This window comes from Spea bombifrons, chromosome 1 (genome assembly GCF_027358695.1).
Source record: "Spea bombifrons isolate aSpeBom1 chromosome 1, aSpeBom1.2.pri, whole genome shotgun sequence".
In the NCBI taxonomy this organism is placed as follows: Eukaryota; Metazoa; Chordata; class Amphibia; order Anura; family Pelobatidae; genus Spea; species Spea bombifrons.
Window position 1 is genome coordinate 156710176 of NC_071087.1, and position 281989 is coordinate 156992164.

General features: G+C 40.5%; 2 protein-coding genes across 7 annotated transcripts; both read left to right on the forward strand.

Annotated features, from left to right (window-relative positions):
• Positions 1-31178: 31178 nt before the first annotated feature.
• On the forward strand, positions 31179-211280 carry TCF4 (transcription factor 4). 6 transcript variants are annotated; one of them, XM_053448199.1, is made up of 20 exons: positions 31179-31458; positions 32939-33011; positions 77820-77881; positions 85032-85091; positions 88934-89030; positions 124543-124607; positions 137591-137720; positions 138074-138123; positions 186740-186845; positions 188879-189012; positions 190535-190667; positions 194263-194330; positions 194841-194919; positions 198636-198712; positions 199189-199392; positions 206644-206779; positions 207151-207313; positions 208124-208353; positions 208814-208953; positions 209323-211280. In XM_053448199.1, exons 1-19 carry the CDS (start codon positions 31387-31389, stop codon positions 208948-208950), a joined length of 2076 nt encoding a protein of 691 aa, XP_053304174.1. In that variant the 5' UTR covers positions 31179-31386; the 3' UTR covers positions 208951-208953; positions 209323-211280. The 6 variants fall into 6 exon arrangements, with proteins under 6 accessions (XP_053304174.1, XP_053304177.1, XP_053304175.1 ...); XM_053448202.1 differs by lacking the exon at positions 85032-85091 and having other exon boundaries at positions 31181-31458; XM_053448200.1 differs by lacking the exon at positions 85032-85091 and having other exon boundaries at positions 31182-31458; positions 190532-190667.
• Positions 211281-271949: 60669 nt separating this feature from the next.
• CCDC68 (coiled-coil domain containing 68) lies at positions 271950-280299 on the forward strand. The gene is made up of 11 exons (XM_053454603.1): positions 271950-271973; positions 272219-272350; positions 274249-274332; positions 274975-275112; positions 275659-275784; positions 276542-276670; positions 276832-276914; positions 277396-277501; positions 278022-278105; positions 278835-278911; positions 279760-280299. The coding sequence occupies exons 1-11, from the start codon at positions 271950-271952 to the stop codon at positions 279836-279838; spliced, it is 1062 nt and encodes a 353-aa protein (XP_053310578.1). The 3' UTR covers positions 279839-280299.
• The last annotated feature ends 1690 nt before the right edge of the window (positions 280300-281989 follow it).

A 281989-nucleotide genomic window follows, 5' to 3' on the forward strand; every position in this document is an offset into this window, starting at 1 on the left:
ACAGCAATACAAAAAATATCCAATTTACCATATAGAGCACGTCTTGTCTATAATACCAGTTAGTAGATGTGGACAAAACCAGCAAGAGATAAGAGCAAAGCAACTGAAATACCCTTCCCTTCCAACGTTGGTTCTTTGTGCAAGTCCAGAATAGCTCTCTTTCCGTGATCTATGTTAGCCTGATAGATCTCCAAGTTCAGTGATCTATAATTCTCCTGATTCTGTCATCCAAAGGCTACTGGAGGATCAAGGATTTTCTAGTGTCCACATAAAGAACAGAATGAAGAAATTGCTTTGAAAACCAAAAAATGCATTTTCGATACAGCTTAGTGGGGCCGAATGACTCGACTCTACTGCCGAGACATTCCGTATTTCTTTTCTTTTTCTATAAATAACAGAGACAAAAGATAAACAATAGTATTATAAATCATGGAAGAACAATGGATGCACTTGAGAAAAAAAAGTGTACAAAGGGTATAGGGGGAGAATTAGAGGAGAATATCTTTCCTTGAATCAGTTTTCCGTGGGAATTAACGCACCCGGATGAGGCTTTTAGGCAAAGGCAGCACCTTAGAAGCTTTTATTTGTACACGTCTGCAGAGAATCGGCGGGTTTCATCTAGTTACATGGTTTCTAATGTTTGAAGTGTGTACCTAGAATGTTTTCACCCGGTGTATTGTGAACACATGATTGCAAGACTTTTGGCAAATGTAACGGCAACATTGCTTTAAAGTTACCATGGTATAAGGAAGAATGCCACAGGGGTAAAAAAAAATCAACTCATGCCCCACAGCAGATGACGCTGTGAATTCACACTAGAAATGTATGTGAGAAGTTCTATGGATACGGCTAGCTAATCTGCTAATAAGCTTTGACTCTTTCTAGCTTGTTTCAAATACACTATATGGACAAAAGTATTGGGACACCTGACCAAACAAACACCTTTGGGATGAACTGGAACGGAGATTGTGAGCCGGGCGTCTCGTCTATCAGCGCCTGACCTCACAGACGCTCTACTAAATGAATGGGCAAAAATTCCCACAGAAACACCCCAAAATCTAGTGGAAAGCCTTTCCAGAAGAGTGGAAGCCGTTATAGCTACAAAGGGGGGGGAACAACTTCATATTAATGTCTATGTATTTAGAATGCAATGTCATAAAAGTCACTGTTGGTGTAATGGTCACGTGTCCCAATACGTTTGTCCATTTAGTGTATCATTAGTGGCTCTCCTTGAGACTAAAAAAGTAGTCCTGATAAAGGCCCGTAGCTTAATCTTTGAAGATAGGTTACAAGCATACTGAGAAGTCAATGGAGAGCCTAAAAAGTATGTCTGAGTTTGGCTTTTTTCTCGGAAAGAGGAATCTGGGGTACTATTATGCAAATTAATCATTATGATATTCTGATGACGGTGGTGATGCTAAATTTTTCTTTATAATGGCTCAACCTGAATGAGGACCAGCAATGGACATGAAAGTCATTTTGGCTATTCCATCTTAATGGAGCCCCGTTGTTTATGAGATATGAGGGCTACAGGGGTTTACAGCTTCGACTTGGAGCTCCAAGACAATGTAAGTAATATTTAGCATTGGTTACTGTGTCTACAGGAGCTCAACATGACTGCTTGCTTGTTCCAGCTGACCGATATTATGTCTTGGTGGTTTGAAAGTCAGTTAAGGGACCTTGATGGACACTCGGCTTGATTTAATGTTGGATGTAAACCTAACACAAGTAATAATTAATATTATCTTGTATTTATAAAGAACCAATAATCTACGCAGCGCTTCCTACAATACATATATTAAAGGCGGATGACCAAAATTAAAATTGGTAGATAAAGACAAATTGTAATTACCGGTATATATATATATATATATCCTTCCATATGTGGCAGTGAAAAAAAAGATAGATAACATAAATGTTGGTTTGTCTTTTTTTCAATATATCTGTTTCTGGCCTTTTTTTTTCTCATTGCCATCTGGGATCATAATTATTCACTCCCCTGTAATATATTTATCTCTGATATTGAATACAACTAATTGTGTGGATTTATTGGCATTTGCTTTTTAGACTATTGGCTACATATACATTATCTATACATTGGGTTTGGTCTGTTGTTGCTACTTTAGTTTTTAGCTCCATTTATTTTTCCAAAAAACTTATTTTTTCACATGTGTTCAGGGATTGCATTCTAAAACTTTTAAAACTTTGCACCAAAACTGTGCGAAGAAAAAGGTATATGACATGAATGTCCTGATCATTAAAAAGGTAATTGCATTTTATATTCATGCATTAAAACTGTTTTTTTTTCCAATTTGCCTTTTTCTTTGTCACCTCTTTATTTTTTGCATCTTTAATGTTCATCAAATAAAGAAAATACATTTCTTGTAAAAGATATTTAAGAACAGCCTGAAATTAGATTAGGAGGGTCAAACAGTTGTCTTATTAGTCATGTTTTTTCCAGACCACTTATAAATGTAATGTGTAAAGTGTTTCCCTGCAGTATGTAACTAAGTAACTGAACCTCTTCTGTGAGTTTATTGATCACACATACTACAGGGGAAGCGCTTAACGTGACCCGGTCAGCAACACGTGAAATGCGAAGGTGCATCTCAAAAAATGTCCGATATGGCAACTCTAGTCAACGCGCCTCTCATCACTTGAGGTTTATTAGACTACCAGCAGGGGGAGCTCATACCAACTTTAAGAGCCTGTCCTGACCTTGAAGTGTGAGTGTACACTCAGCTGCTGAGAATGACTTTCCAAAGAAGCTCAGCTACTTTCCGAAAGCCTAAGTTTTATAGCTTAGAATCTGTCTAATTTTGTTTGTTCAATTGTAAAATACACAAAATATCCAAAAGCTGCCCTATAGGCAATAAGAATACCTAGGAACCTTCTAGAGTAGGCTGCGTGGAGCTCTTCTGGGTGAACGGCCTTGTGAAGGGGGTAGGATTACTCCCGACACCCATTAGCGGGAGAGAACTGTGTAGGGACTGGAGAAAGTGGTTGGGGGAGACTAGGCCAAACCAGATGGCCAAATGTCCTTCCTCTGCCGGAGAAAGAAAGAATCAACCCAATGACCTGGGGAAGAACGGGCGTTTGCCCTGAGGCTCCGAGTCAAACCTGGAGGTTCCTAGTAATGGCTCTAAGTGGCAATGTTCCAGCGAGTGGGCATAATTGTCCCTTTTTGCCCTACTATGTCTAACCTATGGAAGGTTAGAAATATACTTTCACGTTCATGAAAATATACGGCCTACACACTCGAAAATCTTTAACCCCTTAAGGACAATGGGCGGTCCCTAAACCCATTGAAAACAATGTATTTTGAGCCCGTACATGTACGGGCTTTGTCATTAAGGGGTTAAAGAATTTTGCAGACTTCCCTAGTCTATCAAGAATAAGCGTAGCAACAAAGCAGAGCCTCCTGTATACAATAAATCTCTGAAAACTGTTTGATTATCCATTGAAAGACACATTCACGGATGTAAAACAAGAACAATTTACCGCACGTCTCTAAGTGTCATTCGCTGATATGCGATGATCTGTTGTATAATAAAAAAAAAAGTAAAACAAATCTTAACTTCAGCAAATTTAAAATGACTTCTTACAAACGTGTCTTTAAATGGGCCTACTTAACACAAATTGCTCATCTTCTGGTATTTATTTCAAATTGCTACTTTCTGATTACCTTCTTTAAATAAATTCCTGTGGCAGAAAATATTGATTGCCTTATTGGTCCAGGATAAAAGCAAACTGCTCCCAGAATGGCTGCCGATAGTTTATGTTGAACGGAATAGCTATTCATAGCTGCAGTTTAGAGTTTTTGAAACGTGATGAGTTTCTCCTTCTTGTTGACGTTCTCTCTCAGTATTCTTTTCTGCTTCTTCCTGGGTTCGGGGCCGTAGATCAGTAAAAAAAAAAGTTTAAATACCGATGACATGGCCTTATCAAAGTAAAGCAATGTTGGCTAAAGATTTAGCGGCTTGTCTAAGACGAAGGAGCGTGAGGGAAGAACCAAGCTGGGTCAAACTTCAAAACAGAGCGGGAAGCAGGACAAAAAAAAATAGAGACATTTTGTTTTTTGTGGAAATTACGTTTCTGGCACAGTTTTATCCCTTTTGACAGCAATTCCTGCAAAAGCAAAGCAGAAATAGTGTTCTGAACAGAACCTCTTGCGATAGTTCCCGCCATTTTTTCACCATTTTATAGAGAAAAAATGTAAATGTTAGAATGTGAATGTTAGAATGTGAATGTTAGAATGTGAATGTTAGAATGTTTGTATGTGAGATACATGGTCACCCAGAAGCTTGCGAGCAGAGCCATGGATGAGCATAGACATAGTAAATGGCAGAAATTTTTTACAGTTTCTAGACTAAACGCTATCATTTTTTTTTTTATATAAGATAATACCAAATAGTATAATTGTGCATTAGTTTTTATACAAACGTTATTTTTGCCTGTTTCGCACGAATCAACGAAAACAAGGACGATCTCTGAAGAAACGAAGGAAAACAAATTGCAAAAGGGATGAAAATGTGTTTGGATTCGTAAGATTCGCTGCCACGTGTATCCGCCATTACAAGCCGGTTTGGCGCCATTACAAGCCGGTTTGGCGCTCGTTGATGAGGTAAAGTGGGAGGGACTGTGCGTAGGAAGGTACATATCAATAACTGTGGTTGGTCTCATTGGTTGCTATGGCTGTGATTGATGGGTCCAATTTTAATTTCATATTTTCAGTGAATCACACTCAAATGTGGTAACTATATTTGAAATAAGCCAATATGACCAGTTTTACTAGAAAAAAAGAGAATATATTTTGCATATACCTGCTAAATCTGACAATTGAACTCTTTTTTACACATTAAGTTGTAAATATTCCCTCGCTACAAAGTATCTCCTATTTTTCTAACAATAACGATATGTATTTCCAAAAAGTAACTTGAATTAAAAATTGAGTATGTAACAATTAAATCACCTCCTTTATCCCCGCAAGTTGCCCATTTAAAATCATCCAATTCAGCGATTTACTAAAATTTCTAATAAAATGTGCTCAGCTTTTTACTATATTTTTAAGGTGACGTCTTACTAAAGGTTTTTAAATGGGGGTGATGGATAAGATGAATCGCCTCCCAGCAGATGTGGTAGGGGTTAATACAGTAAGATAATTTAAACATGCAATGAATAGACATATAAGGCCCAAAATCAACGAGAAGACCAAGGACTAATTCACTCTTAATGCCCTTAGGACGTATTATCACATGCTGTAGAAAACGGCGTAGATGACAATTAGCACATACTATTGTTTTTGTACCAGCGGGTCCGTACACAGGAGATCAGACTGTGATTAGACATTTTGGGGTCTCCCCGGTCGGGATTGTAGCAGTGCTCAGGAGTCTGGACACAATGAATAAAAGGGTCTGCTCAGGTACTGTGATCAGCAATGCTGGGCAAGGAACAATTCTTGCAGGTCACTCTGTGATCAGCTGCAGTTTCTCCCTACATACAGAATAAAAGAATGTTTTTTAAATAGTTGCAAAATATTGACATATAAAACTAAAATTAAAAATTAATAAATAAACAGACCCCAGTGACGTCTCCACGACATAATAAGGATTACAGTCAGGTTCCAGGAGAGATCCCTGAAGCCTATAAACACTCCAGAGGAACCTCCAGCCAAAAAAAAACAATGAAAAAGTAGAAAGGAAAATAAAATATTAATAATAATAATAATAATAATAATAGTGAAAAGTGCAAACTTGGTTCAAACAGTAAGTACCCAAACTCAAAAAACCTTTCCCTGCCCCAACCCAGAAAATAGTGTAATATTTCCCCTGTATTTTATTTTTTTTAAGCATGTATGTTGAGTTTTACTACTTGATGTATGTTGTTGAATATAAATCCATGTTTTTCCCACCTAAATGAATGGAGTAGAAATAACACTAAAAGAAAAGTCTTAATTAAAACAATAAAATCAGTCTTCTATTAGTTTATTTGTTATCAAATCACTGCTGAGTATACAGCTTACAGATACACAGGAGAACTCCTTCCCAATTCCAAACAAATTTACCATCATGCATTCACCAAAGTAACTTGGCAGCTAGTGTCCAAGTGCCCGAGGGCTAAGTATCACTCAAGCCCCTATCTTTGGTGAAGTAGGATTACTTTACCTCCTTGATGAAGCGGGTTTAGGTGCCAAGATTTGAGTAATTAGCTGAAGTTGATAACCTTTTTTGGGCAAAAGATGAAAATTTCAATATGCTTTTGAGACCACAGATGTCTCTTCTTCAGATAGAATTGAAAAGAGAAGAGACCTCTGGGGTCCCAAAACCTTATGTAACGTTTCTCTTGTGTAGCTTATATGAATCCATATGAAAGAAATTCCAAAGAACTTTCAAATGCATTCGTTACACGGGAGTGACCCTTTAACTAAAGACTTCTCTTGGGCTAATGCGGCTATATCCATTGGTTGGAACCATTTAATAGACGTATATAAATATATGCGGGGCCAATATAAAGAGCTCTTCAGTGACCTGTTCATTAACAGAAACATACAAAGAACAAGAGGTCGCCCTCTGAGACTGGAAGAGCGCAGGTTTCATAGACGACAAAGGAAGGGATTCTTTACAGTGAGGGCAGTAAAGGTACGGAATCCACTTCCAAGGGAGGTAGTGTTATCCAGTATATTAGATGCCTTCAAAAGGGGCCTGGATATTTTTTTAGAAAGGCACGGTATACAGGGATATAAATAGAATTAATATTTTAGAGCTTCTTGCTGCAAGGAGAAATCCGATTGCCCTTTGGAGTCAAGAAGGAATTTTCCCCCCTGACCACAAAATTCCAAGTAGCTTAATTAGGATTTTTGGCTCTCTTTTGAATCAAGAGTAGGAAGGTTAGGTAGAAGGGTTGAACTTGATGATCTTTTTTTCAACCTTATGTACTATGCATGTAACTATTGTGACCGTGTGAACCCCAGGGAGATGATTAGCATGGCATCTGGGTACAGCTGCTATGCAGAGTATACGTATGGGTCCCTGGGGTGGAGCAATTGGAGAGCAGGGTGGGCCAATGCTCCATTTCCCCATTTTGTGGAAACTCCATGCCGGGTTTTCCACGAGGCAAGAAGTCCACAGGATCTGGTCCGGGATTTCTATGAGGCCGGCATCAGGCACAGGTGCTGGACATTAAAAACCCCTGGAGCTTGATACTCAGGGAGACTGTTGGGGGAAGAGGAAGTTCCCTGTGCTCCCAGGGCAAGGAGAGGCCCTGAAGAAGACAATCCCTGAGCCAAGTGAGGCAATACCTGCCTGGACATTTTGTGTGCTGTCTGGATGAGGTTCTCCAGAGCCTGGCGTAGCTGGGTCTGGCTAGGAGGTTGAGTTAGTGGGTGATTAGGCTGGTCAGTCTGGACCAGCATAGTTAAGTTAGAGAGGGCTCCAATTGGGAGCTAGGTTTTATTTTTATGATTTGGTTTTTGGGGTTTCAGCAATTAAAAATAAAGCGCTGTTTTGTTCAAAGCTGCTGTTCCTGACTCTGATTGCCCTAGAGGACTGTGCTTAAGACCCCTAAAAGTGACATGTATGGCCCTCCTGCTATAGGGTTTGTCACAGTATGTATGTTGATGCGTAACGCATCATATTGTAACTATAATGTACGTTTCTAAAGCCGAACGTTTCAATGTTTCCTTTTACTCCCACATTCTGAGTATAAACCACTTCTTGCGGACGATAATTATTCCCGCTATCGCAGAAGTCACAGATTCCCGTGACGTACAGGCACCTCCGCTCCGACTCCGCTGGCACATTTCAGGAATGCCGCTGTGTCCTCGTGAGTAATTCTATATCAATGACTTTTCCAAACACATCTCGGTGCTGCTTTATATTAATGGACTGTCAGAGCTCTCATTGTTTTCCCAGGGTCTTGCAGCTGCATTCTTTCACAGGTGTTTGGCAAATTAAAATGATTCTGTTTGGGGTTTCAGTCTGATACAAAATGACTCCTTCAGCAGATTGTTAGGAAGTTATTCATGCAAGAAACATGTCTCGGTTTTTTTTTTAGCCTTTCTGGTGCTGGATCTGTTAAAGGGACACTCTCGCAATACTTATTTTTAAAACGTATGGTCTGTTTTTGTCCCCTTTTAGTTAGATGTACTGTAAGGTACATTTACTTTACTAAGTGATAGATAAGTGGAACAGCCTCCCATCAGAAGTGGTAGAGGGTAATACAGAGGGGGGATTTAAACATGCATGGGATAGACATATGGCTCCTGAATCTAAGACGAGATTAAGGATTGAGTCTTTACAGCAGGAAAAACGGGCGGACTAAACGGTCTGATTGGGTCTGATCTGCGGTCACATTCTATATTTCTACTACAAACAGCCAGGACAGGAGTTAAAGTGAGACAGTGTCAAATGGAAAAAATACTCTTTTGATCCATACATTAGCATTCAAACTGGGGCTTTAAAATCCAATGACAATAATAATGTATACAGGCTGAAATGTCCATGTTTTTTTTAGGGTTGTACCCATTATGGAGTGTTTGAACGTTTATAAATCACCCCATTAGGTAATGGTAATAAAACCAGTTTTGGAATCATTACACCAGGGTCACTTTTCATAAATAAACCCCAATGTCTATATACTCGGAGTGTTTTGGCAATTCTTAGCACATGGTCACAGGCACGGGGACAAATGGGGGACCTCCTAGTGGTTGACAAGAAGACAGGTCCAGGGCCGGACTGGTGATGACCGGTTGGCCCGGGCACTTCGAGACGAGTGGCTGCCCGGTGACATGAATACCCGGAGTGGCAGATCAGCTGAGCGTATGGCGCTGTGCAGCCGTCTAATACCCCCCCCCCAAGACACTCGAGGAGTTGTCATTATTCTTTCCCAAATAAGGAAATTGATATAATTAAATAATTTGTTAATGATTTAATTTAAATAATTAAATATAATTTACTGGTTCTGTTCATCAGAATCCCAAATAAAATAAGTCATCAGTATTTATCTCCTATTCTTTCCCAAAGTTTGAATCTGGGTGAGTTTTGGGGTCAGCGATGATATTAATTCTCATCAAAAAGGTGTTTAAACATTTTTTAAGCCTGAAAAACCTGAATACATTTGCGCTCAATCATTTATCGGAAGAGTACATGGTGCCCTTACCAGGGTTGCCTTTTAAATACTGAATATTTGTGTATCGTACGTGCCGCTGGCCAGCTTAATTCTGCCCAGAAATTTGTAAGATTCATAAACTGAAATAATTTAATTATACCAGTGTATTAATTCTACATACTGCCAGATGGCCCGGAGTACGTAAAATTCAGAAATGTCCTTATTTAAAAGGCCAATTTGGCATCCATTTTTGGCATCGCTTTTACGATAAGATTGTGTCTAAAGCAGAATTTATAGTAAAAATGTAATATCAGAATGTATAGTAAATATGTATTTTTTTGTATAAATTATTAATTCACCAGCGGGCTTGATGCTTGTTAAACAATTTGATAATTCTTGCCAATAATAAGGAGTCTAGTCTCACTATGCCAATGGCCTTATGGTACGGTTACATTTATTGGTTTCTTTAAAAAAATATATGTAATAATACAAATAATAACAAGAAATTTGCAATATTTGCAAAACTTGTTTTTCAATTCTTCTGTAAAAAGCTGTTGAAAATCAAATCAAAGAAGTTATGATTTTTATTTTTTAGTTATTTTTCTGCACATTTTCTCTTTTATTTCTTCAATTAATCGGGAATAAAATGCGTGCGTAGAAATAATTAAATTAATTTGCAATAATAACTATAATTTCTAACTAAAGATATTAACTATTTTTTTTTGTTACCAGGCAAGAAAATTGATATTTTACAGTCGTGTTTGCAATGTGTAAATTCTTATAAAATTGTACTCGAGGGGAAAGTCCCATAGAAAAAAAGATATTTAGCTTTGAGCCTTAAACCCAGTAATGTACGGTAGTTTTAGTAAAACAAAAGTGGTTTTATTTCATGAGGTTCTCAGCGTTTCCTTATATTCAATACATTTTAAAAAGATGGTGGGAGTTCTATAACTTCAGAAAACTGATTATTCCTTATATATTTTATGTCCCTTTATAATTAATGATAAAATGGAAAAGGTCACATGGGAATAGTTTTAATTGCAAAATAATATGCAAGAATAATTACTTTTGGTCCTGGTTTTTTGAGTAATTTAAAATATAAAGAAATTATATATATATATATATATATATATATATATATATATATATATATATATATATATATATATATATATATAAAACCAATAAGGGTTAACTTCTTTGCCCAGAAGAACATTTAAGTAGGTATTGTAAGGAAATTCTACTTTACTGAAAGGGTTGTAGACGCCTGGAACATACTTCCATCTTTGTCTTCAGCCCAGAAAAAGGAGCCCATCATAAAATTATGAAGCCACGCATTTTACGACACAAAAATAATTTTCATAATCTAAAACCAGAGGCTTAAATGCAACGTAAGGAAGGTTTTACTTTAATGAGACGGGTGGTAGATACGTGGAACAGCCTCCCAGCAAATATTGTAGAGGCTAATACAGCGAGGGAATCAACTCCCAAATTAACTGTTACCATGGACTCATATGAAAACTATTAACCCTTTGCATAACCCACAGTTAACGATATTAGATGTTGACCCCTTAAAGGGTTAACTAACAACTATGAAGGGAGAAAAAGTCTTCTGGATTTTTTTTTTCTCCAATTATTTGCCGGCAATTTGTAACGCGCTTGCCAAAAAATGACGCCATATGTAATCTGAGCATTATATCAGGATCAGGAAGCAGTTTACCAGATGTTGTTTTGATTTGGACTTAATTATCAGGTGTCTTTCGCAATCCCCTTGCACTTTTTGATTTTTTTTCCTCTGCGCAATCATTCATATTTGGCCCCGTCTATGAATATGAAGTTGATTGCCGTACAGACCAAAGCCAGTTGGGCTCTGTGAATGTAAAAACGTGAATGTTTGGTAATGTGTATAATGTGTCTCGTCCCACAGATGCTATGTGACTAACCCTAAAAACGCAGCACTAACCCCTGTCTTAGGTCATGTTTTTTTTTCCCAGGAACGTATGAATCAAACTGATGCAAATAATAATAATAATAATAATAATAATGTTTTCAGAGCAGAACATTGAAAAAATAATAACAATAATTAATTTTTCAGTACCTTTTGGCACTCAGCTATGGGTGAATTTAATCATAACCTAGATTACAATAATAGTAATTATTTTTATTATTTTTATGTTTTTTTTTTTTATTAAACCCTATCATATTCCGCAGTGCTGTCCAATTTAAATATGGGGTCAGTGCACGGTAATAATTATAAGCAGGATCTGTTCATTAATAACAAGGTGTATAAAAATCACTCGGGCCAGGGGTCCCAGCTATCGGAATGAAAGAGTGTTTCGTGTACGTCTGGTTTCTTTAAAGTTATAGACCTGCTTTATAGCTTTCTGCTTCAGGATGAGAACTCCATCCATACTCAATAAACATAATGTATACGGAAATACAATCCGCTATGCATTGAATAGCATCTAAAGTGTGTTCACCCACATACAAGCCTTTGAAGTTACTATAAAAGTCACCAGAATTATCCTTTTATCCATCCAAACCCCTATTTTTTAAATGCATTAATGACAAAAACCTAAGGAAGGAGACTAGGCCTGTGCATTCGGATTTGTAGGAATTTAAATTGGAAGTAACTTTGCCCAAAAACGAGGAGAGATTCCAACAAAACAAACAAAAAAGATGCATAGAGTTCCAAATTTTCATTTATTTTGTGTTTTTTTTTTTTACTTTCTGAGTGTGAGTTCGAGAGAGAGAGAGAGGATGCAGGGTCGGCCCTACAATGGAGCTGAGTGGGGCTTTTGCCCCAGGCGGCACTTTTGAAGGGGCGGCACTTTGCCGCCCCAAGCGCTTTTTTTATTTTAAGCAGAGGAGAGAGAGGGGCGCCGAGTGGTTTTCGCTTACCAAGTTGTCAGTACCCGCTCGGTGCCCCCTCTCTCTCTCTCCCCTGCGAGCCCTCTAGCTCGGTCTCGGTGCCGGCCTGTAATGCTGAGCGCCGGAAGTGACGTCAATTTCCGGCGCTCAGCATTACAAGCCGGCACCGTGGCAGAGCAGGGAGACTCGCCGCAGGACTGTTTAAAGGTAAGTACAAAGGGGAGGGGGGGTAGATAATAGCGTCGGCGAAGTTTAAAATGACGCCCCCCCCAGCGCCGCTATTTAATTACCCCTTAAATAGCAAAGGCACAATGGTCATTCGCATATGGGGGGCTTCTGGGTTCCCAGGAATGCCCATTAGTTATGAGGCTCTGGAAGTGACAGAGAGAGCTAAATAAATGAAGAACTTATTATTTTATTCCATACATTTTATTTTTGTTCCTAAATGTCTTAATTATATTAAATGTATGTGAATTTTATTTTCCTAATGCTTTAAAGAAATATATATTTAGTCTGTTATTTATTATTTATTTTTTTTCTCTCTTGGTGTCTATCATTACATGTTTTCTTTCTGAATGCTTGTGTGGGATTCCAATTCTTATTCCTTGATTAAGCCATTTATTTGGCCCCCTCACCCTTCCCCAGCACATTCTTCTCATATTCTTCCCTAATGAATGTATCGACACCTTCGATTACAGTGACCTCTCCCTTATCAGTCTGTTTACCTTACACTGGTACTAATGTGTGAACTATTCTGTTTAGGTCCTATTACAGAAGGAAGCAGTGGGTTTTGTGTGTTATTGTATGGTGTTAGAGGGAGTTTGCATGTCAGTATGTGTTAATCTGTGTTTGTACGCCACTTGTAGGGAGGCAGGTGCCAAACAAATCCTGCACCCAGGTACCTTTTGCCCTATGTGAACACCTATGTATTATACAGTATTTCAATGTATACTTCTCTGGGGATACAAAGGTTAAATGTCAGCATAATTAGCCTCACTTCACAACTGGAGCTGGTCTATATTGCATGGCATCAAAGGGGTTAAGTGGTTTCAAAAGGGGTTATGTTAATAGAGAGAAGAAGAAGAAGAATTAAAACTCTACGTTATGCCTTTTAATTTATAATCCTCCTGGTTCTAAGCATGAAATAGCATTTTGAAATACGGCTCCTGCTGTACCATAAATAACAATGGCTGAGGAGTGCTTCTAAAATATAACCTCGTCAATATTTTATTATATTATTATACATTTTATTACATTACCGTTTTATGAGGCTAAATAAAGCAATGGAAATGCACCTAAAGTTAACTAAACCTCCCACCCATATAAAAGGATTGTACATAAATAAAATGATCAAAGACGTTTATTATCTCCGACCTGAAGAATCATTGTGTTATTTATTACATAGGGTGGGTATGTAAGACGGGGGCTCCAGTGGCATACTTATTCCATCACCTTCAGGAGGAACATGCTGGATAGGAGTCATCTGGCGACATCATACGCTGGAGAACCTCAATGACGTAAAGCTGGAAGGGGAAGGGGTTTTAGAACACGAATCCCGTCTCATTCTCGGCCATTAAAGTATACATGGTGAATGGTTTGCAGGATTAAAATTATCAGAAAAAGACTCAGAGAACTCAATATTTATGGATTGGAGGAGAGTAGAGAAAGAGTAGATGTCACAGAAGCATTTGACTACATAAAGGGATTTAAAGAGACTTGTGCAAATGGGCCAAAAAAGTTTTGGACACTTTTTTTATGGCCAATTCTTTTTTGTTACTCGCCCTCATTCACTCACTCTCTCTCTCATCCTTTTCTCAATGCCTCCCTACCTTCTGCGCCAACTGTTTCCGTGTCCCTGCCTTCTTTTCCGCAGCTCTGCTTCTTGTCTCATCTTTTATTGTTCTTTTGTCTTCTGTATTCTTTCTTGGTTTGCTGCATTAACCAGGCTTCAGACCCAAATCTTACAGCAGGAAAAATGGGTAGACTAGATGGGCGGAATGGTTCCAATCTGCCATCTGATTCTATGTTTTTCAGACACTCCCCATCTTTGTGTTTGTTTCAAGTTTCGGAATCTAGAACTTTTACTTATGAATCTAGAACCTCAAACATAAACATGTGAATTCATTTTGTAAGCCACTTTTATCTATAACCTTGTGCCCAGATGGATTAAATGGATCACAGAACAGTTTACCGTACGGGGGGAAATTCTAATTCACCTTCCTCTTTCTCCAGACAGGTGGGCAGCGTTTGGGCATTCCCACTCCCTGTCTACTTTCACTCCCAATTCTACGCCTACTACCTCCTAATTTAAGGCTTTTTGGGGCTAGTCCTTCCTTTCAATAGTGAAGGAAAGTCAGAATTTGCTAGGAAAATCTCAAATTATTTAACAAATTGGTAAAAAGGAGTGCAGTCAATGAACATTCCTAACAACTGCTCTAATTTTACCATTTTATACCAAAAAAAAAAAAACCTAACCTTGCTAGAGTTAAAAGGTGTTGTTTTTTTTTTACTAAACATTTTTTTTAACCAGTTTCCACTGTGGTTCTACCACAAGAGCCTTCCACGGATTTTTACAATATTTCACTATATTATTCCAAATATAATAAATGATAGGAGTCACTCTCAGTAAAGGGTATTGAATAAACCATCATAATAAGGTAGATTATGGAGTATATGTTACCAGATTTTGACTCTCTGTTTTTTTTTTTATTCCATTTGTGACTCAAATGGTTAAAAGTTGTTTAAATGTCTTTCTTTCCCCAGACAAAAGTAGGCTGTGTTCCTGACATCGCTAAGACTGTTCGTTACATATGAAAGGGAGATAAACATGGAAATATATATATACAGTGATGACAGCCTGACAGGCAGCCTCAATGGATATATAGAAATCCCTTCTAAATATTTCAGCAAGTGTTTCACCCTATTTACTGATAGATGGAGAACACATCTGGTATGGATTTGGGCTTCAAATATGTATAATTTATGCAAGACAGGGTCTTCGAAAAAAAAAAAAAATGTCATGTAAATAAATGTAAAAACATTTTAAAAATAATAATAATTATATATATATATATAGTAATTAACTTCAGAGTATTCTAAACATGTTTCTTTTTATTGTTACTATTTCACATACTAAAGCTTTATAACTGGAGACAGACAATAGAAATTTCTCCAAATAAATTAAGTACTGAAAATCAAGCTGGGCTTCTGTTCAATATTGCATCTGCTGTGTACAAAACTTGTCTACAGACAATGATATTTTTATGATATTTTTTATATTTAAGATATTTTAGAACTCTTATGATATTGTCTCATCTTAAGCTATTTCATCTATTTAAGATATTTTATAAAGCAAACCCAGAGTACACCCATGGTAAATGTATATATATATATATATATATATATATATGTAATAAAATGACAAGAGACTGGGGCAAGCAGCAATCGAAGCGGGAAGTCATTCAAGACACAGGGACAATAAAAGGGAAGTCCCAGCGCTGTATACAGTAATGTCGGTCGGTGACAAAAACTTAGTTTCATTTTGTCCCAATAAACTCCACCATTGTTGTCAGTCATGTGATATTTTGAATGACTTTCCCTACTGAAACACCACACTGAACTGATGCTTTATGGCAATGTTAATGAAGTCCTTCTCCCATAGACTTTCATTAGTCAAAGTATCAACGTCTAGGTGATTTAGACTGAGCCATTCTATTGTTACAGCGCCATACTTTTGAAAACTAATATAGAGAGAGCCTCTCTGGTGCCGATTTACCACACTTAGTATCGGTCGGCCAACTTTGGGACATTACTCCCAAGTTGTCCGCTTGTTCCTTGATCTCCCATGCCGTGTATGGAGTGATACATGTTAACGAATACACGGGATTGTTCTGATTGTCTCTAAAAATGAAATCTTGCTAAACTCTAACGTGACCCTGCTTAAAATCACCACTGAACGTCAGGATCCCAGGGTATTCCGGGGAAAGTTGGAATAGTGGGCTAGACCTCTTATTTCCAACAGACTTACAAGGGAGCAGAACACAGTGACATGTAGACCACTTATTAATACAGCACACCTTTTATGCAGGACCTGTTAGTCTTATTAGCTCTATTCTACTAATTTGTCTTAGCCGGTGAAATTATTATTATTTGATATTACAAGAATTATGATCTAAAAATTGCTCTGTCTAAACGGAGACCTCAGCCTAGCACCCAGGATTACCTATAACTAAGGAGCGTTGAAAGAAACAGCATGAGACAGCATAAGCAAAATGAAAAGGTTTATTGATAGGTGACATTAATCAAAAAAACGAGCCTTTCAAAGAAGAGAACTAATACAGATTGCACCTGTAACGACCGCGTCATGAAAATAAATAGGATCTGAAGGGTCTTTCATATTTATTCCCGTTTCTCTATAGTGCTGTCAAAGGAGAGCTTCTTTCTGCAACGTCTTGAAAGGATAACTAATTATGACTCTCTGTTATCTCTCAGCCATTGCTTTGGAGCGAGATAACACACAGATTAGGCATTGTACACTTCATGCTACCTCCTTGTTTCTGTATAATTTAGGAAAACTATATTGTGCCCTGAAATGTTATTCGATGGAATCAAAACAGCAGTTTTATCACGGGTGAGACAGTCAACAGCAGAAAAAATATTAAATTACAAATAATAATAGGGGGCCCAAGGGTCTCAAATAGCCCTAATATTTAGTTTTGAAATTTGAAATTGCACACTTTCCTAATATTACCAATGCATTCTGGCCAATATGTAGTTGCCATTTGTCTCGATTTGTTGGAATAGTCCTGGAACAAATGGGGCAGCCAAATAGCAACTGCATAAGGGACTGTATTATAAGATCAATCAAGCACAGAGGTTGAAACATTACAATGTATATAAAAATGATATATATATATATATATATACATATACACATCACGTTTCTTAGCTAGAGCATCCCCAGCGATCTGGCAGAGGTACCAACAGTACGTCCCGACAACCAGCTACTTCAGTGATCGTCTTAAATTATATACGACAAAACACGCAAGACAAGCTGGCCTAGAAAGTACGGACTACAAAATATATCTAGATAATCCATAATTACTTTACCGACAAAGGGAATTAAGTACTGAGTTTGCATTTAAATTCCTCTGAAAAACAGATACCATAATCTAAAACTGGAGGGTCGGAGGTTTAGATGTAATGTAAGGAAGTTGTACTTTACAGAGAGTACGGTAGATAAGTTGAACAGCCTTCCATCAGAGGTGGTGAATGGTGATACAGTGGGGGAATTTTAACATGTATGGTATAGGCATAAAGTTATCTTGAATTCAAGGTGTAGCCCACCTATAGAGCACCCAACGAGCTGGTAAATCCTACAACCAAAGATCAGGAACCAACTAAACATCTATTAAACGGACTAAAGTGTTTATTAGCCTGCAGGAGATCCCCTGAAACATTTCCATGCATCCAAAATCATGGGCGTGAAAAGGAGGTCAATCAGTATCATAATTTATAAAATATAAAATAATGGTGGGAACAACAAACAAAAAAATAAATACATACATTAAATAATGAAAAATTAATAATTGTAATAAATAGTATAACATTCAAGATAAAAAAATCTATTAATTAAATACATACATTATAAATTACATGCTATTATAAATTTGGTCAAACATAATAATAAAATTAATCATAATATATACTAGAATAATTAAATTATGCGATGAATTAATCATTACTAATCAGGATAAAAGCAACATATAAGTAATGTGATTAAGTCTTGAAACATATCTAAGCAAAAACCATATAATATGAATATATGTATTGGGTAATTAATTAGTAATAACATTGGTATAAATTGATAATCATTGTATATAACCAAAAGCTAGCAACATAATTTAGTTAATATATTATTTAATTAATTTATGATAAGTAACTTTATTCATAAAAAAAGGCTTTTTAGTAAATATATACAATACCGTATTTGCTCAATTATAAGACGACCCTGATTATAAGACGACCCCCCAAATCTTAATATTAATTTAGGAAAAAAAGAAAAAGCCTGAATATAAGACGACCCTATAGGAAAAAAGTTTTACCAGTAAATGTTAATTCATTTAAACTATTTTTTTAATAAAAGCTATGATTGAGAAAAATATTTTGGTTTTATTTCCTTCTATTTTCCAACCTGCCCCCCAGTTATGCACATCTGCCCCAGAAATGCCTTATACCCCCTATATGCCACTGTGCCCCATGAAATGCCTTTTAACCCTCTAAATGCCACTGTGCCCCATGATATGCCTTTTAACCCTCTAAATGCCACTGTGCCCAATGATATGCCTTTTAACCCTATATGCCACTGTGCCCCATGATATGCCTTTTAACCCTATATGCCACTGTGCCCCATGATATGCCTTTTAACCCTATATGCCACTCTGGCACTTAGAGGGTTAAAAGGCATATTATGGGGAAGAGTGGCATATAGGGAGGTTTAAGGCATTTCAGGAGGCAGAGTGGCGTATAGAGGGTTAAAAAGGCATTTCTGGAGGCAGAGTGGCATTAAGGGGGTTAAAAGGCATTTCACAGAGCACCCTGCCTCCAGAAATACCTTATGCCCCCCATTTAACACTAACCCCCCCCCCGCCCCACTTACCGGTACTTCTGAGTCTCCTGTCATGTAGCTGGGGCAGCGTGTAGACTCACGCTGCAGCCGGAAGGAGGCGTGGCTAGCAGCGGGGGTTGTCTGGCTGTCAGAGATCAGAGTTCCCCGCGCCGGCGCCGAACTCTGATCTTTGACAGCCGGGGAAGGTTGCGTAGACATCTACACGCTGCCCCAGCTGCACACCGGGGACTCTGAAGTACCGGAAAGTGGGGCGGGGGGGGTTGAGACAGGAGGATCCAGATCTCCTGCAGCTGCATCGTCTCATAGTCAGACTTTGAGGTCTGATTATAAGACCACCCCGATTATAAGATGAGGGGTATTTTTCAGAGAATTTGCTCTGAAAAAACCTTGTCTTATAATCGAGAAAATACGGTATATGGACAAAAGTATTGGGACCATTACACCAACAGGGACTTTGATGACATCACAGCCTCAATTCCACAAGATTTTGGAGAGTTTCTGTGAGAATTTTTGCCTATTCACCCACTTCTTTAAGGGCGATTGCCCATTAACGCTCTTCCATGTTCCTTTAGCGCACCTTTCCTAGTCCCTCTCCTGCAATACTTATAGCAGTTTGGGGAATCTGCATGATCAGCTATTAAGGGGTTAATATTTAAAGTGTCTCTGGGTAAGACCGGCCAAGGAAAACACAGAGTATATGGGCCTAATGGTTCTTATATTACATCCCTATGTTAACGTTTCCGTCCAAAAAAAAAAAAATAGAACATCAAAGATTGCTGTGCGAGACGCGTCTTTTCTTAAAATGCAACTATGAAAAAGTCGTTGCCTTCAATGTTTTCTATTTATTTCTAACGAGGAGACTATGAAAATACTGTATATTTACTTGAGTCAAAACACCATCCTTGACTTTATAAAACCTCTATTCAAAGAGAGGCAAAAGTGCATTCATTCACATAAGGCACCAAGACCGCATGGCAGTTTCCTAAGGGATTTTCGAGGACATTTAGTGCAGGAATTGCCAGTCCTGTATTTATTGTTTCCACCGATGTCCTTTCCTCTGGCCCGGGCTATAGAAGTGCTGATGCGTCTATGCCATTTATAAAGGGACCAAGAACGTAACCTGGGAATTACGGACCAGTGCGCATGACACCTCGAGAGAGCGAAAGAATGAATAATATTTCTGTTATGTTTTTACATGTTGTGATTTCCTATCTATCTGTTTAGGGATATCCTTAAATACGTATTCTGCCAGACCACGTGGGCATCTATGATGTTTGTAGGAATGGGAAATAAGACTAGTGGATATAATTTGTACATTTGTAAAAAAAAAAAAAAAAAAAAAAGAGTAAAGATAAAGATTAAAGGGTAATTGGAAATGCCCCTCATACTACCAGCTCAAACTGTAGCTTTTTAGAGTTAAATGCTATTTTTTTTTATTATTACATTTAAGACATAGAATTTTACACAAGATAATAGTCATTCCATTTGAGTTGGTCCATCACCATATATCTTCTAAGCCATAATATTCGAGGTCCTGAATTTTATCCCGTGAACCATGCAGCATTTATGTGAACACCCTCCAGAATAGGTATATCGTTCCGAAGATACACGTAATGTATAGCGCTGATAAGTAATGTGACCATAATCGCTTCTCTTTGTACCACTAATCATTTGACATATTATTCATGAGCCGGCTGATAAATATCAAATTACACCGATGTAGATATAACTAAGGTTAGGATTTTTAGACAAATTTAATAAAAAAAAATGGAAGAACCTTGGAATAGCCTCAGTGGGTTCTGCCACGCTAATAGCGGACAATACCTCTAATACTTTATACTTTGTATGAATATTCAGTCCCGAAATCATTTCCTAGCATCCCACCGACGGGTTAAGCCTTCACCAGGCTGGAAATTCAATTAAGAAAAACTGAATTATGCCTGTTATTTTTTTTTTATTATTATTATTATTAGTGGTTTGGATCCCGCTATAAAAAATAAAAAAAATAATACTGTGAATAAGTTAATTATGTTTTCTTTGGAAAATAAAAAAAGTCATTAAAGTGAAAAAAATAGAGTTGACAGTGAAGACCTTATGCAAATATTAGAGCACCTTCTACAAATTTAGCGGAATCTCGCACAGTAATTTTACCATCTGATTAGCTGATGTATTTAATGAATTATTATAGTGAATTATCACCTGCTGCAATTCTATTTTGACTTTCTTGTCATTCAAACGTGATCCCTCTACAAATATAATAGCATCATCTACATACATTTGGATTTAAGTTAGCAAGCACATTAGACATGTCATTTATACAATTTCCTCTATTAAAAAAAAAAACACAAGTTTTTTTTTTTTTCATGGAGATATTTTCATTTTATAATAATTGGAACAGTCAGGCGTAATGAGACGTCTTCATGTGTCGGCTGGGTATTGTTTGTAGTCATAAGGAAATTAATTGAAAACTTTTCCGTGGGAAACGCATTTGCATCTTCATTTCTTGCCGTGGTCAAAAACGTGCCACGTGTGGCTTGAAGTGAGCGCTTATGTTGAGTAACGGGTTGGCTGCTCCATTATTATTAAAATAGCTGGAAATGCTCCAAGATTGACCCGGAGTCTCCTGGTCAGGAGCTGCTATCCGGGGTCTCGGGGTCACTTTCCTCACCTCCCAAAATGCGACTATTCCCAGAAGAGGGAAGTTCCCAGGTATGATCATTAGGTCGAAATTGTAGGTAGGTATTCCATATGAGGAAGTAGGCAAGTTAATTGAGTCACAAGGCTTATTTGTAACCATGAAAAGAGGCATGTTATGGGTCATCAGGAATATCAGTAGATATAGTTAGGCAGTAGTGGAGGACTGGCAAGTAGGGGGTGGCAGGGGAGGGGGGGTAACGACCTCATGGGCTGGTTTGATTTAAAGATTTTTGGGCCATTATCTGCATCCCTTTCATATGTGTTACCTGCAATTTCGCAAACAGCCACTAGAGGGTGTATAGCGTAACAGACTTTAAGCAGCATTTACATGACAATAGGATCCTTTCTGTGATCCTTGCATGTGTTTTCTATGAGCTCCTTTTCCATAAATGTGTTTTGGACAGGACCGGATAGTAAGCGTGTTGTCTGTGTTACTTGCCAATTTAGAAACTTATTGACTAAGCATCTCTAGTTGAAATGTAGTTTTGCCAATTAAGCTGAAACAGCAGTATCTAAATAACCAATCTGGCCATTACAAAATACTAAATACCCTAAATACAGAAGGCCAATGTAAGTCTACAGTGACATACGTAACTACAGATCCCCAATGTGGATTTAAGAATATATATCATCACACTTTTATTTTTCTCTGCTGATATTTTATATAAATATACACAATATACAAACACACACCTTGTCATCATCAACCTACTGCCACGTGTCGTGTCTTTAAAGTGCAAGAAAGGATCTGATGATTAAAGTAAAAAAGGCATTCTGATCACCATCACCTCCTGGTGGTACATGAGGCTTAACCAAATACTATTGTTCTGCACACTAAATGCACCTATTCATATAGGCTATACTTATTCATATAGGCTATACTTATTCATATAGGCTATACTTTATATGTATTCTACTAATTCACGGATCTCAGGATTAGTTTATTATTGCACTTTTGTTAACCCCTTAACGTCCATTGCCGGGTCAGGCACGTCATGCAAAACGGTCACTTAACGACCTATGACGTACCTGACACGTCATGAGACTTAAACAAGCTTAGAAAGTGATCAACGATGTCGAGGCATTCAGCAACACCGAGATCGGCATGATGGGCCATGTCTGGCCCCTCCCCGGGGCGTCAACAGCCGCCATACATTGTATGGCGGCGGACGCCCGTTTTAAAAGCGTTTAGGAGGCGATCAACGATCACCTCCTAAACGTCAATGGTGTCGCTGGAATGCCTCGTTCAGGAGGCATCCAGCGACACCAAACACTTACCTCTGGGTGGGCTGTGACCGCTCCGGAGAGCGGTCACAGCCGCAGCTGCACGTTGTCTTCGCCATCCGCAAGATGGCGGCGGCCCGGGAAAAAGAATTATAAAGTTTTAAAAGTTGGCTAGACGGTCTCCAGACCCTCTAGTGAACTCTGGCTCCACTTGCAGGTTGAATACAGGTACTGCATTCAACCATACAAGTCAATGGAGCCCAGCTTTCTAATCACTATGTGATTAGGAAAATATTAAAAAAAAAAAAAAAAAAAATTAAAAAAAAAAAAAAAGGAAAAAGAAAAAGCTTAAAAAAAACATGGTAACATTTAAAAATTATTATGCTTTAGAGGAACTATCCAGTTCCAGCAAAATGTAAAAAAAAAGTCCAAAAAGAGTAAAATAAATAAAATAAAAAAATAAAGTTTATTATTATGAGCAAGTGCTAAAATTAGCACTGACATGGAAAAATTTAAATAAAAGCATTTCAAATACCCAAGGGGTGTCTAATTTAAAAAAATGAATGGTTTGATGGGGTAAATTGGAGTGGCCGGGCTCAAAGATAGGGCATAGGCACAGACTGACCAAAATGGGGAAAAAAAAGCGCACTTCCAAAATGTGGCATTTTAACCCCAAACACCAGACAAACCCATACATGTGGGGTATGACTGAACTCGGGAGATGTCCCTGAATACATATTAGGGTGTTGTTTGATAGTGACGTATACCTGGAGCTATAAATTTATACCCAAAGTATAATTTGTGTGAAAAAAATACAAAACAAAATACTACCACAAAGTGTGGCAAAGGCTGGTGGTAGAATCTGATGCATGGAAAGGGTTAAATACTACCATTTTAAGTACCTTGGGGTGTCTAGTTTTCAAAAATATATGGTTTTATGAGGTAAATTGTAGTGGCCAGGCTCAAAGATAGGGCATAGGCACAGACTGACCAAAATAGGGGAAAAAAAGCGCACTTCCCAAATGTGGCCTTTTAACCCCAAACAGCAGTCAAACCCATGCATGGGTGGTATCACTGTACTCGAGAGATGTTGTTGAACACATATTAGGGTGTTGTTTGATAGTGACGTATACCTGGAGCTATAAATGTATACCCAAAGTACAATTTGTGTAAAAAAAAATACCAAAAAAATACTAACACAAAGTGTGGCAAAGGCTGGTGGTAGAATCTCATGCATGGAAAGGGTTAAAATACTAGCATTTGAAATACCTCGGGGTGTCTAGTTTTCAAAAATATATGGTTTGATGGGGTAAATTGAATTAGCCGGCTTCAAAGATGGTCCTATTAGGACATGGGGGCAGAATGACCAGATGTAAAAGTTCCAAGTTAAAAAATGTGCACTTCCTAAATGTGGCGTTTTACCTCCCAAACAACCCAACAAACCCATGCATGAGGGGTATGACTGTACTCGGGAGATGTTGCTGAACACATATTGGGGTGTTGTTTGAAAGTGATGTATACCAGGAGCTGTATATCCATACCTGAAGAGCAATTTTAGCGATAAAAAAACACAAAATAAATTACTACCACAAAGTTTGACAAAGGCTGATGGTAGAATTAGTGCATGGAAAGAGTTAAAATTGTAGCATTTGGAATACCTTGGGGTGTCTAGTTTTCAAAAATATATGACTTGATGGGGTAAAATGCATTGGCCGGGTTCAAAGATACCCGAAATGGTACATGGGGGGAAGAATTACCAGATTTGGAAAAAATGGTTTTGAAATAGCAAAATGCTACTTGTACTTAATGCTCCATAACGTGCAGAAAAAAGCAAAAAAACATAAAAACATTGGGTATTTCTAAACTCAGGACAAATAGTAGAATATATTTAGTAGGTTTTTTCATTAGCTTTTTTGGATGAGTAAAAGATTTTTGGGGTAAAAGTCAGAAAATGTGTTTTTTTTTACATTTTTCATCATATTTTATTACTTTTTTTATGGGAAATTAGATAATATGATTAAAACAATGGTATCTGAAGAAAGCCCTTCTTGTGCTGAAAAAAACAACATATAATTTGTGTGGGTTCACTAAATGAGTGAAGAGAAAATTACATCTAAACACGAACACCGCAAAAGTGTTAAAACAGCCTCGGTCCCAATGGTACAAAAGGTAAAATACAGCCTGGTCCTTAAGGGGTTAAGGATCTTGCAGCCCATGATAGGTTGTGTTGAGGAGAAGCTAGAGGACCATAGGGTCAGAATGATAATAAGACTGGAAAGTTGGGGGGGGGGGGTTGTAAAAAAAAAAAAAAAAAAAAGACGTTAAAAATATAATTTAGAAAAATATAAAGTATACATTATACCCCCTACCACAAAAAAATAAAACATTTCAAAGATATCTCAGCATTGTCCACCAATGCATAGGAAAGTGGGCCCCGGATACACAGCATCAAAGAAGGGGCCGCATGATCAGGCCTGGATCATGCTAGGGGGGCACGATCACCTTATGGCTAGTTTGCTATAGGTCAAGGTTATGGTGGGCGTGGGGTTAAAGGTCCTTAAACAGGGCTGTTTTTCTGTCCCTCTACCTTTTTCGTTAAAGCAGCAAGGAGAGGCAGAAAGAAGCGTTTCCCTCCCACCCTCCCTTTGTTTCTTTTGATGGTTTTTGGTGTGGCGGGGAACTGAGGTTCCCGTCAGGTTTTATGGTCGGTTTATTCATGGTACGAGGTGAAATTGTCGCGGTTTTCATCCAAGGTATGGAATCCGTGGTTATTGAGAGTTATGGTGGGCCTTTTTCCCACGGGCAGGGTCCCATGGGCAAGGGGGGGCCTTCGTATTACACCATGGGCTAGTACGGCTCGTGGTTGGTGTAGGCGGCAACATGTTAGTGTGAGTTACCGGTGATGAGGTATCGATGTTATGTCACTTAGTTGTCGCACGGTTGGTGGTTGTAACCTCCTTGGTTCTAAAAGGGTAAAATTTGGCGGTTTGTACATTAAGATTGGAGGTTACACAAGTTTCAAGAAATGTATGTTTGAATAAAGTTTTACGTGTCACAGTACTTACCATAAATAAAACTGTGGCCTTTCAAAATCCAATTGGTGTCTGTCGTTATTTTATTAATCTTATATTCTTAACATGACCCACAAATGTATCTAGTGCCTTGATCATGTTTTTTTAGCAAAAAGTAGTGTACAGTGAAGTATTCTGGCCTAGGGTGGCCGGTCCGAGGGGGAACAGCAGTCAAATCAGGGGCAGTTTGGCCACTAGGGGTGATGAGGCCCCCCGCTGCTCAATGGGCTGGTTACGGGGGGGGATCTTTAGGCCCATTTACACTATGGAGGCTGTGCCAACCCCCATAAGCTGCATTAGAAGGCATCGCACGCCTTTAAGACACAGAGTGCCACGATATGACATCATGTCTGAATGCCCGGTGGGCCTTTGGCCGACAGCACCCTATTCCCCAAAACACGCCGGATCGAGCGCTGCAGTGCGCGCCCCCTATGTGAGCGGAAAAACATAGCTTGCGGCTTCAGATACATACTTACGTCATCAGGTGGCGCGGGGTCCAGGCACAACTTATCAAAATGATACTGGTCGGGAAAAAGTGATGCTGACATCTCTAGCTGGAGACTCAACTGGATGAAACATCCCCGGATTTGCAGAAAAGTGATCTGCGGCAATGAAGGCAGGTTGGAGGCCCCAGAGCTGGACCGGGGGGGGGGGGGCGAGGATGCTCTGGCACTTTAAGGCCAAGAGCCGGCAACCGGCCCATCTTCCCCAGGACAATGGGGCAGCTACCCGGGGGAGTGTCCGACATCCAGGACTGTGCTGCAAAAACCAGGACTGTTGGGAGGGATGTCATAGACAGATACCCACCCTATGTCCGTGTAACAACATAGAAAATGACCCTAACACTTTCTGCCCGTAAGCCCCGTGGCTATTATCCCCATAAAGGGTCTAAGAGGCCAACGCAGACGTATACGCAAAGCAGCGTTCTATAAATGATTAGTAAATTCTAGGTTGATTATTCGGAGAGTATGCGCGATGGCTTTTAAATTACAGCACGCAGACTATACTTAAAGTAATCGACGCACGGGGCACTTATTTTGGGGATTTCTCCATATAAGCGGTAACTGCATCGAGATTTATAATTACAGCATTACAGTCAAACTTTGCCATCAAATTATACGCTGCTATGTTTGCTAGATATTGCGCTGATTATATATTACATGCTTTACAGGTAAAATAACAGTTCCGGGGGGGTGGATTGCCACTTGGAGCAGCCACAGAAAGGGTCCCCTTTTTAAGGTAGCAAATAAATGGTTAAATATTCCCAGCCCAGCCGGTGGTTAAACTTAATATTTCTATTCAATAGAGTCCCTTCTTAAAGGGGCAGCGCTGCTAACAGAGATGCTGTTCATTCATTCATCCGCTGACATGAAATTTATATCTATAGCGCCAGCAGATGCCGTAGCCCTGTTACAAGAGGGGACAGTTAAAGATCATTATACAGTACAGAAACAACAGGTGAGGAGGGTCCTGCTCAAAGGAGCTTACAATCGAGTAACACTAACGCACATTAGAGAAGAGGCCGCTGTTCTTGTGAGCTTACAATCTATTCACAACGTCTTCAGTCTGGAGCCCAGGATCTCTGCGCATGCATTGGTGTCCATAGGTTTGTACCCGCCTAAGACCAATCAATGCAGTTGGCTTGGCTAACATAGAAACAGTCTGCTGGGCAAATGGGGGGCATCTTATTTTATCAGTGTTTTATTATTGGAGGAGAGGAGGGGGGGTGATAGAAAGATTTAAATACATAAAGGGGAAGCTTATTTCAAAGGAGGAGAAATGTTACAACAAGAGGTCATAATCTAAAATTAGAGGGTCAGAGACATAGATGTAATGTGAGACTGAGAGAGTGTGAGATAAGTGGAACAGCCTCCCAGTAGAAGTGGTAGAGGGTAATACAGAGAGATAATTTAAACGTGCATGGGATGGGCATATGGCTCCTGAATCGAGATCTGCCGTCAAAGTTCTACGTTAGGAAACAACATGTTAAGAAAGTCGTGCCTGTGCCTTTACCAGCCGCAGCGCCGATCGCCTCACAGGGAACTCTGGGAAAGAAGTAAAGTGAAAAAAAAGGAAATTAGTAAAAAAGTGTGTAGAGATCAAAACAGCATGATGACAATTTTCGCATTGTACGGCCGAAATTGCATTTAACATATCTTACGTTCCGCATATTACACCGAAGTGCAGCATCCAAAGTGTTCCATTTAAACGCTCGTTATCTTCCTGTGTTTTATCCGCCGCCGCCGTACGCATCGAGCCGTTAACTCAGCGCTACAGGTTTGGCCCCCCCGTTACAGGCGGTTTCGCTGCTGAATTGTAATACGGACGATATTTTTCCTTTAGACGCAATATTTTATGTTTACGGAAAGACAGGTATTTTAAAGAAAAAAAAACAACCTACAGGTGACATATAATTTCCACCGCGTGTTCAGATCACGTGTAGCCTCCAAAATCTTAGAATACCGTGTAACCCAAGCCATAAATTAGGCAAATTTGGCAAAATGTAGTATAAAAAAAAAGGTATAACAACGTGATCAGAGAATTCCAGATGTTCGTTACCTTTGTACATATTTCAGAATGTTTAACCCGCACACTGCCAGGAAATTAGATATGTTTTTCAGCGATACTCGAACTATTAAAAGAAATGCCGAAATAACCTTTTTTCATTTTTTTTAAACTTTACTGAGAGGGTGGTAGATAGGTGGACCAGCATCCCAACAGATGTGGTAGACGATGAGGGAAATTAAACACGCGATCGACGTACGGCTCCTGAATCTAAGACGAGATCAACGACCGATTAAGGTCTGAGCAGGAAATACTGGGTCTGATCTGCCGTCTATGTATATTTTTAGGTTTAAGATCCCGATCGTGAAATTAATTTAAATTTAATATAATCTAAGAGAAAAAATAGTTCAGTTTAAAAAGTTGAAATCTTATCTAGACCTGGAAATATGTATAGAGGTAATTATTGGTACATTAGCTGATTAAAGGGAAACTATATATATTTACTATATACTTGATATATATATGTACTATATATATATTTACTATATACTTGATATATATATATTCACTATATATATATATATATATATATTTACTATATACTTGATATATATATATTCACTATATATATATATATTTACTATATACTTGATATATATATATATATATATATATATATATACTTACTATAGTTTAGATATACACTTACTATATACTTTTTATATATATATATATATAGTATGATATTTATTGTTTTCTTTAAATTGCATATTTGTATTATATACCGGTACGTAATAATGTAACCAAGACACCAGTCACAGTATGATAAAAACGTCTAACTGATAATCTGGCTTCTCATCTTTTTATAGTCCATAAAGTTTAAATATTGTTGTTATGGGGTGTGTGGTTCGATGCATGACTTTACCAATAACTGTATGTGACTGCGACCTGCGGATGGCAATTAAGGCATTTAGAAGCAGAATAATCCATTTTATTTACACAATTTCATTTATAAACCCATTTCCTGCTGTTTCTATACACATTATTGGGGTTTTAGGGCTGTAGAACCCTGCGATACCCTCATACCCAGCAAACATTCTGGACTCATAGAGAGAAAGCGGGATTTGGCTCCCAAAGAAGGACTGTCCATCCTAAACAGGGACTTTTGGCGGGTATGCCACAGCAGCTAGATTTAGAGATCTGGGGGTAAATAGAAAGCCAATCACAGCTCTCCTCTCATAGATACTGTCCTGGTAGTTTGTCAGAGCTGCACTGCTATTGGTGGATGTTACACAGGGCAGGGATTGGCTGCTCATTTAAAGGTGGGAAGTGTGTGCCGCTGACAGCGCTAGATTCAGGGGCAGAGAGGGGAAGAGATCCCAGGGGAGGGTAGAAGTCATACTTCATTCAATTGTGTCTATAACTCCACTTATGAATGGGTGCCGAGGACTACAACTCCCATCATATGTATCCAGCAGCCCGGAATTATACTGTATGGATCCTGACTGTAAGGCGAACCAATATAATACCAAGAGGGGAATAAACGTTCTAATACCTCCTGACATTGGGAACGGCCAAAGAGGGAGGTCCTTGTTTAGTAGGTGTGGCAAGAGGGCGGGGCCTTACCAGGACTTTTAGGTGACTTTGTATGTAACTGAGTGGGGCATTTACAAGACCAATATGGAATTTATTTACACCGTTTAGTTTATAAGCCCATTTCCTGCTGTTTCTATACACATTATTGTGACTTTTATGGCAGTAGAACCGTGCAATCCCCTCATACCTGGCAAACATTCTGAGCTCCTAGAAAAAAGGGGCATCAGGGTAGGAAAAAGAGGCAGAAAGAGGGTCATCAGGGGACTCTTCCTTCTAAACAATGACACTTCTTATGTATGCGTTATTGCTGCTCATATTCCCCCATCTATAACCAGTTCTGCCGGGTTGCATATCCCTGCCGTGGGTTCTCTTTACATTAAGTTAGGTTGTCCTCTAATTCCACGCCAACAAAAGGCATCAGCTCGACTCGCGCTCCATACATCACTATATATATACAGATGACTATCAGTCTCATCATCCAGAGCCCTGCTTTGACACCTTAACACAGTAACGAGCCTGAACTCGCTCACTTCGCAACCGCATGACAGTTAACTGCTGACTCGCCGGCGGGTAGACACTCAGATCAATACTTTGCCATGCAGCGTTCACCTCAGCGGCGCTGTCAGGGTTAACACCTCTCCCTCCACTAAAAAAAAACAACAAAACATCCTCCATGTGTTTGATTTAAATAGATCCGCAAACTATTTCTTCTCAGGACAAAAGCGGCAATTTGCCACGCTCCCTTAAAACTTCCCTATCAAATAGCAAACTACAAACGAGGGGGGCGGGGCTCTGCCTCTCCAACGACGAAGAGTCTCATTTGCATATTGTTTAATCAGGTTTCCCCTGCAACTTTTTGGTGATGGTTTGCACCTCCAGCCGGGGGACCAGGGATACAGAGCCGCTCGCAGCCTGCGCTCAACAGTATCCCCGGCAGAGCGGGAAGGAGGTAGGGAGGCAGAAGAGGGAGCTTACCTCCCACCCATCCACTCCCACCACAACCACCACAACAACTCCCACCCCCTGCCTCCGCACTACTCGCTGCTGCCCGCACACGGCACACGCTCAGCCAGCAGCGCGGGAGTCCCCGTCACCTGCTCCTCGGATTGATTATTCTTCTTCTTTTAGGGGAGGGTGGCACAAAAGTCACCTGCTTCTTAAAACTTGCGCTGGGCATCTCCTCGAGAAGCTTCCAGAGAGAACTTTTCGTTTTGTGTTTTTTTTATGTAAGTGTGGAGAGCTTGGAGTGAAGCGGAGACAGCGGTGGTGGAAAGAGGGGGGGGATTGTTTCCCCGTTTTTTGTTTTTTTTTGGCTGCCCCCCCCCACCCACTTATTGCTTGTGCCAATCACGCCGGCAGGAGGGCGCTGAGGAGGAGGAGCCGGCACCCACTTTCCTTGCGAAGCGGTAAGTAACCACGCCCACCCGAGCCCATGAGGGGAGGGGACTGAGTGCACTCACTGCCGAGTCCGCTCCAGCCCAAAACAGCGCTGCTCGGGTGTCGGACTCGGGTTACCCCCGAATAAGTGCTGTTTTGGCTGCGATCGGCTGGCTGGCTCTCCCCGGGCTTCTATTTATTTATTTATTTATTTTTTGTTTAACCCTTTGAGCCCCCCCTCCCCACTTTTCCTGATGCACAGGCCTAGTGACTGCTCCCCATGTTCCTAGGTTTCTGTATCCTTTTCCTAAAATGAATCACCAACAGCGAATGGCTGCCTTAGGGACGGACAAAGAGCTGAGTGATTTACTGGATTTCAGTGCGGTAAGACCCCACGGTGGCAATTACACAACAGCTATAAACCAAAACACCCCCCCCACCTGCCATACCCCCCCCCATATCTATCTATATATATAAAATAACAAATATCTAAAATCTGCTAAAAATAATAAATAATACAAACTCTACCAAGTACATGACTAGTTGCAGTTGGGACTCCATGGTAAATATGCTTACCATTTTTTTTTTTTTTTTACCATTTACAAAAAATGTCATTCTTATTACATTTTTTTTTCTATTTCCAAGCATCATTTTTTTTTTATTTTTTTGCTTTCATTTCCCAAAAACATTATTTATTATTATTCTATATATATTTAATTTTCGGAAACTCATATATTTTTATTGCTTTATTATAGCCATTAATAGCTCATTTTTTTTTGTTGTTTGTAATTTTTTATTATTTTACCTTGAAGCGGCAAGCTTTTTATGGTGTTTACAGGTTGTCTTCTTCTTCATCATCATCTATTTATTTATTTTTTTTCCTGGAATATTTCCCATCGCTTGCAGCTCTGTGTTATCTCCCGTACCTTGGCAGTGGTAGAGAAGAAAGTCTCTTGTCCTTCCGCGTAGGGGACCGGAGCCGATGGCTTCTAATTAACAAGTAAAATGCTTTTCCCCAGGTGATCCCTTGCCGTGTTTCATGCACTTTTTTTTTTTTTGGGTCTCTTTGTTTACTTCCGAATGCCTTTGGATTCCAGCTGTTCACTTGTTTAGGAAGTATATAAGTGGCGTTCTATGCTATGTGTATGTATCCCCCATGTAGATGATCTATACGGTGTATATATGTGTGCGTGTGTGTATATGATTGGGAGGGGGGGGATTAGTATCCTGGACCTCTGGGCGAAACAAATTTCCTCTGTTAGAGATGGCTTTCGGAAGTTTGGGCAGGAAGCGTAGCCCGGGGCAGATGGTAGCCCCTCTCCTCTTTGTACTTTTCATGTGTTAGTTTTTTTGGGGGTTTTTTTTCTATTTTTTGCAGCTCTGACTCAGGGAAGGTGCGTATCCAACAGACACGTCGAATAAGACAAACCAATTAGAATCTAAATAATAATAAAAAAAAAAATTGCTTGCAGAATTCTTGGGTAGATTTTTTTTTTTTAGCACTTACTGCTGGATTATATGACTGTTTAATGCAAGGTGGATTTTTTTGGATGATTTTTATTAATTAATTAGCTCCGGTCACTAATGGTATGGAAGTTGCAGCAGCCCTTATAGCAAAGGTTTGGCGTGGATTTTTTTTTAAATTTTACTTTACGTTTCAAGGTAATCACTTTCTTAATTTCTATTAGTTTTTTTTCCCACTAATATTTCTCCCTTACTGTACAGCTTCTAGGGGTTTTTTATTTTTTTTTAAAAAACAACATTTTAATATGTTGAATATATGTGAATAAAACTTTAAGATTTGTTTTTTTTTCAGAAATTACAAATCTTTAATTAATTTTTTTTTTAAATTTTTTATTTTTAGATGTTCTCCCCTCCTGTTAGCAGCGGGAAGAATGGACCGACTTCGCTTGCAAGTGGACATTTTACCGCCCAAAGTATGTAATATCGATTTGATTAAATTCTATTTTTGATATGAAAGCTGTTTGATTTTACTTAATTATCGTCAAATTCCTATAACTGCTGTTTTTTTGTTTTTATGTACAAGTTGTTTCTTTTCTCTTCATTCAGTCCATGCTTTGATATTTCCGAGCCGCTGTAATAAGTTTGCCATGTCGAGACGTAATTAATTTGTTTCAGGCGATGCCCGTTCCAAATAAATATTTCTGGCACCGATGCCATTTTCCTTTTAATGAGAACAACTTTTGTATCTTTGAAAACGTTCTATTTTTTTTTTTTATTTTTAATCGCATGTGCAAGATGTCAGTGATCATGACTCGAAGTGTCATCCCTGGCACCGGCAGATGAGTGTTCGATGCCAGGTACCTAGATCAGTGTTTCTACTTTGTCTTATCGTCCAATGCTGGGCAAAGGAATTGTGCGTCTAAAACGTCTTTTGCTTCCAAAAATCTGTGTTATGAACCCCTCCTCCTTTTCTATTTCTTTTTTTTTTTGTTTGTTTTTAAATTCTGAATTTCCACGAACGACATTCACAACTTGCTAGCAGCAGTCAGCTGGTTTTATCAGTCAGTTCGTTTTAGCACTTAACGTACGCTATATATTCAAAGGGTTAACATTAGCTGCTTGTTATACATGGACTATTGCTCTTATACTTATCGTATACATTTTGTTTGTTTCCTCAATCGATTTTTTTTTTTATTTATTTTTTTTATTAATTTTGGAATTTTGCCATTTATTTGGCCTAGTGGATAACTTCCTGTCTTATTACAAAAAGTACCAACAGTTATTGTCTCTTTTTTAAATTTATTTATTTTATTGAAGTGGAAAAATAAACAGATTTGAGTTCAATTGTGTCTTATTTAAATTGGCTTTTTTTAATCTTAATTGCAATGATTTTAGGTCGCTGATTCCGGTTCTAAAGTTAAGTATTGTTTTCCATAGAAGAGACACGATGCCTTCATTCACCTTATCGACTTTTGATGTTAATGAATGGGGATCGCTTGCCCATCTAATGCCAGCCTATGCCCCCCTGGTTAATTTTAGGTACCAGTTTGGTTTTTGGCTTATGCGGGTTCAGTGGTGATGTAGGAATCCACTACTTACACATGGCAGTCGTTTCAGCTTTTTATCCCCCATCTAGTTTAAGAATGGTATAAAAATTGATTATTTTTTTATAGGGTTTAACCCCTCGTGAACATTACAGGGCCTACAAGGTTCTTGAATGGATATACACTGCCTTTTTTGGTGTTTAGGATGTTTTCTTTTTTCCACGCAGTATTTGCTTTGGAGTCAAATTCTAATTAAATTCACACTTAACGCGTAATTACGTAAACATACATGTATATGTAATTGGGGGGGGGGGGAGAATCAGTTTTATCTTGAAATTATTGTTCATCAATGCAACGATTAAACGAAACTATCTCTCCGTGAAGCGTCCTCGCTGGGCAGGTGCATTGGAGGAGTCGAAATCCTGGATTCTATTACTTATTCATCCGTACGTGTGTGAGAATGTGAGCGGAGCAGATGTCGGCTTTATGTAGTGCCTCGAAGCCGCTACTCGTTTGGGTATATATATATATATATATTTTTAATTTTTTTTCCCCCGGTCTAGGAATAATTTGTGTTCTGAAATTCCCGGAAAAGGTTTGCGCGGAGCCCGTCCGTGCAGATTTCGCAGTGCGCAGTCATATTTCAAATTAACGCTCTCTGGCGAGTCTATTCTTCATTCGTCGCTGGCACTTGGCGATTTGGGAAGTGTGTAGAACACTACATTAAGACGTGTCTGGCAATGCCTTTCTCGCCATCTTTCTCGAGGAGGGAAGAAGGCAGCAGGAGAGAGGAATGTAACTTGAGATTTAGTCCTGACATTCCCATGGAGGGTTTTTTTCCCTTCACTTGAAAGGACTTTTTTTTTTTTCCAGCACTGTAAAGAAACAGCAGTTTCTGTTTGATGTTTGCAGGTGTTCAACAGAGACTACTAAAACAATTCATCCAACGCAAAGGATTATTTTACCCCAAACCACCTTCCTCCTCCTTGTGTTTCAAAACAACACATACAACACTTTTTTTTTTCATTTTTTTTTTTTATAAAAAAAATACAAAAAAATTAAATAAGAAAAAAATATATATTTTTAATTATTTTTTTGTATTTTTTTTTTAATAAAAGAAAAAAAAAGTGTGTATAGATTTGTGTAGAATTAAGATGGCTGACGTTGACTTGTGTTTCCAACTTATTTTATGAAATTACAATTGCTAGTTTTTTAATTTAATAGAAAAAAAAATAAAAATAAAAAATAGAATAAAACGGCAAAAATGATTCCCCAATCTTTCTTATGTTCTGACTCCCATGTACCTAATGTATGCATGCATATATGTGTGTGTGTAAGCTTGTATCCAGCTGGGCTTTCTAGAGGCATGTATCATAAAAGAAAATAATAGAAAAACATGTTTTATGGAATGATCCGTTAAGCTCGCTGCAGCCACATCTGTTTCCTGCTCATTGTCTGCGTGCTGCTTTCACGTTGAAGTTTCTCTTTGCAGCTCTTCGAGTTGGTGACAGGAAAGCCATACCAGCTATAGCGATACTCATTTTTAGTACATTACGTTACATTTACCTTTATAGCGCCAACAGATTCCATAGAGCTGTTAGGATAGGGGGCGGAGAAAATATATATAAAGGACAATTTAAGATTGACGATAGATTTATCGCACCTTAAGGTGGTACACGAGGCGAAGAGGGCTCTGCTCTTGTGAGCTTACAATCTATTAGTAAAGCATTAATGATAATACACAGAACTCTATATAATATATATAATGTGTGTATAATGTAACGGGAGTTGGTACCATTTGGAATTGTTTTGATTGATGTAAAATTGTACCGCTTGATCCTTTAGCAAAGTTTAAATCCAAATTAGAACACGGTGATCCATTTTTAAATTGTCCTTTTATTTCTAGTTCATCAGGAAAGTGTCCTAGCATTTAGTCTTCTTCCACCATTTCCCCCAAAATGAACTCAAACATACTATTATTTGAGAACAATAGCTTTTTTTAATTATTTTTTTGTACCCAATACTGCACCAATTTGTGATTTATATATTATTAATTGTGTCTGTGTGTGCTACTAGATGCTGTGGTTTTGGTATTGGCCACATTGGCTAGTTTTTATTTATATTTTATAGAAAACAAAATTTAGAATTTTCAAACAATTTGCGTTTTTAGGAGTTTTATTTTGTGCCGTTCGTGTCAATTTGCTCTATTGTGCTCTATGTTGTCTTTTTGTTCGTATCTAAGGATGCCGATTATTAGTGTGTGTGTTGAAGGCTGCTTTGTTACTTGGGGTGTAGGGTTGTGCATATACCCGTCTATAGTATTCTAGTGTTTTTTTATTTATTTGATAAATATAATCACAAAAGGCATATCAAGGAATTATCAACCCGAGAACTTGGCCTGATAAAATGTCTTTTGGTGGCTTTTAACCAGAGTGCCCCGTAACCTCTTCAACATCAAACGTCGAGGGTTCTGTAGAGGTTACTGCTGGAAGATGTTAAGGTTCAACCGAGGAACGATCTGCAATAACACAGAAACAAATGATTATCCTAAAAAAATACATACTTGCCGTTATTTATTTCTGGAAAAAGCACCCAAAAGAACTTGATGGTCCGGTTCAAACTTAAGACACCCGCCAACCCCATCTAGCACCCAGGAGGCCAAGTTGTAATTGAGCAGAACAGACCCGCTCTTGAGAGCGCGGAAGAGTTGTTGTCGTTGTTTTTGTATGCTTATTGTTTGGCGATTGCCATGGTTTCTGCGTTATCATTCTCCATGTGGTATCTGTGGAAGAATTACACACACCTTTTTGGCATTTAACGCAATGCCTTCCAGATGGGGCGAGCGAAAACCCATCGCACCTCTCCGACACTTAAAGTGTTATGCGGTCCTTAACAAGCAGATGTCATAAAAAAAATAAAAAAAAAGCACAATGGGGGGGAAAAAGTGCATCCCAGGCAGGGGAAGCATCTCATTTTCTTTTTTTATGAAAACACGGATATGCGCGAGAAATAACAAGCACAGCTGCAAAAATGGAAACGCATCCAAAAGAAAAACAGAATCTTGGATTTGGTCAGAAATGCAACTTTTGTGAATGAAATTTTACACTGTTTTTTTTTTTTTTTTGTTTTGTTTTATTTTTTTTATTATTATCAGGTGTTAAATGCTCTAGAAACCCTTCAGGGCCGCTTTCTGCTGCAGCTTCTCGATGTTCTAGGTTCATGTGGATATTTTGGCTAAATACACCGCCTGAAATGAGCAGATTTCTTTCCCCTCTGCGTAGGAATTGTGTGACTCTCAACAAAGAAGCCAATGAAAGGGTAGAAACGTGGATAAATTATACAAACTTCTCCAAACCTCCTCTCTAACGCTCCTACCAGAGACGGGCATACAGAAAAATATCTTGAAAGGGTTCTCTACGGTATCTTGGCTTGAAATTATAATTTGATAGCCTCACTGGGAACGTCTCAGATGACGTCACAGTCCGGCAATTTACTTTATTTGAACGCCGTCGCGTGTCATAGAATCGGAGAGCTGACCTGGAGAGACTTGCTTAACCCGATTGGTTCGTTGTATTCGAATATTAATTTGCTTTGAGGTTCTGATTTTCCTGGGAGGTTAAAACAAGGTCGTTCTGGTGCGCGGGGTGGGAAACGTTGATATGATGTCACCGCGTTTTCAAAGGACAAACCCCAATAAGCTTTTAGCTTCTGTAAGATCTGTGTCGTCCCTTCATGATTCATAAAACGAGAGGATAGAACGCTTTTACATCTAATTACATCTCACCTGGAATAGTGAGTGTTTAGGAGCCGGGGAACGTATTCCCAGATATACATTAAATATTTAATAAGTACATGCAGAATTGGTTACATTACAACGTTAAAGAATATCGGAGAGTACGAGCTAGCGGCCTGTTCTCGATGCTTCGTATTAAATTAAACCGTATTTAGTTGGTGGTCAGAGGGATCTACTGTGTGTGGCGTAGGACCTGCTGGTCATCGAGCTTTAGAATACACAGGTGTCAAAAGTCTGATGGTCCCCCGAGTTCCTTAAAGGCGACGTTCCACTTGCAAAAATTGCAATCTCTATTATAAACATTAGCAGATCTGTCTTAGGTTTTATTATTACACCAGAAAACTTGGATGGCGCTATGATTTGGGTTTTTTTTTTCTGCTGTCTGAGTCTAGGTACTACTTCATAGGGCAAACCCAGAGAGATCGTTTAATTGTACGTCTTCCTCTGAGATCTTCAAACCTTAAGGATATTTTGTATTAACGAAACTGCATGCTGGCAAAATCGATAATGTAATATTTGCCAGCATGCACCTGACCTCCTCCGACCTGCGTTAAAACGTACACGCCAACCAGGAGGTAACGGGGGGGGGTGACCGGCGTACCCTCCGCGCATCTCTAATAACCAGGTGAAATATACATGTTTTAAGCTGTGAAATGTATTTTTTTACTACGGTAAATTGGATATTTGTAAAGATTTATTTTTTGGTAATGGATCCAACGCCAGTGGAAAAAGATTAGCTGAAGCAGCAGTAGAAAAATGACTTTTTTTGTAATAGGCTTTGATATATAACAGGATTAACATATTTATGAATTTATCAGCTATTCTTGTAGCCCAACACAGGTGCAAAATAATGACATCGTTGTATATAGTAACTTCATGTTGACTGGAAAAAATGCATCCATTTTATATATATATATATTTATATTTATATATATATATATATATATATATATATATATATCTCCATCATCGTTTCAGGACTAATGCTGCTAAAACAAGCCATTCATTGTTGGTACGTTTCCCTGTTTACCGGAGCCCTTATATTATTATTGGTTCCATGTAAAATTTCACCAAAAATGAGAAATTGCTTAATTTAAAAGTAAAATATATATTTCATAACCCCCCCCCCACACACACATATGCAATAAATTAACACATCGTGCCGCTGTCTGATTTTCAGGAAAAGATAATAAAAAATTCTAAATGTTTAATCAAATGTTTTGCTGTGTAATTCCGTTGATCGGTCGTAACGTTCGCTTTGCGCCGGCTGCTTAAATAGTGTTTCCCTCGTGATTACATTGGAAATGCGCTTTAGAAATCGCGAATGTGAATGAATTAAGGAGATAGCAGTATGTTTTTGGGAAACCTGCGCATGGAGCCGGATAAGCATTAACGACTGATCCTGTAATAATACTGTTACCATACATGCGCTTTGTACAAAATGCAGCTTACTGGCTCGCCTATTCCCCCCCCAACCATTAAAAATAATGTCACTTTCATAAAAAAATGTTTTTACAATTCTATACGCTAAATAAACATATAGATTGTAAACTCTTTACCCCTTGTACACCGGTGCGGAATACGGTGGCGCTATATAAATCGATAAAGAATCATTGTGTTTGTAGATTAAGTACATATGATATATGTATCACCTGCATGATGTTGAGTTCTCTCTCCCTGTAGTCGCTGCTTGCTGTTGATTGGTTCAGGCAGCCTCCGGAGAGGACACTGATTGGTTAATGCTAGTTATATTAACACGCCACAGATCTCCTCACCTGCTGTTTCTGTTATATAATATTACTTATTATGTCCCGTCTACCCACTGTACAGCGCTACGGAATGTGATGGCGCTATATAAAATACATAATAATCTCGACTAAAAGTCAACTTCTCAACTAAATATCTAAAAGGCCATTACTCGGAAAAAAATGCTACATGCTGTAGTTGGTTTCAATAAATGGAGTTCCGGTAAAAGCAAAGATTAAAGCAAAAGTTATAGAGGATTGATAATTGATGCGTTACAATGGCCGTTCTGCAGTTAAATTCTATGACCCCCCCTACAGTATGTAAATGCTAAATAATGAAGGTCTTCAACCTACTGTATTAACTATGCCATGTTCAGGGCCAGCTCAGCCCTGCTCTCGAAGGCAAAACGTACGTAGCTGGCCCCGGAATAATAAACGGTTAATGCGGCAGCTTGAAATCCATTATCCGTTATCTTATCACAACTTTGTTTATACTAGAAATCTAAATTGACATTTATTGTAGAAACATTCTTGAACCACGGATTAAAGGGGCTCTCTAAACAAGCAAAGCGATTCAACGTACTGTAATATGCATTGCTTTAAAAACAAAAAATATATATGTATTATAATATATATATTATATATATATAATCTATATCTCTCTCTTTAGAGAGAAGCTGCTGCAGCACAGAGAAGGTTTGGTGACTTCCAGACTTTTGTATGATTTTTTTTTTTTTTTTTCTTTTTTATTTAGGTAATTTTGAGTAAGGCTCATGCAAAAATAATGATATTTAATTTATGCAATATCGTTTAGACATATTTTTGAGGTTGTGGGACCCTGCGATGCCCTCATACCCAGCAAACTGTCTGAGTGCATAGAAGAGGGGGGATCAGAGAGATTTAACGTCCAAAAAGACCGTAGTTTCCAAAGAGGGACCTTTTTTTTTTCTTTTCTTTCAATGATCTCCTATAGGAAGATTTGTTTTATCCTGAATTAAAAAATGTTTAAACTGGGGGGAAAAAAATCTAAATTTACAACAATTTAGTTTTTATCTATGAAGTGTATCACGGTTTGGGAAAACGTGGAAGCAGCAATCCCAGCTTCACGATCACTGGCCTTTCCGATCTTACTCTATCGCGGTGTACAAATCTCTCCCAAATAGAATTAGATTTTCCGTAATAGAATTTCACGTTATTTGACTCTCGAGTACTTTTTAAACTTTGTAACCCTGTGCTCAACGTCAGCTTGAGTGGCGTAGGAAAGCCCAGTCTCCACCGATGGCTTCTTGCTAGCCCACTGTAAAGTAACAATAAACTTTTTATTTTTTTATTATTTTTTTTCATTACACAGATCTTGATTCAGTCTGAAAGAATTCGGTGAACTCCAGCAAAGGCAGATTCCAAAATAAGGGCTTAGAATCCATGTTTGTGTTTTTTTAGGTTCACTAGACTGAAAGACGGCATTGATTCTAAAATACTATTTGATCTGGAAGAAGGAAAGATAAATACCATTCACATGGAAGGCACTCCTTTCATGCGCGGTAACCGTTAGGGGTCCAGGGGTCTAAGCACATTACCGCAAAACTTACACATCTTAGGAGAGGTCATGCGGTTGTTTATGCATGTTGGCAAACTAATCAAATCCGCCTCCAGCATGCACTTAGTGTTATTTATTTTGTTGTGTTTGACATCTACAGTAAACTTCTAGTTCCGCTCGCCGGTCCCTGCCTTTAACCAAGAGAAGCTGCTGATTAGTCGCTGACCAATGGTCTGCATTCTTCATCTTTCTCCAGAATGCATGCTGGGGCATATCAGGGAGGCAGAGTGGCATATAGGGGGTATAAGGCATATCAGGGGGGGCAGAGTGGTATATGGGGGGGAGTGGCATATAAGGGGGTATAGAGCATATCAGGGAGGCAGCATGGCATATAGGGGGTATAAGGCATATCAGGGAGGCAGAGTGGCATATCAGGGGGTATAGAGCATATCGGGGGGCAGAGTGGCATATAGGGGGTATAAGGCACATCAGGGGGCAGAGTAGCAAGCTGTGGGGCTGATGTGCATAACTGGGGGGCAGGTTGGCAAATAAAGGGAAATAAAAACAAAATTTTTCTTAATCGTAGTTTTTGTTAAATATGGAAAAAATAGTTTACATGTGAATTAATATTTGCTAATAAAACTTTTTTCTTATAGGGTCGTCTTATATTCAGGCTTTTTCTTTTTTTTTCTAAATTAATATTAAAATTTTTGGGGGCCGTCTTATAATCGAGTAAATACGGTATATTGCTGGTTTTAAAATGTAAACACCGGTACATTTTTTTTATTTTTCTGGGAACACTTAATTGTCATGCGATCCAAAAGCAACCGCAAAGCAAATATTTTTAATTTTTTTTTTTAAATGGAACAATAAAATGACAGATTAGCTAAAGTTTATAGAGTGCAATAAATGTTTTATGCTAATGGAACAGATACCTTCAGAATAATGTGTGGAAGTACCCCCCCCCCAAAAAAAAAAAATTATTTATTTTACACATCAGAATATTGTCAAATTTACGTATTAAAATCCATTTTACTACTTTTTATGTTTGCTTGTATTTTTTTAATTTTGTAATTTCTTTTAAGAAACATTGGCCATGATTTAAATGTTATCCTTACAGCGATGTGTTGCATTTCAGCGCGCGCCGCCGGTGAATGTTTACAATCCCTTAAGTTATATGTCAGCTGCGGAAATTGAAACTCCGACAAACACCTTATAGCCATATTTTTTTTTTTTTGTAATTTTATTTATTGTTTTACGACATCGGCTTTTGTATCCATACATCTGCAGGAGACTAACTCAACGGGAACTGGCGCTTCAGGCTGTAATCAGCGTCTCATATAAGACAACGGCGAAGCAATCGGGAAAGCTGGATGAAATTATGACACATTTTTCATGATTTTACATTATGTTTTATTATCCAATCCAGATGACACGTGAAGACTTTTTTTCTTCTTTTTGGTGATGTCACACATCAAAGCTCGTGGTAACATCAATAAAACTTCCTGTAAAGCACTTGCGTTTTAAAATCCCAGTTACTGTCGGTAGTTTGTAAAAGGAAAAGTACCGTCTTTTCTGATTAAGAGACAGTTTGGTTCAGTTTAAAGGGACAGTTTACCTAAAGGAGAAGCTGCAGCTTCTCTTTTCTTCTCGTTCTCACTGATTGGCAGCTTGAAGCATGTGTTACCGTGTATGTCCCTTCAAACATCTAAAAACCTTAATTTTAATTTTTCCTCTTTCAGACCCAAATCGCTGTGCCCCTCTTTTGCTCCCTCTGATGATCCTCTTCTGTAGGAGCTCGCAAAGTTTGAGGGTATCGGCGTTCTAGAGCCCTAAAAAAAAAAAAAAAAACAAAAAAAAACGCAGGAAATGGGTTTATAAATTTAAATTGTGTACATTTTCTTTTCTTAATAAATAGCTATCAGTAGGTCTCCAAGAAACACACAGGCTCATTAAAGCCCTGCTCCTAGCCATGCTTCTGACCACACACTCCTGAAACTTGAAATTTGACAGTTTTTTGGGGGGTAAACAGATGTTTCTTATACTCTGCAGACACGGGGTAGATAAGGGGTCGCCTCTCATGTATTATGTTAAAATGTAGCATGATTGTAAAGCTCCATGTTACATTTTATGTTAAAGGTGGTGGTGCTTATAGACATTTTATAGAAGTCCTCAAGATTGTAAGCTTGCGAGCCGGGCTCTCTCCACCTAATGTATCGGTTTGTCTTAATCTGTCAATTCTCGTCTTGTCAGACCCCTTGAATATATGTATTATATGAAGTGCTGCGGAAATTGTCGCTGCTCTATCAATAAAAGATAATAAGTCGTTTCTAAGCCTAACCGTGCGTTGGTGCTATTGGGCAAACTCAAGAGCCCCAAAAGAAAAATTATGAGCTTTCCGCGGAACTCAAAATTGGGAAAAAAAAAGGCGATCTAGTTCAAGGAAAAAAAAAAAAAACGCCTAATTCAAAACCATGGTCTCAATAGTCTAAAAGACCATATTGCTGGGCGAAGTATATCTCCGGCGACCCTAGTAGGACCCCAGGAAGAGTGGCTCCAGCAAGCGCCGCTGACCACTAATAGTGGTGATCTTCTGCTGACCGCTGATTGCTTGAACACCACATCAGAAAGTGTCTGGCTGGTTATTACGGAGTCTCGCGTTGGTTTCTTTTCTTTTTTTTTGTTTTAGCAGATGTTTTATCAGCGTGTGTGCAAACCGCACATCTATAGTGCAAGCGAACACAATCGCCTCCTAGAAGGGAGACGATCTATTCCCAAACGCTGGGAAAAAAAACAGAACGCTCCTAGAGAGATTTGGTCTCGCTGGCAGTCCATTAATTTGTTCAAATTAAATATTATCTTTGAATATTTAAAGGTTAAATGTACACCGATAATGGATTTAGACAGCCATTAGGCAGTAATTGCTCCCTAATGCTGTTAATAACAGGCGTTTTTGATGTAACTCACTAAAAATTAACTAAAAGCACATTGAGTTTTCTGTATTTTCTTCCCCTTCATTAGGTTGGCTGTTAGAGTCAGATCTACATTTACAGTAAGCAACAGTAAGACGTTACGGGGGGGTGATTTTAAAGAACTATGGATCTTTTTCTCTCCCGGTATAGAAAGTATTCCCAGTGGTTAATGTATAGAATTATTCCAGAGAGTACCACGTTTGTTACAAGACGTTTTGAAGAAAATCACAAGTCTGACATCACAAAGCCTTGCGTATGACATCATTTGACGCGTTCTCCTGGTTGGATATTTTAGTTTGTGGTTGTGTCCCAAAATATTTTCAGAACTCTCTTGGTTTGCGTCTAGAAAATCAATTCAGTCGATACGTCCCTAAGAGCTTTCCCTGTAGGCTCCGTTCTGCCTTTCCGTATAGCAGACACAGCGGGGCAAACAGGAGGCATGAGATGGGTCTGACTGCGCCAAGGTGTGTAGCTACCTGCCATTAAGTGGTGGGGGTGGAGAGGGGTGAGTGGCCCAACATACCACCCCGCGTGCCGATCAAATGGTGTCTTGAATCGGGTATAACCCCACGTTCTCCTGGTCAGATATGATGAGTCTGTAGGCTTATCTCAAGCCCCATGGCCATTTGTATTTAATAGGTTCCAGCCCCACAATATTTGCTTTTAAGCCGTGAAGGACCTCTTCCCATTTAATGTAGACCTGGGTAGCGCCGGTTACTAATTTTCCTAAATTAATCAAACCATAAATCTGGTCTACCAGCTCTGGAATTGAACAAACCCTTCAGGTTGTGTGTTTTTTCTTCTTTATTAAGTTCCATAGGCCCTTCACATTCTGTAATTGAGGCAATGAGAATTCTAAGTAGTGGTCCTTAGTTACTTTAGTTTACAAAAGATCTACAATAATAGGGGAGCACATAAACATTCAGATTCCGGGGTGGCTGCTAGAGTAATAATGACCAATAAATACACAAAACAACCGAAGAATTCAGCGGATACCCAACAAATACCACTCGAGAACCACTGATTCAGTTTCTTGGTAAGCAATAGAGCCATGAAATTAAGATAGCACTCCCTAAACTTGGGCTACCTTGACGTAGTGGCGAGAGAAGCAATATATGGCCATACAGTGTCACGGAATCCCCAATGTTTATGCCTTATATGTTTTTGAATGGAATTTGCAGAGTTCTTGGTTTCTTTTTGTTATCGTTGGTTTACAACCTTCTTTCTTCGTAGTTCTTCATCCTTGTGATGGAAGTCACCAGGCGGTTCTAAAACTTCCCTGACGCAACATAAGGAGTTGGGGTTGTTGGCTGGTTGGCTTTTTCCGTTTGGCGCGTCAAAGCGCGATATTTCAAGCAATATTTTAAATGTAACAGGTTTACTTACCTTAATGATTTGGAAAGGCAGGTTTTAATACAGATCGTATGATAGAATTTAGGACAAGTTTGGACCTGGCGGTACGAGAAGGTCGGAGATATCGGTTCCTCCAACTGAATAGCTTGGAGACAAATTTGACCTAACTTTAACTTTATCAAATGTATTATATATAGTCCTTTTGAGAACATACAATATTTTATATTGATTAGTTCCACCGGTTTCAGGGTTTTCTTGGACTCTCCGTCTATCACAGCTGGTTGCCCGTCCTCTGGAGCTCCATTTGATGTCCTGGTGATGGTGGCTGTCGGGTGGTGCATGGCTCTGCCCGCTCCGGCACGGCCTGCTTCCCACCCCATTGTCGTGACTATTGCGTATTACCCAGCGCCGTCACCGTATAACTCCTTAGTAGACCTGTTCATTAAACGTTCCCTCATCCATTGTAGGCTTTCTATATGGCTCCGTAATGACGGTAATACACGCCATTCCGAGGCGCTTAAATATGTCTTATTGTTAATATTTTTGGCATACGTCCCAGAATCGCTTATTAATCTTAATTTAGATCTAAGGAAGGATCTTTACGTGTTCTTGGCTGTTCTACAGAGTCGTAGAAAAGTTTAGCGGTATCCATGAAGACGTATTAATGACAAGATGGTTATGTAATAGACGTTCTTTTTTTTAAATTACAAATCTCTTCCTAAGTAACTCATTACAGCGAAATTATCACTGACAGAACGTAACACTTCTCAGCAATTTCAAAACCCCCCCCCTTTTTTTTTTTCTTTTTTTTTTTTTTCCTCCCCAAGCGCAGCTATGTAATCATATGAATGAAGATCCTTTTCACGAGACAAATAGAGAGACGGCTAAAAATGAAGAAAGGAAAATTATAACGTGCATTTGTTAAATTACAGGGACGTTTTCTTAGAATTTTAAATGTTAGGACAAAAAAGTGAATGCAACTTTTTTTTCCTTTTTAAGATGGGGAAAAAAAGCACATCGAATATGTATCTTTATACCAAAATGTGTCATTTTTAGATTATCTCGTAACCTCGTTATACATTTGAATATTTGTTTCAGTTTTTTTTAAGGAAAAAAAACTTAATCTGATGCATTTCAAGTGAATTTTATTGGTCTCAATGATATGAATAGAACCGGTGGTTGGAATTGCAAGGAACTTTGCAAATTATATTATTTTTATAATTATGGAGTTGCAAAATGTATCTTTCTCTGCTGCGATAGAACTTTGGTGGCGGGGGTCAACCAGAAAATATCTCCGTCGTTTTTCTTACCTTGAAATAACTATGTTTGAAAAAGTTTTGTATTGCTAGATTCCCTATATATATATCTTAGATTCAGGAGCCATATGCCTATCCCTTGCATGTTTAAATCCTCTTACTGTATTATCCTCTACCACTTCTGCTGGGAGGCAGTTCCATCTATCTGCCGCCAGCTCATTACTCCTTATCATTGTTTTGCTTTTTAGTTTCGGTTTTATGCGAATCCAGATCAATATAAGCGTTTATCTGCTTGATTTGCTGTAGGTCTTGTCGTGGACCATGTTGACACAGTGGATGTGGTCTACCTTGATTTTGCAAAGGCTTTTGATGCCATGCCACCCAACAGGTTCCTTTCTAAATTAGAACACAAAAGCATCGGGAGAAGATATCTGTACCTTGGTAGGGTATTGGTCAAAGGGCAGAATACAGAAGCTTGCGGTAGTATCTGTAGCTGGATAGGGTATGGGTCAAAGGGCAGAATACAGAAGCTTGCTGTTAATGACATATCTGTGAGGCTATGGTTTGAGTGGAGAACCCCAAAGTTCTTCACTTTTTAATTAAGCAGTCATCTGGAATAGTCCTTGCCAGTTGGTCACCGTTGTACTTGGTCATCAGATGCTGTTGAACTTGACTTGCCCAGAAAAGTGGTTGTCACGTCACGTCGACTCGCTTCTAGCATTCTGGAGAAGACCGTTTCACAAACATTCCGAGCACATAGCATTCTGTGGCTGAATAATGATTTTCTTCCCTTACTGGTTTTCGCTCGTTTCAAATGTAAATATCTAATGGCTCTCATCAAATAACATTTAAACTTTGTATGAGATATTGTAAGTGTTCCTCCAGATCATATCATCAGGAACAATGGATGAAATGAGCTTCAATTGAATGGCTGCGTGTGAAGTCTTGGGGGCTCTGCAGCTGTTTGTGACGACACGGAAGTCATTGAATGGAGCGGCAGTCTTCCATTCACCTTGGCGAGGCCCGTTAAAGCTACGTATACCCTCAGAAAACGCAACTGGAGGGTCTTCACGAATACGGTCTATTGAAATTCAGAAAGGAGGAGTCTTTGGTCAAGCAGAAGTCTTCTTCTAGTTATTGTTACCAGTAACGTGAATTTATTTGTGGTGCGTGTAAAACCGCTTCTGATGAGGTTGGTCTTTAGTTGAAAACAATGTTAACGTTAAAAACAGAAAATGCTTTATTTTCTAGTATTTTCAGGTTTGAGGAAATATTTTAGAACGTGTAGAGTTTCTTGGAGGTTATTTAGACTATGCGAAGATTCCACGGCTCCTAAAACATTCTATCGCATGACTACAGACTTTCACGGAGGTGCAGTGGTGTTCTATCCAAGTTTTTAATAAATTAATCTCTTTTATGTAAGAAGAGACAACATTGTGTGAATGGTACATTTTGTGTTTTTTGGCTTTATTTTTGATTATTTTGTAAAAATTTTTTTTAAAACCCATTGCTTGGTCTTCATAGTAGGGAGTTATGGGATCATCAGGATGACTGACCAAGGAGGAGGATTCCCATGCCATCGATGCGCTTCCAGAATGTTGTTGGACTATAACTCCCATAATCCTCCCTCTACTAGCTTGTGAGGAAGGCTTTCTTTGTCTAGTATATCAGTCCATCTCAGTCAATTCTTGTTTTGTCAGACTCTTGGAATATATAAACTCTAAGCCCTGCGTAATTGTTGGAACGATATAAATAAAAGAGAATAATTCAAACTATCCCTATGATCCCCGGTTCAGATACTGATTTCTATGAGCTAAATTGCTTATTGTTTTTTTTCTTATTCAGTTTTTCATTAAATACATAAATGTGCCCTTTTTGCACCTCTTCACAACCTTATATATATATTTATTCACGCAACAGAACGTACCTATTTCAGTTTCACAAATGTCATCGCCAACAATTATTAGCCCCGTGTTTCTTGGTAAGTGACATTATTAGTACGCTGATGAAGCCGGCGTCACCTTGGCAGTTAACGTATTTATTACAAATTGATGTTGATTTCAAATATTGAAGTTAATTATAGGAGCTGATACTGTATTTTTCTTCCCCCTCCTCATTATAAAGAGAAGACTTGAAAGTGAGTGACGAGTCGGGGATCGGAGAGAATTATTACATTCCTGGTCCTAACAATTACGGTCTTTTTAAATGTATTTATATATATATTATATATACCTTCACTATTTTTCTTGAATTTGTTTCTCAATCAAGGGCGCGTTTACTAAGCTGTACGATTAAAACCTAATTCAGGATCTGAAAGATGTATTGGAGCTCTTGCCTCAGAACATAGTATTATTTCTTTTCCGAGCCCCTGTTATTTAGCATGTCTCCATCGCCCTGCACAGGGGGTCCTGCGGAGTTTAGCGCTTCGGTCTAAAAGTAAACCATTTTATTCAATATTCATTTTTGGTTTATTTTACTATTATTTTTGTCCGTGTAAAAGGTTCTTTTCCGTTCTCCTTGGATTTTTATGTGTGTTTATTATTCCACTATAGTTCCTTTTGGAAGCCAGGATTTTCGTTGATGTATAGAGCAGGTTTTGCACTCCCCTCTTCCTCTAATCGAGGAGGTTTGGGTTGTGCATTCATTTCTCTCTTTTGAGCCCATTATATAGTATTTGAAAGGTTGCATGCTACACACAGATGTAATATAACGTGTCTGGTAAGGGTCTAGTCCCACTCCACTCCTGGCCCACTCGCTCCGTCCATCCATTTGCACCAGGTTCTTGTTTTCAGATGTCGGCAGATAGGCGGTCAGTTATCAGCATACCTGAGCTGTATGACCCGGAGTCTCTGGGTTTTTGTCTCGATCTCGGGGTGGAGGGGCAGATTCGCAGGGTCACTGAGTCTGGCGCTGACTCCAACTTCCGATTCACTGCTGTGATCTTATATAAAGTGCATTTGCCTCCAGTATATTAGGTTTGGTATCGCTGCTTGAATACAGGTGACACAATTAAGTGTACGTCTTCATAATGACAAGCTAAGGATTCCACGAGAACCGGTATTAGAGGCAATTGGTTAACATTTTTGCCAAGTTTCTTTTGGGAGGGAGGGGGGCCAACTGTCCTCCCTCAGCACAGAATGGAGCTCGTGGTTCACGGCACGTAAGTCATACAGGGTCACCGATAGAATAGGGGGTGACCGTCCATAAAATGTTTCATGATATAATGCCTAAAATGTACAGGTTCAGCGTGTACGCTGGATATTGCTTTTGATTTGATACAGGGAGGTTGGTTCTCTTGGAAGCGCATCATAAAAATGGAATGATAGGTCTTATTATTATTATTAATATTATTAGTATTATTACTTTTTAGATTGCGGTACTTATTTTTCCAGTTTCTGGATATCGGGCAAATTTAAGCGATTTGACGTGAACAATGAATTTACGGCGTGTGTCCTGTTTGGGTAGAAAGGGTTTTTTTGGTAGCTTTGGTCTAAAAATGTTCGCCGCCTACTCCATGAAACCGTTCTTCCTTAAGATCACATTCTAGACTAGAAGAGTCATTTCAAGAGTTAAACTCTAGACATATACTGCATGAATACTGAAAGTGCACGGAACCGTTCAGCCGGATCTTTTTTCCTCTTTTACTTATTTTTTACTTATATTATATATATATGTGTATGTTGTGTGAATATGTGTATAATATGTATATATATGTATGAGTGCGTGTGTATATTATATATATATATATATATAATTATTTTTGTCCTTTTTGCTTTGATCTGTTATTCTTTACGTTGCAACGACCAGTGCTTGTCTGTATATCTCAAGGCTGCACAGCTCCAGTGCAGGAGGCCCACACACAGGCCACAATTTTAGGATATTACAGTTTGAAAACCCTTATCTCAGCTAAACATTCATCAAAGAGCCTCGTATTAATGTGTGTTTTAGGCAGAGTGTCCCATTTTTATGGAGATTTTTGCAATTAAGGAGGGATTCATGAGAGTACCTTACACGTTTGCACTATTTTACACTCTTGCTCACAACCATTCACATCTACTGCTTGCGGCTATACTTCCCATCAGCCAGCTTCCTCTGCTGGCTTGCACGAGGGCTCCTCTGCCGGCTTTCAGCCGGAGGTAAGTTGCCGATTTTTTTTTTTTTTTTGTTTTTTTTTTTTTTTTTTTTGTTTTGCTATCCATAAACAAGTGTGTTGGAGTGATTACAAAGTACGTAAATGTGTGGTTTGTTACTAAGGGTGCATGTGAGGATACACAGAACTCCTGGCCCTTCTTTCGACCCTTAAGGACTGTATTGTACAGCCCTGGCATGGCTCATTGTACGGTGCTGTGCGATGTGTACATGCTGTACCGGGACGTCCCGGAGAGCTCTTCCAGTTACAGCAGTGGAGCTGCGAGGTTCCGTGTGTTCTGAAACATTAAGTACAAAGGAATGATGTAAAAATTAAAACCCTCAAAATTACTGCTTTCATTTTCAGCACTTTCTGTGCTTATTATAAGTGATTTCAATATTAAATGTTATAATAACCGTATCAATTTCAGATGATTAGATATTTAGATTAATTCTATCCTCTTCAAGATTCCTGTTTGAATATCAGGGCACATCACACACTAGTTCATTCTAACTGACAGCCAAGCATCCCATTCATAGACATTAATATGAAGTTGGTCCTCACTATAACGGCTTCCACTCTTCTGGGAAGGCTTTCCACATGCTTTTGGGGAGTTTCTGTGGGTATTTCTGCCCATTCATCCAGTAGAGCGTCTGTGAGGTCCGGCAATGATGTTGGACGAGACGCCCGGCTCACAATCTCCCTTCCAGTTGAACTCAAAGGTGTTCGATGGGGTTGAGGTCAGGGCTCTGCGCGGCCGGTCAAGTTCTTCCACCCCAAACTCATCCAACCATGTCTTTATGGAGCTTGCTAGAATAGGAAAAGGTCTTCCCCAAACTGTTTCTACAAAGTTAGAAGCAGAGCATTGTCCAAAATGTTTTGGAATGCTGAAGCATTGAGATTTCCCTTCACTGGAAGCAAGAGACCCAAACCTTGAATAACAGCCCCAGACCAGCGCCCCGCGTCCCACCACAGCGCCCCGCGTCCCACCGCAGCGTCCCACCGCAGCGCCCCGCGTCCCACCGCAGCGCCCCGCGTCCCACCGCAGCGCCCCGTGTCAATTCAGTGATCATTTTTTTTCTGCGAATGCTTGTAAATGCCGGCTGCATGGCTCGGTGCTTGATTTTATACACCAATGCAATGGGTCTGATCGAAACACCTGAATTCAATAAATACCAGAGGAGCCCCTATATAGCATATGTGCAGTGGGGGTTTAAAAAAAAAAATAAATAAATGGAGCAGTGGGACTAGATGAGAGGTGGAAGGAATGGAGGACAGGGGGGGGGGGGGATGAGCCAAGAAGGCTTCCAGGAGCTGCTAAGTATGTTCTGAAATTTCTAATTTCACACATTTGTAGCTCGTACCCATTTTCCTTTAAATTAAAAAGAAAATATCCTAAACCGGCTTCAATGGAGGACGGATCTGACCAACTTCAATGCGCGGCACATCACAAGCTCCGGGGGCCGAGAACCCCGCACCGTTAATAAACAGGGAAATGAAGGTTTTCTGTTCTGTAAATACATCATCGCGTCTTGTGTCGGTTCAGTCTTTGTAGGAGGATGCTATCACAAGCCAGGCGCCCGCTCTGCCAAAACTCCGTGATTGCTTAGGACTGCGAGGGTGCGGGGACTCGCAGACCAACTGGAAAACGGCCTCGTGTTTCATGAGTCTGGCTGAGTCATGTTTATAAATTTATATGTGCAATATATTTATTGTAGCTCAAAAAATTTTATATATTTTTTTTTCCCTTTACCCCTTTTTTCAGTTCCTCTTCAAATGAAACCGGTTCCTCGTCATGCGTTTTGGGTGTTAGAGAGTATCGGTGGGTGTAATGGGAAATATTTTACATGAAAAGAAACCAATTTTTTTTTTCTTTAAGGGAATTTTTCCTGAAAACGAGAGAATGTCTGCTAGCTGGGTTTCTTTTTAAAATATAGAGTTACAGTAATTTGTACATTTTGACCCCATTTTTTATTAGTATGATTCCAGTTTCGATGCCATTCGCAGTATTCTAGTAACGTTATCGCTGTGCTGGATGGGGTGACAGGGGTTCTAGTTTTCAGCAGCTGGAAAGCGTTCTTGCAAATCGTACTGGTGTGGGGCAGTCGGAGACAATGGACCCCAGAATGGCAAATAATTAAAAAATAAAAATAAAACAAATACTGGTATATACATAAAAAGGTGAGAGATAATTAGAATGTGACGGCAGATGAGAACTCAACATCCAATCTGCTCTGCCCGCTATTCAGTCGTTGGTCTCGTCTCAGATTCAGGACCCAAATGCCTATGGTTCCCTCACTGCATTAGCCTCTACCACTTCTGCTGAGAGGCTGTCCCACTTATCTACCACCATCTCAGTAAAGGTAAATCTTCCTTAAATTTCATCTTTTAGTTTCTAGCCTCTTGTTCTAACATTTCTACTTTAAAATAAACCCACCATGAGAGAATTGTCTTATATTCTTCTTCCCACTAAGAAGAATATAAGAGGCTGAGCAGGATATTACCGGCACTTGTATTTATACATAAGATATTCCAGGCCAAGTAGGTCACTTTTGAGATATGATATCGGAATATAGTTTGTAGTCCAGCATTATTAATGATTCCTCTTTTATCCCGATAAAGGTCATGTGCTCCTTTCTAAGAGTGATTACAATGTGGGTTACGTGAAGGTTGCGAACGCTCTACTTATACATGTTTGGCCAATAAAAGTCAACGCGATCTGTAGAGAATTGAAATTGAGAATCGTCATTTTGTACTTTATGGTCCGCCTGTCACGGATTTCACGAAGGATAAATTGGTTTATTTTATCTGTAATAGGAGGAAAACACTTGGTGTTTCTTTGTGTTAAATCTGTATTGTACTGTATTGCGTTACGATAGACTACGGCAAAGCACAGGGTTACTAGAAGGTGGTAGTTGTGAGGTTTGATATCTATCAGCATATCTGCCAACCTTCCTATATCTGAAAGGGCAGTTCCTGGTTGTCTCTTTATTTCTGTATATTTATTATTATATATATTTAGTAAGCAGTGATAACTCCTTCACTTCCTTAAAGTCCACAAACTTACAAAGAGCTTGTAAAACAAAATAAATCCATTTAATGTTACGTGGCATTAAAAATGGAAAGGTGGTACCTTTTCGAAATTTACAAGATATTTTCCCTGTACGCTCTCTGTAGTTCCTCTTGCCGTTCCTCCTCGCTGTCCCTTCTCGCCGTTCCCCCTCGCTGTCCCTTCTCGCCGTTCCCCCTCGCTTTCCCTTTTCGCCGTTCCCCCTCGCTTTCCCTTCTCGCCGTTCCCCCTCGCTGTCCCTTCTCGCCGTTCCCCCTCGCTGTCCCTTCTCGCCGTTCCCCTCGCTGTCCCTTCTCGCCGTTCCCCCTCGCTGTCCCTTCTCGCCGTTCCCCCTCACTTTCCCTTATCGCCGTTCCCCCTCGCTGTCCCTTCTCGCCGCTCCCCCTCGCTGTCCCTTCTCGCCTTCTTGCCCCTCGCTTTCCCTTCTTGCCCCTCACTTTCCCTTCTCCCCCTGTGCCCTCTCTCTCTCTCTATAGGTATATTGTGTGTAGTATGTGAGTACATGTATATCGTATAGTAATGTGTGTTTTCTGTAATATAATACCGTATTTGTTCATTCATTTGCATCAAACATCAAAAATTAGAAATTCCGTTATAGGGAGTCACCAGATGATTTCCACAGAAATCTACAAAACAAAGTATCTCGGACTCAAAACAGCAGATCCTTCTGACTCGCGTGGAACTAGGTGGTTTAAATTGCACTTTTTCTGGTGACTTTAAATATGCGCTGTACACCTGGAAATTACAGCTTTCAGCCGTGACAATAGGATGCTAAAATAATGGAAGATGCTGACTAGTAAATGGAACGTTTGTTCCCCGTGCATCATGGGAGGAACCGAACGCCGCGTCGCAGCACCGCTTCACTGTTTGATAAATTATGGCCCAAGGTGCGAACGTTCTACGGAAATCCAAGACATTCTCAGCTGGTTGTTTATAGGGCATTTATATTTTTGTCCTATTATACATTCATTTATTGTGATCAATTACAATTTTTGTGATCAAAATCTGTCATAAAAAGTCAAATTAAGTATTATTGACACTCTAACTATTTGAGTCTAATGAAGATACAATAAAAATTATTTTTATACTGTATACATTTTGTGTCATCAAACTCTTTAAGAAGAGAAGTAGTTATATATATATATATATAAATTTAACCCTTTCAGCGATCAAAGGTTTAATAATTTATTGAGATATTGCACAGCTTTGATGTATATGCTTTCAAAATGTGGAGTTTTTATTGGGGTCCTCTAACAGAACACTTTGTAATGACCCATACGAAATATGAGACTAGATGTACCTCCGGTGTAAGATACTAAGTGAGGCCGGTAGCTGACCAAGTAGTATCTTTGATGGTACTTGGTAGGGCGCTCTAGGGCGTAAGCTTGATGACCATATATTCCTCAGATCTCTGGGGTCATGCATGGCCAGAGTCTGGGGGTCTTTAAGGTACATGAATGGCGTTCCCAGATTCTCTGTATTCATGCCTGCGATAAAATGGCCACATTTAATAAAGGGAATATTGCGTAGTGGTATATTTTAACCCTTTGGCGGTGACATTGTTAAAGTCAAGTTGACTGTTGTGTATTTGTAATTTCATGCTAATTAATTTTGGGAGGCAGTGGAAGCAGTTGACATTTGGAGGACATTTGCAGCTCCTCGGAGTATCCTTTCTGTGTTTGTAGGAAGCATCGGACCGGCTGAATGCGGAGAGCAAAAAGACGTCTGTGCATCTCCAGCCATGGTCTGGCTGAGGGTGATTAGGGATTGTCTAACGTTGTCCGTCCTATCTAGTGTGGCATTACTGGCTTTTGTATCAAGACCAGAAATGGAACGCTGACATTTTGGAAGGTTCTCCCAGCCAGAAGGGCTGAGCTGGCCCTGCTTAATGTATAACTTAATGGGCTAAGAGACTTACCTATACATTATGCAAGGCGGACCAAGCTTTTCCTGCAGCAGAAGCTCACTGAGGTTGGCCCTTCATAATGTATAGTGAAGTCAATGAGCTGGGACATGGCTCCCCTCAGCGAATAGACCCCATTATCTGATGGTTCATCGTATAAACCTCTCGGCGGAGAGTCACTAGTTAGTAATCAAAGTTATTTTTCTACTGGTCGTCACACAAATATATCCCTAACCAAAACCAAGCAGGTATTCATGGTCTTAGAGTAGAAGCATTTTGTCTCGTGGAGACCTTTCCCAGTGAACTTCATCTACAACAAGGACGATACATAACTCATCGTTAAGTTGGTAAGATTGGACGTCATCACGCTGGTTTAACTGATATTTATTATGCCACGTCACTCCGGCCCTTCTGGAAAGAGGGGCTCGGGATGGTCTGCCCTTCACAATGGATACTAAAATCACATAGTGGGGATATTTGCGTCTTCTTTTAAGTTACCGAATTAACCCTTTTATTACTGTAACAATCATCTTGGATTACAAGCAAGAAACCCTGACTTTGTGAATCCTAACCGGATTATGAAGTAGTCCATATGGCCCTATCGCCAGAAGCATCAACACAAGTGGTTTGTGAGATTGCGAAACGTACGGGGCGATACGGCACACACCTGTCCTTCCCTTGGGTCCCGGGCCCAATTTTCTTGTAACTGTGTGACTCTATACAACTCGATACATTTTTTAAATTGACCTTGAGGATGAAGGCAGCCACCTTTTTACTCTTAATGTGGCCGCATCGAGACAATACGTGGAGGGGACTCGGTCAGACATAAACAGGATGTTAATTGCGTTAACCCCGCGGTCCCAAACGACGGCGCTGAGCAAACGGAACGCTCGAAGGAAGGAAGTTTCGAAGCATACGGGCGGCCAGGGAAATGAGACACGTCCTGCTTTTATTCTGTATATCTGTCATGATCCCAGAGGATGGAACGCGGCGGCAAAATGGGATCTTTTTTGGCAGCGGACTAGTTGACTCATATTTTATTTCTGTTGCGTTTTGTTGATCTATCGTTGCCCAGACATTTAATCGTGGGCCGTAAATAATCCTTCTACCCTACGGGTTGCTCTTTTCCTGGGCGCTGATGCCAAACAAATGATGTGTAGACATTAAAGTAGAGTCTGTGGGACTTTTCGAGATGTCTGCCGAATAGGATGGAATGGTTCTTCGCTTTGTCGTTTTAATTGTTGCCTAAAACCTCAATGCTTTGTATACAGAGATTAACAGTTCGTTATCCAGTTCTTCATTAAAAGGAATATTCATGCCTAAACACGTGAATGCCTGCTGTACTGATCGTTAATACATTCTTGCTCATTACCAGTTCATTTTTTAATTTTTATTTTATTTTACATGACGGGATTTAAAACGTATTATTGGTATATGGAATATCTGAGGGTTATCTAGATACTTTTAGTACACGTTGATTTGTTAACGGTCGGTGGGATTGCTTGTTGTTTAGTTGCGTCGACAGGTTTTGAGTAACGTGGAGGTCACCGTGTGGGTAGAGAGTAAGCGCCCGGAAAGATAACATCCAGGACGTTGTTGTTTTTTTTTTAATGGAAGGAACTGCCGGTGACCTCGTGTTCGGAGCCCGGTCATCATCATATTATTTATTTATTTTTATGAAGATTAATGGAACACATTCATCATAGGTCAAGGGTGACATAAACGCCAGATAACCCATTGCTGCTAGATATATGTATATCTATATATAATTATTTTTTTTTCTAAATTACCATTTTCTGGATTTTGACAAATTATGGAAAAGGACGTCGTCCTTGGGCCAAATTCCCGGAACGTTCGTAGATAAGCCTCCATTTTTTTTGTTTCACTATATGCGTATGTGGTGCTCTTCTCTTTAAATTATGTATAACATTAAAACAGGGCTCGACAAATCCCAGGCGCCAGGTCGCCATGGCGACTGATAATTTTGTCCTGGCGCCTAGGTGTTTGTGAGCAAAACCGGTGGCCGAAACACATCTTCGGCAAAATGCCGAAATAAAAAAAAACGGCCTAAAATAATCCCCGCAGGGGCCGCACTGCTTAACTGTGTGTCCTACTGTGCAAGCAGCGTCTCTTGTGCTGGCCACAGGAAGCAGGAAACCAGAGGAGTCACATGAATTCATCTCGCATCACACGACTGCTCCATTCCTCCTCCTAGAGGGCGGGACAAGAGAAGTTTGTGCAGAGAGACAGAGAGAGACTCAGCAGGGCCCCTATGGAAGTCTGTGTGTGAGAGATCTGCAGTGCAGGTAAGGGGGTGAAGGAGGGTGTATGAATGAGTATATGAATGAGTGTGTGTGATAGCATGGTTGTGTAAGTGGGGGGAGGAGCATGGCACAGGGGGCTCTAAGTGATGTGCTGGAACCTGGCTATGTCTGGACAGTACTGTGATTGCTGGGTGCTGGGGCAAAGTGTGAGTGTAGGGCAAAAAAAAGTCCTGGCTTCTAACTTTTTTAGCTGGCTCCTAGATTTAAAACAAATTTGTCAAGCCCTGCATTAAAAAATGCTGACTCATATAATGTATATTTTGTGGATATTTATTTTAGATAAGAGTGAGGCTTTTCTTTACAATGTTTTGGAAGCTAGTAGAGATAATTTGATACCTGCTTCTGAACACGGCTCCCCCGGACACCTGCCAGACACTTGCTAGTTTGGTAGTAGACGAGTTTATGCCAGTAATACTATTATTATTATTGTATAATAAGACATGTGTTATACTGCGTACCCCTAAAGGGCGAGCAGCCTTCTGGTGTCCAGTGTGTTTGGCGGCCTCGACACGGTTCCGTGTTGCTTGGATACATGTCCGTGAAGTTTTCTTTCTGAACCCTGAGGATTATACTTATAAATATTCTTTCTCCATCTTGTTGTGTTCCTAACCAGCTGTGTATATGTTCTCTCGTGACACACAGAACGCGTTTCCTTCCTTCGTCTAACACCCAATGAATTAGTATTAAGGTACTATGATATGCATCCTTCACAAGAAAGAAAGGAAAAAAATAAAGAAAAATGGGAAAAAAAACTGGTTAAAGTGTATATTTTTTTATATATGTATATTGTAAGTGTGTATGTATGTTGTCGCATAGTGTGTTCATGTGTATGAGAGTGTAGCGTATGTTACAGTATGGCATTAGCATGAGTGTGTATGTGAGTATATAGTGTGCGTGTTTATCAGTGTATACATGAGCTTATGGCATTAGCATAAGTGTGTTTATCAGTGTATACATGAGCTTATGGCGTTAGCGTGTGTGTGTGTGAATCAGTGTATATATGAGCTTATGGTGTTAGCGTGTGTGTGTGTGAATCAGTGTATATATGAGCTTATGGTGTTAGCATGTGTGTGTTGCCGTAGGGTGTTTGTGAGCATATGATTTAAGCATGTCGGGGTCCCAGACGAGGACAGGCAAGAAGTCCGATCCTATATAACCGCTGAGTAAGGAATCCAGGTTGAAGCAGGTTGAACAGCCTACTAACCAGGTAGCAGGTGATCCGCACTCAGTGAGTGCAGATGGAAACCCCTGAGTACAGATACCAGAGCAGGTAGCTGGCAACCTGATGGCGTAACAGTTTAAACAGAAGACAGAGGGAAGATATGACCGAAACTTTCAATATATCAAAATAAAACCATAATTTGGGGGGGAAAACTGGCTTCTTTGTTTTTTGACTGATTCCTAGATTCAAAATTGTCGACCCCTGATGTATACGGGGGAGCTTTCTGTGCATAGGGGTCTGTCTGGCGTTAAGTATCCGCACATGCAGGGCGTTTTTGATCATTGGAGCTATACTAGTGTTACGTCTGATTGGAAACCCTCAAATGATGCGCGGCCAGGTTTGCAAAGTACATATTGCCCTGGGGGGGCAGATTCCTCACAGCCCCCCCCCCAAAAAAACCCCCAAACCAATAGCGGAAACAAATGTACCATTGAGGGCATATATATAAAAAGAAGTACTAGTGCAAATTGGTGAAAGTTGTGCAGTCGCCATGGCAAACCGGGTTGTTTCCCGGCTGAATTGCTTGAATTTTTAACCCTTTGCACAGTACTTGTTCTCTGTTACCCGCACTACAAAGTTTTCCCAGTACACAGTACTTCAAAGTGATTCGTAAATAGCGATATAGTATCCTTTTGTCCTCCCTTCTGTGAACTTTATTAGCACGGTACTTTTTTCCGTTGGTTTAATTAGCCCTACATGCATCAGCCATAGCCAACGGGAAGACGTGTCCTGTAGGAAGGTGACACGGTGCCACGAAGTAATAGTTCCCCATGTGTTAAAATGAACTTTTTATTAATCCGGCCCTCGGCTCACATAAAATCTCCTGGTTTACATATTCTTATTAATCTCACGGGAAAGAAGGAAAAACACCTGCCCTTGTGATTGTAAGCGGTACCCAATTTTGCAATATATATATATATGTGTTTTTTATTAATAAATGGAGAGTGTAATGGGAGCAGCCCTATAAACCCGGATTGTGTCTGGAAATTCCTTACTCTTAATTCACGGCCAGCTTTTGGTCTGAATCCCAGACGGTTTAGGAACCACACAGCTGTTCATAAAATTCATCTGTATTCCAGAGAGTTGTGGTGTTCAGATGTTCAGACTTCTACATACAGGTAGTGTGACTTTTAATGTTATAATATATAATATATATGTGTGTGAGTTATATATTATATATTATAACAGTATATGTGTGTGACTTATATATATATTATGTTATAACATTGTGTGTGACATATATTGTATATTATAACATTTTATGTGTGTGAGTTGTATATTATATATTATAACGTGTGTGTGAGTTATATATTATAACATTGTGTGTGTGAGAGTTATATATTTTATAACATTTTATGTGTGTGAGTTATATATTATAACATTATATGTGTGTGACTTGTATATTATATATTATAAAATTTTATGTGTGTGAGTTATATATTATAACATTGTGTGTGTGACTTGTATATTATATTTTATAACATTATGTGTGTGTGTTATATATTTTATAACATTTTATGTGTGTGAGTTATATATTATAACATTATATGTGTGTGTAGGGCTGCAACAACTAATCGATAAAATCGATAATAATCGATAATGAAATTCGTTGGCAACGAATTTCATTATCGATTAGTTGAATCGATTATTATCGATTATAAAATGAGAGTTTTTTCAGAGCAAACGCTCTGGAAAATACCCCTCATTATATAATCCGTTTAGTCTGACTCACTGTCTCACAGCAGCAGCTCCTACTTACTCCCCCTCCCTGTAATCACTGTGACAACTGGCCCCGCTCCTTCCTTCTCCAGGCCAGAACCACATGGCTGTGACACTCATCTAACTGTAAGTATATGTACAGCTATGGTTAGTGGAGTGTTTAGGGTTAATTTAGGGGCAGTTATGGTTAGTGGGGTGTTTAGGGTTAATTTAGGGGCAGTTATGGTTATTGGGTGTTTAGGGTTAATTTAGGAGCAGCTGTGGTTAATGGGGTGTTTGGGGTTAATTTGAGGCAGTTGTGGTTAATGGTGTGTTTAGGGTTAATTTAGGGGATGCTGTGGTTGATGGGGTCTTTAGGGTTAATTTAGGGGATGCTGTGGTTAAGGGGGTGTTAAGGGTTAATTTAGGGGCAGTTATGGTTAATGGGGAGTTTAGGGTTAATTTAGGGGAATCTAAATCCTGGGGGCAGTGAAGTGACATATCTGGGGGTATAAGGCATATACAGTATATAAGGCATATGTTGGGAGGGCAGTGTGGCATGTCTGGGGAGGACGGAGTGGTGTATCAGGGTGTATAAGGCATATCTGGGGGTAGAGTGGCATATCTGGGGGTAGAGAAGTGGCATGTCTGGGAGGCAGGGTGGCATGTCTGGGGAGGATGGAGTGGGGTATCAGGGGATATAAGGCGTATCAGACACAGTGGCAGATGTTGGAGGCAGCGTGGAGTGGCAGATGTGGGAGGCAGCGTGGAGTGGCAGATGTGGGAGGCAGCGTGGCATATGTGGGAGGCATTGTGGAGTGGCAGATGTGGGAGGCAGCATGGCGTGGCATATGTGGGGAGGGCAGTGTGGCATGTCTGGGGAGGACGGAGTGGTGTATCAGGGTGTATAAGGCATATCTGGGGGTAGAGTGGCATATCTGGGGGTAGAGAAGTGGCATGTCTGGGAGGCAGGGTGGCATGTCTGGGGAGGATGGAGTGGGGTATCAGGCACAGTGGCAGATGTGGGAGGCAGCGTGGAGTGGCAGATGTGGGAGGCAGCGTGGAGTGGCAGATGTGGGAGGCAGCGTGGCATATGTGGGAGGCATTGTGGAGTGGCAGATGTGGCATATGTGGGGAGGGCAGGGTGGCATGTCTGGGGAGGATGGAGTGGTGTTTCAGGGGGTATAAGGCGTATCAGGCACAGTGGCATGTGGGGGGTAGAGTGGAGTGGCAGATGTGGGAGGCAGCGTGGCGTGGCAGATGTGGGAGGCGGCGTGGCAGATGTGGGAGGCAGCGTGGAGTGGCAGATGTGGGAGGCAGCGTGGAGTGGCAGATGTGGGAGGCAGCGTGGAGTGGCAGATGTGGGAGGCAGCGCGGAGTGCTATGGTAGGCAGCGTGGCATATGTGGGGGGGCAGCATGGCATGTCTGGGAGGCAGCGTAGCAAGCCTGGGCTCAAATGTGCATATATTGGAGGGCTGGTTGGGAAATAAAGACAAGAAATTTATTATCAAAGTTTTTTTTATTCTGCTGTTTCTATTTAACATCATTTGTTTAGTAAATTATTTTAAATAAATGAAAAATTTACATTCATTTTTTTTATCCGATTAATCGAAAAAATAATCGGCCAACTAATCGATTATTAAAATAATCGTTAGTTGCAGCCCTATGTGTGTGAGTTGTATATTATATATTATAACATTGTGTGTGTGTGAGTTATATATTATAACAATATATATGTGTGAAACAATGGGAGAAACAGTGTATGAACTTTATACGGGAGGAAGCATGTAGAAGAACACCAGTGTTACTTGGCATCTCAAACGGAGCATGTTCACATGTGTCCCTGGATCCGGATGTAGATAATATCAGATCCCTTTCCAAAATAATACGTAACATCTTCAAATATATATATTGTGGCAAAGTAATGGACTCTGTCTACATAAGTGGCAGATTGGAACGCTCATTATTCCCAGCATGGGGAGGGTTAATTGCTGGAGGTCAGCAAGGTGGAGCCAATTAACCTGAACTCAGGTGCTTAAAGGGGCGGCCGTTAGAGGCATTAGTTGTCTGGGAATAGGGTGAGAGGCAGGCAAGCCAGAGGCCCTCAGACTGTATCAAAAGGATTTGTTTTTGTTTTGGTTTATTCACACTATGAAGTGCATCGCTGTGGACTGTACAAATCTGTAATAAACCACATCTTGCTTTTATTCTGCTGGTGTTCGGAGTTTCTTGTTTTGATCGGGCCATCCTGTTACAAGTGGTGTCAGAAGTGGGATATTGCTGTTTGAAACCTGTATCAACATGGACGATGTTTTAAAGGCCCTCCTGCATGCTACTACAGTGCAACAGGAAACCAACCGGCTGATAACTGCTCAGATGGGAGCTATGATGGAAGCACAGCAAGAGGACAGGATTGTCCTAAAAGAGATTGTACAGCAACTCTCAAAAACTACCACAGATGAACAGAGCAGCAGTCCAAAACCAATCCGTGCAAATCAGTATCTGCAAAAGATGACGCCGCAAGATGATGTGGAGGCCTATCTAACAGCTTTTGAGCGGACTGCCATCAGAGAGCAATGGCCTCGCACTCAATGGGCTGGTATAGTGGCACCTTTTTTGCTTGGTGAAGCGCAAAAAGCCTATTTTGACCTAGAGGAAGAGGCGGCTGCTAGTTATGATATTCTTAAAGCAGAGATTCTTGCAAGGACTGGCGTGACTCCAGTGATCCGTGCCCAACGGTTCTATAATTGGAAATACCAGGAACAGAAGGCACCAAGATCACAAATGTTTGATTTGATTCATCTGGCCAGGAGATGGTTAAAACCAGAGAGTTCAACGCCTGCTCAAATAATTGAGACTTTGGTTTTGGATCGTTTTTTGCGAGGATTACCCCAAGGCCTACAAGAGTGGGCAGGGCAGGGAAGCCCTACCACTTATGATGCAATGGTGGCACTGGTTGAACAATATACAGCAGTGAGAGAGTTAAAATCTACATCACAGACTAAAATGCAACAGAACCAAAGACTGCTCACAAGCTCAAGGCCCTGGAACTATGGGAAAAATCAAGTTGTGATCCGAACTGGAGGCCCTGAAGTTTCTCCGGATGGAAACCAGGACTATAAACCCTCAAAGGGATGGCAAACCAGGAAACCTCCAGTTACTTGCTTTGAGTGTGGGGAGCTAGGTCACATAAAAGCTATGTGTCCTCATTTGCAGGAACCTATGGAATGTGGGTATAATGCTATAAATGACTTTTGTGGACTAATCTGTTTGGTTGGGAAACAGACCGAAAAATGTGTGTTTGATAAATCTGTTTTGTTAAATGGGAAGGAAACCGTAGCTCTTGTGGACTCTGGGAGCGATATTTCCTTAGTGACAAGCAGTCTCATTCAACCGTCTCAGTTGCTCCCAGGTAAGAAGGTTGGGATACTCTGTGTACATGGCTGTACTGTATCATACCCTACTACCTCTGTAAACATAGGCTATGGGGGCCAAACATTTTCAGTAGTGGCTGCAGTGGTACCTAAATTACCCCATCCCCTTATTCTTGGACGTAATTTCCCGGCGTTTCAAAGCCTGATTCAAAACCCGTGGGAGTCTGTAGAGGAGAACCCGTTTTGTGTTTTCCCATTGGTACACCCAGATTTGTTTTGTAAAAGGCGCAAGACAAGACGTGAGAGAAGGGAAGATAAGCATAGGGGTACTGGGAACTTACAAATGGCTTTGATAAACGAAGGTGTGACCTTACAAGATCCGAGCACTAGTTCCAACCCTTCAACCGAAATACTGGTTGAATCCCAGGGCCAAACCCGAGAACAGGCTAATATTGTGGATTTAGACATTGGTTTAAATCAGTTTGGAAGGGAACAAGTCAATGATTTAACATTGCAAAATGCCCGTAACCAAATTGTAGAAGTTAATGGGACCATGATCGATGGGCAATCCAGAGACAGGTATCCTCATTTCATTCTTAGAAATGATCTACTTTATAGAGTGATCAGAGAGGAGGGGCAAGAACTTGAACAGCTCTTAGTACCAAGGTCCTTCAGGAGGAAGGTGTTGGAATTGGCCCATTCTCATTTGTTTGGGGGACATTTGGGGGTAGAAAAAACTCAGGAAAGGGTTTTAAGGCGATTTTTTTGGCCTGGGGTATATGAAGAGGTAAAGCGGTACTGTGCCTCATGCCCAGACTGCCAGCTAGCGACCCCAAAACCTCATCTAAGAGCACCCCTAATCCCATTGCCAATTATTGAAACCCCTTTTGAGCGAATTGCTATGGATTTGGTGGGACCAATAGAAAAATCGGCTAAGGGTAATCAATATATTCTGGTCATATTGGATTATGCTACACGCTACCCAGAAGCTATTCCCCTCCGCAATACTGCCTCCAAAACCATAGCGAAAGAATTGCTTCAAGTATTTTCTCGGGTAGGGTTACCAAAAGAAATTTTAACTGACCAAGGTACCCCTTTTATGTCCCGACTAATGAAAGAGTTGTGTCATTTGTTACAAATAAAAGCTTTGAGGACATCTGTGTACCATCCTCAAACAGATGGGTTAGTTGAAAGATTCAATAGGACCCTGAAACACATGTTACGTAAAGTGGTTGATAGAGATGGGAAAAATTGGGACACTCTCCTACCGTACTTACTGTTTGCTATTCGGGAGGTTCCCCAATCTTCTGTAGGGTTTTCACCTTTTGAGCTCCTTTATGGTAGGCATCCAAGAGGTTTATTAGATATAGCGAAGGAGGAGTGGGAAGAACAAACGGTACCAGGACAGAATGTCATTCAATATGTGGAGCAACTCAAGGGGCGCATTACACAAATTTCTCCCATAGTCAGACAATATCTGGAGGAAGCGCAAAGAAGCCAACAGGTTATTTACAACCGCCAGGCAGCAGTACGTTCTTTCCAACCTGGGGACCGAGTTATGGTCCTTGTTCCCACTGCCGAAAGCAAACTCTTGTCTCATTGGCAGGGCCCATATGAGATTATTGAACAAGTAGGCCCTGTAAACTATAAAGTTCGACAGCCTGATCGCAGGAAAGTCGAACAGATTTACCATATAAACCTGCTAAAACCCTGGAAGGATAGAGAAAGTAGTATGGTTGCTATAGATAAATCCCCAGACCCAGATGTTAAAATATCTGCTGATCTCACCCCTGAACAGCAGAAGGAAGTTAAAGAAATGATATCAAGACATAAAGATGTTTTTTCTAGTATTCCTGGCAGAACTAGTGAAATCTGCCATGATATTGTCACAGAACCAGGAGTTACAGTAAAAGTAAAGCCCTATAGAGTTCCCGAGGCAAAAAGGAGTGCAATACAAACAGAAGTAGCAAAAATGTTAGAACTGGGAGTCATTGAGGAATCACATAGCCAATGGTCTAGCCCCATAGTTCTAGTACCTAAGCCAGATGGGGCAGTTCGTTTTTGCAATGATTTTAGAAAACTTAATGAATGCTCTAAATTTGATGCATATCCTATGCCTCGGGTTGATGAACTCATTGAAAAACTGGCACAGGCCAGATTCCTAAGTGTATTAGACCTTACAAAGGGTTATTGGCAGATCCCATTAACAGAAACCGCTAAAGAAAAAACTGCATTTGTGACCCCTGAAGGCCTGTACCAATATAAAGTTTTGCCATTTGGGCTTCATGGAGCCCCAGCAACCTTTCAGAGGTTAATGAATAAACTTCTAAGACCTCACTCCAATTATGCTTCTGCATACTTAGATGATGTAGTCGTCTATAGCCGAGACTGGGACTCCCATTTGGGAAAGGTAGAAGCGGTTTTAAATAGTATTCGGAAAGCTGGTCTTACTGCTAATCCTGCCAAATGTTCTATTGGATGTATGGAAGCCAAATATCTTGGTTATACTGTAGGGAGAGGACTGGTAAAACCTCAACTCACTAAGGCTGAGGCTATTGAACATTGGCCACGCCCTCTAAGAAAGAAACAGGTCAAAGCTTTCCTAGGAATAGTTGGCTATTATAGACGCTTCATACCCCACTTTGCCACTCGAGCTGCACCTCTCACTGATTTGATTAAAGCAAAGGCACCAGATACAGTGAGATGGAATGATGATGCAGAAAAAGCTTTTGCAGACTTGCGTACAGCTTTATGCAGGCACCCTGTTTTAGTAGCCCCGGATTTTAAGGAACATTTCTTTTTGCAAACTGATGCTTCTGATGTGGGCCTGGGGGCGGTATTATCTCAGATGATAGGAGAGGAAGAACATCCTGTGTTATTTTTAAGTCGTAAGTTGTTGCCAAGGGAGCAGAAGTATGCTACTGTAGAGAAGGAATGTTTGGCCATTAAGTGGGCAACTGAAACATTAAAATATTATTTGTTGGGCAGATCTTTTACCCTCATCACTGACCATGCTCCACTACAATGGATGCAGAACAACAAAGACAAGAATACTAAAGTCACACGTTGGTTCCTCTCTTTGCAACAGTTTAAATTTGTTGTGAAGCATAGGGCTGGGCTATTGCATGCCAATGCAGATGCATTGTCTAGGGTGCACAGTTTCTTGTCGAAGGCCGCTTCACACACCTGTGTTAAGCTGAGGGGGAGGGTATGTGGCAAAGTAATGGACTCTGTCTACATAAGTGGCAGATTGGAACGCTCATTATTCCCAGCATGGGGAGGGTTAATTGCTGGAGGTCAGCAAGGTGGAGCCAATTAACCTGAACTCAGGTGCTTAAAGGGGCGGCCGTTAGAGGCATTAGTTGTCTGGGAATAGGGTGAGAGGCAGGCAAGCCAGAGGCCCTCAGACTGTATCAAAAGGATTTGTTTTTGTTTTGGTTTATTCACACTATGAAGTGCATCGCTGTGGACTGTACAAATCTGTAATAAACCACATCTTGCTTTTATTCTGCTGGTGTTCGGAGTTTCTTGTTTTGATCGGGCCATCCTGTTACAATATATATATGTATAACAGCAGCAGGTCTCCAGAAGAAGGATAGAACTTTTTAAGATTGTTTGTAGCCATTTAAACGCCGTTATCAAGGTACCAAAACACCTATACTGTTTAATTAGGGTAACTTCTAATTAAAATCCCTGCCCAGCCCGTTATAATGCGTTTTATCAACACGACCGGCTCTATGTGATGCTCTAGGATCCAAAAAGCTTATATTGAACTTTACACATGGGCACGATTAGTGTGTGTGTGTGTGTATATATATATACATACTCCGTGGCACAGGAGATAAACTATTTAATGTGAATGTTTCTTCTGTTATATGGATGGTTTACGTATTTAGCATTTCTTGTATTCTGGCACTGCTTACAATGCTCACATTGAAAAGTGCCGTTAATTTGCCCCTTTTTGTGAGAAATACCATTAATGTGCACTAATCTATTTTGAATATTGGGTAAAAGTTTGTACGCAGCATTGGGCTTATCCCCAATACAAGGCCGCTATATTTCTGTATATAATATATAAAATATATTTAGTGGGGGTACAAGGGATCCTAACTCGCGGGACATCAGGACGGCAGCCTGGAGCCTCCCACGACTGCCTAAAAATAACCGACGAATAACCAAACCATGTCCGCTTAGTAAAACTCAAAACATATTTGTCATTTTGCCAAGCCGTTTGTCTTTGTTAATACTTTTTATTGGGCCAACATGGAAAAAAAATGTATTGTTACTTAAGAAGTCTCTTCTCTGGAAACAATGACGGTTTAAATTGTAGACCGCAACAATCGCTTCCAGTAAATTAAACACGGTAACATAGTAATTTAGGCTGGAAAAAGGCATAAACCCGTCCGATTCAACCCCGCTGTTGATCAAGCCCCTATTTAAAGGCATCCATAGAATCAGATGTGGGGAGTGGATTCCGCATCTTTACTGCTCTTACTGTAAAGAACCCTTTTTCGCTGCTTTAGCTTCTTCGTCGTCGTCTTTTCTCCTTTATTATTTTTAAAGATTACAATTCCCTTCTTTTACCTGCTCCTGAAATAAGATTCAAGCGGCATTAATTTCTCTTTTTATTGATACATGATACACTGTGATCAAAGACGGTAGGATGAAAGCGCAGACGCTTCCCCATTCCAGCTGTTTTCACCTACAATGTGATTATTTTTTTTTCCCAGAGAAGATGTTTCTTTTTAAAGAGTTTTTAATCTGCGAACGTCTTTCTCCGTTTGTTTCGGCGTTGTAAAATGTGTTCCCTGTAGGTCACATCAGTCTCTTTTAGAATCCAACCTGCCCTTTCAGAAGCTTTTTGTGCTACTCAGAAGAACAAACAAGATTGTTGAAAGCGCCTCTAACGACGTCTGCAGACCAATAAACTTTTTTTTAAAAAATATAAGGACAGACATTTTACGATTCGGATTGGTTAAATATGGTTGGTTGGAGGCTCATAAGTTCAAGCTGAATGCTGCTTAGTTGGCAGGAACACCAAAAGCGGGGGGGGGGGAATAATTAAAATCAGATGTCAATCTGACTCCTTGTAAGCAATTTTAAGCTGTTGAGGTTTTTTTCCCCCCTAAATAATAGGTAGAAACAAAGAAAATTACTTAAAATTTGCTTTTTAAAAACTTGATTGTATCTATGGTCAATTTTCATATCTCGAAGTCGGATGGCAGCACTCTCATTTTATGGAGCAAAAACCGGTCTGGTTCTAATCCATAGAGGAGAATGAATAAAGGCAAATTAAATTTAATTAAGTATATATATATATATTGTTGGATTGGATTACTACTGTTTTAATTCAACTAAAATAAAAAAATGGGGTGCTTCCTTATGCTGTCTCCAAACATATAAAACATTCATGATTTTATTCCCGACACAGGACTTTTTACATTCGGGGTCATTACTCGCAAAATAAAACTCTTACCTGATATAGATGTTGCAGCCCTGCTGCAGCAGCTGCCCTCCTCCTCTATGGTAGGGCGTTTTCTTGCCAATGATTCGTCGCTAGAGCAGCCAATCAGTGTCAGGAAATGACTCCCATTAAATTTTTCCATGCATGTGCTTTGGGGTCTGAACTAGAGGACTGCACTGGGAGGCGGGTCCCGTGGGACCCGCCAAAAAACTTGCGGGCGCAGGCGGTCTTGCTGGGGCTGCGGGCGGGAGCGGGCGGTCAGGCACTGTACCTGCGGGTCCCGGTAATCCCGCGCAGTCCCACAAGGCTGCCTTCTTGCTGCTCCCTCACAGTGTTTCCTAGCTTGCTCCGCCCAGGAACAAAACGGAGTCACGTGATGTGATGTCACTTCCTGTGACTCCACCTTGTTCCTGGGCGGAGCAAGAGAAGAGACTCCGTGAGGGAACAACTCGAGGGCAGCCGCGCGGGACTGCGCGGGAAATCAGGTAAGGAGGCGGGCATGATTGGCCACAAATGTGGCGGGAGCGGGCGGGATTGGCCACAAATGTGGTGGGAGCGGGCGGGAGCGGAGCACCAACATTGCGGGAGCGGGATTAAAATCCGCGGGAGCGGGATTAAAAAAGTAGTCCCGCGCAGGGCTCTAGTCTGAACAGAGCCAGCACTGGAGCTGACTGGTGGTCAGTATATCGTATGCTCCACGGCATTGGGGAAAGGGGCAAATAAATCGGGAGGAGGGGGTTCCATGGATGTAGCTTCCCCTGGGAAGAAAGCAGAAGGTGGAATTTGACAGCAATGGACAACAATGTGGTCCATCTAGAATGCATATTTTTCCTGATGTAAAGACCTTAATCAGTCGTTGGTCTCGTTTTAGATCCAGGAGCCGTATGCTGATGTTTGTATGTTTATATTCCCTCACTGTATTAGCCTCTACCACTTCTGCTGGGAGGCTGTTCTACTTATCTACCAGCCGTAGTTGAGTAAAACTTCCTTTAATTAAATCTAAATCTCTGAAACTCTAGTTTCAGATCATGGCCCCGAGAAGAGGAATAAGCAAAAGAATGTGCTGGCCCCCAAATCCCATCACTGTTCCGCCATTATTATTATTATTATTATTATTATTATGTGTTTTCTTTCTATGCAGTTTTGTTCTCTTTTAGCCTCCGATGTGCAGCAGAAAGCAGACCTTTTAAATGGAAATGGATCCGGCTCGCGTTTAATGTCATTTTAGTAAAGGTTTTGAAGTGGACTTTAATCACGCGCTTAATCTCGATGGATGTGACGTTTAGATAGGAAGGGCCTTTCTTCTCTTTAGGTGTTTTTGCACGGGACGTTCCTTTCACTCTGCGGTTGGAATTAGAGATTCTATCTTTTAACCCCTTAAGGACAACGGGCTGTCCTTAAACAAACACCCTGACTCCTTTATTATACTGCCTGCGGGAAAACAATAGAATGGCTCAGTCTTATTCACCCAGTTAGACACTCTGATTAATGAAAGTCTATCGAGAAATGGACTTCATTAGGATTGCCATAAAGCATCAGCTCAGTGTGGTGTTTGAAAATATCACATGACCGACAACAACGGCTGCCTCCATACAAAACACATTTCAAAAGATGTATTTTTTTTATTATTGTTATTATTACATTTATAAAAAATCTTCATGTTGTTTTAGCCATTAGAAGTATATATTATGCTTATGTGTATACCATGGAAGAAACCTGTGTTTGATTTGGATCATTACCCCCTGGCCATTAGGCAATTTTCCCCTTTTAGTTAAGAAAAGGGGGCCGCAGCGCATGAGATTGGTGGAGAGATTTTGTGTGTTCTGCCACGTTTTGCCGCATCTCGGTTTCCTAGATACATTTATTTATCATTTATCGATCGTTTTGAAGTCCGTTGTGAGAACCGCGTTCCTCCTTCCGCGGAGTCTCTAGACGGAGACCTCAAGGAAAGGTAAAGGGCTTATTCTTCATGAAACCAACCTAGCGTGTGTTACGTGTGGGGGGATGTGATAAAACCTGCAAACACAACTGCAAAGCAAACAATAAATAGTTTAAAAGTCTTTTTACATATGTTTTGCCTCCCTGGTGTACCTGCGACGTGTTAGGCTGTCAATGCTCTTTCTCACCTGGAAAAGAAAGCGCGCTCGCTGCCAATTACCGACAGGTGCAAAAACACACATTCATGAACACGGTACACGCCACGGGTAAAGCCGCGTGTGCGTGTGATTAACGTGCCAGCTCTCCCCACAGCCGTGATTACATATTCCGACTGCAGAATGTAAAGCCTTATAGGGGGATCTGACGTATCTGAGAGACGGGGTTTTCTGTACTGCTTAATAATAATAATAATAAGTATTACATTATATGTATTATTAGTAATAGTAGTATTGATATTATTGTCATTTTTTATATTATCATCGATATCATTGATATTATTATTTTTATATTCACATTTTAAAGTGGAACTGCTATTTAACCCAAATACTACTTCATTTTTTTTTTGTTTTTTTTTACGCCAGTAAACCAGTGTATTATAGTGTTTTACTTAATAAAAACAAACATGCCATTTAATCTAAAGAAAAGACCTTTGAGGTCCTGAAAGCTGATGTGACTTCACAGAATAACAGATTTTTTTATGTTAAATGGATTAAATTTAGTGCCCCCCCGATGATGAATGCATAGTATTTTGTATCTGTTGGGGGGGAGATAGGAGCTGCAGCTCCTTCCACGGTCCAATCAGTGGCAAGGAAGCTCCCACGTTGATATCAATGGGAGCTTTTTCTGTGCGTGCGCACAGGGGGTCCCGTTAGACCCCCTTGAACTCTCGAGTGAGCCAGCGGTGGGGTGGTGGGTATAGGGCAGCGTATACAGCTACACATAAAACGGTTTGATGCGAATAATCCAGAGCTTGGAAAAGCCGGGGGAATAACGCAAGAAGAGAAAATCCGGCCATAAGTGTTCCTTTAACAGCAACTTCTATATTGGCTCTTTTAAGGAGTTTATTTGAACTTCGGATTTCAGACATAAAAACGTGTATATTGGTTTGAAACGCAATTTTGACTCGTTTGTGGCATCTATTGAATCAGTTGGAGTCTAGTGTATGCATCTAGCAGCTGGTTCTACCACCGAAATCAAATCAAATCAAATGCTTTGTGGAAAAGCCCCCGGGAGCCGGTAATAAAGTGTTTATCGGGCGGGCCGTAGGTCTCTGCCAGTTCTACGCCGTCCGTGAGCTGTTCTTGATTTGACGACAACACTTTAATAATACATAAAAGTTTGTCGGGATTTCCCATGACGACGCTAAACGTATGGATCACCAATGTCTTTCTCTTCTGCGAATTTCCAATAATCTCCTAATCGTGTTCTCCAGCAATATCACTTTTTAATAATTTTTGGTTAAAAAAAAAATAAAAATTCCAAGCCCGCTTTCACCCTCCATTTCTTATTTATTTTTTTTTATATATATAATAAATACTATTAAAATAAAATGCTCCCTTTTAGGACGCATCCCAAAGCGTGGTGGCGCTCCTGGGTTCTTCACTGTTGCAAATAGGGTGAAAATGGGCACGGGTTCACCTTAAAGTAATAAAAATATTTTAATATTTTATTCTAACTCTATATTTATTGGATTATTGGCCTCTATCCAGAAGAATCGGATACCTGTTGATTTATTCATCCAAAATTATTTTAACCCCTTAAGGACAATGGGCGTTAAAACAATGCATTTTGAGCCCGTACATGTACGGGCTTTGTCATTAAGGGGTTAATTACTAGTATCAGATTTAAAAACTCTTTCCAAAATATTGTGCCGTTTTCTTTGCGTTCTTGTTCTTCCATATATAACGTTTTCAGGCAGCTGCATATCTCGCTCTATCTGAGCCCCGATCTACTAACCCCCCCCGGCTCCTTATCATACTGCCTGTGGGGAACAATAGAACCAGATCGAAAAGTATATCAATATTTTTTCCTGTGATACCTGTAATAATTTTTTTTTTTTTTTTTTTACAAAAAATGCCGGGTTGCCAACGCTACGCCCGGTGACCGTTAATGGTGATTTATTAAAGCAGTTGACCTGGTACCAGGGTGGCCGCGTACAGCCGATGATGCGTGTACGGTTCACGTGTTAAGCGGTATCTGTGCTGCCCCCTGCAGGACGTGGGATGCATAAACACACAGAAGAGACCTGATGACTCTGTTATACATCCCGCATACTGCAGGGGGCAGCACTTCACAGGTACTGCTCTGCCAAATGGGAAATATATACCTGTCCAGGAAAACATGGCCGAGTGCGGGTGCCCTGCCTGGTACTGGCTTTGGGAAGTGGCTCTGAATTTTATTTTTGCCTCTTTATTTTCCATGTTTTATCCTGCTACTGTATGCTAAATTATTTCTGTGTGTGTGTGTGTGTATATGTTTGTGTGTGTGTGTGTGTATATATATATATATATATATATATATATATATGTGTGTATATGTGCAGAATTACTATTTATGTCTTTCAAATAATTTTTTGTTTCCTTTTTTATTTTTTTATTATTTAATGCATTTTACATAACTAGTCACAGTATAAGGTAACGATGTACGAGTGGTTAAAAGGCACGGTAACGATTGCGTTAAATGGGATCACGATATACTCTGTAATTAGTGAATAATGTATGTATCGCGTCCCTGCACTATGTCAGCCGCCTTTAATTTCATTACTGACAGAGAAATGGCTTTATCTGTCGTTGTTAATTAAAGCCGCTGGTTGATGTTGGCCAGCGGGACGCAGCGCGTGGCTTGCGCGGTAATGTCTCGGTGATAGATGACCTTTCGTGGCAAGTGGTGGAGAATGATGGCTTCCGATTGATGGTATCAGCTGGAGCAAAAAGCTGCAGGAAACGTGAAAAAGTGATGATCTCGCCAAGGAGTTTCTTCCTGGTCATCAACACCTTGCATCTTTTCTCTTCTTCATTCCCCCCCCCCCTTTTCAGCGTCTTGTAGACCTAGAGGTTTATTCACTAAACTTTAGCCGAAGTGAGAACAAATCTCACGATCGAGATGAGAAGAGGGAAAGGAGAGAGAGATGAGATGCGATAGAACCATTTAAATACATAAAGGGCTTTAACAAAGTACAGGAGTAAAGTTTATTCAAATGTTAGAACAAGAAGTCATCGTCTGAAACTAGAGGCTCAAAGGCTTAGATGGAAACGCTTTTGTGAGGGTGGTAGATGAATGGAACAGCCTCCCAGCAGAAGGGAATTTAACAAGGCCGAATTGTGGTTATTATATAATTTATATATATATATAAAATATATATATAATCTTATAGTTATCAGGCACAATTAAACTATATTTTTTAGATATTTGCATTTTGCAAAGCCACCTCTTTGCTTAATCATGGAGAAACTACCAGAGGCGGCTCGCTGGTTATGATGAGATCGGGGACACGTATAGTCAGTCTCTGAATCTTGCCCACAACTTCCAGTTTCGTTGAAAGAAAAGAAAAAATCCCCCCGGGTTTAATGTGTCGGTTCGTCTCAGTCCGTCGGTTCTACTTTTATCAGACGCTTTGAACGTATGGACTGTAAGAAGCGCTGCGGAAACTGTTGGCGTTTTATATAAATAAAAGATAATATTAATAATAATATCTCATAAAGAGGAAAACCATCCAATCATAAAATTAAATGACTACGGTATATATGTAAAATATTTTGCGCTTGCAAAACGCAGACTGCATGCAGAACGCAGACTCACGAGCAACGATCCTTATGCGTCTCTTTATCTCGGTTTCAACCTCCCCCTTGTCGGGCTGAGCTGGCCCTGCACAATGTATAATCCAATGAATGGAGTGTGGAGAAACCTCACCGACTTATCAATACATTATACAGGGCCGTGCATGGAAATGACTTTTTTGTTACAACCACACTTCTTTTCAGACTATGACCTGTAAGTCCTTTTGCCTTTATTACTTTTTGTATGCTATTTTGCCATGTTGATGCCCCCCCCATGCAGGTTTAAGGACTTGTAAAATTGCCGCGTTATCCTCTATAGTATTTCAGTTCAACAATTGTATATACAAGATATTAATCTTTTAAGTTTCAAAATTTCACAGAAACCATAGAATCTGGTGGCAGATCAGACTCATTCGGCCCATCTAGTTGAGCCATTTTTTTCTTGCTGTAAAGACTCAAGCCTTAATCGGACGTTGGTCTCATCTTTGATTCAGCAACCATGTGGCGATCCCGTGCATGTTTACATTCCGAAGTTCTATTGCCCTCATTCTCTCTTCTCCCTATTTTTTGGCTTTTTTTCTGTGTTTTTTATGAAATCTCTTGACTCGTCTCCCGAGTCCTACAATTTTTGATCTCAAGTCTCTGTTATGTTTTGTGGGTGGCATTGAGCGATCCACATCAAAGAGTTTGGTCAACTCAAATTCTGGAACGCTTCTATGCGGTGTTCAATAACGTTTGTTTTAGATGGTGGTCCAGTTTGAGTTGCTTGTTCTCTCTCTGCCGTGGGATCAAGTACTGGTCAATTTTGTGCCCCTTGAAGGTATAATTGCAGCCATCAGTTTTTAATAATCATATTATGCTTCATTTAGGCAATATTTTTCCGTTTCTGCTTTCATTTCACACAATTATACTCCGCTGACTGCCAGGCTTTTATATCGGTTCAATTAGAGCCGAGAATAGTGAAGGCAGGAGGACACCTTCTGCAGGACCAGTTTGATTGTATTTATTTATTCATCTTCTCTATTTTCTAAGTTGTAAATCAGCCGTCGGGACATTGTGATTGGCCAACTAAAGATAGCTGTACCTCCCAATTGTATCTCTTCTCTTTTCGTTTCTCCCTTTTCTTTTCTCTCTTTTTCTAGGAGCTTGTAATGTTTGCTGGGTATGAGGGTATCACAGGGTTCTACAGCCCTAAAAGCTCCAACAGTCCAAGTTTTCATAGGAACAGTTTTGGGCACTGCTCTGGTTTTGTGGGGAGTGCGGGCCGATGGAGGATTCTCCTCATCACATAGCTGTTTTTCTTTTGCTTTATTTAATATATATTTTTGTGCATTGGAGTTTAACAATGTATTCACCTTGAATAAGCCTTACCATACTAATTAAAATCAAACAAAACAAGTAAAGCATATAAAGCTGGCCATGCATTGTGTTTTAAACAATTGGGTTGTAAAATACTAAAGCTAAAGCTACTCTTTGTTTGTCTTGGGCAAATGCCCGGCGGGCCACTGGCCAACAGCGCATCACACAAACCCATTCTCCGGCAGCACCAGGTGCTTCAGTGTGCGGCCAACAGCTGGATTTGCCCGGCCGCATGCTGCGTAAGCATAAAAACATATCATCCTTCCTCACATATCCAGCCATTGGGTCGCACTTACGTCGCCAGACGGCCACTGGCCTTAAAGTGCCGGGGCTGCCTCGTGATTGCTAGTCCGGCCCTGTTCTGTTTAATTTTTTTTGTATTTTATATACATTATATATATATATATATATATATATATATATATATATATATATATATATTGTAATTTGTATCAGTTTATTGTGGTTCCATACACTCCCATAGCATAAAGAGCTCTATTACAGCACAAACTACCCATAAATGGTTGTATATGAAGTCTGGATCGTCTCTTTATCTTCAAATTTTTAATACGTACAAGATGAAAAACCAACATGTCTCTCGGCCTTCTGATTTTCGGGACTGTTAAATCGAGCAGCGAATTTTAATGAGTTTGTTTAAGTAGACGGGTCAGATGCCTACTATAAATACAAAAGTCCTACTTGTGATTCTTAATTAAATGCCACTGCAGATTAGTCGACTCTCTAATTTAAAATGCAAGTTGAAATAAAACATCGCTTAGATAGAGTTTACTGAGATTATAATGTATTTTTGTTTTGTCCACAGATGTAGAAGACAGAAGTAACTCAGGGTCTTGGGGGAGCAGTGCACATCCGAGCCCATCAAGGGTAAGTAAAAACCCCTGGGTGGGGAAAAGGAGCCCTACTCTTTATAAACCGTATTGTGGTTGGGTGTGGAATTTCATGTTTAATACATTTTCATAACTTTATACAGGTTTAATGGACATACAAATGCTAAAATTAAAGTATTTTTGGTTGGTGACCTGAAAATAATTATCAGTCATTGAGACCAAAAGCCCCTATCTATATGTTGACAGCTGGAGAGCCACCAAGTGCCATTAAGAGTTTATGTGGCTTCGGCCATACATGAGAAGTCTTTCCACATCAACAAACTGGAGACCACTATGTAATCTTATCATTGTCCTAATAAGATCATTACTACTGCTGGTGCATGCATGTCAAGAGCTGGAGTCATCCATGAAAGAGTTGTGAACCATCCCACCAGCAGTCATAACATCATCACCCATGCTGTCCATCAACCCTATACATTCCACCCAGGATCCCAAAACACGCATGCTACATTACGTGTAGGACACCCCAACCAGTCACGCGTGTGTCACAGACTGAGTACACTTGGGAGAAGAACTCCAATAATATGGACTGATACGACCTAAGATTGCCTGTTTTTTCTTTTTTTATCACTTAGGTAACTTTAATTGATCATTAAAGGACCAAGCAACCTTTTGTTAATATTCTAAATAGCGTAGTGGTAAAAGTTATTTTTAATGTTTCACCCAAACTTCTGAAATGCTGTGTATATGGGATTGACTGCTGCTGTTCCCATTGATTTTCAATGGAAGCTTAGCTCCCATTGACTTGAACGAGAGTTCTACTGAGCATGTGCAAGAAGCATATTGAGGTATGCTCTCTGATTCAGTAGGACCAGCTGGGGGAGGGGTTAAATTAGACTAAACTCATTATCCAACGCTAATAAGTAATGACTGAATGCAGTAAAATACACTGTAGCCCATCCATCCAAAATGAACTTCTGTGTGCATTGAGCATAATAATGGGGCTGTATCGCTTATTTAACTTTGTTTAATCATCACAGAGGGCATACGTGTTCCAACAATCAATTATATACTTCTCTGGCTACTAATGAAGTATTTAGTTGACGCTGATACCATTTTATAGGGGGGGCAACATGGGAAAAAATTTATACATTTCTTCAGATAGCCCTTAACCCCCTAGGCCCCACTTCCACTGTTGACTTGGAATTAGTAGCTTTTCACATCCGGTTTAACTATATCGGTTATATTCTATTGCGTCACATTTTATCTGATCTGTAGAAGACAAAGGGTTAAACTCAGGCCCTCCTCTGAGACTTTTGAGACCGCTCACCAATTTTTCTCATGCGTTAGAGGGTTAATCTGGCACGTCCTCGGCATTGGCACTCTGCTTATCGGAGCAGAACGGAAAATGTTAACAGAGAATTCTGCTTCTAATGGCAGAACCTCGGGGGTCATAAAGAAAGGGCTCGTTTCAGTGAAGCTACAGGCACCGGGGACATATGGCTGTTTTGAATAAAACCATAAGTCTGTGTTTTGTTATGACTTCCTTTGATCTCGTGATAGCATCTGATACCTGCCCACTCATTTCTACTGGTAACAGTAGTAAAAAAAAAAAAAATAATAAAATAAAAAAACTTCAACACCATATTTCATTGACGTGACATCTGTGTTGTAACATGCCCTGTTTTAAATCGCATGGAAGTCGGCATTCTTCTAATGTAACAATCCCACGCACAATTGAAACATACATAAACTGTTTTTTTTTCTTTACCATTTTTTTTAAATAAGAAATTGTGTATGTGTGTATATATGTTTATATTTTTTTTTATCTTATTTAGAAAAATTGTAAAGAAATATAATACTGTGGGAAAAAATGCTGTAAAGTAAGAATGATTCCAAAAATAGACACGTTAATAGTTAAATTTTTACTATTTATAATACTATTTTTATATTACAAAATGCATTAAAACAGCATCAGTTCTTCTAGGTTCACTCGTACACAGTTTTTTTTTTGTTATCTTTTTTAAAGAACTCGGTAGGTAGGTTTTTCCCAATATCTTAGAGAACTGACCGCAGTTCTTCTATGGATTTAGACAGCTTCAGTTGCTTCTCTTCATGTAATCCCAGACATACTCGATGATGTTGAGATCAGGGCTCTGTGGGGGGGCATACCATCACTTCCAGGACTCCTTGTTCTTTACGCTGAAGATGGCTTTGGCTGTATGTTTGGGGTCGTTGTCATACTGCAGAATGAATTTGGGGCCAATCAGACACCTCGCTGATGGATATCTGCCTATACTTCTCAGGATTGAGGAGACCATTCATTCTGAACAAATTCCCAACCCCATTTGCAGAAACGCAGCCCCAACTTTCCAAGGAACCTCCACCATGCTTCACTATTGTCTGCAAACACTCATGGTACCGCTCTCCAGCCCTTCTGAGAACAAATTGCCTTCTGCTATAGCCAAATATTTCACATTTTGACTCAGTCCAGAGCACCTGCTGCCATTTTTCTGCGCCCCAGCTCCTGTGTTGGGTCACTTGGCCTTCTTTCCACTTTCACCACAAGATTTACTTGAAGACCACTTTTGACCAGTCTTCTCTGGACAGAACATGGGTGCACCAGGGTCCACTGCTTTCTGCCAGTGCTGAGCTGATGGCACCGCTGGACATCTTCCGATTGTGAAGAGAAGTAATCATGGTGTCTCTTTCATTTGCTTCACTAAGTTAACTTGGCTGACCGCTGCATCCACGGCCCTCAACAATGGCCATTTCTTTCAGCTTGGACAGAACATCTGGAAACCCGTCTGCCTTCATTTCTGCTGGGGAGAGACCTTGCCAACACAGTTTGACTACCTTGTGTCTTGTCTCTGTGCTCAGTCTTGCTGTGGTGTAAGACCTTTAACATTAAGCTGTCCTCAGACACCTCTCCTTGTTAGTGAGTTTGGCGGTACCTCACCCAGTTGTATTCCTCCTGATCATTAGCACCTACTTGTTGTAATTGTTTAATCAAACACCTAACTATATGCCTACACAATGCCTGACTGTGTAAGTGTACCTAGAAGAACTGATGCTGGTTGAAAGGGGGGTCACACCAAATATTGATTTGATTTAGATTTTTCTTCTGTTCACTTTTGTTTTATTAAGTGACAAAAATAAACTATTAAAATGTCTATTTTTGAAAACTTTCTTACTTTAAAGCATTTTTTTCGCGAACTGCCTAAAACATTCGCACAGTTCTTAAAAAAATAAAAATAAAATACATATATTTTTTCTTCGCAGTTGAAAAAGACAATAATCACACGAGCTCTTTTTAGGGTGCTTGTGCGTGTGACTTAACACGAAGGGGGGTCAGACATCTGTTTGCCTGGAGGGCAAATCAAACTTAATGATATTGTCTGAATTATAGTAATTATTATGATATCACCAACAACACTCAAATAGTTGTCTATATACTGAGAAGATTATTGCTTCATCCGATAATTTCTTGGAAACGCTAGAAACGTGGCAGATAAGAAGCAGCCCATCCAGTCTTCCCATCTTTTTCCTACAGTAAAAACTTCTTCAACTTTCCCTTTTTTTAACCTAAAACTTAGTTGTGGACTTTTTTTTTTCAGCAGGAATTTATTTTGTTCATTATGCTGGCCTCAAAACGGCTATTCCCACTCCACCAGGGTCCACAACTCCCCTTCGACCCTGGGGACCCTCACTTCCAGACCCTCACTTCCAGCCCACTATGAAATGTCTTGTTATTAAGTAATGTCACACTGTAATCGCAAATCGTGTTTAAGGTATAGACATTTATTTACCCATTGTACAGCGCTACCGAATATGATGGCGCTATATAAAACAATAAATAATAATAATGGAGCACTGGCCTGGAACTCATTGGTTTGAAGTTGTACCACGTGACCAAAGATACATAACCATACCTGGGAGCTTTCTAAATGAGCTTTTACATATTAACCCTTTAACAGCCCATCCTGAAGATTCTATGCAATGACTCACCAAATGTGTTAACCAAATGGCTCTAATAGCGGTTCTCATGGAAACCTGGATTTATTATTACTTATCGTTTTTTTATATAGCGCAAACCTATTCCACAATGCTATACAGTAGGTAAACGGGACATGACAAGTAGTATGGAACATAACAATTAGACTTACAGAAATAGATGAGGAGGGGGAAAACTTTCAATTAAGTGTATTTTTAAGTAATGGTATCACCTGTATTCAAGCAGGGATATCAACCATAATGTGCTGGTAGCAAGAGCACCAAAAATATGGGTCTTGAAAAAGTAGCCCAAGCCATCGGATCAGCGATGCAATCAAGAAAGGTTGTTCTGATTCTTGTAACTACAGTTGAGGTTGTTACTTAAGTCTTTTAGTAAAGATCAGCAAATTGCTGATCCATTAAAAACACTTTATATAGGCAATTTTTATTGTCTTTTTTTTTATTAATTCACCACCATTCACTGTAAATCACGTATCCCTCTTGACCGCACAGTTGACTTTTTTCAGTTCCTTTTTAAATCCTTGATAATTACCGTGAAGGAGACAGAATACCTTCCCTAAAACATGTCTCCTTGTTTTTTATTCTTTTTATGAAAGGGAACGGAATTGTCACCTTAACTGAACATTCTGTCTCCGTCCCAAAGGAATGGTGGGGTTTGACAAAGCACCACTCAATAAATAGGTCTTCTTTTATGCTTCATTAAACGCGATTGGGGGTATTTATTAAAAGAGGAGCCTGTGAATTAATAGTGGCAAAATTCTCACTCTTTCTCAAAAGAGATAATACTGGCTAATTGAAGCCATTTATTATGCGCATCTGGTGACATTACTGCCACGCGGTTTCTACCGTACTGTGGGAACCGCACATAACCCCTTAAGAATGCCGTCAGATTAGAGGGGGTTCAAGGAGGTGCTAATAGGGGGTATATGTCTAAGGAGGGTTTAGTTAATCCCCTTTCCCCTGGCCTGACATTAGAAGGATGTGTTCGGTATTTAACGGCGCGTCAAGTCATTTTTGTTGTATGGGAATTAAGCGTAGTCTCGTGAATGAAAAATCCTCTATTGTATCATACGAAGAACGGACAGCTTCTTCATAGCCTGTCCTACCACGTGCCTCCTCTTTGGGGGCATCTCAAGTTTCAATTTTCAGGGGTTTCTTGGAGCTAATCTGAAGTCAAATGGTGAGTCCAGAGGTGGACCTCCTAGCTCTGTCGTTCCTAGAGAGATACCAACTGGACCACACTGATGAGGCCAATGAAGGCCGAAACATATGTCTGGGGTTGTTGGTTCCATCTTGCAGGGGAATTTGCCTCACATCTCCGTTCTGGGTGGCCCAATGGTTGAGTGCCTCAAATGGTTTTCTATGATAGTCCGCTATTCTAGTTGCATTGGCGTGTTGGTTGGCGAACGTGCTTGTAAACTTCATGAAAGGCCCTCGCTGCTTAATCTGGTTATGCGATAAAGGTATCTATGGGGGTAAAACTGGATTTGACAGGGTCCAAGAAAGTGAGGGATACATTAAAGCATCTGATAACACTAAACGAATGATCACCCTTGTACTGCCCCAGCTCCTTGGTCGGCAGGCGATACAAGTGAGACGTAACAGATCCCCTGCTTACCAAGGCAAGTAAGAATTCATATTAAAGTACTTTAAAAAATAATTACTTTATAATGCATTCTTTCTTAGTGGGACAAATCCCAACCTTAACCTTATTAACCTTATGGCTGATAATAATAATTATTAGAATAATAATAATGCTGTTATTTTTTCCTTTCTGGAGAATGTATATTAAAGTTCTCGCACGGTAATATGCATTCTCCTGTAGTATGGGTGTCGGGGACATTAGACTGTCCCTTTAAATATTACATTGGGGTTATTTTATCGGTAAGTACGCTTTTATCTCTTACAGCTAGTAGAAAATAGTCCAGGTGGCCTCGGGACGGTTCCTATTTCTGCCGTTAGCCTTGGATAAAGTCGGCTGTACATTTTAGATACAAAGTTGTAAATCGAGATGAAACGATCCATCGCTACAGAGAATTCTGCTAGAAACCACGTCAGCGTCACTTCGTTACTAGTAATTAAAGGGGCAGTAATGCCCAGATCACCGGATGACTGCCGAATGGCTTCACAAACAGTGTTCCCCAAACACTGCCAGCAGGGCGCCTCTGCGGAGCGGCTCCCACAGCATTTACATATAGTCACAGGACGCAGAATTTACTGCAAAATGTACAAAATAAATTAATTATAGAGAACATGTAATGAGAGGAAGTTTTACTTTTACAGAGAGGACGATAGTTGAATGGAACAGCCTCCCAGCAGAAGTGGTAGAGGGTAATACAGTAAGGGAATTTCAACACACATTGGATAGGCATACGGCTCCTGAATCTAAGACGAGACCAACGACTGGTTAAGGTCTGAGCCTTTATCGCAGGAGAAACGGGAGACTAGACGGGGGCCGACCTGCTGGCAGATTCTATGTTTATGTATACCGGATCTTTAAAAGCCCCAGGTTATACGTTGATTACGTTATGCTTGGTTCTGGGCTAAAGTTTGCCTTTTAAAGAATGATTTTATGCGTTTTTGGTTCCGTGATTATGTTTTTTGGATCAAATAGCAGTCCTGTCCATCCCGTTATTTGTATCGCATGTAACCATAACACGACCTTGTCATTTATTCATGGAGCATGACCTTGTCCATAACCTTCCCCGGTCCCGTCTGCACGGACTCGCCCCAGCATTTCTAACCGCTCCATCTCGTTCGTTGCTTTCACTCCTCGTAAGAACAAACGTACCGACTCCCAAGGATGCTCTTAAACGAGAGATTGACGGAACCAGGCAGTTAAGCATTACGGCACAACGGGGGCCGCGGCTAAACCCACGTTATTTACACCATCTTTCCGCAAACCTTACAAGCTGACATTCTGCGAGGTCCGCAGGGTACCGCGTGTAAATAATGTAAACTTCCCCGCGGCCCGCCGTATTACAATATGGTTATTAAAGGCACGTGGCACTGGTCCAATTACCGTACAAGGGTGGTGGGGAGCGGCGACGGAGAGCCCGATCCGTTCCTTAAGCGGTGTATCGGCTCGATGGTGCGATTATCTTGTTTAATAGAACATCGGCAAAAGTATTTCCAATACTAACGACGTGTTCCTTCTTCCTTCTGCCCTTCAGAAGCTGTCATGCAGCATGCAGGCCAGCGTTCATAGCCATCCACCCCGGAGGTGGCTGCATGTATGTTTCTACTGCTTTTTGTGTGTTTTTTTGTGACCGTTGCGTTGTGTAACCTGCAATGTCGTAGAACGTTACGTGACGATATATATATATACAGGCGATTCAATTTAATATTTGCTTTATATTAAAGATGTGTGTTTTTTGTTCATCGTAGAATGCTTTTTATGTATAAACCGTAACAAAGAATGGGTTTAAGGGCACTCGGATAAAGTGAGGGTCGTCAATAAAAAAATGTATGACGTATTTGGGTATTTATGTATTTAATTCTTACCAGCTAAGAGGGGGGGGGTTCCTACCCTGTGTTTTGGTTTTCGGAATTGCCAATAGTATAGGGGTTCGTGAGTTATGGGAATAAAATATTATATTGGTTTTTAGTAATAAATTCCAACATGGTGTATGAACAAAAGACACATTCATTAATGTTTAATAATAATAATAATATACATTTTTAATAATACTTTATTGGAAACAGTGAAGCATGCAGATATAAAGCGTATTAACTATTAAATGGAGTATACCATTAAAGTGTTAAAGGTGCTGTTCTACCTACTGTGCCGAATTTAACACATTTTATTGCTAAGTGCATCGATAGAAACTCTGTTGTGACTGTGGATGCTGCAGACGGTTTTGAGAAGGAACCCTACATATGACATGCATGGTTGGCATCCTAGATCCAAATAGCCGACCGTGTATCAGATATTGGGTTAAAGATATGCTGAGTATGTGTATATATGTATATATATGTGTGTGTATATATGTGTATATATATGTGTGTGTATATATGTATATATATGTGTGTGTATATATGTATGTATGTGTGTGTATGTATGTATGTATGTGTGTGTATATATATATATATACCTGCAAATGCAGCTCTATTTCCACTTCTCCAGTGCTGGCTCGCATGAAATTTCCAGGGGTTTCATGTCCAGTTACTGCTCCAATCTAAAAAGGAGGTGCTGATTGAGTATATTTATTTGGGAAAGAGAAATTACATCACAGGAAGTGGGATTTATGACATCATAGCACGGGAGTTGAAAACATACAAAAGACCGTTTTAGAAGACTCTGAAAAGAAACTTGCAGCTTGATATTTTATTCTTTCGGAAGGAATGCCTCAGCCGCGAGCAGGGCTTCTCCCAAGGCTTGTTCTTCAGCCTCTGACTCCATAGAGGTGCAGAGCTCACTCTCGTGCCGAATGTAAGGTGTTAAACTACTATTTTTTCCTTGTTTCTTGGCTAACGCAGGCCAGGAAAGGGTGGCCTACACCTGTTATCTGAAGCGGTTTTACTCAGGCTCCTGCTTATCTAACTCTATTTTCCTTTGGATGCTTTGGTATGGCACAGTCTGCACTTATTGTTTGATATTGCCCTAAAATTGATTTTATTCCTGTAAATAGATATATAAAAGCAACAAAGTCCTTACGGAACATATGGACCTGTTTTTATTCAATTTATGTCGGCTTCCGTCAGAGAATGACATTCATTAGAACCGTGAAACGCACCTTAATGGGAACAATGTGACCCACGGTTTTCAATCACTAACCCTCTCGCAGTGTGAAACATGCTGGACTTTTACAGCGCGAAAGCTTTTAACTGGTTCCAATTTATCACAGTTTAGCTAATAAAGCCCAAGTGGGCAAGGTGAGCTCTCTTTCTCAAGTTTGCCCCCTATTGGCCAATATTTTATCACCGCTTTCTATATGAGGAAATGAAGAATTGTATTACATCACAGCTGTATGACCTCCTACAACAAACTCCCCTTTAAACCAGAAGACGTTCAGAAGTTAGCAGGCTCCCGGAGCAGTGCAGAGAGAATTTTAATTATTTGAAAACAGGAATATGTTTATTTAACATGTATGCAGCGGTACTACATCATTTGCTTATTCAGGAAAAGTTGGGGGAAATGTCTAGGTGGAACAGCACCTTTAATCAGTATAATCACACGTTATAAGACAGGCCTAAAAACGAAAAATAAAAATACAAGTTAAAATTATTGGGAATTTTTGTTTTTTTAAAGGTTGGGGTAGTAAGGTAGTAAAAACATTATTTTTTTAACTCCTTATTAGTTGCGGAGTGGGGTTGTTTTTTTATTCTATTTTGCCTCTTTACAAAATATACAAGTAGCATCTTTTGTAAATCATGAAAGTGTATATTAACAGCTTGGTTAGTGCGCCCCAAACTAACCTCATGAGATGACTATAGAGACCAACTAAATGGACCAATCAGCAGGAATATTCCATTGGTTGCTATGGGGATAAGGTCACTATTTAAAACTTTTGTACAAGAATCCCGTAATAACTTCATACATGTTAATCTTGTCTTCACCTTCATTGGTTGGATGTGAAACATTGTGAGTATCCGGAGCAGTTGTACCTGCGATGTGGCCAAGGCCTGACAATGCACATGCTTTTACAGGTGATAGGACTGTTGGTCATCATGGCCAACAGCCCCACGAGGTAAATCCTGGACCTAGCACTTTACGGCCCTTTTTGTACCACTGGCTCTTGGGTTGCCAACGGTTGAGTAATGTCCCCTCAATTTTACACCAAGAAATATGGGTCGTGGTAGAGGACGTCACGATTATGTTGAGGCAAGAAAGCTCTCCAGAGACCGCATTGTTTTCCTTTGCATATTGACTGTAGTCGCGTAGCTCACTAGAACATGAGTTCATCCGTCTTGTTGCACGTGAGACAGTTTTTGTGCAGACTTGCTCCATGTGTTTAGTCTTAGAACATGCTGGTTATTTACTGGATTAGATACAGATCTGGAATTGCTGGACGCAGCAGCCTGGAGGTGCTACACTATTACCGAGAGTCCTGTGACCCCCCTGTTGGTCTTGTGTCTCCAGACAAGTGGGATGGAAGAGCTGGCTCTATGTAGGGCCGGCTGCTGGACACGTGGACTGGCTCTATGTAGAGCTGGCTGCTGGACACGTGGACTGGTTCTATGTAGGGCCGGCTGCTGGACACGTGGGCTGGCTCTATGTAGGGCGGGCTGCTGGACACGTGGGCTGGCTCTATGTAGGGCTGGCTGCTGGACATGTGGACTGGCTTTACGTAAGGCCGGCTGCTGGACACGTGGACTGGCTCTATGTAGGGCCGGCTGCTGGACACGTGGACTAGCTCTATGTAGGGCCGCTTTTGGACACATCAGTTCTGTATGGAGTCAGTTTGTGTGTCCAGCAGGTGAAATTTAGCTGCCAGCGTGTAATTCCCAAGTGCCACAACTCATGACTTTTGTTGAGCGCTACAATAGGGGCTATGTACAAAAATAGAGAAAAAAGTGATCTTTTCACACCAATGGAATTTTCTTGCTGATTGAGTCAATCGATTGCTATGGTGATAAAGACACTTTTCAAACTTTGACAAGATAAGGTTATAATTCGCAATAGGTTCTTATTCGTCTCTCCGTTTCGGTGGAGCCTGATTGGTTCCGGTAACCTAAAGAGGATGAGCGGATAGACAACATCTGTCCGTGACCCTGGGGAGAAGTTAGTTGACCGCGCCCAGCGAAAATCAAATAGTTCACGAATCCTTCCTACAAAACACCCTACAATTACCTCGCTAAATATTCAGATTTTCTCATGTTTAGTGTTCTGTGCAAATATTTTGTGTTTTGTCACAATTGCCGCCGTGCATGTTTCACCAGATCTCGTAGCCTGAATTGCACACCTCTTGTGCCTGCGTGTTTTGTTTTTTTTATACAGTGTTTGTGCATCTTACAGTCCCGCATGTTTTTGTTTGGTTTGTTTTTATTTTTTGCATGAAAATTGTGAGGTGTCTGTATTTTCGGTATGTTGTTGACCTCTAAGATTTTCTTCTTTTTTTTTTTTTTCTCGCAGAACTATGGAGAAGGAGCCCACTACGATCACATGACAAGCAGGGATCTGAGCTCGCATGACAATCTATCACCACCTTTTCTCAACTCCAGAATACAAAGTAAGACAAATACTGGCCTTTCTGTCATTTTCATGTTGATGTTTGCAAGACTTTTGTACATTATATACAGAAACGTTGACCTTAGGGAAAAGACCGGCAATAGAAGAACAATTTTTCACCAACGATGGTCTCTTGGCCCATTGAGTAACTGAGTGAGGAGAGTATTCAGAACCCGGAACCGACCATCCCATTTAACTGGATGCTCTCCGTAATAAACCAGTACATGCCTATGATATTTTGTGCCATTCCTTGTGCTTTATTTTGAGTAAATTGTTTGTAGGAAAGTTAGAATTCTAAAAAAAAATTTTGGGAAGGGGTTCTGTTTTTTGTTTTTTATTCTTACTTATCGTATCCTTCACCAATGAAATGAAAGGTTCCTTAGATTTGTTTTTGAGAATATCCAGAGTCCATACTCCTTAACGTGTATCTCTACCCTTTGGATTGGTACCACGTTGGCCAACCAATATCATAAGGGTTTAGTAAAGTAGCCAGAATTCAACCCGGCTGTTGATTGGGCGAGCAGCCACATCCCGTCTGCTGATTGGCTGAACAGAAATCCACATCCGCTGACTTGTTTGTTGATAACGGGCTAACACCCTGAATGTGATAGGTGTTACTGAACAGTGAAAAATGGCGGGAAATAGCGCCAATCTTTATAATGAAGTGATTCGTGGCTGTACGTTGTAACGTGATAATGAGGTCTTCTAAAATTAACTGAAAATAAGGTGATAGTTTGACGGAGATGTAGTTTTTCTATGGATTCTCGATAACAGATTATTTAGAAAATGTTGTCAGAGGGCCGTGCAGCGAATTACTGAGGGTTTAAAAGACTTTTAACACTTTCCGAATTTACATACATCGGAGACGGTCGTGCACCGAGCCCGACCATCGTACGTCTGGGCGAATGCCTATAGGAAGCGGATTCAAAGTTGTGCCGTAGCATGGAACGTGTGAAAATTCGTTCTCTTCGCTGGTGATATAGCTGAATAAGCTCTTGATTAACAAGCGTTCAGCTGTTTCAGAGACCCAATTAAATATTTTAACAGTATCTACAAATCCAAACGGCCATATGTTTCGTTTAACTATGGCCTTTTGTTCGAAAAAAGACATTAAAAAAAAAAGAAGAAAATTTGTATATGTTTTAAAATCTCCACCATCTGCAAAAACGACTGCACGTAAAACCCAGTCGAGAACACGATCCTGACCGTGCAGGCAAACATGTAATTGCTTGCAGACTGGGACTGCGCACATTTCCCTTTTGCTTTCCCTGCAACGTGTATAGTGTATAATAGATACATAGAACCCGGCAGCAGATAAGACCCGTTCGGGCCGTCTAGTCTGCCTGTATTGTCGTTGGAAGGGGCTGTCTGGGATTTTAACCGAGGATCTCTTGCACCCAAAGCGAGAATCCTACCCCTAGACCAATGAGCCAGAAACCTTATCACATCCTTGCTCCTGGTGGCCCCTGATGGGCCGGTGCTCTTAGCCCAGATACTTTATGAGATGTAGCATTATTTTAGCGACATTCGTATCTCTAGACCAACGAGCTGGAAGTTTTCCCCCTGTAATATGTTTTTCAGGCAGCCGCATGTTACCCATTTGTAGTTCTTACTCTGTTATCTGAGCCCAATCTACTAGAAAAACATCCTGACTCATTATCATACTGCCTGCATGTAACAAATAGAATTACTCGGTCTTTATCTCCCAGCTAGACACTCTGACTAATGGAAGTCTATGAGGAAATGACTTCATTAGCATTGCCGTAAAGCATCCGCTCAGTGTGGTGATTGAGCCGGGAAAGTCCCCTTTAAATATCTCAACCAAACAAAAATCTAACCTTTTGCGTTTTCTGTTCCAAATGTGTTCCGTAATGAATGTTATTATAGTAAACATTAAGCACGTTATTAGGGATAATTGGGGCAGTGAGACGGAGCAGACAAGGTTTTTAATCTTGTCATCGTAAGCTGGTGTTGGTGTGTCATTGATTTATATGAAAGCATTACAACCAATGGGAAGTATCGGCTGGGTCAACAAATATAGTTAGCTTGGTTATTTTTACCTGTCCTCCGTGTAAAGTCCGTTCACATCACACCCCGGTGGCGTTCGGTCAGGATTGATGGTAGTTGGAGCCGTTGACAGGGACTGTTGAGGAACGCTGTCAGGGTGTATGTGAATGTGACGTACGCCAACAATGTTATTTATTATGGCAGGAGGACGGTCTCAGGGGCTGGAGCGCTGCGAAAGGCGCCACGTATATGAGATGTTAATGGTGTACTTGTCTCGCTGCACCGCTGGTATATATCAAGCATCTGCTTGTCTCCGCGGCGTTGGAGGTCGTGATCTGCGGACACCGAAATAAAAAGGGATGTTATTTTCATTAGGGCTGACGTAGACTTTCTTTCCAGGAGGCAGCGAGATACGGGGGTCGTCACGTCATACCCTCGACGCCGGGGGGTCTCTAAAAATGATGACCTCATCATGCAGGACATTTGACTGCTACATTTTTTTATTTTGTCATTTGTTGGGGAGAAATTTGCTTTTTAATTTAGGTAATGCTGTTCATCCATTGCTTGGTATTCTTAGAACTCCCAAAAGGCTCAGCCAGCCTTCGCCATACCTTTGAGCAGACACTGGGATTCATCAAAATTTAACCCTTTAATAGCTCATCAAAATGTTTCTCTTGTACTGACGCACTGATGGCTTTAATAGCTGAAAATGGTGAACCTTATTACTTTTCAATTGGTGAAGATATTCCGAGTTAAATCACCTGTATTCAAGCAGTGATTTCAACGGCATTATATAGTAGTAAAGAAATCACAGGTTGTGCTACTTTACGCCGTGAAAAGCACTAATAAGCTGTGGGCGATGAAATCAACTCGCCAGTTTTCTATCATGGTTAATTGGGAGTCAAAGTGGGGAGTCATTAAGTCACATCATGCCCTGATCACGTTGTATGGGACGTCACGAGGGCTGTTCATGCTCCTGTCCCTCCCGCAAGCCACGTGCCCAGGGATGCCATTTATTTTTCACGTGTCGTTTCACTTGCAAGAAGCCGCCATGTTTAGACGGATCATTTAAAGTGAGCAATTTCTGCAATAACAGAAAAAAATGTAGAGCGCTGATCACTGAAACAGGTTAAAGAGACAGTCCAGTCCCCCATATCTAATGCACATTAAGTGCCCAATTTACAACTTTAATGCATCTTACAATGAAATAATGAAAATTGGTGAAGGCGTTCAAATAAGTTAGAAAAAGACTTATTTATAAAGCACCAACAGATTGCATTTTTATAATTAGGAGTGAATGGAAATGAACTATAACATTAAGTTTGACAAGAACATTAACCCAAAGCAAGACATACTGGTACCAACTTATAGGAGCCGTAGGGGGGACGAGACATACTTAGTGTTAGTAGGAAGCATACCCAAGTACCCTTCCCGCACATGCTGAAGTCCCATTGAAGTCAATGGGAGTAGCAGCCACCAATCACGTGTATGCCATTTAAACATCAGTGGGAGGGCTACTGAGCATATAGAGGCAGCATACTTAAGTATGCTTCCTGCTTTAAGTAGAGGCAGTCGGGGGCAGGGGCTTAAGGAACTTTATATTTCAAAAAGTCTTAACTTTACATATTGTAGGGAACAGCTCACGCATGGGGCGGCAATGACAGTCTTCACGCCGGTTTCAAACGTAAAGCGGGTTTATTTAGATGCTGTAGACACAGAGCACCTTATAAACAAAACAAACTCTAAGCCTGTCCGGCTCTAACTAAACATCCGGATACCTCTCTACAAGCCAAGGTCCTGGCACAAAGCAAAGTAAAAGGTTTTGCATGGGTAAAGCCTCATACCTGGTCGGCTGCAGCGCTGGCTGTAGCTGCTCCTTCCCCCAGTTTCTCCTCTCTCTGCAAACCTAACAGCGCTCTCTTTTAAGGTTTCCTCCCCAGTAACGAGCTTAGGAAGCCTCACCTGAGAGCACCTTAGTTTGCTACCATGCCTGGCTGAGGTAACCAGGTGAGATATATATCCCATCAACCACTCTCCCATACACTTTACCACAATATATGAAAATAAAAACATGGTTGGGGCTGGCGTCTACATTTTTTTTGGCTGGCTCCTAGATGCGAACCAAATTTGTCGACCCCTGAGCTACAGGGAACTTCGTTCATTGTGCCTCTGAAACTTTATCTAATCCCCACCATTCCGTAGTTTTTTTGTAGCTTTAACCCCTTAAGGACAATGGGCGGTCCCTAAACCCATTGAAAACAATGCATTTTGAGCCTGTACATGTACAGGCTTTGTCATTAAGGGGTTAATAATCTTTTTATAAATACTGAATGATACTGACTTTTATGCTGTGGTTTAAAAATTGTTATTGAATTTAGTATCTTTCGGGCAGTGTTTTAAATTATAGCATTTTAGAGAAGTATTCACACGTATAAAAGTTTAGTTCACATACGTGCTCAGATTTTCACTTTTTTCTTTTCTTTTTTGTAATCTTTTTTGACATGATGCATTCAATATTCAAAATATTTAGGTGAATATAATGTACAACAAAGTAGGCAAATAAGTGAAGTTGTGATGTTGCCTATAGCTACAGGCTTTAAATAACATAAAAAAATAAAAATAACAGAATTACCAAACATTTGAGATGGATTATTTCCTTAAATCTTGAAAATTATAAGGAGAAAAATCACAGAAGGAAATGAAATAAAAACAAATAAAAAAATGTATGCAATAATTATATAAAAATCATAAAAAATAGCATGCATTGGTCGGTCACGGTTTTCAGTTTTTAATGTATTTCAGGCATTATTTAAAACATTTAATACTTTTTATTTGCTCTTTTCCTGTTGTTTAATTATTGAAATCATTCCACCTGTAGAAGAAACCTTCTGAAAACTTGTTGACCCGATAAATATTTACGCCAACCAAAAACCAAAATACGGCTACATCCATTTTTCATATTAAATCTGTGAAAAATGATTTACAAGATAAAAGAACTTCTGGTCCTAATTGACAGTAATATTTCTTTTTTTGTAGGGGGCTAAGGAGGTTTCCATTTACCAACACAGCTTTTTGGGTAAATTCTATAAATCTACGTAGCATAGAGTAATGAGAAGAAGCTTCGTTGGTTTGAAGGCTAACACACAGGTTTACATTGGGAACGGACGGAGGCTGAGATGGATGAAAAAGTTTAGAGAGATAAACAATTTTTAAAGGGAAAAAGATCAAAGGCTAATGGAGGTTTTCCGAGCGTTATCGCTCTTTTATAGATCAAAGGACTACTAGTTTTTCTACATTTTTTTTTTTTTTTAATCTAAACATCACACCATAGAATTTTAAATAGATCAGGATTGCTATGCATGTCTCCATTGTGGCCATAATAAGCATCTATATCTTCTGCTGGATCAAGGACGCCGACCATTTCAAAGCTAAAGAGGTCAGCTCACGTTAACGCCTTATATGATTGCAGTTGTTCATCTTATAAACGGGGGCTATTTTGTTACTACACGAGAGTTGCTCGACAATCCGTGTTGCTACATCTGTACTCGTGCCTTCTCCCCTCTTGCGCAACAGCTATCTAGCCACACTTTATGGCTATTGTTTTTGACATTGTATTTAACGCCATCCATTCTTGGGTAGATCATACCAAAAATGTATATTAAGTTTACGTTTTTAAATTTAAAAACTCGATAAAATTCTAGGAGTTTGGAACACGGTTCAAAAATAAAGTCAACCGTTATTGGGTATTCTGTTTGGTCATGCATCTTTAAGTCGCGGTTGTATTGCTTATAGAACTTTGGGGAAAAGAAGAAAGTAGAATTAAGGGATGAAAGAAGAGAGAGACTAATATGCTAGATTAGTATCTTGGCTCTCTGTATGAAAAACATAACAAATGTTCCCTTTTATTTGTAATGCAAGTTGGACAAAGTTATTAATTGGAATTGGGATTGGAAGAAGCCGCAGCTCCTTTTTTTTAATACTTGATTATTATCCTTTGAGTCATGAGATTTACCCGTTTGGCTCGTTGTCACACAGAAATCTATCATTATACTGAAAAAGTAACAATTGTTTCCAATTTTCTTTTGATCTCCACCTTGAAGTAGACCTGACGGTACTTTGGCAAATTTCAGCTGAAGGAATCCGAAGCAGACATCTGCTTTCCATATTAACATTTCTTTCTTCCGAGCTAGGAAGTAGAATTTAGCGATGCAAATATGTAGATTTTATTCCCAAAGAAGAGCTTAAGCGGAATGCAAAACGAAGGCGCCCGATCATGCAAGAGAACAGTCTTACAAAATATGGTGTTGGTATCTGAGCATTTTTAGATAAAGATCAGCTCAACTGGAAAGGAGATTAACACGCAGACTCCTCTAAATGTAGGTTTTCATTGATCAAAGATGTTTTTTCCCCCCTTTCTTGCTGAACATAACAATAGTATCGAGAATCCATACATGGCTAAACACACTCTTATTGTTTGGCTGGATTTCGACGCAGCTATAACCTTGTGCTGAATGTAGAGATCAAAAAGCTTAATTTACAAGGCGATTCTGGACACCACGGAGATAAGCCTTCTGGACAGAAAAGCAAACGTTCATGCGTTATTGCCCTGGTGTTTTATAAATATATACAAATCAGTGATTAAATGCAAAAATCCACCACTTCTTAGTAATGCTCCTGCTTTCATAATAGGATGTAGCTCAAGCTGGCTAGGAAATTGAAGATGGTCAAGAGACAAATGAGTCCAGACTTTGAAGTTCCATGATTTGAGGAGTGGGCCATCGTTTCATGGACAGTGGCTTCGGCATATAATTCTTATTCCATAGACCCACCATAAGCATCATGGGCTGGGGAAAGGAGTCCGTTGCGTTATGTGGACTTTTTTTTTAGCTTGTTTGCGAGTGTTTTTATTTACTGTTATATAGTGGACTGTGTTCTTGGGTGAAGCCATAGGTTACGCAGGACTTGAAAGTTCTGAAACATCCTTGTGGCTGAGCAATACATTCTTTTGGGCTTTAGGTCTTCAATCTCCACATACAAGCCTTCCATCGTTGAACAGTACTTGTAATTATTGTGCATCTCTTAATGAGCGTTGAGTTCAAGACGGTTTGTAAGAAGACATAACATGAAAAAAGCGGTACTTACATGCATTGTTTTGATGACTTACCACCAAGTCTAACCTATACCTGTGTTTTAATTAAAGAGGTGAATATGTTCAAGGCTTACTGTCTTGCTTAGTGATTTTGAACAGAAATATCTATCCTATGTCTTATCTGTATAAAGCGGACTTGAATAACACAGCATACTTCCATAACCAAAATTTTCTGCCTCATAAATCCTTGAATTTTCATCTATTTGGGGCATCATGCTGCTCATAGAAGTTTAGGATCCCTACCGCATAACCACGGAATGTCATTCTGTGCATTGAAATGGAATATTCACAAACTATATGGAATGTTGATCGACGTTCAAATAAACTACTGAGATAAAAACAAATGTTGCCAAACTAAAAGTATAATGGATGAAAATGAGTCCAGAAAACATCTTTTGTATGCAATTTGGGTCTGAGGATAGGATCTCCAGTCGCTTGTCTAGATATGGACATTGGGACCCACCATCCCGCCATTCTGTTTTAATAGCCTCAAAAAGATCATCACCATACACATGGCATACCGTTCCTATAAGAAGACTGGCTGCTAATCTAGTCGGTGACCGTTTTTATCCGCCGCGCCTTTTTTTGTGTGTGTGAATTCCACAGTTTTACCGCTCTAACTGGAAAGCCGTGTACAGTGTATGTGCGTTACCATTATAATTTATAGCAAACCTAACATCTTCTGAATCGAATTGACTTTCTCCCCTCCTCTAAGTAAAGCTGGATGTGCAGGAAGTTATTAATTATGAAGCTTAAGTACAGGAAGCATGAAGCCATTAGCTCACGAGCCAACAATATGCTCACTTAAGATTAGTTGTGTTAAGAAACCACTAATCTTTTATAGAGGAGAAAATATTAGATTTTTTTTTTATTCGTTCTTACTGAGAAAGTCTTGGATATAAGGCAATATCGGGAAGCTTGACTTCTCTATCCTTTCCCTCCCCGCCTCGACACTTTTCCTTGCGTCTTTAGCACCAATGCAGATAGAGACAAGGCGATTATGAAGACGTCAGTTGGAGCTTAGGCAGGCGAAAGGGGAGAAGCGCTCCAGATGAGGTCCTGGGGGAGCCGAGGAGGGTCATTCATGTACGACCATGTGTATGTGTCTGACAGACTGTGAAATGGTGCGTTGTTGCGCGGCTGCACTGCACCTGGGCCCTTCATATGTGATTGATTGGTTTGGTCATGTGTAATGGTCCCATCTGCTACGGGTTGTTTTTCTTTCTTTTTTTTTTTTTTTCCTCTTTAGTTATAAACACCGTTCCCAGCGGCTGAGAATGGAAGAACTACACTGTATCGTCTTCCTTTGGCTTTAGCTAAAGAAGAAGAAGAAAAAAAAAGCGGTCAGCTGAACAAATGCGCTATCGTTTTCGAGTAACGGAGAGCGAGGATTCTTCTTTTTTCCTGCAATTTTAGCAAGTTTTTCACTGCCGGCATGATAATTCTGAATTCTTCATGAACCAATAAAAAAACGGCATCTTAGTTTATACGATTTGCATAAATCTGAGGAGTGACTTGCTGCAGAGAGGATTTTTTTTTTGTAACGGAGCCAATACTTAATTAAAATCGCTGACATCATGGTGTTATAATTAAGCATGGCATTAATTAAACCAGAATAACGATTTTTATTAAGAGCAGCTTCTTTGTATATGTGTGAAAGAACAAGCCGATGCAATTTAAAAGGTTCTGGAGTTCGAGAAAAAAGCAATAGTCGCTGAAGTGTCGTCATCGACGTAAATGTGTTGTGGTTTTTTTTTTTGTGTGTTCTTTTGGGGTTTTGAAAGGTTTTTAGGCGGTGGCATGGGTAGGTAAATTTTGTGTTTTTCCCACAAAAAAATTGCTGATCGACTCTTTGCATTCTGATGGCTAATTATGCATCGGAGAGCATCGACAGCTGCATTCATCATCATAAAATGTAATAATTAATGACATTCCAACAAAGAAAAATATGTAAATGAGGACTCATTAGCATTTTCATATTCAGCTTCGATAATGCTTTTGCTGACAAGGTTGTAATTAATGAAAATTCATGTCGCAGTCAGGAGATTGGATCGACTTCATTCCGCTCACAATTCCCAAATGCTTGCATTATGGAAAACCGGCATCTCTGCCAACTTTTCAGAGGGAAAAAAAAACACCCATTCTAAAAGCACCAGATGCAAATTAATGGAAGGGAGCCGTTTAACTCTTCACATGCCGCGACTTCCACATTTCATTAAAAAAATTATAAATGCTCATTGAAAGAAACGGGGTCTTCATCTGATTTGACATTCTTGGATTCTAATGGTTTTGGTCAAACTTCTGTAGTTTTTTTTTGTTGAATTCTGGTAAATTGAGATTTTTTTCTATCAACATTTGCTTAAAGTGGTGACACGGGTTTATAGTCATTTCAGAATTTCATATATTTGTCTTCACAAATGGCATCATGTTTCGAGAAATATAGGTCTGCAGAAGTGCAGTCACCTAAATGATGCAGTGAAACCTTGGAACCTTCCAATGTTTGGTTCCGCGATGGCTTCTGGGAGAAGGATCCACTACCTTTCTGGCTGCAAAATGATTTCTGTGATGTCATCGCTCCCATGGAAAGAGTGGTTGACAAAATCTGTATGGGATTGACAGACGATCTAACCTACGAGTGTCAAGAATTGGTCCACTCAAGTCTCACAAAAATCCTTGTAATCAATGATATTTATATGTTTGATAACCACAATAATACCTCGGAGCTCCCTGTGTTTGACCCGGAGTCTCCAAGTGAAGCATTGCTTCCCCAGGCCTCTGGGTCACATTTAGTCTTTCTCTGGCCACACCCACTACCTACGAATTTCCGCCTACTTCTTCCAGTGCATATAAGGCTGTTCTAGCTCTGCCTCCATGCGCAGCTTGCCCCGCCCCTTGTAAAGCCACTCCCCCAGAAGAGAGCTCTGGGTAGCCTATTCAGATTATGACCATAACCCATTCTGTGTGAGCAGAATGAGAACATTGATGAAGAGATCGCACTTTGTGTTTATATAGGTGGGAGAAGCCATCTGAATCTAGTGACTTTCTGCTACAGGAAGAGCTTGGGTGGCCCGGTATGATGTATAAATAAATTAATGGAGTTTTCTCACGTATTGAATTTTTTAATCAAGTTAAAATTCTTCTGCAAACTCTCACTGCAAATCTCCCTAAACTTCTATGGCTAATGGAAGTCTACAGAGGAAGGGACTTCATTAGCATTGCCATAAACGATTTCAGCAGAGAAAGTCACCCAAAATATCGCACGACTGACAACAACGGCCGCCTCCGGTTCTGGAACTTTATTGGAGCGAACTGAAATAAAGCCTTTTTTTTCATCAATTGTATTTTATGCTCAAATAATTGGTTTTCATGGGATTTAGCAGATTTAGCATCATTGGTGGGCTGTCCAGTCTACAGATTGAGAAATAGGTAGCCTATTTACCAATGAAACCACTCTAGGTATTTGTGTTTCTGCTGTACGCAGCTTGTTGACTTGTAAGTCATGGATAAGATCTGTAAAGTCAAGTGAGATCCATCTCCCAGCACAGGTTTGAAGCTCCAGGGCTCATCAGCGTTGGTTAGCACTGAGGAGCTTGAAGGCAAGTCGCAAACCAAGCACGATAATCGCATGAAGCGTAAAAAATAAATTGAAAAAAAAGTGTGATGTTAACCTCCCATAATGTAACAGCAATGTATAGTGATACCCACAACCCGTTACGTGCAGAGACATGCAGATAAGCAGACATGATGGGCTCCTTCGTTTAAATGTTCTGGCTACTTTATACATGACCAACACAGGGTCAGACAATGAATGAGCCGGCTTGTTCCTCTTATGTACACATACTTACGCCTACATATCCCCCAAAAGTCCATTGCAGCTCCTATATAGCCTAGTTGCAATACTCCAAAGTCAAGTGATGCAAGGTGGGTAGGTGGCCACTCATCCAGCCTTCTTCTGGACCATCCCCACCCTTCTCCTCTTGCGGCATCTTCCGAAGCAGGCGTCTCTGGATACTAGAAATGTTAGGGGTAACTATACTATGGGCATTGCATTAGATCTTGTGTGCAAGCCTTTTCCACCATCAATGATTTCTTGGTTATGATTCTCAGACTTAAATAAAGGTACTTCATGTGCCTTGTGCCAACATCCTCCCACCGCGCAACCAGGAAAAGAAACCTTGTAGATTATGTGTAAAGTCTATTGAAGATTTAACTAAGCTCCTTAAGAAGTCTGGATAGGTTCCATGAAGACCAGATGCTTATTCGCATTTTTTCTTTCTTTTTTAGTAACTCATTCACTTCAACTTATGTTATATTTGGAGTTTCCTCATATTATGGTGCCAGAACCGTTGCTTATTCGGTGCGAAGGAAACCAACAAACGCTTTATTATGTGCTTTTCAACAATATCGAGCTTTCCCAATTACGGTATAAACAACAATATGGGACTGCAAAAAAAAATTTTGTGTAAAGATAAACCAAACTTCAAGCAGTGGAATGGTTTGGTTGTCTCTGTTCATAAAGTTAATTTATTTAAAGGTTTTGTTAGTTTTTTTTTTTTTCATCTTTTCTTTATCCTTTTTTACTCTGTAGTCTTAATTTTCATTTTATTCTATTTGGAATAGGGAGTGGAGTCTCTTCTATAGAGGCTTTGGTGGGTATCACAGGTTGCTGATGGTGCCTTAGAAAGTCCTTTTGAATTCCCAACCCTGTAGACATGATTTTCTTAATTGCCATATTTTATTTATTTACTTATATATACCGGTATATATTTTATTATTATTATTATTATTTTTTTTTTATTTAAAGCCTGTTGATGGAAATATTTTTTAGGTACGTAAAACTCCCAACGTATGAATCACCTCGTTAGATACTTCTAATCTGTGTCATCAACATATATGTGAGTGAATAATTACTAAAATGGAAAGTCATAGGGCTATATAGGTTTTTTTTATATAGGTAGGGTGTATCTGGTGCTCCAGTGTTAATCTCGGCAATTACTAAAGTTAATAATAATAATAAATGTTATGGGGAAGCTGCAGCGTTCCCTTCATCCTCTATGGCCAACGTCTTATCGCACTGATCATTGAAATTAATGGGACATCTCCTGAACGCAAATGGCTGGAAAGGGGCAAATGCGTTTGGGTGGGTAGTAATGGTCCTGTAGTGGCTGGAGATGCTTTATCTCGTGCACCAAGCCCGGAGTATCACATCAATAAGGAACGGGCCATTGAATGTCGTTGCCATCTCACACCTTTGTGTTTTTTCCCGTACCTCTGGTCATCCAAACTTTTATTCCATGCCAAACAAGAAAACATGAAATCCCCCGGTACCCGTCACAGCGTATCCGCGGTATTATATGATGCGTGTGTGTGGACATGCGACATAAATGCATGTGTTTGTGGCTCTATATGTGTGTCCCATGCTCAATGCCTGATTTTACACAGCTAATTTACTCAAATCATGGCACTGGTTACTATAGCAACTGTCTGGGAACTCTGCCAAATTGAAGTTTGTAACATTGTGGTAGCACTTCCAAGGACAGTTCCTGGTTTGGAGGAGGGGTGCGTTGTGTGTCTGTGTACAGTACGTATAGGTATAGATAACGCTATATGCAGTCCCTAAATAAAATAGCCAAAGAGGGGCAATTTAGTTTTAGGGGTTTGGCTGGAGGCATGTCCAGGGGGTATCAGGACATGTGCCATTGAGACCTATTGACGCTTGTTTATAAGGTGTTTCCAAGAATATGTATTTTTGATTTTGATCGAATTAGATCTGTTTTTCATATTGTGCTAGGGCTGTATGTAATGCCATACGATTATTTGGGTTGATGCACAGTTTATTTCATATGATCTGACCCTTGAAGACGTTCAGAATGAGACTTGATTGGGGGATCTCTCCTGTGAGTAAGGACTCCGGTGCCTTTTACTGCAAGAGAATCGGTTCAGGCATTCTTTGGTTATTGGGATTCTTTAATTATTTTGCTCCTCCCCTAGCTGCCCCGGCGCAAAGCAAGGAGCATACTACAGTATGCTTCCTGCACATGCTCAGGAGATCTCCGAAACTTCTCAACGGGAACCGAGCTCCTATAAAAATCAACAGAAACTGCGGAATCAGACATAGCAGGTGCCTCACTATGAGATACAATGTAACAGATTTCAAAACCAGGCGCTGTTACATTGTAAGGCAATGCAAGGACGGATACATTGTAACTAAAGTGCTCAGCGATTGGCTCTGCCTTATTGGTCTGCGTGTGTTCGTGTGTAGTTAAACCAACGGAGCTGGGGCGCTGTTTTTACTATATCATGGTAAGGCCAATGTTTTCAGTGTTCAGAGCACCGGTTATGGCGCTTGCATATATGTGAGGCAGAGCGTCGTTATGGAGGACGCTAGAATAAAAACTCAGGATAGTGGCACAAGTTTCTAAATCCAAGACTGTCCCACCAGATCTGGGACACTTTGACATGTTTATATGAGCAATATATCAGTCCTTGAAGCCAATCTGTCTCAAAAACAAAAGAAAAGCAGCATAATTACAAACCAGACCCTTTTTCTTTGGTTACTTTTCTACTGGTTGAGAGAGCCTTAAGAACTAGTCTTGCCCGTCAAAGGCTGTAGAATCTTCTGGACCGGCCCAAGTGATGAGAAACACAAACTGGTCATAATTAAGAGAAATGTAGCTTACCTTTTGGATAGTCACTAACATGTCCGGTTATTCAAGGCGATGAACACTTACCCCAACGATCAATGTGATCAATTAAGGACAAAGGAGGAGTTGTGGGCCTTTAATTTCTGTGCTGACATTTAAAAAAAAAATTCTCACGCAAAAATGTTTTGGTAAAACTAAAGCTCTTCTGGTGCGATATGTGCTATTGGTAGAAAAATCAACAGAAACCAACCTTTTTAGTTTCTACACATTGTTTCTGCTAATTATGCCAAAATAAATTTAATTATGCACTAATAAATTATGCATTAATAACTACCGATCAAAGATCTATATAATGATTGTTCTCTGTCCTGACTTGGATAGGTTTCTTTTGGGTTGTAGGCATCATCTTTAAGTCTTGACTCATTTTTAAAAAAATACAAAAATTGCTAATTCTTTAAAAAAAAAAAAATTGCTAATTCTTTAAAAATAAATAAATAATATAATAATGATACAAAGGTTAAGGATTTATAATGACCAAATAAATATGAAAGAAAGTAAATGAAACTTGAGTCTGTAGCCAAACTCCATAATAGTGATGCATTTGCTGAATTTCTCTCTTCCGTCGTCGGGCCTGCTCCGGTGCCATATGGTGCAACATGGAACATTTAGCTTGTCAGATATAATGGATTGTCTTGGAAGCCGAGTTTTGCTTTGAGCAGTGGGATCCTTTCTTGCATTTCACTCCGAGCTCCAGGCTGCACAATGAAAGATTGTGGTGGAAACACAAAGACGAGAAGACCTCGTTGATTCCCCTTAAGAGAGTGACCTACATGCCACTGAATTTTACCCACGTTAAGAAGCATTATCCATGTCATTGGCCGTTGTAGATGACTTGTCAAAAGCATTTAGTTCATCCCAGACATACCGTTGCACGAAAACGTTCGCGTTTCGTGGGCCCCCAAGTCTTTTTTGGTTTAGCATATTTTTATTAACTAGTCGGTCACCAAAAGAAGGATGATAACTTCTTTTTATAAGCAAATTACTTATTTACTGGTGAGATGCCACGTTAAAAGGGCAGCCTAATCTTTCCCAACACCCCGCATTAAAAGAATGCATATTAACCCCTTGAGCGCCAGAAGTCTGGCCACATTCACCCCCCCACAGGGAGGCCATTTTGAATAATCTTCACATCCTTTCGTTTAACTGCAATTCCCCGGGAAACGTTATAACTTTACTCATGTAAAACTATTTTATTTCTCTTTTTTTGGGAGAAGTTCAGCTTTTCATTGGTAGCTTGGTGGACTTGAGGTGGCTTTTGCATCATTAGGCAAGATATGAAGCCTCTCGTACTCATTTTATCTTTTAAAACACATTTATTTGAACAAACCTCTTGAATTTTGGTAGTTTTAGAACTGCACCCCCCCCCCGACCATACATATGTTGTTTTTTGAATATGTGTGCATTTAAATAAATTGTTTGTAAACATATATGGGAAATTATAAATAACACAAAACGGTCATTAATGATTTTAAAAAAAAAATAAAAAAAAGGTACAAGTGATAAAGTGTCAAAATAAATATTGAACTTGATGATCTTAGATCTTTTTTTCAGCCCCAAGTACTATGTTACTATGTGATTTGGAGGGCATAACAACCCCTAAATATCACAATAACCCCCACAAACTATATATCACTTAAAAGCACACCCCTCGAAGAGTCCAAGACACACCACTTACCTAACACAATAGAATAATATCCCATGTCTTGCGTGTTTGAGAGACCCCCAAATCATGAGCATACCCGGGAACTTGTGGGCTCCAGAGCCTACCCTTTTGGACGCGGCTAGGACTACCCACCGACGTCAGTGAGCGTTTAAAGGAGACTCTGCTCCCGCAACGCGGAAGATTCGGCTGCCGAGCCAGAGAAATGAGAGAGTTCCCAGGTATGATCATGAGTTGCTTTTGGTGATTTCAACTTGAGTGTCCTCCACACCATTTATTCCCTAAAAGAACACCACTTACCTTTCTGACCACCAGCAATCACACATCTAATGGGGATGCAGAATTTTGAGTTTTGTTTTCTCCACCTTTTGTTGCGTCAGTCGTATTCTGCACTCTGGGCCACCTGAAACTGGAATGGAAACCCAGAAAAGGAATACTCTTCCTCCAGTCCGGAGCACATAGATTCCACTTTTTTTTTACAGTTGAACCAGGAAGGTGCAGCTCATACATTTGGGCATAAAACAAGCCCTGAACACCAAAATAGCCCCCAGAAGCTATACGTTCCTAGAATCTCCTGCAGGACGTTTGGCTGCTGGTGAGGAAAGGGACAAATGCTTTTGGGGTATTTTGCAGACTCCTCCATACATTTGCATAAAATACCACATGAAAATAAAAAGGACCAATCAGCTATTATATGCATTAGAGTGAATATAATGGCTGGAGTCTCCCTTTAAATCTCACTGTGGAAGAGGGGATGCGCAGGATCAACTTGGTACCTTATGCACGAGAAACGACTTGAAATTTGCTCTTCATATTGAATAGAAAAACATACCAGGAAAGACCCCAAAATCAACGCCCTAGAAGAGCGAAGGGAGAGGTGAGACCCAACAGAAACACCCATTCAGTGTCAAGGGGATGAAGGGAGGTCCAAGAGCGAAGAGTGAGACAAATGGTGGACATCATTTAGCGGGCGGAAGACTGAATAATAATAATGACAGAAAAGGTAGTAGATCATTAAACAGAGTAAATGAATTGAAGAAGGGGTGGAATGTGAACAAAGCTATCCTACAGAATTAAGAAAGGATTCCAGCAAGAACCACCTCCAGTGGGGTACGTTGGAGAATGTTTCAGTGGATTCTGTGTTTAGGGAGCCGATCACTTCCATTGACGTGGTTTGAATGGCTTGATTGGAACGTGGCAAGGTGGCCCATCATACTATATAACAAAGGTGGGGTTAACCCCTGCTCTTCTGAAAACTCACTTGCACATTCGTGCTTTAGTGAATAAGTCCCACGAACACAGGTGTGACATTTTTTTTTCACTTACAAATAAACTCTCGCCATCGGATATTTTAAGACAGGTTACTGAAACCTTTCGCTTGTATCTTTTTTTCAGCAATGTAACTGTTTTGGAGGGATTTGGTTCATACTATACCGGGACCTTATCGAGCCGGTGTGTGTGGCAGAATGTTTACATTCCCTCGCTGTATTAGTGATTATTATTATTCATGCACACCTTGAGAACAGGAAGTTAACATGTATTCTTTCTTGTATATCTTGCATATTTCTACATATAATATATATATATATATATATATATATATATATTACAGTAAACACCATTACCGAGATTTACTCAGTGTATGAATGTGTGTAAATTCTGGCTTTTTCTGGCTATTCCAAATATCCCATGCCGTTTCTATTTGCAGTAGTCGCCTTTCCTCTACTGTCCTTGGCCGCAGAGCTAACGCTTCATTTGCCGCTGGAGCCGGCATTAAATCCGATGATCAGAATAGCAGCTCTGTTGCCGTTTAAATGGCTGGATAAGATTAGATCCTTTTTTGTCACGCGCTGTACAGTAAATAAATCAATTATTAAGATCTCCCAGCGGTGATAAACGTGCGACCTTTAATTGAAAGGCTCTGTAAACCTAAACGCCGCGGCATTGTGGCGGGATTCAGAAGTCGTAAGTACGTGTAATTGCGATGAAACGTTCCCGCTACAATACAATTATGAAATGCTGCTTCAAAGCCTCGGTTTAATTCTGGAGTATTAAACTTCCTGGGACTCTTTTCATCACGGTCTGAAATCATTGTTTTGCGCTAAAGACGAATAAAAACAAATTATAGGGTTAATTTGCTTGATTTTATTGGTTATTGCTGTTCCCATAATACAGGGTCACTTAAAAATGTCGGTCTTGGGAAATGTGGCTTTTTTACATGGTGTGACGTTTTACTTTACTTAGAAGGTGGTGGATGAGTGGAACAGCCTCCCAGCAGAATCCGTAGACGTTATACAGTATCAGAATGTATTTTAACGCTTATACAAAAAAATAATTGTGTAGCATTTTCCCAGAATCTGATGAAACCCGAGTAACACAGATCTCTCGCATATATGTTCAACTACTATTGCGTCTCGGAGCGCTATCCTTCTTTCCCCACCAACGACTTAATTTGGGGAGACCTCGGGGAAACCCCCTTAATATTTATGCTTTACCAGGTTGTGCAAAAACCTTCAGTCCCCATTAACCCCATAAGTATTCTGACAACTGAATGAAATAACCCCAAATATCCCGTTCATCCCTAACAGGAAACAGATGGTTGAAGGTTTGATACATTTGTTGGGCAACACAGGAACATCGAATTACCCGGCAGATCAGACCCATTTGGTCCATCTAGTCGCCATTTTTTCCTGCTCAAAAGACTCAGACCTTAATCAGTCATTGGTCCTGTCTTAGATTCAGGAGCCGTACGCCAATCCCATGCAGGTTTAAGTTCCCTCACTTCTACTGGGAGGCAGTTCCACTCAGAGCCGGCCTTAGGCGTTGTGGCGCCCTGTGCGGACTACTCCTCTGGCGCCTCCCCTCTCTGCCCCTTCAAACTACCCCCCCTCAAACTACCCCTCCCCTCTGCCCCTTCAAACTACAACCACCCCCCCCCCCACTTACCTTGTTGCCGGAGTCCTGCGGTGAGAGCGGGAGGCATCCGTCTTCTCGCTCTGCCGTGGTGCCGGCATTTCATGTTGTGCGCCGGAATAGTCCGGAGCTCAACATGAGATGCCGGCACCGCGACGGAGTCACGGAGAGTAAGGGGCGCCAAGCGGCTGCTGAGAACTTCACGAGCAACCGCTTGGCGCCCCTGCCCGGGACTTAGATTAAAGTATCGGGTTTTTTTTGTTTTTTTTTAAACTTTATTTAACATGAATGATGTTAAATAACGTTTAAAAAAAAAATCAAAAAAAAAAACGATGTTTCAAGTTAACTCCCGGGCAGGCGCCCCTGCTACCATGGCGCCCTGTGCGGTCGCACAGGTCGCACACCCCTAAGGCCGACCCTGGTTCCACTTATCTACTCCCCCCCTCTCCGTACAGTAAAATTTCCTTACATTACAGAAATAGATGTCACTTTGAGATTAAAGGTGTCCGAGAGGCGCCTGCGGCAATACATCTCCCTGCGTTGAGCCAATCAAAGTCATCGCCTTCGACGCACTCAGTTAGTAAACCTAAATATTGACTTAGTAACTGACATCGTTTATAATGATATTCATTTTTGGAGTGTGATTTATTCTTTATTAATTTATTAAATGACGTTTCTTTGGGTTTTTCAGCCGATCACACTACAGCAGATAACGTCACGTTTTACATAAAAAAATCATTTGAAAGGACAATTTGAACCGGTTTTTACTTATTTAGTAGATTTAAATGAAGTAGTTAATGAAAGGGTTAACATCTTAGAGTTTTTTCAGCTGTTTGTTACAAACATTTCCTTACTAAGTAAGGGGTTTTTTTTGTCTATAAAACAGGGTTCCATTAACGTCCGCGAGTTCCTTTCCTAATGAATCCTGGTTTAGCCAAAAGGCCCTTTTCTTAGACCAAATGTTTGTATTATTATTTCTTGCAATTTCCTTATTACCTTAGTAGGATTTAGTGGGTTTTAGGGTTTGTAGTGTTTTTTCCCCTATACAGATGTTTTACAAAACCTGTAATACAACACCAATCAAAAGGTTGGGGTCACTGAGCTGTTTTCATGGAAAACAAGGACATTTCTTGTTGTAACATAATTGCAAAAGGGTTTTCTAACCATCAAGTAGCCTTTTAAACTTAAACGTGGATCAGCGAACACAACGTGCCATTGGAGCACAGGAGTGATGGGAGTGATAAAGGGCCATTGGAACACAGGAGTGATGGGAGTGATAAAGGGTCATTGGAACACAGGAGTGATGGGAGTGATAAAGGGCCACTGGAACACAGGAGTGATGGGAGTGATAAAGGGTCATTGGAACACAGGAGTGATGGGAGTGATAAAATGCCATTGGAACACAGGCGTGATGGGAGTGATAAAGGGCCATTGGAACACAGGCGTGATGGGAGTGATAAAGGGTCTCTATATAACTATGAAGATATTCCGTTAAAAATCAGCCGCATGAACATACTTGGAAACACTCAGGATTATGGGATGTCTGTGGGCGGTCCCGCTGACGTTGGTGGGCGGGACCTGATAACATTGCGTGCGGGGCTCGTGCTTGGGGGGGTGTCTTTCTATATAGTCTCTGGAGTTCCCACATATGATCACAATCCATAAATAAATATCTACATAAAATAGTATAATAATAATAATAATAATATAAGAAATCCATTGTGTAATCGTTAATTATCATAAATACCGTACTTCCCAAACACTTTTAGTGCTGGTGAGTGTCGTCACCCCTTTCGTCATCTCCAGCCAGGTGAAGTAACGCTTTATTTTTTATTTTATTTTTTTTATTTTTTTTTTAGCATGAACCAGTGACCCCCGTTTTTAATTCAACAAATTAAAACCGTATGAAATTTGCACATTTGATGATATGAACATATATTTGCTTGTGCTGGGGGTTTGCTGCGTTCCATGTGTGGTAGTAGAACTTCACCAAAAGAATGGTAGATACCTGGAATAACGCTCCAACAGAAGAGGTAGAGATCTATAGAGTAAAGGGAAGGGAAAGAAAAACATGGCAGCTAAAGGTACAAGAGCTTCTCGTCTGTTGTCAAACTCTCTCGTTTCCCCGTTACTAATTACAGGTTTTCTCTTGGTTTTCGCTTCATCCAGCTGTCTGCTATCCTCCAGATACATCGGCGTGCGGAGAATGAATTGAGGACGGTTACATATGGCCAACTCTACAACTTCCATAAGCAATTTCCAATAAGTTTAACAACTTTAGGGATTAATTATGCGCCCTCACTTCATTACATATGAATCATTAGCCGGTGCGAGACTTGCAGGTGTTGTATGTATCATCGGCTGCGTTGCGGGGAGAGGCATCGAAACGCTGCGGCGGAGACGATTAAAGTTGAAGGCATATCTTTCATTGTATATTTCCCCTTCATCCCCCGTTCGCGTGGAACGAGAGTCACAGTGACCGGTTTAAAAGCTTTCTGGTATAGAATTGTCTTTGTTGGGATTTGTAACGACGCTTGGGCAGAATACAGGCTCAGGGAACGGGGACACGTACCGGAACCCCATCTTTTAGGGGTAGTTTTTTGTTTTTGTTTTTTATGAAAATTATGTTTATGCGTTATAAAGCATCAGAAATTAGTCAATTAGCCTCCGAAACTTGGATCAGCAACCACAACGTGCCATTGGAACACAGGAGTGATGGGAGTGATAAAGGGCCGTTGGAACACAGGAGTGATTGGAGTGATAAAGGGCCGTTGGAACACAGGAGTGATGGGAGTGATAAAGGGCCCCTGTATGCTTATGAAGATATTCCATTAAAAATCAATAGGTTTACATTAGGGCTGAAACAACGAATCGATAAAATCGATAATCGATAACGGAAATCGTTGTCGACGATTTCCGTTATCGATTAATCGAGTGATCGATTCGTTGTTGGAGCACTCGGCTCCTTTTACTTACCTCCGCGAGCGTTCCCCGCTTCTGCTACACGCTCTGCAGTCTCCGCCTTCTTTCAGCTATGTGACGGATGTGACGCGTTCCGGAGGTAAGTATTCTTCATGCCTATTTGCACAGATCGCACAGAGCCACTCGCACAGAGTGAATCGCTCTGTGCGAATGGAGCCACTCGCACAGAGCGAATCGCTCTGTGCGAGTGGCTCCATTCGCACAGAGCGGTTCGCTCTGTGCGAGTGGCTCCATTCGCACAGAGCGATTCGCTCTGTGCGAGTGGCTCCATTCGCACAGAGCGGTTCGCTCTGTGTGAGTGGCTCCATTCGCACAGAGCGGTTCGCTCTGTGCGAGTGGCTCCATTCGCACAGAGCGATTTGCGGGGGTGGGGGTCCACGGCGGGGTGGGGGTCCACGTGGGGTGGGGTTTCAGGGGATGCAGGGCAGGGTGTGAGTGTGGGTGCAGGGCAGAGTGGGGGTGGGGGTGCAGGGCAGAGTGGGGGTGGGGGGTGCAGGGCAGGAGACTGGGTGCAGGGCAGAGTGGGGGTGGGGATGCAGGGTGTGAGTGTGGGTGCAGGGCAGAGTGGGGGTGGGGATGCAGGGCAGGGTGTGAGTGTGGGTGCAGGGCAGAGTGGGTGCAGGGCAGAGTGGGTGCAGGGCAGAGTGGGTGCAGGGCAGAGTGTGGGTGCAGGGCAGAGTGGGTGCAGGGCAGAGTGTGAGTGTGGGGGCAGGGCAGAATGTGGGGGCAGGGCTGGGTGGGGGTGGGGATGCAGGGCAGGGTGTGAGTGTGGGTGCAGGGCAGAGTGGGTGCAGGGCAGAGTGGGTGCAGGGCAGAGTGTGAGTGTGGGGGCAGGGCAGAATGTGGGGGCAGGGCTGGGTGCAGGGCAGAGTTGGAGACTGGGTGCAGGGGCACAGTGCAAAGTGCTGGGTGCAAAGTGCCAGGGCTGGCTGCAAAGTGCCAGGGCTGGCTGCAAAGTGCCAGGGCTGGCTGCAAAGTGCCAGGGCTGGGTGCAAAGTGCTGGGTGCAAAGTGCCAGGGCCGGGGCAAAGTGCTGGGTGCAAAGTGCTGAGTGCTGGGTACAAAGTGCTGGGTGCAAAGTGCCAGGGCTGGGTGCAAAGTGCAAAATGCTGAGTGCTGGGTGCAAAGTGCTGGATGCAAAGTGCCAGGGCTGGGGCAAAGTGCTGGGTGCAAAGTGCTGAGTGCTGGGTGCAAAGTGCTGGGTGCAAAGTGCCAGGGCTGGGTGCAAAGTTCTGGGGCAAAGTGCTGGGTGCAAAGTGCCAGGGCTGGGGCAAAGTTTCTTGAACAGTAATAGTCCACCTCTTTTCAGAATGTTTGGGGTTATTTTGTTTCATAAATATTGTGTTTGGGTTCTTGTACTTTGAAAATATTGTTTTTTATTACATCATAACAAAATAAGAATGTTAATGTAAATTTTAAGTTGTTTTTTAACATCCAGTTCATTAAATTATTTTAAATAAACGAAAAATTTGCATATTGTTTTTTTTATCCGATTAATCGATTAATCGAAAAAATAATCGGCCAACTAATCGATTATTAAAATAATCGTTAGTTGCAGCCCTAGTTTACAATATTAACCCCATCTGCACTGGATTTCTGATCAATTTCATGTTATTTTAATGTGCTTTTCTTTAAAAAAACAGGGAGATTTCTAAGTGACCTCAAACTTTTGAACTGTAGTGTATGCCATAGGAGCAGCCATAAAGTTCCTTTTCTGAGGCAGTGCATGATTATTCCTCCCCAATAAGTTATCTCCTGTTGGCTCAGGCGGCCTTAGCAAGGATGTAAACTTCAAATCCGGTATAAGAAATTGTTCAGGTGACACTGGCTCTGCAGATCTTGGCTTTCATGGGATACATGTCTCCCAAACAATAAGCACAACCTATAAGTTATGGTAAAATTGTTATTGATTTATATAGCGCCATCAAATACCACAGCGCTGTACAAGCTGTCCAAAAAACCAAAACCCTGTCCTAGGCTGACCATCGGCGATGGCTTTGCCAAGAACCTGGCACCCCGCGCTTCGCTGTAACGTCTCCTCCGTGTCGTTGTTGACCAGGTTTGTTATTTCAGTTTTTCTCTGCTGCACGTTTCTTCAGGATGGCGATTTATATGCGTGGATCGATTCGATAACCTTTCGGCACGGATAATCCATCCGTTCTTATCGGCCGCTAACTCACATCCTCCCTTTACTTCTAAGAACCCTATTAGACCTTTAGCTTGTCTTACATAAACTATACAGCTTTATACTAGAAACCGGTTCCTTGATTTATAATTTACTCGGTAAAGGGATACGGAAGCTTTATTATAAAATAAAAAACAGCCTGTGATTTTATGACTTACAATAAAAAATGTACATGCAGAATTACTGAGATGATTCTCAGGGTATACACAAACCTAATAATATATAAAATATATATATATATATATATATATAAAAAGTAAAATTAAAAAATATATATATATTGTGTGTGTATATAATAATAATATAATATTTGTATATATATATATGTATATTTATATGTGTGTATATATACTAGGGCTGCAACTAACGATTATTTTAATAATCGATTAGTTGGCCGATTATTTTTTCGATTAATCGATTAATCGGATAAAAAAAATGAATGTAAATTTTTCATTTATTTAAAATAATTTACTAAACAAATGATGTTAAATACAAACAGCAGAATAAAAAAACTTTGATAATACATTTCTTGTCTTTATTTCCCAACCAGCCCCCCAATATATGCACATTTGAGCCCAGGCTTGCTACGCTGCCTCCCAGACATGCCATGCTGCCCCCCCACATATGCCACGCTGCCTACCACAGCACTCCACGCTGCCTCCCACATATACCACACCACCTCCCACATCTGCCACTCCACGCTGCCTCCCACATCTGCCACTCCACGCTGCCTCCCACATCTGCCACGCCACGCTGCCTCCCACATATGCCACTCCACGCTGCCTCCCACATCTGCCACTCCACGCTGCCTCCCACATATTCCACACCACGCTGCCTCCCACATCTGCCACACCACGCTGCCTCCTACATCTGCCACTCCACTCTACCCCCCACATGCCACTGTGCCTGATACGCCTTATACCCCCTGAAACACCACTCCATCCTCCCCAGACATGCCACCCTGCCCTCCCCACATATGCCACGCCATGCTGCCTCCCACATCTGCCACTCCACAATGCCTCCCACATCTGCCACTCCACAATGCCTCCCACATCTGCCACGCTGCCTCCCACATCTGCCACTGTGCCTGATACGGCTTATATCCCCTGATACCCCACTCCATCGTCCCCATGCCACCCAGACATGCCACTTCTCTACCCCCAGATATGCCACTCTACCCCCAGATATGCCTTATACACCCTGATAAACCACTCCGTCCTCCCCAGACATGCCACGCTGCCCTCCCCACATATGCCTTATATACTGTATATGCCTTATACCCCCAGATATGTCACTTCACTGCCCCCAGGATTTAGATTCCCCTAAATTAACCCTAAACTCCCCATTAACCATAACTGCCCCTAAATTAACCCTTAACACCCCTTAACCACAGCATCCCCTAAATTAACCCTAAAGACCCCATCAACCACAGCATCCCCTAAATTAACCCTAAACACACCATTAACCACAACTGCCTCAAATTAACCCCAAACACCCCATTAACCACAGCTGCTCCTAAATTAACCCTAAACGCCCTATTAACATAACTGCCCCTAAATTAACCCTAAACACCCAATTAACCATAACTGCCCCTAAATTAACCCTAAACACCCCACTAACCATAACTGCCCCTAAATTAACCCCCACCTCCCCTAACTTTCAGTAGCCCAAATATATATATATATATATATTACATACATATATACACATACATACACATTATATATATATATATATACACATATATATACTCACAGTTAGATGAGTGTCACAGCCATGTGGTTCTGGCCTGGAGAAGGAAGGGGCGGGGCCAGTTGTCACAGTGATTACAGGGAGGGGGAGTAAGTAGGAGCTGCTGCTGTGAGACGGTGAGTCAGACTAAACGGATTATATAATGAGGGGCATTTTTCAGAGCGTTTGCTCTGAAAAAACCCTCATTTTATAATCGATAATAATCGATTCAACTAATCGATAATGAAATTCGTTGCCAACGAATTTCATTATCGATTATTATCGATTTTATCGATTAGTTGTTGCAGCCCTAATATATACTTATATATATGTATTGTATATATAATTTATATAATGTATATAATTTTCAGTAAGAGCAGTAAAGATATGGAATCCACTACCCACAGCCGTTGTGCCATAAAATTCGATAGATGCCTTTAAATACGGGAGGGATTATTTTTATCTTTATCTACCCCCTTTTGAAGACGACACAGTTGGGAATTTTTAATGTGAATTTCTTGTTTTCAACAGCAGAGTTGAACTTGTGGGTGAAAGTGTCAGCGTGATCTTTGTTTTTTTTGGGGGGGGGGTTTCTCCATCAAAAACACTGAAAAATTCTGAACCATGCCATCTAGCCATTATTTTTTTCCTGGTATTTGAACCTTTTTTTATATGTGTGAGTGATAGGAACAGTAAAATCTTGAGAGACGTCACATTGTGATTTTAATTTTGGAACCAACGTTATTTTGCTACATTTGTAAATATATATATATTTCTTTTTCAAACGACCTCAAGTCACTTTTTATCATGAACGCTAGATTTTTATTCTCTCTATGGTCATCTGTTATAATTGATGCACTTGTCTGTTATACTCTGTAAACTGAGTAATTAACACATTTGCGTAGGCTCCATATAATTTAATAAGGCATCCCTGCTCTGTGTATTAAATTTCGGTTCACAGTTGAATGAAACTTATAAAAGCGATCTATCAGCCCGTGAGCGGACCGGATTACAACCCACATATCGGAGATGTCCTGCAGTCAAACCATACAACTGTGTTACGCTTGCCTTTGGAGCTATGGGTTTAGTAAAAATGTTTAACCCTTTTGCACCCCTCCCCCCTCGCCATCGAGTGGGTACTCAAAAGTGCGTGACTCAAGTGAAAACTCACTCTTACGTCCAGAAAAGGCTGCACCCCCCCACACACTTTAGGTCTTTAAAGTGGGGGTGCGGCCTATATTTCGGGGTTTAGTGCAGGGATGCGCAATTGACATCGCCCGAAGCCCGGACATGCAGTTCCAGGCGCCAGGTGGGTGTTTTTTCTTTTTTATTTATCCTTGCAGCAGGGTCCAGATTCCCCGCAGCGCTGCAGGGGACGTGGATCCTCCTCTCCGGCAGCCGTGGGCGCCTGCACGATGCGCTTAGACAACCTTCGCTGGCGGCACTTCCGCCGGGGCTTCTATGGTGGAGCACCAGCATGACATAACCTTCCGGTGGTCCACCATAGAAGCCCCGGCGCATTTCACAGACACCAGGGAGTCTGGGGGTGCATAGGTAAGTCGGGGGGCAGGGGAGTGGCACTTCTAGGAAGCAGAGTGGCATATCAGGAGGGCAGAATGGTACTTCTAGGGGGCTTAAAGCATATCTGGGGGGCAGGTGGGCATTTATTGGGGCATAAGGCATATCTGGGGGGGAGAGTGGCATATCAAGGGTTATAAAGCATATCTGGGCCATATAGGGGCAGAGGGGAATATCTATAAATAAGGTGCATTATGAATTAAGGGGGGGCTTAAACTGGCTATTGGTTTTCTGTCTGTATATAAGATATGCTGACAAACTGTATAATAGATACCAAAAATGTGAAAATACATGTATTCCTGTGTATTAGATAAAATACTGTTTTACCATTCCACTGTGTTTTTCTTTAAAAATATTTTTTTTCGTTAAAATAGCACCAAACTTTAAGGGTGCGGCCTATAATCAGGGATGGCCTATATTCGAGCCAATACGGTATACATATAAAGAGAATGCTAAATACATGTGTATAATAAATTGTAGTTAGAATTCGTCTTCTTTCAATTTTGTTACATGAAATATATATTTTTTTAATAATTTGTTTTTGTGTATTTTACAAATAAAGTTTGTTATTTTAACAATTATTAGACCTGAGCACATCACGGCGTGTTGAATAAAGAATGTAATGTTGTGGTCTGGCTCCGCACAAAAAATTAAGAATTAAGTAGTGCAGAACAAAATAAATACATCTTGTATTACGTAAACTGATAAATGTCAGCCTTTTTCCCCCAGTTATTATGTATGTATAAAATAATCAAATTCTGCTAATTATAAAATAATTCACTTTTGAAATGTTAGACCAGTTCACCCCTATTGTAAAAAAAAGAAAAGAAAAGAAAAACCACCATTGTTTGTTTTTCTTGTTCTCAAATTTAACGATAAAGATTTTTTGACGTGTGTAGGATTTTTTTTTGTAAATTTACTTTATTTATTTTGTTAATATCTATCACTGGTATGTCAGTAGTTTTTTTTTTTTCTAGTATAATTTTTTTTAGTTTTTGTAAGAAAACTTTTATAATCTACTAGGGTTATAAGATGTGATGCGTATTTACCACCCGGTCGGCAACCATCTTAAAATCATTTGTATATATCTCGGAAGAAGCGGTTTGACAGTGTCTTGTGCAGCAGACGGCAGATGCGATCTTCCACGAGACGAGTCCTGCACGCGACTAGAATTTTTACATTTTTTTTCTTTCGAATTTACAAAAAAAAATAATTAAAATAAATTTTAAAAAAATGTCCGTGTCTCTGTCCCTTGCTTGGTAGTGCGATGTGCGGCACGGCTATAGAGCAATTACCGCTACTAGCTTGCCTCCTTAAAGTAGCTTTAGCCATGGGGCTTGGCACGGCCACCATTGTATCCGTGCCAAAAATTATCCGCAGCGGCTGCCGCATACTACAAGAGGTTTGTCTAGAAAATTCCGCAGTGATTACGTTTGGGTTATATATCATTCCGGCGCCTTATCCCTTAATAAATAAAGTCTTGTTTTTCCGTTTGATAATTGTTATTTTTGCTCGTTTTGTTTTCTTCGTTACGTGGATTACAGTTTGTTGTTTTTTTCACATGAATTATGATCTAGAAAAACGAATGGGTGCTGTCTGTGAACAATGACATCGCTGGTAAAAACCCGATCCGGAATCGCAGCGTGGAGTGTCAGCTGTGTGCTTTATCCGCGCGGTAAACATGAAAGAATTCATATAAAAAAAAGGGGGGGAAAATGTCTTATATATAGGATTATCCTTACGCACGCCATTCTTGGTAACATAAAGCCCGTCATATAGAAACATCTACTGTAAGATCGCTGATGCTCTCCAGAAATGAAGATTTTTCAATTATTTGGATTTTTTTCCCCCCAAACAAATATTAATAATAATTTTTTTTACATTTCTAAAATGAGGTTATATATATGTGTGTGTATATATATATATATATATATATATATATAATTTTTAAGCAATGAGGTTTTATATATATATATATTTTATTTATTTTTTATTTATTTTTAAGCAATGAGGTTATATATATATATATATATATATATATATATATATATATATATACATATATATATATAATTTTTTTTTACGCAATAAGGATATATATATATATATATAATATATAATTTTTACAACAGATTATGCTGTAATTATCGCATGTATTTTGTTCACCGAAGCTCCTTAGACAATTATCTCAGAACGCTTGCCCTATCGCTTTGATTCCGATTGGCGTATCCATACTTAATACGTATTAAATATTTGCTGGTATAAGATGTTATGTTATTGTACGGGAACCCGGTCTGAATGAGGGGCCGGGTTTTTAGCATAATTCCTACATGAATGGATGATTTCCAGCTGGACGGGAAAGGGGCAAGAGTTATACGCTGGAGAGAGAAAAGTTTACCCCCGCACAGGTCCGGCGTGTATTCTCTGATTTGGTAAATTGTGTTTTTGATGGCAAAATAGGAAAACGAAAGATGAGATCTTTACAAAGAACCTAATCCTTTAGAAAAAAAAAAGAAGAAGTCAGTCTCCTGCTGGCTTCTGTGCCTCTTTGGTACCTTCCAGACTTCTAGAGTCCTGGACGAGTGCCCGTTGATGTCATGGAAACGCTGAAATTACTGAGAATGATTCATGTCTCTGTTCTCCTATCCTCCCCCACACAAACAGGAGATTTTAACCCAAAAAAAAAACATGCATGTTACTCTTGGTTTGTGTGTGTATGTTTGTTTCTTTTTTTATTTTTATTTTTTACTTCCGTCATCAATGTATTTCACCTCTTGGTTGTCACGCAGTCTTACCATATGTGATAGATATAAAAGCGGGCTTTTTCTTTAAATTTTTTTATAACTGCTACATTTTTATTATTTTTCTTTGTCTTGTGGTTCGTCCACTAAAAAAAAAAAGATACAAAAAACCCCAACGTAGCTTGTGGGGTCCCGATAATTAATGATATATGTGGATTTTGGCTAAGATACTGTCATGTGTCCAAACTTTGATATGCTACAATTATAATTTTTCCTGTTATTTTGAAATATTGTAGGTTTTTGTTATTTCGTTAACCTGTAATCATATGCGAAGAATGACAGAAGAAGTAAGAACTTGCACCCGAACCATAAATGTTGGGCATGATAAACATGTTACATTTTAAGCGCATGATATATTCTGAAAGGTGCTTTATTGGGTATTTTTATGGAAATGGAATTGGGCTGTAGAAAGACGTTGCAGCAGTTCCGTTGCTGTGAATGTTTATTGATAAGACATTCCAATAATTCATAGCATGCTTGTAAAGAAGAGGCTTTGTCTAAATAAAGAACATTTATATGCGTATATGTGTATATGTGTGTGTGTGTATATATATATATATATATATATATATATATATATATATATATATATATATATATGGAGTAGATTGAAGTTCTTTTGATACATCCATATTGTTACACAATGCACTACTAGTGATGTCTTGTTCACTCATTATACAACTTTTTGGAGTATGATGATGCGCTACAAATCAATAAATAATAATTGTGTGTGTGTGTATATATGTATATATATGTGTGTGTGTGTATATATATATATATGTGTATATATATGTGTACACATATATATATATATATATATATATATATATGAATATAATTACTGTGTGTGTGTGTGTGTGTATATATATATATAATGTATAATATGGGAATAGTAATCCTCGATGTGTCCGACGCATTTCCAGAACCCCGTTGTTATAGGTGACACTGATTGATACTTGTCAACAAGTCACTTGCCGTATCTGATAGCGCTAACGTGTTTCACCAAGGTATTTTCAGAAGCAGGATAAACATGTACTTTTCTTCTTTCCTATTACGCAATCTCTTGGGGAATGAAGCTAAGTACTAGAAATTATCGCATTAGCCTGACGGAATACACTGGGGTCTTGAATTAAGCATGCTTTTTATATATATTTAGTAATAGTGGCAGAATCCTGTTGGGCAGACTAACCGCGGCGCGTTTAAGGCATTTCTATCGCTTTCCGGAAGAAAAAAAAAAAAAAAACACATACAACGGGGTTTTTTTATTTATGGCCATGGACTGGTGAGGTTTTTAAGAAAGGAGAGAAGTCTCTGCCCCAGGACGAAGTCATTACAGCTCGTACAGAATGGAAACTACGCTTTCTCCGCATGCATTCCAAATAGTTTTATGGAATTTATGAAGATCAGCACCTATATAAAAGGCAACTTATTTTATCACAATAAAAAACATTATTTGAATTCGATCTCATCACCCATAGCCTGTTGTAATTGTTTTTGGCCGCTTCAAATAGACAAACTACAAAGTTCAAGTTCTCTGTGCAATAGCCTTAGAAAATATATTGCCCCACCAACACTGTATCAAAGGTTGCATTTGAATTTTTGTTCCCCCATCTTTGGGTGGATAGCGTACTGGAAATGTCGTTACCAAATACTTGTTACATACTGTTTTCTGCTGTAGTTAAGCTCTATCCTCTTATCTGCTGCAGCTTTCTGGAACGTGGTGTCCTTGGCAGCTTTGTTGTCTGTTAGGAAGGAACTAGAGGTTCTCTGTCAACGATACTACTCATCAAGCTGTGTAGTTTAAGGTTTTCTTCACTTTTACAGCCGAGTTGTGGTTGAAGGGACATATTTAAGCCTCGACCGGCATCGTAAGAGAGGTGCCAGGTGCCTGTTTGACCAGGAGGTGGAGACCGGTGGTCTTTTGGGTCAGATCTCTCTAGTGTGTCCCTTTGAGGTCTTCTCCTTGCGTCACGGCAGACACCACCAAGAAGTCACATCTCAATGGCCGGCGTTCGGAAGCCTGACCGGGACCATGATGGAGCAGTTTGTAGATGTGCAGCTTGCATCTCCATCACCGCACAAGAACCTTCACCTGTAGACAAGCATTAATGATGAAGAAATGAGGCCTTTGTGTACTTCATCAGGCTTGGGGGGACACTACTTTAATACACAACTGCGTGGATATAATTTAGCAGCAATTAAATCATCAGTTTTGCGATTTTTAGTTATTTGTCATTTACCAAAGTGGTTAATTAAGCATAACGTCTAAAGCCAATATTACACTTCATCTAATTATCCTCTGGCAGGAATAAAAGGGTGTCTACGGGAAACCTCAGTGGTCGTCACTATTATATGTATAAATGTGACGATAATTTGTTTTTTCAGTGGTTAGCGTTGGTGAGTTCACACAGACTTGCTGTCACCACATGGTGGTGCGGCACTCGATTGTTAACATTTTCCGGTCCAACTCGCTAACAAATGCTATAATGTATGCCGTAATACGATCAATATTTAAATACGAGCAGATTCTTTGAACCCAACTGCTGTAGTGCTATGTCGAGGCCGATATTGTTTTCTAGAGCAATGCAAATCAGAGTTATTACTGAATAGGATTCCGATATGAAGTATGACCTTTATGTAATAGTCTAGAGAACCAGGCAGCAGTCTTCAGAAAACATCAGATCATTACGGCTGGCACGGTTTTCCAGCGGTATTGGGCCCAGTTCAAATTCCCGCTTCACTGGTGTAGAACTTACTAATGGCTGGCAAAAATCCAACCCAATTTCTCTATCCCAGGTGTCTGCTCCATCATGATGCTGATCATGGAGGAGGTTTACTCCTGGGGACGTGCAAACAGAAAATGGACTTTTATGCAGCTTGAAGGAAGCTATCAAGAGAATCGATGATTGATTAGTCTCACGCTAACCAATAAATTTCATAGTAACATTTGTGGGCTGCCGATAATCATACTCACTCGATAATTACATTTTTGAGCCTTTGTTTTAGATCGTTATACCAGAAATATTGCATTTCTCGGGAATAGAGCACCCTGAGAATCACTCGTAATTCTCTTAAAATTGGTTGTATTTATTACAATGGGGTTTGGACTACCCATCTGGCAAACCGGGCAAATGACCAGTGCAGGCCACTTGCCTTTGCTTCCGCTCATGTGGCAGATCCACTTCTCCCTGCTAAAGGATGTCCCGGGGCCGACCACAGCGCGGCCACAAGCTCAATACAATGGGCCACACGCTGCGCATATCTAGCCGATATAAGTCCATAGTGCAGCTCATTGGTAATACTACCGATTTATGGCTGTCCCTCTCCAGAAGACTATTTCAGTTGACCATGCCACATGACACAAGTATAGCTCGATGTGTTGTCATGTCACCATCAGTTAACAGTAGATTCCAAGTCAAACCCAGATAGTTTCCAGATATGGCCTTCAATATGAAAAAGAAGAGAGCCAAACAAGCAGGAGTTATGGAGGTTCTGACCTCGACACCTTCGGAATTTAAGGTTCCAAACCACTCTAGAGAAAGACTGAACTGAGACTCCAACATAACTTCACATTAGGTATGTAATTTATTATAAGTTTGTTTCCTTATAATAAAAAAACAAACTAAAGCAAGCATTCCAGCCTCGGTAATACTGCGTTCCTTCAGTACACTTCTCGTTCCGTGCTTTATGGTGAGGACATCACTGGACATCAAACATACAAGTGCAGAAGGTCAGATTATCATACAAGTACCTTTCCTGTATAAAACATACATCGATTCCCTTCAAACCTCCGCGCGTTCTCCAGAATCCTGGGAGACCCGCGACTCCTCCATTATGCAAAAGGCTTTTAAATGTTTCATTGGTTTCAAGGATTTTGGACATTTTACTATACGAATATATGATTTCTTCACACCTCGTGCCGCATTAAACATTCACCAAATGTGATTTGTCTTTAAGGTGTTATTTGTTGAGTTTTATTGCTGTTGATGTCTGGTTGAGTGTAGTCTCACTTTTTTTTCTTTTTTATTTGTTCTTTTCTATGGTTTATTATGTGGAGCGTCCATGCGATGGGGCTCTGTTTCTCTTGTTCCAAAATTCCAAACAGTTGGAAACGTGAAACACCTAAGAAGAGCGTAAAGAAGGGTTTAGCCAATGACTGTTCCTTAAAAAGAGGGACAATTGAGGCAAATGATGATTATTAAAACAAAAAACATTGTAATGAGACACCATTTCGACGACCTAACATTCTGGAACGTTCCTCTGCTAGTTATGCAGGAACCCGTGCCTTATAGAGTGTATTTTCATTTGTAATGAGTGACATTGCCCTATTTCTGTAGCGAGGAAGAGGACTATTGTTGATCTACAGCGGCGGCCATCAGTGTTATGAATGCAGTTGTTTTAAGGAGAAACTGTTAAGCAGATAGAAGTATAGATTTTTTTTTTTTAATTGACATTTTCTTTGCTTTTCTGAATATAATCAGAGTTTGCAAACACCTTACGAATATGTAGAGAAACACCAGCAAAATGTTGACAATGATCGCACCGCAGGGTGTTGTAGTGTCAGGGATTCGCACTGTGGTATACACTTAGAATACAACATAAGCAAGGGAATGTTAAGAACCTTATTAAAAAAGGCATGAAAATCACATATAAATAGCTATACCAAAGGGGAAGGCAACAAAATCTAGATTGTTTCGGGTTTTGGAAAAGAGTTGGACAAAGTAGGAACTTGGTCTACCAAATGGCCCATAGAAGTCTTCCGAGGAGCGGTGGATGCCGTGTGCGGAAGAAGCTTATTCAGCTTGTAAGGGGCTCTGTGCCAGGGACCTCCTGAAATTGTGTGATAATGGAGTATTTGTGGCTTTGGTATACCACCTCGCTCCAAAATATAGGGCGATTTTGCGTTACATAAATATCTTGTAGACAAAATCTTTGTGTTCTCTTCGTGGTGGCGCATGCACATTATGCTTGCCCAAGAAAAACATAGACATCGCTGTATACTGAAGAACTTGCTTATTTTACATTGATTTAAATATATACGGAAACACCGTTTACCCAGCAGGCTCTGGGATTACATTAAGGTTCGTCGATCCTCCTATTTGCCAAGATTAGACCTATTTGCCTAATTCAGTAGGTGTTTAATAAAGCCTATTGTGAAGCTCTGTAATAAGCCCCTGTAACTGGACATGCTCCTGTTAATATGGGATTACTTTGGTTATATCGCTGCTATTATGTTTTCTTTGTTTTGCTTAGCATATTGATATGTTTTTAATAAATGATTGTGTATTTGTTTAGTTGGTTATCGTTAGAATGTCGGACACATGTTTTAACAATAATATTTTTTATTGTGTTATGTGTTAATTATGTTTATCCCTTCTTATTTCCTGTGTTTGTCAACAAGTGGCTATGTAAACTATGCCCACTCCCAATAGAGCGTGTCCTCTTGCACCATGACTGGTGGCACGGTTCTCCAGAAGACCCTTTGCTCTGAGAACCAAGGCAGCTGGCCATCTTCTAGTTGGCTTTTGCTATGCTGAAGGCAGGGTTCCTGGTTCCCATTACAGCACTCATGTTTTATGTAGCCATCCCCACTGAGTGTCCTTCCACATGTGGAGTCAAGACTCTGCTCCATGTCATTATGCCGGCTTCACTAAGTCCTGGTTCTCCCTACGGTGTGTGTAGCTGAGTTTGGCCACAGTCACACATATTGGCCTTGGACATATAACGTTATCTATTTTTGTAAATTCTTTTGCATTTTTCTCAAAATATTTATGCTTTTTTTTTTTTTGTTAATGTTGTTTTAGGTAAAGCAGAAAGAGGCTCCTATGCCTGCTATGGGAGAGATTCAGACTTACAGGGCTGCCATCAGGTAAGAAAGATTCTTTGCTCTCTTGTACAAGTCTCCTTTTTAATTGTTTTGAATGATGGGTAATTTGTACAAATGTCCAAATTTCTAGTCTATTCCTGGGAACTTTTCTGGGTAGGTTATTGAGAGCTCTGCTGGCTCCTGGGGGGAGTGGCTTTGTGTAGGGGGTGTGGTCAGCCTCTGACATCCTTTAGTGAGCTTAGAAGTAGGCGTGGTCTAATGCTGCTCCCCTGACTCTGGGTCAAACCGGAGCGTTTCCGGATATGTAAAAGTCCTATTAGGATAAATTAACACGGTTGGATTCCACATGACACAGACTAGCCTCTTGTCCTACTTTTATGAGTGTTTGATGTTTAGTGGGTGTGGTTTAATGATGGCCCCGCCTACAGACCATACTGTAGATAGTAAGCATCCTGATGCCCCTTCCTGGTTTTTCTAAACAAATATTTCAGCGGAGACCCCATTAATCTTTGTAGGGATTATCATCTGGTCCTAAAGATAAAACGTGTTTAACACATGACGTCCCGATTATATATTAATGCCCCTGACTGCGGGTCATGGTTATGTTGGACTTTCTCCATATAGCTCCTACATTGAATTCTTATCTTTAATGGGCAGACTAGATGGAGTCTAATCAGCTGCTAAATTCTACCACTGCACCAAAGATAATACATTTACAAAAAATTAACTCTCTGCTTCAGTTCTGACAAAATAAATAACTATTTCTGAATTTCCCCCCTTTATAGTGATTCCGCTACCATGTATAAAATAGGTGGGGTATGGGCAGAGCCTAGGCAGATGTGGGTGCAGCTACGGTGCTAAGCGCCGTCTTAAGGGGACGGTTTTGGAACATTTTTGCATTTAATCATATACTTTTATTTATATATATATATTGTTTTACCCACACCAAGGAGATCTAACTGCAGGTTTAATCTGGAGTCTCCGGGTGGCTCCCTGCTTTTGGATTCATCGGGTGGCGCCCAGGTCGTTTCCCCCTGATTCCTGCTTATGTTCCCTCCTGCAGTAGGCATTTTGGGGTTTGCTCTGCCCCCCCCCAGAATAGGGAGAGCTCCGGGAGCGGTCTTATGTCTCACTTTTTTTGAGCGTTATTGTCTAGCAGGAGCGGCCGCTCACTTGGATGTAAGGTTTATTTTTTATTCTGGAATAAAGCTATTGGTAAAAATAGAAGGTTGGAATTGGCAGAACGTGTCAAATATTCCCTCTCTTCATAATAACACATTTTAATATTCACTTAACTATTATGTTGTTATTGCGAGAAAAGAAAAGGGAAAAAAAAGTTTCGGGGGGGAAAAATGTCTGCAACAAAACGATTTGATGCCCGTTGCTTATATATATATTTATTTATTTGTGTCTTTTCATCATTTTGTTTGGCTTTGAGTCAAGGCCAGGAGGCTAAATGGTACGGCCTCTCGAGGGAGCTGTGAATCAGCTTGAAAACCGAAAAATATTTGAATAAGTCATAAATGTTAATGCCCTGAACTCTAGAGTTCTCCTTCTTTCGCTGCAGCGCGAGTTCCGTTTCGTCTGCGTTTGAAAATCATTGAAGGACCCCTTTGTTTTGAGACAATTGCACTTTTTCAAAAAGATTTCTTCTTTAATTTGGCGAAGGCGAATGAGCGTGTGTTTGTTTGTCCCCGTTTAAAAAAAAAATTCTTCCCACATGCACATGTTTGGCAGTGATGCGGAACATAAGCTATTATCGAAACACTCGATTGTATGTATCCTGGCAGTAAAAAAAACGTAGAATAAAAGCGCCATCATCAAGATTGTACGGGTAGAGTAGTCGGGCCAAGAGGCTCTGATCTGCCGTCAAGTCTTTTTAAATGCAGGCTCCTTATCGAGGTCATCGTGTGTTTAAATGTTCATATATATAATGAATGGCCATTAGTTTGGGTGAAGTAGCGCTATGCATGTCCTGAGATAGGAGTGATATCAAAGACCCTATCCAGGTCTTCTCATGTAAGATGTCCAGAATACAGTTGAGGATGTTTAAACATGCGTGGGACAGGCGTACGGCTCCTGATCCACATACCTGGGAACTCCTTCGGTCCGGCTACCCGGAGCCTTCCCTTGCAGGAAGCGGCCAGAACTGCACACCGCTGATGTTGGTGGGTGGTCCCGGGTCGGGTGTTGACACACTCCGCTCCCCGCCCATTTTTTCCTTGAAATGGGGGTGTTTCCTGCTGACGTCGGGGGCGTCATTTCAAGGAAAAATGAGTGGGGAGCGGGGACGTGTCAACACCCAACCCGGGACCACCCACCAACATCAGCGGTGTGCAGTCCTGGCCGCTTCCTGCAAGGACCTTTTCCCTAACCAACCATGAAGCACGTTATTTTGCATTTATATGTCTAGCGCAGAGACTTTTATTGTTATTCTTATTAAAAGTCTGCAAATAGGGCATCCCGGCCGCGTGTTTATTAATAAAAAGTCCTGATTTTCAACCAGCTTGTAAAATAAAGGTTCTGATGGCAAGTAAAAGACCAAATCTGTTTCAGTTTTTTATTTAGAAGACCGTACTGCATTGTTAGAATTTTAAACAATTTGCACAATATTTTAAGCGATTAGATTAAAATATAATCACGGCTTGTTTCTCCTTTCCAGGTGTTTATTAAGAGAGCCAAGATTTTGCATAACATCGCCTCCCCAAACCACAAGGTCACAGTGTTTTTGTGTTAGAAGAGATTAGTTCAATTTATCCGCTAACTGAAATATTATTTTCCATTTGGTTTTATTGGCAATGTAACGTTTCGTAGTTTAACTGGGGAGAAAAAAAAAAGTGCTTGTTGCAGCTAAACGCACCACCTGCTGATAAAGGATGGGGAGTTTAAATAGCACCTGGGTTGCCGAATACACCTGTGGGTCATACCACCCTCTTACCCTCTTGGACGTGTCGTGATAAGAGTTCATCTCCGTTATCTCCCTATAATTGGAGGGTTTCAGCTTGAATTTTGGAGGAATGCTTCTTGTTTTGGATCGAGTTTAAATTCTTTTGAGAGATAAATGTATTATTTATCAAACAAGGAGCAGCTGGAGTCCGTATTGTTGATATATATATAAATCTCATTATGCTTCTATATACTGTGTTCTAGATGTATCCATAGAGGCTAAATTCACTTAGGAGCCTTTGCCCCCCCCCTAAAAAAAAAAAAGAGCACAAAAAGGAGCGAGCAAGACATTGTTAAGAAAAATATAGAAAAAAAAATATAGAAAAATGGAAATCCATGATTATTTTGTACTTGCCATGGGACAAAAATTCTGAGGTCGTGGGGGGGGTCTGGCCTCGTTTTGGGGGCTTTGTACGAATCACTGAATTCACCAAAATTCAGTAAATTTACAACTGGCATGAATCCGAATGCGCAAGTCTACTTGCCAGCGGTCCCGGTTTGTAGACGTCTGTCCTGAAACATAAGAGTTTTGACCAGGTAGATAGCTGCCCCCATTGGTATCTTGATAAGGTTATATTCAGGCAATGCTCCCATCTTGGTGAAAATGGAGAAGAGAGAACAAGGTCTGGTGAGTAGAGAATTTACAAAGACTTCAACAAAAAAGGGTTAAAAAGCCTTTGTAAGGGGATGAGCAGAGGTGGGAGTTGGATGGATCCACCATTAAGCCCACCATATTTCATTCTTCCCACCACTGACCCAGATAGAAGACACTGTATGACGTGTGACATCATAAGCTGGTCCACCTGTAATACATTGGCAGCAGAGTGATGTCATGGGTAGTTTTGCATACAAAACGCCTTTCGGCTCAGTGTATGAAAAAAGTCCTGGGCACACCTAATAAAAAGGACATGAAGCTGGCAGACTTGGGACTGTTGACAGCTACATTTGCCTCCCAGTCTGCCAAAACATGCACTTCTCTAAGCACACGCTTAGTCTGCCTTATGACTTAATAATAGGTGCTAGGATTGTCAAAATTGATGTAAACTCAAGTCTTGGGTCGTAGTATCCGGAAAGGATTTATTAGTCTCGGTAACTCCTGGTCATCTGCAAGAGCTCCGAGCCGAGCCCCGAGACCGCTGTTTGTGGAATTATACTACATCCGCTAAACAAGTGGGAAGAGAGTCCTTTTGCCAGAGTCTTAAACCTCTCGTTCCTATTTTTTCTTTTAATAAACATAATCGTCTCTCTTGCCAGGTGGGGTTTCCAATCTCTCGCAGCTGCACTTTTTGTACATAAAAAAAAAAAAAATGAACACAGCTTTTTTTAAATAAACACAATCTGCTTTTGGTTTCTGCAAACATGAACAGTGTTTCTGCAAAATGTCATTCACGTCGTTCTCTTAAATTGTACTCTAGGTTACAATGTAATTTGTTAAAAACATTGCAAAAGTAGCTTTAAGTCTGTTTTACCTTTTAGACAGCAGTGAATATGGAAACGCACGTTTACAAATTTAAATATTTTTAAAATTTTATTTTTAATTATATACACTATATGGACAAAAGTATTGGGACGCCTGACCATTACGCCAGCATGGACATTGATGATATTGTATTCTAGATACATAGACTTTAATATGAAGTTGGTCCCCCCTTTGCAGCTATAACGGCTTCCACTCTTCTGGGAAGGCTTTCCACTAGATTTTGGGGAGTTTCTGTGGGCATTTTTGCCCGTTCATCCAGTAGAGCATTTGTGAGGCCAGGCGCTGATGTTGGACAAGAAGGTCCGGCTCACAATCTCCATTCCAGTTCATTCCAAAGGTGTTCTATGGGGTTGAGGTCAGGTCTCTGTGTGGACGGTTAAGTTCTTCCACCCCAAACCCATCCAACCATGTCTTTATGGGCCTGGCTTTGTGTGCTGGATCACAGTCATGCTGGAATAGAAAAGGTCTTCCCCAAACTGTCCCCACAAAGTTGGAAGCATAGCGTTGTCCAAAATGTCATGGTGCTGAAGCATTAAGATTTACCTTCTATGGAAGTAAGAAACCCAAACCCTGACTTTAATAATTAAGCGGTGTGTCTCAATACTTTTGTCCATATAGTGGTACACTTAGCTGAGGTAGAAGCTGCAGCTATAGAGGTGTAGATGCTCTCCTCTTCCATGGTCTGACAATTCTTGCCACCGATTGGCTGCGTGAAACAACTAATCAGTGGCAGGAGAACATTCCTATTGAGGAGGGAATCCGCAAATGCATCAGCAAAGTGGTAGCTAAGATGGACTTCTGTGAGGCAATAGCAGAAATATATCACATGCCTGGGCTCAGAAGGTCTCCCCAACCAGCCCATGCGCCCCACTTCCTGTAAAAGCAGGGCAGTGCCTGAAAAATGGGACTGTCTCACAAGAGCAGGACTGTTTGGAGGTATGTAATACTCAGTTGTTATGTTTCATAGAGAACGGGTGGAGAACTTCATCCCGAGCATTTGTTTTAAGGGAAACCGGAGTGTTTGAGCTCGCAGTGGTACATTTCCAGCAGGTCAGCAAACGGTTAATATTCGGCTCCCTCTGAATGCTCCTTTGGTTAAGCAGAATCCCCAAATGGTGTTGTAAATGAACCTCGCAGCCTGAGGTTTTGTGAATGCTTCATCTCAGCCTTTATTGCAAGCAGTTAAGGACGCGTGGAGTAGGATGAACAATACTAAACGCGTAGCAGCGCTCCGTTTACACGCCTTACGCATACATTTTCTACCGCGTTTCCCAAGTGGAGCGACGCGACACAATTCCACCCGGAGTGTGACCGGCAACATTGTAATGTCTGTAAAGCAGGACAAGAGTCTCCGTGTCTTCGCTCGGTTGTGTCTCCCCCGATCCTCCTTTCTTATTTGTTTCTCGTCTTTCTAGAACTGGATGTTTTATTGGCATGAAATCCGTTCGCTGCTCGTTCCCAGAACCCCGGCACGGAAAGTTACTGAAAAGCAGGCTTTTTTAAAAAAAAAAAATCATTTTAAGCAAATAAAGCTTAGCAGACCTGTCCATTTCTTCTGTCTTCTATAGATCTTATTGGCGGCAGCCTATCGCGGCCTGGTTTTTTGTGTCACTTGACATTTAAACATTCCCTGAATAATCCTAGTAAAATAATCTTTTACATTTACAGCATTATTTTTTCCACAAAGATATTTATAATGTTTGTCTTTAGTTCTAAAAACGGTATTTCAGTCCACTTTACCGAATGCGGACATTCTTTATTATTATTGGACGTCTGTCTCGTTTAACCCCTTCCTAGCTGGAAACCAAGCAGGATACCCGCTATGCTTTTGCACATCGTTGTTTCTAGATGACAGAAGTCGCAGCAGCAGCCAGTTATAAGTATGCTATCTGAAGACTGATATTTTGCTAGCGTATATGTGATTGGCCGCTGCTCCAGTGCCTTACTGAGCATGTGCAAGAAGTGTACATACGAACGCTTCCTGGTTTCAGAAGGGGCAGCTGGGGGAGGAGCTAAACAGGACAGGGATCCGATCTTCTAACTCCTATAATCAAGCAGGGAATGCACCAATTTTCATGCAGTAAAATGCTTTGAATTTCATGCAAAATTGACTCCAACATGCATTGAAAATAAAACTAACTTTTAGAGACTGTATTGATATTTTAATCATCAAAAATGTTGTGCTGACAATTCATTCACCTCTCTTAAACGTGAAAAAATACTTATTTTTTAAACAAGTTCTCCAAAATTTAAAGTTAAGATTTGTTTTTATATTTTTGGGTGAAAACATTAGCTTTAAATTTAACTTACACCAAGCAAGCTGCGTTCTTGGTCTCGCTTGGCATGTGGCATTTTAATATCAGCGGATGACCCGTAAAATAAATGTTAAACTACTGTATACAGCGTTTGTGAACTTTCATTTCCCACCGGGGGCAGGGCTGCTAATGATTTCACTTTGATGTTGCTTTGATTTCACATCCAAAACCGTCAAACCTCTTTGTGTTTCCAAGTCGTTTTTGTTGCGTAATCGGCTCTTGATGACAAATAAAAGCAACTTTTATTTTTTGGGAACTCTCAGTGGAAATCGTATTAAATAACGTTAAAGAATATATTATACCCAGTCATACGTCTGCTGCTTCTGAAAATAGAATTCTTCTGTCCGCGTAGATACTTGGCGTACCCTGGTAATTTTCAACCGCATATTATTTGATCTAATAGCGCTATCATATTCCACAGCGTTGTACAAATTATAGATGCCTAATGCCGTGATTGTAAAACTGGCTTAAAGAAAAAGAGATGTTTCATAACAAATCTTATATTTACTTTATATTTAACTTTGCAACTAATTTAAATGTTACCTTGGCAGAAGCTGAGATCAGCAGCAGCCTGTGGCAGAGCCAGCCTGAGCTAATCAATTTCTGGTCCTAAAATTCTCTCTCTACCCTGATCCTTTACAAAGGGGGCCTGATATACTAAACAACACTCGGCAACGTAACAGCTCCGAGATAGTAACAGAATAATCATGCAGAGGTTTGGGGTCACTGAGCTGTTTTTATGGAAACAAGGAAATTTCTCGCTATAACATAATTACAAAAGGGTTTCTAATGATCAATTAGCCTTTTAAACATGAACTTGGATCAGCGAACACAACGTGCCATTGGAACACAGGAGTGATGGGAGTGATAAAGGGTCATTGGAACGCAGGAGTGATGGGAGTGATAAAGGACCATTGGAACACAGGCGTGATGGGAGTGATAAAGGACCATTGGAACGCAGGAGTGATGGGCGTGATAAAGGGCCATTGGAACACAGGAGTGATGGAAGTGATAAAGGGCCGTTGGAACACAGGAGTGATGGGAGTGATAAAGGGCCATTGGAACACAGGAGTGATGGGAGTGATAAAGGGCCATTGGAACACAGGAGTGATGGAAGTGATAAAGAGCCGTTGGAACACAGGAGTGATGGGAGTGATAAAGGGCCATTGGAACACAGGAGTGATGGGAGTGATAAAGGGCCATTGGAACACAGGAGCGATGGGAGTGATAAAGGGCCATTGGAACACAGGAGTGATGGGGAGTGATAAATGGCCGTTGGAACACAGGAGCGATGGGAGTGATAAAGGGCTATTGGAACACAGGAGTGATGGGAGTGATAAAGGGCCATTGGAACACAGGAGTGATGGGAGTGATAAAGGGCCGTTGGAACACAGGAGTGATAAACAGCCATTGAAACACAGGAGTGATGGGAGTGATAAAGGGCCATTGGAACACAGGAGTGATGGGAGTGATAAAGGGCCATTGGAACACAGGAGTGATGGGAGTGATAAAGGGCCATTGAAACACAGGAGTGATGGGAGTGATAAAGGGCCATTGGAACACAGGAGTGATGGGAGTGATAAAGGGCCATTGGAACACAGGAGTGATGGAAGTGATAAAGGGCCGTTGGAACACAGGAGTGATGGGAGTGATAAAGGGCCATTGGAACACAGGAGCGATGGGAGTGATAAAGGGCCATTGGAACACAGGAGCGATGGGAGTGATAAAGGGCCATTGGAACACAGGAGTGATGGAAGTGATAAAGGGCCGTTGGAACACAGGAGTGATGGGAGTGATAAAGGGCCATTGGAACACAGGAGTGATGGGAGTGATAAAGGGCCATTGGAACACAGGAGTGATGGAAGTGATAAAGGGCCGTTGGAACACAGGAGTGATGGGAGTGATAAAGGGCCATTGGAACACAGGAGCGATGGGAGTGATAAAGGGCTATTGGAACACAGGAGTGATGGGAGTGATAAAGGGCCATTGGAACACAGGAGTGATGGGAGTGATAAAGGGCTTCTGTACGCCTATGAAGAGATTCCATTAAAAATCAACTGTTTCCAGCTTCAACAGTTTACAACATTTACAACAGTATCCCGGTCTGCGCTGGATTTCATTTCATCCGTTTCATGTTATTTTAATGGACAAGATTTGCCCCCCCCCAAAAAAAATTAGGAAAGTGACCCCAAACCTTTTGAATGGTAGTATATATTGTCTGTTGTAATCTTGCAGGACTTTGAGCTTCACACCTAATACTGTATCTATTTCTTTTTGCATTTAATCGGTATTTCACTCGCAGTAGTGCTCGTTGTTGTGAGAAGCGGCTTCTGTATTCTTAGATTTCTCCCGTAACACAATGTGTGTGAAGTGCAACAGCTGCTCGTTACTCTGGCACTGACGGTGTTAATACTACAGCTTTGTAGCGAACAGCCAACTTCCGCAGCTTTTAAGTGTTACTTACGCCGATACCGCCTTGCCGTAATGCAGCGTAGCACCTAGCACCGCACTCCTTAAGTACCATGAAATCAATCTGTGATTTTTGTTGCCACCTTTATATTTCAGATGACGGAGGGCATCCTCAATCTGTGCCGGATGAGCCCGATTCCCCCGGTCTGGTAGATGCTGAGTTAGTTAACATGTCGATCGTGTCTACGATACTTGGCACCGGTTGTAGACAAAGGGAAGCGCAGCCCAAAAGCTAGTTCTGTTTGTCTCGTCTCGGGGTAAAGTGCATCGCAGCATCCTTACAGTAACAGGACTGGTTAACCTATTAAAGCCTGCGCCCTATTTTTTTAAAGTATTGGCAAAGCAAACTGTGTCTTTTTTTACCGATCCCTGTCTTTCGACCAAACAATAATTACTTTGTTTAGAAATGCCTGCTCGCTTTCCCAGCGCCTGCTTCCTATCCTCTGGCAGACAGGACCATGGGGCACGCACACTCACGCTCGCCTTGGTGGCTTTGTTGAGTAGTGGCCCAGTCTGTGCCAATGGCGCACTAGCCTAAAATTAATAAGCTAAAGAGTAAGCGCCAAGCTGTCCGGCGGAGTCTTTCAAATAGTAACACTCTGCAAATGGACTGGAGGGTCATGACTAGCCCATTAACCCTTTTGGTGGCAGGGCATTGTCTGGGGGAGCCACTGATTTATAGATATCATTGTTATTATTAAGAATACTTGTAATAAAGGCCCGATAGTACCTAATCTATGTTAAACCACACAAAAAAACCTCAATGTGTTTACTCCTTATCATAGGATGATATAAAACATTGAGGTGAGCACAAGATTTTGTAATGGAAATGGAAATGGATATGGCCGTATTGGTCCAAGAGACGATGGAGTCTTCATTCGAAGGCGATACCTTTTACTGGGACCGAGATAGAAGAAGATCACGAGATTCCATTTTCATTTTAAATCTCAAGTCGTGACTTTGCGAGGAATTTCCCGGTTCCTGTTTTGTTGTCTAAGGCGTCATGAGCAAGGAATAGGTTTTTAATATTAAGAAGTGATTCCTGGTTGGGAGTCCCAAAGCAGTCCTGGCAGAGCACATCTGGGATGTTTCATTGTCCTGTTAAATCCAGGCTCGTTTCTGCATTCCTCTTGTGAGGTTTCGCCCCCTGGTGTTATCATGCAGTACTGCCGTTGTACAGTCATGCGCTGCGTTGATGAATTATGGAATTCTTATCACAATACTGTTCCTGGTATCAAAGTCATTCCGTGAACGATGAAAGGTGTTAAGGAGAGATTTTTTATTTTTTTTTACAAACATGTTACTCATGTAAAATGTAAAAAAAACAAAAAAAACTGAGAATGGTTCAGATGCTGCTATGGCAACAGCATCTCAATATTAACTCATTCATTGCATTTATTAGTCTCTGGATCTCAAATAAGTAATTATCCCTGCGCAGAAAAAAATATCAATAATTATGGAAATCTGACCAGGGCAGATGGGTCGGAACCTCCTTACTTCGCGTATGGTGATTTGAACCGAGTCCCACTTTGGATGACACATAAGTTTTACACGTGGCTGAGCAGTAAATACAGACCTTCGGTATAACGGATGTGTTTGGTTCCCGTCTGTGAGTTTATACATCCCACGTACTACAAGCTTGTCACGTGCTGCTAACCAACTAGCGAAAGGTGTGTGTCCCGGAAAATACGCCCAACGCGGTCTTCCTAGTCCTGCCACACTAAGCAGCCGTCTTCAGGTTAACAGACTGAATCATAAAGTCAGGTAAAGCCCTAATAATGTAACAAAAAATACATGCGACATTCTAATAGTCTATCTGTAGTGGATCCCAATATCGAGAAGTTTGCAGTACGCTCATTGGGCTGCCCATCCTATATGGAAAAAAAAAACAAAAAAAAACCTAAATATCTAAAACAAACATATATGAGGGTTAGTAACTATACATACATATACTTTACTATAAAGCTTTAAATATGTCGAGAGATTAAACTCCAAGGTGGGGTAGGGTTTATAAAGAGGCGGACCAAGTGCGTGACTTGAAATTAGTTGTTAGAAGGATGAGGGGTAACGTGAGAAATCCTACTTTCCAGAAAAGTAGTAGATATGTGGAATGGCTTTCTATTGGAAGTGGTACAGGAAAACACAGTAAGGAAAAAGAAAGCGTATGATGTCCCTAATATAAATAATAATTATAAGAATAATAATAACTATTAATAATAATTATAATAATATAATTATAATAAAAAATGTATTTCTATACGACAGACTGGATGGTCTAACCGTCTTCTTCTGTTTCTATTTTACTCGGCACAGAATTCATTTATAACTGGCCTTCTAAAACCTATGCAATATATTAATAGTTTATGTACTGTAAGTGTGTATATATGTGTGTGTGTGTGTGTGTGTGTGTATATATATATATATATATATATATATATATATACATACACCTTATATACGCAGAACTATATAGTATGCACTTTGTAATTTTGTAACGACTCCCATAACTTCATCCGTCCACGCTAGTTTGCGTGATCCGAGCGCCATAATGCGTTTGCCCGGTGTGTACCGTCCTGTAAAGTTACCAGGCAGCGTTTGGAGAGGATCGTCTTCGCTCCCGATTTCCCAGCTCGCGAGCCATATTTGACCAACTGCTTGGAGCAGAAGACATGCCACTTTGTTGAGCTATTTAGGAATCCAAAGGACTGACTTCATTTAACACAAGGGCTCTTTGTTTTAGCGGGTGAGCGCCTCGCGAAATGTTTCAGCTCTCAGCGGGTTAACCGGGGAGCAGGAGCGAAGTCATAATTGGCCTATTTAGTGGATTTTGCATGTGAATAGTGCGTTAGTGAAGCATTACTAAGTCTGTTGTGAGTGACATGGTGATTAGAATTTAGATTAGGGAAAACACATTCTGTACTTTATCAAGTACAGTAATTAGTTCACTCGGTAAAAGTTGATTACAAGTAAAAGATAAAGTTAGATATTTTGGGGGGTACTTAATTTTCAATTTTTCCTTTTTTTTTTTTTTTTTTTTTTAAATGATAAATGTGTTCTTAATATAAATTGTGTTAATCTGCACCTGCTTTATTATACACGAGGACAATTAAAAGAACGGGGCATTGAATGATAGGAGTAGCTGGCAGACGTTACGCTGTGGGTAGGAGGGAGAGTTTCAAAGGAGTCTACAGATTGCAGCCAATACAGCGAACCGCTATAATTAGCCATTTAACTTTTTAATGCGATAATGTTAAAAAGTTATGACACCCTTTACCCTGCATAGGATATTTTTTACTTTTTTTTTTTTCATTTTTATTTTTTTTATAAATATTTTTTTTTTACAGTTTTTTTTTTTTTCTCATTTTTATTTAGATTTCATCTGCTGCCTGGATTTTTATGAATTAAGCTTATTTAACGATGGTATATTGTATTTTTGTGGTTAAATAATAACCCTTGTATGGTTTGAGGCACAGCTCGGTACCATTGTTTTTAAATTGTTTTTCCCCACACTTTAAAAAAAATATATACCGTATATATTATTTATATATTTTAATATTAGCACACGCTGACCAAATCTGGTGCTATATAAATAAATTAAAATTAAATACCTTTTTTTCCCCGCTGTATTTTTTTTAAAAATAATTTTAAAACTGGCAATTTACAGTAATATCCCAAAAACTGTTTAAATAGATATAATTACTGTATTGTTTGAATGCATGTTTTCTTATCTTAATGGCTTTTTATATGTTTTTAAAACAAATATAGGTGTTTATGTATACACCGTATTATATGATATGCCTTGTGTTTTATTGTAGCAAAGCCTTCTGGGAGGTGACATGGACATTGGGAATTCTGGGGCGTTATCGCCCACCAAACCTGGCTCTCAGTACTACCCGTATTCTAGCAATAACCCTCGAAGGAGACCCTTCCACGGCAGCCCCATGGGTGAGTCTACCCCTACTCTCTGTACCCCTATGGGAGACACCAGGACCCCCCCGAATACTCTTTCTGGTCCCCGAAACCTCAATATAGGGACATCACAGAAAGTTTAACACTAAATGACTATATAGGAAAGAGAATGTTATACGGGGTCCATATATTTAATGTGTCTGCGTAAGTAATATCTATTTTTAATCGTGGGGAAAATAATGTTTTATACATAAAATCACTCCTATTTTAACAAGTGTGGGCTTATTTTAATTTTCATAGTTATATAAAAGCATTTTCTGTGCTTGTTAAAAAGAATTTACAATTTATAGATGTAATAATACTTTTTTATTTTTATTTTTTTTAAATAGAGGTGCAAGCAAAGAAAGTTCGAAAAGTCCCCCCCGGATTGCCTTCCTCAGTAAGTAAAACTGGTGTCTTTTACTTCTGACTCTCAGGCGCTTTGCGTGCCGATCGCAGGTGACCTGTGCTATTGCTGATGCTGCCGGTTTGCAACTTGCGTGATGTACCATGTGACCGAGAGGGGGCGGTACCTTGAATGTTCTCAGATGTTCTACTTCGCCGGAATATGAATATAAGCTGTGATGTCATCCACATGTAGAACCACTTTTAGCTGTCACTACTTGGTTGTCATGTGTCTAATCAATGGGGCATTTAAAAAAATATCAGCTAACCCTTATCCTTTCAATAATGAAATATATATGTATATAATATAAATATATATATATATATATATATATATATATGATTTTCTTTTTCTTATATTTTCCCTTAAGGAGAGGGTGAGACATGTATGTTTTCTGGTAATTATGTGCGTCTCTCAGTTGGTTGTATGGCCCTTTTAATCCTTCCAGTATATCGATGCTGTTGGTGTTAAGCTGTGGGAGGCAGTTCGATGAAAAAAGGGGTAACAAAAAAAAAAAAAGCGATTTCTTTCAAATGGTTAACCTTTTGGGTAAAGGGCACCGCGGGAGTTTTTACACACTTGGGGCCAGACTTTTCTTCCACTTGTTACAGTTACCCCCGGTCATTCTAACCTCGCCCCGGTCACCGCCAACAACATTCATTAGCTGATTTGCCGAGCATACCTAATTAACGCAAGAGGTGGAAAAGCAGGGACGAGCCCCAAAGAAAAGAAAAATCCGTTTTTTTTTGTTTTTTTTTTCCCTCTCTCTCTCTTGACCAAACGCTCAATTGATTAATTACAAAACACGCAGGAATCTGCGGTCTCGCTAATCTTAAGCAGGGGGAAGATTCTCTAAAGCTTTGGAGAGGAGCCCAAGGTTCAGAGCGCCGTACCTGAGCCAACCTTCCGGATGAGACGAGTCTTCATTTCATGAGTTGCTTCACTTCTTTGTCGGCGTAATGATGATTTATGGATTTGCATGTTCAGAAGAGATTTGCGCGGCGGATTTACTCTGAAATTTACATAGGTCGCCGAGTGAACGTCTCAATTTGGGAGCCGGTTATGTGAGCGAGGGCTGTAGCCTGCGAGTGTATCGGAAGCCGTGTCTGAGATCCAGGTGTCAGGCAGTAAAAAAAAAAAAAAAACCACAGCTGTATCTGCCGGAGCCGACGGTGGCCGTGATGTTTTCTTTTGGTTACAGAAGGAAACTGACGGTCTCTGGTAGTTCCAGCCTTGTCGTGTTTTCCCTTTATAATGTCAAATATGTAGAATCTCAAGAATTCTGAACGTGGAATTATCTGCTGTGGACGCGTGCCTACACCTGTTTGATTCTTATAGTATCTTTAATGTAAATAAATGTGTGTATTTGTGCATATGGACAGGTGTGTGTATGTACATGTGTTTGTATATGTATGTGTGTATATATATATATATATATAATATATATATATATATATATATAGTATGCTATCATCGTGTGGTAGGTCATATAGGAGGCTGGTATGCTACGGGACATGTTGTATACTTTTGTTAAGGGATTGGATAAGCCTCAGCATTAATTCTGCATTAAACGTTGGGTTCCAGTTAGGTAATTATCGTCAGGATTATGAAAATCATGACAGTCCATCCTTTATGATTTAAGAATATTCTGGTTGTCTTTTTTTTAATGATATTTACTAGATTTTCAGAAGAAATATTGAAGCTTTGAAACAGAATTTCATGTTTTTTGGGTAAAAATGTTTGGGAATGGTCTTAAGCCTCCTGATCTCAATGGAATAATATCTCACCTTGTTACCGGTTAACTGTGCGTGTGCCAAGAGGCTCACCATGCTTTTTGCTGACCCAGTTAGAACTACCGTACTTGTTATTAGCAAACCTTTAACTAGTATGTATTCACAATAAATTTTAACATTTGTTACACTTTTTGGTGTAAACAAATTTCTGCACAGATCCATGGAAACAGAGCCGCTATTGACTTTTTTTTTTTAAATTGACTGAATTTGGTTGTGTTCTCCGTAACATATATATATACATATATATTAATCTCATTTTATGAGCCGTCTAATCCTCTCCGTTTAAGTAAATATGACCTAATCACAAAACCAGCACCGTGTCTACATGTCTCCTGTTTCTAAATGGCTGTTTTGTTTAACTCTGCCCCATGTGCTTTCCCCAAAAGTCAGCGTCGGAGGCTGAAGGGAGAACCTTAATCGGCGCTAATGATTATTTACCAACCCTTTTTATCATAACTGATGGGACTTTGTATTATGCCAGAGGCTCTTTTGCTTCCTTTTTACAATATCTTTCTATTTAATTCCGATCAAACAAAACCTTGGATGACTCCCGTGGATTGTTTTTTTATTTTTACTGCAACTCAAATTATTTTAATTCTATTGTGTGCGGATATGAAATCTAAAAGGCTCCGTTGAGCGAGTGGGACACGATTGCCTCCCAATGGAATATATAGACTATTCGCGACCCGTTTTTGGCAGGGCAGGTCATTCATAAATGTTATCTTATTAACGAAACTCCGTGGTTTGTTTCCCACGGAATCTGCCGAGCGCTAAGTGGAAAAACATACATTTATGTCATCCCGTTTAAAGATCCCCCAAAAATAATCCGGTTCTGAATGCGTTCCTTTCTGAATGCGAGCATTAAGTCATGGAAATGTTATGCCAGAATTTCAAAAATGCCTCCTCTTGGGAACAAGTGTTAGGAAACCTGTGATGTCTCAGAGCTTCTTAAAATGTCTCTTATTTGTATAAGGGGTGAGATCGCTAGGATTAGGACAAAATACACAGTTACCTAAATACATATTTAAATATATATATATATATATATATATTATTATTATTTCATATAGCACCATCATATTCTGCAGTGCTGTACAATGGGTGGTTGTGAGTGTGTGTGTATGTAATATATATATAATGAGTGTCCTTATCAATATATAGACTTTTGCCCTACACATCATTTTGTGTGTGTGTGTGTGTGTGTGTGTGTGTATATATATATATATATATATATATCTTTTATTTATATAGCGCCAACAGTTTACGCAGCGCTTAATACAACATATATATTCAAGGTGTCTGACAAGACGAGAATTGACAGACTAAGACAAACCGATACATAAGGTGCAGAGAGGCCGGCTCGCAAGCTTACTATATATATATATATATATATATATATATATATATATATATATATATATATATATATATATATATATATATATATATATATATATATAGTAAGCTTGCTTTCCATGACTTAATGCTATATATATAAGATTAGACCTTTTTGCTCTATATATGCAGTACCTTAAAGGGAAATTTACACCTCAAAGGTAATACTAACTGCTTTACATTAAAAAGTGAAATCCTGCCAATGTGTGTTATATCGTCATAATATATTACTTGGCCGATCTAAGAGTCTAGAAAGGAATTTTTGGAACCGTTTATACTGAACGCTCTTTATTTTTATATCTGTTTAAAATACATCTGTCTGTAAATGTTACATTCTCAAAGCGCAAATAAATTGAAAAGAGTTCCTTAGAAGTGTATAAAAGTCATAGATTGTGAGCTCTTGCGAGCAGGGCCCTCTTTGCCTGATGTTTCAGTTTGTCAGACCCCTTTCAATGTACGGACTGTAAGAAGCGCTGCGGGAATTATGGGCGCTATATAAATAATTATAAGGATACCCTCTACTTTTAACGTAGCGTCTGCTCATACGGTTTACACGCACGTGGAAGCAAGGAGCACCATCTAGCACCAAGACGCGATTAGGAGCAGAGCTCTGCCGCTGATCAGGAACAATTGTCTGCAGTGTTTAAACTTCTCCCAAGACATGCTACACGACGTAGGAGTTTTTGCCCAAAGCTGCGTTGCGCGCAGACGGCTTTTTTTTTTGTTTTTTTTTTTCTCCCTCCGAATTTCTAGCGAAACAATCATTTGAGAAAGTCTAATTAGCTGTTGCAAGGTGAAAAAGTGCTGTATGTGTATTTTCCACGCACCTAAAGCGGTGAAGCAAATGTGACATTTTTAATTATAAGCTTGGTTGCGTATCACTTTCCTGCTCTCAATACTGCCTTTTGGAATCGCTATCACATTATGTGACTTCTGTTTGCAACACTATAGGTTAACAGCTTGTACATAACAGCGACTCTTATGTATAATACATTTTTTCTAATGAACAGATAACAGCTACACTTTAAAAAAAGACAGCTCCGTTCTACAGCGATTTCCATCGTTTATTGAATGTTTATTGCGTAGGCTTTGTTCATATAGATGAGTAGATAGATGTATATTGATTTGTGTATCTGACTTGTCTATGTGCACAACATTTTTTTTCCCCATATATGTTCTATCTATATATATTTTTATTATATAGTTTTTATCTAAAATTTTAAATAATAATAATAATATATATATAAAAAAAAAGTATTTTCCAAAGTATAAAAACGTTTGGTTTCCCTACAAAAAGGGATGTTTTTGGACATGGTGGCCACACTGGAATATTACAATTGAGGAATTTTAAAGGGTTAATGTCGTCTTTTTTTTTTTTTTTTTTTTTCCTATAAATTGTTGTTAATGCATGGAATAGAACTCCAGCGCTTTGAGTGGAGGCTATTGAGTAGAAAGACACCCAACACTCCTGCTTAGGAAATAATAGATTTTTTTTTTCATATTTTTTTTTTCCTGCAAACTATCTGGTTGTGGGAAATCCAATTTTTTATTACCATACTTAGTAATGTCTCAGAAATAAAATTAATAAAATAAATTAAAAGAATATAAAAAAAAAAAAGAAAAATAAGATATGTATATGTGTATATATATATATATATATAAAATATTATATACATACACACAGAAATAATGTCTACATCTTCGAGATAATAATGCTAATGGCACGGCTGGGAAATTGGCTGTGTTCCCTATATGTGAAAGGTGCACCAGGCAAATGATTGCATTACAGGAAGTTCCCGCCTGCTTGATCGGGTCATACTAAAAAGGAACGGAGGGCGGGGGAGCAGGTGCACTGCCCATACTAAGGACATTCCCATTACTGTGGGATTCGTAACGCCCCTCTCCAAATACACATAACATTAGCGGGGGATGCGGAGACACAGTAATTGCACCAGACGGGTAAATGTTGTCATTATTTTTTTTTTATGTTTTTTTTTTCTTTCTTTTTTCTTTCTCACGGGAAACATAACAGAAAAATGTCCATCATGTTCAACATCCAGGTTTTGAAAGACATCTTCAAAATGCTATACAGACAATATTAGCATTTAACAATTCTAACAACATTGAGTCAGTGATGTACTCCTTTTAATAGTTATGTTCAAATAAAATATTTACAATATTGATAGGAAGGCGTCAATGGCGTATGCACCGTGGTTGGGATAGATATATAACTCCTGGATCGGACCAAGAACTGAGTAAAGTTTGAGAAAAATGGACTAGATGGGCCAAATGGTTCTTATCTGCCTTCAAATTCTATGTTTCTGTGTAAAGGACGCATTGCCTTAATCGAGACAGGGATCTCATCACGAGTGCTTCTCATTGGACCGTTGGATGTGTTGCTATAGCGATGCGCCATCTTTCAGGGCTCAGCCACCTTACTGCCAAGACTACTTTTTATTCGTAACCCCTGTTGTGTTTTGTCTCTTGATACTCTGTAGCTGGCGATCAGAGAGATCCAAGTTGGCCATGGCGCGTTCATCCGTCTTTGAAATTGGAAGCTGGAAGCTTATGCAGAGTTTCCTATTGGCTGAATGTCACACATCGTTACTGTCATTGTGGAGTCTTTCATTGAAGTTGATACATTTTATGTAAAGTTTTACATAATCTTGGAGCTCTCATCAGATGGGAGAGAAGAGACCCTGAAGTTCCACAAGCTTAGTGCAACAATATATCTTTTCTATGCTGGCCCAATGAAAAGTGCCCACCGATACGGCCAGACATGCGATATTATAAATTAAAACATTGAAGGAACAAAGCTCTCCAATGTTGTCCACCTGTCTCTTACGAGGTTGTATCTTGGTGACACTTTGTTAACTCTTTTGTTGCTGTACTTTTGGTGAGCGCTTGTGTTTCATTAATCTGTACATTGGGGGTGGGGAGGAGGCCTTCTTCTGAGTTAGGTCAATGCTACTTCATTATTCCTTCTGTAAAATGGAGTTACCAAGAGGGTTAATACACAAAAGTAGAAATCAGCTGTTTGCGGATATAAGGTCCTGAGTGTTTGTGGATTATTCTTTGCATTAAGTGCACCTTTCCTTATCCGCTCAATGGTTTAAGTAGTAAAGTAATTCATTGATGATGAAAAATACTTGTTGGTTTAACATCTCAAGGCTTCAGGTTAAGGGGAGAAAATGTATTTTATTATTATTAATATTATTATTATTCAGCTGTACCTTGCCCTTGTCGCATCCTATTTTTATTTCTATATCTTACAGAAATTTCTAAATGAATCCTGTTCTTCTTAATAGGCACGAGTTTTATATGAAGCCATTGCTGCATATATGCTTCCCACAGCACCTTATTGTATCTGAATGTGAATTGTGGCTATAGAATTAAAATTTAAATGGTTGTTCCATATGTGCTGTTTGCCTTTAACCCCTTCACTGCATAGGAACAGATTGTTTTAATATCTCATTTTGATAGCTCGCATTCCTCTTATTCTGAAGGTGCAAAAATGACTGCGACCCCCCCCACACTATAATTATCTCTGCTTCTTAAACCACCTTACCATATGCCCTGTATGTTTGTATGATGAATACATTTAGCTATGTATATGTTGTAAAGCTAATTAGAGCTCAGCTTGATTTGACCAGTGAGGACATTTGTAAAACTATTTTTTCTGGCTTTCAAATATATATATATAATTTTTTTTTAAAGTGTAATAATTCAAATCTTGGGGGAAAAGTCCCAGCAGGTGCGGATTTAAATAATCTTTGGCCATAGTTCTGCTTGAACACCCTCGCCCTCTACAGGGGCATTAAGGGTACTGCAATCGAACGCAAAGTATTCTTTCACAATTCTAACTTTTGCAGAACTCGCAATACCGTTGTCCATTCGATACCCAAGTGCTTTTGACATCATCCTCAAATTATAAAAATAATAACTACTGCGCAGCTACATTCTATTTTTTTAGCGAGTGATGTTTCCTAATCTGTAGGACCCCCCCCTACCATATATCTAATAATGGAAATTTGGAAACAAGGAACCAGTCCTTGACTTTTTACTATCATATGTTGTTATGCAATATTTGGGTGTAAAACCCTGTTATCAAACCTTAAATTGTGTATTCTTTCCTCTTTTTTGTGTTCTTCATTGGCCTGTACCGTGATGGACCTTCATTATTTAATCACAGTGCAGGTTTGGGCTGTTGATTTTGAAAGCAGAGGAGAAAAAGTGAATTATAAACTGTTTACAATGTAACATTTTTAACAGTGGGTTCATTCTCTTGATTAGATACTTATATTGGATCTTTTTAAATCTTTGTTTTGGAGCTTGTGCAGAAGTATATGCCTTAAGTAGCTCTAGAATAGATTTCCTGGCTCGGAATGGGTCAATGTAAAGGTCCCAGCACCTGTTATCATGTTGTCCTCATGGAAAGAACTGTAAGGATGTACGTGTATAACCAAATTTTTATTGTTCGGTAACCTCTGAAGGTCAAACCATTCTACAAAGTAGGTTAGAACTTCATATTTTATAACTTGCATATTTTACCCTAAACCCATAAACTGACATACATTCCCTCTTGGTACAGTAGCTTTTTGGAACCCAAGTGTCTTCTACTTAGTTGTCCCTCCTCTAGGATCTCAGAATATTTTTCATAGAACAGTAAAATCTGGAAAAGAAAAAAAAAAAAAAAAAAAATATATATATATATATATAAAATAATAATAGAAATAATAAATAAAACAAGCCCTGTGTGCTGGAATGACTTGTTTGTATGAATTTCTCACGTGGACCGGCCACGCTACCATCGGAAACGTTTCTGAATAGTTAAAATGTTGGCAGATTCGGAAAGACGAATAGACATTTGAGTCCCTACCTAACTGCGAATCGACAGGCTTTCCAATCGTTCGGGCTAGTAATGGTATTTATGGCCATATATTATGAAGACGGCAAATTTGTGGTTATATTCCTTTAATGCGTAATGCACTAACACTTTAATTGATATAATGGAATGCCTGTAAACATGCCAACACTAACAGTGGCTTAACGATAACGAGGGTTTTAGTGCTGAAAAATCTATTCGCCGTTATGAAGAAATGTGCCAATAGCTATTTCATTAGGTATTTCATTTTTATTTTATTTATTTTTTGCATTTTTTTTTTGTTATATTTTACCGAGCGATTCAAGCTGACGCGATTTATCATTTGTATTGTAACCGGCCGTGTCTTTAATAATGTGCTTTTCTATAAATATTATTTAATGATCTTTCTTAGTGATATTCATTCTATGTAACGTCTCTGATTGACATCTCTGTCCCTGTATACAGAATGTTAAATTTGTTAGTGGATAAATATATGCTTTTTGGCCAAATATCCTTTGGTGTGTTACCCGGTCATGTCATTTTTAGGGGAGTACCCATGGGTTACTTGCTCCTGATCCGCTGAGCATATATGTCTGTCTGTGGAATGAGGGGCTCCCTTTTTGGGTCCTAAATCCCTCTTTCCTTCCCCCAATGCCCCTCGTTTCTAATAGCTTGGAATGTTTGCTGGGTATGAGGGAATCGCAGGGTTCTAAGCCCCTAAACCCCAATAATATGTATAGAAACAGCAGGAATGGGGTTATAAGTGAAAATACATTCCATTTTATGAATGTCTTGCTCGGTTATATAAATAGCTAGCGATAGGTTACAAAGTCACATAATGTGGCTAAAAAAACCCAGTTCCCACGTCACATCTCCAACCACACAGCTTAAAGTGTCCCTCCAGCCGCCAGCTGTTCGAAATGGTATTAGTGCGCAAGCGCTAATGTAGACCCCATGAGCATATATATATATATATATATATATATAATATATATATATATATAAATACATGCATATATGTATATCTGTCTGTCTATATATATGTATAGATATATATATATAAATGTGTCTTTACGGGAAGACATTGATCTCTTTCCCATTCAGTCTTATCTCTATAATATGTCATTATTTTATATGAATTCAAAACAAGAAAAGGCTGCACTTTGTAAAACTCAGAAAATATGTGTTATCGGGTTACTATATCGGGATGCTTTAGCATTATGATTAAATTAATAGACTATTATTAAAATGTATGTTTGTATGTCAGCAGGTTTGTGTATGTATCATCATACCTTATATACCATGAGTGATTTCACTGATATTCCCATGCATTGTTCAGGGCTCCTCACTGGGGCTGGCCCATCATAAAGTATAGTGAAACTGGTTAGCCTTTTCAGCCCTATTTAGTGAATAAAACCCATCAAGATACCCTAAAAAGAGAAGATTTATGTATATGTTGTGCGATGACCTCGATTAGACCTTTCCAGATAACGACCTGCACGAAACCAGAGGGGTTAATTGCTATACATTCCTGTCTGTCTGTCTGTCTGTCATCTATCTGTCTGTCTGTCTATCTCTATAAATTGTATACTGCAGGGCTAGAGAATAATTGTTGCCGGCCCGGCAGGATGCATTCTTTATAAAGGGTCCATCTGCTGTCCCTTCCCTATTATGGGGGGCGAACAACACGCCCTCAATGGGTTAACGTCAGCCACTATCTCCTTTTTTGCAGAATTGGGTCTGAGCCGGTGCTTTTTACCGAAATACTGCTATGGTTTCTCTCTCGGTAACCAATCCCCCCCCCCCAGGAGTTCATATATGAAATTAATGATTTTTTTTTTCCCCAGGAAACACACATTTTGCTTTTTTTGACCCGGCAGCATCTGTTAGATCTCCGTATTCCTTCGTACTGCTTTGGCATTCTGCGAGCGTCGATGTCTTTCATATCTGTTCGATGCTGTTTAGGGATATTTATGATCGCCCCTCGGTTAGTCAGGGTAACGTGCGTTGCAGTTTTTTTTATATATATTTTAAACAGACAGGAAAGAATTTGAATGAGGAAACAGATTGCTCTGCGCACGTGTTTCCTGAAACGGGGGGAAAAAGGGCAAAAATTAGACCGCGCGGTACTTTAATAGAATTAAAATGCTTGCTTTGTTTGGATCGATTTTATTAAATTTTACATATAGTGCGAACAGTGTGGATGTCACGAAAAATTACTGGTTTATTACAAAATTTCCTTCTGTAAATTGTTAATTTTGGGTGATGAAAATCTCATTAGTATATTAAATTAAATATATAATATTCAAATATTGAATATATATGTGCTGAAATTTGCAATTTAATGGTTCATATGAGGGTATATCAGAAATTACTTATTTTTGAGCAGTCACCATGGAAACCATTTCTCCAGGACCCAAACTACCCCATTTTTGGTACATCTAGCCCATAGTGTTAAAGCGCCGCGCCATCTGAAATAGAACGTTCCTCTGTTTCGAAGTCGGGTATCACTTAAGACTACACCGCCGTCAAGTACTGTGTATGACTTAAAGACTCTTTGCAGTAAATAATTATACCAATTTATACTTTTGTCCTATTGTCGTTATTAAAGAATAGATTGTAAGCTCACAAGAACAGGGTCCTATTCTCCTTCTGCACCACTGTGCCTCAACATGTTTTATAGGTATTTTAAATAGTGAAATATTATCCCTGTCCCGTATTGTAACGGCGCTACAGAATCTGCTGGCGCTATATCGATACAATGTAATATACTCATTCCGTTGACGTTATAGCATGAGTCTGATTGTACACCTTTAGCAGCAAAGCCATTGATTGCATCCTGAAAGGGTTACAGAAAACCAACGCTTTTTTTATTAAAGCCAGTCATTGGACTAAATTCAGCCTTTTTTCTCTTTTTTTTTATTTATATATTATTGCCACGTGAAGTGCTTTTGGGTTTTATTGACTGCCCCTGTTTGGAAGTATTTGGCATTGGGAGACAAACTATAAAACAAAAAAACCCCAGAAATCATTGAAATGAGAACAGACTGTGTGTGTCTTTGGCTGACGTACACACGTTGAAGAAAGACTAAAGACTTGGGGGTACGATCTGTGTAACGGGTGTTTAGTATATTGATCGTGCCTACCTGTCTGCATACTGTGCTTTAAATGTAATATAAAGAAGTTTTACCTTACTGAGTGGGTGGTAGATAAGTGGAATAGCCTCCCAGTACAAGCGGTAGAGGTTAATACAGCGAGGGAATTTAAACATGCATGTGACAGGCATGTGGCTCCTGATTCAGAAAGTACGGGGTCTTTACAGAAGGAAATATAGACAGGATAGATGGCCGAATGGGTCTGAACTGCTGGAAAATTCTATTTCTATCTGGAATTCTCATTCACCCTCCCACCTTCCCCTTTGTTCCTTAAAGTGGATCGATCCCATTTCTGTCGATTTCTTCCCTAATCCCAGAACCCCTGAAATCACGTGAAAGCCTTGCCTCTGACGGTGCATTCCAAAGCGGTGCACTTGAAAGGGTTAATACCATCTTTACGTCACCTTGTCTTACAGATTGTTAAAAAAAATATATATATTAACCCGTCTTTATATCCATTACGTGAAACGTATCTTTTCTTGCTATCCGTCCATCCTAATCGTTACTTTATCATTTTGTATTTATTTATTATTTTTAGTTAATAAATCCATCACTGGGGTGGAAATAAAGAAAATGCATTTAAAAAAAAATAAAAACAGCACTAAAAGGGATTTATTACATTTATAGGAAAATCACTAACTCATTTTATCAACCTTCTGTATGTCAGTATATTACGTGTACATTATCAATCAAAAGGATAATCTGTACAAATATATAACAATAGTAATAAAAATGACAATTGACATTAACCCCGTCAGTACTGCCACGAAGATGTTGATTAGTAAACGGGGAGAGTTTGGTCTAAATGTCTCATCATAGCAGCCAGATGCAAAAGACTAGAATTCCGTGTTTTCATGGAATTCAAAAGAGTTAATGAAGTTCTTTAAGTTACCACCTAGAGCTGTGGACAGCGATATGGTATTTAACCCTATCATGGTATTGCCGACCTGAGGGCCCTTTTTGAAGTTTGCGTAATTGTGAAACCGAGTAAATTTGGAGAATTTATACAGCGATTGATCATTTAATTAACTTTATTTTTAGATTTTTTTTTGTGTGTGTGTGGTTGAGACGCACAATTTAGAATTGATAATGCAACAGGTTTCTAAAATGCTTAAAAGTAAACTGAAGATTTGTAGAGGGGGGAAAAAAAGGGGAATTTAATTTTTCTTACATTTTAAATATTCTGTTTGTGCAAAATTTTGAGAATCACCATAAGGGCTTCTTTGCATTTTTAATTTAGTAACTAACATATGAATAAATTTGCATATTAATTAGTTGCAGATTAAATCATGCATACATAATTGCCTCCTTACTGTGTTTAATGTTTGTCAAAATCTCCAGCTTGGTTTGATGGATGTCGTATGAAAGATTACAATTTGATGTCGCCTTGGAAGTATTTCCAACAATAATGCACTATTTTTAAGAAAGAGTCTCTAAAATTATATACAGAACTAATAAAAAAAGGCGAGATATAGGTACATTTCTTTTTTGACATTTTTTTGTGTTCTCTTACTCCAGATCATTTGCTATTCATAATCATTAACGCATCTGCTAATTTATACAGCATATGCTTATTAACCCTTGCTTTGCTAATTATTGCGAGCAGTTCTCAGTATTTTAAATTTTGGGAGACAGATGAGCAGTGCCTGACGGTTCTCCATCTTTTACTGTTGTCTGTATGTGCGTTGTATCTGTGTATTTCTGTCATTTTGTGTGAGCAGGTATGCATGTACCTATAATTATATATATATATATATATATATATATATATATATATATATATATATATATATATATATATATATATATATATATATATATAGTGTGTGTGTACATACATACATACCCATTCTAGATGGAGGCAGAAAGGGAAATACATATATTACATCTATCTACATCTAACATTATATATATATATATATATATATATATATATATATATATAAAACATCTAAATAGAGTTTTTATTCTTAAACACCCAAAACATTTACTCAATCCATTTACTGATTTTTTTTTTTATTATTATTTTGTTTTCTTTTTCTTTAAGCTTTAAGCATTTTATTGTATTTTAATGCAACCCATATTTGGCCTGTGCTTAAGGTGCATAAGCAACATAATTAGATGTAATAACGGAGATGAGTAATAATTAATCGCTTAATGTGCTGTTCCCCAAAAAATGAAGACTTTGAGATCCAGTTGTATGATGACGCCATATAAATCACTAAATAATAATACGTTTCCATTTTTTATTAATTTCATCCTGGTCATGCAGATAGGTAGCCCCCTGTGAGGTTTTTACAGACATTTACAAATTTACAATACAAAAATTAAAATATGTATTTAAACAGGGCAGGGTTTTTCTTTTGTTCTCTTAAAGCCTGGTTTGCAATACTGTAAGTAAAGAGTCGACTAATAAACTCACAGTTTATTTTAATATATTGTTCGTTGAATAAACCTTCATTTTGTAGATTACTCCATTGTAAGGATTAAATAAAAAGTATTTCTTTACCTTATAGTATATGTAATATTTATGCAGAAAGCCTGATCTGTTGTCTCATTGTATAAAATAATAAATAAAAAAATAATAATTTATGAAGCCATAATGCAATTGAAATCTTTACATGCAAAGGACCCGCCATATGGTTTGTAAGACCATGATACAAGAGGAGAGGAGGGGGGTCTGGCGCGTGACGACTCTTAACCCTCTGTATGCCGGAAAGCTGTGCGCAGCACTTGGCTGGTTCAGCGAGTTGCTTCATCTATCCTCGTTCTGAAACTGCTTAATCAAACTTAAAATTCATAGATGCCCATTCGTCAATTCTAGAATTCTACGACATTTTTATATATTCTATATAAAAAAAAATCTAATTTTAGGATCTGAGAAAGTGGTTTTATCTATATTTTTTTTTAATTTTGTCTAGTTGACAACATACAAATAAAACAATGTTTCTGCTCTCAGTAACTCGTACAAATTAAATGTGTGTATATGCAGCTCCATTTGTGTTGCATACCATATTTGTATTTGCCCATATCTAAAGCTGAATAACTTTTTGTAAAAAAAAAAAAAAAAAAAAAAAATTAAGAAAATACTTTCCAGTTATAATCAATAATAATTAAAATGCGGATATATTATCCGCCTTTTAACCTACCTAGTTATATACATTTTGTATTTTTTTCTAAATATTTTTTTAAATGTAATGTCTGCCTGCTTTTGGCCACTGTCAGTCTATAAATAAACTGGATAAACTGATGTCTGTTTTGTATGTGTGTGTGAGTGTTTGTGTTTATGTGTGTGTGTGTGTGTATATATTTTTTTTTATTATTATTTTATTATTATTATTTTAATTATATATCTATATTTTTTTTAAATTTTTTTAATTGCTCATTTACTTGTTTACCCACAGTATATATGTGTGTGTATGTATGTATGTATGTATATATATATATATATATATATATATATATATATATATATATATGAGAGAGAGAGATACATATATAGCCACAAAAGGTAGCATGCTATTCACAAACTACTAAAAACTGCAGTGTATTGCCCCTAATGTAAAAGAAAGCATTCAGTTATGCGTTCGTGTTTTCCGCCATGTTGCATGCATGCGTTACCCCTGCCTACTCGTAAGTTACGTGCAGGATATCAGGGAAACGTATGTCACGGGTTTGATGTGTTGGAAATCAAACATCAGGTTACCTAAAATCAGATGAACCCTCAAAGCTGTAACCTGCAAGGTTCTCCAAGGCCGGCCTCACCTGCTTTCATCTTTTGTTTAGCATTACACAAGGACTTTCCCTCATTAGAATGCCAGAAAGGGTTAGTAATGAAGAAACTAAGAAGTATAGGCCACCGGCTAGTTCTGTCCTCTTCAGATACTACATCTTTTTCTTTCTAGATAAAACTAAGATCCCAATATCCTCTAATTCTGCACACCATGGTAGAACAGTTACATATTTCTATAATAAGACAGACTTGGATAACTAAGTGCATAGGAACTCACTATGTCATTGCATTGTGCAAGTGCTCAGCCTTTGGTGAGAAGAAGCATGTGGGAAGAAAGGGGAATAAATGATCATCTTGCCTCCTCGGGCTTTATTATCTAGTTATTCATATATGAAGTGTGATTATATTATACTATATAATGGGGTTCCATGAGTTGACTCATTTTTGTGCTAAGTTTTTAGATGGATTTTAGTAACTGTGTATAACACTTATCTGTGTGTAAGCACTTTAATGTGCACATCCCTTTCCTGAAATAAGAAAAGCCTCTTACCTTTGGAGCGCACGGTCCTCTGTTGTCCACTTTCAGGGACTGTTTTGTGAGGGGTTCTAGATGGACCTCCTGGAACTCTTGCACAAGCCGGCAGGAGCTGGCCGAATTACCTGCGTGATGAATCCCTCTTCAAAAAAGTGTGTGCACTGAGAGGTAGACGGCTGCGTTGCGCTTCTGGGAACTGTTCCCACATTATGTTAACTTTATTCACAGTCAAGAGTGGTGTCTGAATGGACATGAGATATAACACAGATCTACATCCAAGCCTGTCCCCACACATACCTTCACGGTTCTCTACAACATGATTCCCATCAATGAGATGCCTATCAATGAGTGGAATTCTATGGATCTATACCCAGTGCTGGATAGTAAAGGGATGAGGAGGAAACTTTAGGACCTAATGACATGCGTGTGGCCAACGGCTGGATACGCCAGACCATCTGTAACATTTCTTTGCTCACGAAGCAGCCACTGGCCATCAGACATTTGCCCTGGTTGCCAGATGGCTGGCCCGGGATTGTCTGTCCTTCATGGATTACATTCTACAGAACCTTATCTCGTGGTTTGTCTCATACCGATCTTGGCTTCATGGCTTGAATCCCAAAGTTTGAATTTGGTTTGGTTTGAATGTTATCTGAAGGCTCGAGATCTTGAGCCTAAAGGCCAGTCTCCCAATGAGGTTTATCTCCTAGTTCATGTACCCGATATCTTTGTTCATAAGGTTTATATCCCAACAAAATGAACCTCATGGCTGTTATTCTAGAACGCTTTATTCGATATTCTAGAATGTTTTGATCATACGCTTTGTACCTTTCAGATCTTTATCTCATGGTTCATATCACATCATTTTTATGTTCTTCGTGTCTTAGAGGCGTTGTCACGTAACATGTTGGGCTGGAGATTCATTCATCTAACTATCTTTATTGTTGTTATTAGATCATGATTCTTATCTCCTCGATAACTGTTATGCGGCTCTTGGAGATTTACTCTTTCTGTTTAATTAGTGAATATTGCGGGTATTATTTGTGATAAGTTGGTTCCGCCGGTTGCATCATAGAGACAATATGCTGAAAACTGGGTAAAAAGCACTCTTTAATTTAATCTTTAAGATCCTTCAGTATCTCCTGGAATCCAGACTTTTTTATCACTCTATTCTGTATCCATGTTACAGAAATCTCAGATATAGCAGTCGCTTTTTAACAAACACGGTAATGCATTATAGCGAAGTGACCGGGATTCCCTGTGAGCCTTTGATATAAATTGTGCTTTTATATATGTGAATCTGCTAGGCCATGTCTCCCAGGGCACACAGTTTTGCATTTTACTGCCCCCTGCAGTATGTAGGATGTATAACCATCCAGATGGGAATCGGTTACCTCGTTATACATTCCGCACACTGCAGGGGGCAGCACTTTACATACGGTGTCCAGCAAAATGTGAAATGTATGTGTGTCCTGAAAAAAAAAATGGCTGATATGTTCACCTTGCTGTAAGGTCTTGTCAACGGGTCAGCTTGATGTAATTTTACTTTTGTTCATCCGTGTTCTGTATGTCTGTATGAATGGCTGTTTCTTTACAAACCTTATCCTGGGGCTTTGGAAACAGTGTGTGTGTTTGTGTGCGACGGCATATATTCAAAGGCACCGATGGAAAAAGTGTCTCTGTAACATCCGTAGGGGTCTGATTGGCTACTAACTGAATTATATATCGATTTTACGCCATTTTTTGTAATGAAATCAATATTATTTGCTTTGTTGTGCAACTAAAAAACTTTTGCTACAGTGTAACCTTTGAGGGGGGAGTGTACTCGGAAAGGAAAGTGTTAATGGATCAGGTGAGGGGGGAACGTACTCTGTCAGGAAAGTGTTAATGGGTCAGGTGAGGGGCAGAGTGTACTCGGAAAGGGAAGTGTTAATGGGTCAGGTGAGGGGGGGACGTACTCTGTCAGGAAAGTGTTAATGGATCAGGTGCGGGGCGGAATGTACTCAGAAAGGAAAGTGTTAATGGATCAGGTGAGGGGGAGCGTACTCGGAAAGGAAAGTGTTAATGGATCAGGTGAGGGGGAGCGTACTCGCAAAGGAAATTGGTAATGGATCAGGTGAAGGGCAGGGTGTACTTGGAAAGGAAAGTGTTAATGGATCAGGCGAGTGGCGGGGTGTACTCAGAAAGGAAAGTGTTAATGGATCAGGTGAGGGGCGGGGTGTACTCGGAAAGGAAAGTGTTAATGGATCAGGCGAGGGGGAGCGTACTCTGAAAGGAAAGTGTTAATGGATCAGGTGAGGGGGGTGTACTCCGTCAGGAAAGTATTAATGGTTGGGGGGGGCGCTATCTGGAGCAGACCATTGCAGGTGGTATTAATGGCTTCCCAGAACAGGGGCCTGCATTCAGATACCAAACACATAACCCAGGCAGCTCTGCTACTTCACTGTCTGCCTTCCTAAGGTAAATGTTATTCCACACGTGTTTCCTCATTCATTAATAAAGTGGCTAAATTATTGCAGGCTTCTGCTCGCCGAATGTACAGAAAAACATATACATTCTTTAGGTTTGACTATGTGTGCTAGACGTTATTAATGAGCAGGCTAACCAAAGCCCGCATTCACCTTGTGTTTGTGGATTTATGTGCACCGTATATACCACTAAACATGAAATAAAAAAGTTCTGTCCGCCCAACACTTCGGATAAGAAAATAATATCTGTAACTTCTTATTTTAATGTAATGAATGCCCGCGTAGGATGGGTACGTATAGGAGACGTGTTTTGGTGCGTGTTTATATTATAGGGTCTGTATGCTAAGAATTCAGACAGGTCATATGAACTGTTTTAATGTAAAATCCAAACCCCCCGGCCAGACACAGGGGTACAACTGTTAGTCTGTTTTTGCCAATGCCAGATGCTATTTTTTACCTAATCTGTCTGATTTTTTGATTTTATTTGTCTGCATTTTCTATATTGGACACAGCCCTCTGTACGTTAATGTTTCCCCATTAAAAGGCACGGTGTGAAACTGGAATTATGCAAAATTGGGACTTCTATTGGGACAAAAAGTTGGTTTCCCCCATATAATTTATAGGATGAATCTGATACTAGCTGTTTGTGGTCAGACCCTATGGCAACTATAGGTGACTTTTGTTAATCTGGAGTTTAATGTCTGTAAATGTTGGTATCTTTGCCTTTATGGTATAAATGCGTCATGATTTGGTAATGTATGGTTAGAGAAGGTTTCATGTATTGGAGGTAATGTATTAATATAGAGGAAGCCCCTTAGTCAATCTCATATTCTGAATAGGGTTTTGCACCTTACATATGTTTGTTTTAGTGTGGATTTATTCTGTTTCTATACACATTATTGGGGGTTTTAGGGCTGTAGAACCCTGCGATACCCTCATACCCAGCAAACATTCTGACCTCCTAGGAAAGAGGGGCATCACGGGAGGACAGAGGGACTTCTGTTCTAAAAAGGGATGCTTTGGAGGAATGGATGTCCTCTGGAAGTAAGCAGTAGGAAAAGCTTCAGGTTGACCTTCCGACACCACATGTGCTTAGGGCGTGACACACGGACCCAGCTCCGTGACCCCGAGACTTTGGGTCAGTCTCTGGCAGTCAGATGTGCCAATGATTAAGTCTATGGATTGTTCGAATTCCCTTCAGCCTCTAGAGAGTCGTTTACCTTCTATCCATCCGGATGGGAAGAGCTGGTCACATACAGTACAGGTGCCAGCCCTGTCCATAATGCGATTTCGGGTCCTCACCTCCAACATCAAGCCCCCAACAACATGCTATGGTGACCAGGTCTCCCCACTGGGACCGACAATGGTGCTAGGTGGGCGGCCAGATATAGGTTAATTGTCTTTTTTTTTTTTAAATTAAATCTCAGAAGATAATGGAATCCGTGATCACAAATACAATAATAACTATAAAGATTTTTTTAGTTGTTTACTGCTTAACCCTTTGTCGGAGAGGATTGAGCAGTCATAAGAGTATGCTGAAAGGGTTAAAAACAGAGTAAAGAATTTCGCTGTATTTATCGTTAGTTTCTCCAGTGGCTTGCGAAGTTGTTCAACGCGTTGACCCGTCGTACTTCAGACTCCTGTCTTGCTCGTAGGACACGCGGGGTGGTTTACGGGTTACCAACCTGATCCCGTCAGCCTGACAACTCGCCGTTCTAATGAGAAAAATTTCTCCAAAGCATGAAATCGGAACGAAATGCGTGATTATAATTCAAGTCCTGTTACCCAACGCCCTGGGGACCTCCCCGACAAGAGCAGAGCGAGTCACATACACCTAAAATACTGTTTGGGGGGCACGGCGGAGAGGGAAGTGGGGTTTTACCCACGAAGGCTTGAACTTTTTTGCTCGATTCGAACCCAAGCCATACTCATGGCGCGCCGTTTATTTTCCGCCGCCGCGCTGAGTTGTAAGGAAATAGTTGCGTTGAATTATTAAAGTTGATTCCACTAGAATAGCTATACGCTCGGATGGCATTTACTTCAGCATATGCAAATGATTTAGTTTCATTTGGGATCCGTTCCCAGGAGTCCTCCTTTCCTGTGATGCTCTGAATTTGGCAAGCTCCAGATAGCCCCATCCTTTTTGTTTTTTGGAGGGGGGGGGGGTATTTGGTAGTGTGTCAAGAATATAAAGGCCTTGAATCCTCCCACTTTGCATTGTGAAAGATTCATTAGTGAATACAGGGACATGTACTCCTCCTGTTCTACGTGCAATCAAAATTATTTTTCATTCTTCATGTAAAGCTTGCGATGACAATGTTTCCAAAATTCTGAAAATTTAATTACAATATGTTTGTGCGTACATTATATATATATATATATATATATATATATATATATATAATATACTGTGGCATGTGTTCTTTCATGGTTATTGCAATAACCATATGAGCGCAGTAGTTTAATCTAACGTTCTACAAAAACAAAAAAATCTTGGGAATTATCCTTTTTTTTAATACATTAAAATATGATGTGTAATATACTATAAATGTAAAATGAAAGAATTTATACATTTTTTTTTTTAATTTTAATAAAACAATGAATTACTGACATTAATAAAAATTGCAGATTTTTTGTGTTTTTAATTTAAAAAAATCAAGAACAGTATTAGGAGTGATTTGCCGGGCACAGTTTGACTCTCACTGCAGTGTGTGAAAACTTAAAAATCAGTCAATGGTAAACCTTAACAATTTTTATTTAATTAAACAAAATTAAGAATTTCTTTTTTTTTCCCCTTACCCAAAAAAAGACCAAACCGGACAAAAAAGCCTAATAGTTTTTTACCAGGAGAGGGTATTAAAGTTTTTGTAATTTGAGGTCTTATATATTTTTGCTGGTTGTTGACTGTGGAGTCTTAAAAAAAAAAAAGAAAAAAAATAATAATAATCACAATACCCCTTTAGTTTCGGCTAGGTCAGAGTGGTATATATTTATTTATTTTTATTTATTTATTTTTTCCTCCTCCCTCCTCTTTCTGAGCCGGTTCTCAGGCAGCTGCGTACAATGCTGGGAGCCAGCCAGCAGCAGAGACAGATGGTAGAGTTATTAGATGTGCATCATATGATTCTCTTCCTGCCACTCGCTTTTTAATCAAATTAAAACAAAAAAAGAAAGAGAGGGAGAGAGAGAGAGGGGGAGTCAATTAACTGCATTTGTATTCTGCACAATAATGGACCCTTTCCTACTTTTACCCCAAGGCATTTAAGTGGAAATTTTAAGGGGATTTTTTTTTTTTTGAGAAAAAAAGACTAATTCGGAATTATTATTTTTTTAAAAAGAAGAAAAATTACGAATTTGGAAATTAAATTGAAGTCGCTTTTTTAGCAAGAAGAGGAAGAGACGAGCACTTCAGTGTAAATATTTATACTAAGAAATCTTATTTTTAGGACAGCCTTTCGAGAGTTAAATCCTTCGTCTTTAGATCGAGCTATTTTTTTTATTTTTTTTTATCTTTAAAAAAAAAATTATTTTTTTAATTTTAGTTTTTTTTTGTGTGTGTGTGCGCAAAACCCAAAGGAGCCAGTGCAAAGAAAACATGGAAAAGTTGAATCTCTCTCTTGTATGCGCTAGGAATTACAGCTAAGTCTGTGCTGGGATGCTTTCCAGATTTCTCGGTGGAAAGTTAGCTGTATGACAGAAGAGTCCTAGCCACCTCCTCCCCCCCCACCCCAACGTCAGGAATGGTCTCTCCCTGCTTTGCATATTCACCATGCTTGGCCTGGCCATATGGGAAAATGCAACTGAAGGAATTGTTGTGAAAAAAAAGGGACAGCGAGTTTTGAAATAAAAAGTTGTTAAAGAGTGGTACCGTGGAGAAAAAAGAACCCGACGCGATGTACTGCGCATACCCAATCCCGGGACTGGGCGGAAACTCTTTGATGTACTACTATAATGGGAAAGCGGTAAGCGACGTCTGTAATTAAAGGTGTAATTTTGACAAGTTTTATCGTCGTAGGAATGATCATCACATGGACTCGGAAGGTCTCCCTGAGACCTGCCGTTCTGCTGCTCCCATGATGACAGTAGAATTCTACTGCGGCGTAGAATGTTTGTGTTCTTTGTACGAGTGATACAGTAACAGCCGTACTTGCATTTGTAACAATTAGGTGCTTCTGTTTTCTGCTCCCGTACAGGTAGATCTGTGCGTGAATGGGAATTCTGGCTATATGTTACTACGTGTGCGTGTAATTTATACGTGTCATTTTTTTATGCAAAACTTTGCATTTCATAGGCGATCCGCTGCTTTCATTTTAATTTTCATTTATTCTTATTTATTTTTTCATTTTTATTCCCTGCTCTGCAAAATGTAGCTCTTTAAATATACACATTTGGTGCGTTTTTTTTTTTTAGGATATCTAAAGAGGATTTTTGTTTGGAAATAATCAGAGTTTGTGAATAAAGAGCTGACAGTTTGGGGTAAAAGAACAGAAATTTAGTTGCAAAGAAAAATGATCAGTAATACGTCTGTTTGAGTAAATAAGACTTTTTTTTATATTTGTCATTTTCTTCCGATTTGGGAATCTGTTTTTTTCCCCCATTCGGAACATAAAGACGCGTGCTTTCGGAAATATGTTTGGCATTTTCTGCATAACTTGTGCGGCCGGTTTATTCTTACCATCTGGAAGTTGATTTTCCTTTTTTAGTATTTGCCATGGGAAATAAAAAAAGGATTTTGAGTTATTTGAAACAAAAAAAAAATTGTGGTTTCTAGATTAGAAAAACAAAGTGTTAGAATTTTAAGGAGCCAGAAAACAGTAAAAAATATAAAATGCGTTAGAGGGGATTATGATTTATATCCGTGCTGTTCCAGTAACTTGTCAGGTCATTTGCCACCCTGGCACAGGGGGCATTAGGCCGGGGAGGCAGTTGGGCCCATTCATCCCACAAGAACAGGGGTGCTGAGGTTCTACCTGTGCCTGAAAGGCTGGTTAAAAATACTATAATTAAAACATCTTGTTTTGTGTAATGTTGTAATAAAGCACCTGTGTTATACTTGGATTTTTCTGGCTAATAATAAAAGTCCAGACTTCTTAGACTATTTAAATACTACTGTTTTGGTATTACAACCCCCCTATTGTTTAAATTAACGTCCAGGCTACCTGCATTTTTTTTCCTGAATTACTGAAAAAGAAATAATAATAATAAAATATATATATAAACAAAAAAATGAATTGTGTGTGTGTATATATATATATTTTTATATATATATTTTTTTTTTTTTACACTTCTATTCATGACCCTAAAGTTTTTTTCCTCCTTTATTATGAACTTGTAGGCACATTGTAGAAACATATTTCTATTTTACCATTTAGAGAAGTATTCTCTGTGACACGATCTACAAAACGTACATTTTTCGATCACAAAATGATTGGATTTATTTTTGTCACATTCTTTTAAAAATCTAATCAATTTGTCATTACCAATAATGTACAATTGATAACATAGAATTATGCAATTTCCCATATTAAAATGTAAAAAAAAATGAAAAAATAAAAAATAAAAAGATGAATCAGTGGTGCCCATTGTCAGATAAATGATTTGAAGATATATTCAATATTTTAGGGGCATGAACTAAAATGGTCTGTTAACGCGAGAATACCAGGCTTTCACTGTTTGGCGCAGGTGACCTGTTTTTGTGCTCGCAGCTGACCATGGAATTAATGCGGGAAAGGATTCGTAAATGATGATAATTCCATACCGCAAAAAAAAAAAAAAGTATACGCCACAAAGCAGATTTTTGTTTGTTATGTAACGGGTATTGTTCTGGCACACATTCTGCATTGTACGGTTTTTGATATGGTGCCAGGCATCTTGCCCAGAATGTGTATGCCAACAGCTCGCCGCTGAAAATGCATTTTGGAGGTTTTGATGATAGCGGCAATGTTTTTTTTTATATATTTTTTTTTATTATTTCTTCTTGTCCTTTTGGCTACTGAATTATAAAACATAACTTTCTTTGTGCAGGTCATCTGTTTACACCCTCTCAATCATTCATAATTTATTTCATTTTATTTTCTTTCCCTTTCCCTCTAATGCTGTAAACAGCTTCCAATTTATAAGAAGGAGGAAAATAAGACCAAAAAAAGAGAAAAAAAACACACTTCTAAAATAATTCACACGATAACCGGGTTAAGCTGGCATTATCGAGGACCTTGCTAAGTGCCAAAATATCTGAAATAAAAAAAAAAGAGATGCCGATCATATTTTTGTAATAGTATCTGTACAATGAATCTGGGTATCAGCGGAGATTTAAAGAGCTCTTACATATTCATGCATCAAATGACCGGTCAGGTAACTGGAGTTTAAACTACGTACGTTATGTGTGATGTCATATTTTAACTTCATGCTTTTTTTTTTTTTTGTCTATTGTTCTCACGAGAGAGCTCCTCTATTTTTATCTCTATTGTAGAGGAAATCTTAACGCAACACCTCTTATTGTTAGTGAATATGCTGTTTTTCAAGTTGAACTGAACCAAAAGTACTTTATCCGAGTCCCTCTGTTCCGGGCACCTGGTAATTACATTTCCCAAGATGATGCTGCCTTTCAGAACGTAAGCGGTTAATCTCATCCAGTATCCATACACGCATAAGTTATATTATATAGCGAAACCTACAATTAGACTAATTGCCCTTTTTTTCCCCAGTTACAAGTCTCTGCCTCTCTAACTAGCTCTTTGAGAAAAGATATACGTGCGGGAAAAATCCTGGTCACTGCAGCTTATTCCAGATACGTTTTTTTCTTCTTTTTTTTCTCCAAACCTTGGTGTTTGCTGATTCTTAATATTTGCTCATATGAGTGAGAAACACAGAGATTTTTGTTCTGGTTAATTTCTGAAACATTACATAAAATATCACCAATAAAACCAAAACTAATTTATGGGCATTTGTTTGATAAATGTAAGCAAAAAATATATAATAAAAAATATATAATAAAAAAAAAAAATTAGGTAGCCAAGTCCAGATATAAAATTCCATAACTTTTTGTGTAAAGTAGTGCTTTTAACCATAAATTATATATATATATATATATATATATATATATATATATGTATATATTTTTTTTTGTTTATTAAACTCTCCTGTAGTATTACATAGTTTTTAGTTAATGTAATACAATTAATAGAATATTAATTATAATTGCATTATATTTTATAGGTGCTGCTCTTTATTTTATTTACAGCCCAAGGACTTTGATTAAGCAATGATATGTTTTTTTAAACATTTTAATTTTAACCCCCCCCCAAAAAAACCCCCCATCAATTATGGTAGTTATAACAAACTGCTACACGCTTTCCGACGTGCTTCCCTGTGTTTTGTCCCTAATTATTCCCTTATAGCAAGTAAACATGTGCCATATTGGACATTACTTTACTAGCCCCCCCCATCCCTAAATAAAAAAAAAATAAAAAATTATAATAATAATAAATCTGGTATGGATTTGGTTGATTCTGTTTAATCTTTGATGGCCAGTAGCCTTGGAAATAATAACGTATGGGAGCCTCTTCAAAGTTTTCTTTTTTTCCTTTGTACGTTCTTGGGGGCAACATAAAGATCTAATGGTTTTAAATACCTTTCCAGCTGACGTGCCAGGAAATTGTGCCGTTTGCTTCCTGTTTCGGTTTAAATGTGTTTCCCATTTGCTGTGTTTACAGAAATAAATGCTGCGGGACGATGTTGCCTTTTGATTTTAATATCTGTTGGGTTTTTTTTGTAAGCACCTTGTGCCTTTGTGTGCTCCTTATGTTGAATAGCAGCCTATGGAAGGTACGCAGACTGTGCTATATGACAGATTGAGGCACAGTGTGGAATTTAGCGTTCACCAGACTCGGGTCTCTGACCTTAGAGCGTTCTAATCTTTTAACTCTTTCACCCGCCATGGAAACTGTATTTCCCTGGAAAGTCCGTTGGAGAAGGAGTGTAAGCCTCCTGATAAACCAGGGCTGCTTCTCCTAAACACAGCTCAATATCTTTGGTGCTCAAACTGTCCAATTTGGGTTTGGTAAGTCATTCTTGGAATTTAGCGTTTTTTTGTTTTTTTTTCTCTCCTAAAAAAATTCTCATCATACATTTCAAGTTATTTTCACTCTAATCCTAAAATATTTATTAAAATATTCACAATGAAGTTCCACCTATCTTATAACACTACTTGGGACATTTTGGCCAACTTGGCATCCCTTTCAGATTTCAATAATTCCATAAAGGAGACAGAAAAATTAACTCCTGTAGCATCTTTTTTCCGACCCCTATATGGACTTTATTAAAATGTCTTAATTTGCTAATAGGCATGCTTAAAAAGTCTGATTATTACCCCGTTGCTATAGAAACTGTACCTTTTTGGGGTTTGGGAGGTAAACATATTTATTTATTTTTTTATTTGATTTCCTGCAAACCTGCCTTCCATATTCAGCTGTAATTTCAGATTTTAAGAATATTTTCTGGAGCGAATATATTCTTGAATTAGGTAAATAAATACATAGATATGGAATAATTGGGTGGAATATGCCTACACCGTCGAGGGTCTAAATGGTTTTTATTCCCCGGGCAAATCAGGTAAAATAAGAATAAAATCCTAGTTTTCTATGTTTTCTTGCCAAATTTGACCCAGGCTAGCGTTTGTAGGTTATTACCGCTGCGTTCTTCTTCCGAGGATGCCCCATGTGTATGTGTTAAGGCCAGTTTTGGCATAGCACGTAAATAGCAGGATGACATATAACCTGGGTGTGTGGCGCTCCAGAGATATTAAGGGGGTGGGAGAAAGGTGGTCTCAGTCTAACCGATACAAACGCATAGTTGCCAGGCTGTCTCCAGAGGCCATGATGGAGACCAAACGACACTCAACCTGAGACCCTTCATTGTAATCTCCGGGAGGACGTGTGGGGGGGGGGTTTATACCACAGCTGTTGGGACGAACCTGCGGATGAGCATACGCTAGCGTGTTAACAAGGGGGCAACCCGGCTTCTTTTAACCCCACCGATCTATATCCGGCAAAACCAACAGCGAAATGTAGAAGGAGCCCCCCAGCTCCTCCAAATTGCCTAGAAATAAAACGTATTATGTTACTTTCCACGCAATGAAGAACACATTGTAGCATTCTGTTTGTCAGATATACTCTCCCCGGTGCCTTCTTTAAAGTTTATGATTGATATATATTTGCTCTGATCCGCAGCACCTGGGGAGATCATCCTTTTTATCTTTCCCTTTTCTTTAATCATTTCTCTTCTTCGCGGGGTAATATTGTTTGCGTTCTGCCCTGCAAACCATTTCCAGGATTTAGCTCCTGCACATCGCGAAGAGCTCTATAAAACAACACAAATGAAATGTGATGTCTAAGTGTTATGTTTAATAGCCTTCCATTCAATAAGCGCTGCACTTGCGCGAGCGAGGCCCTGTTCTTTTGAAGTCGAAGGATGGAATAGTACGCTGGTTGCTGATCTGAGTAGCGCACGTCTTTGAAATATACCAATTTTCTCAAGAAATACATTTTCCTATTTAATATTATACTAAGAATTATTATTTATTTATTTTTATTATTATTTTTTTATTTTTTTACTAATAGTAGCTGTACATAAATATTTATATATTTACAAAAATCCAAAAACCTGCAGAAAGCTGACACCCCCCCCCACACACACACGTACACGCATATACACACATGCACACACACGTACACACATGCACACACAAATGCAGCCAATCTGTACGGCGCTGAATATCTTTGGTAGCTAAGCTTAAATAAAGTATTTGTAATATGTGGAAGCCGAGTTTGGCTCGTATTCTGCATTGTTCATTGGATATGCTCGTTTTCATGGTTTACATATTTCAGGGTTTTTCACATGAACATAATCCGCTGCGTTCCACGAGCTCCGATTACCTGATACCCCACGTGGTCTCTTCACCTGCATTCCTCGCAGACCAGCCTCTATACAGCTTTGCTTTTTACTAGAGTGTAAAGATTACACAATTAGGCTCAAACTCTACGATTTCGGTTCTCTATTCCATTTTTATTTTATTTTTTTACATCTCCCCCCTCCCCGTCTTTTAAGATCGTATGGAGTTACTGCAGAAAGATCATATGGAAGCGATCGATGTATAGAGCTTTCTGGTGTGTTCTTTTACAATGGGTACAGCCGACCTGGAGTTTAGATCAGTACTTTGTGTTAAAACCATTCGCTCTCCTCTCCGGTTACACACAGGTATGTTCTCACCTCGTAACGCCAAACCCGTACAGATGTGCAAACCCAGGAGGAATGTGCTTTCATGCAGCCATTAGACGCTATCCGCTTCGTGCCTACATAATCTATAGCATATCAAAGTACAGCGGCTCCAATCAGCATTTGGCGTTCATGGCCAATGTTTTAGCCTAGTTTACAGCATTTAATATGGGGTGACATGAATGGCCCGACTCTACTTTCTGTTGGTTTATTAACCCATTGAGACGTTTGGCAGACTATTACTTTTCACAGTTAGTGGAAGGTAACAGTGGAGAATTGATGTTGCCAACCTCCCCCAGTACACGCTTTCAATTAGAAAATGGGGCTTCCGGGTTTTTTTTTTTTACTTTTTAAAGTCATGTTTGTAATTACGGACCTGCAAGTCTGATCCCTGCTGTGGGGAAATTAGCTCCGACCATGACAGAACTTTAATAGCCAATCACAGGAGAGCCATAGCCATATATAATGCAGGATTTCAACTTGAATCCTGTTTTAATTTGGTGTTTTGGGGTAAAAAGGGGCATAATTGATATCAGACGAAAATTAGCAATGTGAGTTTTACATTGTGCCTATCACACAGCGGATTCCAACCACCTGTCTCGTATGTCCTCACCTGCATGCAGGACTCTGTTTAAACCCCGGTGCGCATGTCTAAAGTCTTCCAGACAACATCAATGGGAGCGCTTTCTTGCCCCTGATTGACAGCTTCAAGCAGCCAATCAATGGCAGGAAATGTTTGACCCTGGCTTTTGTAACCTGGCTGCAACTTCTATGTCCATTAAGTGCTTTGTTTTTTGTATTTATTTTCATTTTGGAAGAATGCGTATTTTACTCACAAAGTACTTTAATATGCATTCTTCTACAGTAGGGGTCTCAGGGACGTTAGACTGTCCCTTTAAGCATATCTGAGTTGAGCCAGACCACAATAGCATATATATATATTTGTATCCCATTGTACAGCGCTGTGGAATATGATGGCGCTATAAAAACGAATAATAATATCTCACGTCGTATGTATTGGCCGTTTCCCTGTGATCCGATCTCTTTTGACTTGTTATAAAGTGGGTCGTGTAAAGGTTGGTCAGATCGGGTCTTAATTGCTGAAATCTCTCTGGGAAGTGGAACTGTCTGGAAAATAATAGCTCTTTGAAATATTAAAAAAAAGGGATTTTTTTTTTAAATAAATGTAATGACTTTTTTCCATTTATTTTTATGGGAGGAAATGCTTAGCCGTTGAAAAAGTGGGTCTAAAACCCTTCTTTCTTTAGTCTTTAGAAGGAATATGAAGGGATTTCTGCCCGTAAACCACATGAAAGGGGAGAAGGTTTGTCAACAGGGAACATTTCCAAAGATTGTTATCTGGGGGGGATATAAATTGAGCAAGTCTGGCTTTTAACCCTTTGGTTTCCGGTTGACATTGCACAGATATTGGCATATGGTATATATATAACTGCATTATAATGGATGACATCACAGAACGCGTAGATTCTGCTTAAATCTGTTTCTATCCCTTTTTATTATGCTGTTGCCTGTTAGATTTTGTTAAAATATTACATCATACGTCTCGTGGCACAAGATGTTTTCGTAAAGTCTCGGCCCCTAGCCACACCCTGATACAAAAGTGCCCCACCAGCCATTAAGAGTAATGGGAGTTGTATTCTGTCTGTATGTCCCGTTCTCTTTATGTCCTGCTGTCTGTCCATAAACAGTAACAATAACAGCCGCATATGGCGGTGCTTCCGATGAGCGAGAAAGGGCTATACAAACGGCCAGGAGGGAAGTTTATTTCAAAAGAGGGCAAACGTGAGGACAAAAGGTCATAATCTAAAACTAGAGGGTCAGAGGTGTAGATGTAATGTAAGGAAGCATTACTTTACTGAGAGGGTGGTGGATAAGTGGAGCAGCTGCTGGGCAAAAGTGGCAGAGGCTAATACATTGAGGGAATTTAAACCCCCGGATTTTCCTGGCTCCGGCTACCCGGAACCCCCCTTGTGGGATGCGAGTAGGATGTCCTGCTGATGTCAGTGGGCGGTCCTGGTGATGTCTGTGGGGGCGGTCCTGCTGATGTGGCATGACACATGCTAATAGGGGAGCGGGGCATACCGAGACCCGGGGTTAGCCCTTAGTGACCCGGAGACCCAGAGAAGCCCCGATTCACCCGGAAGCTCTTGGTAAAACCCGGACAGTTCCCAGGAAAGGATGCATACGGCTCCTGGATCTAAGACGAGACCAACGACTGGTCAAGGTCTGAGTCTTTACAGCAGGAGAAACCGGCGACTAGACGGGGGCCGATCTGTCCTCTAATTCTATGTTTACGTGTTGCAATCCTGTAAGCAATGGCACCAAATGGCACAAACACAGGACCTGACGGCAGATAAGAACCGTTCGCCCATCTAGCCTGCCTAGTATATGAAATACCAGAAAAATAAGAGAATGCTTTGTGTCCCATGAACTAAATCACTCCGCGTCACTCTGTTAACCCTTTAAATGCACAGCTCTCAGGCATGCAGAATACAAAATTGTTTGTCCACCCCGAAGCCAGTAATGGAACGGTCCGAGTCGTAGCCCTTGCTGCAAAATTCTGTTTTGATTCAGTATGACAACAAACAGCGGGGTGACTGTCAGCTCTACGTCCCTAGAGGTTCTGTAGCAGCTGAGGCTTGTCAATCGGACGCACTTCCTTTGCCAAAATGACTACTGGCTCTTTCCAACCCTGTCATTACGTATAGCCTAACCATTATAGGAAGACTAATTTGCCCCGGGCTCCCCAGTGGGGCAAAAAAAAAAAAGTTGTCCTTGTTTTTAATTGTGTAACGTAGTCAGACCCTTACTGGGTGTCGTCAGATGATGCCCCCTTATATGTTTTCCGCATAGCTTCTGGTTAACCTCGCCGCGGCTTCGTTATCCTAAATACAAGTCATCTTCAGATCATTGAGGAGGATATTCAGGGTGTGGGGCAGATAGATTGCAGCCGTTAGTCCTGGCGTGAAATTCGTTGGAATTTACTAATGATTGCGATGAAAAAATTGCCCTACATGTGAGTATAGTGAGCAAAGCCATGTATCCCAGCCAGGCTATACAAGACAGCTGCCGTTTAAGCGTAATGGGAGTTGTAACTCAATGATGGAAATCACCGTGTATATGTGTGTATGTGGTGCGAGCGTGTGTGTGCGCGTGGGTGCGTGTGCACGGTTTATTTTTCCCATAAGTCTTCATTTATATAGTATCCGATTATTATAAACCTGGTAGAACATTCTATTATAATAAGTCGCTCATTTACACAATCATCTCCTAAAAACACATCTAACACCTAAATCTCACAGATGCGCGGCGAATACGCAAACGGATTTCCAGAATGTGTTACAATAAATAAAACAAACTTAAAAGGTTTTGTTTAGCCATCCCCGACGTTAGCAGACTTTGTGTGATAGGGAGTTGTATCCGAAGGGTTAAGATTTCTGCCCCAGTGGCCCCCGGGTGACCCTCTCAGATTGCAGAGGAGCAGAAATATTGAGATCATCGCCAACTAGTTTTTTGGTAATCTCCGGGACCCCCACGCAAAGACCCCAATGGATGCCATCAGTTCCTTATAAGCAGAACTGTTTGAATTACTGACCAACAATCTTACATCCAGCAAAATCATTTAAGGCCGGATTAAGAAGCGCTGGGCCCTGGAGCGAGGATACAGGAAGTGCCCCGTCGCTGGATTTCCTGCCTTTCTCCCCATTTTATTCTGCGTTCTCTCTTGCCGTCTATTTTCCCCTCTGTTCTGTTCTATTCTCTCTCTTTAGTCCTGTGTCTCTCCCCACATAAACAAGTAGACACATGTAATGCACATATATACATAAACACACACACACATGCATACTCACACCCTTCCCCCAACATGCACCCGTATACATAAACACACAGTACGCACCGTCTACTTCCCTCGGTATGTTCCTTGTGATCAGCAGCTCTCTCACTAAGCAACGATCCGATTGGTTCCCGTGCACGCGGCGATCCCCCTCCCTAACTGACACGGTGAGCCAAGAAGTGATGTCATTTCCGAGCGCGCAGTGTCAGTGCGGGATCCAATCGGATCGCGGATTCGTGGGACGGAGGGGAATGGACCTGTAAGGATGCCGGGGCCCTGGAGCTCTTTGTGCTCTTCCGTTAAACCGGCCCCAGTGCGGATCCGGCTTCTGTTCCGAATGCAACTACATGCAGCGTCAGGAACGTCCAAACCCGAAAAACCTTTTCACGAGGCTAAAGTTTGCTTTGTATATGATAAGGTTTCACCGTCAGGTGACACAAAAGCAGACACGGGTATGTTGCCATGGAAACCACAAAAGCTTTTTAAGTGTTCTTGTAAGATTACAAAAAAAGGATAAAAAGAAGTTTATTTGCTCAGCAGTCCCGTTAATGTTTTGTATAAGTGGAACAGCACCTCTAATCCGCCACTCGTTCCCCTCAGCCCATCTATGTTTAAATCTCCTCACTGTATTAGCCTCTACCACATCAGCTGGGAGGCTGTTCCACTTATCCAATCGCTAAGTTAAAGCCACATATATGCTGAAGGGTGTCAGTATTCAGAAGACACATCAGTGCCAGACATGAGCTCCGTCTCAAGTGAATATAGCCAGCTTCCCTCTGCCGTAGTTATGTTTATTAATATCACCAACTCTATTTGAATGCCGTAAATCACATCGGAGCAGAAGCTGCTTTTGGGTAGAGCTGAATTGCCGCCGTATTAGAGCCTTCTCATTATGCGTCTTAGCTGAAGGATATGCTTCCCAGGCATGTTTTAAGAGCTTTCTAATGTTGGTCATTAACTCTTATGAGAAATCTAACATGCTTCCATCTTTCCTTATGGCTTCAAATTAGCAAATTGCGAGTGAATAACTCCGTCTCCTGCGCGGCTGCGGCTTATAGCGCTCGGTGTGGGGTGCAGTGAATACTTCATTATAACACTAAAGGTCTCGAGGCGAGAGAAGCGGCGTTAGATCCCACCAACGGCAGACATACTAAACGAACAATGCTTAAAAAACTCCCATTGGTGTCAGTAGTGTTGGGTTCTTGGGCCACGGGAACACTTTCAGTGGACCCGTCTCAGTCTTGATACTACTCAGGATTCCGTGTGAAAACATCCGGAATCCGGAAAAGTCCCCCTTTTTTTATTGGTTCTAGAGTAACCATATATCACGTGTCCTTGTTGCTTTAATGCTCCATTTTCGCTCTATTTAAGTGTTTTCCTGCTTAGAACTCCAGTACAGAAGTACCAAGGCACCTTATGCAAATTTATTTTATTTCCCATGATCCCGCTGGGAAGACTCCATTGGAATCCTGGGTAGAAACTCGACATTGTTTTGGAAGGTTCCTCTAGCACCAAGAGGTCTCTACCCCCATATTCTTGCTAGATATCCCTATAAAGTATTCCACCTCATTGTGCAAAAAACTGTCACAGCCTCCAGAATGTTTTTGAATGGCTGCTACAACCTCATTAAAGCCATATTCCATACCGTGCAACATTCTAGGTGTCCCCAAAGACTCCTAGGTCTCCTCTTTGGAAGATTCGGCCCTCCGTTGACTTCGGTCCTCCGTTGACTTCGGTCTGGGAGACATGGAAAGGGGTCGCATGTCTGAAGAGTGAAGCCTCGGAGGAAGAAGATTGGGGACCTGCTTTCCCTGGTACCTTAACCCTCTTGAAGCACGGTAGAAGCACGGTTTACCGGACTTCAAAAGAAAAAGCCATTTAATTGTCCAAATCACGGGGCAGGACCGGCCCTGGATGTGGGCGATGAGCCCCAGAAGTGGGTGTACGGGCCCAGGAGAACACCCAACTACCTTACCCAAATAGCTCAATTGATCTTTCACCTCCCTGGGCCAGTCAAAGGATCTCCCCAACCAGCCCATGATCCCCACTGCTCACAAAAGCGGGGTAGTTGGGCAGCTACCCAGAACATTGTGACTGTCCCACAAAAACTAGGACTGTTGGGATTGACTTAATTATATTTCTAGCTATCAACAGGTCACAAAGTGACTCTACGGCCTTTTGAAGTGTAGGGATTGACGATAATGTAAGTTGGATTTTGTTCGCCTCCTTAATCCATTCAGTGCAGATAACGCAGCATTTAGATCCGGATATACAGTTAAATATGTAGCAGATCTATATTGCCGCTGAACCTGCCCCTCGGTATTCCAAAAATAACAGTTTCGACAGGCGGTTCTTTGCCGCGCTCTTATAATCTTCACATTAAGCTTTCTGATCGGGAGCAAACAGTGTCACAAACTAACAGATGCTGTATCCTTGGGCTGGTACGGGTGTATATAAACTTTTATTTCTCCCGTAATAATTACTGGGGTTCAGCGCGCGCTCATTAACAGCTCACACTATGTTTGTTTTCCTATGCAAATGATTTTCACTAACAGTTGTATTCTGATTGAGAAATCTGTGACATGTGCAGACAGATCAGCGCCTCCTTGGATACGCGCATCGCATCGTTTTGGGGGAAAATATCTAATAATTTGCGAAGGAACAGATTGAAGCCCCCCCCCCGACCCATACAAATTCTATGAATACAAATCGTAGCAGTAATGCGACTCAGGACTAGGTGATACTGGAATACTGTACATGCACACGTACATACACACACACTTCCTTTACCGCAGGGTCGCTGGGCTGGGCGCACCCTTGCATAGTGATACCACTCGGTTGATAGTCCAGCTCTCACTTTTGGAAATGCTTTATTGGCCGCGTGACATCATTCTAAATTCCTTTCCCTGTAATATGACAGATCGTGGCGGGCAAAGTCTCTAATATAGTCATAAAGACCTGGTCCTTTAAGGATCCCGTCCAGATGATTTCCAGAAACATTCCAGATATCAGCGAATATAGGAGAAACGGCCAACATTCCACAAACGCTTGGGTAAAAACCAGAGCGTTTTATAGTAAATAGTTCTTACATTTCAATAAGTGAGAATGACCATTTGAACTCAAAACACAGAGAAATCCAAGAGTTATCATCAAAGAACGGCCCCCCCCCTTTAATACATTGTTGTGTATCGTATGTTATGACATTTGGAACCCTAAAAGTAAATGTCAACAAATGTTCTAAGAGTTAAGTCAACACAAACAGGGTTTTGGAAAAAGAAGAAAAATTATGTTTTTAAATCAATAATGCGTGTATTTAAAACCAAAATGGCTACTCGCAAACGTAGTCCGTGTTCGATGCCAACTTCCAAGTGGTAAGCGAATAGAACCGGTTCTTCCAGGGATTTATCATCTTGATCATGGTGCGTCTACACCTCTTGCCACTGCCAGTCCATGCTTGGTTTAGTGCATGGGGTACTCCTTGGATTAGGTGTACTGCTAGGTGAAGCGTTTACCCCCTATCTGAAAAACACTAGATAGTAACCCCTCCGTGGAAATGTCTGCTGGGGGGGGGGTTTAATTTTCCAAATTATGTTACATACATGGTTACTGTTCATGACGTCGAGTTGCGAGCTTTATGATGTTTCCTTCTGCTTTGTCTTTGCTCCAGGGGAATGATGGCAGAAGCAGGTGAGATATGTGGGGGTTCTGGGGTATGTCTCACAGGGGTATTCATCACCTTTTTACCCACCTCCGCTCAGCTGGGCAGGATGAGGTTAAAGATGGAGACATCTACTCTTGTGTCCTGTTGTCTGAGACATGTTTGGTTATTATCTTGTCTTATGATCGTCTCATATATCTCCGGAAGTCGGGCTTTATCACTATTGTATTTTCTATATGTTCGCTGTGTTGCTTGGTTTCTGGATGTGTCTTTGGGGTATATTTGCTCCTGACTCTGCATTTCCTATATCCCTTATTTTTTTTTTAATTATAATTAGCCGTGTCTAATCACAGAGGTGCAGACGTAAATGATGGGTCAGCCCCCTTGGGAATAATGGTAATTTTGAGGATAGGTCCCCCCGAGAGAAGAGGAAGAGAGATGTTTCTCAATCATGGTATTCTCCAGTCGTCTTGAGGTTTCATTTTGAATGATGCAATGATAAGGTTACGTTACGCAGCTTATTACGAAGGCGCTGATAAAGAAAAGAAGGAAACGTCTCTAATGCGACTCAGTGGCTGAGAATGATGGGAGTATAAAAAAGAAAGTTTTCCTACATCTTAAAGAAACTGTGATACGCTCAGCATTCGGTTCACCTGGATCTATTCACCTAGATATATTAAATACGACCACAGATAATTTGTTAGAGGGATATAATACAAAGACGTCATGCCCTGAAAACTTCAAACTTCTATGGTTTTAATTAGCTTGCTCGCCATCTTGAATACGAGGCCCTGTAATCTTCATTTTTCAATCAGTTTTTTTACCTGTTAATGCATCTGCCAATTAGTTCTGTTTTTTTCATAGTTTTATAGCTAAGAAAGTTTTTGTAACTGTAGTGGTGTTTTTTTTCCCCCATGTAATTTTAACTTGAGCAAGAGGGCTCTCCCATGTAAACACCAAATAAATATTGGTTGCGATACACCTGGGTAATGTTACGTGTATTAAAAATCCACTTTACGTACACCATGGGGAAAGGTAATTTGTATTTAAATTTTTCTACATTTTGTTTGTAATTTTTCTTTTTTTTTTTGTATTTTTTTTTATTTACAATAATATAGAAGAAAGGGTGTAGAGAGAAAGAGAGAGAGGAAAGAGAAGAAAGTGCATATCATTTTAACAATGGACACAAATTTCCTTTTAATACAGATATTCCTCTAACGCTAATGACATATCACCCGCCTGTGATGCCTTCCAGGGGTGCAAAAGAAGCCCCTGACATTGGAGGGTGGGCACAGGACATCTATGCCGACATTGGCATTCTTGGTGTATACAGGCAACAAAGACTCCATTTGTGTGGGGTGCTGTTTTGTATAAGGTGCAAGACTCCTATAGGTCGGAATTAGAGTGCAAGCTTTCAAGGCAACGTAGATCTCTTTTTCAGATGTTCTCTACATTTAAAGGGGACACATGTCAGTCTAGTGCTGGATTGCCCGTAGTCTGTCGTTTGCCGCTGCGTTAGGTCCCCATTTAGCTGGCCTCACGCCCTCGGCTGAAAATCCGCTCCCACGGCTGACATCTGAATTTTTAAAACCGCTTATAGTAATTGTGTCTTTCAAACACATCACATTCACCCCCGTCTCCCAACAGGGCTGATTAGGATGTAATAATTGGGTATAATGGTGGGAGGAAGACGACAATTCCATTTAATTAAGGAAAATGTATTTGACTTTAACTGGCGTGGCCCCTTGGGAGTAAGAGTACATTTGGCTGTTAGATTTATTAATGGGCACTGACATCCAATCTGGCATTTAAGCAAACATTTCTAATTATTAGTGTTCCTACAACACGTGCGAACTTACAAACACTACTACACCAGCCACCGATTAACCCGTGATTTTTATCCATTAACACATTTGTGAGATGGTTTTGAAGGCTATGGAAGCTTGACGTTTTGTAATAAGATGTCAGAAAGACGGATTATATTTTCTAATGGCCCATCGCAGCTTAGTGGTTTACAGACCTTAAATGGGGTCGTTCCTGGACAGAAAGCAGGCAGTTATTTAGGATAAGTAACGGGGGACACACATATACTGCATCTATATTAAAGAAAATTAGAATTTTATTAATAATTAGACTCCCAATTTACTAATACCAATGGCAACATCTTAACGGGTGGGAATCTGGTAGAGGTACCAAGACAGAGAGGTAAGTAGTAGGGAAGGGGACATTATGATGGACAGAAGGAGGGCATTTTGCAAAGAGTTAAAGAGCTGGGCGTTCTACAGAAGGGTTTCGGGATAGACAATTCTGAATATACAGTGGGGTCCCTATGAAGACAAGTGCCGTATTCTCCAGCCACCCCTCTCTGCTCCTCTATCTTTCTTGTGAATGTCGAAGTATGATGTCATATGCCAGTGCTCGGCCTTTTAAAGGTGTGCGGTTCCGGATGGAAGTTTAGTCTAGAGGCTGTGTCGGCTTAACACGCTTATCCGTAGTTGTAAAGAGCCCGTTGGGTAGATCGGTGGTCTTCCTATTTACCAGCCCCTTGAGCAATGGCTCTACGGGGAGCCTGAGCGCCTAAAAGGGTGATTGGCATCCTGTTATGTGCCATCCTGGGCTAGAAAATGCCACCGATGAGGACACAATAAGAGCTTGCCGGTTATTCTTTGTCGACGTAATTGATATACTCATCAGTGACCTTTTTTTCATAAAATACGCAAAGATTAAAGAGTTCATTTCGGTTTCACCGAGTATCTGTTTTGTTAAAAGTGAAAAAGTGTTTCCATAAACGACTATTTTGTGGATTTATTGAGCTTTGTGATGTGTCTGATTCTGGTTCAGTTAATTTCCTTCCTGCTTCTATTCCCTGCAGATAAACATATTTTCTCGTTATTTTTGGACTTTTAGCATAAATATGACAATAAAACATGTTATAAAATTTGGGGAAGACAAATGAAGATCTCTCCTCCTCACCGTACTTTAAAACTAATTTTGGAGCAGTCATTTCGTCAAACTAGATCATGGCAAATGTCTTTTTTTATGGTTTTTCGGGAATATGTTGAACAATTCTGCAGAAAACTTAAAAAAACACAAAAAAAGACAGAGATTGAAAGAGAACTTTCCTTACCATTTTTATGATAACAGCTAACCTTAAAGGGACAAATTGCTGCTCGTTCACAACTCCAAGAAAATTCCTTACACCATATGTTGGATGGGCGAGAGGTTTTGGGGGGCAGGGGTAAAAAGTGGCCATGACCTGGACCTTAGTTCAATTGCCGCGTCACTGCGCTCGCTTAGAGAGCGTTGCAAGGTGGCCACATTTGAGAAGTCATGGAGGTCTATGCTGGAGCAGCACAGACCTCCATGGATTTCAGGGGAGAGGATCTCTCCAACAGGTCCATGATCCCCACTGCCTGCAAAAGCAGCTTTGGGGAAGCTACCCTGCACCACGCCCCAAAAATCAGGACTGTCCCACGAAAACAGGGACACTTGGGAGGTATGTTACACCTCTGTACAAAGGATTAAGTATGTGACTATATAACTGTCCAGCTGTACCTGAGGATCATACGCAGTTGGCTAAAACAACACAGTTAGAGTTCTGGAAGTGTGTCAACAACTTCCTGTTGGGTCTGACAGCGGGATTCCAATGTAGTCTTCACCGATGGATCTTGGGAAATGAAGGTTAATTTGCATATTATGCCCCGGCCATGGATGACAGCAGCCGGTGATAAAATAAAACAAAATCTGCAAGATGAATAAAAAAAAAAAACTTCAAGAAAAAGCAATAATAACGCAGGTGATAGATGGTCCTAAATGCTGGATTTAATTATGGTTTGATCTGGAATGTGGATTATCAAATATTAAAGCTTCGGTATTCCGTTATGAATATTCTCTTGTATTGACTCGCCGGTGATGACAACAAATTGGCTCTAATAAGAGATATTCTGGATTGTCACCTGTACTCGGGGACTTGGCTTTTATCAGGATTTTTAACACAACATTGTAATCCAATAATAGCGCTTAATGTAACCTTTAGAATAGGAATGGTGGATTTTATTTACAAATACATTTATTGCGATCGTTCATTTCATGTCCCCGCAGCTCGAATACAGAAGAGTCCCTGTTCTCTGGATAACTTTTGCCGGTGTTTGAACTTGCGCCAAACGAGCGTGGTACTGATTAGGTGATGTTTGATTATGCTAGCACTCGGAGACACAAACCAGGATATAAAAATAAACTTACTCCAGGATTGTTTTTTAGGTTTCAGATGACATCACGGGACCGGAGAGAAGTTTCTGTTCTTGAAACTAGCCGACCCTGTAAACTGGAGGTGTCGGTGTTTCTGCTGTTCCATCTGGAAAAGATTTTCGTTTTATTGGATCCTTGGGATTCAGTTTGTTTACAGAGAAAGTCGGAAAAATACTGTCCAGGAGGCTGCGTTGCTGTCAGTGTAGATGGCTCTTAGTATGAGGCCCTACACCCCAAAAACCTGGGTTAGTGCCCCAAAAGTGTGTGTGGGTGCTGTGCATGTCTAGTGTAGTGTCACCGGCGGTGACATAAAGAATGTAAGGGTGGCTGATTTAAACGACCCCTATAAGTCACATGGAGCGTTGTTGAAAGTGGGGTTTATTTCTGTACCCATTGTGGTGGCCGCGCTCATTCACTTTTTTTCGCATTTTTTTCCCAATTATTTGGCTTCCGTCGCAGCGAGTTCCTTTACGTTACCCAAGTGTGATCTGCAGGTGGATTTTTGTGTTTTTACTATCGCACAGAGGACACGTTGAGCACCTGTATCTGCAGAGGACGCTATTTTATTGGCTCTCGTTGACCTATCACCTGCCGTTCCCCTCCAGGGTTTAGACATGTGGCGGGGGGGGGGTGCGAAACCTTCCCCCGCGTCGCGCAGGTGGTTATTCCAGCTCCGCACTTGTCTTTCATGGTGTTCCTTGCACTTAGCGGCTCGCCGAGACCTGCAATTTCATCCGTCCCCGGAGGAGGGGTACCGGAGGGGGGGGTAAATGACTTTATATTTGCCTTCGTGTTCTGTGTATCGTATGGTATTAATTATCATCTGATGGCAGCGCCAGGCCCTGGGCCCTTTGCATGTTTGTCCTGTGAGAAAGATCTGGAAAAGCGGACATCTGGATTTGATTGCTGCAATTGCAGGTTGATAGAATAAACGCACGCTTAGGAGGGGTGGGTTTTCCTTCCGGCCCTTTCCACGCCGGTCTGGTAATGCACTTCACATGACAGGCCTGCTTTTTTCATCATCCACTTCCCTCCCAGAACCCCCCACCACCACCTACCACAATTAACATTTGGCTTAAATTATGGACCTTTCAAGGAAACCACTGAAGTCTCCCTTTGTAGACCTGCAATAGGTCAGCTCAGGAAACAGACTCTGACCCTAACACATATCAAAGTCAGAACGTACAAATTGATTCCCCCCTCACCTCCCACCGAAAAAAAATAAAAATAGCCAAGGGAAAGGGTTTATTTGGCACTTTAATCCGGAGCATATTGGGGTTTAAGTACAGAAAAAGTGGAGCGGCTTTCATGTCCCCCCCTTGTTCTTTTACCTGCATGCGGCTCGGCTCGGCTTTATATACTCTATGAAAACAAAAAAGGGGCTTAGATGCAAATCATTAAACTCAGTAAGATCCAATTATTATTATTCTTCCTATTTTTTTTTTTTTAAATATATATATTTTTATTGGCATTGGTACAATGACCAAGCAGCTGGGATTTCAGTAAAAACATAAACCCTTTTTTTTATTTTTTTTAAATTAATTTATTTAATAATATGTGTGTGTATGTGTATATATATATATATATGTATATGTAATATATATACTGCCTCTACGATAGGGACATTTTTATTCATAAACCCCAATGCCCATGCTGGGCTGCGATTGGCTCTACTGTTTAAAGGTATCCTCATCCACTGTGGGTGATCGTCTTGGCCCTTTAGCGAAAAATGTCAGATTTCATAGTTATGGTGTGAAATATACAATATGCTAAGTAACAGCAACAAGTGTTTCCTAAATGGTCATTCAAAACTTGCCTTCTGTAAACTTCACGTGCTGCAGGCCAGTGCCGAGCGCTCAGAGGGTATTAAGTAAAATGTATTCAATTAAATAATTGTATGGGGCTCGCTTATGTATTCTGCCCTGCAGAATGTATAATTCATAGGTGCCCTGCCTGGCCGAAACAGCAGCAGCTTGCTTTATGGTTCATGTTGCAAATTCTAAAGAAATAACCTAAACACTCGTGAAAACTTTTGGTGTTAAATGGCTTTTAATTGGTAATCCTGCGGGGATAGCTGGTTTTCTGTCACCGCGACGCACAACAAGTCACACGTTAGGGCCATTTACAAAAGTGTCGTGGCACCCAATATCCGCAGAATGAATAAGAAACATTACAAATCAAAGACGTAAATGGCTTTAGTTATTTTGTTCTCTCTTTTGCTGTTCAGTGAATATCTATTGTCACTACTAGGCAGTAAATGTATAGATCAAATAATATTTCTAGTTTAGGGGCTGTATATTTTTGGATATATCACAAGCTCACAAGGAAGACTGCATTAAATACCTCGAAACCCCCTGATTTATTCCTTTATCTACGTTCGTTAGAGTTTTGTATGTGCGACACAAGCACAGCGCTACTCCTGGAATGTACGGCTCAAACGTAGCAATCTCTGCAATTTTAATTTATACAAAGTAACAAAGAAACAAATTAAACAAATTCCTTGTTTGCATTCAAGAAGGTGCAAGTTTAATAAGGTTAACGCTGTATTGCTGCCTTCGTACAGTTGGTACTAGTTTGTTTCCACGGGGGGTACAGGAATAGTATTGTCTCATTACAGTCACACAGCAGGATAGGATGATGTTAGCGTGTCTTGGGAATGAATATGGCATATTGCAGTGTATACGCAAAATCCATTCAGTACCAGTGCAAATACGCCTCTGCTGGGTATACCGGCCGCCTTATTAATCGATTAATTGATTCTGCTTGAAAGGGGGTATTTGGCCACAAAAATGGGGAGGGCGGGTAATGAAGAGGGTTTAAAAATCGGTAAATACATAATTTGAAAACTTTTGAACTGTAAGGATGATTTGGTGTGAGATTTACAGCTATTTCTGTTTAGGGCAAACAGAGTTGTAGATCAGCATTAAATCCAAAAGTTGACCTGTTAAGGGTTAATTTTGGGTTGCTAATAAGTTTCATATGGTCTTTGGTCCCTTAGTAGCATGAAATATTGCATATTAAATTAGAATAGACGTTTCTTTTAGGGTGTACCTCCCAAGTGTCCCTGTTTAGTAGGGCCAGTCCCTGTTATAGCACCTAATCCTTTTTGTCTCTCTCCTTCCTCCCCAGTCGTTCCTCTTCTTTAGGAGGTCAGAATGTTTGCTGGGTATGAGGGGATCGCAGGGTTCTACTGCCCTGGTTTTAGTACCAAATGATTCAAATTTTTTTTGATTCAAATGATCAAAAAGATTAGGGAGCCACAAAATACTACATACCACAAATAAATATTTAGCATTTACGTCTGATTGCGATATAACATTTTATAATATATATATAATGTCTCATGTTTTCTAATATCTGCTGAATGAATGCTGCTAATCGCACTTGGATTGGAGATAGTCCTGCTTGGCGGGGGAACAGCGAGGTCTTAATCCACCTGTTTGTTTCACCCTTATTACGAGAGATAAGCCAAGATTGGCAAGGAGTGCCCGAGGCGTACACAACACCGGCCACATACATCTTTAGATTATAATTGGTGTCTTTTGTTTCGGTTTTTTTTCTCCAACTGCACCAAATCTTGCAACTCGGCAGAAATTCCGATCGCAGGGACCTTACCTGGTGAACTAGATGCTGCGGAAACCTTATTTCCAGACAAATATAAATAACCGGTGACAGTAAAAACTGGGGCGTTGAATTTATAGCACATTTATATATATATATATATATATATATATATATGGTTTTCTTTTATATATATATATATATATATATACATATGCATGGCCATAGTGGCCGTAGCAGCACAAAGTCAAGTGAAGAAGAGCCATGGGTGACGCCAGAGAGGCATAAAAGCAGCATGAATATGTTTGAGCTTTTCAAGTTGCTATGGCAACAGCAATCCATACCAGCTCTTGTGCCACATGACAGCATTCCATGAAAAAAAATGCTTTATAAATAATCTATTCCAAATATTTGTTTATTATTATTGCTATTATTATTATTATTAATAATAATAATATAATTATTAATATATGTAACTATATGAGCATTCAGTAGTGCTAGGAATGATGACTCCACTAACGGCCCATTTAATCTGTAAAGTACTGATAAGAAGGAATTTGACGACATTATTAGTAATTCAGTTCCTATGTATCTATAACGTAACATCAATGTTTTGTTGATAAATTGTACTTGGCAGAGTGCAGACAAACTGTTCATCCAGTTTCAATACATTTTTATTTATGGAAACCGTCGCACATGACGTTGTGAATGTCTCAAAATGTTATCAAGTAGCACAGTGTGTGTTATCATCCAAAGATAATATGGAAGACGTCCATAGCGAGATTTAACGAATGGTCGTGAAGAACCAGAGAACCAAGAACAGCTTCATAGCCCTAAGAAGGCAAATCCCACCGAAGGGTTCCATCCATGAACGAAGTAGTTTAGTGAAATGTTACAATTCTACAGCCGGTAGCGTTCCCCTGTGGTTCGGACCCTTGAATAGGAGTTTTTACCCCAAAGCAGAGGCCACTCTTCTCCTGGGTAGGCTTCGGTAGAAGTTGGCTTTTTTGAGTTAGCCTTCAACTACGAAATAATCATATTTTTCGAGCAGAGGTGAGGCTCCCGACCGCCATGAACAGCCATCATTGAACTATTTCAGTGTGAGGCCTATGAGGAGCCGCCATTATGTCTCGTGCTCGATGGCCAGAAAGAAGGCAGTTACTGGATTTCCATTGATTTATTTTTTTGGTATCGGCATTTCTGAAAATGTCAGATTTCCTTTCAGGAACCGGTACCATCCACCATGTCATTTCATTCCCATAATGCATCTCTTGCAAATAATTCCTATACAGATTTGTGTAATTATTAGTTGATACCCGATGCGGTGTAATTACAGGGGCTTAGCGGTAACCTCGGCAATTTGGGGCATTAAATGCATTTTGTTCAGCTGCAGAAAGCGCATTGTATGCACTATTGCCAACCTGGCTGCGTGCCAAGCGGAGCCCATCTGCTCAGGCCTCGCGTCGGCCCGCTCTGCATTCTGGGTAATAATTGCTATGTAAGTATCTGTGGAAGAGCGGCAGGGACAATGGCTTCATATCAAACAGATGGAGTGGGTGGGGGGCACGGATCTACAGAATTCCTAATGCACTTTTGTTTTAAAATGGGGGGGGGGGTGAAAATGATTCGCTTTTCTTCTTGGCTCCAAAGATAGAAACACAGATCATAAATAAGACCCCTTCGCCCCGTTTAGTCTGCGTTCAGACCTTAATCGGTCGTTGGTCTCGTTTTATATTCAGGAGCCGTATGCCGATCCCATGCATGTTTAAATCCCCCCGCTGTGTTACCCTCTACCACTTCTGCTGGGAGGCTGTTCCATTTATCTACCACCTTCTCAGTAAAGTAAAGCTTCCTTATATCACATCTGACCCTCTAGGTTTAGAGTTCTAACATTTCTCCTGCCCTAACGTACAGCCCGCTCTTATTTTTTAAGGTGGTCTTTCTTGGTGCTGCGGTTTATTCTGGTAACTCACCTGGGCCAGACGTTCCGTCGCCGCGTGTTTTGAGCGATCTTCGCTCAGGTGTAATATAACCGTTTCCAAGCCGATATAATTAAGGCCGACACGTTCAGAATTCTCTTTTTTTGGCAGCTGAATGTTTTCTTAACACTCATCGAATCGAATGGAACTCAGTCACAAAGATAACGATCCTGCCAACTATACGAGCGCAAACAACGATCATCCAGCAGATGTGTTCCAGGTGTTTCCATGGTTACAGTTTTCCCCTTTAAATCGTCATAGTCACCCGTTAGACTGTGTCCGGCACGGTAACGCACCTCGGAGACCCTTCCGGATACTTTGTATACCGTTTTAATCATGTAGCACGCTTTATATTCCTTTCAGCGCCATATTGGAAAAACGCAATACTTTCTATACAGAGGTATTAAGAACATATAATTTGATGGCAGAAAAGACCAATTTGGCCCCATCTAGTCTATCCATTGTTACAGGTTTAAAGACTTTCTCTCTCTCTCTCTCTCCCTTTTCTCTCTCTCTCTCTCCTTTTTTCTCTCTCTCTCTCCTTTTTCGCTCTCTCTCTCCTTTTTCGCTCTCGCTCGCTCTCTCCTTTTTCGCTCTCGCTTGCTCTCTCCTTTTTCGCTCTCGCTCGCTCTCTCCTTTTTCGCTCACTCGCTCGCTCTCCTTTCTCTCTCTCTCTCTCTCTCTCTCTCTCTCTCTCTCTCTCTCTCTCTCTCTCTCTCTCTCCTTTCTTTCTCTCTCTCCTTTCTTTCTCTCTCCTTTCTTTCTCTCTCTCCCTCTCTCTATCTCCTTTTTCTCTCTCTCTCTCTCTCTCTCCTTTTCTCTATCGCTCTCTTTTCTCTTCCCTTTCTCTTTCTCTCTTTCTCTCTCTCTCTCTCTCTCTCCTTTCTCCTTTTCTCTTCTCGTGTTCTCTCTCTTTCCTTTTCTGTCCTTCTCTCTCTCTCTCTCTCTCTCTCTCTCTCTCTCTCTCTCTCTCTCTCTGTGTGTATATATATATATATATACCGGTATATTCACACACATACACATTACTGCTATAATTCTCTCTTTCTATTCTATAGAACAGATGACAGACATTTTTAACACGGTGCAGCAAAACAAAATATCAATTATACAGCTTAATTAAGTCTTTTCTTTTGAGACCCCGACATGTTTTCTACTTCAAATAAAGTTTGTATTCCATTTTTTCGTGGCAAACGAGCACCTTCTTTCCTTCTTTTTCCTTTTTTTTTTGTTCTACTTTAAAACGTCTTTCAAAAACAGAAACATTCTGGGAAAAGCTGTTCTTTTTGTGCGACGAACAGGATAGAATCCAGACAATTAGTCATTCAGAATTTATTTACTTAAAATAAAAACCTGTCTTCTTTTATTCCAGTATTCCAGTGACGTGGCTCTAAGGGAAGTGCGGGGTGACCGAAAGAGAGGTGACCTTATTCAAAGCAAAGAGATTTAGTTAAAATAAAAGGCAGAATCATGACATATCGAGGCAGACAGTAATAGGTTACTTGGCCGTGTTCTTGATTAGATCTAGAAGCCCTTATATTGTATAAAAAAGTGTTTACCCATGCCGATACATCGACTCTGTATCTATACACATGATAGAGAGGTAGTCCAAAAGCTTGCACTCCAATAGTAGCTCTATGTATGCATGTTTATACACTTGCTTTGTAACTATACACATGCTAGGGCTATTGATCTATAAGCATAAATCAGACGATGTATGTGGGGTTTACATTCCAGCTTTTCTAAAATAGGTGGTAGATGAGTGGAACAGCCTCCCAGCAGAAGTGGTAGACATTAATACATGTAAAGATGCATGGGATAGGCATATGGCTTCCCAATATAAAATGATACCAAGGACTAAGTAAGGGTGGCAGCCAGAATAACGGGCAAACTAACAGCCTTACCAGCATTCAGTGGGTTAACGCTCGTTTTTTTTATAAGGTGTTTTTGCAATAAGGTGCGTTACAGGCAATGTTTAATAGTTTACGCCGCCTCGATAAAACGGTAAAATATTACACCGGGGGCCTATTACGCGTCTCGCTGCCAGCCGCATTACTCCAAAGCACTGAAGTGGTTAATGTTGCAGATGTCTTTTTATTGGTGGGATTTTTTTTCCGCCCCCCCCCCTTCATTTTGATGTGACAAGACATTGTCAGAATAGGCTGCCTGCCAATGCTGTGATCTGCTGCCTGCTTCAAAATGGAGGCAGGAGGGTATCCATTTTCACCACCGAGATGACAGCATCTCCGTCTTTCTGGCCATCTGGATAGAAGCACTTAAAAAAAAAAAAAATGGATAAATAAAAAATTTCAAACAGAAAATCAAAAACCTTAAACTGATCCGTATGAACATCGAGGCTTTTGTTGTCCCTTCGTGTGTTTACATCGGGTATAAACAAGAAAATAAAGAAACTATTTCTATGAGGGGGCTGTTTTGTGTTCTCCGAAACAGAAAAAAATGATTTACTTGGCAAATATTTAAAAAAAACAAATGTTCACATCTTAAATGAAGCGTTTAAACACAAAAAAACCCAGCGATTTTCCCTGACGAACGCCGTCGCGTTGGTGGTCTGCAGAAGGTCTAGGTCTTAATGACTTATCTCAATTGTCTGAAGATCACTCGCACCGGAGGAGTTTTATATCTCCCCGAATATGTTTATAATAATTGCGCTCTTTTTATATTGAACTTCCAGTAATTCACTTTTTTTGGCTGGAATGGAAAAAATATTGTTTCTTCAAAGGTGTTTAACTCTTTAACTGCAAGAGGAAGGACGACTACGGAGCGTTAGATGCTTGTAGAGATCCCCGTGTACACGAATCAATACATGTATGTTTAACTCTGCGAGACGGTGTGATGGGCATAAACCCGGTTTTAAGTTTTGAGTGATCGGTATTGGGTCAGGACCCCATTTTCGTATATATTTTATATTTTATATATAAGTATATATGTCTGCTGATGTTGGTAACTTGTGTGACGATTTCATTAACCCAGAGGTATCGAAATGGCAAAACCTTGAGCCTCTTCAAAAAATGCATTTTCTTTATTTAACTCGATCCCTGTGCCTAATCGTCCTGTTTTCTCTCTGTGTCCGCGCAGGTTTATGCTCCTTCAGCAAGCACTGCTGATTACAATAGAGACTCGCCAGGTTATCCATCCTCGAAGCCGGCCGCCAGCACTTTCCCCAGCTCCTTCTTCATGCAAGGTACCTGTACTGTGTGTGTATATGTGTTCAGTAGAACGGTCAACTCGTTTATAACTAATCCAGAGTCCCGTACATTTTCAAGATCTTAGTAGGACTTTGTTAACCCGGCGATTTCCCGCTCCAGATGTGCTTGGATCTGCGTATGGTGTCCACCAAGGTCATGGTTTTGGCTCCATGAGCTGGATAGGGTTTAGCTTGACTCTGGACACACTTTGGCCAGTTCAACCACCACAAAAAGGGTTCCTTTTTTCACTTCATGATGTGTCGGCTAATCTTTGAGGGCAACAAAGCTTCCTACTATGAGCGTTCCAGATCTCTAAACGCAAACTTCTTCCGACTTTATCCTATCCAGGACCCCTAAGACAATATCCATTTTCATGTAATATGCTGGTTCACGTGCTGCTCTTACATTGCCGGGTCTTCCAGTAGGAAACTCCAGTACTTTCCTCCAAAGTATTATCTTTAGAATCTCAGTTACCTTTTACTGCAGTTATGGATGGAGAGGAGTTCATGAATTCCATTCCACTTTTAAAGCAGGACCTTGGGAAATGTTTCTTTGCTTAGAATCGTATGTGTCAGCGTATTTAGAGAAGATTCCACGTGGTCTTTAAACCGAAAGTGTCCTACCGCCTGTCGTGTTCTATGGATATGATGTCATTACTTCAGCTTGTGATGAGTAATAAAAAGGAGGCCATCTTTAAATGGAAAATCTTTATTTAAGCAAGACAATTGTTTATGTACTTTATTTAACTCTTTTCATTACTCATGCAACCAATATCTCTGTATGATATCACTGCAGATGCGTATTAGCTTTTCACAGAAATCTGGAAAATTTTAACATTTACAGCAAAGACTTCGATTTTAAAGAATTAAAGAGCATCAGGCGCCTTTAAGAAAACTTTCAAGAACGTTGAATTTTTTGGCATCTCTGTTGAATCAAAACGTTATTCAGGAAGAGGGGTCGGGGAAAATGGAATCGGAAGCTCTCAGGGACCAGACTCTCGGGGTGGTTTTACCGTATTCTGTATTTTCAGAGTGTTCTAGGTAGTTACAGTAACATATAGACAAATAATACAGCCTTTTCTTTTAAGTAATAGAAAAAAAGAGGAATCATGAAAGCCTTTTAAAGATCTAAACAGTCTCCTAAATGCCGGTTTAAAAGACCCCCTTTGCTATCCCACCTACATCCCCCGTTTTATTTAAATATTTTAGATGGAATGATTAGATTTTACAGCACTGTTTAACTGGATACTTTCCATACTTTGTTATTCAAAGGTATCTAATTATAACTCTTTACTCCGTAACCGACCTAATTTCCTCTGAAGCTTCTAAACGCCGCAGAACCCCCCCCCCATAATAGGGCTCTCGCGGCCCTTGAAAGGGGTTAAGTATTCCGCCGAAGCATGCGCCGCTACTCCAGAGAATAGATTCTGATGCATCATTAGGTGGCCGTTCTTCCGCTGTTCACTTAGTGAGCTTGGCTTTCCCCTACGTGGGATTGTCTGTGTTGACCGTTGTTCTTTGTCATCTTGTTCTGTAGTAAAGAAATAAGCTAAATAACAAGTGGGGTTTTTTTTCACTTGATACCAAGAAAGATTAAAATGTAAATATTGTCTGCTTTTAAAAAAATATATATATATATACATTTCTTGAGGACTACCCATGTTAATTTTGCTTCCTCCGCTATGAAAATAAAATAGTTTTTAATTAATAAAACATTTTATAACGTATGAGGGTACAGGGTTTATTTTATACGAACCTGTATGAAGAGTAGATTTCTTGCCTGTGTATGGGTCAAAAAGGACATGGAGGAGGTACTTGCATCTCTACGGCAAAAAAGACAATATGTTTTGATCTATACATTTGCCCAGGGCCTTTACATGTCTGTTACAGTGGACCTTTAATATTCAGTTAATAAAACTTATTGTGAATATAATAATTAAGATATTTTAAGTTGCTTTGGTACAACATATATGCCAACATCCCTGATTCCTCGCTATACTTATGGTCTGATTTAAATGTCTTCTGTCCAGATGGTCACCACAGCAGTGATCCATGGAGCTCATCCAGTGGAATGAACCAGGCCGGCTACGGGGGAATGTTGGGCAATGCCTCTCATATTCCACAGTCCAGCAGCTACTGCAACCTGCACCCACATGAACGTTTGGTAAGACCCGTGACATCATCATCGTGTCATGTCTGTAGATTACAAACTGCTGGTTATTTAAATTGGTGAATTTTTTGTTTTAAAAAAACAAAACAAAACTTTTTGTCTCTACTTTGGCTGCTCTTTGTCTAGCGCTGTTCATTATAGATCCACAGTAAATATAGTGAGGTCTGTCTTTGACATATAAGAAAAGGAAAAGAGGGTTAATGGCACGATAAAATCAGCCACCCTGAGAACCTCTCAAAATGCTTTGTCTCCTGGCTGAGAATGCTAGGTGTTGTAGTCCATGGCAGCACATGCCTGAAGCGGTCTGTCCCTTATAGGCTCAGGTGATGGAGATCTCTGCCGATCTATAGCATTTGCTGTCCCGTCACCATTAATTAATCAACACAAACGTTATGTGATCCTTATTCACAGCTCAGCGCTAGTACTGTGCTCACCACGTGGCTCTCCTCCCGTGAACTTTAAGTAAAATGTACTTGATTTTCATCCCTGGTTACACTGCATTACCGTTAAGATGTTTGTTACAAATGACCAATTTCATTTCCTTCCTCTTTTTTTCCCCCATTTCCTTCTTCTTTTTCCCCATTTCCGTTCTCTTTTTTCCCATTTCCTTTCTCTTTTTCCCCATTTCCGTTCTCTTTTTTCCCCATTTCCGTTCTCTTTTTTCCCATTTCCTTTCTTCTTTTCTCCTCCTTTCTGTCCAAAGCTCGATCAGATAAGCTCTTGTTTTCTGTACACCCTGACCCAGCAACCTGTCGTGCTCTGGGATCGGTGCACTGCAGCTTCCCTTTAAAAAGCTTTATGGGGGTAACAGTCCAAAGCCGGTCTGCACAGTAGAAGAAGTTTTTTTTCATTTTTAGGACCCCTTCAAGTGGTTCAGATTTCCTTCCTTCTCTGTTTTGCAGCCATTCGGTCCCTAGTGATAAAGTACAATAAAAAGTTATATTTTCGAGTCATTTCTAATGAAGGGCTAAAGTCCCTTTAACTCTCTCTAAACTCCCGGTGAACTCTGTAGCGCCAATTCCTATCCAAGTTGGACCTTGCTTGTTCCTTAAGTTGACATTAAGTTTACAGGAGGAGGCCACACACGGCTCTCACAGATGGTGATTGGCAGATATTAGCCGCTAATTATCACCCTGGGCACGGGGACGTAAGGTACAATAAATATTAGTTCAATAACAAAAAAATAAAGCTAAAACAAAAACCGACGATGGATTTTTTTTTGCCTGTAATTTGCTGTAATCTGAGATTTTGCGAATTGATTTGACAGATGCTGCGGCTGAACGCTCCGGAACGCTTACTGTTTGAGTGGATGGATGAGCTAATAAACAGAGGCAGAGTTAAAAAAAAAAAAGTTAAAACAAGCACTTAAAAATACAAAATGATTATAAAATCAGATGCCGAGGTACAGGATAAATGATCCCCCCCGCAGAACACGTCGAGAACATGCTAGCCATTGTGAGACTGTTAATGATGTCATGAGTTGGTAGACACTGACCTCCTTTTCTTCTCCCAGCAGAACTATCCATCACACTCCTCAACAGACATCAACTCCAGTTTACCACCAATGTCCACGTTTCATCGTAGCGCTACAAATCACTACAGCACCTCGTCGTGTACGCCGCCCGCCAATGGAACGGATAGCATTATGAGTGAGTGGTTTGGGGTTTTTTTTTTTTTTTCCCTCCTCTGTGCTGTGAATCCCTAACGCGCGGACCGTTGTTGTACAGAGGAGAGCTTTCAACTTTTTAATTATGAGCATGACAGAGACTTTGTCAAAAAATTAATTACACAAAAGCTTCCTCGAGTTTGTCTTCACAGCATTGGCCGCTTGAGAAGACGCCTGCCAGCCTCTGAATGTACGATCGATGCCTACATTACTGTATGGAATAAAGAAAATTAGGGGTGGCTTTTTTTTTTTTGTGCCCACACATTGTCCCTCAAGATCCAAGGGCAATATTTGGATATGAATGTATCTAAAAGCGTTTGCCTATATTTTAATTAGACTTTTTTTTTTAAATCACCTCATTACTTGATCATTGAACCCCGGGGTAAATAAGTATATTTTGTGGGTATTTATATAGTCGGTGTTTTGTATATTGTAGGTCTGTAAAGAGCAGCCAGTATTCTTGGAATTATACACCCTTTAATATGGAACCTGTAATTCCTATAGTTTTCAATACATTGATATGAAGTTGTTATTGGATTCACATGATGAAAATCAATGTAATATTTTGCTAACCCTTTTCTTCCCTTATTAAATAGGAAGAATACAAAAATTATAAAAATATAAAAAATAAATAATAATAATAAAAAATCAATACAGAAAAGCAATACAGAGGGAGACAGAGGCGAGACCCATTCGACCCGTCTAGTCGCTCATTCTTCCCGTCTAGTCGCTCATTCTTCCCGATGCAGAGACTCAAACCTTAATCAGTCTTTGGTCTAGTCTCATTCCCTCACCTTGTAAGCCTCTACCGCTTCTACCCATCTCCTGTCTCTCCGTTCCTTCAAGCCGTACTTATTGAGAATTCTAACCTTTCCTGACAATTTTTATCCTGCAAACCATTCCCCATTTTGGTCGTCGTCCTCTGAACTCTCTCCAATGTGTAAATATCCTTCTGGAGATGGGGGTCTCCAGAACTGCCCCCAATACTCTAGTGAGGTCTGACCAGAGATCTGTAACGTGGCAGAACCTCCTCCCTCTTCCTGCTATTAATGCCACTGACCATACACCCCAGCACCCTGCGACACATTTTCCCGACGCTTTATGGCACTGCCTGCTTCCCGTTGCTTCCTTCTGAGAAGGGTTCACGATGACCTCTGACTTTGTTTCATATCGATGCTTCTAGAAATGTGTGCGGATTGTGATCGTCTGTTTTAACAGTTTAACAAATACTCAAGATTAGTCCTAATTTTCCAGTGCAGGCTCCCCGGAGCAATGCCGTCAAACCGCCCCTTTTTCATAGCTTCACAGGCAACAACCTTTTCTTTCCCAAGACCCTTATAGCTGCCGTTAATGCATGGCTGAAATCCTTATTGAATTTGTTCTTTTCCAGTAGAGATTCTATTCTCGCTGCCCCAGTCCTTTCTACCTTGGAATTACATGAAACATTTTTAAATTTTGCAATTAGTTTTCATTAAAATCAAACGCTTAGCCTAGTTTCTGTAAATATAAAATCCTTACGGATAGGTTGAACTCCATTTCATAATCTGGAATCAAAAGTCCAGAGGAGTGTTGTTTATATTGATGTTCTTGAATATATGCATTTCACGCTTCTGGTGAACCAGTGGCACTTGAGGGGGGGTGGGGTGGAAAATAGAGTGTTATTGCCCCATTAAACACATTAAGTATGCGAGAGGAGACTTCAATATAATATCTACTATTTGTAATAATTTATACAAGTAAAGCTTAAATCCCCATCATAGAAAATCATTATGTAGTTGGGGTATAAACCAACCATCTTGCTTTTCTAGAAATCTCTATTATGCTGAGTATTTTTATTATTATTATTATATATTTATCAGTATGGGTGGGTATATATTTTCTTACACCTCCAGCCCTGCGTCCCTTTAATTCCCCCACCTGTATATTAGATCTTTTTGTATAGAGCCGTTTCTTCATGGGTTGTTGAGCTGACCAGAACCGCTGAACATCTGCCCCTCAAATAAAAATGTCCTTTTTTTTTTAAAGTCTATATGGCTGATATAAACTAGCTGGACGGTTTCTCTTTGAAGAACAATGAAAGGTCCCATGGAAAGATTATCTCATCCCTTCCATCTCGATGTGTGATCTGAAAGCTTCTCATCTAGAATGAGCCCTGGCCGAGGAAGAGACACATCTTGATGCGATGTATTTTCTTTGATCTTTGTAGGACTGGATACTTTTGAGTGTGCGGGGGTTCTAACAATTAAAAACAGGTTACGATGTTAATTCGTGGAAAAAAAAATCTCTGGGTCCAATAATAATTTTCCTGCTGACGCAAAAACCAGTTTGGGGGGAATTTTAAGTATTTGTGTAAATGAATATATACTGGACGTTTTAACCGTGGGTTTGTAACCATTTATGGTCTTCTATGCCTTTGATCCTATATCTATTTCAACATTGTCTCTTTTTTTTTTTTTTTTTTTGTACTTTTTTCTTTATATGATGATTCACAGACATGGAAGACTTGAAATGGTTACAATACATGGTTAAAATGTCCAGTATCAATTTGTTACAAAAATACTCAAAATCTCCCCCAAACCGGTTTTGGAGGATCTGTAAGCGTGTCATTAGAACATGCAAGTGCCTGTAATGTGTTAATGGACCCAACCTTATCCATGGATCTGTTTGAATAACCTACGCAATGCAGCTTACAGAATAAAATTATATGTACGGCACGGGAGCAGCCTTCGTAACCTCCCGGCCTTAAGAGCTGCATGATTATGCCTTTCCGTTGAGTTATCTCTGTTCTTAGTGTTGCTGATTGCGGCTGGTAGGATCAGGCAGCCCAGTGGTGGGATGAGTAGAAGGGAGAGGACTTCAGGACAGAACATTCATAAAGTATACAATCTTTTGCCAGATTTCTTGGAAATTTTGAAACTAAAGATCTCCTAAGAAATTATACTGATTGAGGAGAAAAGGCCCCAGCTATTCCAGGTTTTGACACATTCATTTAGAAATGCTAAAATCCGTTACTAAACCGTTTTCGCCTCCTTTCCTGTTGATGTTGTTTTATTTTACGCATGGAATGTCCTGATAAGATAACCCAAAGCCAACGGACCCATCCCTCCCAACTACCAAGATTTTATATTCTCATGTGTATATGGGATTCGTGTAGTAAGAACCAAATCCAAGTTTAACCCCTACTTGACCATATATAATAATTAAAAAAAAAATTAACTTTTTTTTTCTGGATTGTTTTTCTTTTAAAAATAAATACATTATAAATTTAATAAATAATGGAAAAAAAAAATAAGAAAAAAAGTTCAACTGACACCTTCACTTCCCTTGATGATCAGAAGTGTACAGGCACAGGAAATAAATAGCAAACCTAGCGAGCTTTATATTTTCTCTATAAAAATGTAACATGAATATATTTGACATCTACCTTAGCAAACAAATTAAAGCTGATTAAAGCCTAATGTGCCTTTAATTGGCGTTAAAATGCAATTACATTATGGGTAAGTGGACGAGGAATAGGGAGCCAGCGAGATACTTCCCTCCTTGATTTAACGCTCGCCATTTTGTTTTGTTTTTTGCAGCGAACAGAGGAAGCGGGGCGGCCGGGAGCTCGCAGACCGGAGACGCGCTGGGGAAGGCACTTGCATCTGTAAGAACTTACTCGTTTTTGTTATACTTTTTGGCTTTTCTATGGAAAGCTTCACTATTTCAGCACGACCATTGTGACGTTCAAAGGGTTAAAGGGATCCAAATCACTACCAAGTTCATTGATTATGTCCAAAGCAAGACTCATGGGTGTAATGTTTATGCGTTTTGGTTTTTTTTTGTTGTTGTTTTTTGGGGGGGGGGTGCGCCTTGTGATACAAATGGCAAAAACAATGGTTGGGACTTTTTAGGTCGGACAAAACGGTTTTGGGGTTTTCTTGTGATTTTTTTTAATTTTTTTGCTGTTTTGGAACTTATTTTTGTTAACTTACCAGTTCTAGTCCAGATTTTTCTCCTGTTTCTTTTTGGGTCAAATTTTCTGGGGTTCAAAGACAAATTTTATTTTAAAAAAATCCTAAAATAGAACTTTATAGCGTCCCTTATTTTTTATGTTTTTTTTAACCATCCTCTTGCCTCCTCTAAAGAATACGTGTTCTTTTTTCTTTCTTTTAAGATTTATTCTCCAGACCACACCAACAACAGTTTCTCATCAAACCCTTCAACTCCGGTCGGGTCTCCACCTTCTTTGTCAGGTATTCTCTACTCAACCCGGTATCCATGGCGACTACTCATAATCCAATGTTATTGTAAAGCTTGAGTGCCCGAGACTTTCTAATGCCACAGGTCTGGGGTGTTGGCAGGCTGGTCACGAAGGCCAGGGTTTCGTGATGTCCCTGCTTGGCCACAGATGAATCAACGAATAACTGAAACCAATAAAAGCACCTGTGCACAAGCAGGCATAAACAAGGGCAATTGCTTGTTGTTGGAGGTGAGGCCTGAGGCAGTGCCTTGCACTTAACTCACCACTTCGCAATTCATTGAGGAAAACCCCAGTATATGACATCTTATCTCTGGGCATAGCTTCGATGCTTCCCGGGTTTAGTTTTTTTTTGTTTTGTCTTCTTATTTCTGAAAACATTTTCATTTCAGAAAGCCCATTCGTCCATCCGGTTGCCATGGGAACAAGTAATAAACATGTAGAAGAAGTTGAATTAAAATTAAAACTCCTCCTCTTAGTGTAGTTAAAATGGCGTCCACGGCAACGAATGAATGAAGATTTTCGTAATGCGCATGTTGACGAAAAGATAATATTTGGCACGGAAACGAATGCGCGAGTCTAGTAATAACTTGCTTTGCGAGCCCTGGTCGCACCTGATGTGTAAACGCACGGTCCGTTATCCAAGGAATCGGGAATCTGCTGGGAGAGAATTAAGACTCACGAGAGTTTATTAATATCAAGCAAGCGATTGCAGACTCCACAGCACGGACAGTTTGCTTTATATTCTACTTTACACGCTATTAAAACACTCTTCCTTTTCAATCACCGTCCAGTTGATTTTTGGAAATGTGATGTAATACTTCGAGGATTCTGATCTCGTGTTAAATTGTATACAATTTTTAAATAAAATAAAATTTAACATGAGATCAGAATAATTATATGGAATTTGAGCATTCTGTGGAAGGGGCGAAAGGTTGGTGAAACGCGTTGGGATTTGGAGAGATTTACTGTAATAGTTTAAATCCTCCCCTCCTCCGCCAGAGGGTCACCCCATGCGGCACCAGCACAAACCCGGCCCGTATATATCTGCCCCCGGCCCGTATATATCTGCCCCCGGCCCGTGTATATCTGCCCCCGGCCCGTATATCGGCCCCCGGCGGCGTATCTCCCTCTATTAGGCTGCTTTAGGAATTTTGCCATTTGTTCTCTAGAAGCATTCGCTCCGAAAATAAGCGAAATCTAGGAAAATGCAATTCCAGAGCCTGCCGACCGAATGTGAATTTTAAGGAGGTTATGCTGTGAGTGTAATTGGCTCAGGGCATAAAATTAATAGTCGCAATTAACAAAACCTACACAAAATGCACGCGGAATGTCACATTTACAGACGCTTGTAGGAACTGCAACAATATGCCACATTAAAAATCATGGATTTAGGAATTCTAAAAAAAAAAAAAAGTTAATTTAGTAAAATTGCAATTAGTCTTTTTATTTTTCCCCTCGAGATTTCAGCTATTTCTGGCAACGGACTTTAATTGTAACCTGTTCGGAGTCCCATTTATATGATCGTGCCCCATAGTGAGGGAAATGCGTTATTTAGCTTTTATTTGGTAGCGGTGTGAAAAAGCCGTGATCTGTTGGTATATAATAAGCTCCCAGCTGCCAATCACATGCCGGCCACACCCCTTTCCTCGGTTGCCCTGCCTACTTTCAAACATGGCGGCCTCCTACCCTTCCCGAGATGGAAAGAAGGCAGAGCAAATAGAAAGGGAAAAGATTTTCTGGAAAAACACGTTTCTTATATAATAAATGATAATGGATACAGTTACATCTGCAACCGAATACGCTGTCTATTTTTAATAATAATAATAAGTCCAACATTGACACTTTGAGCAATTTCCTTGCGTTTTTAGTGCGTATTTTGCGCTAAAGCTAGAGGGCCAGAGACGTAGATGTAAGAAATGTTTACTTTACTGAGAAGGTGGTAGTTAAGCGGAAAGGTCTTCCAGAAGAAATGGTAGAGGCTAATACAGTGCATTGAATAGGCGTATAGCTCCTGAATGTAAGACGAGACCAACGACTGATTACGCTTTCAGTCTTTAAAGCAGGAAAAAAAAAAAAAAACAGGCAGACCAGATGGGCCAAATGGGGCCGATCTGCTGTCAAATTCTATGGCTCTGACTACCTTATTTAATCTATATTTATTTTTATTCTCAGCACTCGCTGTCCATGTCTGAATGACAAGGTGTTATATAAAAAATAGAATCTGGTGCCAAGTTATTTAAAGTAGTCTTATCACCATAGCAACCAATATAATGATGCAATTGGCAGGCATGTTCCGTTGGTTGCTATGATAACAAGGGCACGTTTAAAACTTTACATTTATAAAAGCCAATATTCACCTCATTCCACCTACTTTTAATATTGTATAATAATGAATAGCACTTAATAATAACGCCTCAAATATTTTTTTAGCAGAATATCTTTTATTTGCCAAATTAAGTATTCTCCACATTTCTCTTAGTGGAGAGAAAACGGTTCAAAAATGTTAATAGCTGGTTTTCTCCCCAGCGTTTATATCTCATGAATAATCCGCAATACCATATCTGTTTGATATTTATTTTATACAAAATCTAATGTTAGGCATGCACTGCCATTCAAAAGTTTGGGGTCACTTAGAAAGACTGGAATCTCTTCATAGTCGTACAGAGACCCTTTATCCTTTTTTCCATGAAAACAGTTAAGTAACTCCAAGCTTTTGAAGTAGGGTATGTATGTATATATATATGTGTATATATATATATATATATATATATATATATATACATGCGTACATGTACACATACATACACACACATATACAGTCTGCTGCCCCTGACACTCACTGCGAGCTCAACTTACGTGAGCTAGAAGCTTCAGCTCTGCAGCTGCCGCCCTCCTCTGTGCTCCAGTGATTTTTGCCTCTGATTGGCCAATCAGAGACATGAAAGCTCTCCCATTGAAATCTATAGGTATGCTTTCTGCGCATGTACATTAAAATAAGTGGGGGGGGAGGCCCAATGGGGCATTCTGCAAACCCCCCCATGCCTTTGCAAGGTGGGCACCATGTAAATTTAAAGGGACCACTCAGCTATCATATCCACTAAATGGAGTGTCCCTTTAACAATACATTTTAAAGAAGTTCCTCTAAATAGAGGGATTTGTCTTTTTTTTTTAAATCCTGTTGTAATTAGTTTAAGAATAATCAGGTGTTTGGCTCCGCTCTCCCCGTTAGCGGGCATTATAGAATTCCATAAGTAGACAGAATTGAGAAGGGATTTTCTCCAAAGTGAATGAACGTCCCGAGGAAGCGGCAGAGAGCGGCGCTTGCCGCGAGCGACGGATTTCATCCGCCTGTGGATCCGGCGACGGAGTGCTGCGAGCGTGATAAATCCGTCTTTCACAGACTTGGAACGCCGAATTCCCCCGCCGCGGCTGCTTTTTCTTGGATATTGAGACGTTTCCTTACTTTAGAGCCGCTCTTAGGTGTATACCTGCCGAGCCAATTCCGTTCTTTGATAAAACGCAGCCTGGCGGAACGCACCGGACCCGCGTCCCATTTCTTCTTTTCTCTCCTTAAGTATGTTTTTGGAAAGTCTCCATCCGCCTTGTCTGCTTCGCACATTTACATTCTTACTAAACAACGACGAAAGTTTTAAGTAAGAGAGAATGCTTGTGCAACTCGATAATTAACTTCTTTCTTTCTTCAATTAGCAGGCACAGCTGTTTGGTCAAGAAACGGAGCGCAGAGCTCGTCATCGCCCAACTATGAAGGACCTTTGCACTCTCTAGTAGGTTTCTTCTTTCTCGGCCTTTAAATCCTCGTCACCGCGGCCAATTATTTTAAATGCATGGGGCATGGCGGCGGTGCGTTCCCAGAGATGGTGCTTGCTGCAGAATGTACGGTTAACTCCACAGCGCCTGGAATTGCTTGTTGTATAAATGATGTCTGTATGAGACGGCCTACGGGAGCTGGAGGGATACTCGGACGTATGTGAATACGATTCACATATGGGGCTTTATCAGGGCAGGTTCTGACCCAGGGCAGGTAAAGCTGGATGGTCCCCTGCCCCCCCCCCAACTAGTGTAGGCACTAGAACACGCACTCACGCTAACACTGATGCATAATACAGAGTTCAACGAGTGGAACGCTGTACGCATTTGTCTTGGTGCAAAAAAAAAAATTTGAAAAAAATGAAATAAAATAAATGAGCTACAGTGTGTTTTTCACCAAATTTGATGATTTACTTTTTTTTTTTTCTTTCAGCAAAGCCGAATTGAGGACAGATTAGAAAGACTGGACGATGCAATCCACGTCCTACGGAACCACGCGGTGGGGCCTTCGACGGCCATGCCGGGAAGCCACGGCGACATGCACGGAATTATCGGCCCATCTCACAACGGAGCGATGGGCGGCCTCGGCTCGGGATATGGAACCGGCCTTTTGTCAGCCAACAGACATTCTTTAATGGTAAGCCAAGAAGAACAACGCTATTCACAAAGCTGCCCGTCGTTACTTTAGAGTATCTTTCTTCACAAACTCCCTGTAAAGTAATTCCAGATCGGTTAGCATCCCAAGTTCTACGCTCCAAAATTCTATACACTAAATAAACCCATGCAATGTACAAATATATTTATTTAAACCCACTTTGTATGTCTAGCAGCCCTCTTGACTGCCCAAAGGACCCAGTGATCATGTCAGATTGGGTAGTTTTAAAGGGTTAAATTACACCCAGCTGCCCTGTTACACTGATGCAGTCGTCGGAACTTTGAGTATCGGGTGATATAGTCTCTATAGGTTATATAGATGCGTTATTAATTATTCTTCTGCAAAATTCCTAAATGCCAGGAAAACGTCTATTTGCCACAGAACGACACCAAAAAAAATCAGCTGTATTCTCAAGCTTCTAATTCATAAAATATATTTACAGATCTCAGAAATTCCAGCTGTTTAAACAATCCTATATTTAAGGTAATTTAAGCTGCTCTATTGTGTTGCGGTTATAATTACCTCTGCGGAAAAGCAAGGAGCGAACGAGTAAACAAACAGAGCCGGAATGATTATATCGCAGGTGTCGGGAGCGGGCGCCACGTCCTATTTGCTTCTATTAGGAACGCGACATTTTAATTTATTGCTGACCTCACACAAAAAAAATAACAAAACTCAAAATAGGAAAGAAAAAATATTCAGGTGCCAGGTGTGGTTTTTTTTTAGGTTTATGGCGGAGGAAGCTTTTTATGTCCTAAAAAATTTACTTCTTTTACCTTGTGAGGCTGCAGAATCCCCCCATACGCGTTTGCCCCTTTACCCCATCCCCTTGCTATCTGCTTAACAAGGCCCCCTCCACGTGCGGAAAGCGCTCCCATTGAGTGGGGGGCTGCTTTCTCACCGTTGATTGGCTTCTTCAGGCCGAGAATGGGGAGACCACTGAGTAGATATTCTACTGTTCTGGAGCTGCAGCTTCTCTGGAAGTATCTTATTTTTAAGGCCGCCAGTGACATTAAACTCCCCCTATAATCTCTCTGCAGCCGCAGTTTACACTTTGAGACTGCATACGGCATATTTAACAATCACCACTGTGAGACACTCTAGCAAATTTGTTAATGCTTGATAACCCAGGGAAGGTTAAGTATCAACCACCTGATCCTTTAATTTTTCTGGCGATTTCATCAAGAAACCACAGAAAGCACCTGTACGCTTTTCATTTATTCCAATACAAGGCTTGGAATCGGTTGGCTTTCTGGCAATCACAATATCCATAAATAGCATTTCTCCCTGTCAATAAATGTAAGAATCAGAGTTTAAAAACTAACAAGCTAAAAAAAAAAAAAAAAAAAACACAAATTCTAATATATTAAAGAACAAAGGGGTTGGCTGCCAGGCCTCGCTGTTTGTAACCTTGGATCATCGGATTTATTTCAACTCCAAAGGAGACGGAGGGAAAATTCTACGTAGATAAGAAAGAGAAAAAAAACAACATTGAAGGGTATGGTAATGTTTTCCACATTTCAATCTCTAATGCTTGAACCAGGCTTTAACAACACACCCAGCTGCGGTAAATAAAGGCAGCAGGAGGGGGGCGCCGGAAAAACACGCTCCAAATACGTCGGTCAGAACGTCGCGGGTTTCCAGAGCACCGTAATGTGTTTCAGATGAACAACATCCAGAGGTACCAGGAAAGCCGCTTTGAGTCTGGCTTCCGAATGAGACAAATATCTTTGGTGTCTCCCTAAAACCGCCATCAGTAGGCCAACCGTTCATGAAATCAAGATCTTAGGATTGTGTGACATCAGGGTTAGGCAACATGGTGGTCTCCATCTAGGCAACATGGTGGTCTCCATCTAGGCAGCATGGTGGTCTCCATCTAGGCAGCATGGTGGTCTCCATTGAGGCAACATGGTGGTCTCCATCGAGGCAACATGGTGGTCTCCATCGAGGCAACATGGTGGTCTCCATCTAGGCATCATGGTGGTCTCCATCTAGTTGGGAACCACAACTTCCATGATCCTCTGCCAGCCTACTGTTGATGATAAGCTATAACTCTCATGGGGCTTAACTATTAAACCAAGATAAAATTCCAGTTTCTTGCACCTTTGTAGCTGGAGAGCCTCGCGTTGATTGCTCGAGTTCTTTAGAAACCATCTCAGCTCAACCGATGATTTCAATCTTCTTCCAACTTTGCAGATAGCATGTCTTGAACTGCTTTATTCGCCTCTGCATAAAGATTCAGGACTTTGTCTTGATACCCTACGCAAAATCTGATCCGGCTTTCTCTTTCTTCTCTTTCTTCGTGATGAACCCCCCAGTTTGGTTCCGTTGGCTGGAAAAAGCTGACCTCAGTATTTAGCTTGGCGCTCTATTCAAACGATCTCCAACCTTTGCCCTTATGACTTCCTTAAAAAAAGACGATTTCGTAGAGCCCAGTATTTTGGGGATTATCCGGTTTGTTATTGTATATCCTAACTCCCGAGCCGTGCAAATATAAGCAAATATACACGATTGGTAAACTCAACAAATCACCGTCTTCTGGAAAAGATTAGCGCCGAGTTCTCTGCGATGCCACGGAGGTGCTTTTGGAAAGTAAGTTATGTCTTTGACGCCTCGCAACATTATATTATTATTTTTTTTATTATTATTGTTTGCACTTGGTGCCCATTTCACAAGAATTTTGGAACTTTTCCACCCAGAATGTGTAGGTTTCATCCAAAATAAATGAAGTTATGGAAAACTCACTTTTTCACAGCGTGTTGTCATAGTCAATGAAGTCACTCGCAGAAGACATTTAAAAAAAATATATATATATAGAGAGAGAGAGAGCGTTCTCTGACCAGCGAGTGAGTTATATATTTTCCGTAATGCGTTCCGAGGGTTTAAGCCAAACACATCTATGATCGTAACCAATTTCCTCAAGCTGATCCGTCTTAGAAGCTCAAATAAGTATTCAGAGTTTTTTGGTCTATTTTTTTTTTAAGCCTGTTTGCTTCCTCCCTTAAATTTTGGAAAGAAAAAAAAAAAAAAGCAAGTTGGAGTTAATGAAGAATTTTTTTTTTTGTCTCTGGATAACCTCCCCCCCCCCAGGCTACCCTAATTTTGTTTCCCCTGTAGTCCTGATCGGAAACAGCTGGCCTTTGTTTAAAAAGCTGTTTTGTGAAAAACGTCTGGATCTTGAGAAGCAGAGCTGAGGTCATCACTAAAAACAGGTGCATGTAAACGCGCTGGAATGCACCGCGGCCCGCTCAACTGCGGAGGCTTAACGGGGCCGTGCACTCAGTTCCCAACATACATGCGAGGGGACTCTCCGGGATCCAGCACATGTCAGCCACGAACTTTCAAAAAGTAAAAAAAAAGAAAGAAAATATATAAAGTTTCTCCGCTTTGCACATCTTTAGAAACCCACATCGCGGTATCTCGTGTCCAAGCCCCGTCACACATCATGGGGTCAAGATTGTCCATACAGGACACGTATGATGAAGAATGCAGCGTAGAGGAGCTCCTTGGAGAACACGCATACAACCGATTGCTACTTTTTTAATGTATATATATATAAATATATCTCTATATATATATATATATTCTTTTTAGGGAGATCTGACCGTTATTGGCAGCTTACTGCCCGTAGGGGGAATGAATTAAGTAAAAAAAGTTATTTTGGAAGGAAGTTTTGTTATCGGAGTTGGCTCTTTATATCACATCAATAAACATTTGCTGCCAAAGAAAACTTCCTTTTGAAAATCCTCCTGTGTTTCCATCCGACCGGCACAGAAATCCCAGATCCGCAGAGTTCAGGTCGGTTAGTCGGGACGCGGGGAGTATAGACGGACGCATGGACTCTATAACGTGGCACGGTTTTGCTCCGTTCCTCTTAGAGGCGCTTAGACGGCTTTTTCCGATGATTTGGGGTTTAATGCCCTTTTCCCTCACTATTTGGAAAAGCTGCTTAGTGGGATTTTTATTTTTTTTTAGTGTTGCAATTTTCTTTTTTTTTCTGATTTAATGCCACTTTTAATGTCATTTTTTTTTATTAAATCCTTTCTTGTTGCGTTTGATCTTATTTTCAGCAAAGCCCCTCGACATATGGAATGCATTATTGTATAGAAGCGAGATGAAAGGCTCGCTGCGTCGGGAAACGTTTAAAGTGGCAACAGATTCGGACTCGTGGAAGGCATTCTCTCTGTTGACTCATGTTGACTCTGTTGACTAGTGTTTACTCATTTTGCAGCAAAGCGGTATTTTCTGCGTATTCCGCGAATCTATTTATCATTCCGACGGAATATAAACTATATTAATCTCATTATAATGTAACCCGAGCGGCATATATTTATCTTTTTCTTGGTGTTCATTTACACTGCGTGATGGTTTTCCACCCAAATGTATGTTGTCTTCGGTCTCTCTCTGGCCATGCTTTGCAAGGAGGGTGGTAGATAAGTGGAGCTACTCCTCGACAGAGGTGTCAGAGGTTAATTCAGTAAGGAAATTTAAACACGCATGGGACAGGGTTACGTTTATCCTGAATGAACATAAGTGCAAGGACTATTAATAGAGAACCAAGCGGACTTTACATGCAAGAATTGTTTATTCTTTGCATTGGATTCAGACTCGTCCTCCATGTCTGGATGCTTTTGGTCTTTCGTGGGGTGCTAAACACTAAAGATCAACCTAAAACACACAGAATAAAAAGCATCCCGCTCATTCTGCGTTTCTCGAGAGCTTTCATCTTCCTCGTTGGTAGCGGACCGAGTGCCCGTCTGTGAGCCGAGGGTCGCGCACTCACTCTCGGGCAATGGTGAGGATGCACTCGAAACTCTGAACAGTCCTCGTCGTGTTCAGGGAGGATCGGCTTAGTTGCCCGCTCTGCGCGGAAGAGATATTGGCGAGATAATTGAAACTGAAATTTTAGCGCTCTTGACCCGTTGTGTGTAATTGATATCGCATGGAGAGATTATAATCCTCGGACAGTAGAACGGTTTGGTACGCTCGGGGTAATTACACGGCGAATGCGTCAGTCTAGTGGGCCGAGGAAAAAACAATACAATCCGAAGACACTTCACATGAACGTGGTGCGTTTCGGGCAGGAATGCCTCTGTGTCGACGCAGAAAGAGGGCGAGGGAATTAGCTGCTTGGAAACAATAAGGGCAGCAAAAGAACGTAATGCCTCTACTTCCAATTATTTTTTAACCCTTCGGGGGCAGACAGTCGAGCAATGCGCTGTAGCGCTTGACTTACGTTTATACAGAATAATACTTTTTTTATATATATTATTTTAGCCTACTCATGCGGAACCTCTCATTTTTTTAAACATTTTTTTTTTTCTTATCTTCCTTTTTTTTTGGCTTATTTTGTAAACGAAGATTCAAAAAAATGAGCCCCTAAAACGTTCTCCGTTGTCTTCAGGGCAGGGGAAAGGCGAATGCTGGTGTTTTATATGTCGGGACGCACCATTAGCAAAGCATCAATGGTTCACCTGTCTGCTTTTAAATGCAGTCATATAGCGCTATATATAACAATAAATAATAATAATTATTACAATGTATAGAAATAAAACATTTTAAGGATCTAAGATAAATCTTTACAAATCCTTTTTTTTATGTATATGTATTTTTTTTTACAAAAATGTATTTCATATACAATGTAGCTGTTACATTTTTTTTTCCAAGCAATTCTCATTTGTGGATTTCATACTACCAGGTCAAAAAAAAAAAAATAGAAAAATGATTATAATAAAAATAAGGAATAATTACTTCCCCCCTTTTTCTCCTAAATAACATTTACTCCTACTCAAGGATAAAAACCTATTTCTTTCAAACTCAAATCAAATAACTAATATATGTGTCACTTTTATTACTAACGTAACCAGAGTTAACTATTTGGTGCAACTGATTTTTTTTTTCTTTATTTATTTTTTTGTGATACAATTTGTCACTGAATCCATCCAGATGGGGATTAGGATAAACTTAGCTGGCAGCTGGATATGAATCCAGCAGTCTTAGAAACCAGTGTGATACAAATCCGAACAAGAGGAAAAAATACTAATTAATCTTTTTTTTTTCTTTTCTTCATAATGCGAGATAAATTCTACTTCAGCTCGACTCGATATGCCATGAATTGTAAGCAATGCGCTAGCCTAGCGTTAAAATACTTGGATATCTGATCGATCGAACACGTGTTCACATTTTATATGGATTTTTACGTTAAATATGTTTATTCCCTCCATTATGATATTTTTACAATGGGGAAAAAAGAAGCTGATTTTAATTGCGTAATTTAAAATAAATTAAGCAATAAATAGTACAAAGAAAAAAATTAATTTGTTAGTTTTTGAGGTCTCTGACAAACCAAACTTTTAACTAAAAAATTAATAATAAAAAAAAATTTAAATTATTACATTAAATGGATGCATGCTACCTTGTATATAGTGATATTCTTACGTGGTTTTTAAAAAAAAAAATAAATTAGTTAAGGAAGGGTTTGTTTGTGTATGAATCAAGGTGGTGGTGTGGCTGCCACAAACAGAGGATTAGGAAGCATTGTGGGAAAATGGCAGCCCTGAGAATTTTATCCCTTGAAATGAAAGCTGAATGCCAAGCGGAAATTCCTGTAGGACTTCTGATAGCAATGGGGGACTCGAGAAGCCCACAATTAAGCATATGGGCGTTAAGATAATTGTCAGATCTGTTGGCGGACATGATGGAAGACAGATTGGTACGAATCGGTGCGCTCCGCTGCAGCACCCAGGGAGACAATTTGATGTTTTACCTGCCTGAGTTACTCTCCCTTTTTTTGTGTCACTAAATGCTCGTCGCAGCGTCTCGCTGGGTGTTAAGTGCTGTTTGCGGAGCCGGGAAACGCGGCCGTCTGGTGGCGCAACAGCTCCCCCTAGTGTATTATTTACAAAAAAACCTGTTAAGTTTGGGTGAAAAGGGTCTCGTTTAAAGCAAAGCAGGAGCAACTCTTATGTATCAGAAACTTAGCAATAGAGGAGAGATGACTTAACAGGGAGCAATAATCGTGAAGATGCGGAGAACAGGGAGTGAAGATGACGGCTCTCGTGGTATACACACCGTTTCTAACGCATGGATGTTGCCTATTGCATTCAATATCAGTATTGAGAATTTGGGAGGTTACTGGTCATCTTTAATTGAAATGTAACACAGCCAGTGTGGTATTCTTAGCGTAGGAAGATACAATGCTTGGCTCACACGGGTTCTTTTTGTCTCTATCAGGTGGGAGCACATCGTGAGGATGGCGTTGGCCTGAGAGGGGGTCACTCACTTGTGCCGAACCAGGTCTCTGTGCCACAATTACCCGTCCAGTCTGCCACATCTCCGGATTTGAATCCACCGCAAGATCCATACAGGGGTAGGCAAAGCTGCAGCGTATGTAACAACGACACAACGCATAGCCTATTTCTACACTGTTGACCATTAACGGTCTCCATCCTACCCAAAGAGCCCTTGTGTGCTCTTGCATTGCACCGCTAATTTAAATTATCCCCTTGCCAATATATCAAGTCTGATCAGTTCAGTGCACCTCCAGTTTAAACGTTCGGTGACGTTCCACAAGTTGACTTTACACTTTACATCATCCTTCCAGCCATGTTGCCCCTAATTTGACATAGCGGCTGGAGGCAGGTGCCACCACGTTCTCTGCCTTTGGTTGCTTGGATGTCTGGTTACATTTTAACTATGACTGCCTGCCTGTAAACTTTTATACTCGGTTTTTCCATGCAGGTATCCCGACCGGCCTGCAAGGGCAGAATTTGTCTCCAGGAAGCACCGACATCAAATCAGACGACGAAGGAGACGAAAATCTCCAGGACTCCAAATCATCGGACGACAAGAAGCTAGAAGATGACAAGAAGGATATCAAATCAATAACGAGGTCAAGATCTAGGTAACAGTACATAATAGTGTCGCTTCATTTAATTCCTTTACTGGATTTCGATGAAGTGAACAGAAAGGATTATGGAGAAACCACAATTTCTTTCCCCAACGGCTCAAAAAAAAAAAAAAAATGACCGCCTGGTGGAAACAAAGGGCCTCTTCTGATGGAGCCAAATGCTGTCACTTCAGAGATGTACTCTTCAAATCAAGTCTTGCAATATCTGATTAATATACTTCTGTGAGATGTTTGACCCCCCCGTTCCACGTTGAAGGGCAAATGATTGAGATATATATTAGTACAGATACTGTACTTGTAAGACGGAGTACAGTTACCTTTGCGTGGTCCCTCTCCATAATCAAGAGTGTAGGCTAAAATTATGCCCCAAAATACTGCAAAATGAAGTTTGGGCATCTAAAGAAATAATTTCTATGTAAACAGTATATTGTTTTATGTATATTTATGTATTGCGTTTGTTAACGCTGAAACAATTTGGAATCAGGTTAATGTAAAGCGTATTCTGTGATATCTGACTAAAGTCATTCAGAACTGAGCTATGGTTTTTTATATACATTTAAAGAATTGGTTTTGCTTAAATGTTTGTTGTATTCCTTTTAAAATATGTTTATTATTATGTATATATTATATGTATATTATCACTCTTTCATGGTCATGTAATAATCATCATTATAATTGTTATAATATAATCCTTTTATACAATATTCCACCATACTGCTTTTTAATGAACACCGGACAGAACTTTGTAGTTCCACAGGAAGGTTTTTTATTTTTTTAATTAAAATGTCTCATTTGCATTCCCAGCAATAACGATGATGAAGATCTTACACCTGAACAGAAGGCAGAGAGGGAGAAAGAACGAAGGATGGCAAACAATGCTCGGGAACGTCTACGTGTGCGCGATATCAACGAGGCTTTCAAGGAGCTGGGGCGCATGGTCCAACTTCACCTGAAGAGCGATAAGCCTCAGACTAAGCTGCTAATACTCCATCAAGCCGTCGCCGTCATCCTGAGCCTAGAACAACAAGTCAGAGGTAGCCACCAGAACAGCACCTTCACATATCCTTCATATGAACGGGAACGAGTAGCTTAGAACATTCTGTAGGTCAGGGGCTTCCAACCTGCGGCCCTCCAGCTGCTGCAGGACTACATCTCCCATAATGCTCTTTCAGCTAAGGGGCTGGCTGAGGAGGATGGGAGATGTAGTCCTGCAGCAGCTGGAGGGCCGCAGGTTGGACGACCCTGATATAGGTTGTGGAAAGCTCAGGCTTTGAAGGGATGATTAAAGTGTAGTGTACACTCAATATATTATGTGAACATGCTTAATATACTGTAATTGACCCCTGTCCCTGTAATGCATAAATGACGTGTAGCCAAGTAATAATTTGATTATTATGGATAATATAAAAATAGTTTTGATTCTTTTGTGACGGTTCGTTTTCATCTCCGTGAAAGTCGTAACCATTTATTTATTTATTTTAAATTGTCTTCTAGAAAGGAATTTGAATCCTAAAGCCGCCTGTCTGAAAAGGCGGGAAGAAGAGAAAGTTTCCTCTGACCCTTCCCCGCTGTCGCTGGCTGGACCCCATGGTGGAATGGGAGATGCATCAAGTCATTTGGGGCAGATGTAAAAGGCAAGCATCTGGATACACGCTATTGAATCCTTCTGGGATAACCCCAAAATCCTAGATCAGGGGTGTCCAACCTGCGGCCCTCCAGCTGCTGCAGGACTACATCTCCCATAATGCCCTTTCAGCTAAGGGGCTGGCTGAGGAGTATGGGAGATGTAGTCCTGCAGAAGCTGGAGGGCCGCAGGTTGGACACCCCTGTCCTAGATTATTATTATTATTATTTAAATCACTGCACTAAGCATTATGGAACCTTTATGGCCCTTATGTTCCACCGTCCTACACTTATTTTTTTCCCTATGCGTTCCTTAATTTTAGTAATTTATAAAATCTATTTCTATTTTTAACTTTTTTCTTCCTATTTTTCATCCTTAGGTCCACGTTTTTTGCGTTTCTCCATTTAGACGAGAAGTCCCTTCCCCAGCAACCGGGTTAATCTTCAAAATTCACACAGACGTCTCTCCTGTGCTCCTTTTTTTCCCCCCTTTTCTTTTTGTAAAATAAGACAAAGTCTGCGTAGTTTCCGCATCACAGACGCAAGAGGTTTCAGCATTCCGGACGCAAGCAAAGTGCAAGCAGCGGGAGAAGTCACGGCGGGTCGTTCAGAGACAGAATGGTAATCGCCTCCGCACTGTGGATCGATGCATTTGTGCCTAAACTTCTTTTGGAAAACAAAAAATAAAAGTATAATTAGTCGGAAAAAAAAAAATATTTAAAATTGTAAACTTGCAATAATGAAAAAGTGTACTTCTGGGGGGACAAAAAAACCCGGCTTTTGTTGGCGTCATATTCCTCTAGCGCTTATACCTACTGGATCGCGGGGAAGCTTTGCTACCCAGATACTTACAAAACCAGCAAGTTACGAAGTCGATGACATTAGCCATTCCTTAGAGTAGGAGGAACAGATGGATCTTACAGACCTATGACAAATATATAAATATATATATAAATATATATATGAGAATTGTAGTGAAATATGGTAAACTTTGTTTCATTTTGTTTGAAAATTGTTTTTGCTCCTGTATAAATAATGAATAACTTTTTTTTAAAAAAAGAGACTTTACTGTAAATAGTTTTTTGTTTTTTCTCCTTTTCTTTCTGATGTATTGTTCATGTCTACTCTGTCCCCCATCCCTGTTTCCGTGGCAACCTTTTTTTGTGTGTGTAAACTCTGCGGAGACGTAATGCAGGATTCTACAATCGAGCCCTGAGTTGCTTTTCGCTCATTAACAGAGTATTTTTTGGGGGGGGGGTTGTTTTTTTTTTGGCTAGCTTCTTCCGAACGCAGGTCTAAAGTCACAACGTGTATATATTACAGGCAGCGAATACTTGGCATGTTGAGTTTGCCACGGCGTATTGTTGCTCACGTGAAACTATTCTGGGATTTTTCATAGGTACAAGGTTAGAACGCTACAAAATGTTACCACTGTGCCTTCCAATGTTTCTATCATCATTAAAATAAAAAAAAATAATAAAAAAAAGACAAAAAAAATACAAAACATACTTAGTGGCTGTGATATAGCTAACTAAATTCTAAGTGTTAACTACATATGTAGCTAAAGTGGTATGCAGCAAGACTTTTTCTGATAAAAGGGGTCAGAATATTTGATAAAAGTAGAGAAATTGCATTTAGCATGAGTGGCTCTGGGCTGCCGCCTCCTTGGTTCATAAGATGCTTAATATCCGATTATAATGCAGCATTCCGGTAAAAATTCGATATCAGAACGCATCATGGTGCACTTTCCACAGGAGGCTGGTAGCGATCGTGTTTTTTTGTTATTTTTTTGTGGGGACCAGTATGAATGAAGCTTATTTTTTTTGGGTGACAAAAGTTCCATCCCAACCTGACATTTTAATGTGTTCCGTCGGGGGTTAATAGTGCCCCAAACGCCAGCTGCAGACACTTGGCACAAGTTTAAATCATATCGCTCATCAGTATAGAATTTCCACCGCTTAGCCCTGGAAAAAAAAAACAAAACAGAAAAAAAAAAACGCCATAAAAAATGGTCTAAGTGTCCATCTGTTCTCCAATGATATACATTAGAAAGGACGATTTGCATTTGTAAAACTTATGCATCAAATGTTTCATTATTTTGAAATTGTGTATGTAAAAGTTTATATTTTTACATGTAGACTTAACTTGTTATTAAGTGTTTTAAATACGTTGTTTTCTGTGTTACAAAAAAAATTTGTTGTTGGGAAAGAAAAAAAAAAAAGAAAAAAATTTGGAAATGGAAAAAGTAAGATACGGAAAAATTGGTCTTGACGGCTTCCAAGACCTTAAAAGAACAAAACCTTTGTTGTGACCTAATAAACAAATACCTACCCATAAACATTTCAATGTGCTACATAACTACCATACAGACATGTAAATATATGAACTGCTGGAAAGGAAACACACCTTTTTTTTTTTTTTTTTTTTTTTTTTTTTTTTACAATTTATTTTGATTTTTTTTTTTTTTGTAAATGTGGAGGTGGATTAATGTCGAAAATCTTTAATTCCTGTGCGACTAAAACCATAATAACCACTTTTTGTCAGCATGATTTTACAGACTGATTAAAAAAAAAAATCTAAAGAAACGTGTTGACAATTGTATTATAAAACTTATTTTCAATTTTACATTTTTTCACCAAATCCGTGTTTGTCTGACAGTTTGGGACGTACGAATAAATGGCAAATGGGTGATAACAGGACGTCTACTAAAACATAAAACGCTGTCATTCATTTACGTTTTTTTTTTTTTCTCACAACTGGAATTTATTATTATTATTATTATTATTATTATCATTATTATTATATTTTCACAAATTTGAACTGCCTGGCATTATTTAATAGGCAAAGTACAGCATGTGCGCGTATATTGAAACATCGACGGGTGCTGACATTTTCTAACTAAAAGTGGATGTTTTGGGTTTTTTTTTATGAGCCTTGAGATATTGTATTAATGTCTATTCTGTTCTCTTTAGTTATAGGCGATTAAAGTCTGTGAACAGTAGAGATGCCAAACAGCGTGAAAAGGCGCGCTGTTGTCGCTTTTAACTTTCGCTACATTTGCTTAATGATTTAAGAACAAATTCTAGAAATTTAAGTCAACTTTTAATTTTGAACATGATTTTACTTTTTTTTTTTCTTTTTTTTTTTTCTTCTTCAATGCTGCAGAAATTTGTATATTTGGTGTTTTTGGGGAAGGGAATTTGAGCCAAGTAAACAGACACGATGGGTCTGGAATATTCCATAGTGTTATCTTAAATAGGAAGTCTTACCGATCCACCTCCACATTCCCGTCATTAATGGATTCACGCAAGCATCTGTCCACGCAAGGGAACTCTCCCAATTCTTGGTGCAAGGAACACTAATGTCAATACAACTGTTAATTCAGCCAGTAATGCAACTTGTTTAGATTCAGTCTTCCGACTTCTGTTTTATTTTCATAATATTGTTTTTTTTTATATATATCTATATATATTTAAAAATGTTAATATTACTAGACGGGCAGAAGCGCCATGTGGTTGAACGGAAGGTAGAAATCCAAAATGAACAAACACAACCAGAAGGTCGAAACAGTGACCGGAGCAAAGACCCATCACGGTGGCATATTGGGTACCATTGTTTTTTGGCCGTCCTTTTTTTTTTTTTTTTACTCTTTTTCGTTTATTCCCCCCTTTTTTTCCTTTATGGACTTGAAATCGATACATCTTTGTGCAGTGCTGGGTTGACCATATTCATTTGAAGTATTATAGACATACGTAATGGTGAAAATATATGAACTGTGGCCTTTTTTTCATTGTTACTTGTGATGCAATTAAATGAAGATAAAGGAAAAAAAAAAACAGCAGAGATTTACCATGTATCAGTGCCTGGCTTTTGTTATAAAGCTTCTTTTGTTTAGTGCTCTTTTTGCTATAATAAAAACTGTAGTATTCCCTATTGCATAAAACCGAAATTTAGGTAGAAAAAAAAAGTATATTTGGCTTATTTTCACAAGATCAATCATTTTTTTTACCATGAATATTCCAGGTTAAAAAGGAAAAAAAAAAAAAAAAAACACACAAATATTGGAATGGTCTTATTCTGAATACTTCTCTTTGTAGATTTTCTGGAACAACCAAGTCAAATGTATTTTATTTCAGTATTTATAAGTTGATATTTACCACGTGTTATTAAGATGAATTGTATGTTGGGGTTTTTTTTTTTTTCGATATTATTTTTTTTGTTTGTGACTGTACAAAAAGGTTTTAAAAAAAAAAAAAAGGGAAAAAAAAAAGAAAAAAGGCAAACGGGAAAAAAATGAACAGTTACACTTTGATCTCAATGTGTGGCTGAGTGCCTCGACTTTTTTCATGTTTTTTGGTGTGTTCCTGATGTGTAGAAGTGTCCAAAACAGGTTGTGTGCTGGAGTTCCTTTGAGAAAAAAAAAATGCACAGCTTTGTGTAGCCCATTACCTGTTTCTCATCAGTAGTTATTCAATGCAGCCATGTACATAACCGTTCTGTAGCAATAAATGTGCCATTTTTATAAGCTGTTTTGTACTTGTTTTATTGTTTTTTTATGCGTTATCTTATAAATACTCTATTCCTTCTTCTTTTTTTTTTTTTATTAGAATTCCCAACCATAGTACTACAGTAAATAAACGATTTAGAGCTATGACAATAAATTCATGTGTTTAAGGTAAGTCCAGGCCCAAGCCGTAGGTTTAGGATAGCTCGCTAGTTGAGTTAAAGTGCCGGATTCATGTAACAGTAACCTTGCGCTACAGTGCTGTGAAAAAGTATTTGCCCCTTCCCGATTTCCTCTATTTTTGCTCTCATGTCACATTCAAACGTCTCCGATCGTCCAACTAACTTTACTGTAAGACAAAGACAGAAAATGCAGCTTTCAAATGACCGTTTTATTTATCAAAGGTAATAAGTTAATCAAAACCTAGATCGCCCATGGGAAAAAAGTCATTGCCCCCTAAACCTAATAACTAGTTGTGGCAACAACTGCAATCCATTGTTTGCGATAACTGGCAGGGAGTCTTCACTGTGCAGGGATTTTAGCCGACTCTTCTTGGCAGAATCATTTAAATTCAGCCACATTGGGTGGTTTTTGAGCATCAACTGCCTTTTTAAGGCTATGCCATAGCGTCTCAATCCGAGTTAAGTCAGGACTTTGACTCAACCACTCGAAAACCTTCATTTTGTTTCTTTTGGACTTGCTTGTGTGGTTCTGATCATTGTCCTGCTGCATAACCCAACTGCACTGGAGCTTTAGGTTAGAAACTGATAGCCGAACATCCTCCTTTAGGGTTTTATGGTGGAGAGGAGAAATTCTGGTTCCATTAATTATGGCAAGTCGCCCAGGTGTAACTCTCCCATGGATGCCATTTTTGCACGGTCTCTTTCTTATTGTGTAATCCTGAACATTGACCTTAACTGAGGCAAGCGAGGCCTGCGGTTCTTTATATGTTAGTCTGGGCTCTTTTGTGACCTCATTGATGAGCCGTTGGAGGAATTTTGGTCGGCCGGTCGCTCCTGGGAAGGTTCACCACTGTTCACCGTGAGTCATTGGAGCCCCAGAGCCTTATAAATGGCTTTGTAACCAGGCTGATAGATATCACTGGCTTTGTTTCTCGACGGTTCTTGAATTTCTTTAGACAGCAGCATCATAAACCCAGTTATCAATTAAATTGTGTTAATTGGCTGATTCAGTAATTAAGAGGGCAATTACTTTTTCACATAGAGATGTCAGATTTTTTTCCCCCTTCTATACACGGAATCATCCTTTAACAATCGCACTTTGTGTTTACTCTGGTTACGTTTGTCTAATATTAAAATTAGTTTGATGATCTGAAACTTTTAAGTGTTACAAATATAAAAAAATGGGCAAATACTTCTTTTTCACAGCATTGTATACTTAATACTTAAAAAAATCCGTGTTCCAGGTATTGGAATGAGAAGAGAAAATGTCTATGTATTTTGTACTTTAATACATAAGAAGTTAGAACAATTAGACACATGAGAATAAAACCGCCTATGATACACAAATCTCTGGAAATCCAATAAATCCTTAATGCATTTTTTGTTGCTGAGATCTAGTGATTTAACCAATGGGAATCCAGTATTATCTGATCAATTTTCTGTCCTACTATTCACCCACCAATACAACGGCTGCCTGAGCCAATCAGCTACAAGCAGCAACTTAACCATAGAGGAGAGATACCTTTATCGAGAGTAATAATAATCCTATAGTATGCAACTATAGGAGATCACAGATCTTAGACCAGGTTGTAAGTCAGCGACCGGCTGGGGTTAATAGAGAGAAGAAAGTGGACCAGTAGAGAAAGTCATGGCAGGTATTCCTATATTTCGTCTTGATTAATATTTATTATATGGAAAGAGCGTTTGGCACAGTAAGAGGAAATTTCCAGATCTAAGCCCAGATGCATTATGTAGCATTTATAAAGACTAAAAAAACTGATTATAAATAACTTTAAGAAACTGAAAATTTCACTACAAAGCTTGTATTAACGGTAAAATAGATAGAACTGCTGCAAAAGGGATGCTATCAAGCGGATGATTTGCTCAGATGTGGCTACGATATTGATAAGTGTAAAATAATGTTAACTTTGAATGTAAAAATTTAAAGAAAAAATATGATACTGTACATTCAGCAATTAATTTGGTGAAACGATTTGGGAGTAATATTAATGGGGACTTAAAGTTGGGCAGGTAATGTTACAATGTATCCGGGAAAGCAACCACGGTGTTGGGGTTTATAGCTGGATGAATCGCAAAAAGATTTCTTAACAGATCTCTGGTCAGACCTCACCAAGAGTGTTGTACAGCTCTAGAGACCTCATCTCCAGAAACATTGACGCATTGGACGGAGTTCAGAAGAGGACAACTGAAACGGTGAATGTTTTGCACGATAACAATTGTCAGTAAAGACCTGAGAATCTCATCACGTAGAGCTTGAAGGAGGGGAGAGAGATGTGATAGAAACAGTTATATACATTCTGGCATTCATCAAAGTGAGTATAGATTCGTATTTCTTAGGGGCCGGAATGTTGGGATAAGAGGTCATAGACTGAAACTAGATGGTTGGAGTCTAAGATATAAGAATGTTTTAATTCACTGAGAGGGTGGCAGGTGTATAAACAGCCAGGAGATTTAAATATAAATATATTGAATATTAGGCAAGACCATGGACCAAATAAAAATACTAAATGGACCAAATGGCTCCTATCTGCCATTAGATTCGATATTTATTTGTTTTCAACCAATTTACCCCCTTTTATTTCCACTCGAGTATACCCCGTTTCATCTGAACCCCAGGGACTACAGGTAAAAAAAAAGTAGAAAGTTACTACATTAGCGTTTAAAAACCTTAAAGCGAGACCTCAACCACCAAGCTTCCCGTATATCTCAAGAATGGGACAATTCAACAGACTATAACTTTTTACATAAATATTTCAAATGTGGAGGTTTAATTAAACCACAGCCCTGACCTCCATGGGCTCTGCATTCCAAACATTATATAACAGCTGACTGTATACGTGAATAGTATTATTTGTGAAACATACAGTAACCCCTTGTAGTGGTTGGTAAAGCCAGACTGGCCGATGAGATGTGCCAGGTAACGAGAAGTGACAGGTGAGACCAAGGGGTACCGGCTTTTACTGCAGCACATAAATAAAGCATTAAATAGTCTAGAAAGTTCAGATACAAAATAACAAAAATGCCTCTTGTTTTTTTTTTTTTATGTTCGGCCCCTTTCTGTGGCGAGGAGATATTATCCAGAACGTTACGGAAATAGCTCTTGCAGTTAATGTACGATCTCTCGGTTTCAGAAACCGACCATCTGTTGGGTGAGTGGGGTGGCAAGCAGGACCGGACAAGGACCTCTTCTCAAGGCTTTTTTAGTAAATAAGCTATATTGATGATCAGGCTCCCCAATGTGTGGAAGTCGGAGATCTCACTCGTAGCCATCCTATTTACTCTGAAGAAGTCAACAGAAGAGAAAGAGACTACTGTCAAGGTTGATCTTGAGGGTGTTTGGCCTTGGTCAACAGAAAGCACATAAATACACTGTTGTAGACCGAGACTGGACTAGGGATATCATGGCGGCCGTGGCACTTTAAGGCCAATGGCTGTGTTATGTTTTTATGCTCAAGTAGCATGCAGATAGGCATGGCCATACCCTTGCACACTGCAACACCCTACCTGGTGAATACAAAGCATTTGCGGCCCACCTGGCAGGTGATCAGCCCGGGCTTGTTATAGACTACAAAACACATCTTGGCACTTAGGGTGCTCTTCCAACTACGTCTTCCTTTAACATTTTGTTTTTAGAAACCCCATCACTAATGAAATGCCCATGTGATTGTAAGGGATATGACCAGACACTGGAATTAACTCTCACACTCGCGAATAAATAGACACTTGAAACTTTCAATTGGATAAACAGGCCGTGGTCTTTTATTTAGCTTACCATTAAATTAACAATTTACACACTTAACCTTGCAACACTGTAACCATAAAAAGCAACTCCTGGCCCAAGCCCCAGAGTGCCAATCCACTTTAACCCTTAGCATGCCATCCGCCCTAAAGCCAGGACAGCAAAAAATGCACCACCGGTTCACCCCTTCTTTCATTTCTTTTTTCTTTTTTTTTTATAAAAAAAGGGGCAACCTTAACTCAATAAAAGCCACGACATAAATAGTTAATAGATAAAGATTGACCCTTGGGTGGGAGGGTGGGCGCCTCAACAGCAGCTCTTCCATCTTCCAACCTTTGGCTCTCCCGCTATGCCGCTGCTCACCAGACTCTTATGAAAGGTCAGTGCAGACAGCTAGCGGTTCGCCGCAGGTAAGTGAGGTGTACCTCAGGGGACGCTCTATTTTTAGAGCAAATTCCCGCCCTTAGCGCAGCGCGAGACAGCCGCGAGCGCAAGGCGCGCAAAAGGGGGGGCGTAACTAAGCGGCGCGCGGCGCCCTCGAGCGCACCTAACATGAAAAAGGCGGCAATACTAAGCGGCGCGAGCGCAACTAGAAACTTCTCCACACATTTTTTTTTTATATATAACCTGCCTGACCTGTATGCTGACCTTTACATGACCCCAATCCCCACAACCACATGCCGCCCTGTCATCTAAATAGAGCCAGGGCTTTCCAATCTCTTCCCAGAGATTTCATATTATTTTAAATTATTTTTACATTATGTAAAATGTTTGTCTTAATTTAGATAATTTTGCCAGGAACACTTAATTGTCATGTGATCCGAAAGCAGGCGCAGAATGGTTGCCATAGAAACTGAAAAAGCATCTTATATTTTGTAGTTTTTTTTTGTTTTTCTCCGGAGGAAAGAATGAAATGACAAATCTGCGTTAAGGTTAAAAAATATTAAAGAAAACCTCCCCTTAGATCTTAACGTGAAGCCAAGACAGATGCCACTTCCACCGACAAACACAAAACATTAAGCATATTAATAAGCCGGGTTCAGCGCGAGGCTCTTCCGGGCATAGAAACCACAATATAAAGGCCGGGGAGAATTTCATTATGGGAGAATTTCTAATCAAAGTGCGTTAATTTGCTTTTACACATCGAGCCACCAAAGTTCCACCTGTTTAAAGACGAGACCATGGCGACAACGTGAACAATGTTCTCGCGCATTAATGTGCGCTGATCAAATTAAATTCTACAGCTGAGATTTATTTGCGACTTTGAAAAAAAGCAAGAAAATAACACAATTAATTTGAAGCGAAATGAACTGATTTAAGCTTTCTGTGTTCGCCAGATCCACCTCATTCATCCCAGATGTATAAAACCTACTCAGTTTGCCCTTCTGGATCCGCCGTCCTCTACCCTGCCCTTGAATTTGGGTCTAAGTACCCTTCCTTGCTCTGGTGGATCACTTCTTTTTTCTAATATGAAAACGCCCGAAACAAGCCCAGTAAAATACCTGATTTTCTCAGCGATATTTATCAATGAATAATAATATAGGATAAGATAGAGAGAGAATGCAAAAACCTCCAGTTTTGTTTTGTCCACAAATTGGAGGTTTGGCGTAATTGGGCAACCGTCTTAATGAACAGGAACAGAACCGTATTTAACAGACACATAATCTAATTTTATCACAAATATATATTTTTTGGTGTTGACCAAAAACTAGAGGTTTTGTCTGCTGCAGTCAGTAAATAAGTATATAACTGAAATAGTACCGCAGTCACTACAGCTTCTCCAATCCATCCCACAACAGAACGATTTCCGCGCTGAAATTAACTATTATTATTTAATTAATTAATTTGCGCCATGGTAGGTGACCGACTCCCATCAGCCTGTAACTGCTGCTACTGACGTTACAATGGCGGCAGCGCACTTCTATATCTAACGCTTGTCCCCGCCCCTTGTAAATGCTGATTGGCCAGAGTGGAAAAAGATTTAAAAAAAAAAATAGGTTGTTGGTCCCATCAATCACAGCCATAACCAATAAGAAGACCCCTGATTCTACCAGTCATTGATATATACCCGACTGCACACAGTCCCCTCCGACTCAAACGCATCAAGGAGCGCCAGAACAACTTGTAATGTCGGCGGCTACCCCCGGCAACAAATGACGAATCCTAACAAAATGTCAGCGCGCTCGTAGATCATTTTTGAGCATTTGGGGGGGTTCCCAAAAACTCCTTCGTCCCTGTGCTTCTATTTAACACGCACCGCCCCGTGTTGCTTTACATGTCATAATTTTATCATAACGTGTTTTTCTATATCTATGCATGGCTTTAAAAACTCTACTGCACCAAACAAATCTCTATCCGAGTTCCTGAGATCTTTTTTACACATTCACACCTTTTTCACGACTTGCATCACACGTGATTTCGAAGACTTCTTTATAAATGTCAAAATAACAGGCACCTCGCCAAAAATTCTTACTTTGTTTTTTCTACTACAAAGGGAAGCAAACAGATTGTTTCTCTTCAATCTTCTAACCTCTGGTGTTTATCACGCTGGGTATTTTAAAAAGAAAGTATGGTATCGCCTGTCAGGGTTTCTATACCATAAACGTGGAAAGATCTCCGCAGGTCTATCGTTACTTTTATTTTATTCTTAAACATGATGGTAATGTGACTGATTGCGTAACAATTATCCTACAGATCCAGCCCAGAACCTGTATGTATCTTTGGCTGGGGATGTAGATGGGGGCTGCCTGCACATTAGGGGCAGGGGTATTAACAACACGTCTATAAAGGGGCAAGAACCTGGGGCGAGTGTGAGTGTGAGCGAACACAGATACCCCGTTGGGCGATTGAATCCAGTAACCCTGAGGCCCAGGTAGACTCCGAATGAAACCGGGCAAATTCCCAACTAGGTTTAGACCATTTAAGATGCGTGATATCGTTCTTATAGAAGTCTTTGTATATGCAAAGCCCGTGCAACTTGGAACGCTTCTTCTGGGAGGCATCCCGGCCGCTCCGGCTCTTCTCATTTCAATTCTATTTTTATTACTCGGAAACTGAGCGGTTTGGAGGCCGAGAGAGCGAACGAGTCCTAGGGATAGACACTGAGCTGCAGCAAAGCGAGTGGAGTAATTATTATGCAGCAAAGATGTAGAACTTTGTAAACAAAACCCACAATTGTTTCATTTGTCAAATGCTAACAGTGTGTTGTTGTTTCTTATTTGGAACTTAGCACGTTAATTACTTGTTTTCTGCATCTGGTCTATTAGTTGGTCCAATGTATATATCAATGAGAATTAACACTTTCCCTCTGCCGTGGTATGGATTATATTAGTAGGTAAAGAATCAGGAGGAGACTAGTGTCCTATTTCAGTAATTCAGTCATTTTAACCCCTTCATGACAAAGCCTGTACATGTACAGGCTCACAATGCATTGTTTTTAATGGGTTTAAGGACAACCCATTGACTTTAAGGGGTTAAAGGTGCTGTTCCACTTAGACCAAGCATTTATTGCACTCTCTAGTATGTTAGGCAAATAACCCTTAGCAAATCAGTCATATTATTATTAACTTCTAAGTTTTAATTAAATAGAAAACACAAAAAGCATGAGTTTCATGCATGTGTAAACTGTGTGCAGTGTATGTATAGTTTGTTATATTGGCATTTACCAGTTTAAGTAACGTTTTCACTTTCTATGGCAACAGCCTATCAGTGCTTGCCAAATTGCCATTGTATCACATGATAATTAAGTGGGCCCAGCAAAAAAAAAGACACAACAAAAAAAGTTTGGCCATTCTACAATACTAAGAATTCTACTTTAAGTTATACAGTATGAGAGAAGGCAACTTTAAATGGCAAAATAGGAACACGTTTGTTTTAAGGGGTATTGTTAGATGGGTGACTATGAAGCTTTAATGTGACCTTGTGATCTATTCATTATTATTATTGTTGTTATTATTATGCTTTATTGATATAGCATCAACAATTTACTCAAACTGTATGACAAAACTAGAACTGGCAGACTAAAATGTAAGACTACATTAGGTAAAGAGGGTATGGCTATTGATGTAACCCAGTAGAAGAATAAGGCAATCGGTTTCAGATATGTGGCAAAACGTGGCAGAACAACTTTATTTTAATCGATAATGATCAGTGAAAGTATTATTTAGTGCACAGAAACATAAAATGTAAGACTTTGCAAAGTGGAAGATCTGCTTTGAGACCCCGCTTTTTAGATTTGAAAATCCCAGCACGGGCTGAGCAGGTGATTTTAATTCGTACTATGCTGCCATCTAGTGCAAGAAATGGGGTCCTACAACGGTGACCATGGCTCTGAATAAAGCACTGAGGCTCAGAGGCCGAATTCGGCAGCTTCCATGCACCATTTTTTTCTTTCATTTTTGGATCCAGCGCTTCTTGTTAACGTTGACTTAATGTTAACAGTAGTTTAATTGTCTTCACAGTAAAGGTGTCAGCGGTGAGAAGAGGGATTGTGCCCGGAAATAATTCTATAGGTAAACTGTGGTACACTCCCAACAATCCATATAGCGAGTATATTTCTGGATCTGACATTAAATTACTAACGTTATTTATTCTTGCTTGTACTCCACTGAGGAAATTCTTAACCCTCAGAGGCCCGGAATTTATCTGGATTGTTCAGAAGTGGTAGACTTCTCGCTAAATCCTTTCTTACTAAAGCATTACTGGGGAAATATTGTGGGTAAAAAATGTGCTTTTGAGCATGGAATTCAGTATTGCTCCTCTCCATGTTCTTCTCCTTCTTCTGGCTCTCTGTGCTCCTGGCTCTCCGCTGGATTATCATGTCCTCGTCTGTGAAGTTGTGCAACAGGGTGGAGCTTTGGCTCACACACTCTCACCTGATTGGAAGAACCTGTCCCTGTGGTGTGTACGGAGGCTCCGCCTTTTTGCGGAAGAACTCCAATAGGCCAGAATAATACAGACGGATCCGCGGGGAATGAGTAGTGCAGAAATGCTCCTCTTTCTCATTCTGGTCTCCCGGAGTCCTTCCACAACAGGGCCGAGGCACGGCGCACACAACTTGGACAACCTCAAGAAGAGCAAGAAGAGGAGCTTCAGACAGGGAGACGCCGGAGTGGTTGTCGTGGGAGACAGAGAGACATTTAGAGAGAGCATTAGAGAGCCTGTGAGAGAGAGTGAGGAAAAACAAAAGTTCAGAGCTCCTTGTTTTCATAAATTCGTACAAATCTGAAGCGCAAGTCTAGCGTTTGGTGTCTAGTAGATCGGACTGAGATAACAGAGCGAGAACAGATACTAATCTACAGCTGCCTGAAAACATTATATTATTCAAAAATGTTAGTGTTCCCAAAAAAAACAACAACAAAACAGCACAATATTGTCAAACACATTTAATAAAAACGTTCTCCTTTAAGATTACTTTCAGTGTAGCGCTTAAGCACCCGTCAAGATTTGTGGATTGAAATAAAAAAATATACATTCTTTGTGCTGGAATATTAGTTATTTCGCTAATTCCATCATTAATCTAGACCCACTTTTAAAAAAAACCCCGATTTAAACCTTTGCTTTTTTTCTGAGAAGCCGTTCACCTGCATACCAAACAGCGTCTTACTTAATGGCAGGTACGGCGTGATACGTAAAATTTACTATTAGTGTGATTTGTTTGAGTAGCAAAAAAGCACAAAGGGATAGATGGTAGCGGCGGATATTTTAATTGCACGTGTTTAGCGGGGAAACAGCTTACTCCTTAGAATGAATGTAATCATGGGGATTTTCACCAAGGAAAATGGAACTCTTGGAGGGTGAGTAATTTCACAAACGCGCTCCGAGAACATCAATTTATTTGTAAGCCCTAAAACCGCACAGAAAAGTGTAGTCAGCCATATATCCCATACTGATACCAAATAATAAACACGGTGGGGTTCCAAAGGACCTTAAGGGGTAGCTCACTGTGCCCATTATGCGGTACGTTTACACTAATTATCAACGATTCAGCATTCACAGCACCAGCGGGGTGTGCGTCATGCCGAACACCCTTCTGGCACCGGGTGGGTTAAGGCACATGCTGACAGTCTTTTTTTTTATTAACGTTGTTAAAGGTGCAGTTCCTCTGGGTGTCTCAGTTCCTAAAACGTCAACATTATTCATATTAATATTTTTATGCAGAATTATTAGAACAAAATTCCGATGTTTCACGATTCATTTTCTCAAAGAGATTCTGTTCCCCGGGGGCTTTTTGCATACAAATGAAACCAACTCATCGTCATTCTATGAAACAGATACGTGGATGCATTTGTTCTCTAAAGGATTTTAAGAAAGCTTTGGGATGTGCAAAGAGTTGTCCTAATAATTAAACGTCATTAGTAAAAGGGCACCTTAGACAAGCCAAGAGGTATGTATTTCAAATATACTTAATATATATTCACCATCGTTGTGGGCCGATTAGGCAGGAGTGGTAGTTTACATGGACATCTGCAAAATCGAGACGTGGGGTCTAGATCTAGAATGTGAAACTAATTTAAAAAAAAAAAAGAAAAATGGTAAAAGTAACATAATAGCCATCATTAATTAAGCATACCCAGCTTGTCATGTTATGATAAATATATACATTCTATGATATGATAATAAAAATACCCAGCATATTATGTTATAATAAATTTACACATTGTAATACATAACATAATAAATATTATTTCTAATAAACATACACACCATGTTATAATAGTTATAATAGTTATAATATAAATAAGTAAATTGATCAAATGTATTCTTGATTGTAAGCTCCTTTGAGCAAAACTCTCCTCTGCTTTTGTTTCTATAAGACCACAAAGGTACGTGATGTGCAACTTGGTATATAGAGTACAATCTGTATTAGTGATTTTTATTCTTAGACACATTCTTGTTTTTTTTTTTAAGATTTAACTAGAATCATACATTACATAAATTATTTATGTTTATTTATGACTTTTAGATTTTATATGGAAATTTACAAAATGTGGGCAATTTAAACCAAAACTTGCCAGGAAGTGACGATATTCTGATTTAGGTCACCCAAATTGCAACCAAGATTCCAAATGCATTTCAATTTTATTCTTAATATCTTAAAAACAATTACACTGAAAAACACACATTATAGGTTGATTTAATAAATAAATTTAGTGGCACCGAGGCACCGAGGTTCCATTCTAGTTTCCGGGTACCACCATGGAAATATCTTGCTTTTGAGGCTCTAAAAGGTTCCACAAAGTTGCTGATTTTTCACATTGTTAACCCCGTTGTTCCAAATTCTGAATTTATCAGGCAAACATACAAATTAAAGCCGGAGATTTTATCTGCCACTATAGTTATGTCAAGCAAGATTAAAGAGCCTGTCTTCGAATCCCAGACAAGTGCATTTCTGGGTGAAATATTTGTTTTCGCGTGAATTTGACTCTTGCAATAATCATTACGTGTGACGTTGAAAACAGATGTTTTTGATGCAAATTTGTGCCAGCTATGCAATTTTTATGTGAGCGAAAGAAAACTGCATATTCAAGGCTGATTAACTTGGAAATAGATATTAAACTGCATTGTTTTGGCACATAGTTTGCTCAGAACACATTTTACGAATAGGTTTCTAAGTCAACATTCAGCGCTTACTGCCATTTGAAAATTCTGATTTATAATGTGGGCCTACATAACCTTCCTTTATATAGAGGGAAATTAATAATCCTAAATGTGTAGTTTATAAAACTACACTATATAAGCAGCTGCCTAGGGCCCCGAGCATACCTAGATCTCTCATATTCTGAGCCAGACCCTGATGGTGATACAGCGTAATTCCCATCACTATACACAAAGCCAGACATTGACGTGGTAGGCCTCTGCCCCTAAAACAGCCTGACTTTGCCACCGCTGCCCTCTTTAACAGCCTGCCAATGCCACCTCTGTCCCTGAAACAGCCTGCAACCCTGCCCCCACCCCCCTTTAGGTACACGACTGTCCTAAATATGATAATGTCATATTATTCCATATCATTCCAGAGCACATTAATATTTTTTGTTAATTACAGGCGCATACCAAGTGCTGCCCCCTTAAGTTTTTGAGATGTATAACTGAGTAACTGATTAACTTCTATGAGTTTATCACATTATTACTTATTGTTTTATATAGCACCATCGTATTCTATAGCGCTGTGCAAGGGATAGACAGGACATAACAAGTAGTATATAACATAACTATTTTACTTACAGAAACAACAGGTGAGGAGGACTCTGCTCAAATGAGCTTACAATCTAGAGATATACAGCGTAACAGGTGAGGCCTCCTCCCTCTTCCTGCTACTAATGTCTCTCGCTATACAACCCAGCACCCTGATTGTGTTTTTGTGACACTTAATTGCATTATCTGCTTTCCATTGTGTCCTCAGAAATAACTATTCACATGTTCCTCTCTTCTCTTATCACTGACAGAACAGGGTCCAAATGCTATACTCTGCCTTGGGATTTTTAGTCCCAGATGCGTTATTTTATATTTATCAACATTAAATTGCAGCTACCAAACTCTCAGCCATTCTTCTAATTCACTTAAATTACTTGGTTGGGTTATTAAACCAGGAATGTCTACCTTTGTGTCATCTGGGAAAATACATCTCACCTTTACTACCCAATACAGATCCTTGAGGTACTCCACGTCCTCTGAATATACAACAATAACTACAACTTTCCGTCTCCTGTCACTCAACCATTACCTTATTCCTTCATTATTCTGGCATCCATATCCAAACACTGCAATTAAGTTTGTGTAACCGTGTGCCAGACACACTAATTCAAGTATTAGCTTGGCGAGTGAATGAGAGGGTGCCTGATACTCATTCCCCTGGTACTTAAAGGGTTACAAAATATTGTTTTATTCTCATAATTCCCAACATATACGTTCCCTTGGCCTTAACATATTTTAGGTATCAAAGCCAACACATTTTGGCTTCCTTTCCTCATCTGATCTCCTGGTACGATTGAACTGATTGTACGTGTGTCCTGCATGTTACAGCATATACTTTGAATTAATTACTACCGTCTTCTTTCTAGTGATCACCATAAGCGATGTACAAACTATTTTGTCCTTTTTTTTCCCAGCATCTCTGTGCCCTTCTTGGATTTGATGCATCTGTCACTCCGTCTGGTTATGTGCGCCCTTCTGCCAGAGAGATGTCATCCTGCCATTTGTGACATTCATTTCACTTTCTTTACTTCATCACAAGTGTTTTTTTTTTTGAAGAGGAGGATAGCTTTTTTTCAGTGGCACAAGTACAGACACCCCTACGTTTTGGCATGGAAAGACGGGTGAATGATTTGTGTGCCTTCAAAGACAGAAGGAACATTACATTGTATCGTTTGACGGAAGGAAGTGATTATACTTTGTGAAAAGAATGAAAAGGTGCATTCAGGGCTGTGCTAAGCAGGGTGCGAGGGGCGCACTGCGCCAATAAAACGCCAATAAAACAACGCGCCCCAAGTAGAATCTGGGAGTATGCGGGTTGAGCAGGGTCACAAAACATTGGTAAGGGGAAGATCTAACACATAAAAAAATTGCTTTGTCTTTGTGTTTAATAATGGATTCCTATAGTATAAGTATCAAATAATTATAATATGCTAATTTTTTACAAATTATCAGATAAAACTAAAAGAAAAAGAAGCATTTTCATGAACTTCTCTTTCTTTGCAGGTTTGTAAATGGACCAAAAATTTAACAAAAACAATCTATCTACAACACAATAAAGTTATTTATAGGGTATTTGTAAATTTATTTTATAGTAAATTGTGTCTAACTTTCGGTTGAGGGATAATCCTGTTTATAAAAGTGTCCATGTTTGCACGTTTGAGCGTCACGGGCGCAGGAAACAAACACACACTGGAACCAAAGCAATGTTCACTTTCATGCCAAGGGTTCGCCGTGCGACCTTATCGCGTCACATTTAATTAACAGAAGTCGGCGTTAATAACGGATCGCCATTAACTCGTCTGTTTAGATGCAAATTCCAGTTCATCCAGATTTTTGGAAAGGTTTAAAATGCTACATAGCAATTAAGGACATGTTTTCTGGATACAACAGCAAGAGAGGCGAATTAAGTAAATTTAAATCCGGTGGGGCCGGTACAAGTAAATATTGAACGCGATGTCCTTTTTAGGTTTTTTTTAACTGTTTCATGTTGTATTTGTTATTAATAAATCACTAAATTCTCAGATGCTAAAATGCCAACATATACAATGTATTTATACCGTTATATTGATTTCCTTTAAAAAAATCAAATCAAAACTATGCTTTTGCTCCTTTATTGAAACATTGAGCAAGGCTTAATGTGTTGAATGTATGACACGTGTGCTACATCATCATCAGCACTATAGAGGACCGGGAATCCAAGACTGTGTTGTGCTAATCAGGGACATCTTATTACGGCTCTCAGACGGCATGCAGACTGTGAGTGAGGGATTATTCGGTAAGAACTCCACGCGCACTCAGCCACAGGCTGGCACCGCAGTAATAAAGTAGCTACTCGCATTAAGAAAGGCTCCAGAGTAGGTAAGGCCATGGATGGGGAATAGAAGTGTGATGGTATCGAGGTGTGATGGTGTGGAGGTGTTAAGATGTGGAGGTGTGAGGAAGTGGGGATGACGTGGAAGTGTAAATGAGTGAGGATGTTTTAAAGTGAGTATGCATGTGTGCATTAGATTACATATGTGTAAGTGTGTGTGCTAGTGTGCAATGGCAATATAGAACATAATATACCGTATTTATTATATAGCTTTTATTTTACATTATTACAAAAATTCAAAAACATTTCAAGACAGGGCAGCACAGCACATTCTCAATGTACCTGCCTTATGCAGAAGGCCAGACCACCCACCTGCCTTAAAGTGAGCTGCAATGGAAGTCTCTGGTCCAAAAGCACAGGCCTCCATTGTATTTTCACCTCCCTGGGGTGGTCAGAAGAGATCAGATCATCTCCCCAACCAGCCCATGCGCCACACTGAAAACCTTTGGAAGGTGGGGCACCTGTCCAGGGCAGCAGGGCAGCGTCCAAAATGGTGACTGTCCAGTAAGTCCCTGTTGGGAGGTATGTCTTCTCATTGTTCATGGGGGGCTTCTGAACATCAGGGAAATGCTGAAAGGAGGTTTGCAGTCCTTTGGACTTCAAAAAAAACCTTTCTTGTGTTGAAGCATGGCAGTAGGTTATATTGAAGTAGTAGTATTGAAGTAGTAGTATTGAAGTGTGCCTGTGCTGAGGGCTTTTATGGAGATCACTGGTCACTGGCACTGCGTAACACTAAAACTGTGAGCAGCTTTTCTTTTTTAGATGGGATCGATCCAGAGGTTTCCTCTCTCTCTTTTCTTCACTCATTTAGCTCTTCTTTCTCATTACTCCTTTCTCTGTTTCTCCTCTCTCTTGGTTATCCTTTCTCTCCTCTCCTTAATCTATTTTCCCTCTTTTCTCTCTCCTCTCCTTTCTCACTGGTCTCCCCTTTTTTTCTCCATTACGTCCTCTGTTCCACTAAACCAAAGACCTATAGTCACATCCATGACCCTGCCCCAGACACAATCTCTCAAAGGTTTCCATGAAACAGCTTAGCAAAAGGTGGCAACCCCAGTCACATCTGTTTTGACGGAATCTCCTTTGGGATGATCCCTAAAAAGACTGTCTTCTAGGAATTGAAGCATTTGAGTGTGAACGTTTACTTTTTTACACTTCTAATCTGTCAATTTCAAGTTGAAAGTATTTTTTTTTCCTTTTTTCATTAAAGTTTTATTGCAATAATTTAAGGAATTTATATAAACATTTTGTTTCACGCTATTGTTGTCCTTTAAAAAAGGTTGCCACCAATATAACCAGTATGCAAAGCTTCTTAAAAATCCTTATTTTTAATACTTTACTTTTAATTGTAATCTATCCCTTACTTGAATTTGTTTTTCTTTTTACGTATAAATTTGACTCAAATTAATTAGATGTTAAGGCATTTCATACTTCAATAGAACTTGTGCCTGACAAATACCGAAAAAGCACATTAAAGTAAAACATTTTAATATTAAGTGGAAAAAATGTACTTGGCCATTTATTTATTTAATTTTTTTCGTTTTTTTTATTTTTTTTGTGACAAATTGGCTCTCCATGAAAAAAAAAACCCCGTAATGAAATCCGTCCTGTGCTGATTCTTTTCGTAGAGTGGGTTGAACCATCTGTTAAACAAAAAAGACAAAAAAAAAATGTTTTGGTGATGTTTTGTCTGAAATATCAGACTGTGTCACGCTGTCTCTTCAAGACTGTTAAAAATCAGCAGTGGGTGTACTTTGGAACAGAACGTTAAATATAATGGCACACAACACTTTGTCCTTTACCGACTTCCGTCTGCAGTATTGGTCCTGCAGAAAGTGTGAGTCATACGAAAGCTCACAAAATTCAACCCAAATTTCCATTAATCTCCATTCATTTAATAACTTAAATATTATATACATGGAAGATGCGTTCTTTGTCTTAATAATCCCTAAGCATTGGCTTGAGGAGTATAAGGCAAGTCTTTTATTTGCTCGGGTGAAGGCGCGGATTGATCGTCTGGCACAGTAGACAAATGCCCCAGGGGCCAGCGGCCGATAGGGCCACGTAGTTAACGATACTACCACAACAGCGGTATATCCAGCCCTGCAATGAGCATCCACTAACTGAATAATAAAATAATTCTAAATACTAAAGCATATCAACATGAATATTTAGGAGATTTAAATGGGATATTGTCACCTTCACATCTTTTCACATTTGAAATTAAATTTATTAAAGAAGAGGAGGGCTGCTCAGGTAGATGTCTAATATATAAGTGGGCACATTCACTTTAAGTGGTATAGTCAATTGAAAAGGAGATGGTGATAGAACAGCCATATCTCAGAAGGGGCAGCAGGGGCTGATAGGGGACATGGCAGGGGCTATTGAGGACAATACACTGATTGATAGGGGCATGGCAGAGCCTGGTGGGGACATGACAGCAGCTGGTGTGGACATGGCAGGGACTGGCGGGAAGGTGAAGGAGGCTGGGGGAAGAATACAGGGGCTGCTGGGGACAATACAGAGGTTATTTAATGGAAGAGCGATAACGTGGAGGCTGGTGTTGGTTATTTGAACCTAATGAATGTATCGCCATCGACAATTACAGTGACCTCTTCCTTATCAGTCTGTTTATCCAGATTGTGACCCTCACATTGCTATTAATGTGTGGAGGGCCTACCATACCCAGGAACCCATAACGGAGGTGCTCAGCCGGGTCACGTAACACAATGTTATGAGACCTTGCATTAATAGAACAGCAGCTTGCACAAAGCGTAATTGGCTGTGTGTAAGGTAAGAGTGTTAGTAAGTGTGTGGTATTAAGAGTGTGTGGGGGTGGGTTCATATATAGTTTTGTGTGCACGTATAGAGAGTGTTAGCGTATGGTGTAGGTATATGATGTCGGAGTGAGTTTGTGTGTTAATGTACAGTGTTAGTGTGTGGTTGTGGGTTAGTATATAGTTTTGTGTGTGTGCACGTATAGAGAGTGTTAGCGTATGGTGTAGGTATATGATGTCGGAGTGAGTTTGTGTGTTAATGTACAGTGTTAGTATGTGTGTAAGTGTGTGTGTGCTACTAGCCAAGGGGAGGGGGATATTCCAAGTCTCATCCCTAGGGGGTAAATAAATAACCTCCTCCCAATAGGCTGTATACAATAGGTATAGAGGCTAATACAATAAGATCATTTAACTATGCACAGGAGATGCATAAAGCTCTCTGTAGTCAAAGATTGACTTACAACTGGAAAAATTAGCAAAACGGTTCAACTCTGCCGTCAACTTCTATGTTTCTATGTTCAGTGGAATTGAGTTGAAATCGGGCTCCCTTTGGGTAGGCTCCTTCAGAGAACCGTACTATTATGTTCTACACCTTGCCCCCCTTCACACACTTTAAATATGGAGAGAGGGGCAGATCTAACGAATAATAAAAAACTTTCTTCAGCCAGTATTGGAACCTATTGCTGGAAGAAGTATCAGTTTATGTAGCGATCTCATATAAATGGGCATAATGTAGACATATGCTAGGACGGCATCAAACCGCCTTTAAAAGTATAATAATATGGCTACAGTTTGATATCAGGATAATTTTTTGGTTATCTGCCTAATGTTTTTATACATACAGTACTGTATCATTTCAAACTAAGAATTACAGCAAGAGGATTCAATTCCGCCATATGTTGAATATGTTTGAACGTATGTTGCCTTCTGGTGTATTTGGCCACATCTGAGACATGACGTCTTAATAGTTAAGTAAGAAATGGAGAAAAGCCCACCTTGGTAGTCAATTCACAGGTAAGCGCTTGTGCAAGGATACGTCTGATAAAGGCTATCCATACCTTATCATAATGTCATTTCTCAATAGCCCGGAATGCCCGTCACTGTGTCCCACTTTATTTCAGTGATTTTAACATTATTTATCATCGTTTACATTGTAAATCCTCATAGAGGTTTGTCTAGGAGACCCAGGTGGGCTCGCTGAAAGTAAAACTGGTACAGAAAGGTAACTCAACTTAATCCTCTAATCATAGTGTTGCTGGATTCCCAAGATGTCGTCCTAAAGACCTCCAAGTTATGGTACGTTGTTTTGGAAGTAGCTGAGCCTGGGGTCTAAAGATCTCCATTATCCCGACTATTGGGTTACTGGCATACTCAGCTTGGCTAGTTATTAGAGCTTTTTGTACATGGGGGCAGACCGAGTCAAAGTTAACATTTGGGGGGCCGGGGACTGAGTGTAACTTGGTCAGGGTGACCAAATGCTACCCCCCAAACCCAAAACTGGTTGACGCTTCTCTGTTATCGAGGAGACAACAGTGTTTTTTTTTTAACTTAACATATATAATTATGGTACGGTAAACGCCATGGAAGAAATGACTCCAGATTAGTTTTCCTAAACATATCTTTACAGCATATGATAAATTAGTAATAATAATAATATAATAAAGCCAACAAGAACAGCGGCGCTGCTTACTTTGTAGCCACTGTGATGCAATCTCAATGGCCTCTTTCCAAAAAATTATACAGATCATAGAAATTTATAAACGCCACGATGGCAGAAAGCACGGCGCTTTGTCCTCTTCCTGGGGTTCAGAGTTTATATTTGGGGCCCCGTCTCCATATTGCCAGGTGAATTAGGGAGATTTATACTCTCAAAAACTTATCCTTAATATAGAATGTTAGTCCAATAAAAAGGTATTACGGTATTTTATATTACAATACTAATTTTTTTAAATATATATATATATATGTTTATATATTTATAGCAATTTTATCTTAATATATATGCCCTTCCAGTGGTGGATTAAACATTGGGCACAAACCAGGCTTTAAGTTCTACGATTGGGTAGTCAGGCTTTGGTATCCCAATACCAAAAGGAGCCTAGGGGCCCCTGCAATTAATAGATAATTTGCCACGCGTATCACCACTGGCCACATAGCAGCGGCCACACTTTTACGTGTAAATGGGCCCTGGAGGGTCTAAATCTGGTGCTGTGTCCCTCAGTTCATGCTCAGTCTCAGCAAAGCACCTGACTCGTAGAATTTGTCCAAACTTGTTTGTTTTTATACACAAAACTAAAAAAGAAACCACAAACAAGACACACGGGCCAACGCAACTAACCGGAAAACAGCAGAGGTCTCCAAGCCCTCGTTCCAGAATGGACCCGCACTCGATGAATTCCACTATCTGCCATCTCCCGAATTAGCATGAGCTCGGTTTGTTTATTCGGGTTTAACGTTAAAAGGACTCTGGGGATTGGCTGCGTTTCTCTGATAGCACACTCAAAACAACCCTTATTTACAGAATAAAGCCGTTTATATGTCAAATAATTGGCAGACAAGAACCGTAACCGCTCTGTTACTTTTTTGTGCATTGCCTCCGGCAACATTTTCAAAAAATAAAGCAAAACAGTCAATTATTTTATGAAATCGCTATATTATTTTTTTTCTCTTGATTTTAGCTTTGGTCTAACAATAACTCCAATCGCAAAAGCTTCCCGTTGCACTACAAAGCGGGACACCTACTGTGATTCTTCTTGGTCCTCTGAATTATATAAATTCCGATAAATTCAGTTTTTTTGTTTCATTTGTTTAATTATTGTTAGACGTAACTTTTGGTAGGATGTGATTGCCTACTCAAACTTATTTTCCCATTTCAAACAGAAATATTTTTCCTTTTTTCTTATTAGAAAAGCGCATTTTGTTTTCGGGGAGCGAAGCAAAATTCATCTCGTCTTGGTTTTAAGTTTCGTTATTATATATTTGAGATTGTGCTTTACAGTTAGCTACAGAAATCCCACATAAAAAAGGATGATACCAAAGAGTTATTAAATTGGTTAATGAAATAAAGGAAAACGACATGATAACACGCAAAAAAAAATACTTTAAAAATAAATTGTAAAAAAAAAAATAAGATTTAAACCTAAATTTCTACCAAAGCGTATCCTGAAGCAGAACAATAAAGGGGAGGAAGACTTTGAGCCAACTCGGTTCCGACTCCCGTTGGGGTCAAGATTGGCTCAAGGCCACATTGGTTCATCCAGTTGTATTATACGAATTTACAAAAACCCTTAATTAACCCTTAGTTGTTTAGCCACTAAATAAATATTAGATGGTGTTTTCCGTTTCTTCGTGTTCTTTATGGATACATTGCCTTGTGATGTCATTGTGATGTCATTGGAGTCAAGATGCATTGTGTTTTGGAATCTGCAGACCATCTATTTCTCCCTTAATGTCAATAATTCATTTGTTCTATCAAACAGAAAGCACGACTTTGTATTTGTTTATATATTGTCTATTTATTTTTCCGATATATCAAATATATGAGACCTTCAAGACACGCCATATCATTTTACTTTGAATGATTTTTTATTTGCCATGACGTATCATCAAATATAATGTATACGTTCCATATGTTATTGGACCCATCTACAAGATTCGGTATAATAGAAACAAAAATGATTACATAATAAAGCAGTAATACAATCAATGACACCACAAATGATTTTATTTAAAGTATTTTTTGATATTTTGCCCTAAAATGATTTCAAAATTCTTAGAATAACCTCTGCTAATTATTTTTTATTCTATGTGTTTTAATATGTTTTATTTTGTTTAGGCTTTCTTTAACTTTATATACTGTTTTTTTGGGGGGACAAAAGTAGATAGGGGTATTTTATTATTTACATTTCATTTATAAATTTACTAATAAAGAAATGATAAACAATGAGAAGAAAAAGCTTAAGAAGAGAAGAACCTTTCGACTACGAGAGAGAGAGAGAAAATATATCTGTGAATTTCATGTCAGTGACAGGCAAGGTAGTTACGTGATAAATACGCCGGTTTCCAGCAGTTTTGTGACTTCTTTTGTTTATAATTATTATATCTGAAAAGGTTTTGCTCAACACACTCTACGTCAAAGTCAACACCACCAGACGTTCTCGAATCCTGAACAAGGACACTATACTATTGTGAATAAACTCCTTGTTGACGTTTCATTGTTTTTAAAAGCATTACTCTAATTTCCGATGCGTTACTGGAAAAAAATTAAAAATATTTTTAAGTTCCTCATCTGGAGATGAATCGCGGTCAATTAACAGGAACACTTCGAATGAACCAACATAATTAAAAAACTAATAATGTTCAACGTTATTGTTTTGTTCAATGGCATTAGTCCTTACAGCTCGGCAGCGCATCAAGACTCCATTTACACCGTCGCAGAGTATATTATTTATGATTGGTTTCCACGGCAACGGAATTGACAATTGCAACAGCGATGCGAAATATCCAAATTGTTCAGCTTACACAACTTCATAAATGATGCCACCGAAAGTAATTGTAATGTCGGTATAATTTCCTTTTAATTACCAGCTAATGAAAATTACATTCGTTTAGGAAAAAAAAAAACAAAAACACAACAAATATTCGAGATCAACTTTTAGTCACCTGTTCAAATTTCTACATTTTAATGTTTTTTTTTCCACCCAAAAGAGCGAGTATGTTGATATTTTATTGAATCAGTTTGCATTTTTGGTTTAAATCTGTTTCTTCTTAGCGATTTAATGGGCCAATCAGTTTTTTTCCCCATTATCCCCTGATTTATTGTACACTCTTGCGTTTTGTTTAAAAAACATCTTATCCATTCCCTTAGAGTTAATTAAAAAAAAAAAAAAAAGTAAAAGCAGGAAAAAAAATCTTCGAAATTAAAATGTAGACTGATTGCATTAATGATGCTATCACATTATATAGAAACCTTCATATGTACGGGATCATTTTATCTCATGCGTAATAGGTACGCAAACCCTAAAGTGTACGAGTTTTGAACGAACACTCAAACTTCCAACAGGAATAATTGTCAACGCTGTAAACGATTATATTAATCAACGGCTGGCGTAAGCCGTAACCAATTATTGTAAAGAAAACTTGCAATTATTCCCAACATAAACTCTGTTCTTGATGCTTGTTTGAAATCACCGGCGTCCTGAATTAATGTTGTCAATTACGGTAATATCCCACTTGTGTTACCCACCGTGCTAATGAGATTCCGTAAGCTATCAATAATGAAACACAATCGCCGTTTTACAGGTGCTCGGCGATCGAGAAACCCGAATGGCGCTCGTGATTTGTGAGGCTATAAGATATTATGGACCCCAAGGCCTTTCGAGGTAGTCCGGAGATAACTCCGTTCAATATATGTGGGTTTGGTTCTCTTAGGTATTCTCATGTAGGGATTATTATGACGTACGAAGGGTTAGAACAAAGAGGTGAGCAGCGCTTATCCAGCCGTCGGACGTAATAAGGTGGCCGTCAGCCTTAAAATGAAAGGTCTACCCTGTCATCGGCAGCTTGTCCCGGGGGTTATTTGGAGAGAGTCCGTTCTGTTTCGCAACAATACAAGGGATGCCTAGAATGGTCCAAAGCGAGGGATAGAGCCTTGGCTAGGTTATTCTTCTGGGATAGCAAATAGAACAATCAAAAAGGAAAAAGCAGGACGATACCTCAATAAAAATAGCCACGACTGATACATTCTATCCCCTCTATATGGTTTCAAAGTGTTCGTATATTTCAGGAGGATTTATTCCCTTTTAGCTAATAGGAAGAATGGATGGAAAACCCAACACAATCCAGTCCCTACGCTCTTTAGGTCAATATATCATGGAGACAAAAGGTTGTTATGAAAAATGTTCACAGGGGTCCTTGTAGTAACGGGTAGTAGGCTACAGTAAGGCTATCAGGGGCAGGTCATTTATCTACCATTGCGTGACAATAGATGCAGAGTTACGCGAGTCATGGCGCCAGTCTTTGGTGGTGGTGTTCAAGTTGTATAGACATATATTATTCATAAGGTGCTGTTGGTTGTGTGGCTCGGGTCCCATATTTTAGACATTTAGATTTAGTGTTTTAAGCAGCAACTAGAAATAGGTAGTTTGAGATGTTCTTCATGGTGTGTACAATGGGTAGTGGGGTGTGAGTAAGCCCTAAGGATATTTCTTTTAAGGGTCAATGGCAATTATATTATCAGATCATCCTTCCTATCAAAACTGTGGATTGTGTGATACTGGTTATCATCATTAGACATATTTATATATATATTGATATAATTGACTTCTAAAATTGTGTTTGATTAAAAGGCTGTTAGGATCAAAACCATGTTTAATGTTACATTTTATAACTATCAGTTTCACAAATATTTTTTGTTTTTTTATATAATTCTTAGAAGCCTGACTGCATTCTTAGTTGGAGGCGTTTCAGTAAATCCAAGCTCCCCCAAACAATCTGTGAATGGGATTCCCAGGAGGACACAGATGTGACATTAACACTTTAACAAAATATTATAAAACACGGCGATTAAACACAAGTTATCGAGCGCACTGCGCTAGAAGGTGCAGGTGGATAATAATAACAATAGTGTTGTGAATTTCAATTAAAGTTACAGGGGCTGCTACTGGGGCCGTTAAATTGGGCTGTATACCTTGTTTATTACAAGGGGGAGGTTGGATGTGTTGAGAGATGTGAACAGTATCACAACTTAGGTTTTTATGACAAGCGTGTACAGCTCATACATGTAACAAATATTTATAACGTGCCTTGCAATGACTGCCTGGGGAAATAATGTATAGATCATTACATATTTAGGTATTTAAAGTCAGGCCCTATCACTATAACTTATTTTCATGACTCCCATTGAGTTTCATTGTGTATTCCATGTTTAGCCAAATGTACATCTTCATATTAGCTTTCTAATTACATCCTTGGTTTGAGTGCCATCTACCATCCTGACGTTGTATCACATATCGATCATTTCCAGCTCTTTGTCTAAATGCATGATTACTATATATTTATGTATTCATGGGTGTAATATTAAAACATATAATATGTATATAAGTATATAGAGAGGTTATGATGGCAGATAAGTACCTGTTGACCCATCTATTTATTTTGCCAAAATGTTTTTTTTTTACCCTTTTTTTGTAGTAAGAGATACTTATTAGCAATGAACGGCTCCGGGAGATTTATTTTTTACATTCATTCTGTTAATAGAAATGAACACTCACCTTTATTTAGGATCTGATCTCAAGTGCCACGCTTCAGGCTATCCCAGCAGTTGAAGCGGCCAAGGTTTGTTTTAGTGGGTGCGGTTAGAGGTGTGGCTGGGAGGCAGGGCTTTACAAGACTTTCTACCTGCTATGAGACATTTGGGTGGTATGCCTAACTGCGGTCAGGAGGCTGGATATGTGTGGCCACACGTTACATTTTTATGCTCGCATAGCGCAGCAAGCATTTTGAGACAGTGACCGCACACTGCAGCACTGGATTTGCCACTGCAGCAGCACATCGGTTGAGTATGAAGTGCTGTCAGCCAGTGGCCCACTGAGCAGGGCCGGCCTTAGGGGTGTGTGACCTGTGCAGTCGCACAGGGCGCCATGGCAACAGGGGCGCCTGCCCAGGACTTAAATTAAAACATCGGGGTTTTTTTGTTTTGTTTTTTTTTTAAAACTTTATTTAACATCCTCCATGTTAAATAAAGTTAAAACAAAAAACGATGCTTTAATTTAAGTCCCGGGCAGGGGCGCCGAGTGGTCGCTTGTGAAGTTTTCGGCAACCGCTCGGCACCCCTCACTCTCTGTCGCGGTGCCGGCGTTTCATGTTGAGCACCGGAATATGACATCACGGATGCCTCCTGCTCCCTCTGCTGTAAAGACTCAAGCCTTAATCAGTCCTTGGTCTCGTCTTAGATCCGGGATAGCAATATTTATTAGACTTGGGCACCAGGGGGCTCTTCGTGTTCGTCTTCGTGCTCGTCTTCGGGGGAAAAAAAATCTTCGTATTCCGCGAATATTCGCCCGTTCCTGTCTTCTCTTCGGGCGAATATTCGCGGACATTCTTCGTGCTCGTTTAATCTTCGTTTTCCTCCTGGTTGCCTAGCAGGGGTTAATACGGGGTTAATAACACATCACAGCAGCAGCAGCTGCCGTGAAGGTACGTGTGTGCAGCTCTATTGGTCGTTTCGGCAGGGGGCTGGTCTGGCATCAACGAGTGAATTGCAGAACTGCAGAATGCACTTCATTCGTTGATGGCAGGCGAGCCCCCTGCCGAAACGACCAATAGAGTTGCACACACATACCGAGGTGTACTGTCCATAGATGTTTAATAAAAGAATAGGGAATATTTTACATTTTTAAATTGATTTTGGACCACTTTACATGCCTAACATTTGCTACCTATTTACAATGGCATACTTTGCAACAACCCAACTTACTTATTGGACAGGACTGGAAAATAGCAGGACTGTCCAACAAAATCTTGGGTGTGTTGGCAGGTATGCTGATGGAAAAATGTTGGACAAGAACTAAAAAATAGCTTAGGGTTAATGTACGGTTATGGTTAAGATTAGTAGCAGTGCACTGGTTTGGTTAAAGATGGATTATGTCTAAATAATAATAATTTAATTTTAATGTTTTTTTTTTAAAAAAAATAGGGGTTTATTTAAATGTATTTTAAAGTTAGATTTATTATTTAGTACTTGATTATATTTATTAAATGTTTATAGTAGCGTTACCTACCGAGCTATAACTACCTATGTGTATTTGCATTTTGCATACCTAGTTTAGCTAAATTAGATGGGACAGGACTGGAAAAAAGCAGGACTGTCCCTGAAAAAGTTGGGTCTGTTGGCAGGTATGTGGATGGAAAAATGTTATAGGGTGAAGTGTGAGTTATAGTGTTAATGTAATGCTATTAGTGAGTGAAGGCCAGGGCAAATAAGGAAAAGGTCCTTGTGTTTTGTGCATTGTAAGTGTGTGTGTATGTGTGTTATGTGTGATGTCACTGTGTGTTATATGTGTTATATGTGTTATTGTGTGTGTTATGTTTGGTTGGTTGTGTATCAGAAGAAAATTAATGAAATGGAAAAGGAAATGGGAAAGGCAAATGAGTGGGCAATTGGCGACCCGCTCACCTGTTTCACCCCAGGGCAAAGCACCCAAACACTGTCAGTCTTAGACGTTTGGCAGCAGACTTCCAGAGCTCAGACACAAGGCCCTAGCGTAAGCTGGCCACTCCGGCGGAGGTAGCAGGCGTTGCCACACCGCAAACAGAGGCAGCCAGGGGGGAGAAACTGCCCTTACCATTAGGGACATTTTGGGCATGACTCTAGCCAGGAAGCGAACTGGCAGAGAAGAGATGCTGGCACCACCACCAGCAATCAGCATTGAAAAGGCGAATGAGTGGGCAATTGGCGACCCACTCACCTGTTTCACCCCAGGGCAAAGCACCCAAACACTGTCAGTCTTAGACGTTTGGCAGCAGACTTCCAGAGCTCAGACACAAGGCCCTAGCGTAAGCTGGCCACTCCGGCGGAGGTAGCAGGCGTTGCCACACCGCAAACAGAGGCAGCCAGGGGGGAGAAACTGCCCTTACCATTAGGGACATTTTGGGCATGACTCTAGCCAGGAAGCGAACTGGCAGAGAAGAGATGCTGGCACCACCACCAGCAGCAGCATTGAAAAGGCGAATGAGTGGGCAATTGGCGACCCACTCACCTGTTTCACCCCAGGGCAAAGCACCCAAACACTGTCAGTCTTAGACGTTTGGCAGCAGACTTCCAGAGCTCAGACACAAGGCCCTAGCGTAAGCTGGCCACTCCGGCGGAGGTAGCAGGCGTTGCCACACCGCAGACAGAGGCAGCCAGGGGGGAGAAACTGCCCTTACCATTAGGGACATTTGAGGCATGACACTAGCCAGGAAGCGAACTGGCAGAGAAGAGATGCTGGCACCACCACCAGCAGCAGCATTGAAAAGGCGAATGAGTGGGTAATTGGCGACCCACTCACCTGTTTCACCCCAGGGCAAAGCACCCAAACACTGTCAGTCTTAGACGTTTGGCAGCAGACTTCCAGAGCTCAGACACAAGGCCCTAGCGTAAGCTGGCCACTCCGGCGGAGGTAGCAGGCGTTGCCACACCGCAAACAGACGCAGCCAGAGGGGAGAAACTGCCCTTACCACTAGGGACATTTTGGGCATGACTCTAGCCAGGAAGCGAACTGGCAGAGAAGAGATGCTGGCACCACCACCACCACCAGCAGCAGCATTGAAAAATGGGAAAGGCGAATGAGTGGGCAATTGGCGACCCACTCACCTGTTTCACCCCAGGGCAAAGCACCCAAACACTGTCAGTCTTAAACGTTTGGCAGCAGACTTCCAGAGCTCAGACACAAGGCCCTAGCGTAAGCTGGCCACTCCGGCGGAGGTAGCAGGCGTTGCCACACCGCAGACAGAGGCAGCCAGGGGGGAGAAACTGCCCTTACCATTAGGGACATTTTGGGCATGACTCTAGCCAGGAAGCGAACTGGCAGAGAAGAGATGCTGGCACCACCACCAGCAGCAGCATTGAAAAGGCGAATGAGTGGGCAATTGGCGACCCACTCACCTGTTTCACCCCAGGGCAAAGCACCCAAACACTGTCAGTCTTAGACGTTTGGCAGCAGACTTCCAGAGCTCAGACACAAGGCCCTAGCGTAAGCTGGCCACTCCGGCGGAGGTAGCAGGCGTTGCCACACCGCAGACAGAGGCAGCCAGGGGGGAGAAACTGCCCTTACAATTAGGGACATTTGAGGCATGACACTAGCCAGGAAGCGAACTGGCAGAGAAGAGATGCTGGCACCACCACCAGCAGCAGCATTGAAAAGGCGAATGAGTGGGTAATTGGCGACCCACTCACCTGTTTCACCCCAGGGCAAAGCACCCAAACACTGTCAGTCTTAGACGTTTGGCAGCAGACTTCCAGAGCTCAGACACAAGGCCCTAGCGTAAGCTGGCCACTCCGGCGGAGGTAGCAGGCGTTGCCACACCGCAAACAGAGGCAGCCAGGGGGGAGAAACTGCCCTTACCATTAGGGACATTTTGGGCATGACTCTAGCCAGGAAGCGAACTGGCAGAGAAGAGATGCTGGCACCACCACCAGCAGCAGCATTGAAAAGGCGAATGAGTGGGCAATTGGCGACCCACTCACCTGTTTCACCCCAGGGCAAAGCACCCAAACACTGTCAGTCTTAGACGTTTGGCAGCAGACTTCCAGAGCTCAGACACAAGGCCCTAGCGTAAGCTGGCCACTCCGGCGGAGGTAGCAGGCGTTGCCACACCGCAAACAGACGCAGCCAGAGGGGAGAAACTGCCCTTACCACTAGGGACATTTTGGGCATGACTCTAGCCAGGAAGCGAACTGGCAGAGAAGAGATGCTGGCACCACCACCACCACCAGCAGCAGCATTGAAAAATGGGAAAGGCGAATGAGTGGGCAATTGGCGACCCACTCACCTGTTTCACCCCAGGGCAAAGCACCCAAACACTGTCAGTCTTAAACGTTTGGCAGCAGACTTCCAGAGCTCAGACACAAGGCCCTAGCGTAAGCTGGCCACTCCGGCAGAGGTAGCAGGCGTTGCCACACCGCAAACAGACGCAGCCAGAGGGGAGAAACTGCCCTTACCACTAGGGACATTTGATTCATGACACTAGCCAGGAAGCGAACTGGCATCGAAGAGACACTGGCACCACCACCAGCAGCAGCAGCAGAATTGGGAAAGGCGAATGAGTGGGCAATTGGCGACCCACTCACCTGTTTCACCCCAGGGCAAAGCACCCAAACACTGTCAGTCTTAGACGTTTGGCAGCAGACTTCCAGAGCTCAGACACAAGGCCCTAGCGTAAGCTGGCCACTCCGGCGGAGGTAGCAGGCGTTGCCACACCGCAAACAGACGCAGCCAGAGGGGAGAAACTGCCCTTACCACTAGGGACATTTTGGGCATGACACTAGCCAGGAAGCAAACTGGCAGAGAAGAGACACTGGCACCACCACCAGCAGCAGCAGCAGCAGAATTGGGAAAGGCGAATGAGTGGGCAATTGGCGACCCACTCACCTGTTTCACCCCAGAGCAAAGCATCCAAACACTGTCAGTCCTTGGCGTTTGGGAGCGGACTTCCAGAACTCAGACACAAGGCCCTAGCGTAAGCTGGCTACATTGGCGGAGGTAGCAGGCGTTGCCACACCGCAGCAAGTGCAACCAGGGGGGAGAAACTGCCCTTACCATAAGGGACATTTAAGGCATGACACTAGCCAGGAAGCGAACTGGCAGAGAAGAGATGCTGGCACCACCAGCAGCAGCAGCAGCAGCAGCAGCATTGGAAAAGGCAAATGAGTGGGCAATTGACGACCCGCTCACCTGTTTCACCCCAGGGCAAAGCATCCAAAGACTGTCAGTCCTTGGCGTTTGGGAGCGGACTTCCAGAACTCAGACACAAGGCCCTAGCGTAAGCTGGCTACATTGGCGGAGGTAGCAGGCGTTGCCACACCGCAGCAAGTGCAACCAGGGGGGAGAAACTGCCCTTACCATAAGGGACATTTAAGGCATGACACTAGCCAGGAAGCGAACTGGCAGAGAAGAGATGCTGGCACCACCAGCAGCAGCAGCAGCAGCAGCAGCATTGGAAAAGGCAAATGAGTGGGCAATTGACGACCCGCTCACCTGTTTCACCCCAGGGCAAAGCATCCAAAGACTGTCAGTCCTTGGCGTTTGGGAGCGGACTTCCAGAACTCAGACACAAGGCCCTAGCGTAAGCTGGCTACATTGGCGGAGGTAGCAGGCGTTGCCACACCGCAGCAAGTGCAACCAGGGGGGAGAAACTGCCCTTACCATAAGGGACATTTAAGGCATGACACTAGCCAGGAAGCGAACTGGCAGAGAAGAGATGCTGGCACCACCAGCAGCAGCAGCAGCAGCAGCAGCATTGGAAAAGGCAAATGAGTGGGCAATTGACGACCCGCTCACCTGTTTCACCCCAGGGCAAAGCATCCAAAGACTGTCAGTCCTTGGCGTTTGGGAGCGGACTTCCAGAACTCAGACACAAGGCCCTAGCGTAAGCTGGCTACATTGGCGGAGGTAGCAGGCGTTGCCACACCGCAGCAAGTGCAACCAGGGGGGAGAAACTGCCCTTACCATAAGGGACATTTGAGGCATGACACTAGCCAGGAAGCGAACTGGCATTGAAGAGAGACACTGGCACCACCACCAGCAGCAGCAGCATTGGAAAAGGCGAATGAGTGGGCAATTGACGACCCGCTCACCTGTTTCACCCCAGGGCAAAGCATCCAAGCACTGTCAGTCCTTGGCGTTTGGGAGCAGACCTACAGAACTCAGACACAAGGCCCTAGCGTAAGCTGGCTACACCGGCGGAGGTAGCAGGCGTTGCCACACCGCAGCAAGTGCAACCAGGGGGGAGAAACTACCCTTACCATCAGGGACATTCGAGGCATGACACTAGCCAGGAAGCGAACTGGCATTGAAGAGAGACACTGGCACCACCACCAGCAGCAGCAGAATTGGGAAAGGCGAATGAGTGGGCAATTGACGACCCGCTCACCTGTTTCACCCCAGGGCAAAGCATCCAAGCACTGTCAGTCTTTGGCGTTTGGGAGCAGACCTACAGAACTCAGACACAAGGCCCTAGCGTAAGCTGGCTACACCGGCGGAGGTAGCAGGCGTTGCCACACCGCAGCAAGTGCAACCAGGGGGGAGAAACTACCCTTACCATCAGGGACATTCGAGGCATGACACTAGCCAGGAAGCGAACTGGCATTGAAGAGAGACACTGGCACCACCACCAGCAGCAGCAGAATTGGGAAAGGCGAATGAGTGGGCAATTGACGACCCGCTCACCTGTTTCACCCCAGGGCAAAGCATCCAAGCACTGTCAGTCCTTGGCGTTTGGGAGCAGACCTACAGAACTCAGACACAAGGCCCTAGCGTAAGCTGGCTACACCGGCGGAGGTAGCAGGCGTTGCCACACCGCAGCAAGTGCAACCAGGGGGGAGAAACTACCCTTTCCATTAGGGACATCTGAGGCATGATTTCAGCCAGGAAGCGAACTGGCAAAAGATACTGGCACCACCACCAGCAGCAGCGTTGGAAACGGAAAAAGGTGAATGAGTGGGCAATTGACGACCCACTCACCTGTTTCACCCCAGGGCAAAGCATCCAAAGACTGTCAGTCCTAGGCGTTTGGGAGCGGACTTACAGAGCTCAGACACTAGGCCCTAGCGTAAATTGGCTACACCAGCGGAGGTAGCAGGCATTGCCACACCGCAGCAAGTGCAACCAGGGGGAGAAACTACCTTAAACATTAGAGAGAAAAAATTTAACTTTCCAAGCTAAGAGCTGGGTAACCCAATTTGGGCAGATTGAATTTAAGAAAGGCAATCTGCTCCATCAGATGAGGTGCCATGCGTGAGCGCTGTGGACTCAGTATGTTTCCAGTCATAGAAAACACGCGCTCACTTTGAACAGTGGTTGGCGGACATGATAGAAGCTGCTGCGCAACCCATGAGAGTGCAGGCCACACACTCTTCTTTTCATCCCAGTAGCTAAGAGGATCAACATTAGGAGCAGAAGGAACTTCACAGAGGTAAAGTTTGACCATTTCAGCAGCACTACTCTCCTTTCTGCTGCTAGCTCTGTCAGATGGTCCAACTATACTGCCAAGTGCCTCTTCCCAAAACGCAGCTGCTCCACTCAGCTGTGTTGTGCTGCTTGTGGCACTGCTGCTGATGCTGCTGCTAGGGGTAGCAGACCACATCATCTCTTCCTCCTCCTGCACCTCACCCTCCTCGGACAGCATTCCCATTTTACGCTGCCAGTCACGCACCTTGTTGACCAATTGCTCCCGGTAGCTACTGAGAACATTGAATTTCAAAGCTAGCTTTCCCTTAATTCTTGGATCACAAAGGCGCGCTAGCATCATTTCGGGACTCTCTTCCATTCGCTTGCGAAGGTGTACTTTTAGCAGATCCTTCAGCTTCCTGACTATGGCTGCTACGTCAGGATGTAGAGTGCCACCTTGAACAGCCTCACGGTTTCCAAGGAACACATCCATCTTGCTGCCTAGATGGGAGAACACTGGGATTACCTGGGCCAGACTGGCAGTGTTTGAGCTTAAATTTTCTGTGGCATCCCTGAATGGTTTAAGGACTGCCACTAGCTGGGCGATCACTGTCCAATCCTCCCTATTCAATGGAGAGGTAATCCCAATATTGTGCTCTGAGGCAAGATTATGGATTGCCCTCTGCTGCTCCAAAATCCTCTCTAGCATGTCTAACGTGGAGTTCCACCGTGTACTGACATCCTGACGTAGGCAGTGTACGGGAAGACCTGACCTCTCTTGCTCTTCCCTCAAAAGTTGGCTAGCCTTAACACTATGGTGAAAGTGCCCAGCGATCTTTCTGCAGCGGGACAGAACTACTGCTGCCACATTAGTTCCTTCTGACATTGCTGCCTTCACTACAAGATGGATGATGTGGGCTGCACAGCGCACACCAACAATATGACCATCTCGCAGCGCTTTCACCATATTGGCACCTCCGTCAGTTACCACAAAACCAACTTCAACATTGGTGCCCGCCTCTGCTCCCACCCAAAGGCTAAACATTTTCCTCATCGCATGCAGAATGTTTTGGGAAGTGTGCTTTTCATCCATCACTTCTGCATGGAGAAGGAAAGATCGGTAGCCTGCTGCAGCAGCTTCCTTAGACACACCGGGCTGCCACCAGTGTGCTGTCAAAGAAAGAAAGGCATGCTGGCCGCTAGGTGCACTCCACAAATCTGTAGTGAAATGAACAGACTGACCAGCAGCCTTGGAAAGCTCCTCTTTCACTGCTGCAACACAGGACCGATACAATGAGGGGACAATGTTCCTGCTGAAAGTGGAACGTGACGGAACTGTATATTGTGGAGCCACAGCCGCCATCAATTGTTTGAAAGGCTCCCCTTCGATCATAGAGAAGGATGCCCCTCCAACAGCAATGAACTGACCAATCAGTCGCGTTACTTTATTGGCCTGCTGTTTGGGCATTGACCTTTTGGATTGGAATGCCACAAATTGTTCCAGGGTGGGCTGGACATGCAGTGCTCCAACCTGCCTTGGTCTCTGGCTGCCAGCACTAGTTGCTGCTGCTGCTGCTGCTGCTATTGGCTCAGAAGAAGAAGCTGTTGGGGTTTTTCCACGGCCACCAGCTATGCTGCCTGCACTAAGTTTTACCTCTGCATCTTTCCCCAATAGCACAGCGTTGTGTTGAGTGCTGAGGTGATGCTTCATGCTAGCACTGGTAAAATGGCCAGACACTTTCCCTCTGCTTATTAGCTTCCCACAATGTTTGCACTTTCCATAGCGCCCTTCTTCAACATTTTCAAAGTGCTCCCAAATTGGGGCGCGCATAGCCTTGGAGTGTGCCTTGGGTGCTGCTCTTACTGCTCGGGGTGGATGAACAGAGGCAGAACTAGTGGTGGTGGGACTGGTGGTAACAGTACTGGCCATAGTGGGACTGCTAATTGCTTTAGATTTGCTAGGTTTTGCTGCTGCTGCTGGTGGTGGTGATGGTGATGATCGTAGCGGAGAAGGTGGAGGCTCAGGGGAAAATTGTGCACTAGTCATTTGGACACTGCTCCCTGAGGAATCTGATTCCTGACCACTCATCTCCTCTACTTCCTCTGGCTCATAGTCTAGCTCTTCATTAGCCAGATCGAATGGAATTCCTGCTAGGCTGGAGCTAAGACTGATATCGTCGTGAGACTCGTGACTAGTAGTAGTGCGAGCAGGAAGAATAGACTCTGCACTTGGCCTCTCAGTCTCAGGCTCCTCTGCTACCTCGCTAGGTGGAGTTCCACTATGTGTAGCCCTCTCTCTAACTGTCTTTACAAAAATTTTGTAAGGACTTGGTGGCTTGCTAGAGGTACTAGGAGGACATGGCGTGGCGGTACCAGTGGGAACAGTAGGCGCAGCACTAGTGGTGGTAGAGGCGGGGGTGGTGGTGGTGGTGGTTTTCCCTACAAAGGAATGAGATCGCTTTGGTTTGGGACCCCTCTGAGTCTTGCTGCTAATTTGGCTCTGCTTGGTACCTTGCATGCTGCTGGTGGATGGGGAAGATGCTGCTTGGGGCAAAAGGCACTTCTTTTTAGTCACTGGGCTGGTACTACTTGTGCTACCCTTTAACTTTGAACGTGCTTCTGGTGCTTTAGGCTTTCCGTAAAAAACCATAGAGCTTGTGGGCCTAGCCGCACTACTACTGCCTGCTTTTGGTGCCTTTCCTTTACTTGATGATCCTTCAAGCAATGCTTCCCCAAATGATAAGCGAGAGCTTGGCCTACTTGGCCGACTAGACTGACGCAAAGGCTGCATCTTAGAGCTGGTGGTGGTGCTGGTGGTGGTGCTGGTGGTGGTGGTGGTGGTGGTGGTGGTGGTAGATGGAGCTTGTCCCTCCTTAGTCCCAAAAGGAGGATCCATTTCAAATTTTGTGTTGTGTGTGTAGTGTAGTGTAGTGTAGTGTAGTGTAGTGTAGTGTTTAAAAAACTATAAAAAAAAATAAAAAAATAAAAATAAAAAAAAGGAAAAACGAATTAAAGACAAAAAAATTAGAGGAAGTTCTCTTCAGTGCTACTGCTTAAAAAGTAAAACTATGCACTACTGCACTGAGCTGTGTGCAATCTGCCAAAATCCTAAAGTTATTTAAATTATTAACTCAAGATTAACTATTTAATAACTAGCAGTATTTTATTTTTAATTTGAATTTACACGGGCCTAAGAGCTTAGCCTACCACTATGCTAGCCTAAAGCTATATTTCCTTACTATAAGTCTACCTCTAGGCAGACGCTCTCAAACCCACTAAGCTAAAGTGAGGTTAAATCAGATTCAGTATATGATTTATTAATTAATATTAAGTTATATAATATTAATAGATTAGAACTAATTTACTTATATATTATGTATTATAGATAGAAGAATATAGATTATGAATTAGAATTTAGAATTAGAATTACTTATATTATAGATTATGAATTAGAATATTATTATTTATAATATATTATAGATTAAGATTAAAGAAGATTAGAATTATTTTAGTACTACAGCTAGTAGCTTGAAGCTTTGCTTAGTACAGCTCGTCACAGTCAATTTTTCTTGAAAAGAATTAGAAATAAAATAAAATGTCACAGCAAAACAGTTATCTTCACTGCTTGCTGCACTCACTAGCCCAACAAGTTCACTTCACTGATGGACTGAGGTGAGCAAAACACTAAGGGTACTTTTAATAAAATTGAAATAAAATGTAAAATAAATGAGAAAATCTTTGCAAAACAGTTAACGTCACTGCTTGCTGATCAAAAAAAAACACAGCACTTATGCGGCTGCACTCACTAGCCCAACAAGTTCACTTCACTGATGGACTGAGGTGAGCAAAACAAATGAAATAAAATGAAAGATTAATTAAGAAAAATTGACTTGGTCTCTTACTGTTGCTAAAACAAAGCACAAACTATAGAGCTGCAGCACCAGTACTAATAAGATTAGCTGAACTATACGCTAGTAGTAATTAATTAATATTATTACTTTTATTTATAGCTAATTTAATTAACTATTAAGATAAGAAAGAATTAGAGAATTATTGATATTACTGATTTTAGATTAGACACTAGTAGATGTTCTGAATGTCTACAGTACACTCTACACTAGTATACTATTACTAACTATAACTGACAAATATATATATAATTTTATAATGAATTCAATTATTAATTATATTAATTAATATTACTGATTTTAAATTAGACACTAGTAGATGAATGTCTACAGTACACTCTACACTAGTATACTATAGTATATATATATATATGACTGACAAATATATATATATATATATATAATATTATAATGAACTATTAAATTATAGATTCTATTAAATTGTAATTTATAAATTCTATTTAATTTATTTAAGCAGGACAGGCAATAGGCACTAGTGCCAGCCCAGGGCAAGGGCACCCCAGTGCCACTGAGGCACTGGGTGCACTGTCAACTCAACAGCACTTACACTAAAGTTGATGACAAATTAATTTTAAAAAAATTAAATTAATCAAATTATTATTATTAAATTAATTATATTAAGTAGCACTGAAGTGAGGATGAAGTACACAGTGAGAAAGGCTTACCAGTCTCACACAGAACAGAACAATCTCTCTCTGTAACGCTCGGATGAAGCACAGCAGTGTTGCCAAAGCAGTCACAGCGAAAAATGAATGGATCTCTCAGGCAAGCTCTGGTCTTATAAAGGCGCCTTCAGAATTCAAAAAACAGCAGCACAGGCATTGGACGAGACCCTTAGCGTTACGTCACAAGAGTGAGCTGATTGGACAGACGAGGATCAGCTCACTCCTGTTTGAAATTTTGGCGGTTGCGCGGCAAAAACGAAGACGATCACGAAGAATCTTCGATTCTTCGTGATTGTGAGTCTTCGTCTTCGCCTACGGTTTGCCGGCACTGTATTCTGTTCTACGTTCCTTCGGAACGAACAAAAAAACGGCCTCTTCGTGCTCGTTTTCATGTTCGCCCGAAGACGAATGCACAAGTCTAATATTTATCACTGTACTAACCTTTACCACTTTTGCTGGGAGGCTGTTCCATTTATCTACCCTCTCTTACATTACATCTAATGTCCATCCATACTCCATTCATTACCCCTCTGTATTCATCCTAATGTCAGCGCTGGTAGGCAGTGAATACCAGCTTTTGCTTTCAAAATGATCAAAATTTGCTTGTGGATCTAAAAATAATTGATTGGAGCTGTCCAGATCCCCAGGCAGCCAGCGATGTCCTCCTCTAGCGACCCCTCTAAAGAAGGAGAGCAACTTTACTAGTACTATTACTACTATTAGGCTACAGAGGTAACTGCAGGGTTTTTGGGGATGTAACAGTATGCCCTACAGCCAGATTGGGTTCAATAACAAGAGTAGCATAAAACTGTACATCCACTGTACTGTATTCTACTTTCTGATCCAAATTCTCCTCTGTCAAAAAGAATAGATACCTTACTTGTTGCAGATATTAAATTTAGATGAAGTTTTACAATCTACCACGAGGTGGCAGTATATACATATGAGACTAATGTTAAAATAAAACGTTTTGTATAAGAAAGTCAAACTGTATTTTAAGTCCCTGATTATCTAAATTGTATATCTATCTTGTATTTGTATCATTTTAATAACTGGACAGAAACCAGGAGACAGTGGTAGGGGGTGGCTTGTATCCCCTGATACTAGATTTGTGGTCTTGCTATCTTTTATTTTTCAAGTCAGACAAGTTTAACCCATTAAGGACAATGGGGGGTCCCTCAACCCATTGAAAACAATGCATTTTGAGCCCCTACATGTACGGGCTTTGTCTGGTGAGAAATCTGGGAAAATATTGGGTTGCCCCTATTGTAAGCTTCCTAGACGTGTGACAACATTTACCAAGGGTATGAGTGTGTGTGTGTGTATAATAAAGTGTCAGAATCAGCGTGTTTGTGTGTAAATGTGCAGTGCTGTAGTCAGTGTGTATATGTATATTGCTAGAGTCAATGTGTGTATGTTTATACTGTAGTGTCGGAGTCAGTGTGTTTGTGTGTATACTGTAGTGTCGGAGTCAGTGTGTATATGTATAGTATATTCTGTGAGTGTGTATGTGTGTGTATACTGTAGTATCAGTGTAAATGTGTGAAGTGCCAGATTCAGTGTGTATGTGTATAGTGTCAGCCAGTGTGTGCATGTGTATATGAATGTGGTGCTAGTGTGTATGGTGTTGTTTATGTTACAATATGTCATTGGCGTGAGTGTGTATGTCAGTATATACTGTAGTGTTAGTGTGTGTTAGTATGTTTCAGTTGGACTTCATTATATTTTAAACCAAATGAAAGCAATTTAAAGCCTTCTATAAACACGATTAATGAAGCACCTGTGAGGCAAGAGAGGCTGCTCAACCCTAAGGTTTGATCAGAACCTACAAATATGCACTGCAAAAAAACCCAAAATAAACAAAAAGGGGGGCACACAACTCATTTTTTAACTCTCAGAGGTTTATCAGGTCACACAGGTTATCAGGTTAGTGTCTGTTGACAAGGAAGGGTGTTAAATGTAACAGTGCTTTGTGTGAGCTGATACATTGTATTTGTCCGTGAGAAGTCGCCTATGCCAGAGGCCCCTGGGACAATAAGCATTATATACACACATGTGTACATATATAGTGCTGTGAAAAAATATTTGCCCCTTTATAATTTCTTCTATTTAGGATTATTTGTTGTATTAAAATGTTTCAGATAATTTAACACATTTTAATATAAGACAAAGATAACATAAGTAAACACCAAATGCAGCTTTAAAGTAATCATTGAATAAATGAAAGGTAAAGAGTAAATTAATATTTATATCCCCCAAATGAAAAAATAATTAGCCTTCCCCCTAAACCTGGTTGTGCCACCCTTGGTGCAAAAACCTAATTTCAACATTTGTTATAACTGGCAATGATTGGAAAGCTCAAGGCAGTATCAGTACTTTGTGTTCCTACAAAAAGTTGTACAGCCAACTGTCCACACATAACCAAGTATCCCCAAGGCATATCATGGGGCAGAGTGGCATATAGAAGGGTATAAGGCATATCAGGGAGGCAGAGTGGCATATAGAAGGGTATAAGGCATTTCTGGGGGCAGAGTGGCATATAGGAGGGTATAAGGCATTTCTGGGGGCAGAGTGGCATATAGAAGGGTATAAGGCATATCAGGGAGGCAGAGTGGCATATAGGGGTATAAGGCATTTCTGGGGGCAGAGTGGCAAGCCTGGAGGCAGATGTGCATAACTGGGGGGGCAGGTTGGGAAATAAAAAGAAAATAAAAACTAACATTTCTCAATTATAGCTTTTATTAAATATGAAAAAATAGTTTACATGAATTAATAAAGAAATAAAAGTTTCTTACCAGAATATCGTGAAGAATAATGTGATCACTGTTTTGTTCCACTGAATAAAATGGAACTTTTTCATCTAAAAATGTTCGCAGTAGTAAATGTTTTGATCCCATTCTGTGTAATGTATTTATTTTATTAGGGCCTTTTAACACTTTTGCTTTCTGGCATTTTAATACAAATAATGTGATAAAAAGAATGTTTTATAGTTATTTGTATGGCAAATAGTGTGACACCAAGGACCCTGGGGCAATTGCCCCATTCGTAATCCGCCCCTGTACATAGAGGAAGATACAGATGGACAAACGAATCCAAGTCACATCTATATAAATAATGCCGGTAGCTGGGGGGTCCCTTTATATTTTCAGTGTCTCCCCTATACAGAATCCCCCCACATGCATTTGGCCCTTTCTAATGCAGATAAAAACCCACTCATTGACTTCAAGCATTCAATCAATGATGACAAGCGATGGACCATGTAGTGACTTCTCTATAAGGTAACAGTTTTTGGTTTGCACGTTAAATAAATGCATTTAAAAGTACATACAAACTTGGACGCCTTCTGCTAAAGTCCACGTTGATTCCTTATTGCCATCTTGCATGTTCACTCCCCTAAATTAACACTAAACTTGCACAAAATAGACTGCAGGAGAGGCAGGTAAAAAAAAAAAAACAAGCAGTTTGCAGGTTTTTTTTACCCACGAGCTGCTTGGGATTCACCAGACCTGAAGTTTATAGATATGGGGAATTACGGTACATTAACGCCAAAAGAAAGGGAAGGACGTGGATCAATGTAATAACTACAGACCTATCTCACTGCTGATTGCAGACTTAAAACTGTTGTCAGAATGGCCATATGGATTAAGCCCCTCTTGCCCTTCTTTATTTAGTTAGTTTGTTAGTCCGCCTGGTCACACTTGACCCGTCTTTGCTTTTATTTATCCCATGCGTCCACATATTATTTTCTGAAAAGTCAATAAAACGGATTAAATAAATAAATAAACAGGATATTTATTAAATGTTAACCTGGAATGACGTCTTGTAGTTCTTATGCTGAGACCTGAGCACAGCACTAGATACATTGTGGGTCCTGCTGTTATTGTCACCATTAATATCACAATCTTAAAATGAAGACAGACAACGGCTTTATTAATGATCAAATCACTGTGACACAAAAAATCTTTATTTAAATTTACAACATACTGTACATCGTATTGTAAACTTTCTACCCTCCATGATTTATTGCCCCACCACTCCAGTTACAACACCATGGAGGTTACTAACACACCCCTTGCGACAACATTATGACTTCCACCTCCCTCCGGGAACTCTCACAAACTTGTTGCCCCGTACCCCAAACCACGAACCGTAAACTGCACCAGCACGCGGCGTAAGCCCCCTCTTTCCCTTCGGACCCTGCCCGTGGGAAAAGGCCCACAAAAACTTCACAATATCCTCGGTTTCCATACCTCGGGTGAGAAACCACAAAAACTTCACCCACGTACCGCGAATAAACCACCCATAAGACATGACCCCACCCAAAAACCGCAAGTTAACCAAAAAGTCAGGGCGGGCAGCAGGCAGGCCCTAATCCCTGACCCTACTTATAACTCCACGCCCACTTTTAACCCCTACATACCTAACACAAGACCCCCACAGGTTGAGCATGGCCCCTAAGACGATCCTCTTATTTTTGTATGTCGGGTCCCGCTTTATCTTTGTAAAAAACTATGATATTTATGCCATATTATGTGGAATACGACTTCTGATTACGACACACCGCTGAGTTTTATGTAAAAAGCAGATGTTCGGTTTTTATTTGTAACATAATACGGGTTTTTTGTTATTCTGCAGGTATGGTTTACAATATACCGTATATCCCTTAGGTTCCTGTTTAGAAAGCCTCTCTGGCACAGACACAGGGTCGGCTTCAACAGCATACAAACCACAAAACAAGGAGTGTCCCGCTAAACACACACCGGCCCCGCGCGTCCTTTCTGCGCGAAGCCTGGCGGGGAGAACTTGTTTGCTTGTAACGCGCTCTGTCGGTGGAAAGCGTGCGCACCGGGTTTCTTTTTAAACGTTTTCATTGACATCGAACAATCATGAGATCAGGCGAACAATTGGCGTATTGTCTCTTATCCGAGCGCTACACGATCGGATTATTACGTTATATGATATGATGCGGCAGAACTCGCTTGTGACCAGCTGATCATATAAAATACAAAACCACTGAAATGTCGCCGGTTTTTGCGAATTGAGGAAATAACCGGATGGTGGCCTCGGTGTTTCAAAATTCTTTAAAAAAAATACATGAAAAGCATTGTATTTATCGGTTATTCAGTATAAATTATACATTTAGACATATGGCGCAAAATTTAGAGAAGACTAACATGTCCATTATATTCGGACATTCACTCCACACGGAGTGCCCAGAGGTACCACAAATATCACTTTAGACCACAGCTCAGTTCTAAACACTAAAGCGTTAAATGATCCGGGGAGATAAAGGATCAGCATTTTTTCTCTCATCCTCGCCATTTCCTATGATATAAATAAACCGCCATCAGCGTCCCGAAGACATGTAATAGGACGATTGAGAGATTGACACAAAGTGTGGAATATGTGAGTCTGGGATTATTGTGGGTAATCCTGCACAATTTCCCATCGTTTGTCTGAATTTGAGAACAATGCGGGTCTGTTCTTTGTTCCTGCGATGAGTTTATTGATGACTTTATATGGAAGGATTCTCACATCTCAAGCCTAAATATCCAAAAGGGAATTATACCGCCCAATCAGAAGGGGATGATTTATTTTTTATTTCACGGGCCTTTACACAAAAGCTTAACATTTAACGTATAATAAAACATATAAAAAATTGCGTTACCAGATTAATGCTTTTTTTCTTCTGCGGACATCATGCGCATAATAAAACATGGGAACAACCAGGGCTCGACAAACGGCTGGCGACACGTTGCCATGGCGACTAGAGGCGATTTCCTGGTGGCCAGAGTTTTTGCGGGGCTGTCGTCATGAATCTGGCACCCTATACTCATACCTGGGAACTCTTTGGGTTTGGGCCGGAGAACTCCGGGTGCCCTCGGGTTCCAGAAAAATTAAAACATGACTAAGGAAGAAAAAAAATGCTGTCTCCTAACTTTCTTGACTGGCTCTTAGATCTAAATTAAATTTGTCGACCCCTGGGAACAACACGCTTTCAGGTATTCCATAAATAACTTTAATGCCCTTTTTCCATCTCACTAGCCAGACCCTGTCTGGCCATCTGGTACACGAAGCAAATGCCCAGCAGGCAGGTGATTTTATATTTTGGGGATACGGACGCTCCGAGGCAAATCCGGTCCTGGGGTGTGTGGCTGCCGGCTGGATATGCACCGACACACTTACATCATTTGGCAGCCGCTGGCCTTAAAGTGCCGGGGCAGCTTTTTTTCTGTCTGGCCTCAACACAACTCATTAGCGACGGATATGTAATCCACAGTGAACACGACACGGCCCTGGACCCAGAACCTCTAGGACACGTTTGCTATTCAAGTTTTTCCTTCTGTGTTTCTCGGTCACATACATTACTGGCTTTCTCTAAGAGACGGTTTATCCCCCAAAAACATAATATTTCACTAATTTAACCCCTTAAGGACAATGGACGGTCCCTAAACCCATTGAAAACAATGCATTTTGAGCCCGTACCTATACGGGCTTTGTCATTAAGGGGTTAATTTAACTGTTTCTGCCGCTATTTTATATCAAATTAATTTATTTAAACCTGCTTTCTTGGGGAAAGCTACGTGTGTCACAAAATCCTAGTTACTATAGCAGCATAGTATATAATTATATTGTGGAAGCACACGGCTTATTAAGTTTGTCTGTGTTCCCTGCTGTAAACCTTATTCACTCGTTGGTTGGTCTCGTCTTAGATTCAGGAGCCATATGCCTGTTCATGCATGTTTAAATTCCCTCACTGTATTACCCTCTACCGCTTCTGCTGGGAGGCTGTTCCACTTATCCACCACCTTTTCAATAACGTGAAAAACTCTCTATTAGATATAATTATAGGCAGTTTTTTTAATTATCTGCCCCAGGGGTTCAAGACCTTCTCTTCATAGTTACACAGGTATATCCTAGCTCACAGCACAGTTTAATCAATCGTCATAATTCATTAGGTTAAAGTAACCATTTAGCAATAATAAAAGCCTGTAAAGGTTGGTGATGATATTGCAGGTCAAGTTCTATCGAGATAGCGGTTGCTACGCAAGGGACTTCTGTGCTTAATATCATGGGAGTTGCTGCACATAAAGCTGGTGATTGTGGATGAATGGGGCGCGGTGGCCCTGGCCGGCAATATACTCTGTTTATCTAAAGGTGCGATCCATTCCCTTTAAAACACCTTTGGTATTTGCTTTAAAAGAAATAGAGCGCACGTTCCCGGGGTGAGGGAGAGGACACGTCCAACCATATTTTAAATCATCCACTTAACCATTTTCTTGTACTAGATTTTTGTTCCTGATTTTCCCCTCTGTATTCGTCTAACCAGGAATTTTCTCGAGGAGGATTATGACATCATAGCGGTAATAGCGCTGGGGCTATTAGTACGTAGCATTAAATTGCTTGCTTTAAGCAAACAGTTTAAAAGTACATTCTATTTATTTTTTAAATGTTTTTTTTTTTATCCCTTGCAGGATTGAAATATTTTTATTTTATTGTTTTTTGGCCCGTTGGTAAGTTAATATATGTGAGGAGCTTTAGGGGGTGTCTGGCGATTGCCTAGTTGACCCCCATCCTATCAGCCTATTTATCTGGTATTGTTTCCAGACAAGTTGACGGCCCCGTCTAGTGTGCCTGGATTTCCTTCCATAAAGCCTCAAACCTTGGTACGTCGTTGGTCCCTCTAGTTTTACATTATGAACTCTTGTCCTAACACGTCTCCTCCTTTTAAATAAACTCCCATCATGTCAATTGCAGTTTTTATCATTTTCAACATGCCAATTGATTCCTGATTTGAAGACAACCAGGGGGGGACATAAGCCAAACACCCTACTGCATGAGATCTCGTATCATCTCCTGTTGGCATTGCCCCTGGCAGGGCACCTGTGAGGGTAGATGGCAATCTATGGCATGTGGGAAGAAGGTCTGGTCCATGGAGTCAGCTGTAAAGCGGCTGGGATCTGGTAAGAGGAGGAAGGGCTGCACTTTGCTCCTGTGTGCGAGGCGAGGGAGGTGGAATCAGCTGGGAGGGGCAGCTTCACCTGTACTGCCAGGTAGAAGAGCCCCGGACACTGAATTCAGGCTGCCTGGATGACAAGCTGCACCCGCTGGGACATGACACAGGTAAGGTCCCCTTACACGTATGACAGAGGCAGGGGGATCAGGGAATACAGCCAAAGCATGGCGTGACAAGCAGTGATTTTCCCCAGGCTGGCAGTTAAAGGGTTAATCATAAATACCCAAGGGGTGGGGGCAAGAGGAGGTGATCGTCTCTGTGGCATTAAATGCATTACTTGCCGTGGTTTGGAAAGCAGGAGTAGCCAGGTAAGGTGGAAGGAGTCCGGCATGGAAGGGGTTAAACAGCCATCCCAGGGAGTGTATATGCAGGGTGAGTAATACCTGCAGGCTTGTGGAGTGTCACTCAGGAGATAAGACGGTGACTCACAGATCCAGGTGGAGTCCGTTGTGTGTTTGCTCTGCTGGTGGATGCTGTGTTTTGTATATATGTTCTATCTTTACTGCTGGGATTGGCAAACTTTGCACTCTGTTTGGTTGGCTGCGCATGCTGAGAGTAGCAGCCCGAAGGAACGAAAGTGTCGGAGAATTGATTGATTTTGGAGCATCTTTCTGGTGTGATCTGCGCCTCGGTGGCCGGGAGACATTCCTGACGTCTGTGTTGTGAAAATGTTTTCCTGTTAATGTTTGTTGTGAATCAGATCTGTTGTGTTTTTGTTTTTGCCGCAGAGTATTTGGAAACAATTACCATTTGTGTTCAGCTGCGTTATTTAAATGCGCAAATATCATATTTTAATTCTACCGTTTATTATTATACCCTCAGCACTATGCCAAATATGTATCATACTAACAGTACATGCATGCACACTGCTGCTCAAAAGTTTAGGGTCACTCCTTTTTGAAAGAAAATTAAACTTTGTCCATTAGAACAACAAGAAATTGATCAGAAATTCAGTGCAGATGGGGTTAATGTTGTAAATGACTATTATAGCTGGAAACGGCTGATTTTTTTTTTTTGGAATCTCTTCATAGGAGTACAGAGGCCCATTATCACTCCCATCACTCCTGTGTTGCAATGGCCCTTTATCACTCCCATCACTCCTGTGTTCAAATTATCCTTTATCACTCCCATCACTCCTGGGTTCCAATGGCCCTTTATCACTCCCATCACTCCTGTGTTCCAATGGCCCTTTATCACTCCCATCACTCCTGTGTTCCAATGGCCCTTTATCACTCCCATCACTCCTGTGCTCCAATGGCACGTTGTGCTTGCTGATCCAAGTTTAAGTTTAAAAGGCTGATTGATCGTTAGAAACCCTTTTGGAAATTATGTTACAGCCAGAAATGCGACCCCAAACATTTGAACGGTGGTGTGATTAATACTTTTTATGAAAATAAATGATCCTTGAGCATTCATGCTATAATAATAAAAATTATAACAGAACCAAATCCAGCACCCCGATGCTTAAATAGTTAAGTGAGTGAAAAGGTATGGCTGACATCATGGTGACAAGGTGTGCATTTATTTTATTATTTTTTTATTAGTAGCCGGTTTATTAGTTTTGTGAATAACGTGAAGTGGTTCACCTCAAAGCAAACAGATGAATGAATCTGACATTATGGTCTGGCTCAACACTGACAAGTTTAGGCATGACTGGGGCCATCATTTTGTTCCCCTTAATTTCGGCCATATTTATAATGATGCAAATTACTTTAGATAAGCTCACTTCCTATTTTCTGTAAGAAACCATGTAGGAAAATCTCCATCTTATTCTTTGATCTTGCTGGATTAAATGGAATGGCCTCCCAGCACAGGTGGTAGAGGGTAATATAGTGAGAGAATGTATGGCATAGACATACGACTCCTGAATCTAAGACGAGACCAACGACTGATTAAGGTTTGAGTCTTCACGGCAAGAATAACAGGCAGACTAGACGGGCCGTCAGGGGGCCGATCTGCTGGCAGAGTCAGTGTTTCTGTGGATGGATGTGTTTTATAAGTTCACGTGGAGCTGGCCCTCTGGATGCCCGCAGAGCTCGAGCATTTAAAGGAGATGCAGCTGGGGATTGTTTCCATTCCGTGACTCATGAATGAAGAGGTGGCCCTAAGTTTTAATCGGATCAAGAAGCTACTTATGGGCCCAGTTAGTCCAAGGGGCCCCTAGAGGAGGGTTCTGCAAACCGCAGGGCTCCTAGGGTGTCGATGACCGCGGTCAAAATGTATCACCTGCACCTCACCAGCTTCATTAAATACTACTGGTGCAAATGGGGGGGCCCCCAAACATCCACCCCCCTAACCACCTCCCGGGGCTGCATGCCAGCGGGCTCTGCTCCCTCACTCCTCACACCCTGACTGAGTCTGAGGATATGTCATTCTCTCTCACTCTGTGTGTGTTAATAAGTGTATCACTTAGAGTTTGTGTGTGTGTAAATATATTAGTGGTTGTGTGTGTAAGCATATTAATGTATGTTCGTGTGTGTGTAACTATGGTTGTGTGTGTGTAAGTACGGTATATTAGTGTGTGTGTGTGTAAATATATCAGTGGCTGTGTGTGTAAGTATATTAGTGTATATTAGTGTGTGTGTAAGTATTAGTGTTTGTGTGTGGTTGTGTGTGTAAGTATATTAGTGGTTGTGTGTGTGTAAGTATATTAGTGTGTGTGTGTAAGTATATTAGTGGTTGTGTGTGTAAGTATATTTGTGGTTGTGTGTGTAAGTATATTAGTGTGTGTGTAAGTATATTAGTGTGTGTGTGTAAGTATATTAGTGGGTGTGTGTGTAAGTATATTAGTGCTTGTGTGTGTAAGTATATTAGTGGTTGTGTGTGTAAGTATATTTGTGGTTGTGTGTGTAAGTATATTAGTGTGTGTGTGTAAGTATATTAGTGTGTGTGTGTGTAAGTATATTAGTGGGTGTGTGTGTAAGTATATTAGTGTGTGTGTGTAAGTATATTAGTGGGTGTGTGTGTAAGTATATTAGTGGTTGTGTGTGTGTGTAAGTATATTAGTGTGTGTGTGTAAGTATATTAGTGGGTGTGTGTGTAAGTATATTAGTGTGTGTGTGTAAGTATATTAGTGGGTGTGTGTGTAAGTATATTAGTGGTTGTGTGTGTGTGTAAGTATATTAGTGTGTGTGTGTAAGTATATTAGTGGGTGTGTGTGTAAGTATATTAGTGGTTGTGTGTGTGTGTAAGTATATTAGTGTGTGTGTGTAAGTATATTAGTGGGTGTGTGTGTAAGTATATTAGTGTGTGTGTGTAAGTATATTAGTGGGTGTGTGTGTAAGTATATTTGTGGTTGTGTGTGTAAGTATATTAGTGTGTGTGTGTAAGTATATTAGTGGGTGTGTGTGTAAGTATATTTGTGGTTGTGTGTGTAAGTATATTAGTGGGTGTGTGTGTAAGTATATTAGTGCTTGTGTGTGTAAGTATATTAGTGTATATTAGTGTGTGTGTGTAAGTATATTAGTGGTTGTGTGTGTAAGTATATTAGTGGTTGTGTGTGTAAGTATATTAGTGGTTGTGTGTGTAAGTATATTAGTGGTTGTGTGTGTGTGTGTGTGTAAGTATATCACATTCTGTATTTTATGAATAATGATTACTATTCAGCATCCCAACAAATCTTTTCCCCCACGGCCCCCAAATAGCCGCTCCTAGGACACCCCGTTGTACAGCGCTCTAGAATATGATGGCGCTATATATAAAGCAATAAATAATAATAATAATAATGGACAGGGCTCCTTCACTAATCTTTATAGCTACGGAAATTTGGAACAAGAGGCCGTAATCTAAAACTGGAGAGTCAGAGGCTTATATGGAATGTAAAGAAGTTTTAGTTCATTGAGAGGGTGGTATATACATGGAACAGCCTCCCAGCGGAAGGAATTCTGTTTTTCATGAAAAGCTTTGTGAATGGTTTCTCTAGAAATATTACCTGCGTTACCTCCTTATGGTTGTTATGGTAGGGCCATGTTGACTAAACAAGCTTATACTACATTAGGCAGGTGAAAGGTAGAGTCTGGTGTTTCTCTGTTATCAGCTCAAGTTACATTCTCAGCGGCCTGTCGGATAAAACACTAGCCGGGTGACAACCTGACTTCGTTGTGTTCTAAACAATGGAGAAGCCTTTGTCTAATAATAACTCAACGCTTCATACTGACAAAACAAGACTTCAGCTAATGCGTCATCACGGCCAACACTAACCGCTCTCAGGATGGCTTCGCGCTACAACTCCCATGACTTGCAGGAGATTTTGACACACTGGTCATTTCTAGTAATAATCAACCATCAATGGCTACTCACTATAGGAAATGACTGGTGTTCAGTGGCTGGTCACTATTTTCAGATGCCTTACAACTATTCTACCTATCGGTTCATTCAATTATTTTCGTTAAAGTGACATCACCAAGTGACATCACCGTTCTTATTACAGCACAATATTTGTCTAACCTCGTATTGGCTGAACTCTTTGTATGTCATTTACTAGATTATTTTTGTAACGTTTCAGCTTTTATAGTTTTTAGGGGTGGGTCTTCGTGATTGAAGTTGAGGATTGACTTTTGAGTCATGTGTGTGGAATGCATGCATCGTTCCGTCAAATAATTTCTGTTACTCAAGGCTTTCCATGAGGGGCAGCTTTCCCGCTGCGTTATACATATACCTGGTAATTATTTACATTGCCCTGCGAGAATCAATAGACAATGAACAATAGGATTTAATCTGTTTATGCCAGCGAGGTGAATGACACAATGTAGCGGTGTGTCTAGGATTAAAGATACAGTCACGGCCAAATGTTTTCTAACCCGACTCTACCCCTGACTTCTCTTTGGTCTGCAGAGGGTTTCTTTAGGAAAAGCTCTGCTGGCTGCTCAGTTCTCCCCCTTTGACAGATCTGGGACTTTAGCTCGTGTATCGGACTCATTTGCTGATAGCCGAGAAGGGTGGATGAATGGGACACAGGCAGTCATTCATTTACCTTGGGCTCTGTCCCCTGTTGCCCCTGCGCAGGATGTCATATACTGACATTCTGTGTCTTAAAGGCTTACACCTTTTACTGTATAGTTGTAAGTGTGTACCTTCATCTCAACAGACTGCCCCATGACCACGGTCCAGCGGTCCACGAGCGGGCAGGTCATGTCAAGCCTGACTCGCAGCGAGCACTTACGTCACCACATAATGTTGCCCGTGCATGCATAAAGACAACGTGTGTGCAAATGATGTCACAGCAGCCGTTTACCTTATCCTCACCTCCTGGTGACCTCAATTGAACCCAGAAGCATGGTAGTTAAGGATCATTTTTTTGGGGGGTCTGTTTTGACCCAGCTAGCCCTGTGACCTTGTTCATGCTTTTTGATTCAGCTGAGGCGCTTCTAGTTCCTGGTTCTGACCCGGCTTCTCCAGTGACCCGGCTCCAGTTTTCCGTTTTGGCTACTGATATCTTGATTCCTGGTACTGACTTGGCTTGTGCAGTGACTGGGCTCCCAGTCCTCTCTCTGTGTGACTTGTATGACTTGCCGTGGTCCTCCACAGTGTAAATGGTCCAACTGATGAGATCAGAGATCTCTGTTGTAACTAGACCCATAGAGCAGCACAGCACCAGGGGGCCTGATCACCTAAAAAAGGCAATCTACTCATTGGTTTTGTGGCAGAATGGAGAAAAGAACGCACGTACAGAAACCCAGGGCTTGCCGATGTCTTCCAAAACTAACCTGTGACCATGAAAGGGCTCGTCAAAGTCATTGCCATTACCTGGAACTTCCTTGCAGCTCACCATCTAGGGTAGCAGCTTGAGAAGGGATGGGGGTAATCACATGTAGGGGCAGGGCTACTTATTGCAGAGAATTGCCCCAGAAAGCCTTTAGTGGGTGGGGAGTAGGCTGGTAGTCATATACTGCTCCCCTACCTGGAGAAAGAAGAAACTGACCTGGGGAAGCGGGACGGGATCCGGAGACTCCGGGTCAAACCTGGTGAGTTCACATGTATTGCCAAGTTGTTTGCTTTAAAGCCTGCAGGCAGACACTCGCTTACGTTCAATGAATTCGTTTTTTTCAAACAATCATGGCTGGCATTTCTGCCGCCATTCTTCTTGCCGCCTTTTCAGTAGATGTTGGATTTAGATTTAATTAGCATGTTTGTATATTATATATGATAGAATTGTTTTGTACCAGGAAAAGAAATGAAGAAAAAAAGTGTGTGTTTTTGATAGAGAGCAAGTAATTGCCAATGAAACCCAAGCAATGTGCAGAGGCTTTCTCAGGGCAAGCCGGTGCTTGTTTTTGATATTGCATCACATGCGCAGGATGTGCTTAATGATGGCTCGTTCTGTGTGGAAAGTCATGTTGAAATAATATTGTTTAGATTACTTCTTTGGAGAACTGTCTGCAGCACAACATAAACACCTTTGTCTGTCACTCCGTGGAAATCCGCTGGTAGTGAAAGAGAGTCCCCTTCAAGCGCATTCTGTCTCTGGGCAAAGCTTAAGAATCCATGGTTTCTGTGAATGGAGGAAGCAGTGAGAATCTGGACCCCCCAAGCTAGCTGGCCTGGCCAGAGGGGTACACACGTCGCTCAGTGAGGACGCCTCGACACCTCTTTGCTGAGTGCTAGAATGTGACGTCATCGCCATACCTGGGAACTTCTGAGCTCCAGCTACCCGGAGCCTTCCCTTGCGGGAAGCGGACAGGACTGCACGCTGACGGCGGTGGGCGGTCCCGCTGACGGCGGTGGGTGATCCCGCTGATGTTGCAGGAAACACTCCCACTTAAAGGGGAAATGGGCGGGGCGTGTCAAGACCCTCGCTCTCGCGACCCAGAGGACTTGAGTGTTGACCGAGAGAACCGTAGAAGCGGTGCCTCACCCAGGTCAAACCCGGAGAGTTCCCAGGTGCGGTCATCGCAGCTTCTGGTAAAGCTCCATGGATAGACGGCCCACTGAACAGTGGCGGAAGGACCCAGTGCAATTATACTAATCCACTTCATCTGAGCCAATTTTTATTTGAAGATGAAGAGTTACTATGAGATTTTATTCTGAGGGTCTCTTTTTCAGAAATAAAAGGGATAGGTAAACACATGGTTCATGGCAGATATGAGTTTTTTTTAATATATTTAAAACTAAACTAAACAGTCCCCTGGGTTAAAATGTTCTGTTTAGGCCCAAAAGAGCAAAACACACACATACACTGCTTTTACAATGCCTGCCCGTGTGCACATACACACACACACAGACACACACACACACACACACTCATGCTTACCCTTACACACAAACATCCTGGCTTACGCTTGTCCTTGCAGCCACATACTTACTTGCCCTAACATACACGCTCGCTCTCTCTCTCTCCTCTTTAGCCCTTCCCTATCTCTATATCTGTCCTTTTTTATTTCTCCATTTTTCTGCCAATCTCTTACCTTTCTCTCAATCCTTTTTCTCCCAGCTCTTCCGGATCGATGCCACACGTAGTGGTGGCAGACAGCGGTGTAGCGGTGTACGTGTATGGACACCTTGCCGGCCTCTGATCCAGGAGGCTACTATCAGCTTGTTGGTTTCCTCCTGCAGTCCCCTAATTCGTGATCGGAGTGGGATCCTGGGTGTAGATGGGTCTGTTTAGGCACATTATGACATCATTTATCTGTAGAAATACAAATAAATCTCTGTCGCTTGCTTCTTGGCCCTAATAGGTTTATGCTGTGCTGTCTGGATGCTATTCAGTCCAGCAAACTGGTTTATTTCCCCAGAATCCCGAGCCTGTTTGCAGATATTACAAAGATTGGTAAATGAGTGAATGCATCGCTACATGACACGGCCTGGGGGTTGAATGCTGATACAGCCGTTTTTTCTATAATCCAACACTTTAAGTCACATTAACGAGAAAACAAACAAAACAAGCGCCGTCTACTCTTCTTACTTCTTTTTCCCCCCCAAAGCTCACGGTGACTAACAAATAAACAATAAACTCTTTATTTAAGTGACAAAAAATGTGTCACTTCTTGGAAACTAATTTGTTGTCGGGTGGTATTTAGTCACAAGATCTTCTATACGCTGTTTATAAAACTGAGTAAATTCATTTAGAAGAATAATGTATTTTACATTATTTTGTGTTTAACTTTAAGGGCTAGAGAGCCCTAATACCCAGCAAAACCAGCCTATTTACTTTAGCAAGATGGTGGTAGACAATTAAAACCGCTTCCCAGCAGAGGTGGTAGTGGTTAATACAATGTGGGAATTTAAAAGTGCATGGGATAGGCCGGGGCGGATCCTGTATGTGGATACACACACAAATTAATGTTGTCAAGAATATTTATTTCACAAATTTTTTAACTGTACGTCAACTGGAAAAAATATTAAAATCTGGCAAAATAAACTATTAATCCAATTAAAATAAATAACCTTTACTGAACAGATATGGTACAGCATAATTCCCACCACTATACACTGAGCCAGACATTAACGTTAGTGCAGCATAACCCCTATTACTATATACTAATCCAGACGTTGACGTGGTAGGCCTCTGCCCCTAAAACTGTGCACCGTTGTCCCTGAAACAGCCTACCTGTGCCATCCCTACCCCTAACTTACTCACTACTAACTTACTAACTTCATTCATTCACCCATTCACTCTCCCGCACCCTTTTACCTCTCTTGCAGATTTCTATGGTCCAGGGGCCCAGCATCACCGGGGGGCCGTGCAGACGTCTATGCAGCCTGACACCTGCCTAACGCGGGCCCGCAGATTACTGCTGTGGCTCCCGCACACTGTGTGAGGAAACTCTTACCCCGACCAGGTTCCTGCTCCCCCTGCGCGGAAGTTTCCTCACACAGTGTGTGAGAGCCACAGCCGTAAGCCGCGTTAGGAGGCCGTCTGGCCGCCGGGCACCCCCCTGCTGAGTGGCACCCGGGGTGCCCTCCTTTAGGGACACTACTGGGGATAGGTATACGCATGGGCGTAGGGACCCCTAAAAATCTGGGGGGGATAGCATTTTACTGGTAGGGTATACCTGACCATTTCACCAACAGGGACTTTATGACATCACATTATAAATACATAGACATTAATATGTAGTTGGTCCCCCTTTGCAGCTATAACGGCTTTCACTCATCTGGGAACGATTTCCACAAGATTTTGGAGAGTTTCTGTGGGGAATTTTTGCAACCATGCCTTTATGGACCTTGTTTTGTACTCTGGGGCAGTCGTGATGGAATAGAAAAGGACCTTCCCCAAAACTGTTCCCACAAAGTTAGACGCATAGTGCTGTCCAAAAAGGTTTATCACCTTCACCTCATAAAACGTTCTACTGGATGAATGGGAGAAAATTCCCACAGAAACAGAAAAATCTTACAACCACAGATGGACCCCGCTGGACACGGCCACAGAGACTACTATGATGTATTGAAGGAACCATCTAAGACTCCTAACAAGTCATACACACAGGAACATATCCACACACCTAAACACTTGAATAACATACACACGCATGCACACACTAACATACACACAATAATACACCCCAAAAAATTCCCACCCCAATATACCTAGACACATGCCCACCATAACACACCTGGAAACATACTAACATACCCATAAAAACAGATGTGCACAATAACATACCCACAAACATACGCTATCACATACGCTATCACACCCAGACACGCATTCAAACACATCCTTCACATCCACACTGCCTACCCCTAGATTTAACACCTGGCGCTTTGTATTAGTGATGGCCTAGACCAAGTGTCCAAATGCACACACAGTGACACACACACTCATTTTAACCAGAAATAGGCCTGGATTTAACCCTAGGTGCCCCTGAGTTAAACATGTGTTACAGGGAATCATTATCTTCCCTTTAAGTACGACATGACTGCTCATACACACACATATGCGCTGCTCTTACACATGCCTGCCCACAAAAACACACACATACACTGCAATTGCCTGCACATACACACTTGCCAGTACTCACACATATGCACTACCCTTATACACGCCTGCCCAAGCATACATAAACTGCTCACACACACACGCCTCCCCATAAATACACACTGCCCTTGCACATACTTACACAGACGTATACACTATAAGACAAATACACTCCTTATATACACACATATACACTGCCCATACACACACATACACATACACTGCCCATACAGACGTACACATATACACTGCCCATACAGACGTACACATATACACTGCCCATACAGACGTACACATATACACTGCCCATACAGACGTACACATATACACTGCCCATACAGACGTACACATATACACTGCCCATACAGACGTACACATATACACTGCCCATACAGACGTACACATATACACTGCCCATACAGACGTACACATATACACTGCCCATACAGACGTACACATATACACTGCCCATACACACGTACACATATACACTGCCCATACACACGTACACATATACACTGCCCATACACACGTACACATATACACGGCCCATACAGACGTACACATATACACTGCCCATACAGACGTACACATATACACTGCCCATACAGACGTACACATATACACTGCCCATACAGACGTACACATATACACTGCCCATACAGACGTACACATATACACTGCCCATACAGACGTACACATATACACTGCCCATACAGACGTACACATATACACTGCCCATACACACGTACACATATACAATGCCCATACACACGTACACATATACAATGCCCATACACACGTACACATATACACTGCCCATACACACGTACACATATACACTGCCCATACACACGTACACGTATACACTGCCCATACACACGTACACATATACACTGCCTATAGAGACGACCCCCCCTCCGTTTTGCACATCAGACCCCCCCCCTCCGTTTTGCACATCAGACCCCCCCCTCCGTTTTGCACATCAGACCCCCCCTCCGTTTTGCACATCAGACCCCCCCCTCCGTTTTGCACATCAGACCCCCCCCTCCGTTTTGCACATCAGACCCCCCCCTCCGTTTTGCACATCAGACCCCCCCCTCCGTTTTGCACATCAGACCCCCCCTCCGTTTTGCACATCAGACACCCCCCCCTCCGTTTTGCACATCAGACACCCCCCCTCCGTTTTGCACATCAGACACCCCCCCTCCGTTTTGCACATCAGACACCCCCCCTCCGTTTTGCACATCAGACACCCCCCCTCCGTTTTGCACATCAGACACCCCCCCTCCGTTTTGCACATCAGACACCCCCCCTCCGTTTTGCACATCAGACACCCCCCCTCCGTTTTGCACATCTCTTACCTTTCTCTTCCTCTTTTCCCTCTGGTTTGCCGCTGAATCTCAATGCAGTGCGGCTGCGCACAGCTGTTTCTGCTGAGCGCCGGGGCTGGGATATAAACGTCATATCCCATCGCCGATTCGCCCGGCGCTCAGTGACAGACAGCACACCGGTAAGTGTTGGACTGGTTAGGGAAATCCCCAACCAGTCCTGCACGCTGCAGCTGCTAATCAGGCAGCTGTGCACCGAGGGCACTCAACTCACACAGCCCTGGGGGGGATTTCTCTATTATCGGTCCCCCCCACATGATTTCCTGGGGGGGATCCATCCCCCCCGTCCCCCCCGGTTCCTACGCCCCTGGGTATACGGCTCCTGACGAGACCAACGAGATTAAGGTGGGAGTCTTTACGGTGGGGCAAATAGACCAGAGGGCCATGGGGGGATGGGCAGAGGGAGCCGGGTCCCGACTTTGACTGTTATGCATATACATTTTACAGCCCTCTCCGACTGCGTTGGGAGTCCTGAAACTTTCCCAGGGGTTCTCTGTTAGTATCTTTTAAAAATGTCAGGGTCGGGCAGCAGAGAACAAAAACTTCAACCATAATAAAATGTATATTCCACTTGATGTTGACTGGTTTCCGTGGCAACCAAAGTTACCGCACTGTTGAGTGGCGTTTCGCGTAAGTCACGTCGGCACAGTAACCTCTCTTAATATGTCGCGTGTTATGTGTCAGGTCTCGTTATTAATCGTTACGCGCACACATTCCAAAACCTGCCGGGCGAGTGGAATATAATACCCTCGTCACGGGCCGGCCCCCGGACTGTATTATATAGCCAAGTTATTAAAACTCCGTCCAAAACCGCTGTGAGAGGAACTCCAGGTGAGTCCAGACGGCTTAAGTCCTAAATACGCGTCAACAAGGATGTTGTTATACTGTGTGTAGAATGGAACACGCAGGCGTTGGTTTTTCCGCGAGGAACGTTCCGGAATCAGGTCTAGAAGTAGCAGAGATTCGTTATTTATTGTCAGGCGTAAGATCTTGTATTTTGCCGTTTGAAGCGGCGTGTACGGCGACATCTCGGCAACACATATTTCCTGAAATACTGCTTTCTGATCATTGTGATGAATGGAAACAAAGCCCTTTTCATCACGGGGGGGGGGGGCGATTCTACGAGCAATCATTAGCAAACAGAAGTAGGGACACAGAACTTCCGCGTGGTCTATCTGCCCGTTTCTCTACCCGCTATGAGATGTTAGACCTGCCTTGCTCTTATGTTCAGAATAGAGTTATAGCTATCCAGTGCATGTTTAAATTCCCTCACTGTAGCAACCTCTACCACTGCCGCTGGGAGGCTGCTCCACTCATCTACCTCTCCTCCGTATAGAAATACACATGTTTCTCTGCTGTACTTTGTTGAATCCCGAGATGAGATCAGCTGGAATGACCAGCGCCCGTCTTTCTAATCAGACTTTGTTTATCTCCACGCAGGAATTTAGGGAGTGTAAGGGAAGCGTGTTTTGAACATACACATGACGGGGCGTTGAGGACGGAGAAGCACATGGAAGCATCGCACCTATAAATTAAACACTCGCTGGGCAGGAGGAAAATCCTGAGCCTTCTCAGCACTTCTCGGTAAATAAAGTCTGCTATCCCCCTCTGGTTGTTTTAACCTCTTAATGACAGAGCCCGTACATGTACGGGCTCAAAATGCATTGTTTTCAATGGGTTTAGGGACTGGCCATTGTCCTTAAGGGGTTAAAGGACAGTTTACTGACCCACTGCAGCTCCGTCAATGAATGAAGAATACATGTTAAAGGGCGTTGTACGTTGTTTAATATGCATTCCTTAAACCGTCTGGAAATAAATAAAAAAAATAGGACTTACCTTTAGGAGAAGCTGCAGCTCTGGAGCTGCAACACACCACCCCTTATAGAGGCAGGGAATGGAGGGGGTTCTCAGGAGACCCGCTGGAATCCTCGCTGGATAGTGGTGATTCTACGGCTCAACGCTTCTACAAGCTAAAGAGCTAGGGGGACGGGGAAGCAGGCGAAATGCGTTGGGGGCAATCTGCGGAATCCCGCTGTGCAAGCCGACAAAAACAATAATATAAATATTTCATGGTATATGGCAGATGATGTCACGTTAATGTTTTATTAATGACATGATTTGTTACCAGGAAACTATATCTTTGTTTCCTGTAGAGTGCGTTTTGCAGTCACGCCGGCACAGAAAGAGACTGTCGGGGTCACTGACCTCTACCCTCTTATCCAAATACACCCCTAACCGACCCGCATCTCTCTTCCTCTCCCCGCTCGCGTATTCAGCATTTGCCCCGGGCTGCACCCCTCCTCTGGAATTCCCTTCCCCGTCCCGTCAGACTTTCTTCCTTCTATGTAAATTTTTTAAAATAAAAAAAACACTTTTTTTCGAGAAACAACCTTTCCTCCTAACACTCTCAGCCATCATCCTAAGCAACCAACAACCAACAACTTCTACAGATCATCCGGACCCGACAGACTCATCCCCATCCCAGCCGTCCTCTCCTACTGCTTCACGTCCCCCTAAACCACTGGCTAGATTGTAAGCTCCTAAGATCAGCGCCCTCTTCTCCTCTTGTAGCGGTTTGTTGTTGTGTGTGACTTTAACTTATTCCACTGATTGCTACGGGATCTGCTGGCGCTATATAAATAAATGGAATGTTACCCATGGGAAGAAAACAAGCAGATTTGGTAAAAAGGATACCTTTTTATTGGCTAGCTGAAATGTATAGATTGCAAGCTTTCAAGACAACTAAGGCAGTCAGTTAGCCAACGATCCTGGAGGCTTGCAATCTAATACAAATAATAAAGGTATCCTCGTTCTCAGTGTGTGAATGTTTTCCGTCGCTTCCGTTGTCCTTTATCGCCGCTTTCTCTTATTGTAACTGCGGAATCTGCTGGCGCTTTGTAAATAAACGCAATGTCCTTTTTTTTAGATGGCGGCTCTTCCCACAACAGAAGAAGGGATTCTGAGAAGAGGCCACCCGACGCCGAGTGAAGATGACGCGTTTCACACGTATGGATCCTCCGCAGGGCGCATCACCGACGAAACGGAATACGTCCGAAAGGTAGGAGTAGCCGTGGCCCCCTGTCTGACCATCCGAGGGCCCAGGCTGCTTGTGTGTGGATTATCAGTGATGTTTGTAGACTAGTGCTGTACCCTTCTAATAAAGTAATTTGGGGCGTATGGAGGAAGGGCTTTCACCGGCACATCGTTTAAATCTAACGTTTAATCTGAGGGCTTCTAAAGGTTTCTTTCCATTGGCCAACGCTCTCACAGCAGAATGTAGACTTGACGGATATCATGATAAATCTAGAAATATCTTCCTTTCTAGGGGGGCTCCCTTCTTGCCCACCACCATGTATACTAGAGCCAGGTGTAAATTCTCTTTCTTATTGAATAACTGGGATCTGTATGGCCAGTGGGACAAACCCCCCTTCAGTCATTCTTCAATCTTTCATGCATGCTGTTACCCTCTATAACAGACATAATAGGACACAAATAGAACCTTGTTCCTTTTTATGAGGTATCAGGAAATCTTTATGTTTGAATTTGTCTGACAATCTAAACACGTTCCACGCGTGACAAATGGAATCTGGTTCATAGCCACAAGGGGGCAGTGCAAGACCGTCAGCAAAATTGTAAACCATTCACATGTAACTCAGTGATGCTGTCAGATTATATTTTGGGTGAAGTTACTGCAGGTGAGCTGAGGTTCTTTAAACTGTGACAGAATTATCCTTATGTAGGAAGCATGCCTCCAAACTGTCCCTGTTAAGGAGAGACAGTCCCTCTTTGGAACTCGCATTCCTCCCCTCTTTTCTCAGATCTCAGAATGGTTGATGGGTATGCGTGTATCACAGAGCAAGTCACAATCGTGTGTTTTATAAGCAAGCGGTGACTGTGGAAATAAAATACGCGTTTCTGCTAAATGCCTTCATCACGTAAATAGCAACCAGCAGATTGCAGAGTGACATAAACTTTGTATCTGATCCAAGCGTACTTTACTTAAATGATTATATACGCTACTGTTCAAAAGTTTGGGGTCACTCCATGAAAACAAGGAAATTTCTGTCTGTAACATAATTACAGAAGGGTTTCTAACAATCAATTAGCCTTTTAAATTTAAACGTGGATCAGCAAACACAACGTGCCATTGGAACACAGGAGTGATGGCAGTGATAAAGGGCCATTGGAACACAGGAGTGATGGGAGTGATAAAGGGCCATTGGAACACAGGAGTGATGGGAGTGATAAAAGGCCATTGGAACACAGGAGTGATGGGAGTGATAAAGGGCCATTGGAACACAGGAGTGATGGGAGTGATAAAGGGCCATTGGAACACAGGAGTGATGGGAGTGATAAAGGGCCATTGGAACACAGGAGTGATGGGAGTGATAAAGGGCCTCTGTACGCCTATCAAGAGGTTCCATTAAAAATCAGCCGTTTCCAGCTACAATAGTCATTAACAGCATTAACCCCGTCTGCGCTGGATTTTTTTTTATCCATTTAATGTGATTTAAATGGACAAAATGTACTTTTCTTTGAAATACAGGGCTTTTTTTTAGTAAACGGTTGTGTATATATTTGATAAATAATAACCATTACGTTAAACTTCAAGGAGTTAACTTTATATTATTAAAGAGTAATATTTCTTTATTATTACCATGCATTTTAATAAGAAAAATCGGACCTCTTTATATGACGTCTGTTGTTTTTTATGTGCATCGTCTCTTGCCATTCCTTGAAAAGCCAATAAGTATTCCTCATTAAAGTTACAATAACGTTTTGTAATATTGGAATGAGTTACGCAAAGTCTAGCTGCATTCTATGGTTTTTATTCTCGTTCGTTGTCATTCTCAATAACGACTTCATACTTTCAGTAACTTCAGAGAAACGGCTATCTTGTCCATTTGAATGTTGGTTTAAAAAAACAAGTTTACTTATTTATTTATTTTCTTTCAGATTCGAACTACTTTAGAGAAGATTCAAAGCCAATTATTTAAAGATGATATAAATGGTAAAACGCTGCATTCCAAACATGAACAGGTAATATAAGCGAAGTAAATGTATTATTATTATTATTATTATTATTATTATTCCATTTATGAAGCGCTAACATGTTCTGATATGGGGTGACCAACATACACACAAGAAAGATGAGCTTATACATACAGATACAACATGAGTTGAGGACCCTGCGCAAGAGCTTGCCATCTAGCCTTACGGCACTTTCATACAGAGTCATTTTCTACGCTGCTGTGATCCTATATAAGACTCCCAATAGGTGTTTTCTGCTATCAGTAGGTTATGGTTGATATCCTTGCTTGAATGCATATATCTTATATATCTTTAAATAATGACAAGTCCAGGTTTCCATGAGCCAGTTGGTTAAAGCACTTGGTGATTCACTACATAGAAGCTCCAGGATGGGCTATTAAAGGGTTAATATTTAAAGAATCTCATGGTTCAGCTCATCCCAGGTACGGTTATATAGCACAAAAGACCCAAAGACTCCGCGGACCTCCAACCTTGGACCTTGGTGGCTCCCTGCACCACAGGACTGTTGGGGGCATATATTATACCCCAGTATGTATATAATCTCTACATTTTACAGTGTTTTGCTGACATATGAATCATTTTATTGATATTTTAATCATTTTAATGTAATGGGATCGCTGTTTTTTTCAGAATTCTCCCAACTCCCTACAAAATGTAGATGAAGAAAGTTCGTTCAGCTCCAGATACAAGCAGATCGTGGAGAGGTTAAAAGACGAAGACCTGCAACTTGCTGAAACAAATAAACAAAATGAAGACCTGCAGATTAAGGTACCGGAGCTGTTTTCAGTGGGTTTTATTTGTTTTTTTTATTAAAAAGAAGATGGCTGCTTTAGTGCTTTTATGGTTTTTAACAGAACAGAATTTTACGTTTTAAAATCTATTATTTTAACGATTCATTCCGCGCTTCTGATGTAACCGTCCTCCCCTCCGAATGCCCGTAATTAATATGTTACATGCCAGGTACTGAAGAATTATACGGGATATTATATAGAATACGGGGCAGAGGGACGCCTGGGAGGTATGATGTGTTTCGTAAATCATAGTTTGTAAATAAAATGATTTAATGACATAAATACCTATCGAAAGGCATTACGATCGCGTGGAAAGTCTAAGTTAAAGCCTTTAAGCGCATCCCCTATAAGTGAGCTATTCCTTTTGGCCAGGTAAGAAGTCCTCAGGCACGTATTTAATCATTCTATATTCTCCCTCTCCCTGTGAGTCACAAAGTTATTTACACACGAGGTGGGCCTTCTAAGCATAGAATTGGTTTGCGGTTTTTATGATCGCTGCGGTAATTATATTCTGTCTCTGTAGCTGGAAGCCACGCGTGAAGCAGGATCGAGCGCTTTAAGAGATGCTACGCGGAAACTGTATGAAAATTACGGCAAGAAAGCAGAACAGCTCCGGAAAAGTCACTTGGAGGAGAAGCAAGCGCTTGAGGTACAGTGAACGGCATCCCTTCAATACTCAACCGATACTCAGCCGACTTAACCCGCACCCCGAGTCCGCTGCTTAAAGGTGTTGTATACGGCACTATACATAGCAGCGTATACGGCACTATACATTGCAGCACATACTATGGAACTTCTGAGGGTGGGGGGGGAATGTTTCCATGCATTTGCAAGAGGAGTGGGGATTATAATTTAATGGGGACCCTCAACTATAATCTCCATTAAAGTGGATTTGATGGCTGATGTGTCGCTTTAGCAAAGAGTTCCACGTCTACAAAATCAACTCGGTTCCTCTGAAGGAAGCAGGTTGACCCAGATCTTAATTGGAACGTCGGGTCTGTCCACCAACGCAAGTTCATGTAGACACTACCTACATGCAAATTGAGGGGAGACTCAAGAGTCTCCTTTTACACGGCACTCAACCCAACAGCAATTCATGATCTCCAGGGAAAAGGTTAGGCAGCTCAACTTTTTGCCAATGGACAAGTTGCTGTTCAGGTTGGCCTTGTCCAGTATTGTTGAGGGGTATCAGGTTATCAGTCAAGGTATCTCTGTTACGAAAGGACGCACAAATTGGATGCATAGCGCAGTCTTGGTGAAGGATGTGTTACTCCATCTGATGATTAGGCACGGTATTAAGCGTTCTTGTTCTTGTACACAGTCTAAGTTGTACTGAAGAAACGCCGTGTATGCCAATAGAACAAAAAACACGCTGGAGGCATAAAATATAATGTTACATTTCTTAGGCATCTGCGGTTGAACATCAGAGAACCCTGAACAACAGCGTGGACAAACTGCATGAAGTAGCCGAGAAAATCCAAGAGAAGCACGGGCGGATCCTGGAGCTGGAGAACCTCATGCGGAGGATGGAAGAAGTGAGTGAACGCTTGCACTTGTGTGGAGTGTGGACAGCTAGTTGGCTGTCATGGGGATTTACTAAACGGTAGCCTATAAAGTTTACACAAACTGTCAGCGAAACATTGCATTTCGTTCATTTTGGAACCTGGAACATATTATGCTGTTTTTGGGTTTGCAGGAAAAGACGGTGTTACTCGCAAAGAAACAATGGCTCGAGAACGAGATTTCCCGGAGGATGTCACACCCTGCCGGCATGAATGGGTCGGTAAATCTGCTCTGCTTTCCAGCTTTCTCATCAGATTGCAATAAAATGGCAAAATCAAGGATTTGGTTTTATTAACGAGACAAAAACTTCTAATACCTTTTTTGTGGCAATAATTGGGATCTTTCGGGAACAGTTATTGCATCTGTATGATTGCCTTCGCAGTGAAGCAAAGCGCAGAATGTCTTCGTCCCTTATTTCATTTGTCTTCTAGTTTGACTCAATGCCACCACAATCACTAGGGAAGACCGGGCTGTGGCCCTGGGCTCCACGCTTAGGAGGGCCCTACAATGTTCAAGCAGCCCGTTCTCTAAGCACCTGCCTTGCAACATTCCAGGGCCTCGTTAATTCTTGATTTTTCTTAGTCTGTGTGAGTGGTTGCTTCAGTATTCTGGAGTATCTTCAGAACACTATAGTTTTAGGACGGGCTTCCACATCGTGTAGAAGGAGCAGCTGTGACTTTTTTCCTTGTTCTGTTAGTTGCGTAAATGTGCAGACTGAGATTTCCACAACGCAGGAGCAGATCACCCACCTGCAGAACTTAATGATGTCCCAGCATCAAAGCCTGAGAACGTTAATCCAGGAGGTGAGGTAACGTTCGTCTACTGAAGCATTTCTATCGTAAGGTTCTAAAAGCCCAACCTGACATCAACTTGGCACAACTTTATGACTTATATCATTATTTTCATCCAAGTTGGTCCACAAGGTAACAATGTAGCTCAAAATGTATCAAGATCAGTGTTTCTAGAGCCAGCTTCTTTTCATGAGCACACGTCATAATTTGGCGCAAAATGTAAGTTTGCAGCAAAACCACCGAATTCTACTGATTTCACCTCGATGTCGGCTATTGAGCTGAACTCAGCTACACGCTGAGACGTTAAAACCTGCCAATAATATAAGTATTCGGCTGAGCTCACTTGTTGTTTTCAATTTTTGATTTTGTTTTTCAACAAATACTTTTTTAAAAAAATATTTGCCAAATTATTTTTTTTTTTTTATTGTATATTTTTTTTGTAGAAAGCTTAAAAAAACCCTTTCTGTGCGTCAGACAAGCATAAATAGCTTTGTTAAACATAAAATATTTATATGTAATTTTTTAACGACAGAGGGAAGATTTAAAAAACAGACTGAAGGAACAAGACGATACTATTGTGGATTTGAAGGAAAGAATCAGTATGCTAGAATGTCAGGTAAGAAAAAGTTTCTCACATTAACTTCATAAATAAGTCACAAGTAAATGTAACCCCGCATTCAGCCTGGGGTCCACAGGCCAGCCTACCTCATCTACTTGTATCTATCTTGTATTTAACCCCTTGACGACAATAGACATGCCAGGCATGTTACAGAAAATGATGCCATTAGTGACAATTGACGTGCCTGGCAACTTTTGAGGGTTAAACAACGATCGTAACTCACCAAAAATTAAATAAATGTAGGGGGCCCCTGTGTTATTGGTCTCTGTAGCGATCACATTCGCCGTATTGAAGGGCTGTATGCTGTAAAGCTTGAAAATTGGTTGTATCACTATAGCAACCAATGGATTGTTTCAGTAGTTGCTATGGTTATAAGACCACTTTTTAAAACTTTGCCCCTGAATCATCAAATTAAACCCCACAAATGTTAGGACAGAGGTTTTTCTTCTTGCCAACAATTTCACGACTCGTACAAACCTTTGAATGGCTCTGATCTGCCCCCGCTAATCGGTAGAGATCATGAAAATGGGCCTTTTTGGGGGGAATAGAAGAATGATGTTGAGAATCTATTTTATTAGAAATTAATATATCTTAGCTTTAGCAAATATAGCAAGAGTATAATAATGAAAATAAAAGAATATGTATTGTCGCCGCGAGCTTACATACATATAACATACCATCGCAGTAATGCTGGTCATTAATGATTTTTCTTTTATTTACACGCAGAATAAAGAATTGAAATACAAGATGGAACACTCTATGAGCCCCGCAAAACCGAAAGTGTCAAAAGCCATTTCTGTAAAGTATGCAAATGCTTTCATCGGATCTTTTCTTAGCGTTGTAATATACACAAAGTATCATTTTAAAAACATTGTTGGTATGATATAAAGGTAACAATCAGGTTTTGCCCCCAAGTCTCGGGGTGTCGGGGTAAATGGGAAGATTCTCAGGGTCATACAGTCAATAGCGGACCCCTTCATATTGTAATGAGATCTGAATATTTGCTATATATATATATATATATATATATATATATATATCACTGCTGAGATCCCGGCTGGAAAACAGAAACATTCATTAGGGATGTATTATTTAATTTCCATCTGCAGAGAAATACCAGCAGCGATTATAAATCTTGACTTCACTACTCCTAGCTTGTAAAGTCCAGGAATAATACCCCTACGCCGATTCTATTTCGCTGACCTGCATCTTCCAAATCACTGCTGATTTGTGTCAATTCTTCAAGTTATAAAACTCTGGAGGAAATAAGTAAAAACACAAATAAGAAACAAAAACCATTCTGGTGGGAAGTTTGAATCAGATCATTCCTTTGGTTGCTATGGAGGAAAGGCTGTTTTTCTAAGTTTTGCGTCGGAGTAATTTTGCTCTACATAACCTCAAATTAGTGCTAGGTTAGGTTTCATTTTTTAGAGCATCAAACTCCAAACATACCGCTTTGAGCTAAAGTTCACTTTGGTGCTGATGGGAAAAAAAATGGTGATTTGTACTTGGATAACCCAAAACAAGCCAGCGTTTGGCCCAAATTACAGATCGAAAATGATTTCCTAACTCGGATATTTTAAAGGCAAGTGTGTTGAATGCAGAAAGTACCAGATTTAAACCTATCCTTTTTTTTTTTTGATTGTTTCAGTGAATCCATGTTGGATAAAATGTCGCCATACTTCATGCTTCGAAACCTCACACGGCAAAACGGCACAGAAAGAAGCTGATGATAAGCGGCCATCATTTCAATGTACAGATCCCTCCTGAGCACAGGATGAGTCAAACCCTTTAACGTTCCTCAAGTGTCAATCATTGTAACTTAATAGAGAGGGAGTGGGATGTCTGTGTGATGCGATCGTTCTTCATGATGTAAGCACCGTGGATGTGAACTCTCTGCTGTTTGGACACAAGCTGGGGAAACGGCGTAGTCATCGCTGGCGTCGGCAGGAACCTCATGCTGTGGCCCCAGGCCATAAAATAATTGACTTTAATCATTTATGTTGTTATCGTATGTATACACTTTTTATTTATAAAAGTGACAGGCATGGAAATTATATACGGGATCTCCAGGGCTCGCCAGAACAGAAATGGCAAATCACTGCAGCCAAAATATAAATACGAAACAATAACGTATTGTATGAAATGTAAAAAAAAACAATGTAACGCTTAAAATATCACCATTCCTCTTAAAAAATATTTTGAGAGGGTTTTTTTTCTATTGTATTTGACGTAGTCTTTACTAACCACACTCACTCTCTTACCCTGTGTTGCCGGAGCGTGTTTTTGCACGTGGGCCGCACTACATGTCGGGGGGGGGGGGGTAATGTAAAGTTGCATGGCCTGATTGGGGCCGTCCCTGTTTCACGAATCCGTACTGCCCTGTACCCAGCCTACCCTGCCTATGGGTTTTGTTATAGGCGTTATTAGGCCATACAGGAGTAGTGGTCATTCATTAGTCCTCCTGGTGTCTCCGTAGCTTGTGTCGGCCATTTCAAAAGTAAAGCTAACGAAATGATTCAGAACCACGGAATAGCCGTGCGGGAAATACAAGATCACCTTTTACAAAGGGGTGGATCTGCGTGTCCTCGGCCGCGATCAGACGATATTGGATTACAGTTTGTGTGAGTAAGATGTGTAGGTCAGCAGCACGGGGTAAAGGGAGACTGCCAACCATGCCTCTTACTGAATAAGTGTGATGGGCGACCTCAGTAGTGATGGGGACAACGGTTGTCTAGTAATGAACGTTGGTTGTAAGACTACTGCCTAATAAAATGTGCCGTTTCAAGCATTTTGTTTTTTCTCAGCCCAATAAATGTTTACATTGACTCCTTGCATGGTTTTAAATGCAAAACATTCAGTGTCCTGGCCATGCTATAGTATATACAATACACAATCACAAAAAAAACAGAATTTTTAAAAAAAATACAATACAATATAATTGTTAATAGGTATTCTTGGCCAATTGCGCTTCTGCCCCTTTAGGATGCGCTTAGCATAGGAATGAGCGCACATCAGACCCGTTCTGCCCATCTAGTCTGCCTGTTTTTCCTGATGTGAAGACTCAAACAACCGAAAACAGATTTTGGTATCATCTGAGATACAGAAGCCGTATACATGTTCCCACTTCTGATGGTAGGCTGATCCATTTATCTACTACCCTCTTAGTAAATTTAAGCTTTACTTACAACTTTTATCAATGCAGATAATGCATGACTTTAGAGTTCATGGTTATCTTGAATATGAGATAAGACCCAGAACCAAGCCAAATCTGAAGATTAAATTATATATATATATACATTAGATGTTTATACTTGTTGAAAATAACCTTTCCGGCAGCGAGGATCCAGTCGGTGTAATTCCGGAGCCTATCTGCTGCTTGAGCGGCATTATCAGTAAGTGCGAGGCCCAAGTGGCCACAGGGCACTATTCTGGTCGGCCAGATGGCCGGTCTGGACCGGGCCAAATGGTTCTTATCTGCAGTCAAGTTCCATGTTTCTATTTGGCAGCAGGAAAGAAGCTCATGGTTTCGACGATCGCCCCTTTCTTCTCGTGTCACTTTGTTACACACGTTATTTAACCTGCAGGTAAATGACTTTAATAAATGCATCGGGCAGGGCGACCGATTACCACGATGCGTCCCGATAATCACATCTCTGTATGATCGACAAAAAATCGGCACCCTCCGGTTAAGCCACGATTTATGGCGGAATTAACACTGTAACTGCTGAGACGGAGCAATGTATCAAATCTAAATGGATCCGTATGAATATTTATAAAAGCGCATTGAATGGAAGATGAGCTTTATTATGAATTCATGAGCCTGTGAATTATTTACTCTTAATATGCGTATAACTTACGGAGAAATACACATTCACTGC

Coding starts and splice junctions, on each gene's coding strand:
- TCF4 (XM_053448199.1), top strand. CDS start 31,387: ATGAATCACCAACAGCGAATGGCTGCCTTAGGGACGGACAAAGAGCTG. Junction 77,882..85,031: donor CACATCCGAGCCCATCAAGG/GTAAGTAAAAAC, acceptor TCTGCCCTTCAG/AAGCTGTCATGCAGCATGCA. Junction 206,780..207,150: donor ACCGCAAGATCCATACAGGG/GTAGGCAAAGCT, acceptor TTTTCCATGCAG/GTATCCCGACCGGCCTGCAA.
- CCDC68 (XM_053454603.1), top strand. CDS start 271,950: ATGGGAAGAAAACAAGCAGATTTG. Junction 272,351..274,248: donor AAACGGAATACGTCCGAAAG/GTAGGAGTAGCC, acceptor ATTTTCTTTCAG/ATTCGAACTACTTTAGAGAA. Junction 276,915..277,395: donor CACCCTGCCGGCATGAATGG/GTCGGTAAATCT, acceptor TTGTTCTGTTAG/TTGCGTAAATGTGCAGACTG.